The 288,358-nt window shown below is 47.8% G+C and overlaps 5 protein-coding genes and 1 non-coding gene across 15 annotated transcripts; 3 read left to right on the top strand and 3 right to left on the bottom strand.

Moving 5' to 3' along the window:
- Positions 1-51,710: 51,710 nt before the first annotated feature.
- On the bottom strand, positions 51,711-72,442 carry LOC135909457 (zinc finger protein 84-like). Of its 4 annotated transcripts, none has more exons than XM_065441445.2 (4): positions 72,187-72,442; positions 67,903-67,978; positions 63,203-63,431; positions 51,711-54,618 (listed from the first exon to the last, which is right to left on the bottom strand). In XM_065441445.2, exon 4 carries the CDS (start codon positions 54,348-54,350, stop codon positions 52,815-52,817), a length of 1,536 nt encoding a protein of 511 aa, XP_065297517.1. In that variant the 5' UTR covers positions 54,351-54,618; positions 63,203-63,431; positions 67,903-67,978; positions 72,187-72,442; the 3' UTR covers positions 51,711-52,814. The 4 variants fall into 4 exon arrangements, with proteins under 4 accessions (XP_065297517.1, XP_065297516.1, XP_065297515.1 ...); XM_065441444.2 differs by having other exon boundaries at positions 67,903-67,975; XM_065441443.2 differs by lacking the exon at positions 67,903-67,978 and having other exon boundaries at positions 72,187-72,440.
- An 80-nt stretch (positions 72,443-72,522) lies between these two features.
- On the top strand, positions 72,523-119,813 carry LOC135909459 (ATP-dependent RNA helicase DDX54). The gene is made up of 18 exons (XM_065441451.2): positions 72,523-72,762; positions 72,989-73,103; positions 79,213-79,283; positions 80,574-80,762; positions 83,738-83,925; positions 86,808-86,991; positions 89,176-89,307; positions 89,984-90,194; positions 92,090-92,224; positions 92,699-92,787; positions 94,801-94,933; positions 100,247-100,314; positions 102,555-102,746; positions 103,209-103,384; positions 106,830-106,934; positions 108,848-108,952; positions 113,065-113,183; positions 119,596-119,813. The coding sequence occupies exons 1-18, from the start codon at positions 72,688-72,690 to the stop codon at positions 119,769-119,771; spliced, it is 2,463 nt and encodes an 820-aa protein (XP_065297523.1). The 5' UTR covers positions 72,523-72,687; the 3' UTR covers positions 119,772-119,813.
- Positions 117,663-242,647, bottom strand: LOC135909456 (E3 ubiquitin-protein ligase RNF19A-like). Of its 4 annotated transcripts, XM_065441440.2 has the most exons (10): positions 242,490-242,642; positions 153,751-153,837; positions 152,636-152,888; positions 151,692-152,089; positions 148,536-148,738; positions 144,860-145,167; positions 140,494-140,608; positions 137,860-138,220; positions 134,505-134,672; positions 117,663-118,224 (listed from the first exon to the last, which is right to left on the bottom strand). In XM_065441440.2, the coding sequence occupies exons 3-10, from the start codon at positions 152,852-152,854 to the stop codon at positions 118,011-118,013; spliced, it is 1,986 nt and encodes a 661-aa protein (XP_065297512.1). In that variant the 5' UTR covers positions 152,855-152,888; positions 153,751-153,837; positions 242,490-242,642; the 3' UTR covers positions 117,663-118,010. The 4 variants fall into 4 exon arrangements, with proteins under 4 accessions (XP_065297512.1, XP_065297510.1, XP_065297511.1 ...); XM_065441438.1 differs by lacking the exon at positions 153,751-153,837 and having other exon boundaries at positions 242,490-242,647; XM_065441439.1 differs by lacking the exons at positions 153,751-153,837; positions 242,490-242,642 and adding an exon at positions 241,356-241,666.
- On the top strand, positions 241,802-265,329 carry LOC135909458 (uncharacterized). 4 transcript variants are annotated; one of them, XM_065441449.1, is made up of 4 exons: positions 241,802-242,086; positions 249,725-250,140; positions 255,196-255,332; positions 262,018-265,329. In XM_065441449.1, the coding sequence occupies exons 2-4, from the start codon at positions 249,752-249,754 to the stop codon at positions 262,071-262,073; spliced, it is 582 nt and encodes a 193-aa protein (XP_065297521.1). In that variant the 5' UTR covers positions 241,802-242,086; positions 249,725-249,751; the 3' UTR covers positions 262,074-265,329. The 4 variants fall into 4 exon arrangements, with proteins under 4 accessions (XP_065297521.1, XP_065297522.1, XP_065297519.1 ...); XM_065441450.2 differs by lacking the exons at positions 241,802-242,086; positions 262,018-265,329 and adding exons at positions 242,687-242,833; positions 251,909-251,995; XM_065441447.1 differs by lacking the exon at positions 241,802-242,086 and adding an exon at positions 242,698-242,833.
- Positions 265,330-271,284: 5,955 nt separating this feature from the next.
- LOC135909461 (receptor-binding cancer antigen expressed on SiSo cells) lies at positions 271,285-284,819 on the bottom strand. The gene is made up of 5 exons (XM_065441452.2): positions 284,070-284,819; positions 283,159-283,431; positions 279,083-279,178; positions 277,217-277,555; positions 271,285-275,180 (listed from the first exon to the last, which is right to left on the bottom strand). The coding sequence occupies exons 1-4, from the start codon at positions 284,220-284,222 to the stop codon at positions 277,301-277,303; spliced, it is 777 nt and encodes a 258-aa protein (XP_065297524.1). The 5' UTR covers positions 284,223-284,819; the 3' UTR covers positions 271,285-275,180; positions 277,217-277,300.
- A 26-nt stretch (positions 284,820-284,845) lies between these two features.
- On the top strand, positions 284,846-284,966 carry TRNAL-CAA (transfer RNA leucine (anticodon CAA)). Its single transcript has 2 exons — positions 284,846-284,883; positions 284,921-284,966. It is a non-coding gene; the product is annotated as a tRNA-Leu (tRNA).
- Positions 284,967-288,358: the final 3,392 nt, after the last annotated feature.

The raw sequence follows: 288,358 nt of genomic DNA, 5'->3' as shown, positions 1-288,358 counted from the left end.
GCCGCTACTGAAATTGAAGCGTTGAAGAACGGCCTAATTTTGAGAACCAGTTAAAAACGCAAGTGGAGCTGGCCGAATCTAAACTGCAATGGCAGTTAAGTCCTCGTGTTACTGCCGAGGGTTTCTGTGAAGAAATAGAAAAATCCGATATTATACCGTGAACTATTCGTCGTGAGCAAACATGTTTTAGCGGTTTAAAATCAAGATAAATGTTGTAGAAGTCATATATAGTCAGCGTTTAATTGTGACAGCATACTGCACCATGGTGGGTATGGAATCTTAACTAGATTCTTATGTGCTGTGCTTTTGCGTCTATGCTTTTATTATTCACATGAGATACCACTGGAAAGCGTAGCTCCGCGCATGAAAAACCCGTAATGGGCTGGTCTGAGTGCCCTCAGGTGGCACTATAGCGTTGCCTTCGAGAAATATATTGTCGTCTAGGAAATAAGCTCATTGATTACATTTTTGCGAACGAAGACATCGTAAAATATATATTTGAGAGGCCAGTCATAAGTACACAAGCATTGGGAACGAGAGCAAACAAACGGAAACACTGCAGGAGCCGTTCGGACACGGCCCGAACTGCAGCAAACGACAGGCGCGAGTCCGTGCCCTGACGTCACGTGAGCGGCGCTCGCAGCGCCCCTCTAGGTCGTCCTCGGGGCTAATACGACTCTGCCTAGGCACTAGGGAGTAGTTCATTAGCGCGCGTTGCATGCGCTTGTCCCTAGGCGTGCCGGTAGAAGTCGCGGGAGTGCAGAACTTAGCATCGCAAGTTGGCGGCTAGACGCAATTATATTTATCCAATCGTGTTTCTGACTAATTAAAAGAACGTGTCATTACTTCGCATTATTGGCGGCGCCTCCAGGACACAAAAGCGACAACGAGGAATCAAAGCTAGAACCCGGACTGTTCCGTGGGTTGCGGCTCGCAGGGGCCTGTGCGTGCCAGGAGTGTATAAGATCGGCTGTCCTCTATCGCGGACAGCCAATTTTTAAGGCGAACACCCCCTGGCACGCTTCGGCCTCCGCGGCCCCAATCCGCCGGCCGCCCTGCTTCCAGCTTTGATCCCACCGCTACCACTTGGGTGCCCCGGCGATCCTGCGCCGCCTGCTTTAATATAACATCAGATGCTCTCCTGAGGCCTCCGTTTGCCGGTTACATGTGCCCTCCTGGAGCAGTGCTTGTAAAAAATCCAATCTATCGTTGCGACGAAAAAAGCGATCCGGGACTTATGCAACACCAGCCAGAACCTTGCCGCTTCAGACTCAACGATCACCAAATGGGGCGTCCGTGCCCACTGCATCACCGCGCGGGCAGACAGCGGCGGAGCGTAAATAAACTGCACAGTACTCTGCCACGCCGGCATGCCTAGGGGACAAACGCATACAACGCGTTCAGAAACCTCCTCCGTTGTGCCTAGGCAGACTCACATATTCAAGGAGCAAAGGCCTCCAGATTTTCTCTCTCGCACCCGATCTTACTCGCGCCTGCGCAGAAACGTCGAGCGCCGTCAAAAGCGCCACGTCCCGCTGTACCTACTAGCAATTGTAAAAGCGCGTTCCGGAGGTGCTGCCAATAATGTAAAATAATGACACGTTGTTACAATGAGTAAAAAAACACAATTGAATATAAATACGTCCAGCCGCCAACTTGTGAGCAAAGTTCAGCACCAGCGCGCCCCGCGAATTCTGCAACACCAGTCAGAACTTTGCCTCTGAAGGTACGTCGGACAGACTTTACCACGCCTGCGGTGCTGGGTCAGACATCGTCACCGCCGGCCTTTCAGCCACTTGCGTTCAACCGCGGTTGCTAAGGTACTCTGCTCTGCCTTCTAGATTTTGAATATATGCGGCCCAGGCTCTACTACAGTCGCTACTGCTCCCACAAAAACACCTGTGATGTTATTTACAAGGTACAACGCCGTAAGACGCGAGAAAGCTACGATTCCCCACGACTGACTTAGCCCGCTGCTTCCGCGCCGGCAGCCAGCGTCCGAGCGTAAACAAACTCGACCCCACTCCTCAATGCTGGCACGCCAAGGGACAAAAGCCTACAACAAGCACTAAGCCTGCTCCGCAGCACCTAGGCAGTCATAAATTCAAGGAGCAAAAGCCCCCAGATTTTCTCTCTCGCGGCCGCTCTTACTCGCGCCTGCGCACACACGGCTGGCGATCCCTCAAATGAACGTCTCGTCGGGTGGCAGGGAAAAAAACGTGCGTCTAAATGTCGTACGAAAATCCCTCACGTGACCTGATCCTAGGTGCCTAGGGACAGGATCGTTTAGGGACTTTTGTGACGGCGCGATGATATGGCACCAAGTGATGCCGTGGCGCCAAAGTTGGTTTGTCGCGCGTTGAATCTTCGGCCCACGCCGACCAGCGCTGGTCGTATGATGTCTCCGCAGTGGGTTCAGTACTTGTTTGCGAAAAGTCGTGCAGTAGTAGTGCTGTGGCATGCCGGTTTTGGCTCTCGGTGAACTCTGGTGGTGTGAGACCCGTATTTCTGAAGAATTCAGTGGTGCTGACGATCGAAATATTGAAGTGGCGTAGCGCCTTGGCAATGAAATTTGCGAACCGGCGCTGTGCAGCAGCGTCATTACATCGCACATGCACCTTTACTTGACGGGCGTCGTAGGCGGAGGTATCGTACTTGTTCTTCGCCACGACTTACGTTACGTAATATAATGCTTAAGGTGGTGTTTGCTCACAACTGTTCATGCAGAGTAGATGTTTAACATGATTCGTACTAAGGGCGCGATAAACACGGTGAGGTGGAGCTTAATACGGTGCCGTTATGTTCAGCTGCATCTCTGCCCATTTTTTGCGCTTTTTCGCGCGTTGGGACGAATGAATATGTACATGTGCGTCTTCAATAACTTCACCGCAACACTTTTGTGTAATGCGATGAAGCAAACAGTGTATTGCGGTGATGGGATGTATGGCAGCCCTAGTTCCAGCTTTGATGTCCCCGTTACCCTGAAGCTACTGCCCCGCCCGCTTTACCATAATCTCAGGTGCTCTTGAACTCTCTCTTTGCCCGTATTTTTATTTTCACATGGTGAATGGTCCCACCGCAATACATGTATGAAGTGAGGTGAAGCTTATTAAAGTTGCGAAATGCTTTGACAGTGTCAGACCTAACACATTTAGAATGACATGGCCTATACAACAACCCAAACCTTCACTTTAACAATTTTATTAGGGCTGTCAAGCTAATCTTACAGCACAGAAAAACAATGTAAACTCCTCAAGAGTTGATTAGCAAGTAACACTGGAAAGCACAAGTCTAGTGGCAAAGGGTTTGGTAAAGTGCTTTAAACACTCAACCGACACACCATAAGTGCTTAAAAATTTCGAGCACATTGATGCAGGTTGATCAGATTTACTGCGATATTGGTTGCTTTACAATAAAAATAATAGTATTGGATAAAAGGGTGCAAGCGACCCATGTGCTGCTTGGCTATGAAACCACATGGTTCCCAGAAATACGCAAACAGGGTTCTTGTTTACGCATGCTGCTTGCGTCCACTATTCTAAAGCTCTTTAATGTCAGCAGTATAAAGAGAGGCTGTAAAAATAGGGCTTTGAACTTCACAACTCCAATTTTGTTTCTTCTATACTCATACAACCTGAACACTACGCTGTCGTGAGAGCATCTGCCTAGCTCGTTGCCACATTTTGCGACAAAAGCAGTGATCACTCAGTTAGAGTTGCCTGTCCTAATATTACTCCAAGAATTCTTTCAACAGTTCATTTTTTAAGTACGAAGCGTGTCATGCCCAACTAGAAAACTAACCATGCAATAAGCTACTAGAATTAACTAAAGAAATAAGCATTCTTCTGAAGTCAGCTTGATTTGCAGCTCCTAAAATTGGCTGTTATTGAATTAGGTGGAAGGAAAGAACAGCTTAAATAAGCATATGTCTGATCAGAAAGTTGTGGTGGTGTGCTGCAGGCTAAAGCTGTGAAAGGAACCCGTTTTGGCATTGGTCTACCTCTCTCCCAAAACCAGACACCGCAGCTGAGCCGACTTCACTTGGCTTTGACATCTTCAAATTTCTTTCCCAAGCACAGAATACTCAGTCAAAGTGAGCTCAATGCACATCACCCACATTGGGGATGCAAAGACGTACGGCCAAGAGGATGCCACCCTGACGAAGCAGACACCACAGACCTCAAGTTAGCAAATGATACCAACTATCCCAACTGCCACACCCTCCATTAAAACTAGCATGGGCAACTGAGGCCTTCATCCAGAGAGTCAGTGTGACTTTGTCCCAAGAGGCAGCAACCACTACCCAGTATAACGCTTGTTGTAGGGGTGAAAATGTGCCACATTCACAAAATCAGGATTTCAGGCTGGGACCATTTCCGTGATGCACTTGTCTGCAGAATGTGAAGGTGTCGAAGAATCGCTAGCAACACGCATCTTTTAAAAACTGCAAAAAGAGACATGCGAACTAGAGCTTACTGGGGCAACATCCAGCCCCGACAAGCACCTGCTGCAACTTTGTGGTGAGCAAGCCAAGCCGCATACTGCGTACTTAAATTGTGGCTGCACGCAACAAACCCTAATCATTGTTCTGCACAAGGCTGAGCAGGCAAGATGTCATAGTAAGAAACTTGCCAGAGACTATATAGTGTATGGACCACTGCGTGTCACTTGAATGTGTGGCGACGAGAGACCACGTAGACCGTCAAAGTATCGGGCTCTCGCAGGAGAGGAAAAACCAACACTCCGTCGCTTAGCGTAGCATTCTTTTTAATGATCTTCGGAACGCTAGCCCGCGCCGGAACGCGCCAGCCGCTCGAGCCTCGTGTAGACGCGAGCGTCTGCGTCAACTCTCGTGCGACGCCGATGCTGCTGCCGCTACAGAGGGCTCCCCCCCTAGAGAGGAGGATAGTTCGACGAACGATGGAAAGTCCACGTGACGCGGCGTGTCTTCGCGTTGGTCTTGGGTGTCACGTGCGCAGGCGGCGACGAAGGATGCAGCAGGGTCGCGTCGCATACAGGTGGAGCTGATGGCGCGGGTGCTTCGATGTAGGCGGGTTTGAGACGTTCCAGGGCAATTGTGTCTGATCGGCCGTTGACATTCACAACAAACGTCGTCGGACGACGCTCTAGAACACAATATGGCCCGGAGTAGTGTGGTTGTAGAGGCTTCCGCACGGCACAGTTGCGCACGAAAACGTGGGTAGCAGAGCTGAGTGCGGGAGAAACGTATGGGGACCTTGCTTCTTGTGAACGTGTAGGCACGGGGCGCATCTGGCTGAAGAAAGCTTGCAGTTCGGCTACGTAGTCGGCAGGTGATGGCATAGGCGTTTGGGGGGTGGCGACAAAGAAATCGCACGGAAGGCGTAGGTGGGTGCCGTAGACTAGCTCAGCGCAGGAGCAACCTAGGTCGCTCTTGAGTGCGGCTCTGATGCCAAGTAAGACGAGAGGCAAATGCAGGACCCACTTCTCCGGCGATTCATGTGCCATAAGGGAGGCCTTGAGATGCCGGTGAAAACGTTCAACTAGTCCGTTGGACTGCGGGTGGTAAGCAGTTGTGCGAAAACGTGTCGTTCCGAGTAGTTTGAGTAGCTCGTTGAAGAGCGCTGAGTCAAACTGTCGACCGCGATCTGTGATGATTGTGGATGGGCAGCCGAACCTTGCGATCCAGGTAGACACGAAAGCTGCTGCAACAGTGGGTGCGGAGATGTCTGATATAGGTGTAGCTTCCGGCCATCGGGTATAACGGTCGATACATGTCAATATGTAGCAGTAACCTTTCGAAGGTGGGAGAGGGCCGACGAGGTCCAGGTGTACGGTGTCGAAACGAGCATCTGGTGGAAGAAAAGATTTGGCAGGCGGAATGGGGTGACGCTGGATCTTCGAACGTTGACATGACAAACAGCAGCGAACCCAATCGCGAACTTGCGCGTTTAGCCGAGGCCAAACGAAACGACTGGAAAGAAGCTTCTGTGTCGCGCGTATGCCAGGGTGCGACAGGTTGTGCACGGTTTCGAATAGACGTCTGCGAAGGGATGCCGGAATGTATGGTCTGGGTGTGTCGTTAGAAGTGTCGCAGACGATGGACGTACCATCTGGGGTCACAACGACGTCTTCCAATTGCAGGGACGTTGGCGAATTCCGGAGTGTACGAAGTTCAGTGTCGTCACGCTGTTGACTGGCGAGTAAGTCGGCCTCGATGATGAAAGGTTCCGATGTCAACGTGGAAACGACATTGACACGACTCAGAACATCAGCTGGAATGTTGTCGGTGCCCTTGATGTAGTGGAACGTTGTTGTAAACTCGGAGATGTAGGAAAGCTGTCGAATCTCGCGGGGCGAGTAACAGGACGCCGAACGATTCGTTGCGTGCACAAGGGGCTTGTGGTCAGTCAAGACAGTGAATGCACGGCCTTCGAGGAAATGGCGAAAATGCTTGATAGCCAGGTAAACAGCGAGTAATTCACGGCCGAAAACGCTGTAGCGGGACTGCGGAGGCTTCAGTTTCATGGAGAAAAAAGCGAGCGGATGCCACTCATTGTCGATGAATTGCTGGAGAACGGCACCAACGGCGGTATTTGAAGCGTCGGTCATGATGGCAGTGGGTGCGTCTGGCTTTGGGTGTCTAAGCAGCGTGGCGTCGGCGAGGGCAGACTTGACTTTTGCGAAAGCGTCTGCGGCCTCTTCAGTCCACTGAAACTCTTGTTTGCGCTTGTTTACCAGGAGAGCGTCTAGCGGAGCCATAAGTCGTGCGCACTCGGGAATGAATCGGCGGTAGAAATTGACGAATCCGAGAAATTGGCGAAGCTTGGTGATTGTGGTCGGTCGGGGAAAGTTTTCGATGACGCGAATCTTGGACGGCAGAGGTCGAATGCCGTTAGCGTCGACGATATGACCGAGGAACTCGAGTTCTGTTTGACCGAATTCACTCTTGGCGGCGTTGATGACAATTCCTTTACTGGCAAGGCGTGAAAACAACAACCGCAAGTGGTGAAGATGTTCTTCGGCCGAAGAGCTTGCAACGAGAAGGTCGTCAATGTATGCAAAAACGAAAGGCAAACCTCGGGTGACGGAATCGATGAAACGCTGAAAGGATTGGCCCGCGTTCCGTAAACCGAAAGGCATGCGGAGAAATTCGAAAAGACCGAAGGGCGTGGTGATGGCGGTCTTGGGAATGTCTTCTTCAGCGACCGGTAGTTGATGGTAGGCGCGAACGAGATCGATCTTAGAAAAGATCGTCGCACCGTGCAACGCTACCGTGAAGTCCTGAATGTTCGGTAGAGGGTAGCGATCAGGAACTGTGACGTTGTTTAGTGCCCGGTAATCACCGCAGGGGCGCCAGTCGCCCGTCTTCTTAGGCACCATGTGAAGTGGTGATGCCCAGTTACTGGAAGAAGGGCGGATGATGCCAAGTTGCAGCATGTGTTCGAACTCCACGCGAGCGATCTTGAGTTTCTCCGGGGACAAACGCCGGGGTCGGAAGTAGACCGGTGGGCCGGAGGTGACGATGTGATGGCACACGTCATGTTGCACCGGTTGCGTCCAGTCCGGTAGGCGCGTCAAAGTGGGAAACTCGCGTAGGAGTGCGGCGAAAGGTTCGTCCAACATGGCAGAAATAGGCGCTATGGGTGATGTGCCTGATGATGGGACGCCGGGAACGGATAGCTGGGTCACGGAGTCGATGAGACGGCGTCGTTGGATGTCGACAAGGAGTCCGTAGTTATGCAAGAAGTCTGCTCCAATGACTGCATGACGGACGTCTGCAACCAGGAAAATCCAGCGGAACGCTCGTCGAAGGCCAAGGTTTAGCATGACGGAGCGTGACGAGAAAACTGGAATCCTGGTGCCGTTGACGGCTTGCAAAAACGACACAGGAGTCGCTTTTCGGTCGGAGCGCTGGGCGGGTAGAATGCTGACGTCAGCACCTGTGTCGACCAAGAATCGTTGTCCCGTAACTCTGTCCGTCACGTAGAAAAGGCGACTTGTGTGCTGGGCCGGACCACTCGTCGCCGTTAGAGGTCGGCCGGCCTGTTTCCCTGCCAAGCGCAGGGACGCCGACAGTGACGAGCGTCGTTTCCAAAACGGCGGTGGTAGTAGCAAACGCCAGGCGTTGTAGTTGAGGCTTCATTGCGAGTGCCCGTGCGTCTTGATCTGCTGGAACTACGGCTGCGTGGGCGACGAGACGTGCGGCGATGCTCCGCTCCACTGATGATGCGTTCCAGGCGCTCACACAAGGAGTCGAGCGGAGAGTGCACTGCAGAAGAGCAGGGAAGAGTTTGCAGAGCGGTTGTATTGTCATCCGGAGACGGTGACGTGGCTGCGATGGTTGGGGTGGCTACTTCCATGACTTTGTCGGCCAAAGCGGCAAGTCCGGTAAGGTCCATGGTAGAGGCTGTCGCCAGGACCATCTGCACGTTAGCCGGGAGTCGTTGCAAAAACAGTTCGCGCAACAGCGTGTCGTCGATAGATCTCGCGTTGTTTCCGAGCAGCTGGCTCATTCGGCGAAGAAGTTGACTAGGGCGTCGGTCGCCGAGTTCTTCAGCGGACAGAAGCTGCTGGATGCGAGAACGCTGTGAAGCTGCTGTGCGCTGTAGCAGTGCTGCCTTGAGATCGTCATAGGCGGCGGCAGACAATGGGGAGTTCAACAAATCTGCTACCTCGTCAATGGCGGCGGGCGAGAGCGCTGCGACGGCGTAATGGAACTTCGAGGCTTGAGAGCGGATACCAGCGACTTGAAATTGCGCTTCGGCCTGAAGAAACCACGCCGAAGGATGCTGGTCCCAGTACTGTGGGAGGCGGACAGCGATGGCGGAACAGGAGGGCTTACCGCGTTCCTCGGAATGGTTCTGGCCTTGAGCTCTCGTAGCGTCGGTCTGGTCCATGGTCGTCTCTACCACAGGAGCGTATGGCAATATCACGTCCGGGTCACCAAACTGTGGCGACGAGAGACCACGTAGACCGTCAAAGTATCGGGCTCTCGCAGGAGAGGAAAAACCAACACTCCGTCGCTTAGCGTAGCATTCTTTTTAATGATCTTCGGAACGCTAGCCCGCGCCGGAACGCGCCAGCCGCTCGAGCCTCGTGTAGACGCGAGCGTCTGCGTCAACTCTCGTGCGACGCCGATGCTGCTGCCGCTACAAATGTATAGGTCTCAGTAGATGCGACCCATTTTCGGCTATAACAGGATGAACCAAATAATGTAATGCTATTGAAAACACGCTGCTCAGTCTTCTGTGCACATCTGAGTAATTTGAGGAACAAGCTGCAGATGCTTTCCCCGACCACCTCTCAGTGACTGACCGTCACCAGAGTTGTACTACGCATCTTAATGACCACTTGCCAAGGAAGGAATGGAAAGCCTCTTTACGATGGCAGACCCTGTTGTTGCTCTCGAACATGTCAACACTTCAAATGCACAAGGCAAAGATGGAGTCATTTTGCAGATGTTGAGGAATCTTGCCGAAACGAGGAAGCAAGCACTATTCCTTGTAATCAATTAAATCTGGAATATTGGAATTCCCCACAGAGTGGAAACACTTGGCCATGATGCCACTACCGAAACCAGGCCAGAAACCCGACGCCATAGCCAACCTTTGATCAGTCTCGCTCACATTGACAGTGTGCAAATTGACTGAAGGAATACGCCTCGCGAGGCTGAATCACCATATGGAAAAGACAAGACTATTTCCACCTGTGCCAGATTGGTTTCTGGCCTAAAGTTGACACGTGCGACAATAACCTCTTTCTGCATCAAAGCACCGCCAAAACCAGCCGCTTTGGAGGAAAGATATATGGGTTCTTAGCCCCAGTCGAACCAAGAAGAATGTCGAGCACAGTCTGCAACGCGGAGGTACTGGTGGCATTTCGTGACGCCTGCCCAGGCATTAGGGTTGTCAGCGTCGCCAAAGCATATTATGCAACCAAACGTTTGAAATATGAAGTTACGGTAAACAGCCAAAGAACTTTTACCAACTGCACAAGTGGAAATGCAGGTAAAACCCGGACCAGCAGACTTGGGTGCAGGAGTGATTCGCTGATGAGCTCAGAAGGTGACTTAAACAGTTGGTGATAAGGTATACCGAAATGTGCAGTATGTATATGTACTGTAAGGCTGAAACAGATGAATTTTCTCCAAAGCAATATCAAAAGCTCATTTTTTTTTCAGCATGCCACTAATGGGCTTTAGGCAAGTGTGGACAGGGTTATATAAAGCTGCATAGGCAAAATGATACAGCTAGATGCAGCTGTTAAGCGTAATATTTTTTCTGGGCTAAATTCTTGCTCCTTGAACTCATTCGAGATCATTAACTGTAGCACCAAAATAGTGGACCATATCAGAACAAAGGCATGTAGTGTGCCCATCTCAATTCTTGTGCTTATGCCAGTCTTCTTTTTTACAGTAATAGCTGCTATGGGCTAACTCCCTTGGTTGTTCTGATGTCTACTGGTGTTGTCACTGGAATTCCCAAATTTCTTGCTAGAATATTGCAAATAAAGTTCTCATTGTGCTGCGAGGATTCAGACATATGATCGAAAGATTGGCAGTCCACAATTCTATATTTCAGCCACTCTGCTGAAGGTAGAGTAGTGGTGAATACTGATCCTGGAGAGCGCAATCAAGCCAACAGGTGCCATAATTGGCTAACACCTGCTCAATGTCTGCGTACTGTATATAGAGCTGGCGTCCATGCCTTTAAGTTATGATACTTCGCCTTCCCACTTGTGAAGGCAGTTCTATGTTAAATTTTCTTTTTACATGTAATGACAGTGCTTGGGTGCATCTGCTTCATTATTCTTCTTCTAGTGCTTGGCTTCTCAGATTTACTGGATGGGGCTGTTGGTGCCTTGTTTTCCTCAAGCAGAGCGCAAGCCCTAGCAGTGGGTAGCCCAAATATAGATTTGAGAAAACCAAAACTAATTCAGCAGTAAGAAGCTAAAGGGTTGTTTTGGTGGAGACCAGTGGCCATGTCCGGATATGAAAGAGGAGGAAGAAAAGCAGAGCCTTTCGACTCCAACAGTGGCACAACTCCCACAAATAAATACGACTCGTACTTATTTTACCTCTCTAACTGAGATTACTGGCTTGCATTGGTAAGTGTTTTTCTTCAACAAACACCACATGACGCAGCCTTCCTGCGCATATTTCACCAGCTACTGCATCATTTTGCATTATGAGTGAAACTGCAATTTTTTAATGCCACAACATGTCCAGTTTTGTGTTTTGAGATAGGATGTTAGCAGTGCTATTAATGCACTTAAATACTTGTGAATAGTAGTAGAAAAAAATTTGAAGTAAGAAAGCAGTGGGTTTTTGTGCGTAGACTTTGCATACACCTGGTGCTCCCACGGTCATTTCTTCCATATCTGCTAAAGAATTCTAAACAAGAAAAGCTTATACTGTGGGGGTCTGCTCCCGTGCTCTTGGGACAAAGGAGCAACAACACAGTAGTGGAAACAATCACAAGAGCATTTATTGCACCTTTCATAGATCAATGCCTGCTAGCCGAGTTGCTATCCACAAAACATGCCGATGGGCGCGCGACAAATCTAGAAGCCCGACCCACCGCGACCGGATAGCGAGCGAATAGGTTCGCCCCATGCTGGATCCCAACGCCTGGTCGTTCGCGCGTTCGGTCACGCGAACGGTGGCGCGTTCCAAGGCGGCCACGCGAGGCGGTCTCGCAGAAGCATGGGTCGGCGCGCGCGCGGGACGTCCACGCTGTTCGCCGATCCGCCGGGAAAGAGCAAGCGCCTTGTCTCTCGGCGCCCAAGTAACCTCGCCTGTCGGCGGCGTTAGCTGCGCAACACTCGCGCCCTTTCTCGTACTGCGCCTCAACCACTCCGACCGCCGCGGGCGCCAGGCCACGCGGCGAAGCCGGATTACAGGAGACGCGCCATGCGGGAAAAACATCAGGGGACGCGCGAGAGTAGCGCATCCCCACAATACGCAATTATTGTGCAAAGTCAGACCACAGCTAAACCGGAGGCATCCTTGGTAGGCAAAGTATATTTGGCGACATTTTCTGCGGCCCTGCTATTGGGCTTTCTTTCTTTCCTTCCTCTTCACCTGTGCAGGTTAATTAAGAAGTGACGAGACTTGCAGCTTCGACGGGGCGGCCGGACGGAAGGGTTACGGCATGAGGCCTAAACGGCCGGGGCGCGCAGCGCCGCAAGATAAGAGCCGGACTGCTCCAGTCGGGGACCAGACAAGGAATGAATCTATTTCTGAGGAGGCAACTTACAGGAGGCACTTACAGCGTTTGGCGCTGAATGGCGCCTTGATGTAAAGACCCAAAACAGAAACCAGAAGTTACGGATACCACATCACTTCTCCCTTGAAATGAAAAAATGATCTTCTCGCTCTCCTCGCAACAAAAGTAAGTCACGAGTCAAAGAACACATGTTAGTACTGTAACACACATGATTAGTGATACATCTTTATACAATAGAAAATGACCTCTGGCTTCCCCATTTAAAAAAACGCACATGAACACTGAAAATGCGTTATTGCAGTCCAGATCTGCAGTTCCAGTACCCGTCTTGGGAGGACGATGAGATGCAGCCTTGCACACACAGATAACACATAGAAAATTCACAAAGTACATAAGTATACATTAACAAGCATCTGTGTGCCCCCTGGGACAGCACTGATGGGTGGCTCATTCGCCCTGAGCCTGAGTCGAGACAGTCTCTGTGGCTGTCGTGGATTGGCATTGTGCGTAAAATCACTTAACACTCCATAGTGCCCCCCCTTAACAATGCTAACGAAAAACTTTTTTTTCTTTTTGGCATAAAAGACAAATTAGTATGGCGGCTACTACCGTAGTGAAAATGCTTACATGTATGCTGCAAGAAACGTAACATACAAGAAATGTATGGTATCCCTTCTGCGGGGATGCTAAGAAATGAAGAAAAGTGTTCCTACAACTAGGATCCACTGAAAAATCTGCAGTATAGCAGTAAGTACGGCGTGCGTATAGCACCGTTTATGCTGCCAGCAATCCCCCCATTTGAAGGATACTGCTTACGTCTTATTCAGCTAACAAACATGAAAGGAAATACTTTTGGCGTTAAGAGCCGAATTCGCATGGGAGGGTTGAAACCTCTGTAGACAGTAACCTAAGGCAACAAGCTACTTGGAAACATAATCCTTAAATCGTTCCCGAGGTTGTCTATGGCGTGTAGACCTACGGAGGACTGGTTCAAGTTGTAGAGGAGGAACAGCAGAAGTGTTACTCGTACTGGGGCTAGAAGGTGTGTCAGAGACCTGAGTGCCTTCAGGGGCAGTGTCTTGGGGAGAGGTGTCGCACGGACGTTCAGGAGACTGTTCTGCACGGGGTGAACCCGGAGGTGGTGGTGGTGAGACAGGTGGTTGCAAAGGGGTTGCAGCAGAAAAATGAGTACCAGTAGGAACTGGAAGAAAAGGTGGAAAACCATCGTCAAAGGATGTTCTATCATTGAAATGACTCCTTTCATTTGTTTCCCCCTGACGTACCGAGTACTTCACCAGTTTAGACGCGTTCCAACGCTTGCCATTTTTAAGCTGGAAAGTACTTCGACCTACTTTGCGGTAAATCTTTAACGGACCGGAGTATTTAGGACCAGATTTCCGTGAAGTACGTACCCTAACCAGATCGCCTGGCTGAAACTGAGGACATTTAGTTGCGCGACGACAATCCGCATACTTTTTAGTATTTTCCTGTTTTTCACGTACTCTACTCTGCACTTCCTGGCGCAACATTGGAGACGCCAATTCAGGATGAATTGGAGGCATGTTTGCAACGTCCAGCCGAGTTCGTGGTTGTCGACTATGGAGCAGCATAGCTGGAGACACACCGGTAGTCATACGTGGAGTAAACCTGTAAATTGCCAAGTATTCTAAGACCACAAGTCTGAGGTCTCGCTGTTCCAAAATCGCAATCTGTATGAATTTTTTAAGGACACGGTTAAATCTTTCTACCTGGCCATTGGCCTGTGGGTAGTAAAGAGAGCACAAGAAAGGCTTAATGCCGCTTTCCTTCAGGAAGTTTTCGAACTGTGCAGAAACAAACTGTGACCCATTATCGGACACTATAGCATCAGGAAATCCTTCCCTACTGAATATGGACATGAGACTGTGCATGATGGCTTCCGATGTGACGGAAGGCATAAAAGCAACTTCGGGCCATTTGGAATGATAGTCAACCATGACCAAAGCAAAACGAGCATACTGTGCAGCACGATCAAGAGGGCCTATTATATCTATGGCTAATTTTTCCCATGGTCTTAATGGCCATTCGACAGGTTGTAATGGCGCAAAAGATGGTTTGGCAGATTTATCTGCTTGTTGGCACACAAAGCAGTTTCCCACAAGTTCCTCAACTTGCCTATTCATGTGAGGCCACCAGTAGATGCCTCTCAATTTGAGCTTGGTTTTAGTAATGCCTAAGTGACCTTCATGAGCAATAGACAGGAGTGTCTGACGCAAGGAAGCAGGAGGAACGATGCGTTCACCTCGGAGAAGCAGATTATCCATGTAGGACAATTCGGACTGTACAGCAGCATACGCCTGTAACTCTGGCGGAAGGTCCGCCGCAGTTCTCCATCCTTTTACTATTTTGTTTTTTAATGCTTGGGACACTGGATCTGCCCGTGTGGCTGCTTGGAATTCCTTCTTTGTAATACAAGATGAAACTAAAGACACTATTTCCTCATCTAGTGCTGGTTCACATTCGGGAGGGGTAGGCGTGACAATGCGTCCGCAATGACATTTTGGTCACCTTTACAGTACTGAATGGCGAAATTGTAATACAGCAATCTTGCATTCCACCTTGAAATTCTTAACGGTCGCTGTCCAGGACCCTTTGAAGATAGCAATGCGACTAGAGCTTTGGTGATCAGTTCGCAAAGTGAACTGTCGACCCCACAAGTAAACATGCCAATGTTCACACGCAAACAGACATGCCAATGCTTCCCGTTCGCCTACGGAGTAACGTCGCTCTGCGGAAGATAACGTACGAGAAGCAAAAGCTACTGTAAAGAGCTCATTTCCGCATTTTTGCTGTAGGACAGCTCCTATGCCAACGTCAGAAGCATCAACCGTCACAACAATAGGCAGATGCGGTTGAAACATGCGTACCACCGGGCGTGATGCAAGTACGTCTTTAATAGCCTGAAAGCCGCATTCAGTGTCCCGATCCCAGACAAAGGCTTGTCCTTGCCTTAGAAGTTTCCTTAGCGGTTCCACTACGTTGGCATACTGCGGGATAAATTTAGCATAATATCCCGTGAGGCCCAGAAATGAATGTAGAGCCTTTTTGTCCTTAGGCTGTGGTGCCTCCACGATTGCCTGAATTTTACTATCCATCGGCGAAATGCCGTTTGCGGAAATTTTATGTCCTAGGAAAGTTAATTCTGGGACACTGAATACGCACTTGTGGTTAGGCTGCATGCCTGCATTACTTATCGTAGACAGGACTGTTTGCAAATTTCTGTCGTGGTCACGTTGAGTGCGACCCCATACAAGCACTGTAGGGGTTGAAGGACGGACTTCGGGATGAAAACCAAAACTTGGGAGGGTTTTATTCTACATTATATACAAGGAGGTGAGAGTCAAGTAACATTCGTACAGTCATTACGGGCCGGCAGCAACTCGGACGCTGCGGCCCGCGGCAAGAAGTTCGAGAGAGGTGAATCAGGGGATCAGGGAATGCTCTGGCCTCTCTGGAAGGCTTCTTATAAACCCTTCGAGCACTGGAAGTCGCGTCATGTTTGACCAATGGGAGAGTCCGCTCTGATGACGCCACTTTCAGCCAATGGTTGGCGCCCGTATCGCGTTGTCACACCCGGCCAGTGGCGTAGCCAGAAATTGTGTTCGGGGGGGGGGGGGGGGGGGGCTACGCCACTGGCCCAATATATATATATATATATATATATATATATATATATATATATATATATAGCTGCACGTTGCAGCTCAGCCTCCTCCTTAAGAGGAAGCTTTAGCTCGGGTGCTCCTATTTAAGTACATGTAGAAGGGGAATTCGTGTTTCCCTGCAACCACTTCACCAAATTTGAGGAGGTGGGTTGCATTTAAAAAAAAAGTTTAATTCTAATGACAACTGGTTTCGAATTTTTCATTTAGGTGGTCAATTATTTATTAAAAATTGGCCAAAATTGAAAATTTTCAGAAAACGAAACTATCAAGTTTAAAACTCCGTGACTCAACAATGAAAAATGATATCACAATTCTGTGAATTGCATCTAATAGTACATCTACAGCGGACAAAATAGATATGCTACACATGAATCTCAAAAAAATTTTGTATTGCGGAAATACGGCTTTTGCAGAACCCTTGTACACAACGTAACCAATTCACGTACGATACAAACTGACACAGCAAACTTGTCCGCTTTGACTGTTATAATAAATGCCGTTTACAGAACCACAATATCTGTTCTTCATGCATAGCTATTAGTTTGTAAACGGCGTGCCTCTAGTTTTTCAAACTTTCGAATTTTTCGAAATATTTTGAACAAAATTCAGGCCCTAAATCGAAGTTCTGTTTCCAACAGACACTAGGATTTAACTTTCTCTCTCAAATGCAACCAATTTCAATAAAAGCGATTAGCAGGATTATCTCAGAAAAGCGTTTCTGCGTTTTACAAGTATTTGAATAGGCCGCGTCGGATTGGGCCCGAGCTAAAGCTTCCTCTTAAACAATTTATCGAGGGATCAAATACATGAATAATAACTGCATTGTCATTGCCAAAGATGCTGCAAACGAATTCTTGAAAGCTACGCTCTGTAAATACAAGTAAAATGTGTATTTTTTTCATAAAATATTATACTCGCATGTGCCGAAAATTGCGCCCAACATAACTGATGTCAATACTTCCATGTTTTTTATCTATTTATTAAGTAAAGAAAATTTCACACGAACTTTAGAACTATATCAGTTCGAAAATAGGAAAGCAGTGCATGCCGCTGATATGAAAAATTAAAAGGCAATGAACTGAACAAGTTGAGGACAAATATGTTAATGAAACTTTGTCATTCAAGAACTGTGCTTACATTCTTGTATATATGCAATGGCCAGTGAAAAATCTCAATGACGCTGTCGTTTGTTCCAATGTATTACGCAGGAGTAGCTGTCCCTTGTCGTGTATCGTGAGTAATTGCACCGAAGTTATAGTCGCGACAGAGAGCACCTATAAAAAGCACGAGTTCTGCAAGATATATGAGGGCAAGTCAAATGAATGAGCCAACAACGGGGTACTTTATTTAAAAGTAGTGTTCATGAGAATTTAGACATTTGTCCTATTGACTAACGAGTCGCGTGATTCCCGTCTTATAAAACTCCTTGGGTTGCTGCTTCAAAAAGTCTGTATCTGGCTCCATTGAGCTGTTTTTTCGGTTGCCCCAAAATGTAGAAGTGGCAAGGTGACAGGCCTGAGCTGTATGGCGGATGTTGCAGCGTTTCCCACTTGAACTTTGCCAGTTTTGTACTAGCCACATAAGCGACGTGGGGACAGGCATTGTCGTGGAACAAGATGACCCCATTCGTCAATTTTCCACGTTGTTCGTTCTTGATGGCGACACGCTGCCGTTCTGGCGTTTCACAATATCGGAAACAATTGATAGCCTCTCAAGATTTAGCAAATTCTATCAGTAATGGACCCTGTCGATCGAAAAAAAAAGTCAACAACACTTTTCCAGCGGAAATGATGGCCTTTACGTTCTTTGGGCGTGGTAAATTCGAATGTTTCCACTGTAAGCTTTGCCGTCGTGTTTCAGGCTCGTAGTAGTGGCACCAAGGTTCGTCCCCGATCACAGTTGCAAACAAGAAGTCGTCATCCTCATTGTGATACCCGATCAGGTGAGTCAAGGCAGCGCGAAACTTCTCCGTCTTCTCGCGATGGATCAAAATCTTGGGGATCCATTGCCCACCAAAGAGCCGATAACCGAGAAGCTCATGAATTATGGCGTGAACCGAACCATGACTGATGTTCAGACGGTCTGCCAGTTCATCGATGCTTATTCTCCGTTCTTGTTTCAGCAGCCCATGAACGTTTGAAATTGGGGAGGGGGGTGATTGCACGATGGTTTTGGCCCGATCTTGGAATGTCTTTGCAACGTCCTTTGAACCGTTTCCTCCAACGCTTCACAGTGGTCAATGAAATTAAGTGTTCAACGTACACGGCAGTCATATGGTGATTAATTTCTGTTTTGGAAACACCTTCAGCTGTCAAAAACTTCGCGACACCGAGCTGTTCAACTTTTGAAGTGTCCATTATGTGACGCAACCATATTCAACCCAGTGTATGAGAGCACTAAAGAACATTTATCTTCACACCTGCGTGTCACTTTTGTAAATGAGACATGCCGTTCTCCTACGCGCATGCCTCGCAGATAATGAACCGAACCATTATTGCGCGGTTAGGGTAGACTCACTTTCATTTGACTCGCCCTCGTACATTAGACATGCAAAGATACAATGGGATATACAAATGTGAAAATACGGCTTGATAAAGGACAAAAAATGGTCACTGGAAACAAAGTTCACTGCATGTATACAAAAAACCTCGCAACAAGATATTTAAGTATACGTATAAGTCTCCAATGAGTCTATGTATGTAAGAAGGAGTAACTGTATATAATGCGTCAAACAAGGCAAATAAACATGTTGCACAATCACAGATTCACAGAATCCTAGATTCCGCCCCCATTCCATCCACTCCCCCCGATGTATTGCGCGCGACGGAAGGCGGCGCGCTTGCCCCCCGCTTTTCTCCTTTGCGCACACAAGACTGAGCCACCATCGTCGGCTCACCCATTCCACCTCCCCTCCTACGCTTTCACTCGCACATACAGCATGCAGCGCGTGGTCACGATGTTATCACCCTTGGACTTTATACGAAACATGAGGGCGACGGCGACGGCAGGAATGCGCCTGGAGTGTCCATATAATTGCTTTCGCAATAATATAATAAACGTATCCGGCAACTGAAGCGTCCCGTCGCGCATTACTTTCCGCAAAAGAAGTATCAAAGTCGAACTTTCACCATGCGACTATTCGCTGCGCCGCAACAATGTATTTTTTTTTCTGTGAGGCGGAGACACCGAAATGAAAAAAAAAACGCATAGAAAAGTATGTTGGCCAGAATCGAATGCCTACTTCGGGCACCTAATGGGGCTACGGAAGGAATACCAAAGAAAACATGAGACGCTTGGTCCATTGAGAACCATACGCATACTGCTCAGTATCCTACAGCAGCGAAACAAGACTTCCGGAAAGGTTCCAGTCAAGGAATGCGGTGCAATCCTTTGAGTCCCCACAGTGATGGCGGCGAGCGACCATGTTTTTTTCTCGTCTGCTAGCCAGAATGCGTCCAAAACTCTGTCAGGTGAAAATCGACTCGGCCAGAGCAAACCGAACGCGCACCGAAGTGCACCGCACGGTGGTCGGGGCCCTACGAGAAAAACGTATGCGCTCTGGCTAGCTCTGGCAGCCCGCGGGTAGGGTAGCGAGAACAAAAAAAAAAGATTGAAGAGGCTCAATGTGTCCTCGCGAATAAAAGTCAAAGTAGAAAAAATAAATAAGAACGTAGTTACTTAGGCTGGCTTTAGTGTCTTGACATGGATGTTCTGGCGTAGGTTAAAAAAAATGTTGATATTTTGTTATGTGACATGACTGCACAAATGAACCACCCCAACGCTTCGTCTCATTGGACCTCGCTGCCTGCTTTGTCAACTCGACTGCTAGTGTGTTGATTTGGCTTGTCTCGTTGTATGTTCCGATGTAAGACTTTAGAAAAGTCAATACACCTTTGGCGTCAAATGTTTATAACAACATTTAACCCACAAAGTTCCGCAATTGAAAATCAAAAGCACAACTTTGGGAATCTCAATGCACCTTTCACATCAAGAGCTTATGAGATTTATACCCATAAAGTTTCGCAATTGATATCCATGCGCTTCATAGATTCCGTGGCCTCACTGAGATGCCCCGGCGAGCCCGCTCACCATCAAAGCGCCCTTGAAACTTTGTGCTCGGATGGGACTGCTTGGCATTATGTGACTCCCGGTGTATGGGCGTTGCCACGAAATCCAGCCCGAGTTTGCAATCTTCGCGGTTAAATGTCTTTTCGAGCGTCAAAAAGACATCCTACACAATATCCAGTGTGATTTCCGGCGCCGGGGGTCGCTTTGGTCGGCGGTGCATGGACAGCACGAAAAAATTTCGGGGGGGGGCTGAAGCCCCATAAGCCTCCCCCCCTGGCTACGCCCCTGCACCCGGCGGCTCTCTGCGGTCTTGCCTCGCAGACTTGCAATCCACTTCTTCTAAGGTGGAGAAGGAGGGGGGGCGCTCATGCTCCATTGTACAAGGGCCCACCTGCTCCCGGTGGCTCGGCTCCGCAGTGGTGGCAAATGCCTTCTTCAAAGGCGAAGGGGGACGATTGGGCTCTATTGTCCGAGGACCCCTTCTAATCCCGGCGGCGTACGACCTTGTTGGAACGTGAACTTGTTGGCTCGTGCGCTCCTCTGGAATGTGCTTTCCCGCTTCTGCATTCCTCAATTAGCTGTGCTGCGATTCGATGTGGTCTGCGGAACTCGAAGTAGCCTCAGGAAACGGCGCCATATCTGACAGCTCGTCCTCGCCCCGGTTGTTCTGAATGGCCGGTGAACTCAATTCGCTGGCCATGAGGAACGCTGAAAGATCCTGCAGGGTATTGGTGTCGAGCCTCGTTTGACGAACTTCGGGATCCTGGGCCCTGGAGAACATACGTCAAACAAACAAAACAACACAGCGCTGCCCCACGTGTAAGCGCAGGCTCTTCACCCCTGAATCGCCAGGCTATTACTGAGTCAAAATGAACCCGGATCTTTGATTTCCCCAATTTTGACAAAACAGTTCCAACCACCCTTCCAAACAGTTATCCATTTCTCCTCGATTGCCGACAAGACCAGAGTACTATTGTTGTTGCAAAACAAAAGGGTCGTTGACGATGCAAACAACAAATGAAAACAGCCGAACATAACTTAAGTGGCCTAACTACACGAACAGCATGTTTCCAATCTATCGCAGTGGCGTATTTATCGCACGTATTGGTGCCACTGAACAATCTGGTCAACCTCACAAGTACGTAATCACAAGCGCACTAGCCTTGTGGTCACTAAACAAAACGCGTACTTGCGTAGTAGGCAAACTTTTCATTTACGCTTACTCACGTTTTTTCCCTGAAAGTCCTACAGGACACGTGACATAAACGAACAATTAAACTTGCGGGACTTACACACTCTGCAGAACCCTTAAAATAATGCGTCTTTTAATAACTCGTTCCACGCATACTTATCAGAGAAGTCAGAATACGGCTGCCCTCAACACACACGAGCAACCCAGTCGTAAATCTGCTTCCTTCCGTCCACACAGGACACGCGTTAATGGAACTAAAACCGCTTCTCCGTGCAAATCATGCACTCACTGAAAATCTACGCGCTTAACCTTAGAAAATTCAAAAACACTTAAAAAGAAAGAAGGTTAAACAACACACACGCGCGTTACGATAGGCCTCTCAACGATAACCTTGACCTTTAGGTTACTCACACACACAAAAAAAGGAAGCCTATCTACTTATTAATGAGCACCTCGCGAGACTACATGTTTACATAAACCTCATCTTTCCGATCTCGAGCTTCTCGAACGAAAACATACACAAAGCTCAAACCTTACGTATTGAAAGAAATCCTAGTCTCAAATCGCGAAAACTTTCCGATGCTCAAAACAAAACACTCCATTTCTACGGAAGCGCTCTTGGCCTCCCTTTCCAAACGCTTATGACTGACTCATACTTTCAGCCGTACTCGGGGGGGTCGCGCACCGAAAGCTACTCTGGCTACGGAGGAACAACAAAAGGGCTGACTCACTATCAGCTCCTTCAAGAGGTTACAGTCTCCTGCCAATTTGCGTCCTGACGCCCCGCTTTCAACACGAACTCGATTTACCGCGTCGCTACTCCCCACCTGGTCTCGTCCTGCCACCTTGCGTTTCTTCGAACTGCACGCTGAGCTGTGAAAAGAACTACGGAACGACGAGGAGTTTAACAGCCTCGTGTCCTTTGTCCGCGTCCGTGCAGAACATGCTTCGCGGTCCCCCTTGGATCGGTGGTTTGAACATTTTGGGTGCGTCAACATCGTCAATGACGACCGCACCTTTCTTTGCCTCGCGCCCTGCCCATTTGGGTTTCTCGCCATCTTTGGCGGCGCTACATTAGTTACCGTCTTTCGGTCTTTACCGCGCTTCTTTTTACTGCGCTTTCTCTTTGCACTCGCTTTCCTGTCGCCTTCTCGTGCCTCGTGCTGGCCGGTACACATTTCGTCGGCCCGGATCGGTCTCTTACCCGCACAGTCTGAGTGATTTACATTTAAATCTACTCTCACTTTCCCTCGACTGGCGGACAGCCCAACCGACTCTGGAACAATGCAGCAGGCTTTACTCGAGTTAGACAACTCGCACTCTTGCGAACTGCCCTCTACTACATTGCCCAGCTCACGCTGTGCATCGGCACACAGCCCGTCGGTATCGATCGCTGTCTCACGCGCACAGTCCGAAAGATTAACAACTGAATCATCCCTATCTGGGCCATCTAGACTGGCGGAGAGCCGCACCGATCCCTGAACAATGCAGTTGTTCTCTCGTGAGCTACGGAGCTCGCCACCCCGAGACCTATTCTCAACTGCATCGTCCAGCTCGCACTTCACTTCTGCACGCAGATCTGACCTGACATGGGTGCTCGCGTCTGTCGGGTCAGCAGTACCCTTTTCTTCGCTAGCAACCTCGCTAACATTACCAGCGACGCACACGCGCGGTAACAGTGCCAATTTGTTCACAGCTGGCCTAGCTGTCTCTACAGTCATCTGTTGGCACAGCACCTCGTCGCTCTCCTTGCGGCCTTTAACGGCCTCTGTTGCCACTAAGGCATCGTTAGCAGCTAGCCTTTTCCCTTCACTTATGAATCGGCAGCCAATCTCACAGGCACTACTCTTCTCGTCGGCTTTTGGCGAAAATCCGCTAGACACTTGCTCATTCTTTCGCTCTGTACTACCTACAGAATTCTCAGACAGCCGTTGTCTCTGTGCCAATAACTGATCACAATACTGTATCTCTTTGATCAGTGCTGCCTTCTCTCTCTCATACTTTTGCTCCCGCTCATGCTTACGTTCCTGATACTCACGTTCGCGACGCTAACACCTAAGAGTAAGTTCTTGAAGCTCATGCTTCCGTTCATTCTCGCGTTCTTCACGCTTACTCTCACTCTTAAGTTCACGACGCTCTCGCACACGTACACGACGCTCACGCTCTCGTGGTTCCTGTATCACCTCCCAAGCAAGCTCAATGCTTTTGCCATCATTGCCACTATCGTTAATCGCCTTTATGATAGCTGGCGTTTTCATCCGTTCGTCCGCCTCAACTCCCAAATCGTCGCACACCAACAACAAGTCTAACCTCGTCAACCTTCTAAGATCCATGGCAGCTGCCCCGACAGGTGGTTAAAACTGTTTTCCTTAATTAATTTGTGCAAACACACAATGCATCAAACTCCCGATTCCCAGAACTATCAAAATGAACACACAACATTTGAGTCTGGCGAATCAAAAGGAAAAAAACCACGCGCTCACTTACGGTTGCAGCACCCTGCCATCCGGTTCATTTGTCCGCTGTTCCCGGTTCCTCCGGACTCCCTGGGTCGAAGGCTCGCTCCTTCTTCGCTACTCCCAGTTTCTTCGGACCTCTTTCGACGAAGGCTCTCTTTTCTTCGCTCTTCCCGGTTCCTTAGGATCTCTCTCGATGAAGGTTCGTCCGTAGCGCTGCCACCAGCTGATGCGTTCGGAGGCGATCTCACCGCTGCCAACCAGATGTAGGGGTTGAGGGACGGACTCCGGGATGAAAACCAAATTTGGGAGTATTTTATTCTACATTATATACAAGGAGGTGAGAGTCAAGTAACATTCGTACAGTCATTACGGGCCGGCAGCAACTCGGACGCTGCGGCCCGCGGCAAGAAGTTCGAGAGAGGTGAATCAGGGGATCAGGGAATGCTCTGGCCTCTCTGGAAGGCTTCTTATAAACCCTTCGAGCACTGGAAGTCGCGTCATGTTTGACCAATGGGAGAGTCCGCTCTGACGACGCCACTTTCAGCCAATGGTTGGCGCCCGTATCGCGTTCTCACACCCGGCGGCTCTCTGCGGTCTTGCCTCGCAGACTTGCAATCCACTTCTTCTAAGGTGGAGAAGGAGGGGGGGCGCTCATGCTCCATTGTACAAGGGCCCACCTGCTCCCGGTGGCTCGGCTCCGCAGTGGTGGCAAATGCCTTCTTCAAAGGCGAAGGGGGACGATTGGGCTCTATTGTCCGAGGACCCCTTCTAATCCCGGCGGCGTACGACCTTGTTGGCACGTGAACTTGTTGGCTCGTGCGCTCCTCTGGAATGTGCTTTCCTGCTTCTGCATTCCTCAATTAGCTGTGCTGCGATTCGATGTGGTCTGGGGAACTCGAAGTAGCCTCAGGAAACGGCGCCATATCTGACAGCTCATCATCAAGGTAGCACAAGGTGCCTGGACAGTCTTTCAAAACAGATGACATGATCTGTTGGAAAGCGGATGGCGCAGATGCCAAATCGAAACACACACGCTTGAAGCGGAAAAGACCGCCATGTGTTATAAAAGTAGTAAGCTCACAGCTTTTCTCGGATAATAAAACCTGGTGATACGCGGACTGCAAGTCCAACTTACTAAAGACAGTAGCACCAGCGAGTCGATGCAACAGTTTGTCAGCCCTCGGTAGTGGAAAGGCGTCAATGATGATAGCCTAGATCGACGCAAAGTCGAATGGAATTGTCCTTCTTTCGAACGACGACGAGCGGAGAAATCCACTCGGACGCAGTGACTCGTTCGATGACATCAGCTGATTCCAGGCGTTGCAGCTCGGCGGAGACTTGCTCCCGGAGAACCAGAGGTAGAGGACGCAGTTTCGCTGAGACTGGCTGCACTGAAGGTCGGAGACGAACGTCGTGGACGAAGCCCTTGACAAGACCCAATTGTCCCGAGAACAGATGGGCGAACTCTGTTGGAGCGTTGTGCGGAAGAGACGGAGGCTGAACGCTTGGGTCAGCTGGAAGTCCTGATACTTGACATGTGAGCGAAGACCCTTGAATGTCAATGCCCAAAGCTTGAATGGCATCTAAGCCCAGAAGAGAAGTGCCTTGGTTCGTGACGTGAAATGTCACTACTGCGGCGTTGTTGCGATACTTGACGAGCACGGAGAAACGTCCTGAATGCAGAATTTCTTGCTGCGAATAATTCTTGAGTCGAAGACTCGAAGGAGATAAAGGAAAAACCTTGAAATGTTCTTCGTACAGGGAGCTGTTCATCAGCGACACTGTAGCTCCTGTGTCCACGAGCAACTTGAGTGTAGTATTCGCAATGAGAACTTCGGCGCGAATTGTTGCCGGACGGAAATTCGGTGCTTGAATGGTAAGCACAAACGGGACTGTAGAGGCTGATTCTGTATCAGTGGTAACGGAAACAAGCTGCGTTCGAGCAGGAGACTGTCGCTGCGTTCGGTTCCTCGAACGGCAAACCGAAGCGTAATGTCCCACTTTTCCGCACGCACGGCAGGTAACGTGTTTTGCCGGACAGGCTGGATCGGATGCGATGTGGCGAGGTGAACCACATCGGTAACAATGGGGTGCGAGTTCTCCAGTGGCTTCGCAGAGTTCGGGCCGGACGTCACGTTGGCCGGCCGCTCGATGCGACTGCCCGCCACGCCGTTGATCGCCATCTTGAAGACGCCGGGTCGAGGGAGAAGGGGGGCGTTGACCGCCATCTTGCGCGCCCGGGCGAGGAAGGAGATGACTGGCGACGCCATCTTGGCGTTGCGTCGAGACGCGCTGCATAGACGAGTTGCTGAAGACTTGAAGTTCCTTGTCAACTTGCTCCACGCTCCGTCCGATTTCCTCGGCTTTCTTGAGCGTGAGGGACGATCCTTCGTACAGTAGCCGTTCTCGAACGCTTTTTGATGCGACGCCTTGGAGAATTTGGTCGCGAAGAGACTCGTCGTGCCAAGCGCCGAACGCACAAGCAGGCGCTAGCCTTTGTAGCGCGGTGACGAAATCCTGGAAGGTTTCCCCAGGTAGTTGCTTCCTGTACCGGAAGATAATGCGGCGCACCAGGGGATTTGAGCTTTCTTCGTAGTGCTGGTCGAAGATGCGAAGAATGTCTTCGAACGTAGCGGCCGTCTGGTCCGTTTGCGACGCGAGGTCATAGCACCAGCCCCTCGAAGCCTAAGTTGCTGAGTAAAATGGCTTTCTTCCTCTCGTCTTGTAATGCTTCGCATCCGGTCGCCTGAAAAAACGTGCAAAAAGAACGCTTCCATGTGATCCACGGTACCCAAGGAGTACCGGGTAATGCAAGGAAAGGCGGCATGGGTGGTGCGAACGCCATGCTGGGCACGGAGAACAAAGGCGGGGGAGTTGCGGTGGACGACGCCGAAGTGGATGTAGCGTCTTGCATGCCGGAAGGAGGGGAGCAGCAGAAGTATAAAGGCAAGGGCCGTAAAAGTAAAGTGAGCGATTTACCTCGTCGCCAGTTTGTTGTAGCTTCGACGGGGCGGCCGGACGGAAGGGTTACGGCATGAGGCCTAAACGGCCGGGGCGCTCAGCGCCGCAAGAGAAGAGCCGGACTGCTCCAGTCGGGGACCAGACAAGGAATGAATCTATCTCATGCTATCTCTGAGGAGGCAACTTACAGGAGGCACTTACAGCGTTTGGCGCTGAGTGGCGCCCTGATGTAAAGACCCAAAACCGAAACCAGAAGTTACGGATACCACAGAGACCATTTGACAATTCAAATCATTGAAAGACTTAGAGAAACATTTTTGGGTTGTTTTTCTTTCTTGGTTTCAGACTGCATATTGCATTTTAAGGTGCTTTCCATGCTTTTGCTTCTGTTTTTTTATGTGTAAAGCATGTTAGCATTTTTTACACCATATCAAGTATGTGGTGCCATAGAGTTCTTGGATAGAGTCCAGCCCCTTCATTCTGTACAATATGATGTCGGTTTTTCTGCCCAAGGCCGATTTACATTTGAGTGTGATTGCATCATGTTGCCAAGTTTCACCCAAGCTTGAAGGATTGCTACCCACTGCTGGTGGCATGACATGTGACACTTTTTTTTTCATAAAAGGAAGTCTGTCATTTATCCTGTGCACTGGTTGTCTTTTTGAATTACAATTCGTTGCCTATATTTGCTCTGTTGTCGCATTTCAGATTAGTTATGGCTATCATAGCTGACATCATTTAAGCATATTGCACACAATGTGGATGATACGTGCTTGCAATATATGGCCACCACAAATATAATAAATAGAAGGTAATAATTCAAGAATAGTGCCTTCGCACGGTGGTGCAGCCATGAATTGTGGCTATAAGGTACCAGTGGTGCAGGTAGCACTGCTTGTGCAGAATATAGTTCAACTCTACTACTGTCAAACATCATTGTTTTTACCTGCATTTGTATAGCTCCAGTTCCTGTGAACAACACACATCCGTTGGAAGAGTAGTCTGCACCTGCAGTTGGGGCCAATTGCCAAATTTCTGCTCGTTTTCATGTTATTAGCATATTAGTAAAGGCAGTAGTTCTTACAGTAGCTTGTTTGCCCAGTGTAGAAGCCATTGCGGTGTGTCAGGATCTCGTACACATCTTCGGCTTTGCAGGGGACACAGCATCTGGCACATAGTTTGTCACAGGGCAAGTTGAGTTTAGTCACTTGCAAATGGAGAACCAAGCTTGTTGAAATTGAAGTAAACCGCCTGTACACTCAGTGGCCTTCATTTTGTGTCACATGTGGTTACAGCGACCTTTGCTTTATGCACTTGTCCGGCAGCAGTCTTTTGCTTTTGAAACACTCAGGAAAGCTTTCAGCAAGCTGGACAGGAATAACACTGGAAAACCAGCAGTTTTTAATTGTCGAACTTATCATGCGAAGCTTCATTGAGTATGTTACGGGCGTAAATAAACGAGGGTGTTCCTCAAGGCCTTGTAGCACATGTCACGACTTTAGAGCAACATGATGTATAGCACTTTTTGATCGCATGCTATAGGTTCAGCAGGTGTGGCTATGGTTGAAGTGAAGCACAAGGTCAAGAAAACAAATCTATGAGCAGCACCCTGGTAAAGGAGACGCTGGGAAAACTAGTGGGAAGCCTGTTGAACATCTGGTAGACCAAGTTGCTGGGTTCATTAGGCAAAGTGTGATAAAGAGAAGGAAGTCATCAACACATCGAAAGGTTTTTATATATAGACACTGTGCTAAGGTTCTCAGGCAGGTCAGTCATAACACGCCAACAAGTCTTAGTGCACAAGCTATGCGCGACCAACTACATATGCCTTCTGTTCGGACAAATGGCTGCTCATTGTAACTAACGAGGATGGAGTGGACAAAAAGAACAGCAGCTCCATTAATCTGGTCTCACTGGCATCAACAGTGTTTTGTAAGTGTGCATCGCCGTACTCCCCAATGCCTTCTTGGGTGACATCAGCAAGGACCAGTTTCAGGCAAGGGGTAATAGACGTCTTTACAAGCTAAAAATGCATGCATGCATGAAGAGCACATTGCGTCCAAAAAGTAGGCACTTCACAGGGGCACTGGAGAAGGAACAGATAATTGACAGTGGGCAAAGACAAGCTTCTCTGCTATTAGACACCCAGCAATGTTGCCATGTAACAACTTCTGAAAAATCCCTCTCAAAGAGGAAATCATTTTTGTGTATCCATAAAGAGCGCAGACAGACAAGGCCCCTTCAGCAATGCTGCCAGCTTCAAAAGGCCCACTTTGCGCATTCTGAATGCTTCCTTGTTACTTTTCTGGGTGCAAGCATTATACTGTCCAAAAGTTGTCATTGAGAGCACTGTTGGTTTGGTGGCAATACAGTCCGAAAGCGATTGCAACAAACCTACCTTCCTAGTTGGTCTGGAGGCTCACGGCGCTCATGAAGCGACACCATGAGCCAAGCAAAGTGACTGGATGCATCCAAGCCCTTGTTCGTTTATCACACTGTTCGGTTAGTAACAACCAAGAGACATGAAACCAATAAGCTCAAGTTCGGTACTCGTGTGGTTACTGTGGAGAATCCATAATGAAAAGCCCAAAAACAGAAAACTCAAGGGAAAGGATAAAGCATCATTTAACACTTAGCATTGCTGCAGCCCACCCCTTTTATTTTGTCTGGTCATGCTACATTTTTTTACTATAGATAGGCATGAACTTCTCCTGTGCACACCTTACTCCAGAAAGCATAGGTGATGTTTCCAATCAGTGTCCCATATTTATATACACTATGTGTCAAAGAGGCTCGAAACACTGCAATGGAAGCTTCTAGTAGAAAAGGTGCCTGGAAGAAAAAAAAGTTGTGCTGCAACCATTATGGCAACATCTTGTCCCCTCAATAAAAATAGTGCTTACATATCAACTTCAGCCCGCCAGTCTAAAGTACCAGCGCACTTATGAACAACGAATCAATTCTCAAAGAGCATGTGCAGACCAGCCAAAGGCATGGGCATGAATCCACATTGTGTTCCTGCATTGAAGGTGAATAACGCGTTCCATAATGGCAAATTAGCTTTAGTAGGCTTCCCTGCAATACAAATTTGTAATGTACAAAGAATTGTCAATGAAGCTTACTACAAGCACAGATGCACTTACAAATTATATCACAATTGAATATAATGAGCACAGTGTAAACCTATGTGCCCTTTCCACTTTTAGCATGCTTTACTGCACGATGCTTATTTCCACCCATGTAGGAGGGAAGAAGACGAAGTGTCTTTCAGGCAGAACGCCGGCTCTTCCAGCTCTACTAATTTTGTGAATTTCTTAGACTTTGCCAGTGGACTGTTATTTCCTCCTTAACTGCGATGGAGATGGAGCCTCACGCGCGTCCGCCGGACTCGGCAGTGCCCGCGGCGGCTGCCTCCAGGAAGCGCAACGGCACCGACAGCGACACTGACAGCGACGACACCATGCAGTACTATGTCAGCAGTGAAGATTCTTGTGACGACACCTTCGAGCTGGTGCGGAGTCGTAAAGCAAAGCGAAGATTTCTCAGCGCATCATCGAATTCGAGTGAGTCCACCGTGAGATCTTCGCGGGATACCGAGGAGCTCACCATCCTGTTCTCGCCAGTTCTCGCCACTGACAACCTGAGACGCCTCAACAGGCAAGCCGTGTCTTCTCATCTAGAGGCGCTGGTTCCAAACGAAATCAAAGACATCAGGGTGAACACCCGTAAGAACGTGCTAGCGATTGACGTAGAACAACACGCGGTTGCGTTGGATTCCTTGCGCAAGGTCTCGGAACTTGGCGGGATGAAAGTCCGCCCTTATATTCCGCTCGGCAAACAAGTCCGTACTGGCATAATTTACGATGTTGATGAGACCATTGTCGACTCCGATCTGTCAATCTTAATCAAACCAGCTACGGAAAACACCATCATCACAAACGCGTTTCGTCTCGGCACGTCACGGTGTGTGAAGATCATATTTAAGGGCGAATCCCTCCCATCGCACGTAAAAGTGGGCCACTTCCGACACGCAGTTCGCCCCTTTATACCGAAACCGCTGCAGTGCTGGAAGTGCATGAAGCTTGGCCATGTGAGTAGTGTGTGCAATAACACTATCGTCTGTTCTCGCTGAACTGGGCCCCACACCACAAACACGTGCGAGGCCAGTGTGCTGAAGTGCACAAACTGCAGCGGCCCTCACGATGCATCTTCGAAGGAATGCCCTTTGATTCGAAAGCAAATGCAAATATTGAAGAAAACGGTTAGAGACCACTCGTCTCACCGAGAAGCAGCAGCATCTATTAAGCGACGACGATCACGTCACCGACGTCGATCAAGCGCCTCCAAAGCCTCTGCAGAACGCCACACACGTATATTACCACCCACTCTTCCGACCAGGCCAAACGCAGTCAGCTCAAAGGACAAGGGTGCATCGAACAGCACGGCTGCTGACGCGTGGCCTGCACTCCCGAAGCTACGTGCCAATACTGAGCGAAATGATACTTCTACAGCAGGGGACACTTCGTCTGTTCCTGATAAATTGGCGGATCAAGATGAACAAATGGTTGTTATGATCAGCTCTCTGGTGAGTGCTATTCGTGCTCTTCTGAACAAGCTACCGAAACCAACAGCTCGAAGTGCATTGCAAGTGCTGGATGCCATCAGTCCGGTTCTGGCGAGCCTTCAGAAGTCCAGTGCTTGAGAACTTCTACAGCAGAACCATGGCTCATCGACAACAACGATCGTTCCGGGATGATGTGAGAAGTGCCTCCATATTCCAATGGAATGCGAGAGACCTGAGGTCTCGTATTTAGGATTTCCGACAGTTCGTGTTTGCAAACCATTTTCCTACTGGTAAACTGTGAACCGAACTTATCAGCCTCCATAAGACAATCGGGATATGAATCTTTTGTTTCAAACACGTGTGTCCGTAGTAGTAAGGCTCTGGTTTACATTCTCAAGGACCTTACGTATTCTTCCCAACACGTAGCGCCACACGACGGTAACCAATACGTCTTTGTTACTGTGAAAAAGAAGAAGCTGTCTTTTACTCTTATTGGCGTCTACCTTTCCCCAACAAGTCAGTTTGATAGAAAAAGACTGGAAGATATTACGGCTGCTACTCCCGGTCCTTGGATAATAACAGGGGACTTCAACGCTCACCACCATATATGGGGAAGCTCCAGGATAAATTCGAGGGGCAGGTCACTAGTATCCTTTGCATCAGGCCACAACCTGTGCCTTCTAAATGACGGAAGCCCGACATTTCTGCGAGGAACTACATACAGTAGCTGCCTTGACTTGACTTTGGTGTCACGTTGCCTGACTTTGAGCATGCAGTGGTTCACTGATATTGAAACCCATGGAAGTGATCATACTCCGACCTATGTGAGAATCGATGGACTAGACGCCACATTACCGGTTTTCTCTCGCCACATCGACTGGACAGTCTTTCAAGATCGCGTAGAAGACACATGTGTAATAAGATGATTTATTATGAGGAACTAGGCACAGTCTAGTAGCACTGGCAGTAGACAAACGCTTATCACGCGCACAGCCGACACAAGAGCGCCTTCTTCGTCTTCCTCTTCACCACAATGGCCTCCGGGAGAGAAGAGGAGCCATCCTGGCGACTTACGGCGTAGGTAGGATGAGGGGGTCATAGTACGGCTTAATGCGGGAGACACATGGTGCGATTTTGGGTGCGATCGGTCGTACGACCATTCGCACCGGCAGCCGCACTCAACAGGTTCTCAACCAAATCCCTCGCACGCGGCGCCGAATCGCACGCCGCGCATGCGACCAACTTGCTGAATATTCTCGTGCGACCGCCGCATCGGTCGGGCGACCGCAGCCAATGACAGCGCAGGTAGCGCGAACGTCACGGCCACGTCATAGACCCGACGGGGCGGAGCCGGCGAGCGAGCGCCTCGCCGCTCCGATCATGTCTGTTTTTTTTTCTCCCTGGTCGAAACGAGGGCCTCTTTCGCCGCTGACGGCGGCACATAAATAAGCAGCAATTTGTTTCTGACACGATATAACTTATAGAATAAAGTGGCCTCAAAAGAGTGCATGTTATGAAACGTCGTGCGATATAGTAAACGGACGCCGTCAGCGCAGATGCGCCAGCAATCGTCTATACGAAGCGGCTCGCCTGAGTGGCGTGTTTACTCATCGCTACTAACGGCACCGAGAAAACTAACCGTATTTTCACTAAAGAAAAACATAAATGTTCAAGCATTGATTGTGCTGATGAATTTAGGCGCTTAATTACGAGCTGCGGACGCATCGGCATGGGCCCTCGGCCTCGGATAGACGGCCGGCGAGCTAGGCCTACACGGTCTCCCAGCGATCGCAAGCTCGCCTGGCATGCTCGTTCGCTTCTGTCGGCGCCAATGAAATCAAATGTGCTGCAATATAAGCGTAGGATAACTGCGTACACGTTGTGCCGACTAACATAGATGCTTCGTTTTACGAGCTGCAAGCGATCGGCGATCGTGTCACAAGCGCCACCGGTGTCGGATTCGGTGGCCGAGCGAGCTGTGCCTGCCGGCACAGCCATCGGCGGCTGTCAAAGGAGCCGTTACTGCTAACGCGGCCTTGTGGAAACACGTCTACAGTGCTTCCATGGGCGTGTTTATATTGTCATCGTTTGTTCCAAACAAGAGAGCTGTGCAAATACGTTTGCTTTCACTTTCTGTTCGAAGTTATGCAGCATTCCAAACTTCCACGCAGGGGCGCCGGTTCTGGGCGGAGCTAGCCGCCGCTCGGTCATTCGTACCATGTGTCCCGAATCGCCGCATGCGGCAAGTCGCACACGACGCGCCGTACGACTGATCGCACGGAAAATCGCACCATGTGTCTCCCGCATAAGTCGGTTGACATGAACCGTGTCACGCCCGCGATGACTATGGTCGGGTGAAGGTGTCACAGTTTCTACAACATAGGTGACAGCGGAGGTACGGTCTATGACGCGGTATGGGCCATCATAGCGTGCGAGGAGTTTGGTCGAAAGGCCAGGGCTGTGAGGCGGGACCCACAACCAAACAAGGGAACCAGTCGGGAAAACTGGTGTAAGCGCGTCACTGTTACGCCGCAGCTTTTGACGACCTTGAGCAGCGGTCGTAAGGGTTCGCGCGAGCTGCCTACAGTCCTCGGCGTATTTGGCGGCTTCAGACACAGGCGTGCATTCGGAAGCGTCGGGTCGGTATGGGAGCATTGTGTCCATAGTACACGAGGGCTCTCGTCCATACAGCAGAAAAACGGGCGAAAAGCCAGTGGTAACTTGTGTGGCCGTATTATAGGCATACGTAACGAACGGCCAAACAGTGTCCCAGTTACTGTGATCCGAGGCGACGTACATAGTCAACATGTCACCGAGTGTGCGGTTGAACCTCTCTGTGAAGCCGTTCGTTTGCGGGTGGTAGGCTGTAGACTTGCGGTGAACGATGCTGCATGCAGCGAGAAGGGCTTGGATGACTTCGGACAAGAAGACACGTCCCCTGTCGCTGAGCAGTTCGCGTGGTGCGCCATGGCGAAGAACGAAGTTCCGCAAGATGAAGAACGCAACTTCGCGCGCAGAGGCTGCCGGGAGTGCGGCAGTCTCGGCGTAGCGCGTCAAGTGGTCGACACCTACAATTATCCATCGGTTACCCGAGGAACTGCAGGGAAGTGGTCCGTATAGGTCTATGCCGACGCGATCGAAGGGCCGAGCCGGGCAGGGCAGCGGCTGCAGCTCACCAGGAGGCCGCTGTGGAATTTTACGCCGTTGGCACGCCATGCAAGCGCGCACGTACTGGCGCAAGAAGTGATACATGCCGTGCCAGTAGAAACGCTGCCTTAGCCGAGTATACGTTTTCAGAACACCGGCGTGACCATTATGAGGAGCAGCATGAAAATAAGCGCATATGTCAGAACGCATGTGTCGTGGTATCACCAGGAGCCATTTGCGACCATCAGGCAAATAATTTCTGCGTTAAAGAACGTTGTCGCGGACAGTAAAGTGAGCGGCTTGGCGACGAAGTGTTCGAGAAGAGGGTGCGGCGGATGGGTCGTGGAGGAAATTCAGCATAGTTGAAAGCAGGGGATCCTTACGCTGCTCATCCGGCATATCAGCGACGTTGAAGGCTGACATGGATGCGAAGAGCGGAGACACTGAAGCCACATCACAAGGTAGCGGCGATCTGGAAAGCGCATCGGCGTCAGAGTGCTTTCTGCCCGATCGGTACACAACGCGGATATCATATTCTTGTAAGCGCAGTGCCCATCGCCCTAGGCGACCTGACGGATCCTTCAACGAGGACAGCCAGCAAAGTGAATGGTGGTCGGTGACAATGTCAAAAGGGCGACCATACAGGTATGGACGAAATTCGACGAGCGCCCAAATAATGGCCAAGCACTCCTTTTCTGTTACTGAGTAGTTGGCTTCTGCCTTCTTTAAAGTGCGGCTCGCATACGCGACGACGTACTCGTCACAGCCGTCTTTCCGTTGTGCGAGGACTGTACCAAGTCCGATACCGCTGGCGTCCGTATGTACCTCTGTAGGCGCCGTGGGATCGTAGTGTCGAAGAATCGGTGGCGAAGTAAGTAGGCGACGTAGCTGCTGGAAGGCTTCGTCACAGGAAGTTGACCACGCGGAGATGCCGTTGGTAGCGGTAAGCAAATTGGTCAATGGTGCGATGATAGTCGCGAAATTGCGCACAAAACGCCGAAAGTAAGAGCAGAGCCCTATAAAGCTGCGGAGTGCCTTAAGAGTAGTGGGCGTCGGAAACTCTGCGACCGCGCAAAGCTTGGCTGGGTCAGGAAGCAAAACGGCACTTTTTGATGTTAAGTTGGAGGCCAGCAGAGGTGAGGCAGGTCAGTATATCACGCAAGCGAACGAGGTGCGTCGGGAAATCTGGCGAAAACACCACGATATCATCAAGGTAGCACAGACATGTTTTCCACTTGTAGTTGCGAAGGATGGTGTCCATCACACGCTCGAAAGTAGCGGGCGCGTTGCAGAGCCCGAATGGCATTACGGTAAATTCGTACAAGCCATCGGGCGTGATGAAAGCTGCCTTCTCACAGTCATCATCTGCCATCGGCACTTGCCAATAGCCGGAGCGAAGATCCAAAGATGAGAAGTACTCCGCGCCTTGCAAGGAGTCGAGGGCGTCATCTATTCGAGGCAGCGGACAGACATCTTTACGAGTGATCTTATTGAGTCGACGGTAATCCACACAGAAGCGTATTGACCCGTCCTTCTCGCGTACTAATACTACAGGAGACGCCCAAGGACTGTGGGAAGGGCGAATGACGCCACGGTGCAGCATGTCGTCGACCTGCTCGTTAATGATTTTTCGCTCGGCTGCCGACACGCGGTACGCTGACGTAAAGGAGGATGGGAACCAGTGTGTACGCTGTGAGTGACGGTTGCCGTACGCCCCAGAGATATTTGGTCACAGTCAAACGACGAGCGAAAATTCTGAAGAAGCGCGAAGACTTGCTGGCGATATGGAGGCGGCAGATCGGCGTCTACGACAGATTCAAGAACGTCTGACGACGACGACGACAATGACGACACCCAACCTCCACCGTCCCAGTTGATGATACCCAGCACCTCCACCAAATGTAATAAGATGATTTATTACGCGGAACTAGGCACAGTCTAGTAGCACTGGCAGTAGACAAACGCTTATCACGCGCACAGCCGACACAAGAGCGCCTTCTTCTTCTTCCTCTTCACCACACATGCAAGACACATATTCCACGCAGATTAGAAGACAGAATTGCAGACGCTATGCATGATTGTACACGCTGCTTCACACATCCATCAAAGCGTACAGAGAATGACATTGAATTGTAAAGGCTTCGCGCACTACGTCGCCGAGCTGAAAGGAGGTACAGGCACCCGAAGTCAATTCTTGACCTCAGAGAAGCTCGGCGCATGCAAAAGAAGATCAAACGCCGAATGGATATAAGCTAGCGGATCAAAGAAGGAAATGTTTTTGCGACTCACTAGACCCCCCACAAGCCATTGTCCTGTGTATGGCGCACCCTACGGGGTCTTTGCTCAAGTCCCCAGCAACGACACCCATTCAACGCCCTTGCTCTCCATCAAAACCGCCGTGAGATAGACGTCACAGAGGGATTTTGTGCGAACGTCGCCGCTGGCACAGTTTTAGTCCCTGACATGGCTCTAGGCAACATCCCCGGTCCACCAGATGCAAGTATGGACGCTCCATTCTCTATGGAAGAGTTAGAAACTGCTATGGCGCTATGTAGGTGTTCGTCTTCACCAGGGCCCGATGGCATAACATACTGCTTTGCGCCACCTAGGCAGAGAAGCACGAAGAGAACTCCTCAGCCTCTTTAATAGTTCATGGCAAGATGGTGTCGTTCCACAGGAATGGAAACACAGCCGCCTGGGACCGCTTCTAAAAGCAGGAAAGTCACCGCTCGAACTGGTATCCTATCGGCCTATAGCTTTTGCCAGCAGCGTAGGGAAGCTCATGGAACGTATGATCCTCATACGTCTCGAATCGTACCTTGAACGCCAAAAAATTTACCCTGACTCTATGGCGGGATTTCGACGCGGTCGTTCATCGATTGACAGTGTCTCGGAAGCGATTATCAGTAGCGCTCTTTCTTGACGTGAAAGGCGCTTACAACAACGTTTCCCATCAAACCATTTTACACGCACTTTTGACAATTAAACTAGGAGGGCGAGTATATCGTTGGGTCAGTAATTACTTGACACAAAGGTCCTTGTTCGTACGAACGGAAGATGGTCCGACTACCGACCACTACACATGCCGAGGCGTTCCCCAAGGCGGTGTTCTAAGCACTATTCTTTTCAACCTCGCGCTTCTTGGGCTGGCCGAATCCCTACCGGAAACAGTGAATGTTTCAATCTACGCCGACGACATCTCCAGCTGGACATCAGCGGTCACTCGCCCGCAGGTTCGCGCACGGCTACAGAAAGCAGCAACACAGGCATCTGACTACCTTCACACACAAGGCCTTAGCATCTCAACAGAAAAATATGCGCTAGTCGCTTTTACGCGAAAAGCGATGACTCCTTATCCAGTATGCATCAATAGTCACCCTATCTCCTACAAGAGAAATCACCGGTTTTGGGGCGTCATTGTAGACCGGGAGCTCACTTGGAGCCCTCATGTTACCGACTTAAAGAAGAAGCTCACATCTATTGTTCACGTCTTCAAGTTCACCGACGGCAAAACATGGGGATCGTCAGTGGGCTCTATGCTACAGTTATATCGAGCCCTGTTCTTCGGATTCCTACGCTATAGCTCCCCGTGCTTGCTAAAACATGCAAGTCAAATCTTCGAGAACTTCAGAGTGTACAGGCGCAGGCACTACGTGTTTGCCTAGGCCTTTCGCGCAGCGCCTAAATAGCTGGAACCATTATAATGGCTCAAGGCCATCCGATCACGACTTACATTAGCACCGAAACGCTTAGAGCCCATGTTCGTTATGTTTCACGGATGCAGTCAAGCTTTCTTGCGTGCCTGCCTGAACGACGACCACAGGCATCCTTCTCCAGCAAGGTAAGCATCCATCGTGCCTCCTTACCATCGGGTTTCACACCTTCTGCACGTTCAACCTCAGCTTTGTGGTGTTTAAAACAACCAAGTGCGTCTTACGGTTCCAGGGATAAGAAAGAAGACCGACCTGCCTACCTTGGCCTTGAAGCAAGCAACTCTGGATTGTTTGCACACTTTCTACTTTGATCGAGTACACATATATACGGATGGCTCTTCCACTCAGAAGAGCTCCACCAGCGCAGTGGTTATACCATCCCGTTCACTAAGCATCCAATACAAGATTTCTCACTTGACAACATCGACTGCTTCGGAGCTTGTTGCCTTCCGAGGTGCCGTTGATTATATTAATAACCAACCGGCTAATCGGTGGGCAATATTCTGCGATTCTAAGGCGGCCTTACAATGTCTTCTGGCATCTCTTCGTCGCGGGTCATGTGAACAACTCGTCTCGGAGATACAAATGCACCATCCATCGCGAAAGGACACGACGTCGCGTTTCAGTGGCTGCCTGGTAATTGCGGTATCTCCGGCAACGACCTCGCTGACGAAGCTGCTAGAAAAGCACATGACGGAGCAACCCTTGTTTCAATAGCTTTATCGCCAACCGACGCAGCCCAGCACTTAGGCAAGCTAGCGCACTCTTTGACATCGGAGAAGTGGCACACACCTGAATTCACTCACCATATCGCTTGCATTCCCTCGATCCCTCTATGCAACTGCGGCTGTTACCAGGTCTTCCGCGAAATGAGGAAACAGTGATGTGCCGCTTACGTTTGGGCGTCGCATTCACAAATGCTTATGCATTTCTGATTGGAATGGCTGATAGCGCCGAGTGCAATGCCTGCGGTGTCGAGGAAACCATAGAACACCTACTGTGCTACTGCCCATCTTATGAAAATGAAAGGCAAGACATCTGCACAGCTCTCAATCAGCTAGATGGAAAGCCGTTCACCTTGAACAAGATCTTGGGATCATGGTCTCGCATATCACAGCTACAAAAGGCCACAAAAGCGCTGCTGCGATTTTTGAAAGCGACCGGATTGCTGTTATACACTTTCCTCTTGAGGGATAGTGGCAACCTGCTATTCATGATTTGAAAATGCCTGCCAAACGCACCCAAGCCCATTCTTATTCTTCTGGTTATTTCAGTGTCATCATCCGGATCCGTGGTCACTACCTGCCCATAGTAGATGTAGTCCCTTACCACTTCCAGTGCCTCGCTACCTATCGTAAACTGCTGTTCTCTTCCGAGACTGTCAAACATTACTTTGGTTTTCTGCAGATTAATTTTCAGACCCACCCTTCTGCTTTGCCTATTCAGGTCAGTGAGCATGCATTGCAATTGGTCTCCCGAGTTACTAAGCAAGGCAATATCATCAGCGAATCGCAAGTTGCTAAAGTATTCTCCATCAACTTTTCTCCCCAATTCTTCCTACTCCGGGTCTCTGAATAGCTCCTGTAAACACGCTGTGTATAGCATTGGAGAGATCGTATCTCCCAGTCTGACGCCTTTCTTTATTGGGATTTTGTTGCTTTCTTTATGGAGGACTACAGTAGCTGTGGAGCCGCTATAGATCTTTCAGTATTTTTACATATGGCTCATCTACACGCTGATTCCTTAATGCCTCCATGACTGCTGAGGTTTCGACTGAATCAAACGCTCTTTCGTAATCAATGAAAGCTACATATAAGGGTTGGCTATATTCCGCACATTTCTCTATCACCTGATTCATAGCGTGAATATGGTCTATAGTTGAGTAGCCTTTACGGAATACTGCCTGGCCCTTTGGTTGACAGAAGTCTAAGTTGTTCCTGATTCTATTTGCGATTACCTTATTAAATACTTTGTAGGCAACGGACAGTAAGCTGATCGGTCTATAATTTTTCATGTCTTTGGCGTCCCCTTTCTTATGGATTGGGATAATGTTAGTGTTCTTCCAAGATTCCGGTAGGTTCGAGGTCATGAGGCATTATGTATATAGGGCGGCCAGTCTCTCTAGAACAATGTTACCACCATCCTTAAACAAACCTGCTGTTACCCGATCCTCCCCAGTTGCCTTCCCCCTTTGCATAGCTCCCAAGGCGTTACTTCTTCCGACGTTACTTGTGGGATTTCAAATTCCTATAGACTATATTCTCTCTCGCATTGTCGTCGTGGGTGCTACTCGTACTGTATAAACCTCTATAGAACTCCTCAGCCACTTGAACTATCTCATCCATATCAGTAACGATATTGCCGGCTTTATCTCTTAATGCATACATCTGATTCTTCCCTATTCCTAGTTTCTTCACTGCTTTTAGGCTTCCTCCGTTTCTGAGAGCATGCTCAATTCTATCCATATTATAGTTCCTTATGTCAGCTGTCTTACGCTTGTTGGCTAACTTTGAAAGTTCTGCCAGTTCTATTCCAGCTGTAGGGTTAGAGGCTTTCATACATTGGCGTTTCTTGATCAGATCTTTCGTCTCCTGCGATAGCTTACTGGTATCCTGTCTAAAGGAGTTACCACCGACTTCTATTGCACACTCCTTAATGATGCCCGTAAGATTGTCGTTCATTGCTTCAACACTAACGTCCTCTTCCTGAGTTAAAGCCGAATACCTGTTCTGTAGCTTGATCTGGGATTCCTCTAGTTTCCCTCTTACTGCTAACTCATTGACTGGCTTCTTATGTACCAGTTTTTTCCATTCCCTCCTCAAGTCTGGGCTAATTCGAGTTCTTACCATCCTATGGTCACTGCAGCGCACCTTGCCGAGCACGTCCACATCTTGTATGATGCCAGGGTTAGCGCACAGTATAAGATCTATTTCATTTCTAGTCTCGCCATTTGGGCTCCTCCACGTCCACTTTCGGCTAACCTGCTTGCGGAAAAAGGTATTCATTATCCGCATATTATTCTGTTCTGTAAATTCTACTAACTCTCCCCTGCTATTCCTAGAGCCTATGCCATATTCCCCCACTGACTTGTCTCCACCCGCCGTGGTTGCTCAGTGGCTATGGTGTTGGGCTGCTGAGCACGAGGTCGCGGGGTCGAATCCCGGCCATGGCGGCCGCATTTAGATGGGGGCGAAATGCGAACACCCGTGTACTTAGATTTAGGTGCACGTTAAAGAACCCCAGGTGGTCGAAATTTCCAGAGCCCTCCACTATGGCGTGCCTCATAATCAGAATGTGGTTTTGGCACGTAAAACCCCATAATTTAATTTTAACTGACTTGTCTCCAGCCTGCTTCTTGCCTACCTTGGCATTGAAGTCGCCCATCAGTATAGTGTATTTTGTTTTGAGTTTACCCATCGCCGATTCCACGTCTTTATTAAAGCTTTGGACTTCCTGGTCATCATGACTCGATGTAGGGGCGTAAACCTGTACTGCCTTCAATTTGTACCTCTTAGATTCACAACAAGACCTGCCACCCTCTCGCTAATACTATAGAATTCCTGTATGTTACCAGCTCTATCCTTGTTAATCAGGAATCCGACTCCTAGTTCTCGTCTCTCTCCGCTAAGCCCCGGTAGTCCAGTACGTGCCCGCTTTTAGCACTGCACATGCTTCTTTCGTCCTCCTAACCTCACTGAGCCCTATTATATCCCATTTACTACCCTCTAATACCTCCAATAACACTGCTAGACTCGCCTCACTAGATGATGTGCTAACGTTAAACGTTGCCAGGTTCAGGTTCCAATGGCGGCCTGTCCGGAGCCAGAGATTCTTGGCACCCTCTGCTGCGTCACAGATCTGACCGCCGCCGTGGTCAGTAGTTGCTTCGCGGCTGCTGGGGACTGAGGGACAGGGTTTGATTGTTGCATTCATATAGGAGGTTGTGGCCAAGTACTGCACCAGAGTGGCAAATCCTACTCTGGTGAGAGTGCGTTACCGGTTCTGGTCACCGGGATCAGGCCGCACTCCAGGCCTGTTTATGCAATTTTCTCAACACACGGTTCCTTTTCCGGTGGAAAATTGCGCGGCACCGGGATTCGAACCACGGTTCTCTTGCACGCGAGGCGGATACTCTACCGCCACCGCAGGAGTTGTACGCCTCATTTAACCTACAGTGGTGCCTTCTTAGATCAGTCAAGGTGAATCAATCTGAGCTCTGTTAAACCGCACAGATGACTGTCAACTGGAGACACCTGGTATTTATGAACTGCACATGTGTGGCAATACATAACAGGGGAGATTTTTTAAGAGGGTCCCCGTACAGGTATGAACTAAAAGAAAAGAAATATTAAAAAGGGGGGAAGAAAAAAAGGAACACAAAAAAGAAAGAGAACAGGTGATTTGAACTCGTGACCCTTAGATGTTGCCCGAAGAGATAGCTCAGTCGGTTGGTCCGTCAGGCCCCAGGTTACATTGGAGCGCCATAACTCCTGATCAGAGCCTCGTACTTACGTGGAAAGAGACTGATGTTGTCCGCGATGGTCGATTCCGAGTGGTTGACAGGCACACTTTCTTGGAAACAATGGCCGCCTGTCGATGAGAAGGAACTCAAGCGGCTCTAGTCTAGGAAAAGGTTAAGCAGGTGCGAGCGCAGCACGCTTAGCGTGGGAACCTAGCCCGAGTAACTACCTCAAGGACTGCTGCTCACGAGAGCGAAATACTTTTGTGTAATTATAACCCTAATAAGACTACTTTCGAAAAGTGAACGGCAAAGACGGTTGTACTACGAGTGCTATGACTGATAATTTTCTATATAAATATATTTCTTCTCATCTCATCTATGGGATTGAATGCGAGCGCTGTTGCTTTGTTTCTGCGTGTAGTAGTAAGAGAACGAGTTTAAGGGAGGAGAAACAAAGAAGGAAAGGAAAATTACTGAACCGTAATTGCAGCGCCGTGGTTTTAAAGCGCACCCGCGGTAGAAAAACGGAAGGATATATAAACGTGCGTGACCATGGTACGCACGCGAAAAACTGCCTTAATAAATTTAGAGACTTGAGAAAAAGTTTTGTTAACAACCGATAACATGGCAATCAGCACTCGAATACGACGAGAGAAATTATTGAGACATGGAAAATTCCCTTGAAATAAGCACGGTTTGCGAGAGAAATGCTTGTAAGTATTGAGCATTTTAAAAGATGAGGGATAAGATAGGCTCCGCGCATACCCAGAGGGTGGCGTCTGCACGAGACTACACCAGGCACCTTACCGAGACATGGTACTGTGTGGCCGGAACAAAGCTCCCTTTTCTGCCGGCCAAGCGCAGATGACGTGCGTTCCGATCGCCCAAGGTTACGCAGACATAGTTTAGTTTGAATTGAGCGAACTCTAGCGGCTCTAGTCTCGGAAAAGTTTAAGCAGGTGCGAGCGTGGCACGTTAGCGTGGGAAGCTAGCCCGAGTAACTATCTCAAGGACTGCTGCTCACGAGAGCGAAATACCTTTGTGTAATTATAATAACCCTAATAAGACTACTTTCGAAAAGTGAACTACACAGAGGGTTGTGCTACGAGTGCTATGACTGATAAGTTCCTATATATACCAGAAAGAAAGCAGTTCTGGGTCCGGGTAAATATTCACAGTGAAGTAGACGCGCGTATGAAGCGGTTTATTGACGAAGGCCGGACCCCGGCCGAAACGTCAATAAACCGCTTCATATATACGCGCGTCTACTTCACTGTATATATATATATATATATATATATATATATATATATATATATATATATATATATATATATATATATATATTGTGAGACGAGGTTTAGGCAGCCAGTCTCTTCTTTATTCTCCCGAGACAGAGCCCCACCACCAGGCCCCAAAACGGTGATGATGAGTATGTACAGGTGAGAATATGAAGCGTATGAATAATGCTCACACTAATTTCCCCGCATGCGCAAGCGGCCAGCCAGGCCGCGACTTAGCCAGGAGGGGAACGCCGAACGAATCGTTTTAGGCGCGAAACGTGAACGATCTCCGAACCACGACAACGATGGTGGGAAGAAACGTCTACGGGAGTAACGCGATAGTTCACGGGGGATGTTTGTTCGTTAATAATATAGGGTCCAAGAAAGCGGGATTCAAACTTCTCGCACAAACCGGGTGCACGAATGGGCGTCCAAAGAAGCACTTCCTCTCCGGGACGAAAGGAGACGTCGCGACGAGAGATGTCGTAACGTTGCTTGCGATCTAGCTGACTGACTTCTGTGTTGAAACGAGCACGTTGACGGCATTCCTCAAGTCTCGAAACGAACTGTTCGGGTGTACTGTCTGAGGTGTTAGTTGGAGCATTGAAGAAAGCGGCGTCGATGGTGAATGTCGGTGAACGGCCGAAAACTAGGTAGAAAGGTGAGTATCCCGTAGTTCGTTGGATAGCGGTGTTGTGAGCAAAAGTCACGAAAGGTAAAAGTTTGTCCCAATTGTCGTGCTTTGGCCCGATATACATCGATATCATATCTATTAGTGTGCGATGAAATCGCTCGGTTAAGCCATTTGTTTGTGGGTGATATGCGGATGTCGTCTTATGAACTGTGCCACAAGCTCCGAGTACTTCTGCGAGCATTGTTGACATGAAAGTCTTGCCGCGGTCGCTTAACAGTACACGAGGGGCACCATGGCGCAGCACAATGGCATCTAGAAAGAAGGTGGCGACGTCGGAGGCTGAACTAGAGCGTAGAGGAGCGGTCTCTGCGTAACGTGTGAGCTGGTCAACAGCTGTCACGACCCATCGATGACCCGCTGGCGTTATGGGCAAAGGGCCGACTAGGTCTATCCCAACGATGGCAAACGGTGTCTCGGGACATGGGATGGGCTGTAAAAGCCCAGCAGGAGGCGAAGTCGGTCGTTTCCGCTGTTGACACTGAACGCAAGAAGCAACGTACTTGGCCACAAAGGTAGACATGCCTGGCCAAAAGAAACGGCTCCTAACGCGGTGGTATGTTTTGTGGAATCCCAAATGGCCAGCAGATGGGTCGTCGTGCAAGGCTTCAAGGACTTGTGTGCGCATCGAGCGTGGAAGAATAGGTACCCAGCTGTGTCCGTCGGAGTTGTATATGTAGCGGTACAGCACATCGTTGTCAAGCTTAAATAGTCGCAGTTGTCGACGTAATCTGGCATTTGGTGCAGATGTAGTTCCGCACAGGCGTTGGATGATGCTGTCGCAGTAGGGGTCAGAACGTTGACACGAGGCGAGGTGAGAGAGGCGATTGGAAGATAACGTGTCAGTAACCGTGAGAGGTAATAACGGTAATAACGGGAGTGACGACTTAGTCTCATCATCAAGTGGCGAGCAATGGAGAGGTGTACTCGAAGCTAATAATGGCAGCGGGCAGCGAGAGAGAGCGTCGGCATCTTGATGCTTTTTCCCAGACTTGTAGACAACGTCAAAGTCGTACTCTTGTAAGCGTACCACCCAACGACCAAGTCGTCCGGACAAATTTTTGATTGACGACAACCAGCATAAGGCGTGGTGGTCGGTTATGACCGTGAAATGGCGTCCGTAAAGATATGGTCGAAATTTTTGGATCGCCCAAACTACTGCGAGACATTCCTGTTCTGTGATCGAGTAATTCATTTCGGCAGGTGTTAGTGCGCGACTGGCATAGGCAACAACTCTCTCTCGTGAGGTGGTATCCCGCTGTAAAAGTACAGCACCGATCCCATGGCCACTAGCGTCAGTGTGCAAGCAAGTTGGTGCGTTGTCATCGAAGTGACAGAGGACAGGGTCGCTGGTTAATGCTTGCTTGAGGGCTTGGAAAGAAAGTTCGCATTCATCTGTCCAAGGGAAAGCAGTGCCCGACGTGAGCAACTTGTGTAGCGGCGACGCCATGGCTGCAAAATGACTGATGAAGCGGCGGAAGTAGGATGCCAGGCCTAAGAAACTTCTTAATTGCTTTTGATTTTCAGGGCGAGGGAAGCGATGCACGGCAGCAACCTTTTCGGGATCTGGTCGAATGCCATCTTTGCTGATAAGATGGCCCAATAATTTGATGTTCTTTCTGGCAAAATGGCATTTCTTTGTGTTGAGTTGGAGGCCAGCGTTGGAAATGCAAGTGAAAACTTCGTCCAAGCGCTCAAGGTGCTGACTAAAAGTTGTAGAAAAAATAACGATGTCATCTAAATAGCACAGACAGGTCTTCCACTTAAGGCCACGTAAAACTGTGTCGATCATGCGTTCAAATGTTGCAGGGGCATTACATAAACCGAACGGCATGACGTTGAACTCGTAAAGTCCGTCTGGTGTTGCAAAGGCTGTCTTGTCCTTGTCCGCTTCGTGCATGGGGATTTGCCAGTATCCGGATCGGAGGTCTAGACTAGAGAAATATTCCGCACCCTGGAGGGAGTCAATGGCATCGTCAATTCTTGGCATCGGCTATACGTCTTTGCGCGTGATCTTATTAAGGGCTCGATAATCGACGCAGAATCGTACGGAGCCGTCTTTCTTGCGAACCAGCACGACAGGAGACGACCAAGAACTGGAGGATGGCCGAATGATGTCTCTTTTGAGCATGTCATCAACGTTATCCGCAATGATTTTCCGTTCTGCGGAAGACACGCGATACGGGCGGCGGCGTACAACCGAACTGCCTTCGGTTTCGATGCGATGTACTGCGACGGAAGTGCGCCCCAGAAGCTTGGAGTGGACGTCAAATAAGGCTCTGTGTTTGTGCAGGAGTGCCAGAAGGTCTTCTTTCTGCGCAGTGGTCAAATCGGGATTTATCGCGGCCGTTAAAGCAGCGGCAGCAGTGTGATAATCAGTTGTGGTAGACAAAGGTGGTGATTCGGTGTGAAGCGGTACCAGCGAAAGAGGTTCGGTGTCAGTAAAGCATGTCACAGTAGAGCCCTGGGAGAGCACAACTGGAGAAGAAGTAGGGTTATGAACAGCGACTGAGGTTCTACCGTCCTGAAACCGTACTAGACTAGGAGCAAGGTTAAGCCCACCAGAAATGCAGTAACCACTCGGTGCAAGGAACACATCACCATTAATAATAGTGTCGGAAGTCAGCGTCAGAATATGCTCAGTGCCCGCGGGAATGAAACAGTCGGTAGACGTGACAAAACGCAGGCTGTGATCATTGACAGAGGACGAAGATTCAGTGTCTGTCATATGAATAGTTCGCTGACGGCAAGAGATTAAAGCTGAGGCGGAGGACAGGAAGTCCCATCCCAAAATCATCGCGTAAGTGCACGAAGACAGCACGACGAACTGAATGTGGAGGAGGATGCCATCAATGAAAACGCGCGCAGTGCAAACACTGGAGGGCTGAGCAAGAACTGCATTAGCACAACGAAGGGGAGGGCCATTATACGGTGTCTTCACTTTTCGCAATCGAGAACACAAGTCAGCACTAATAACGGAAAGCGATGCACCTGTGTCAACCAAGGCTTCGATTCGGACACCTTCAACAAACACCAAAAGTACATTTGACGGGCGCTCCGGAGGCGTTTCACGTTGTCCAAAAGATGCAGCTTTCCCTCCTGAAGCTGCACCATTTAGTTTTCCGGGCGGTGATCGGAGGACGAAGTAGCCGGTCGTAGAGGGGAAGAAGAGCGCCGCATCGGTGATGGAGAGCGACGACGCGGGAAACGCGATGAACTGGCAGTGTTGAAGTCCTGTGGAAATGGGGAACGTGGTGGATAATAAACATAGTCAGAACGCCGACGTCGTGGTACAGGGCCAGAAAACTGATCCCTTTCAAAGCCGTCATAGCCACGTCTTTCATCTTGCTGACGGCGTCGGCAAAACCTGGAAATGTGGCCACGGATGCCGCAGTAGTAACAAACTGGTCGAGGAGGGCTCCATGCGTTATAAGACGGAACAGGCGATGGTCTTGCAGTGATAGGATTCAGGGACATGTGCGGTGCAGGTGCCTGTTGTGGTGGCTGCTGGGAGAGTGGCGCTATAGAGGCAACCTGAGCGTACGTTGGCGTATGGATAGGGTGCGGGCTCGTGATTTGCGGGCAGGTCCCGGCAGCTAGCTCTTCCCTCACGATATGGCGTAGGCCGCCACCAGGAGGCGTCAGATGGACCTCAGGGGGGTTTGACGAAGCTTGGGCGTGCAGTTCCTCACGGATGATGGAGCGGATCAAAGCACGTAGCTCGCTGTCGTTGGACGCCTTGAAATCAAATGTTTCAGGGTGTAAGCGGAGCATATGAAGGTCATCGAGACGCTGACACGTACTGATGATGTCGGCGACGGTAGTGGGATTCAGCACTACAAGAGCATTGAATGCCGCAGTCCCAATACCCTTGAGCAGGTGGCGTACACGGTCACACTCTGCCATCGAGGTGTTCACGCGGCGGCAGAGGGCGAGGACGTCCTCTATGTACGAAGTGTAGGACTCGCCTGAGTGCTGTACACGCTCAGCAAGCTTCTTCTTAGCGATGTCGGAGCGGACAGACGAGTTTGCGAAAATCTGGCGTAGCTGGTTTTTAAAGATGCTCCAGTTGACCAAATCGAGCTCATGATTGTAAAACCATGTTTTCGCAACTCCGGTGAGGTAGAAGGCGACGTGAGCAAGTTTTGCTGATTCGTTCCAGTGGTTAAAGTCACTCACGCGCTCGTATAGCTCCAACCAGCCTTCAACGTCGTCACCTGGAAGCCCAGCAAATACCGGTGGATCCTTCTGAGGGGTGGTGACTGTCCAAGAAGGGGTTCCCGCAGGAGTCGGCAAGGTGGATGTCGTGGTACTGGTCTGCTGGTCTTGCGACATGGTCGAGTGCAGTTGGTAGAGGCGGCGACCCGAGCGGAGCTCCAGGGATGTAGCGTAGGTGAAGCTGGAGAGAGACCGGGAGCGAGAGGGCGAAGGGACCGGACAGCACACTCCACCACTTGTGAGACGAGGTTTAGGCAGCCAGTCTCTTCTTTATTCTCCCGAGACAGAGCCCCACCACCAGGCCCCAAAACGGTGATGATGAGTATGTACAGGTGAGAATATGAAGCGTATGAATAATGCTCACAATATATATATATATATTTCATCTCATCTATGGGATAGAATGCGAGCGCTGATGCTTTCTTTCTTCGTGTAGTAGTTTCTTCATGTAGGGCCACTGTCACTGGTCACAAGAATTTTTAATTATACACTCACGCACCCGTCGCTTCTCAGGTCGTCTAAGGGGACATACTATGCTGGGCGATAACTCCCCCTCTCACTTTTAGTATGCTTCACCGCGTAACTAAAATGTACTGCGGCAAAGGCGCAGTACATTTGATTTGGGTGACTAAACAAATTCTTCTTACAACAGTACAGAAATAAACGCGCACCATGGATCAGTCTACCACACGGAAGAGCGTCGCAACAAAAGGTAGCTGATTTACACAGGCCGTGTAGCCCACTTATCAGTCATGAAGGGTATTATGTGTAATTGAAAATTTCAGACACAGAAATATGTTTACGTTCGTACTCCTTGCATAATAGGACTGCAAGAACTTCTACAATAGAAAGTTATTTACAACACACAAACGCAAAGAACACAGACATATGCCTCGTTTTCAACTCGGCCGTCGTGCAAATGACATATAGCACGGAAAAACGTGAACATGCTGCGTGTTAGCCTCGTAAACTTCATACAAGGGTTGCCTTACAGGAGGTAACCCTTGTAGAAGGTAACCCTTTACACCGCAATTCCGCGATAGCCGCTAATGAGAACAAAACGGGAGCGCATGTCTGAACGCGCAAATGGAGCCCCTAGGCCACTCTGATTCACTACCACCTTCACTGCACGGCTGCACCACTGGTTACAAGCACACTACACCAACCACACATTCAGCACTGAACAGTGGGCGGTCGACGCAGTCGCATTTACATGACTTGCAGCTAGCAGCACATCCCTCGATGTCCGTTAAGCAAAGGCGGACACGGCGACGCCACATCGCGGTTCGCTGAACTGCGCTGCCGATGCGCTAGGCCACTTCGACATTTCGTTTGTCACCACCGCCGGGTTCTCAAGGAAGCACGGGTCACACAACACAGATTCCGTACTGCCAGAGCTCACTGAAGCCAAAGCCGCGCTACCACTACTCACGGCTTTCCGCCAAGTAACACAGAACCTACAACCAACACACAAGCAACGCAAGCACAATCAAGTCGAGAACAAACACGCCACGGCGTCGCTGGGCGCCACCATCGTGCCTTCTCAAAAATCCTTAAACGATCCTGTCCCTAGGCACCTAGGATCAAGTCACGTGAGGAATTCTTGTACGACATTCAGACGCACGCGAATAAAAAGCGCAACACCTAAATGGCGGCGCTCGGGTTAACGGTGGAGTAATGGCGTTCGCGCCAAGTAGGGATATTTTGAGCACTCGCTCGCCGCTCGAGGGCTGCCGCGGCTCTTTATAAACTTTATTTGAAATAGTTTCGCGATGAATTAGACGTTGATATTTACAGAAATGGTAGCTTATAAGACATACTGCCCGAATATGTGGTTTTCCAAAAAACGACTTTTTCGCGATTATCGGTTTTCTAAGAGCGCCCCCCCGTTATGTCTGGGTGGTACTCAAAGTAAGCTGCAGGATTGCGTGGGGCAGTTACACACACAACGACTTTTTGGCATGCTCAGCAGCATGCTGCGCTCTTGGCACTAAGGCTGATAGCCTAGCCGCTACCTCCATAAGGCCAAGCAGGCTGGAGGGGCTGGTAGATTGGTTCAGAAGAGGTTGATTCCATCAAGACAATTTTCAGCTTATGCTAGCTGATCTTGACCTCACCGGTCAGAAATGCCTTGGACTTCAGCTGGCACTGCTCCCCAGTGTCAAGAAAGCCTACCTCCATGGGCTCAAACGGAACACTGGAAGAGTCAGGAGGCGGAGGAGAAGGTGGTTGTCTTTCCAGCAGAGTTTTTGTGAAATATTCCTTGTACCAAGCCATACATCTGCAGCAGGGCTCTAGGAGGTTGAGGACAGGGTCAGGTCAGCAAGGCCATACATCTCCCATCAACCAGAGATAGCACATATCAGCGCCAGTGAATTGAATCGCCCTAGTTTACACCTGAAAACTATGCACGTCCTCTCTGCACTGCGAGACGAGACAACTTTTTTAGGTTCTATCTAGATTATCTTGTCCCTTTTTTTAATATTACACATGATCCAGAGCAGGTTGCATGCGGATTGCTGCAGTCATGGCACTTTGTGAATGCATTCACACAGTTTTCCAATTTATATTGATGTTATAAGCACTTTGCACATTGAGTTTTCCATGACAGGAATGTGAGCTATGCCCATATTGCTGGCTTTTGAAACATCTACTTGAGTTCAGAATGAACAGCCTGACTGGACAGCTGAGGAAAGCTAAGCTGACTCTCGTGCAAACATATTCGGTTAAGGTGAGGACTAGATCGTTGTGTTTGTCTCCATTGCTTGCCTTTATTGTTATGCACCCTACTGCAATGACCACTTGGCCAAGCAGTGCACCTGGAATGACTGTCTTTCTCATTTAACAAATCTCTGTTAAGTGGTTATAGGAAACGAAAACAATAGTGTGAGGACCATACTAAAATTGCATGTGCCAATAGCCATGTCATTTCTTGCCTTCCAAATAATCGAAAATAAGTCACTGTTTCTTCTATATTATCTGGGGGGAAGAAACGACACTGAAAGGGCTAAGGACGCATAAATATTAAAGGGCCTTCAATCCATGAGAACAATGCTTTATTACGAAGCAATTTTCAAGGTACTCAAAGGTCTGCAGCAAAAAATTTCATATTAGCGCATTTAGTATCACTGAAACCAGTTGAATCATAGCAGGAATCAAAAAAGCACATAATAATTGCATAATTTGAATTCCTGAGAAAAGGTTGTTTTAACTGCATTACACAGCAATAGTAAATAGCCACTCAAATTCTCTTGAAGGGTTCAGCACAATAAATGCGAACGAATTGAAACATTACATGCTATTAGTGCAAGTAATGAAATATCAATAATTAACAAAACCCAATTCTTAATTTAATTTTTTGCACTGAAACGAACTTGCACAACTGATCCAGTAAAGAGCAGCTAAATGCTTCAATGCAGAAAGAAGTGCTTGTTTACAACAAAGAGCTTAAACATCATAACAGAAAGTAAAGAATTAATGTTTCCTCCTAGTATAGAACTATAGGCCTGCTCATATGCTGAGCTTCCATGAAAAAACTAAGGAAAACATGAAAAGCACGAAGGAATGATGAGGAGTGCACACAAATCAGCGCTGCTGCACTGCACACGTCAGGTGCACTTGTGGTGTCAGGGTGCCTATTGAAGTGGCTTTTATGTCCCAAGGTTTGATGGTAGAAATGGCACTGAAACGGCCTCTCGCTGATGTGGGTTGTGCATGTGTCAGTTCAGTGCAAACTTCTGGAAGTAACTCTGAGGACATGAACAGCCCTGACATGGTGTCTTTCTGAGTGGATACACAGGTGATCCTTCACTACAGACTTTGTGAGGATGAGCGGGTGTCGGTACACTGCAGACTTTCACAAGTTCTCAGGACATGAAGGACCCTGAAACACCCTCTCACATTAATGGAAGTGAAGTTCAGTGCGAATTTCCACGAGTACATCCGAGTATATGAAGAGTACTCACATGGCCTCTCACTGAGTGGATGCACACGTGGTCCTTCAGTAAGGACTTTTGAGGATTACTGACGGCATTCAGGGCACTGAAATGGCAGCCCACCTGTATGGATGCGTGGCTGTTGGTTTAATGCAGACTTCCACAATAAGTTCTCATGACATGAATGGCTCTGAAACAGCCTCTCACATTAGTGGAAGTGCAGGTGAACCTTCCATGTCGACTTTTGTGAGAAGCTTTGAGGGCATAAAGGGCACTTAAATGGCTTCTCTCCTGTGTGGGTGCGCAGGTGTTGATTCAGAGTATTCTTCTGTGAGAAGCTCTGAGGGCATGAAGGGCATTGAAATGGCTTCTCGCGTGTGTGGGTGCGCAGGTGCAGATTCAGATGACTCTTTCGTGAGAAGCTCTGAGGGCACGTAGGGCATTGAAATGGCTTCTCGCGTGTGTGGGTGCACAGGTGCCGGTTCAAACTACTCTTTTGTGAGAAGCTCCGAGGGCACGAAGGGCATTGAAATGGCCTCTCACCTGTGTGGGTGCGCAGGTGCTGGTTCAGATTACCCTTTTGTGAGAAGCTCTGAGGGCACGATGGGCACTGAAATGGCTTCTCACCTGTGTGGGTGTGCAGGTGTTGATTGAGATTACTCTTTCGTGAGAAGCTCTGAGGGCACAAAGGGCACCGAAATGTCTTCTCACGTGTATGGGAGCACAGGTGCTCGTTCAGATAACGCTTTTGTGAGAAGCTCTGAGGGCACGAAGGGCATTGAAATGGCTTCTCGCGTGTGTGGGTGCACAAGTGCCGGTTCAAACTACTCTTTTGTGAGAAGCTCTGAGGGCACGAAGGGCATTGAAATGGCTTCTCGCCTGTATGGGAGCACAGGTGCTGGTTCAGATAACGCTTTTGTGAGAAGCTCTGAGGGCACGAAGGGCATTGAAATGGCTTCTCGCCTGTATGGGAGCACAGGTGCTCGTTCAGATAACGCTTTTGTGAGAAGCTCTGAGGGCACGAAGGGCATTGAAATGGCTTCTCGCGTGTGTGGGTGCACAAGTGCCGGTTCAAACTACTCTTTTGTGAGAAGCTCTGAGGGCACGAAGGGCATTGAAATGGCTTCGCGCCTGTATGGGAGCACAGGTGCTGGTTCAGATAACGCTTTTGTGAGAAACTCTGAGGGCACGAAGGGCATTGAAATGGCTTCTCGCCTGTATGGGAGCACAGGTGCCATTTCAAAGTACTGTTTCGTGAGAAGCTCTGGGGGCACAAAGGGCAATGAAATGGCTTCTCGCCTGTATGGGTGTGCAGGTGTTGGTTCAGAGTACTCTTTTGTGAGAAGCTCTGAGGGCACGAAGGGCATTGAAATGGCTTCTCGCCTGTATGGGAGCACAGGTGCTGGTTCAGATAACGCTTTTGTGAGAAGCTCTGAGGGCACGAAGGGCATTGAAATGGCTTCTCGCGTGTGTGGGTGCACAGGTGCCGCTTCAAAGTACTCTTTCGTGAGAAGCTCTGAGGGCACAAAGGGCAATGAAATGGCTTCTCGCCTGTATGGGTGTGCAGGTGTTGCTTCAGAGAACACTTTTGTGAGAAGCTTTGAGGGCATGCAAGGCACTGAAATGGCCTCTCGCCTGTGTGGGTGTGCAGGTGTTTCTTCAATGTTGACTTCACCGCAAAGCTCCTAGCACACAAATGGCAATGAAATGGCATCTCACCTCTGTGGATGCACAGGTGTTTCATTAGAATAACTTTTTGTGAGAAGCTCTGAGAGCATGAAGGGCACTCAAATGGCCGCTTGGCTGTGTGAGTGCAGGTGTTGCTTCGGCTTGAACGTTCGCGAGAAGATCCGAGTGCACAAATGGAATTCAAACATACGTTGGCCTACATGGATCCTGGTGAGCACTTCAGATCACAGTTTATCCATCCAGACACAGGAGTTACAGCGGTAGTGGAATCCTTCATGAAACTGCACCATCTGCATTTGTTGGACAGCTGGAATGCTTCAATGCTGCATCAAGAAAACAAGGCAGGTTACCCGAGTAATGCTTGTCACTTAAAAATAAAAATGTAATTATGAAATGCCAAAGAAATGAAATTTCATAGATAGTAGTGGTAAAGATCAGCCTTTTCTTCATTCAATGTCTTGGTAGTAATTTCAGATCAAATCAGAGCACAGCAGGTCAACCATTTTAATTTGGAAAATATAAATATATTTTTATTATTGCTCAATGGCCAAGTTTATGAAATTTGCACAAATATCTGCTTAAAAAATTTTAACTGTGAGATATAGTGAGAAGACTAGGATCACGGTATTAGTACAAGCTGCCATTGCAGTCAAGTGCGACAGCCCAAAAATTCAGTAATACCATCATGGGCCTGATGACCAAATTACGAACAGCAGCACTTCATCCCGACCTAGGTTTCACGGTATTGTCTGTTGTGATAGATAGTTACATTTCCGAAATTTATTTATAAATGCTGCCAACTCACTTGAATCCAAGGAGGAATGAATATACAGAAAAGGTAATCAAGGGACCGAAAACACAAACATTGGAAAACAATATTATGGCCAACCAATACAAATCACAAATATGACAACATATCTACTTTCAACAACACTCTTAGGCTATTCATTCCGTTCTTTGTCTTAGAAAAAACTACTATCTATAAGCATCATTCACAGCAGATAGGCCCTGTATCATTCTACTGTGGTACTCACGAATGCTGGCACAAGAAGCAGGACACAGGTAAAATTATTTCATAATGCTGGATTCTGTTGTACACTAAATGCACCAGTTGTAGCCTGTCTAGCGCGTCTTCCCTGTAGCTATTCAAGATGGAGAGTACTCAGCATCTGTGACACACTATCAGTTTTTCTGCAGAAATTGTAGATGAACCTAACTTCTATTTGCTGTAATAATTATAATTTAACAATATTTTATTGGCATATGGATCCCGCAAAGCTTATGCATATTCATAGCTAAGCCTGACAGCATAGCGAATGCCCCCATATATTTACCTGTATAGGGGCTTTGAAATAGCTACAAAGGTCCATAAATTCCTGAGTGCTCATGCAAATGTTTTCAATATGCTCACCCCACCTCATGTGTTCTGTTAGAATTACCTCGAGGTACTAATAGGTAGAAACATTGTTAGGTGTTGCCAATAAAATAGGGTAGTAAAGGTGTCTCCTTGCTGCTTATCTTCATAACACAGCACTAATTAATTTTCAAGCTTATTTCCTACCCTTCACACCGCTGTCAAATCTTATCAAGATGATTGCTGAGCTTAGTTTCATCAGCTTGTAATTTAAGTACTGTGTACAATGTATCCAACTATAGTTGCTGTCATTGACTATTAGGAACATAAAAGGTCCAGAGAAGTACCCCTATCTTATGCTACACCTGACATGAAATGAAATGCCTCAAATACGATTGCCGACTTTGACGTACTGAACACGGTTTTCAATGTAGGCTCTGATAGAATGCACAGATTTCATGTCTATTCGACTGCGTAAAGCTTACATGGAGCTTTGTGTTCAGGCACTTAATCAAAGGCGTTGGCAAAATCTAAAAAATACTGCCTCTATTTGTTCCCTGTTATTAACTGCTAAGTCGTTATATGAGGCAATGAGCTGAGTGACAGTAAAAGCCTTCCATAAAACCATGCTGGACTCCAAACAGCATGTTGTCTTCGTCTAGGTATTGTTTTGGGTGCCAACAGATCACATGCTCTAACCTACTGGAGCAAATTTGGGTCAGTGATAGAGGACGACGATTTTGCATGTTTAGGGGACGCACCCACAGGGTTGGAAGCAGGTGTATTTGATAATGAATGGGTGGACACACAATATGCTGCTTGGCCAATAGTATGTACTTTGCAAATACTATGTGACCGGTTGGTTGGTTAGTTGGGGCTTAATGACACAAAGGCAACTAAGGCCATGCTGCTCCAGTCACAAGACAAAAGGAAATGCAAGGTTAGAGCAGGCAAATCTGCATTGCATTATAGTTCGTGTAAATAACCAGTTGTCTCTAAAAAATGAAACAGGTTAGTAACTGGCACTAACGGGTCATCTGCCAGTAATAGGGCAGGGTGTAAAGGTGTATGTAAATTATATAGGTTGTGTAAAAGCTTCTGTCGCTGTGTTTCAAACTGTGGACATGTTATGAGGATATGTATTACTGTAAGAGGTTGATTGCATTTTTCGCAAGTCGGCGGGTTTTCTTTTCGGAGAAAGTTGTGTGTTAAATGTGAGTGCGTCCAATCCGAAGTCGACACAGCATCATCTCATAGAACCGTTGCTGGTGAGTGCATGACTTCCACTCACCATTGCTTAAATGATATTGCGCGACATAAAAAACGACACGGACGTGAAAGAAGACGACACACCTTTGCGCTTGGTGTGTCGTCTTCTTTCACGTCCGTGTCGTTTTTTATGTCGCGCAATATCATTTAAGCAATGGATTACCAACTTGCCCGGAATGCTGCTCCACTCACCAATTACGGACTTAGCAAGCTGTAGCTTGTTGCTTGTGCAATGGTTCCATTCCTGTTGCCATTTTGACGTCAAGGCCTTCCTAATCGCCGTGATACTATCCCGGTATGGAAGCGCCGTGTTTGTTATGTGTTTGCGCGCTGCCATTGATCCGCACCTATCCGCTGCTTTATTACCCGGTGTACCAACATGGCTTGGTACCCAGCAAAACATAATTGACCAGCTGTATTTGTCTAATGTTACCATGTTTAAAATATCCCCTATCAGGGGTTCACATTCGGATTTCGCGCGTAGAGCCTTCAGTGTGCTTAATGAATCAGGGTATATTACTGTGTTTTCGTGTTTGTCAGCGATGCTCTTTTTAACTACAGACCATATTGCGTGGACTTCGGCTGTGTAGACAAAGGCATGTTGTGGTAATCGAATACTTATTTCCGAATGTTCCGTTACAGCCCCCACACCCACGTGATTTTTTGTTTTAGAGCCATCGGTGTAAAATTCCATGTAATTTTTGTATTTGTCCTGAAGAGCGCGGAATTCTTGTATAATGTGTTCGTGTGGGGTGTCTTTCTTCTTTAAATGTGTCAATGTCCTGTCACATAACGGTTCAAAATCATACCACGGGGCCAAACGCTGCGGCTTTCTGGCAACCTGGAGGACTTCGCGAGGAATGTCATAATCCCGAATAAATACCTCATATCGCAGGACAAGCGGCTTAATCGTGTTTGGTTTGTTCCTATAGTGTAAGCGTGAGTTGCACTGTGTGACAATGTTGAAATGTGTTGTGGTGAGGACTGAATTCTGAGTACATAAGAAAAAGTTAGTAGCACTCTGCGCTGCTGTAAAGGAGGTTCATTACAGTCAACATATAAGCTCTGGACAGGCGATGTTCTGTAAGCACCACTTGCCAGTCATAGTCCAAGGTTATGAACTGGATCAAGTCAGACGTAAGATAGTATGGCTGAACCATATATGATGCTGCCGTAGTCTAACATGCTATGCACCAAAGTGTGATAGATGCGTAGCAGGCATTTACGGTCAAGCCCCAGCGCTTCTGGGACAGGACTTTGAAGATGTTAAGAGCATTGTTTGCTTTAATTTTAAGGCTATTTATGTGTGCCAGGAAGTTTAACTTTTTATCAAATAGAACACCAGAAACTTGTGTTCTTGTTTTACCGGTAGTGTGGCTTCTTGTACCTTCAGAATGGGATGTGGTTGTAGGCCACTTTTTTGTGAAAAGACACTAATCGTTTTTTAGTTAAAAAGGGAAAACCGTTTTCGGATGCCCACTGCGTGAGTTTGTTTAACGTAATTTGAATTTGCCGTTCGCAGGTTGCCATGTTCGATGCACGACACGCAATTTGTAGATCATCCACATATAATGAATGCATCACAGAGGATGGAATTACATTATTGACCGAGTTCATTTTCATCACAAACAATGTTGTGCTTAATACGCATCCCTGAGGCACAGCGTTTTACTGAGTAAATAGGCGGGACAGCACCATTCCTAAACGCACTTGGAATGTTTGGTCAGACATGAAATCGGCTAGACATTTAAGCATTCTACTGCGGATCCCTAAATCTGCTAAGTCCCCTAAAATACCAAACCTCCATGTTGTGTCGTACGCCTTTTCTAAATCAAAGAAAACAGTGAGACAATATTGTTTGTGTAGAAAGGCCGCACGTATATCGTGTTCTAGCCTAACTAGGTGATCTGTTGTAGAGCAACCTTTCTTGTACCCACATTGATGGTTATCTAGCAGGTTCTCTGTTTCAAGGACGTATGTCAATCTTATGTTGATGATGGCTTCATAGGACTTTGCAAGACAACTTGTGAGTGCTATGGGTCTATAACTAGTTGCTGTTGTGGGAGGTTTTCCAGCTTTCAAAATGGTATTATGATGGCTTTCTTCCACTGTATGGGCATTTTTCCCATTTCCCAGATTATGTTGAAGAAATGAAGCAGGGTCTCAACTGCTTTAGGGAATCGGTGAGCTAGCATTGCGTAATGTACCCTGTCCGGACCGGGTTCTGTTTTTTTTCCAGTAGTAAGTACTCTGTTGATTTCTGGAAGTGTTAAAGCGGCATTGTAGTCTTTCTGAACTTCCTGTGGTCGGAAGCTTTAGTTTATCTGCTAATTGCTTATGTTTTAGAAATGCAGCAGAGTAGTTTTTTCAGCTTCATATATCATGGAAATGTTGCCCTAATATGTCTGCTTGTATTTCTATATTTGTCTGCATGCCTGGAGGTGAGAGTATGAGGATAGTGTAAGAAGCATAGTCGCCTCTAAACTTACAAATCTGATCCCACATTCGTTTAGATGTTATTGAGCTATTTACAGACGAGACATAATTTTTCCAGGACTGTCTTTCGGCTTGTTTGCGTGTGTACCTGGCTTTCGCTTTTGATTTGTTGAAAAAGAGTAGATTTTCTTGTACTGGATATCGCCGAAAGATACCCCACGCTTTGTTTTGTAGTTTTTTGTTTGTGTACATTCCTTCGTCCACCAGGGTTTCAGGTCCTTTCTTAAGAAGCCAGAGGATTGTGGGATTGTATGTTCTGCTGCAGCAAGTATGCAGGCAGTAATCTTGTCATTCATTTTGTCTATGGATAACTATTCTGATATGTCATTCAGACTGGCCTTCTCGCTGAAGAGAGGCCAGTCTGCTAGATGGAGTTTCCAACGGGGCAATCTTAATGGTACTGTAGGCAAAGAAGATGTTTCTTTAATAATGCCGGGCATATGATCACTACCATAAGGATTGCTAATAACACTCCATTTAAAATCGATAAAGAGAGATGGAGTGCACAGTGCAAGATCTAGACAGCTCATAGCTCCTGTGCTTGGGGAGCAGTAGGTTGCCGCACGAGTGTTTAGGAGGCATATTTCGTTTGTCAGGATAAAATCTTCAAGTGTTTGTCCCCTGGTATCAGTTGTTGAGCTACCCCATAATATGCTATGAGCGTTAAAATCACCCGCTACTAAAAAGGGTTCAGGTAGCTGGTTTAAAATTAACTCCAGATCTCTTACAGTGAAATGTGAATGTGGTGGAACGTACATTGAACAAATGGTAATGGGTTTGTGTGCTAAAACCGTGACAGCAACGGCTTCTAAGTGAATATTAACGGCAACTTCTCCAGCTGCAATGCCGCTCTGTAGAATAGCTACACCACCCGAAAGCCGGTTCGCCTGAGTACGGTCGCACCGTACAACAGTGAAGCCTTTTAAAAAGTTTTTGTGCTTTTCGCCTAAGTTTGTTTCTTGTAAGCACAAGGCCACAGGAGAGAATTTACTTAACATGTCTTTGATGTCACCTAAGTTGTGTAAAAGCCCTCTACAATTCCAATGGATAATAAAAGCCATTTTGAAATTGAAAGATAAATGGCACTATAAAAAAAGTAAGAGGTGAGATGTTAAGTGACACGGATTTAAAAAGGCTAATGAAATGAGCGATAACCTTTAGGTTATTGCTTTCTTATTTTGAGTGGTTATTGGTATTTTGTCCCTCTTACCGCGCCCGAGAGAGCACCTGTCCTTCGGTGTCAATGACACCGTGGTTTTTGTGGCGACCTCCATGGCTCTCTCTGAGGCGCTGGAGGACCGAGTTTGGCGCCGAGACACGCATCTCGGGCCTTGGACAGTTCACTTGATCCTAGGGCCCTGCGAGAATGGTGTCTGCAGGGCCTTTGAAGAGGATGGAGGAGCGCCAGCTGCTTCCACTACGGGGGCGGGAGGAGTCACTGCAGGACCACTATGCGTGGTCTCGGAGGACTCCCGAGACCTCTGTAACGCTGCCCCCATCTGTGTCACATCGGTGTAACTTCTTTGCGGAAGGTACGATAGCCGCTTTCTAGCTTTATAGAATGAGATTTTTTCTTTGACAGTTAGAGCAATTCTTTTTTTTTTCCGCAAGGGCAGGACTGCGAATAAGCTGGATGATCTCCCTTGCAGTTAACACAAGGTGGGGAAGAGGTGCAATTGTCAGTTTGGTGATCGTTGGAGCTGCATTTAGCACAAGTTATTCGTCCTCGACATGCATGCGAAGCATGTCCAAACCTTTGGCATTTGAAACATCGTTTGGGGTTCGGGATATGTGGTCTAACATTTACCTTTACATAACTTGCATCCAGTGAGGTAGACATTACACTTGTTCCAAAGATGAGTATAACATGTTTTGTGGGGATTTCTTGGTCGTTCCTGCAGATGACGATTCTTTGGACTTGGGTAACATTTTGTTCCTGGAAACCTTCCAGCAGTTCTTCGTCGCTCAAGCCAATAAAGTCTTCCACTGATATCACACCCCTGCTTGTATTTAGTGTTCTGTGCGGTGAAATTGTCACTGTTGCGTGACCAATACTGGTAAGTTCTGTGAGCTTTTGCGCTTGATCTTTGTCATTTAGTTCTAGGAGGAGGTCCCCGCTAGATTTTTAGGCTTTGTATGTAGGTCCGATTTTTTCTTTTAGAAACTTGGCCACTAGGAATGGAAAGACCTTTCTTACTGGTTGCTTTCACTGTGCAGTACATAGAACTTGGGAAATGATAGAGCATTGCTCCGAAAAGAGAACTGGAACGTTGCTTCGGTGTGGCATCTTTTCAGACGCTGATCATAAAGAACAGAGGCTTGCGCTGCCATGAGAAAAATGTGTATGTTTGGCAACAGCGCCGACTGCCCACCACGGAGCCCAACACGGGGATGGGGCAGAGCTTGTGTAAAGTCTGCATGACGCGAGTCATACGCCGTCACTAAACCAAATATGGTGTACCCAAGGTAGGATAGCCACACAAGGTTAACCCATGCCGCCATGGGGAAAGGAAGTAAATGGAAGGGTAGAAGACAGGAAAAGGAGACTGCCGATTTTCCCCAGGTGGGTCATTCTGGAGGTGCCGTCTATGTGAAGCAGAGGCCAAAGGGGTGTGTTGCCTCTGCTGGGGGGCCTTAAAGGTCCAAACACCCAGCATCGGCTCAACCCCCAGGATCCCCTTTTCCCCAGACACGGCTAAGCCGCGCACAGCTACACTTTGCGGATACTTGACCAGCAGTTTCTCGGAGGATATGTTCTTGTTGAAGACCAAGAGCCAAGCCAATAAATGTTCCACAGTGGCCTACAGCAGCATTCATTCGATGAAACCACACACATCTCTCCCAATGGCCCCGACTGTTCATACAATGAGTAACTTATTGCTTGCGAAACCCATCTGTTCACTACAACTTTGAACTGAAACCATGAAGCAGTCCTTTAGGGCACCAGTTGAAGTACTAGAGTATAGGCACAGTTTATGCTGTGTTGACGAGAAAACATAAAGTACCTTGTGCAGTGATAGAACAGTCATTTGACCTTCTGGCGCAGATCTTAGCACCAGTAAGAAGCTGATTTTGCACAGCAACTAGCACTTCTGGCACAGTGTTGAACCTTGGTCAATCTTTCTTTCATTAGGTTATTCAAGGAAAATTCGGCACAAAACTACATAGGGTATCTTTAACTGAAATAGGCAAATATAGCTGCCACCTGTTTAGCGCATAAATAAGGCATTCGGGATAAAAAGAACCCAACTTTTAAAATAATGGTCAACCCTTTGCATGCATCACGGTATAAGGCTGTTTATTGATGGTATTGCTCAGCACTTAATAATTGGAAAGTTTCGTTGTCGGCAGGTACTGACAATATTAATTCTAAATTACTAAAGAATATTACCTCTGAGCAGGTTTTTATTCCATATTTTTTGTCAATCTTTAATGACTGGTCAGATTCCACAAGATTGGAAACCACCAGTCATACCAATCTTCATTGACGTCAACAAAACATGGCTGAAAACTACCAACTGATATTGTTGACGTGTATATGCTGTAAAATGATGGAACATTATGTCATGGTGCCACGGAAGGGACAAACACGATGATCACCAAGACGTAAGAGACGACGTAGTGGGGCTAACCTAACGTTCGGCCATACTGATTTTACCGGCCATATCTTCTGCAGAGTAATCACGGTCCCATTTAACTTTATATGTCTGCCTGTTTCATATTTGGTGGAAGTGCTGGGCATCGCAAAAGATGGAACTCTGCAGTGGGCTTGTCCTCAGCCATCCTACCATGCTGACAGACGACCAGGCCTTGCGAGCATCACTGTCGGGTCCCATCGGTTGTGTGCACTGACGCGGTCATATATGCCAAGCCATTCTTCGATGTTGACTTTGTCGGTGCCGTTACTAGAAAAGCTGCCAGGGTCACGCGGAGGGGTCAAGACAACTGACGGTTGCGGTGTCGCGGATGCTGATGGCCTGGGTGCGCCGGGTGCTGACGCCAAGCACGGAAAAAGTTCTGCGAATTTGAGAGCATGGGAATTTTGACAGAAGAGAACAGTTTAGAAAAACTCAATGCTTTTATCAGTCCTTGAACTGTTTCAAAGCAAAGTTGGATTTGATGGTGGTCACTATGAGGTAGCCTTCTCATGGAAAGAAGATTGTGAGTAGCTAGACAGCTATCTAAGAGAAGCTTTAAAGTGAGTTTAATAGGGATTTCACTGCGGAATATGGCTCAACAATTAAAATTTATATGAGAACACGCCTTGCTGAATGTAGGCCGGAAATAAGTGGTGCACCATGTCTTGTATTCATTACATTCCAAATCACACTGTCGTACGCAGTGAGTCAACAACTACAAGAGTATGGATGATCTTCGAAGAGTCAGCATATAGACCTCACTTGTGTCACCGAACAAATGCTTAGAAAAAGGACCTAATCTTCCGACTGACTTTGTTGCTCCTCTCATGCATTTTTGGATTAATCAAACTGCTTTGACTGCCAATGTTTAAAAAAGAGATCTTGGCAGATCAAACCGTAGCTTGATATCTTTGAAAGTGATAGCTTGTGCATTACAAGAGACAACTGCAAATTTCAGTGATGAAAGTACTCTTCAACTACCACAATAGACCTTACACAGAAAGTGGTACACTTATACAGCATAAAGGCTTCTTCAATCATGACAAAATGTGCTTAACCTTGACTTTGCAGAAACGCACCAAAGCATAACAGTATAATGAAACGTGCAGCAAATTTCTTATTGCCCCAAGAATGGCCTATACCTACTGTGGGATAGTGGCAAGCAAGTACGCAGGATTACAAGTGTTATTAGGACTGTTAAAAAAACTTACCACATTAGGGAATAATTTCAGGCACGACTGCATGCCGTAACTTCTTCCTTCATCGCCATCAGGAAGATATGTGCACTGATGTTTTATAAAGTGTTGTTATGTTAAACGCAAATGCTGACTTGCATGAGTTCATTTCCCCCATTTCAAGCATGTGTCCATGGTTTAATGGGTAGAGCAGCGAGCTTCTGTTGCTGGAGGCACAGTTTTAATCTAACCAACGGACGTTCTTGTTTATTTTATTTCTAGTGACTAGACATCCAGTGAGCCAAGTTGACTATAAATGGCCAGAAACTGACAAACTGCAAAGTGTTGGGGGGGGAAGAGACAAAGAAAGCTATCACTTTAAAAGCTTTGCTACAGATGAATATCAAGAAAAAAGAAAGAGATACTGTGCAATGAGTTGAGAATAATCAGACAGCTATTTGGGATGGCAAAAAGCCTATTCGTGCTAAATGTAGTTCTGCGGCAACATATGATATCAGTGTAAGGCCTACCATAAGTGACAGCCAAGCTATTAGTTCAATGTTTTCATGTACTTGGCCTCGCATTAGACCTGCAACAGAGGAAGAAGCACGGCAACTCTACAGAGAAGTTAACGCCCCGATTGGGTCTATGGGTATGAGGCTGAGGAAATGGCCATCGCAGTCTCACCATAAGCTAATTGCTGCAGCCAATGTAACCGCCATTCCTGCTCGAAATAATATGGGACCCTATGACACAAGTTTGTCAGTTACCTCAAGATCTGCACTTAGGTTTCTCCAGACAGAATACAAACCATGCAAGAGGTCTGTTCTGTAGACGGTATCAAGAATATTTGACCCCCTTGGTATGACTGCACATTTCAGTATTTAGGCGAAACTACTTTTTTAAAGAGCTGTGACAACGAAAGATTGGTTGAGACAGCGAGCCGCAAGAACTGTAGAAAGTGGGGAAACTGGTGCTCAGAGCTGCATCGTATTCGTGCCCAGCCTGTCCCTTGGGTGAATGCTGAGCTAGGAAATCAGACCGTTCAAGTGCACGTTTTGTAATACCAACTAAAAAGCTTATGGAGCCTGCAAATTTTTTCAGGTATTTTGAACATGAGTGCACGTCCGCGGCTTGTGTAATGGCCAAATCAATAGTACCAAATATAACGAAGATCCTGCCACCGAGACTGCAACTTTCTTGCTAGGAGCCAGGTTGCTGAAGTTCCTGATTAGCTCCCTCAAGGAATAAAATAAGTCTAACCTTTTTGAATCAATTCTACAGTCACGCTGCATTGCATCAGAAGATCATTTCAATGGCGGCATTTCGTTGGCCAGCAGAGTGTCGGAAATTCAATGCAACTCTCGCAGAACAAGCGCATTGCTCAACAGTATTGTTCTCAAAGGAGGTTTGAGTGGAAGCTTATTGCAGAAAAGGCAGCATGGTAGGGAGGCTTTTGGGAGAGGATGTTAAGAACTGCAGTTCCAGCCTCCAGCAGGTTCTCAGCAAGGTGAAGCTAATGCCTCAAGAATTTGGGATAATACTGTACAAGGTAAAGGCAGTAATGAAACACAGGCCTCTCACTTAAATGTCTTCATCACCAGAGAAAATGGAAGTAGTTACACCAGCCCATTTATCTGATGATAAGCGACTCAAAAGGCTTTCTCTATCACAAAGAAGAGACAGACATTTCAGTTCCAAAATCCACAGTGACAAGAGGATTCTGTCATGGCACAGTTCGTTGAGCAATCTTGGAAAACATAGCAAAGAGAGCACCTACTGAGCTGCCATTCTGCACACCATGCAAGTGTTCAAGCTCAAGCTTCGAGTAACCTAATGATGGAGCTTGTGCTTGTCTATCAAGATTAAGCATCATGACTACTATTGAAGACTGCGCATATCGCAGAGGTACATTGAGGACATGATCAGAACATAAAAATCTGTTGAATTAAGCTTTCAAACAACTCAGTAACACACAGACCTGTCCAGCGTTTTCTTTAATTGAGCTTTTATCGACTCAGCAGACTCAAACTACACGCCTTTCAGGGGCAGAAGATAGCGAATAGTTTTGCTGCTTCTTGCGCAAGCATAACCATCAGCTCTAAGAAAACTAAGAACAGGGACAGCGTCCGCCATGAACTCTCTCCCAGTACTATGGTTGATTTACTTTAAAATTTGTTCTCGCAACGGCCATGACGATATTTTGTACCCTCGCCCTTCAAGAATGACAGAATATCTTATTGAATTAAAGAATTACCATACTTAAGAACAGCAAGTCTGCAGAACTAATTGCACAAAAGGTGTCATGGATGCTACTCAAGCTACAAAAAACCTGCCTAAAAGTGTACCTGAAATCAGTGTAGAGAACATGCAGATGGAATGAGCCACTGCTTTTTACTAAAACAAGACTAGCTTATTCGTCCAGCTTTTCTAAAGCTTATATTATGGCTGCCCCATTGTAGGCCTAACGCTAACCTTGAATCAAAAGGATATCAGCACCATACAGTTAAAATAAAGAGAAGCAGAGCTCTACAATCATTGTCATTGCGTGCCGGTGAAAATAACTTGATTTAGGACCACTTCTGCAACTGGGAAAGATATACATGCTTGACTATGACGGTACAGACGCCAGCTCTATACAATACACAGATGTTTGGCAGTAGCAACGAAAGTACAGTGCACGACACTAAGCATCGTTCTGCTTATCCTGCAGGTGTGCTTCTGGACGGTTGAGCATCGAATCCGAAGAGCGCTGTGCTACAGTGCATGCGCACAGGGTACTGCAAAGGAAAAGTTTGGCCTCGTAGGGAACGGACATCGTCTGCGCCTGTGGCTTGGAACGACAGAGCCTACGTCACAGGTCTCTCCGTATAAAAGAAGCCACTCAAGCACCGGAGCCTTCACTTGGCAGTAGCGACGAAAGTACAGTGCACGACACTAAGCATCGTTCTGCTTATCCTGCAGGTTAGTGCAAAGCTGCTGTATTTACATATATTCGTGCTTTTTTCATTGCTGCTGCCAAGTATTGTGACATTTACTGGGGCTACTTCTTCAATTTCTATTTTTCTTGCCTGTCATTACTAAGTACGCCTGCCAAAGTATGTCGAAAGAACTGGCCAAGATGAAGGATGAACTAAAGTCTGATTTTGCTAAAGTAAGAGACGAGATGCGGCATGAACTGATGCGGCATGAATTGTTTCATGAAGGTTTAGAAAGAGATCTGCGAACAGAAAACCGTGAGCTCAAAAATGAGCAGAATAACATAGCAAAAAGTCTGGATTTTGCGTTTCACGCAATTGATGAACTGAAAACAAAACTGATGGAATGTACTGCAAAGAATGTTAAACTCGAGAGTGAAAACGCGGCTCTGCCCGCTAAGCGTTCCTTTTTAGAAAGCACTGTTCAAAGCTTAGAAAACAGACTCGTGCAAACTGAGCAATACTCTCGTAAGACCAACCTAGAAATTCAGGGTGTAGTGAAGACCGAGAATGAGTGCTTAAGTGACCTACTTTCCAAACTTGGCTCTACGATCAATGAACCAATCGCTGTATCGGACATTGAAACGTGCCATCATGTACCTACACGCAGTAGTGATCGGACAAATATAATCGTCCAGTTCAAGAGTCGCGCGAAGCGGGATAGCGTTATCAACAAAGCTAGAAAAATGCGTCTCACAAATACAGATCTTGGGTTAGAAGGCTCTTCTCCGGTGTATGTGAATGAACACCTTTGCCCTTCCCTGAAGAAGCTTCTTGCGATGACCATGAAAAGAAAACAAGCGCATCACTGGAAATCGGTGTGGTCGTTGAACGGCAAAATTTTTGCAAGACAAGGTGAAGACATGGCCGTTCTCCACATAAGAAATGAGAGTGACGTCGAGAAGATAACGTCGAGGCAGGCGCAGGTGTAAAGTGAGGGAGCAGTGCGAATTTGTGCACCCCGCAACTTTGGCTGCTCACGATCATCAAAATGGCTTATCGAGAACTGGCTCTCCCGCATCTCATTGCTAAGCAGGATGCATCAGCCACGGCTGTTTTGCATCTTAATGCACGCTCAGCATGCAACAAGAGCGACGATATCATCCATTTTTTGGTGCAATTTACTTTTAAGTTTAATGTGATCATGATATTGGAAACATGGTACTACAGTAACTGTGCTATGCTGATTTTACAAGGTTATCACCGCTTTTTTATTGATCGGCACAGCAAAAAAGGCCGGGGTGTTGCACTTTTTGTTGAAAGCTATGCAAAATATGCATTAGTACCAGACTATTAGACAGTAACAGATGACTACGAAATACTCACTGTAAAGAGTAAAAACAGGATCATATCTCTAGTGCATCGCCCACCGAGCGGCAATGTTGTCACTTTTCTAGATTTTTTTGAACCATTCCTAGATTATGTAAGCATGAACAATTTGAAGCTTGTGTGTGGCGACGATCTTAATATAGATGTACTTAAACAGAGTAACTCATCCTTTCAACTGAACACGTGCCTTCAGTCTGCAGGTTTTGGAAGTACAATCACCACACCAGCACGCATTACAAATCATACATCTTCCTTACTTGACTTTCTCATCGTTGATATTTCTACTACTGTATGCAACACAGGCACATAAGTGACCACTGCCCTAAAATTTTAATATACACCGATGACTCTAAGAAAACAGCTGATGCCTGTCAACAATTCACTTATCAGCGTATAACACAAGCAGGTTTAGAGCAGTTCAAGAATGACGTTATAAATCACGACTGGTTACATGTTTTGAACAAAACAGGTGCAAATGAGGCATATACCGAATTTATTGTAACTTTTACGCATATGTACGCCAGCAATTTTCCAATGAGGATAGCTAAATATTCCAAAAAAGTTAGAAAGCCTTGGGTTACTCATGAGCTTGCAAAAATGATCAAAACAAAAAATAATCTCTATCATTCCTTCTTGCGCACGCACTGTGAATTAGCATTACAAACATTCAAGAAATTTAGAAACAGGCTAAATGCTCAACTAAGAAGGGCAAAGGCGACGTACTATGAGGACTAATGTGCAAATGTTTCTAGGCAACGCCCAGAGATTGCGTGGCAAACGATTAATCTTGTTCTAGGTCGCCGCAAGGACGATACGCACCTGACATCTATGAAGCTGGGCTCACGTGAGATAACAGGCACAGCACTTTCCGATTACTTTAACCACCACTTCGTAACTGCACAAAACGATATTGCTGAAGGCAATGATAGCATAGGGGTGGCTTGTCATAGCGATGCTGTTCGCGAAAGCGCATTCTTTGTGCCTACTGATGAATATGAAGTGTACAGTGTGTACATGGGGCTGAAAAACAGTAAAGCTTTAGATGTAAATAATTTGCAGATTAAACCTATAAAATATGCTTTGCAATTTATTGTACTTCCACTTGTGCACATTTACAACTTAATTTTAGAGACTGCAGTTTTTCCAGATGCAATGAAACACGCGAAAGTTTCGGGTATTTATAAAGGTGGTGATCAAAATACTGCGTCTCACTATCGACCGATATCGGTGCTCCCAATTTTTTCAAAAGGAATGGAAAAGCTTATTTTTGCTCGAATGACGGAATTTTTCAATAAAAAGAGTGTGCTTACTGATTCACAATATGGATTTCGGAAAAACAGATCCACAGGAATGGCTCTTCTTATGCTGAAAGAATACGCTTTGCAGAGCTTTGAAAATAACTACTACGCAGTCGGCATTTTTGTAGACTTTAGTAAAGCTTTTGACAGCCTCAATCACAAGATCCTTATTCAAAAGCTTTGCTTGTAAGGAATTCGTGAGAAACCGCTAGAATTACTCAAATCATATCTGAAACATCGACGTCAGCACGTTTCCATTAATAAACATAACTCGTCCCTCTTAAGTATTGTATGTGGTGTGCCTCAAGGAAGTATTCTTGGGCCACTTTTGTTTAACGTTTTTATAAATGATATCGTAGCCATAAATAGTGAGGTTCAATTCATTATGTACGCGGATGATTGCAGATTGTGTCTCAGGTCGTGATGTGAATGAACTTGTGCAAAAAAGTAATAAAATTGTGGCAAGTTTGTCCGATTGGACACGGACAAATAAGCTTAAAGTAAATTCAAAAAGAACAAAAGTTATAATATTTCACTAAAAAAATAAACCCCTTAACATTAATCATGCTATTTATTTTCAGAGCCAACGCATTGAACTGGTTGAAGAATTTAAAATTCTTGGAGTATACTTTTCTTCTAATGTATGTTGGGATGCCCATATCAAACATTTCTGTGACAAACTCTCTGCAGTTATCGGTGCTATGGCACGTTGCCGCACATTTCTACCTACGAGAGCAAAACTTCAAATATACTATGGTCTCTTCTTATCGTATATAAATTACTCTTACCTTGTTTGGGCTACAACATCTAAATCTAACTTGCAAAAGCTGGTAATACTCCAAAAGAAAATTGTTCGGTATAGAGAGAATGTTAATCGGCTTTCACCAACAGATAATATATTTCTCAAATACAGACTAAACCGTGTAGATAAATTATACGAACACAGATTACTAGAAACAATTTACTTCTCATCCGAATATGTTAAGAATTATTTTACATCCCTTGCTCAGCTAGAACTCTGCACTCACACGAAACATACTACACGAAACCCTGAGGTGTGGAAAGTACCATGGTTTCAAAACAATTACAGCCTACTGTCCTTAACACATAATATACCGACTGTACTAAACAAATATAAGCTACGCAACTACACTAAATAAAAATGGTTTGTGTAACTACTTTCTTTCTTTATAGTGACACTTTAGTACATTGCATTCAAGTGTAAAATGTCATTTTTATACATACGTACGATGTGTAATGTTTGTTCTGTATAAAGACTTCAGTGTATATATAATGTGAGTGCTACTGCCATATAAGGGACCCTGGGCCTCCGTCAAGCTGCTGCGACAGCTTTTTGCCCAAGTGTCTCTCCAGTTCCTTTTGTTTCTGGTAAATAAAATTGATTGATTAGCGGGCGTTGGACAGTCATGGCAGCTGCTGGTACCATCCTGCTCTCCAAGATAAGTATTCTCCGCTGATGTATGAGCAAAGTGGCTCAGAGGCACAATCCTGGACTGCCAATCTGTGGACTGTGAATTAATGTCCTTCCAGCAGAATGAGAACATTTCTTTGTAGTTTCGTTGCTAAGGATTTTGGGATAACAGTGATGTGCGGGCGGAGGCACCACTAAAGATCAAAACACGCAGGGGAGTTTTATATCTCCTTGCATGTTAACATTTTGTACAAGGCAGCCAGCCTGCTTAAGATGAATTTTCACACGTCACCAGAGAAATAAATTCCACTGCAAGCTGCAGAACTGCTGGCACCGTAGTTGCAGCAATGAAGGCACGAAATCAGAAAATAACTGTTTGCACTTCCTTCAAAACTTAGATAGCTGATGAATAAGTGTCGTAACAGGTGCCATTGGATGACAATACCGTTAAACCTCGATAAAGAGAGGTCGGTAAGATCGGCACTTGGTTAGATGAAAATTTACCTAAATTAAAGTTCAACCTTTTGGCTAAGTACTTCGCCAGCCGACTCTTTTTTACTCGGAAGGGGCGTAACGATTCAACTTGACTCCGTTTCCCCATTCTTCCTTTTCCACATCAGCGTGCCATCAACTTACCTAACAGTTTTTTTTTTTCGTTACATTATATTTGAAGTAAAATCGTCTGATAGGTTTCTTATTATTCCTCTGGGAATTTGTAGTTTTCTTCAGCGTGTCGAGGGCAGCTTCTCTTAACTTCAATCATGGAGAGCGACCTTTGTGTGCTATCCCGAAACGATCGGCGAAGTCCTTTATGTCGCGCCGATAGAGATCGCTTGCACGATGCTAACTGGCCTTGCTCACAGGCGAGGGGGTGTTGCATGTAGTCAAAGCATTTAGTACTACCACCTCTACCGGTACTCACCATTGTCACTTTGCACACGAGGTAGGGAGCATTGGTCTTCAAAACAGCAGAAACAACCAGCAGCACACACCAAATCTGGTACCGAAACACGCGCGGAGTCGGCGCGATTGGTGCCGATGTTGATGAACTATTCCATTTGGGAGAGAGGCCCATTTTTTTGCTCCATACAATTCTCGGCCCAAACGTAAAGAGCTGTAGAATAATAAGTAATGTCGAAAACACGCGTGCTTCTAAATCACTGGGTCGCAGAAAAATCCCCCACGTGACTTGATCTTGTGATCGAGCGTGATCAAAGACGTGAAAATAAAAATGTTACTTGATTTCACAGCTACCGTCGGTATAATTGGCTTTACTATTCCGACGGCTCCTATCACAGTGCCTGAGACGAGTATTCTAACGACGCACACGTGTTTTACTTGTATGTGTCGTTCCAATGTGCCGGTCGCCGTGGGGTAGGCAAAGCGTTTATAGTTCGGTGTAGTTGCTCGGTTTTACTGAAGCATGACGGGGAAAAAGTCAAGAGGGCCCAGAAAGAAGCATGACGCGAAACCGCGTAAGAAACAGCAGCCCACAGAGGTGAGTTCTTATGTTTTGGTATTTGCAAGTGCGATGTTGAATCCGCCAGCGCAAGTTGCGTTAAACAAACGAAATTTCTGCGGGAAACTATTTGACAACGTTTTTAGTTGTGCTTCGAAATGGCTGATGTGATGTCTTGCCGCCGGGACTAAACTAGTTTGCTTTGAATGCGCACTGTCATAACAACACGGCTATCATCCGTGCCCTGACATGCATTTGAACGCAGGCTGCACAGTCGTTCCTGGATGACGAGTCGGAAGAGGAGGAGGACTTCGACAGTATGAAGTTGGACGCGGCGGCTGCTGCCAACAAGAAGAAATCGGGTGGCTTCCAAGCCATGGGTGAGCAAAGAACACGGCCGCAGAGTCTTGGCGTACATCTTGTGTGCCCGACTTGTTGACAAGCTAGATCACGCTTTTGGTTTACATGTCGTTGGCACTCTTAATACTGCCATGCTCAGTTCGCCGTGTAGCAAGCTACATGTAGCGTGCTGCTCGATCTACTGCTTATTCGTGGTGTAGAGCACCGAACATATGCGGGAGTGGGAGTCGTGGGCGGCCGTGGCTGTGTAACTTGCAAGCGAAATAACTGTAAGCAGAAGTCAGCGGGCCAAGTCGTTTATGAAATGTAGAGCTCAAGTTTCCCCTCATGACCAACCTGACATTTTACACAAAAGTGGCAGAGGCTGAACGTACTTTTGTTACTCTTTCTGCGCGCCATACTATTTCTCACAGCTAACGGCTGATAGGTCATATGTGAGTGGGCCTCTTCGATTTTCGGAGTTCTGGCCGCCCACTGGCAGCCAGATGGCAGCCAGCCAGTTCCGGTTCTGACAGGAAGTCACGTGGGCTGGGATCCCAAGACAACCCGAACCTGCCCGAAGTTTGCAAAATCGAACGCCGGTACAGCTGGCCAAATGTAAACATGCTACCAGCATGGCAGCGCCTGGCGAGGCCAGTGCGCGCTCGGCGTAGTCGGCCCATTTGTGCGTTGCCAGCTTGAAAATATATATTTGCATTCAGGGATACGATCACTTTCGCGCGACTCGGCGCAGGACGCGTACTCAGCCAACCTCGCCTTGCGCAGCGCAACAGATGGCCTCCGACGCGGCGGATGACAAGACACGAAATCGTGATTGTATACTCGAAAGCGATGGCTGGAGGATCCCTGCTCGCAGCGATCACGTCGACCGCCGGCGACATTGATGAGTTAGCGTTGTGTCATCACAAGACATGAAAAAGCAGGTTATTGGGTACGTCTCATACGCATAAAATTTCGCGCCGACCTGCTTGGGCTTCGATTTCAGAAAGTTTGTTGCGGCTGATGGTGCTTCTCTTTTAAGGAACTGGGGACGCGTCTGGTGCGTGAAAATGCACGTCGCCTGTGACCAGCGAAACGTTCCACACAAAAAACAACATTGGCCGCAATCACGAGAGCAATAAGCCATGCAATGTACGTGTGTCTAAATGTACTGAGTGCAATCAGTGTATTCTTAGATCAACGGCCTGCAGTTCAAACACATATCAGTTTCGAGCTGCCACCTAAGCATACGACGGAGAGATGGAGCGAACACTGGCTAGCTGCAAAGCCTTCGCTAACTGCAAAGAAAGGAGAGATATACATACGTGAGATATGTCAAAAGAAACGCCACCAGAGAAATACGAACCCAAAATGTACCGCAATGTGTGAATGAGCATCTACAACTTGCGTGGAACACGATGCAGATAACATGCACGCATGAGAGCGCGGGGCGCTGTTCACCGCCACGAAGAAGCAATCAGGGGACACACACAAAAGCTTCAAACGGCGCACCACGGCGCACCACGGCTCGTATCACACCGCTTCGCGATGCGGAGCGGGGCGTTAGCACCTAAAAAGATAATGCTAAGTAAGGAAATCCGAAGATGACCGTAGACAGTTGGCTGAGCGAGGTAAATTTAAGTCCTCAAGCGCCCGCGTTGCAATCCGTGAAGTCCCCGTAAAGATGGCGGCGAGCGCCCATCGCCTCTTTTAGTCGTCTGCTAGCCAGAGAACTTCCAGAGAGCAGCCAGACCAAAATCGTCCTGGCAGCTTCGGGCAGCCCACGGGTAGCCAGAACCGTCCAGCACGAGCAAAACAAACGCCCGGCGGAAGTGCGTAGCGCGGTGGGCGGACCAACCTGAGAAAAACGAAGACGCTCTGGCTGGCTCTGGCAGCCCGCGGGTAGCCAGAAGTGGAAAATCGAAGAAGCCCAGTATTGTACATCCTGCAAAAAAACAGCTGTTCTCAACTAATACATGTTTTAATTTTTCATTCTGTTTACGAACCTTAGTGCAATGACTTCACTAAACCTTCATGCCATCTGTATTTATGCGCCATTACTACATACTTCATTAGTGGCAGCTACTAATCCTCAGCTTGTGTATGTCATTGCAAAGGGACCTTCTAAAGTGTTTGCAGATCCTGCAGATATACTTGTAGCAGCAGCCCGACACTTGCCACATGAGTGACTGCTGTGCATCATTGGTTTGCTAGTTTGTCTGAATTGTTATTTCAGTTCAACCTTTCGGAAAATAGTTGGTGAATTGCACTTGGTATTAAAATCTAACGAAAAGATACAGAAATGAAAGGAATACTACTCCAAATGCCATATGTTTATTCAGGAAGATCGCAGCCATCTTTAAATGCAGGTGTTATCATGTGCACGGTTCACTTCAGCACTTTTGTTCACGTTGGTCAGATCAGCATTTGCACATGCACATATTGTTGTTTTCAAAAGTTCCTGCAAGAATATATTCATTAATAGGGATCGAACTCCAGTGTGTTCGCAGTATTCACAGTGTGTTCGCAGTAAACGTGGTTGTTATCTTTCCACATGAGCTTTTTTATACTCATCTTGATCATTTCTGTGTTCCTCATCTTGTGTTTGTTTCCTTCCATTTGCACGCCTCAGCCACGCTACCCATTACTTCTCAACACGTTTCATTTCACGCATCTTGCTACGCAGTCAACTGAGCATGCCAACGTTAAGATGGCCATCTATATGTAAGTCGAAAGAGTGATAATTTAAAGAGGCACTATAACTCTTTTTTTTTTTAACACTGTAAGAAAATGGTGAATTGTTGACAATGCTGCCACCAACATGCAAACCAAATGCACTCATCAAGGACTATGTTATGCAATAATCTTGCATAAAAAATTGCTTGTTCTCTTCAGCACTTATTACGCCTTGCCTATCGTATTGCCTCTATGTAGGGTGTCCGCCCGACAGTTTTAATATTTGGGACACCCTATCTTGCTACTTAGTCCAGTGGTCAAACAGCTGTGCCAAACTGCACTGAGAGCGAGCATTTGTGCCATCCTGTGCCAAAACAGCATTTTAGCGGTTAATTGCACCAAGCCTGTACCAAAGCATACATGCAAAAACCTCCATCGTCAATGCTTCGCAGCTAGCAAAACAGAAATCAAAACCAAATGCCCACTATCATCATCATAGAAGGAAGCAGGGGCCCGTCCATAGAGTTTCTCACTCTATAGTGAGAGAGAGAGAGGTAAACTTTATTGGAGGCGTAAATTAGTAGTTGAGACCCTGGCAGAGGAGCTAGTGGGGAGGCCATATGGCCGCAAGGCAGTTAGCCCACTCTGCCAGCATGACTTGGCATTCTGGGTCATCCATCTTGATCGCACACTCCCAGACCCCAAGCTTGGGGGCTTGCCGAAGAAGCGTCATTGGCGGGGGGTAGGATGGGCATCCCAAGGTATGTGATCTTGGTCTGTGGTTAGTACTTTGCAGTGCCTGCAGTTAGGCTTGAACTCTTGCTTGGAAATTTCCGCCAACCTTTTGGGGGCTTAGCACTGATCGCGTCTGCACCCGCTGTATAGTCGTGGCCTGCTTCTGGGAGAGAATCATGCTTAGGAATGTCTACGCTCTGCATGAATCCATGTAGAATTACGTGAGTTCGTGATTGGCGAGCATGGGTTCAAGCCAGTCATCCGTGTCGAGCAGTCGCACCTCCCGGTTATTTGCTGCTCTGACAGCTAGGTCAGCTGCTTCGTTACCCGGGTTGCCGGTATGAGCTGTCACCCATAGTGTTCTCAGGTTCGAGAAGTGCACCTGCAATGGGGCCAATTGCTCCAATAGAGTTCTCACTCTATAGTGAGAAACTCTGTGGACCTATCGGAGCCGTCTGGTTCATCATTTGTGCATTTTTCTCTGGCAGACGTACAATGTAGTGCCGCTGTACCGTCTTGCTGGCACTTTACTTTGGTGTTCATCTAACCCACCTGGTAATATGGAGTTTGCGAAGGAGGATGTCACATTCTTGGATTAAAGATAAACATTCTCGATGTTTATGGGTGATAACGAGGCTTCGCAAAAGAGCCACTGCAATCAGAATCGCATGTGGTGCATAGTTAATAATGTAGTACACGGCGAGAGCTGCCACTTCGATGGGTGCTGCCATGTTCGTTGACACAAAACTTTTGTGTCGAGTTTGTGTCGCCGCACTGTTTCGGTGAAATAGTGTTGCAGACGCAAACGCAAAACCATATTTGCATCTCGCGCATGCGATGTGGCACTGACACTATCATTTTTTTTTGTTTTTGTTTTTTGTTTTGTGGCCCCTATTCAAAAATTCCCTATTGTGCATCGCATGACATGAGTATATTGCATGGTGTCAAGTTCAGTGCAGGCGCGCATACTCGGCCAGTCTTGTGGTGAATGTTTGTCCACAAGCCATGACTGATGCACTGAGTTGCTTCCAGGGCTAACAAACACGCATTTGTTGACGATCTGTCTGTGGTGCCTTATCGACGAACCCTGCCGTAGCGCCCTTTGTGCTACACGGTATGGAAGAGCACTGCGTCCTTTCTTGACCATGCTTGCAGGGTAAGCCTTGCACAAATCCATCTGCACAACATATAGACTATATGAGTTAATATCTGCACAGTATATGGTAAGCGCACTTGTATTGGACGCTGCGCCAAAAGTGCTTGCTGCTGCGCGAAATCTGCTTCTCGTCTGTGCCAGGACCTGTGTCGAAAGGGGAAATGGCTGTTCCACCACTCTTATTCTGTACCTGTTAAAATGTACTCCATTACTGTAATAAATGTGAACCTGAAATTATGCCCCACTTATCAAATTAAACACCCCTGGAGCAGCCTATAGACACCATCCATAGGGCAATTTTTCACGATCATGAGTTTCTCCTGACCGCAAGCTCAAGCACACGAGCACATATCCCACCGATCTTCTATTAAACATTATCCACTGCAGTAGCTTAGTGACTATGGCTTTGCACTTCTGAACTCAAGGTCATTGGTTCAATACCGGCTGTGAAGTCCACATTCTGATGGATTCAAAATGCAAAAACGCTTGTGTACCTAGATTAAGATTCACATTAAAGGGACATTAAAGTGAAAAATGATTTCTTCTGCATCAGTAAATTACCGTTCTACAACACCAAAAACAGCACTTACAACGATAAGACATTTGGTAAGCCAGAAAAAGCGCAAGAACGAAATGTGGGTGGCGACGCCTACTTAAGTTCCCACACCTGGGGGCTGTGACGTCTTGGATTTTGATGGCATCTTTCAGGGCCTACTAATTGTATATAGCGGTACAGATTGACTACATTGTGTTTTAAAGGAACCAAATATTAAACATGGCAAGTTTCGGGAACCTTTATTCAGCCAACGCGGCCCAAATGCGAATACATACTTTGGAACCCTTGACGTTACGCTGACGTACCGGCGCTCGGGTTCCAGCGCGAAATTCAAATAGTGATACTTGGACCTTCATTTTCTCATCTAATAATCAAACTATGTTTTTGAAATGACTGCTTGCAGAGTTCTCAAACAATGCTTCATTATTCTAAACTGATTTAGTGTTTTGCTTTAGTGTCCCTTTAAAGCACGGTGGGTGGTCAGAATTAATTTCGAGTTCCCCACTATGCGTGCCTAATAATCATATCGCAGGTTTGGCCATGCAGAATCCCAGAATTCAGTTGCTAATCTATTTCTTTTAAATGGTGCAGCAGCACTTGTTAGTGCATCCCACCCAACCAGTCATCACTTCCTTGTTGCCCTTGGGAACCTTTGTCAGGTACCGACCTTGAAGAGATTCCAAATGTGTTCACCCCCAAAAGGGCAACAGTTGGGGCACTGCTGCTGGAAGCACCACAGGTGAAATCAAACATTGTGTTGAGGAGTAATAGAGAAAGTAGACAGTGTACGATTAATGTCCACATTATTATTCGGTCCTTTTCAAAAGTTCCTGTGTGAATATATTCTTTAAGAGGTATCGCATTCCAGTGTGGCTAAAGTTTTTAAGAAAAAATTGTAGCCAGGACCCAGGGAAAGCTAACAGCCACCTTTAAAAAGGTGGCTGTTAGCTTTCCAAATAAGCACTGTGTTACTCATCTTTGTCATTTCTGTGTTCCTCATCTTGTGTTTGTTTACTTCCATTTGCAGGCCTCAGCCATGCTATCCTAAAAGCCATCTTGAAACGTGGGTATAAACAGCCAACTCCTATCCAACGTAAGGTAAGCCTGCATTGAATTGTGGCAGTATACATCTTGCAGTTGTTAGCAGGACAGAAGTACACAGGAAAATGGAGAGCTGTGAGGGATCAACAGAGGTGGAACAAGGCACATTTCAAGGCAAGGTTTCATCAAGGGTCCTCACCTGCTCAACATCTTCTGTTCTTGACAGTGTTTATACATAGCTCACTCTCCCCTCCCCCTTCCCCCCTTGCACAAGGAAAGAAAATAATGGGATGCGCTGAGTAGAGGGAGAAAATGCAAAATGTTCAAAAAATCAACGGGAGAGTTGTAGTTAGGATAGTGCTGCCACAACTACTGTCATCTTGTTTCATGTCATGTACCTCTATGCGCACCCTCATACACCATTTTCTTAGTTTGCAAGTAAACTTCCCTGCACTGCACATTTGCCCAGGAAGTGCTGGTCATTGTATAAATGAAGACAAAGTGCAAGCTGTACATGCTGTGGCTTATCTCTCACACATGGTTTCATCATAAGAGCCACGTCTACACTTTCTGTGTCATAATACAAGCAAACTCTGTTTGTTGACACTGTTTTCAAAAATGACTATGCTGCCATTAGTTCTGCAAAGCACCTCGCAGGAAAACTAGCTTTACAATTATGAAAGTGTGTGTGTGGGGGGTGGGGTGGGGGGGTGAGCTGTGTAAGTACTGCCAGGAAAATCGTTTTCACCTGGTGAACACGAATCCCCTGGTTGAAACATTGGCTCCAGAGACATACATCTCTTGTTTGACCACTGTTGATCACTCGCAGTTCTCAACACTTACTAAAGGTGCAACCGCATGCACCCATGTTTCAAGTGAATGTGACGAGAGATAGGTTTTGCCGTCGTGGTTGCTTATCACGTTGCGCGGTAAAGAACCCCATGGGGTTGAAATTGAAGATGGAGCCCACACTAGGGTGTCTGCCGTAGCACACAAGTTGTTTTTGGGTGCTGAGTCCCACTATTTGATTTCATTTTTTGATGTTGGATGTTATTGCAAACAGTGCTTCCATGGTGAAAAAGGCATGAAAGGAGTATTATTTTATTTATATTGTGTACTGCTAGCCTGTGTTCCAGGCCTTAAGCAGGTGTGCATTTTACAGAATGTGATGCAGTGCATTGGAATATCAAAAGGAGCACAACTCACAAAAACACATAATGCACCTCTGGGCAGTACAAACTGTGGGATGTGATTTACATGTCAGGCACTCTGACCAACGGAGTACCCAAACTTTTGCATGTTACCCTGACCTGTGCCCTATGCGTCATGAGCTGCTGTGGTGCGCAGGCCATCCCTGTGGTGTTGGAAGGTCGGGACGTGGTGGCCATGGCGCGCACGGGCAGCGGAAAGACGGCCGCTTTCCTGGTGCCGATCCTGGAGCGATTGGGAGGCCGTTCGCCGCACACAGGACCCCGTGCCCTCATACTGTCGCCTACACGTGAGCTCGCTTTGCAGACGCACAAGTTTGCCAAGGAGGTGCGGATGTTTCCTGTTCCTGTCTCACCCTCCTCATCTAGGCCCATGTTCACGAGTTTTCTTATGTGTCGTTCACGGTTGACCATTGCCTCAGTGATCGTCTTGTTATTACACGGGAACCTATGGGCACCCGAACATCGGCCAATCGGGAAACACTTGCATAAGAGAAGTTTCATGAATGTAGGCCCCATTTTCAAACCAGTGCAAACCAGGCACCTTAACACAGAATAAGGATGCCGTCTACATTGCATGCTGGCCATCTCTGCCAAATTTTCCCTAAGGATTATGAATTTTAACTCGCTTTATAATTCTTCAATTGTTGCGTCAAGCTTTACAAAGTTGTTTTACAAATGAATAAATTCTGCTAGCAAAAATTATTTGCTCGTTGGTCTCGGAACCATTGGTCATCTTCTAATAATAAAATGAGGCAAGAGGGTTATTTGCTTCAAGTAAGTTTATAAGTACAAGTTCCTGAAGCAGATGAATGTATCCTTGAAAAAATGTGTGCTAAGGGCAAGCTTTAAAAGATATCTGTGCTGTTTAAAAAAGTTATTAAAAAAATGAATGCATGCAGAAAACATTGTTTTCTAGATATTTCTCGGAGGGAGAAAGTCAAGGGCGGAATAACAGGCCTCTGCAGCTGTGTCAATGGCACCAACGAGGTGACTTTGAAAAGAGCTTGTTAAATATTATAGGAAGAAGACAACGACGGGGACTAGCACATTCAGTGCAAGCGACATGCTTCTTGACTGATTTGATTGGCCAGTATAGGTGTGTTGCTGCTGTTCTTCGGGCATTCAGCTCCCCCCTTTTTCCTGCCTTCTACTCCGAAGGCACCTTTATTTCACAGAGCTGTTGATCTAAAAACTAAAACAATGGAATAAATGCCAACAGCAGATGCTGCTATGGCCAATTGTTATTGGCTTCGGCATCTTTTGTCTTGTCGGCATCAGTGTCATGTCAGCCTAGTGTGACTGGGCCCCGTCGCAAAGACACGCTTACGTGGTCTCTGAGTCACTTTTCAGGGCTATTTCACATTCTGGTCTTTACCTCAGCTGCGTGAAACAATGAAGTATGAGTGAAGCTTTGCGGTGCAATTGGAGTTTTCTGAGCACTCGAGGGACAAGCGGGTGCTTCTTGTGAGGACATGTGAAGTGTCGGTCATACACACAATTGAATAAATAAAAATTATTGTGTATGATTGCATGCTCCTCCAAGAAAAGTCAGACACAGAGAAATGTTGCCACGAATGACGTCTTCCAGGTGACAATGCTTCTAGCACACTTGAATGTTTGGAGAGCCATGGAGAAGCTCCCGGTCACCTTTCCGTCTGATCTTCCGTAGCCAGAATGACATTGAGGTGCAACAAGCCTTTGGCATTGTTCTTCAACCTCCTGAGGACCATTTGAGTGACTCCGCAAATGTTCAAGGAGAGAACAAGCACATAAAGCCATGACAAAAAGCAGACCATTGCACCACCCAGAACCAGTGACACCACCACGCAACCACGGTTGGCAGTGTACAAAGCTCTCCCATAGCGTGACGCAGATGTTTCGTGACCAGTAAAAATAGTATTAAAGCAAGCTGCTACTGTACTGAAAGCTTGCTTCGGCTAATTTTGTGCCAGAACATCTCATTGAAGCAGCGTTTTGGTACATTTTAAATAATGAAGTCTAAGTAGTCATTTTGTGGACAATGCAAGTGTCTGGCATGTGGCTGTTCCCCACTTCCTGTTTGCAATGTGGGAAATAAGGTAGTTAAGGAGTATGCAACAAATAAAGGAGCAAACATTTCTATGTATAACAGTAGAAAGGTGGCAGTATGAATTGCAGATCAATAATAAATGGAGTTGGCCAGTTCGTGTAATCCGTTGAACAAATAGCAAGTTATCTAACTCATAAGAGTATTGTAAGGGCATCATAAAAAGACAAACATGTTTGAGGGCAGCAGAGGGCTAACTAGCCGTGCGATTATAAAATTCAGAAGGATAAGATGAAGTTGGCTGAAGCATTCCAGAGCTATTGGAGGCCAATGAGAGAGTCCTTCGTCCTGCAGTAAACATAATATAGGCTGATGGTGATGAGGATTTGGAAAGGTTTCAGTGGGAATCTTGTATCATGTTTATACCAGTCTGCAATGCCAGTCTGCAACTCCAGTTAATTAAATTGTTCAGTTAATTCAATGCCAACTAAAGGTCCTGGCTGGCACCCTTACATTTCTGCATGCCGTGACTTTCGTTAGATCAGTTCTGAAACTGGTCTCTATTGGAGGATGGGAACTTGGCTGGTCAGTGTGCACATGCGGGACATCGATGGCGACCCCCTATTATGAGTTCAATGGCTGCAACGTCTGTCTTGGTGGCACCGGGGAACAGTGAATGCATAGAAGGGGCTCTCTCTCAAGGAAAATGTAAATTTTCAGCCTGCCTTAGGCAGAGTTCTAACTGAAAACGGCAGCTCAGGATAAATTATTAATGTATTTACCGAATTCTAACACGTACATTTTTTCTCAGAAAATGAGTTTTAGATAGCCTGCACTGGATATGAAACCAATATTGTATTCGCAGCAATGACAACAGTCAACTGTTAGAGCCAGTGTCATAACAAGACTGCAACTGCAGAAGGTTTCTTCATAGCTTCTTCGTGTAGGTTGGTGACGACACCACTTCGCTCTCATTACAAAAGCTCATTCACAAATGTTTTACGGGCTAAATACCAGCAACATAGTCATGTCACATGTTTTTGCTTCAGACCCACAAAAACTTTGTGCTCATTAGAGTCTGGTAAGTACTGTCAAATAAAGTAATGGTATGTTTGAAAAGTGTTTTCTTTTCTGCATCGTCTTTTAATTCAACCAGTTCTGTCAGTCGTGTCAAACCCCATTTAACAAGACGCAACCGTATTGGAAGACAGTGCTGTTTTTCTGTGACACTTCTCGGCAGTATGTATGGCAGCAATGTCCATCCGTCGTTACAGCTGGGCAAGTTCACCGACCTCCGGTCAACAGTGATCCTGGGTGGCGACAGCATGGAGGACCAGTTTGAGGCCATTCACGAGAACCCTGACCTGCTCATTGCTACGCCGGGGCGCTTCTTGCACATTGTCGTGGAGATGAACCTGCGTCTCAACTCAGTAAAATATGTCGTCTTCGACGAGGCTGACAGGTGTGCCTCCTTTTTCTCATTTTGACCAGTGATGAAAAACTCAGGAGGACAGTTATCTCGCAGAGCCAACCAACCTGGTATTGGCCCAACTTGTGGGCCAATACCAGTGGGCCTCTTTTCTGTCGGGCAGGGCAGAGAATTGGCCCAGCTGATTCAGACTGGCACAATGCATTGGCGGGCTAGTTGGTGCGAATCCATGAATAGTTTGTTTAGCGCAAAACAACAGATGTCCTGTCATCTTTCTTATGTCCGTTGTTTTGCACTAAACAAAGTATTAATTGATTCAGACTAACGACAGTAGGGTGCAGTTGATATGCAATGTATTTTGAAAATGAGTTGCAGCTTGGAATTTGTCCCGTGCCCATTTTGCTCTAGTGCTCTCTGTCCTTCTCTATACACTGAAAATTTTTTGTCATGCTGTCTTCCCCTTCTTAAATACAGTAGAACCTTGTTACCAAGTTTTAGAAAGAGACAGTAATGAAAATGTACAATCCAAAGTAACTAAAAAATATGGCACACTAAACTGTAGCTGAAATACAGTATACGCAACTCAAAGCGTTGCACGAATCGTTACAGCACAGGACATGCTGACACACGCCGAGCCGGTGGGGCCCAAGTGGCCCAAGACGCGTGTCGTTTTTGTGGCTTCCGCAAGCTTACGTTTGCACTCCGCGAATTCGGCCGGGATCAGCAGCTTCTTCATCCAGCGTATGTTGGTGGGAAGTTTTAACGTACCCACTCAGCAAGAATCATTGCAGCCCAAGACTCTGACACCATATGCTCTGTTTTGCTATTGCATAGCCATAGCCGTAGTGTTTTAACACAGCGATGGGAAACTGAAACAGCATAGAGTCGGTGGGGGACACTGAAATACGATGCTGCAGGATCAAAACATGACGCTCACATGGCAGCACCTGTAGCAGGGGAAGGCAGAATGGCAGTGCGCTTGGGTTATCACCTATTAAAAGCGTGCGGTATACATTCCAGCAGCACTACGCCAGTACACTGTGAAACAGATAAATCAAGATCCTTATCGCAATATGGTTGGTGGTGATAGCCGTGAATGTGACGTGCAGTGACCTGCTTGGAAATTTGTGAGTACCGGGAAAGGAAAGTGAGTGCGCTTCGGCATTTCCACGTGACACGAACGGGCAAGTACTGCGGGGAAGCTGCCATAGTGAGCGCTTAATGTTCTCGATCGCGTGTGCCTCGCACCTTTTCTTGTCCACACGAGACCTAATGGATAGAAAACATATCATGTGATCTCACTTTAGCAATGTATTGAGCGTTTGTGCCAAAGGATAACATTTTCCGGGTATGTATTAACCCTTTAATGACAGCACCTTTAAATACAGGGAAAAAGAAGTTTATATTCTATCTAAATGTGCAAAACACCTTGAGAATAAGTATAATCAATGAAAAGGAAAATTATTTTGCGGAAAATGTTATGAGCAATATGGGGGAAACACAAGGAAAGAAACTGGAACGTGGCTTCACCCCAAACCATCTATGGCTTCGTTTGGAATTTGTGCTAACAGTTCTCATCACAAGTGACATATAGGTGCACATTTAATTTGCTTTACATCGTGTGTGTGATGCCACTGCTGCCGCAAACTTTGCATCGGTCTGTCACCTCTGACAATACTTTCAAAAGAAAGTGAGTGTGGTTCGAAACCTCTTACTCATACTGTATTCCTGCTCTAAACCAACAAATGATGCTTGCTGCTTGTCATTTAGCGTTGGCCAAAGACATTTCGTCTTAAGCTTCATACTCAGTACCAAAACTCAGCAAGAAAAAAGAATATTTCAGGTATGTTGCCTGTAGGCTACACTCAATAAATAGTTAACTGATAAAAAAAAGAACCGTGACTGTATCAGGTCAACTTTTGTATTTGCCAGGAAATCGTATGAAATGGGATCGTATATATGAGGTTATATTGTACTGTATTGTTTCTCTTTTTTTTTCACGTCTATAACAAAGCAGCACTTCATTTGAATTTTTTCGTCACTCACTAACTGTAACTGGCTCTTATTGTACTTCACTCTGCCACGAGCGAGGATTCTTGTTAACACACTTTTTTTCAGTCTTGCGTTTCAGTGAGATAACTGAAATTTTGGTATGGTTACACATTTTGCATTTGTACTGTGCATAGTGTCACAATGCGATGATGGACAAAGATTGTGTGCGTCCTGACTGTGCTTTACCGGCAGTCCAGGCTGCTAGCTTTGGGGCAGTGCAGAATCCTCTTTCGACCCTTCCTTCAAAAGCATATTTGAACTTGTGGAGGAAGGGCAGATTACCATTGGCTGTCACCTGGCTAGCTGTGAGCTGCTCAAAAAAAGTACACATTTGACTCAATTGCAATTGTATGGTAAGCCTTGAATGCTCATACTAGAACATCATGGCAACTAGTGGAATATGGTACTATACTTCTGTCGCAGAGCTTCTGGGTCACGAGAGTCGAAGACAGTGGTCAAATTTTCAGAGACTTGCAGTGGCAGACACTGAGTCATTGGTCGGATGCAGTGATATTGTCTAGAATCAACCAAGATAACTGTTTTTGTTAGGCTTGGTGACCAAGGGGATCTTAAGTCGTGTATTCACTAAATGTCTCGTAACATAAGTGCTGTCCACAAGTGGTAGGCACTCAGCTGACCAGCCAGTGAGGAAGTGCTCATATGTAGAGGTGTGTGAATATTCTAAACTTTCAAATAACGAATAAGAGCACCGTGCATGTGAACAAACTCCTTACTTGTTTGCTCCTAATGCCCCATTTGCTCTTATATGAGAGGGTATTATACTTCGCAAAGAAACAAGTGAATGTGTGCATTTGTTGAAATGTTTATGCTGTGTGCCACATTTAAATGTCCCACATTTGCAGGCTGTTTGAGATGGGTTTCCAAGAGCAACTGACCGAGGTCCTGCACCGATTGCCTGAGGGTCGTCAAACGCTTCTCTTCTCAGCCACTTTGCCTCGATTGCTGGTAGACTTTGCCCGGGCGGGCCTGTCCGAACCTGTGCTCATCCGCCTCGATGTGGAGGACAAGCTCAGTGAACAGCTAAAGGTATTGCATCACAAATTAACACAGTCGTTAACAGGATGAATGTTCAATGCTGAGGCAAACGGTGCATCTCTTCTGGTGGCATCCAGGCATACCTTTCGGAGCTGACATAAAAAACTTGTTGCAGGAGCCAGCTTGGACTCACTCGCTGAAGTTGGCTGTAGTTTGTGTTCTTTTTTGTGAGCAAATATATATCGATAAGATTTGCCGGCACTTTATTGATTGCGTAAAAGTTGCATGTGTTGGTGTATTGCGATAGTGTATGTTGGCAGGGGCCACAACCAAGCTGGTTGCCACAAGTGCTACTGGATATTGTGTGTATCTGTTTGTATAATTGGTAGTGTTCAATAATTATTTGCAAGCTGCTCTGGTTCTGGTTGAACGTATTGGTTCAGAAATCTGCCTTATGTAATAAACCATAATTCTGTTCTGCACCGCAGTTTGTTATAAGAGTACTGACACAAAAATTTTTGAACTTGTTTTTTCTTCTGCAATAAGTAGCTAATGACCCAGTAATCACCGCATGAAACAGCATTGGCTTCAGAGCGCAACAGGTAATTATTTGGAGTTTTGTTTGTAGCGACCAGTCTAAGTTTCAGTTTGAAGAGCAACGAAATGTGCCAAAGAAGGAAAGTAAACACAGCTAGACACATGGTCACGCAAAACTGATGTGCGGAGGCCAGTGCGCTCGCCGGCATGAGAGCTTCGTCTTGCTCATTCGTCTGCTACGTCTGCACGTGCTTTGCGATTGGATTGGACAAACTTTATTAAAGGTCCTGCTTTGTGATGTCCTCTCCGTCATCGTCGTCCTTGTTTTCGTCATCCAGCGGCGAGTATTTCCTGCTTGCAGTAGTCGCTGCCGAATTCGACGTGGCCAACCAAATTTGATTGAATCCACTACAAAGCAGCGACTCGGAAAATGCGACTAGCGACAGCTATCAATATGCGTATGCACCAGTTGTAGTACGGGCCATTTGTTGAGGGCGTTTTGGGAACGAAGCATGTTTCGCAGCAGGACACCAGGCAAGGTAAAAGTCGACAGCATCAGGCTTGGGGGTACATAGTCTTGCTGGAAGATAATCGGACTGCTCTTAGTTCGGCCAGTTTTCGTACCAGGCACGCTTGAAATGAAACGAACAAATCTGGCTGCTCTTCAGCGGCGTCCATTCTATGCGTCAAGCGGCGCGCACGAGCTCGGACCACTTCTGCCGCTTATCGACGCTGAGCAAGCCAAGCGAGCTGGCGATTGCTGGAAAATAGCCTAGCTTGCTAGCCGTCAGATCCAAGGCCGACGGCCCTTGTGACCCGTCCGCAGCTGGTAATAAAGCATCTATATTCTTCAACACAATCAACGTCTGCACATCTACGTCTCTCATAAGTGACAATACAATTAGTCTTCCCGGTGCCGTTGGTAGCAATGAAAAAACACATTAGCCAGGCAAACCGCTTTGCAGTGACGATTGCAGTGGCAGCTGCGCTGACCGCTTGTGAGTCACAATCACGCCAACAATTTACTATATCGTGCAACCTTTTGTAACATGCACACTTTCGAGGTCACTGTATGAGTTATTTCGTGTCCGAAACAAATTTTAGGCAATTTTTGTGCCGCCTTCAGCGGCGAAGGAGATCAGCGTCATGACCAGGGAGAAAAGAAAGGACGATCTGAGCAGCAAGAAACTTGCTCACAGCGCCCGCCCCTACAGCAGCGCAGACTCATGACGTAGCGTTTTCTCAGTTGTTTACATTCCTTTATTGTTGTCGATGTCGTGAGGTGCTGCGTTTTACAGTTGGCTCCACGCACATGCTTTAATATTGATTTTAAATATGTTCTAAGCTGTATTTGCCGTTGATATTTTGCAGACAATGTGTATATGCCCATATAAATCGATCTCGCACGTTAACTCGACTTCGAAATTTTGTGTCAGTACTCCTTTAAAATTTCGTAAACTGAAAATTCTGGTAAAGAGGACTTTTAATAAGCATTGAATCAACTGTTGCTGAATTTGCTAGCCAAGCCTTCAGAACTGCTCTTTGTCAATGTGTTGTGCATAGACATTGCTCCATATTTGTCAGATTGCATCTGTAGCATCTACTGTACAGCATGCAAATTTGACAGTGTTTATTGCCATCACATCAGTTGCTATGGCTTTGAGAGCAGCACTAATTTTTTTTCTCATCTCTCCCCAGACAGTGTACGTCATGTGTCGCAACAATGACAAGACAGCCATCCTGCTGCACCTGCTGAAGCACGTCATCAAACCTGATGAACTCACCTTCATCTTTGTCGCCACCCGTCACCACGCTGAATACCTACGGGACGTGAGTTACATTTGAATGTCGGAGCACTGTAATGAGTGTCACATTTTTTCTATTGCTTGTCGTGTGCAGGAGGGAAGATGCCAAGCATTTGGTAAAAGCACGACAAGTCATTAGCATGGCCTGTGATGTCAATCAGCCCGTTTGCACTGTAACCAAACAGATTGCGCAGCAGCAGTTGTGCCCGTGTGCAAACAAATTCAGTTCATTCTCATTGCAGCCAAGAAACAGAAGCATGAAATGACATATACGAGGGGCAAGAATTGCAGATTATTGCTCTAAAGTATTATGGCAATCTGACATTATTGCTCTAAAGAACTACCATAGGATGCACAAAACACCCCTTTAGAGTAGCTCCATCAGCTGTGCCACTGAGGACGGTCTTCTTCAAGAAATTGTTTTGAGAAGTGTTGCATCTAAGAATCTTTATCAAATAAACAGTAGACTTTTGAAAGAGCCAGTGATATCTTTGGCGGCCATGGAGATCACGGGAAATTCGAGAGTTGGTTTCTGGTTTTCATTCTTCTGGCAATGCCGCATGCAGGTATCGGGATGCCGACGCTCAAGCTTTGCCGTTAAACCAGTGTTTCTCGCATTCACCATCTCTTGGCTAGAAAGCTGACTGTTCTCAAATTTACTTTGTCCCTCCTTCCCTCAACCTTTTCTCGACACACCACAGATTCTGGAGCAGGCAGGTGTGTCCTGCACATACGTGTACAGCACCCTAGACCAGGCGGCTCGGCGCATCAATGTGTCCAAGTTCCGGGCGAAGCAGGTACCCGTAATGCTGGTTACAGACGTGGCTGCCCGTGGCCTGGACATTCCACTTTTGGACAATGTGATCAACTACAGCTTTCCTCCACGGCCAAAACTGTTCGTGCACCGCGTCGGTAGGTGCAGCTACCGTGCCGTGCCGTTTGTTGTTCTAGCTTGCCTCAACGAATCGCTTTATAAAACAGCGAATTGGGGTTAGATTGGCAGATTACCTTTTTGTTGCTCTCTTGACATTTAATCGGCTGGAAGGGAGGCATCTGTGAATGCCTGCTGTGCACTTCGTAAATGTAAGCGCTGGTACAGTCGACTATTGTACAACAAACCATAATAATCCAGCGGAAAAAGCTCCGTTATGTCCGAAGTTCGTCCTATCCAAAATTAGGTCGGTGGTATGTTGTGAAACGGCAAAGTTTTGCATACATACCCACATATATTGAACTTGCAAAAAAAAAAGCTTAAATTATTTTTATAAATTGTGTGATTCGATATAGAACTTTTAAAGAATTTGACAACATAAAAGCACATGCATATAGTAGAACTTCGTAGATATGATCCCGTTATGTACGATTTACTGTGCCACCGTTCGCAATTGAGAACACAATAAATGTAGAGGTGTCTGAATACCAAATAGTAGATTTCAAATTGAATCAAGAAACTAAAGCCAAATATATAATCGAATATGATCAAAAATCTTCTCAAATATCTGGTCAAATCTTGTACAGATAGAGATTGCACGCAGTGGGAACGCTGCGTGTGTCAAGGCACTGACCATGGCCCAGTCATTCGCTGTATATTTGAAATGCTCGACAAACTGAATATTCAAGAAATTGAATACTAGATATTTGATTCGCAAGTCAAATTATTGGACCGTTCAATATACAATTCATATTCCAGTATTCACACATCCCTAGATAAGTGACCCAATACAGTTATGCTTCTTTTTTATCAGTTCATATGTTCCCGGAAAACAATCTTTCAGGAACACTATTCAGTACATCACCAGACTGCAATCGTACAATACGTTTTTTTCTTACCTATAGATCCTGTGTAAACAAGAAAAGGTACTAGGCACAGCCAATCGTGAACTGTAACTGCCCATCACAGCAGCTTCCCCGCAATACTCAGCCGCCCGCCTCACCTTGAACACCAGCTTGCACTCGGTTTCCTATTCTGCTAGCAGCAAATCTCCTCCCATTCGTCACATGCCACATTCACAGCTATTCCCACAAACCATCTTGCGATGAGGGTCTTCACCAATCTGTTTCACAGCATGTGGGGCCTGGTGCTGACAGAAGTGTACTGCACGCACTTAGTATTCGGCAACCCAAATGCAACGCCCGTCCCTGCTGTAGGCAGAGGGAAGTGGTTGTCATGCATTGCTCTGGTGGAATTGTATTCCGGCACCACCCACCAGTTCAGATTTCATTTCGGTTTCCCCTTGCAGTCCTAAAAGACTATGCAGTAGGATTATGACAACGTGCGTCTCAAGTCGCACAAGCCCTGCCAGCTCATTGCGTGTGTCGGCGTCTCTCATGTCGCAATAAATTGCACCGAGTGGGCACGTCAGAACTTCCCCCCAAAGTGCTACCCTTGAAGAAGCTGCTGACCCAGGCCGAATTTGAGGGGCACAAATGTGAGTTTGCCGAAGCTGTAAAAGCAACAACGCATGCCTCGAGCCGCTCAGGCTCCACCAGCTCGACGTGTGTTAGCGCCCCGTGCTGCAACGATTCTCACAACACTTTGCATTACATAATTATCAACTACAGTTGAGTCTGCCAGATTTTTTTGTTTCTTGGGATCATACGTTTTCCCGGTTAGTACGGGTATATTTTTTCTTGCATTTTTTTTTTCCTAACGTATGAACATGGTTCTACTGTACTTGCTTTAGACCAGTTATCAGTACATACTAAAATTTCAAAATATTTCATGCAAACGAGTATCAAAATCATGGCGTGCACTCTCATTGTTTTCAGTTTTGGTGAGGTTCATTCCTTCACGCGCTCTATTTCAGGACGTGTTGCACGAGCGGGGCGCACTGGCACGGCGTATTCCCTGGTCGCACCAGACGAAGCTCCATACCTGCTTGACCTGCATTTGTTCCTGGGACGAGAGTTGTGCTTTTCCAACAGTGGCTCCAGCCCAGAAGGCATGTGCCGTTTCTTTCTTCCCTCTCGACCCTTCATCCTTTTAAACGAGCAGCTCATCAGCAGCATGGGCCAGGCTGCGGTATCAGAACTAGCTCTCGGCCTAACTGGTGTTTGCTATGGGACATGTTTACTGCTACAAACACAAGGACGTACTGCCCGCGTATACATCTGCGTTTCTACGCCTTTATATTCACCTTTTTGGTGGTCAGTGCAGCCATTTTGGTCGTCAACACGCAAAGAATGAGACAAACATGAGTGCCAAGGTTACTCTGCTTTTTTCGAAATACCACTCGTAGTAAAGCTTCCTGCTGTCCAATCAAATTTGCTCCAAAGAGGGTCTGCTACATCCTTGCTTGTGGAGTTGCAAATCAACTACTAAAAAAACGATACCGTGTCTGAGGAATGAAGTGTCCTAACTTCGCTTGCAGCTATGGCTCTGCTATTCTGGCGGTGTCATCGCCTTTTTATTGCAGAAAGTGGCCTCTGTGGCCGAGTGCCTCAGGCAGTCATCGACGAGGAGTTGGAGCTGCTTCGGTGTATGCAGCAACAGTCGACTGATCTGGTATGTTGCTTTTTTCCGGTCAGGTGGTCATTTCCCAGACCTGCTTACAAAGCAATTACATGATGTCCTCCCTTATGCACGTAATAGTATTCACTGTTACCTGCTTCGTTGCACTGCTGAGCTAGAGATCGCAGGTTTGATCCCGGCCATGGTGACCACACTTTGACGGAGGTGAAGTGAAAAAAACGCTTGTATACTTGGATTTAAGTGCACGTTAAAGAACCTCAGGTAGTCAAAAATTTATCTAGAGTCTCCCACTACAACTTGCCTTATAATCAAATTGTAGTTTTGGCATGTAAAGCCCCCAAATTTAATTTCTTTTTTTCCTTTACAGTCGCCGACCGTTTATTCGGACCTCACGGGGACTGTGGAAATGTCCGAATAAACAGGTGTCCGAAAAAGCAGATTAAGAAAAGAAAAAATGAAATCCTTTATTTCCACGCACTTATTCGGGCTCGGCAGTAGGCTTGAAGAAATCGTGAATGCGCCGTTGCACACTGTTCCGTTTACGTGCCATCAGATAAGCCTGAATCTCGGAGAGGGTCGTACGGTCACTATAGGCGGCTGAAAGCACAGTCACTGTTTGTGCACGCTCCGCATGCGACGGCAGCGTAGCACATGGTGCGTCATCTTCCGACTCGGAGTCATCGTCCGGCGGTGCAGCAGAAACCTGACGAATGATCTCGCCGTCGTCGAGTTCTGCGCATGTCAGTACAGCAGTGTCAGCACCTGTGAAACTGTCAAATAAGACGGTGTCCGGAATCACAATGCCACCACTGCGCAGGTCTCGGCAGAACATTTTCCGCGTCAGTAGGGAGCACATCGGAAGGCGACAAATCTTAGGCCTCCCGACACCCGCTTGCCGGCATTCCCCAGCGAAGTCTGCGCAGGCACTGTCGGCGCCATTGGACACTTGACGTGATGTTTCCGTACACCGCGTTGGATCACCGAAACCTCGACACAGCACACAAAGCAAACACCACCGTACCGACACCAGTCACACAAACGAAAAACGTGGCCTGCTCGCAGCGTCGTGCACGAAGCAACAAATCAGCTGCTGGATTGTCTTGACATGGCTTACTAAGCTGAAACCGGAACTGCTGTAGAGCCACTCTATCGAACCAGGCAGAAAGGATGATGATGAGCGAGGATTTCCAGTAGTGCCACTTCGTGGGGCAGCAAGGAGGCTCTGTTCAAAACAAAAATGGCGTTCAGCAAGTCGGACTATACACCGGTCATAGTCGGTGCATGATGCTCGCGATCGAGTTGGCTCAAGGAGTGTCCGAAAAATCAGACAAAAGGTTGCAACGTGTCCGAATTTTTGGCAGTTGTTATACATTATGGTCTAAGGGGAGAATGGCGGTGCCGCGAAGCTGACCGAATAATCGGGCATGTCCGAATTTTTGGTGTCTGGAAAATCGGTCGGCGACTGTACCTGCTTTGGTAGTTCAGTGGCTACAGCCTTTTGCTACTGGACAAAAAGTTGTGGGTTCCGTTTCTAGTTGTGCTAGACAAGTTCTGATAAATTTGGAATGCCAGAAATGCTTGTATATTGAGCATCTGGTGCATGTGAAAAAAAGAATGAAAAATGTTAAGGTTAATTTTATTTTACGTGTCTGCCGCAGGTTACATCGTATAGGTCACCAGTTCACCATTCTGCCAAGGTTGAGAGCTCTAATTTACTTACAAAATGCATAAAGAAACATGACAGCTGGGCTTAAGGAGATTGAGGGGATGGTGGACCCACTGCCCTCTCAGCGGTCACAAACTGTTGCAGCATGAGACGTTCAGTTGTGTTCTGCACCTCTACATTCCACTCCTCATTCTACACATTATGTCAAAACAAAAAAGAAAGCCTGCTTTCTTGCACAACACAGTGAACGTTGACACTGCATCACTATCCAGTGTGATAACCTTGTAAACAGTGGTGGCTGTTTGCAAGTTGAAATGCTGTTTGCAAATCATTCTCTCCTGTATTGGGAACTGTTTTTCATAAAGAAACCTTGTCTGCAGCAAAACATGGAGCGCGTCTGTAGTAATGCCATGATTCAGTACCTCAAGTCTCGGCCAGCCCCCTCGAGCGAGTCGGTGAAACGCATGAAGCAATGCCTCCGGGAGGACCTGCCACCTCACCCACTCTTCCAAGGTGGGCTACTCATTTTACCTTGTAGAGATTGTCTGAAATGGTCTGGAAATTTTGTGTGGGTAAGCTGAGTATAGGGGGCTTGGTCACTAATGTGGGTCAATAATGTGGGCCTTGATGAAAATTGAGAGTCAGCCCTACTAACAGCAGCACTTCCTTTTTTTGGATGAGGTTCATTGAAATGAATCTGGACTAGGGTTTCCCATGCTAGGCTGTGGAGAACAGAGGGATTTCAACAGCAGCTTCTTCAAGATCAACGAGCACCCGGGAGATATGAGTGCCTTGACCCACTCTGTTCACCACTTGCTGGGCTGGTATTTTGTAGCGATGCCTTTTCCTATTCTATGCTTTTTCAGGCTTTTTGCGCTTGGCCAGTGGTCAGAGCGACGGTCTGCCCACATTATCAAGGGGATCAGGCGGCCGTGTGTGGCGGATGATAAGAATAGCATAGAATAAGGCATAAGGCATCGCTACAAAATAGCGGCACTGAACTATTTGCCTTATTTCTTTCTCTTAGTTCTTTTGTTTTTACTTTAGTTATTTTCTCTTTTGACTTATCATGTGGCTGTACATAGGCATCATCATCCCTGTTGAATGAACAGTTTCGTGTTGAATACATCCAAGTACTGAAAATATTTGGTAGTTACAGTTGGCATACGACTGCTAGTCCTATCTTTCACTTAACTCCAGATTGAATATCTGCAAACTCAAACCTGCTGTGTAATGAGTCTTCACAATTTAAATGGCTCCGTTTGGCTGTTCATTGAAGAATGTGCAAATAGCCTTATTTCATGCATAGGCTACATGCACAATTGGCTGTGTGGGAATACAGGAGCCTCAGGACACTGAAGTCCCCAGCTCACTATGAAAGATTGTGGAGCTCCTTTGAGGCTCGAGCACCTTTGTATTGAGTTGCCTAATATATGTCAATGCTTTGTGAGCAGCCCGCAGATTTAAACAGATGTCTAGCTGCTGTTGCTCTCGCATGGCAGCATGAACACTGGTGATCTGAGATTGCAGTTGGAGTGCATTGGTCATTAGTTGCAAGAATGGTATAGTACCATAATTTCTCGATTCTGATGCACCCTCAACTGCAACGCGCACCCGTTTGCCATAACCTAAAGAAAGAAAAGTCCTTTAAAGTACCCCACACCTCATTCTTTCATACAGAAGTACAACTTTCATTCAGAAAAACAGATTTACTCCCAGTGCACTAAAGTTGTGATGAATAAAAAGAAGTCGCAGTTTTGCACGAAAAGAAAAGCATCTGTTTCTATATCAAATCAGTAGACAGCTATACGAAGTAAGGATAGTAGTCATATCGGCCGCGAAAACTTTTAAACATTTGCTAACTACAGCTGAACCCCGATTATACGACTTTGAGGGGACCACGCAAAACCATCACAAGATCCGCAGGTCATATAATCAAAAAACTATAACTATAGGCAGTGGGGCTCTGTCTCACCCAAAAAACGGCTGCAGATTGCCTGAATAAGCCAGTAGCACAAACCTGCACCGCTCCAAGGAAGGTAGATTAAATTATATCTAAAAAAAAATGGCAACCAAGCATTTAATTAGAGAAGGTGTGAGCAAATCTTTATTCTCATCTGTTCTTTTTCTGGACGTTTGCCCAGCCGCAACGCATCAGCTTTTTCTTGAGAGCTGCAACATCTGGCAGCAAGTCGCAGACATCATTGCGTGCACAGACCACCAAATCTGGGCGATGCTGTGCAGCACATCCGCATAAGTCAGAATGGATACGTAAGCGGGAACGGACGATTCGGAAACAAGTCCTCATCACTTGTCGTTGTCCGAGGTGGAGACAGTTTTCACTGAGCGGTATTCTTGGACGATCCCTTTTGGAGATACTAGTTTCACTTCAGTGAAATTTCGCGTAACTCGGTACCCAAAGCATCCCTGACAAGTGTTTTTGGTGCTACACCAAGCTCGTTATCAGTGCCAAGAGCACTATCAGCCGTATACTTCTATGAGTTCTGTACAGAGACGAGCCATTTCATTTGGAGATTGTACAGTAAAACCTCGTTAAACCGTACCTACTTAAACAGTAGTTTGATTTTAAAAGTAGTAAAGTCAAATCCCCAACTCAGCGGCCATTGAACATAATGTGTTTTGTATCCGCATGAACCATACCAGCGTATTGCGTACATACTGGTTAACACGTAGTGTTTCCACTTTTCGTCGCGCAAACACGGCGGTACGTTGTCTCCATCGGGCAACCCAACAGAAAAAGCCTCAGAGATCAGAGCAATGGCCTCCAAGCGTCCTGTGCATTTGTGCGTGAAGCCACATCAACACCAATATCATTTCGGCGCCGTGCCAGAGAGCGATGTGGCATTGTGCAAGCAAGGACTCGTATTATTGCCGAAGCTTGGATAATAAAAAGACGCCGGGTGCTCAGCGTAGAACAAAAATTTGACAGCATTCATGCTATCGAACGTGACATGAAGGAGTTGGCGCTGGCACGCGACATGGGTCTACATTTGACTACAGTGTGTGGCATTTGGAATGCAAAGAAGTTGCTCGGCAGTGCTGCTGCGACCACAAAGAGCTGTCGGCTACGAGGTTCGACTTTTTGCCATCGTTGCCTCTGTTGTTGCCGAAGTGTCGCCTAGCGACAGTGATGAGGACGACACAGGAAGTGACAGCACGGACAATTCAGGCCCAACAGTGGCAGAAGCTGTGCGTTACGTCAGCCTCATGAATGCAATCGTTGCGACGAGAATAGCACCCCGCAATGAAAAAGACGCCCCGCGACTTCTGCAACTCTACTGCGCCCGTGCACGGAGAATATGCCACGCCAACAAGGAATCTGCCATGCGAGTGTTTTGCCGAGAAGAGGGAGCAGGCCCAAAAGCTGGCTCGCAGCTTCAGTAAGTTTGAGGCTGCTGTCTTCACTGCCAGGCCGCTGGGGCATCAAACGAAAATAACGCTTTTGTCGTGCGAAGTGAATAAATAGTGCATGTTTTTGACCTTTCATCACACTCTCTCAGAGTTCCGTTTTTGACATGTAAGTGGGCGATCTCATGCTGTTTCAGTTAAAAGTACTATTGTTCAGTACATACTTTTTTCAGGCTCCGGCCAACTACGATTGAATGAGGTTTCATTGTACCAAGTCACTGTGAGGTCCACAGAGCCTTTTCAACCAGCCTCACATTTAAAGAGGGCCTCCCACTGATCCTGCCATCCGCGAATCGTTGATGTTGAGCCACGGCAGAGTATGCCTCCTTATCGACCAACGAAAGTGCTCGTCTCACGAAGCGGGCATCATATCGAATGCGCTACGTCACCATGACATCACGAATAAGCGCAGTCAAAGCGCAGAAGACCACAGGGTACTGCAGTTCCGTAACCGTAACACAAGTACAGCAAAAATGTCACAGATTTCAACCAAAAGCAAGTTTTGACTTCGGTTGACTTGTGTATGGATTGAATGGAGACATTATAAAGGTACAGGTTGCCAATGTAATGCTAAAAACCGCGAAATATAGGATATTTGTTTTAAAATTTCTGATTTTGCTGGTATTCTATTGCAAATGTATATATATTTTTTTATCAGCCAGCTGCAGTGTGTTCACATGCCAGCTTGCGTCTGCTTTTCTTTTCTTTTCTTTTTTTTTTTAGATCAGGCGGTACCAAAAGGCATCATACGAAACGAGGTCGAGGTAAAATTGCGTCGTATAATTGAGGTTTTTAAACCATTATTTCTATGGGGGTTTTGCCAGGACCAAACCAATTTGTCTTACAATGTGGGTTGTCTCATAACTGGGCGATGTATAATCGAGGTTCCACTGTAAATTAACAAGCATGGTGTCACGCGCGCACCAGCAAACATGAACGCCTCACTCGATGACCACGGAAACACGCTATCAAAACGCTGGAATGAGGAAGTGTTGGAGCAGGAGCAAGTGAATGCTGCCTCTCACTTCAACGCAAACTAAGCGACGAAAACACAGTGCGGTGCGCCTAGACGCATAGACTATCTCCCCATCGCAGATTGGTTTCAAGATAGGGGGCATGCATGCGACTGCGCCATACACAGCAGCCGCTGGAATAGAACGCCTCTCTTTCTGTTTGCACCAATCCCGCATGCGAGTTTCGGAAACTCCAAATGCCCGTGATGCGGCCCAATTTTCATCCGTCTCCCCACACGTGATCACTGTCCCTTTAGTTGCAGTATCATGATGAACTCGCCATGTTTTTGCAGTCAACACTTCTATGCTGATAGAGCAAATGCATAAAATGGGAAGACAGACGGTGGACTAACCTAAGCACACATACTACAGCACATGGAGGAAGCTGTGGCAGCTACACTCGAAGCGAGTACTAGGTGGCTATTTTGAAATGCTGATGGCGATATGATAACGCAGATTTATGGTTGTACTTTATTCTAACGTGCATGCATTTTTTGGACCCGTTTTATCGGAAAAAGAAAGTGCACATTAGATTCGAGTAAATACACTTTCTGCTTGTGGCTACAAGCTCGTGCGACGTACACTACTTTCCATAGGCAGTGCCTGCTGCTGTGCTTGGCCCTGGGTGCATGAACGTCGAGATTTTACACACCTCATATAATATGTTTGTGCAGCAAACTTTCATTGCTCTGACGCCGTGCAACACACGTGCAGACACTACAGATTGTAAATTACATTTAGCGCAATACTCTGAGAGTGCACCTAAGGTTGGCTCCACCTATAGACAGCGTGCTTCTGCTGTTAACCAAATTCCAGCCGCTATAGTTCGGCACTTATGAGCCGGCAGTGATGAAACAAATAGCAAGTGATGCAAGCACGTCTGTGTATCAAAGCAGATATCCAATACATATGTATTTGCTTTTTATACTCACTTTTAGCCACTTACAAGAAATTCAGGCCCAAGTGTATGAAAGTACAGCAGTTACACAAGAGCATACTGTCTCTAGCCACGCTGGCACTGATGGTCAGGAATTTAGAAACATCAGCTGAATCGGTTTGGCCTCAGTCGTCACCTTTTCACTACTCTCTTTTTACAAGAAAAGTATGCAAAAGAGGGAGCAACTCGACTTTGTCACTTAACGTAGCTGCTGCTCTGTTGTAGTTCGTGTTCGTAGTTTCTGTTGTCAGTGTCACATGTAGCTTAGCTGCAACAGTGGCCAAAACATGCACGAATGCTGTCACAGCCAAAAAAAAAAATGTCGTTATTACTCCATTGTGCCCAATGTGCTGCAGCAAAAGCCGAATTTACCACAGACTCTCGAATTGCCAGTGTCTGACGTAACTGCACTTCTTTTTTCTCTTTCTTTTTGCCATTTCTCATCAGCCAAGTCAACGGAAGAAGATACAAGGGCCAAATTTCTACAAGGCATGAAGAAATTCAAGCCAGCCAGTGTGAGTTTACTGCATGTAGTGTAATTAATTTAACTGCATGTATTGTATTTATGTTAATTTGAGCATGAAGATTTTTCTGTAGCTCATATGCAGCATTGACGGGTTCAGTTACTGTTCCACAGTGGAACCCGCCATGGTTGCTTATTGGCTATGATGTTTGGCTGCTAAGCACGAGATCGCGGGATCGAATCCCGGCCATGGCAGCCGTATATTTATGGGAGCGAAATGCAAAAACACCCCTGTAGTTTGATCTACATGCATGTGAAAGAACCCCATGTGGTCCAAATTATTCCGGAGCCCCCCCAATATGGTGGGCCTTATAATCAGATAGTGGTTAGGGCACATAAAACACCATAATACGTGGTTTTTTTTTTTTTCTGATGAAAGCAGCACATCTTCACTTGTCTTGTTTTGACACGACGATGCAAATAATTTGCAACTAATTAGTAGATATTTCAGACAAGGCTGTATTTTCCACCACACCAATGCAAAGGGAATTCCTTTGATTGTCATTCGTCTACAGTGACGAGCTATCACAGATAACAGCACTGCCTCAACGGAAGGCTGACTACAGTTGTAGAAAGTGCCAGAAAGTAGCAAAAAAGGTGTCAATTTCAGTTTTGTGTATTGCATGCATTTTCTTTTTATGAAAATTTTTTTAGCACATCAACAAATCAAACCCATATGACTCTCACTCTAGCAGATTCAGAAATAGCTTTAGGCCTCACAAATATTAGCATTAGGCCTTGTCAGTGAGGCATGCTTAGGATTGTTTAAGCTCATCGAAAACGACCACAACTACTTTAATGCTTGTGTGTGTCCACTTGCTTGTCCCCATTGTCAATGCGCTTTAACATTCCTAAAATTTAGTCTCGTATCCCCCCTTTTTTTGTATTTGTTGTACTTGACCTGACATACACAGTCAGCACAAGCACTGTGGTTTCATCCGCAGTGCTTGTGGCTAGTAGTAGTTTCATTTTGGCTCGGGGTATGTCGGCTGCATGCCTTCAGAACCGCGTCATCACCATAGGTGATTGCATTGATAGCAACCATAGTTTACAGCATTTGCACAGTTTGCAGTGACCAATACTTTCATGTTGACTCAGTGCAATATGCACTCACTGTGTCACAAACACAGTGGAAGCTGTCAAGGATCAAGAGCGATTCCACCACCGCTTGCACGCTGGCATCAAACCCACCAGCTACATCACGATGAACGGACTATCTGTCGCCGACCAGCTCACTGTCGAAAAAATAATCGGGTTGAGCATGCGGTAATGAAAAGCAGTAAAGCACGTGTCAGATGAAGATGCAGGTCTTGCACCATTGCAGCACTGTGAAGGAAGTCACGAGGCCTTCTCCACTGCAAGCACTAATCAGTCACGAGATGGCAAGCATTTCAGCTTCCGCACTGCTTTGGTGAAAAATAGAAGCAGGGTTTGTGGATTCGTTCAGTAAAGAGTTTGTTAATGTAGTAAGCATTTGTTTATTGTTCTCTTGGTAACTTTGATTAGCTGGAATTTGGTTAATTCAGACATTTTTTACAGTCCCATGAAATTTGAATTCACCAAGCTTTGCTGTAGTATTACAAATCTTTGTCTGTCATTATCAGTAGGCAGTTTCAGGTGATGCCAACTCCAACCTCAATGTTCGCACCGGTGAGGGTGGCGATTAAGTGAGAAAAGCAATGGCTGTTGTGATGAAACCCGTGATCATTAATCTCAATGTAGTCTACCTTTGTTATGGTACTAGGGGATGAAGATAGAGTGCATGCTTTGACTATACTTTTGTCTATCTGTAGTGACAGTATGACATTGGTTAAAATACGGACTCACCAGGTCATAAGCACTTCCACATGCCAGTGGGTTGACAAGCTTTTTTGGCAACTTGTGTTGGCCAGTTGTGGAACCTGGTCCCTTATGTTCTGGTGAATTCGATCTTTCAAACTACCAATTATTCAGACTTTGTGGCAGTTCCCATCGATTCCAAATTATCCGTCAGTGACTATTGAATCAAACACTGGATTGTGTTGCATGCCATACTAAATGATAATCGGTTTGCTTTGGCCTCCACTGGGTACCCCTGAATTCTTCCTTTGTAATCACTCACAATGGAGCAAATGAAGCCTTCTGCAATAAGAATGTTGTTTCAATGCGCGCTAGAAGTTTCCTATTCTGTTGCTGTGAAACCATTGCGGGACATGCAACTGGTGCTTGCTCATGGCATTTTTTTCGTTGCAGACCATCTTTGAGATTGGGAGCACAGGCAAGAGTGCGGCATTTGCGGTGATGAAGAACAAGCGGCGTAAGCACGACAACCTCATTGAACGCCTCTCACTGAGGGCACCTGCAAAGACGGAAGAAGACATGCCGGCAGCCAAGCATAGCGACACCAGCAGTTCTGCTGTCATGGCGGGAGAGGAAGAAATAGAGGTAGGCGCTTTTATTTCCTTCATCCTTTTTTTTGTTTGTTTTTTATGTGCAGTCTTCACATGGTTGAGCCTTTAACAACATTAAGTATAGTTTTCCTTTTACAAAGTTGCATTCGAGCAGGTACAGTCGCCTACCGATAACTAGAACTCAGCAAGGACTGCCTAAAGTTTTGCACAATCTAGAGTCCGAAGTATGAGTTCACCACAAACCAAGTGCATTTATTTCAAGAGTGCGGAAAAGTGTTTCAGGGCCCGTTTAAGAATGTCTACTTTTGCTAGCTTTTCGTGAGGCATCTAGTTGTACCTCTAACGTTATATTTTGCACACAAGCTGTTCTGTGTCTACACTATCTGATTGAAACTAGCCTTATTGCATGGTCTAAAATAAAGGTGCGGATCACCTTGTGCAGATTCTTTTTCATGTAGCAAGTGGTAATGTGCTGCCACCCCCTTCTCCCCTGCAGAAAACCTTTGCAACTGTGATCAGCAATAAGACCAAGGTGCCAAGCAGGAAAGGTGCCAAGCGCGGTGCAGGCTCTGAGCCGGCAGCTGCCAAGAGCAAGAAGGCCAAGCCAGCCTCGTTCAAGGATGAGGAGTTCTACATACCCCACTTTGCTACAGACTTCCACTCGGAGAAAGGGTGAGTTTTAAGAACTACATATGTTGTTCTTTTGATTTTTTTTCTTTCTCTTTTCTTTTTTTTTCCAACTAATGTCAATGTGTAATGCATGCACTGTCCCCCTGCATGGGCTGAATTGGCCTGCATTATTTTTAAATAAGTAAAGAAATATCAGTTTTAGTCACACTTGGCACTGATTCTGTCTGTTTTCTCGCCATGCCTTGGCACCTTATGAGGCCCCTCTTTCCTTTACTGAAGGTACTGTCTCAATCACAGTTAGTCGGAACATGTTAATGCATGGCATTGTGTAGTGCCAGCACATTCTAATGCCTTTAATAGCACAGTGCAACATGTTTCTAGGAGCTGGCAGTGAACAGGATAGTAAAGGAGGGTATTAACAACATAATATCTTCAACCAGCTCTGCATTGGTTCCCTTTGCTGTGATATGCATTCTTCTAACACTGAAACTTATAATTGCTTGCAAGAGCTCAATTATGTCACAGCTTGAATGTGTGTCTGTATTCAAGAAATCCTCAATCGATGAATTTTACTAACCATTTGAAATCTCTACAAAGCAATGCAGGTTGTTTTATTTTATCCCTGTACAGCAGGCAAACCAGTATGCCTCTCATGAAAGTGGTTCTCTATCTTTAAGTTTGGTTAATCAACACTCTCTTCATAGTCTGGTATTCATTCGTAAGTTGTAGTATTGCACAACACATTATCATAAAGGTTTGCGCTGTTTACTACCCACCCATATACAGTTAAACCTCAATACAACGAACTTCAATATGTATATCAAAATTCTTGATGTAACAAAGTAGTCAGCTTTTTATAACTTCTTTTCCATGGAATGCCATGTAGTTGGAACCTCAATACTTCTTTGTGTTTATGCACAATTTAAATATTACAAAATTTCATTGCCGCCAGGAAGGAATGTCAAGGCAATAAACGGAAACTTCCGCGGATGTAGATGTTCGAATGATCGAACTACATGAGGCTCCTTGTGAATGCACTTTTCAAATCGCATGCTGCACAACAGAGAGTAGCGTGATGTTCCTTATGAAGTCCAAGTGCAGTAATATCCCATGGCATCCTGCGCGCCGCATGCTTTGGGTACGATGGAAATTTTGCGAGATTGGGCTGTGAAAGATGGCGTCTCGACGCACACTGCGCAGGAGAGGGAGAAGTGGGAGGGGAGCGAGCGCACACTAGGGGGTGGATGGGAGTGGGGGGCTCTTTAGTGGGAGGTAGGTTCGCATCTCCTTTGCTGGCCCAGGGCTGTGGCTGTGCAAGCAGGTGCAAAGACTGGCAAAGCCAAGATGGCCATGTGCCGTATTTTCCTGCGCGTTTAGTGCTGGAGGTTAGTAATCTCTAGGCAACACATTGAAGTGATAAGCAGTTGAAGCATTCACTCCCCGCTGCCAGCACTTTTCAGGATGTCATGCTGCTGCGGGCAACGCTGTTGGCCAGGGGGGCGGGGTGGACACAAAAGCGTCACTATCTTTGCTTTTTATTGCCAATGTGGATATATCGTCGACACGGCATGAAATCATATTTTTTGGTCCCTGACTCTTAAGCTCAGCAAAAGATTTTTTTTCTTATTCAAGTTTGTTTTTTCCAAAAATTGCCCAATAATACGGAAAATTTTGCAGCCCTTTCGTGTAAGAAAAATCAATTGGCAAATGTACGGATTTGCATAAAAGGTCAAGCTTGAATATAACAAAATTTCAAAATAACAATGTAATGTGCCAATTTTACCAACTTTGTTATACCGAGGTGTCTACAGTCCGCATCCATTACAAGAGATCTGCATACAAAATACTTTCATATATAACGGACCATTCTTCTAGCTTAGTTTAGTCTGCCTATATTATCAGTGAAACAAATTCTGCTTTTAGTGGACCTGTCTATAGTGGACTATTGGCTTCAACTAGCAAAATTTTGTGTGCATGTAGACGGTGCATATACAATGTACAATGCATACATGTGTTAGTACACTGCACGCAACTATTTCTGGCCACTTGTGAAGTGTGTGAAAATGAACTTTAAGGAATCAAAATACAACCGTCGAGCTTTCTGCAGCGGTGTACTGTGCGACACCCTGCCTATCATCGGAGAATTTTCAGGATGGCCTCGCAAAAGGCTCACCACCGCCCACAAATCTCGGCTCAGTGCCGAGGGCGCCGTTGGGCCTAACCCACTCGCTTCAACGCTATATAATAAAGTGCTTTAAAAATAACCACTGACAATCACAAAATGCATTGTTTGGAGAACACTTTATTTCTCATCAAATCAATTCGCAAGAAGAGAATGGGCTGCTGTTTGCAGTGTTCAGACTGTTGAAGCAGATGATGCGGCCAAGCCGTCGGATGCGGCTGTGGCCAGATGTGGGCTACTAGTCAAACTTGCTTCATTCATGCTACAAGTACCACTTCTTTGTATTTCGCAGGTTTTCTTTGAGGCTTGGGAAAAACATTTATGTAACACGTGTTGAGCAGCATAGAGCTGGATCGGAAATTTTTCAGGGTGGTCTGCAATTTTCTCATTGACATTTTGCTCTGAATGTAATATTTGAGAAGTTAACAAAATAATAACCTATTATGTAAAGAGATGAAATACAAAAAACTGTCTTACTTAAGTGACGGTGGGCAACATTACCTTGATTCTGTCCAGCCACATGGCACTTGCATATTTTAAATCTTGGCACAAGTTACATGGAACACCTAACACATCCACCTTTAGGCAATACCCTTCGGGCCTTCTAAGCATTTATTAAAGCAATGAGAATGAGAGGTGCAGTGCAGGCCGTGCTTTTCACCTCGCTGTGCCACAGTGTATGACGTGGTCCTAAACTAGCATTGTAGTGGAAGAAGTTTAATCTGTATCCACTTAAAATGCACTAACGGCTAAGAAAAGCTGTAGCTACTCCCTTACCTATCCTGCATACAGCTTTGTAACCACTGACCTCTTAAACCAAAGTGACTCACTTAGTGCACATACCATGATCACTTTTCAATGAGCAGAAGCTAACTGCACTGCTTCAACTTGTGGTGTGGCTGACCTCAAAAGTGCTGTTCCATAAAGTATGTCCTACTTTTGTGGAAAGTGCAGCGGTCAGTGTAGCAGATTCCAGCATCAGTGCATACACGGTGGTGTCTACAGTGTGGATAAGTATTGAAAATGCATGAAGGTGTGACATTGACCCCAGCAAAAGAAAGGTATAGCCACCAATGGACGTACCTCTGTGACGCTTTAATAGGCTATAATGTGGCCACCTGCCACCTATGCCACCTGCTTGAGTGGGGCTTGTCCGAGTGTACATTGCTCACAGAAACGAAAGCAGCTCTTGCAGTCAGTAGGTGCGGAAGTAGATCTGGAGTGTGCATGTTGTGTGGCAGTAGTTTGTGCGAGTGTCAAAATGACTGTTGCTGTCTCCTTTCACCACCCAACACTGTCATGCAGGCTGGAACTGGAGAAGAGCTTTGAGCAGCAGGCGTCCCAGGCGGTGCTTGACTTGACAGGGGACGACGACAAGTACCTCAAGCAGCAGAAGAAGGCCCTCAGATGGTCAGTGGAGCTTATCCCATAGTTGCCTTTCTTTATTGATACCTCGAATGCAGTGACACTTCAGTTAGTAAAGCTGTTAGTTAGTTAGTTAGTTAGTTAGTTAGTTAGTAAAGCACTTGTTATACGTGACTGGCAGCTCTTTCAGTAGCACTTTGATGTTTAGCGCCCATACTGTCTTCAAACGTAAGCACTGCAGCTTATGCAGTGCTTATCTTTGTACTCATGCGCAACAGTCCAGCAGGGATGTAGACAGAATGGTAGAAAGAAGATACGGGGAGGAGGCGGAGAATGGGCAAAGCCGACACAGTCACGAAACAAGAGAATAACAGCCTTGCCATTCTTTGCTCGTGACAGCTCGCATACATAGGAGGAGCACGAAAAAGGGGGAAAGGCCGAGACGGAAAGCGTGCCTCATTTGGAGCCTTTTCACTAAAAGAAACACTACCACAAGACATGGAAAAAGTTGCAGACAAATTGGATAAATGTATACGCAAGAACTAGGGGCCACGGTACTGCGCATACTACATTCAAGATATGGTACGGTGAGGTTCAGTAAGCTTCTGCTGCTTCTGAAAAATAAACACCATGCAAATTGGTTTAGAGAACAACTGACGCTCGGCGTGCAGTCTCAAAGGTGCAATAAAACATTGCCATGTCAAGGTGACATGACGCTAGCGGCCGCCCCGCAAATCAACGCTCTTGTACCCGTCACAGTAGCTTAAAAGGCAACTATGGTATTATTTAACCATGTTAGCATATTGCCATTTTCAAATAGCATTGACAGTCCTGTCACTGCTAGAGTGTTTCAGTTTGCTTAGAAATTCATCAATAATTTTATATAACCAACAAACAAAATATCGAAACCAAAACGGGTAGCTGCTTTGTGTGACGTCACGATGAGTCAATGACGTCAGATCGTACACTACCATAATGTAAATCCGCAGAACACATGCTAAACATGCAGTACTCATGGTGCGAACGCCAAAACAGCGAAGCTAACGATGTCTCCTGAGAACATGGAGAACTTTTCCAGCTCTTTCAAACTAAGCAGCAGCAATTTCAGCAACGATATGAGCACTGAAGGATCATCATTTGCTTTTGACCTGCTGCTACCGCACGAGGCAGCTGACGTGCTCAAGGTCAACGCATCGTGCTGCAGCAACAGGAAGAGAAGCACCAGTTATCACATCTGTCAAAACTATGATTGTCAGCCGTGGTGTCGTAGAAAATGGAGCTAGTTTTGTCGTTTCTGGGCAAAGCGACTCTGTAGTCACCAACGTCACAAACAAGGGTGGCCAGTAAAAAGTCATACATTCATGGGCATGTCGGGAACATGCAACCAATCTATGAAATTCATTTTCAGGAAAACTAAACTTCTGGTCATATTGTTTGGCACAGATGATCAGAGTGCAAAAGAGAGTGCATATTCAAAATTTTTATTAAGGTTAGTGGACAGCGAAAAAATTGCAGTCATTGCCCTTAATGGCTGAGGCATTGTTCGAGGTCATGGGTTCAATCCCAACAAGCGGTGATTGCGTTTTGAGAGGGATAAAATGCAAAAACACTCATGTACATAGGTGTAAGTGCACGTTAAAGAACCCCAGGTAGTCAAAAACAATCCGAAGTCCTCCACTACAGTGTATCTCATAACCCAATCGTAGTTCTGGCACGTACTGTCTATCTATACTGTCTAATAAAAAATCACGACCTAAATAAAATATCTGCTCCATACAGTGACTAGAGCTGAATGTTTCCTTTTAAATGCAACCAATTTCATTCAATGCAGCTGTTACTGTATAAGAGCGTGTCTATTCCTGAAGTAAGGTAAGTTGGGAGTGATCATATTCATTTTCTATTTCGTCTTTTGCATATTTCACACTCCTTTATGCTTTTTGTTTTGTTGCACATTACAGGGATCGCAAGAAAAAGCGTTTCGTGCGTGACGACAGTGACCCCAAGAATAAGAAAATTCGAACAGAGAGCGGTGCCTGGATTCCAGCGTCGTATAAATCGGACGTGTATCCTTACTTCTTTTGTGTGCAGCCTGCTATTTTGCCTGCCAGACTACAATAACAGGAGGAACACTTGCAGAGTAAGCACATAGTGTGCATTGGCAGGCATGTCTGATGTGAGAATTTGTTGCATGTAAGAATCTGAATTTCTGAGCGCATTCTTCCAGCATGCATTCATTTCAAGATTTGCTGAAATGGGCTTTAAGACTCATAGTCACGACATTTTTTTTCGTTCTCTGTTTGCTTGGACTGGAAGAACTAGCATAGTATTACCATTGTGTACATAAGGGTATTGTGATGCAATTTAACAAGAGTAGACAAACACTTGTCTGTCTTCCATTTTCATCTGCTCTAGTAACTGTGGTGCACAGTCATGAAAGCAGAGCTTTATTTGCCTCTTCCCTCTCTGTGTGGGTGACTGCTGTCGTGCATGATTGGCTGGTCCCGTACATAGTGCAAACGGGACAGGTGATGTTCATAAGTGCAGGCATGAGCTCTAACACCCACACTATCATCATTCTCTTACCTTCACCGTGACCATTCCTCCATTGTCTTGCCATTGTTATTGTTCCATCATCTTAACTCTGTGGTCGTCAAGTAGTCGTCATTCCATCTTCATCATGTTGCCATAGTCACGAAGTCATTGTTTTTCTGTAGTCACTCTTTCGTGACCATGCCACGATGTAAAGATTGCCATTCCAGCGTCATCATCCCATTGTCATTAGGCCGTCATTGTTGTCATGCATGGGTTCGGCATGTTCGAGTGCCAGTAGTTTTTTCAACTAGGTGTTTCCTTGGGAAAATGTGTCCAACTTGCTCGTGTGCTTACCCGCAAATGGTTGATAAACAAGAACAGCATTCCTTAAGAGCACCTATGACAGCTTTGCTTAAACCAGTTGCCAAATTGCACGGAATTCTCATAATTTTTTGCATACAGCGGCCAGCTAGCACAAGCAACTGCACAATAAGCAATAATCACCTTGTATATCTAGACGTGGACTGAGGCGTCATTATGTAATGTGATATCATTCCCATACAGCAAAAGCAGGGAGCAGCTCATGATGATGGTTGAACATGTGTATGAGAAGCTGTATCTTGTCAGAGCTTGTTCTGATTTTTCATATTCCCTAGGGACTGCAAAAACCTTCGGAAAAATCAGGCAGTCTGGACAAATGAGTGCATGCACAAAACGTACCATTTTATCAGTATTTATGAGGAGGAGAGTCAAGGACGAAGTAGCAGACCATCGCTGAGGTGGCTCTAAAAAGAGCCATTGATAAAGAGAATGAAATGCCGACAGTGGTTGCTGTCAAAGCAGCCAGCGTTACCTTTGTCTAGGGTCTCTAATGCCAGTCTGAATGCAGCCTTTTACTGCCCTAACGGCATGAAAAACTTGGCGAATCGCATTTGCACGGCATGCCACTTGCACGCAATAATGTCTGCTTGAATTTTGGCTAAAGCGATGTCGTCACTGTACGCTAGTGACAGCGTCATCAGCACTCATGTCAATTCAGAGCTAGTCTTCAGCATACTCGTCAGTAGTTGGAATCATCGGGCCCGCTGGCACAGGCGCTGGCTCTTCATTTTCAGTTTCGGAGTCCTCCAAATCACTCGACGGACGAGTTAATTCCACATGGAGGTCGAGCTCGTTGTCAGCATCGACGAATTGTTAAATAGTTGTCTATGTGGGAATTGCAACACCAGCAGCAAACAGGTCGTCAATCACAAATTCCATGGAAGGGGACTGATCGGGCACACTGCCATTAGCTTCAGACGAGATCACCATGTCAGTACTGAGTGTGAAGCCCGCGTAGTGAAAACGGTTGCAAAGCATGTCTGGCTGCGTGTCTGAAGGCATGCCAACAGCAGGCCTGAGATTAACGTTGTAGCACGGCTTGCAAGTCACCCTATTTTGAGGAAATCTGAGATTATCTGCTTGGAAATGCAAGACTCCTCGCTCACGTTGACTCGTGGCCAGCCACTCTCAACTTGCTTTATGGTGGCGGCTTTCTTTTCCGTCGTCGATGTGCAGCAGTGCTTTCCATGCTTCAAAACCATCAGCAAGAATAATGAAGGCAAAGTTGCTGCCAAATCCTTTCAATGAAAAAAACGCACCATTAAACAGGAGGAAGTTTGGCAGCAAATGTCAAAGGGGCTAGAGCTAGTGCTGCAGAGTGCATGACAGTATAAAACAGCCACACAACCACGCATCAAACACTATGTGGCCAAACACAAATCGCTGCGGTGGCATTAGTTGGCTACGGGTGACAGCAGATCAGCGTGTGAGAAGTCTGGTTCAAGGCTGTGAGATGACATTCGATTAATGACATTCGATTAAGATAATTCGATTAATGCAGTTTCAGACGTGTAATCAAAATAAATAGTAAAAAAAATGGGCGGTGAAGGGTTTCATCAGTGTCCAAAATTTCAGACGTCCTTATAACATTGGCTCTATGGGGTACATGGAGGTGCCAAGGAGGCATCAGAATTATTAGACATATCTGAAAAATCTGTCGTTGACTGCAATAGGTTTTTAATTCAACCAATAACCTTAGCATTAACACAATGAACACAAGTAAGTAAATTCTGTAACCCTTCTTTCGATTGTGTTAACATTACAGTTATTGTTCAAAGCTGTTTGTATATTATGTTTGTGGTCCCAGGCACCTATGGCAGTGCTAGCAATGCTCCTTCACTCATATACAGTCCAGCTTCCTTATGATGATCCCAGTTGTAGTGACTGCTCAGTCATTATGAACAAAGAAAGTTTGACTGTTAAAATTTTTGTTTGGTCTGTGCAGTGCATCCCGAATAGAACAAACATGTCATGGCTCCGAGCTTTTTTTAGAGCGAATATGGTAGTAGAGCCGTGGAAATGTGGCATTGGACAGAGGTTACCGCGCATTCCATAAAAAACTTTTTCACAAGGCTGAATTTCACAAACTGACATTGCGGAATCATGCTTTGTCAGCAGTGGATTGGATGAAGAAAGTGAGGAGAATGTGGAACTGATACCTTAATTTGTAACGGCATCAACGGTGGTCAAGTACGCTGAGTCACTGAATTAGCTCATTTGTAGCAAAGCTCTTGGTGATGAGCACTTGTCCACATTGAACAGTTTGGAAGCCGTGATTATTGGGTGGGTATCGAAGAAGCAAAGCAAGCTCATAGATTACTTTGGAAAACAATAAATGTTTTTGTTACGCATGCAGACATTGTTGTTAGACAAAGAATGTGGCATTATCTGGCATTGAGACTCTGTGAGTAAATCATAGATAAACGTAATCCTGTACAGACTCTAGAGGCTGTTGGTGATCATGAATTGTTTCCTTGCCAGGCTCTTGAACGTTACCTTTGTCTTCTGCACATTAATCTTCAACCCCTTCTCGCACTCTCTCAGTTCCTCCATCATTTGTTGCCATACATTTCCAGTGTTGCTGAGCAGGACAATGTCATCTTCAGACCAAAGGTTGCCAAGATATTTACCATTGATCCTCGCTCCTGCACTGAATAGCATTGGAGAGAGTGTCTCCTTGCCCGACCCCTTTCTTAATAGGTAATTTTCTACTTTTCTTTTGGAGAACCAGGCCTGGCTGTGGAATCTTTGTAGATATTTCCCAAGATATTCATGTATGCCCTTTTACTCCTTGATTACACAATGCCCCATAACTGCTGGTATCTCTACTGTATGCAGTACCTTGGGCACAATTTTCATAGTGACCACAACCATTTTTCTTTTGCACAGGCAGGTCACTCATAGCTTTTATTCACATTTAATGTGAAGGAAAAAAAAAAGAAGGCGCACATTCGTGGCCCACCACTTCTTTATGGTTTGGCAAAATTTCGTCATGAGGATGCAACAGCATTGCATTTAGATGCGAGGCACACCTTAGGGTACATACACCCAGTGCAAACTTCTCCCTGTGCCGGAGGAAGGCAAAGCTGCCCGTATGTGTAATCTGCATGTCTGCTTTGTTCTGTTGCTTATCAGGAAACAGAGCTGCTACGTTCTTGGAATTCAACTGCAGGAAGTGGCTGCGTTGCTTTCTCTAGCTTATCGCGTCTTAGCACATGAAAAGAATATCTAGGATGTGGACCCTTGACCTATGCTTCCTCAGCTACAAACAGTGGAGAAAGAAGGCGCAGATGGACGCTCGGGACGAAGGAAGCGGTGACGACGATGATGGTGAGGGAGGAGTTGGCAGTGGCCTTGGGAAGCAGAAAATTTCAGCCTGCGGTGAGTTATTTTGTTTTGCCATGGTGGTGATGGGCATTCACGAGTATTACAGCAGCAGCTGTTATAGGGACATTTCAGCCACATTTGCATTGTCACCCTTTGTTGTCACTGTTGCCAGAGTAGCTCCCCCGTAATTGTCAACATGATGTCTTAATGCTGATGGTTAAATAGAGTGCAGTGGACTTCCGTTTAATTCGAATCCGGTTAATCCAATTTTTCAGGTAATTCCATCTCGACCGAAGGACCAAGCCGGCGCCCATACATTTCTATGGGCCCAAACTTCCGTGATTTCTACCTCAAAATTGGCCTTCGCCAGATAATTTGAACTTGATTTGTCAACTTTGCAGCAATACTGCCTTGTTATACGGCGAAGCATACTTAGAATGAATGTGGCCCGCTGTATGCGTTTCTTAATTAGGGAGGCACGCATGCACCGTGTCTTCGGTCACAGTGCGAGCACCTGGACGTCTAACAAACATACTGGCAGCCATTCAGGGCTGTTTCTGACGTTACTGTGTCCACCATGCGTGTCTCGTATACGAGACTGTTAACAGGGCCCAGTAAGCATCCCTAATTATGCGCGCGTGCACCGAGAAGCGAAGAAAAGCCATCTGTGTCTTGGGAAAACTAGCAAAAAAGAAGGCAGTAAGACGATAAAGCTCAGAAAATCGAGGGGACGTTTAAAGTCGGCAAAAGAGCAGGGGTCAATCTAAAACTCTGAAGCCCAGCCAGCATACTTATTAGGCGTCTCAGTGCTCTTACTGTGACCAGAGACGGTGCATGTGCGCGTGTAAATTAAGGGACAGTAATGTAATGTGTAATGTCCCGTAACAATGGCATCTTTCCCTTCGCTTGGTATGCTTCACCGTACAACGCAGCTGTATTACGGCGAAGCTCGCCTTAAAGGCGACTACTGCAAAGTTAATTAGCGACGTGTTTCGGTGTTTCTCTGCCTTTTGTTTAATTCGACCAGTTTTGTCGGTCCCGTCAGGATGGAATTAATGGACGTCGACTGTATACACACATGCAATTTTTTAGAAAATCCTTTATAAAAGCTTTATAAGCCTTTGTAAAACATGGCACGTTCCACGTGAAAAGTTGCACTCCAACCAAGTGCACCATCACAACATTGTCAAAGTGCAAAGCACTGCAGTGGCTCACAAAGGCACGCCGTAGCGTGCGCTACAAGAATGTTCACAAGCACAAAGTGCTTGTGAACCAGTATCAGGGAGAAAGAAGTTAAGCAAGCCAAGTTTTCGTACCAGTGCCTTTTGATGCTTTTTGCACTTCTTCAATGGTCACAGCAATGCTCAACTTGTGTTACCAATGGGATTAGCCGGCCGTGAACGGTGGATCATAAGAGTGGCATAGAATCGAGCACAAGGCATCGCTACAAAATTGTGGCCCACCAGGATGAAGCAGCACACATGTACCATGAATGAGGGTAAACAAGTGCAGTGCGAGGCTCAGAAGTGGAAAAGCCGAAAAGTTGGTGGAGGCATTCGCAAAGCCCGACTTCAGGTGGGCATGGATGCTCACATTATTTATGCGTGAGCGACAGACAGGCAAGTTCCTGGGTACATAAGAAGGGAGGCGGTAGATTTCTTTCGACCGTTTAGATTTCGCAATTTTACCTAGACTTCAAGTGCATCTTCAAAGAGAGGCGAGGACAGGCTTGACTGCACTGAATCTACAGTGAGCGAGCGCATGCTTCACAGCTCAAAAGTATGGACTGCACATATTACTTGTAGAAATTTCTATTTCTATTACTTGAAAGGGGCCGTGACCAGGGATTATCAAGGAAATAGTTCTTGGTGAAGCTAAAGTTTCAGAAAACACTAGTAACGCCTTGGAGGATGGAAAGCTTAGGGGACGTGCCCCAACTATCTCAGCTGCATTGGAGAAAGTGTGAAGGAATGGACACCTTTTTTTGTATAGGAGGACTGGGATGGGTGCTTCAGACAGCAGTGTTGTCATAGCAATCGCATCTTTAGTCAGGCAAGCAAACGCAGGCTTCCTTGCAGACTGTTGTGAGAGCATTGACACATCTGTGCTTGCACGTGTAATGCTGGGGATGTGCATTGCACGTTCATACAACTTTTGCTTTGATGCTGTGTCCTGCATTCTTGGCAACACTACATTGATTGCATGGTCTGGCTGCAAGGCAAACCGGTCGGCCTTTTATGGAAGGGCCTGACAGGAAAGCTAGGAAGAGAAGTGTGGCCTTCACATCCAGTTTCAAGAAATGAACATCAGGGGCTCACTTATTTTGTTTCCTTCCACCATGATCAAAATAATATAAAAAGAAGGATTAAACTACAGCTTCGAGCTAGTACTGTATTGCTCAATTCTAAAGCACACTCTCTTTTTCTCAGACAAGTGGGGCAGGTTGGGTGGGTTGGTAAAGTTGCATGGCGATTGTAAATCAGTGCTCAAAAAAAGGATGAGGACAAAGAAAACGTAGATGTAACATGCGCTAACTTCAAACCGACGTTTATTCAGATGCATACAGGTCATATATGCCATTCTTATCCCAGCTACCTCACGCATCAAACACAAAAAACAAACAAAAGCTGTGCAAAATGATCACTCTCTATCATAGGTTGAATAGCACAGGCAAGTTAACACTTACTAAAAAGGATGACTACCACGACATCAAACCAGGCAGCTGCCACGACACTTTTATCTAGTATTAAGGTGCGTCATTTAATTATCTAAAAGTTGCACCGAAGGTTGGCTCTGGATGTAGAAAGCTTTAGTCAGCTCCCCAATTAATTGACTTCTCTGGAGAAAAAGAAGTGTCATGCCTGCCAAGATAGCCTTGCATCCACATTGCTTTTGAATAAACGTTGGTAGTCGGTGCATGTCACGTCTACCTTTTCATTGTACTCATCCTTTCTTGTGCACTGTTTTACAATTGCCATGTGCTTTTTCTCAGCCACGAGGGGGAAATGCAATACCCTTGATTGTTTCTTTACCAGAGTTTCACAGTAAGGGAGAGAAATACGTAGCAATTTGTTCTCACTTGTCAAAAGAAAGTTGAAAACTCTGGGGTCTACCCATAGTGGAGGCAAATATCATCTGCAGCCATAACTCTAATCTTTTTGTGTGTGATTACAGGCTGTAGTCATTGCAGTCTGCAAGCACATTTTATTTCGCGTGACCCAAAGTCCCTGTTGTCACGTTCCGTTCTGCTCAAGCCCCAGTGCTAGTTTAGCATGCTCTTTGTTTTTGATGTGGCATTGATCGATTGAGTACTGTTTATTAAAAGAAAACTGGCATTGAGTTACAACCATATAGCTTAATGAGCCCGTCTCATAATAATAATGTTGTTAGAATACAATATCAGACTACAAAAGCAAGCCTGCTGAAGCTGAATGAGGGAAAGTACGTTATGCTAGGAGCGAGTTCAATATTTCGTTAGTACAGCTTAGGTGAGCCAGCAGTGTTTAACCGGTGCAGTCTGTCGGGTGTGGGTTCAATGACCACGTATGACTTACCCAGGCAGGGGAGCAAGAAACACACTCCCACAAGAAGTGAGCCAAGCTGGGCTGCACAGGATGGCAGCAGCCTGGGCACTTGTGCATTAGATCGGTGGCAAGCAGTCGGTCTGGATTCCATAATCGAGGTTGTCGTCATTGACGGCCTCAGAACTCGGTGGCCGCTTGGGGTGTTAGATGTGCCAACATGCCAGGAATCGGGTGTTAGGGCAAACACAGATCTCGGCCGACGCGGGAGTACTACTTGACCGGCTCGTGAAATGCCCTCTCGATCCTTTGGGCAGCTTAATGGCCAACTTCAACAAAATTTCCTATTGCGTAAAAAGCCTAGTTCCAGGTAGTGTAGATATGAAGAATGTCAAATTTCTTATTCTTGTCTAGTCTTTAACTGCACAGTTGTCAAGAATACATGGAAAAAAATGTAAAGACATTCAGTACAACACATACTGCACGAAGAAACACAGATTTGTTATAGCAAAGCAATATTTAGCAAAAAGAAACGTTATACAAGCTACACACTTCTTACATACTAATTAACGTGCATTATTTCTTTATGCATAAAAAAGCAAAAAGTAACGAAACAGTTTGACACATGGCATATCACATACGTTCCATCACGCTGTGTTTGTGAAACATCAACTGGTGTACAGTTAGTGAACGTCTTTCCCATTCAGGGAAGATGTGGTCTGGTATGTTTCTGACAATCCACTGGTCTGTATGTGTGCTGTGCATAGCTTGGTGAGCACACGCTAGTTCGCAAATTCAGCTGCGTACGCGTGAACTCGTATTGAGAAATTAAGCAGGGAGACATGCTGCAAGACCATCACGGTGTCACCCAAGAAGGCTTGCAATAACCTCACTTGCAGCTCGTGACAAGAATTATGCAGCACATTGCAGACATGGACGTGTGGTTAGATACACAGTGACCAAAAGGGTGTCTGCTTGAGCAGCAGCAGTGATTGTTCAGTGCAGTGGTGTGTTTCGGTCGGAGCGTGTGAGCAATTTAATGTCACAGCATTCTTTGGTGACGGTTAAACGAGTCCTTCCACATGCAGTTAATTTGAAAACAAATATTAGACACAGACGCACACAAAAAGGACGAAGAGTCGCTAGCAGAGTCCACCTCTCCAATTCTGTCACAGGCAACTTTCAGAGCGCAGCGAGCAACGGAAATGGGCATGGAGAAATGAGGGATCTGGTGCAAGGATTAAATGGCACTGATAAACAGCGTAATGAGCATGGGCATGAACTCAAGAGCTTGGTTGGGAAGGAGCAGGGGGAAAAAAGCACAAGAGGGGGGGGGGGGAGGTTCGTATAGCCATGGCCTCTACATGGCGGCCTTGGATTTCTCAATGGCGGGTGCAAGACGTGCATAGCCAGGCCATGGGACAGCACTGCGGACCATGATCGAGCCACGTCGCGGTCCTTCCCTGGCACAGAGGGTCAAGGGTGAAGACAATGGGGGCAGAGCAGGCTGGCGGAAGCCGGAGCCACGCAGCAGCTGGTTCTTGGGCATCAGCGTGTTCCATTTGAGCGTCAGCCTGCGCGGATTCAGGATGGAATTGGTCGTTGGGCTGATATTATTTCTGGTTTGATTTTGGCCGCCTGAAGTCATTTGAAGCGACTCTGAAAAAAATATTTTTGTTATGTTGTACCTCCACCCGCGCCACTAGAGACGTTTAGCTTGTACGCTAATCCGGTAAACGGGAGCGGTTTGGGCGGGTTACCGGATGGTCGGGGCGTAAACGTGAGCGGTGAAGCCGCCTGGCGTTGTAGAGCTCAACCAGACAAACGCATAGCTAAAACTGCAGTAACTCACCATATCCTGCTTCGCCACTCGTGCAAATTTTTGGCCCGCGCTTTCCCGGATACCGGACGCGCTAAAAGTCCTTACTATTCGTAGGCAGTCCCTACCGCCGCACGCTACCCTGGAGCGCGTAGCGGTATACTTAGAGGGAGGCTTGTTGACTATGTATATCTCGGCCACGCTGTCGCACTACCCGCTTGTGCGGCTGCATTCGTGCAGTATGCAAGTACGTCGTTTTCCCGTTTTCCATAGGCAGCGCCTACGCCACCCTGAACGCGTGCGACTCACGCACGGTGTGCACACCCCCTACACACTGCACACGTTTATGCAATGTCTATCGGTGAGCAACTTTCGTTGCACCTGCGTCACGCTCCCCTAGGCTGCTGTGCGCATGTAATTCAACCATTTTGCTGGCGCCTGCAGTGCAGTTTTTTACTCGTATTTCCCTTATGGCACTGGTGAAGTTTAGTTACATGGAAATCTGGGATTAACATACTTTGCTATATTGTGGCATAGGTAACATTCTCTGGGTGTGCACATCAAGGTATGAAAAGTAAAACACAATTTACATTGACATTTCATTTCGCAACATGTGTCTTTTGCGTTGTATCAAGGCTGTCGGCAAGATGCACGATCAAGGTTTTACTGCTAAGGAACAATTTAAAAATTGCATTGGTGTATCGCACATCAGCAAAGCCTCACATGCTCACGTTCAATAAACCCACCCTTAGGTTGGGTTGATGCAATAGCATCCAAAGCAAACCTGACAATGATGTGTTGTATGTAACCGTGCGTAAACCCGTATGATAGATATAAGCACAGTTCACATCCGCGTGAACCTGAAAGGAAACAGCCCATTTGCAGGCTTATTAGAAATAAAGCGTTATAGTTGAAGCAACCTTATCTTGGTTTGGGAATCAAACCTGGCACCACTACTTTTATATAGAGAAGGCGCGCTTTGCCACCTGAGCTAACCAGGAGGCTAGCTTCTTCGTAGCTAAACCAGTGCTACTTGCGGCTAATGCCAATATTTTACTGCCTTGCGCGCGTCATCCAGCGCTCGTTCACAGTCCACAGAGTGCTTACTGGTGTGTTCTTTGTGCAGACCGGCTGGGCAAGCGGCACAGCGGCCCCCCGCGCCAGAAGGGCTCGAAGAAGCACTTCCAGCGAGAGCTCAAGACCAAGGAGGAAATCCTCAAGGAACGGAAACGCAAGGCCCGGCTCAACTACCATGCCAAGAAGAAGCACAAGGAGCGGGCCGCCAAAAAGCGCAGGGCGTGAGGGATGGTCGAGTGTACAGAGAAATAAATTGTTCACACAGTTCGTGTGTGTGTCTTGTGTGCATGTTTGTGTATGGCTCATGCTGGAGGGGTGCTCTAGCTGTTGTACATTCATTAGCTTTAGCTTACCGGAGACGTGGACAATAGCAACGCTGGTCACTAGCGACGTCTTGCAATATCCTTTGCGACAGCGATTATGTTAAACACTCCACGTGAATCGTTGCTGTGGTCGTTCTGTTGCGTTGACAATAACGCACGCCATATGCTGCGGGTGCAAGGGTGGGCTGAGAAGGCTGGTGGCTTGATGTGCAGTAAGGTCCCTAGATAAAATGTTATCTAGGGACCTACACACCTTGAGCACCTTGATGCTCGCTGTTTTTCACCCCAAATGTTGGTCACGTGGTCTGGCGCATGCAAGAGGGGTTGGGGCAAGCGGGCGCCTCCTCCTCAGTGCTGTCGAGGCTGTGCATGGCTGTCCACGTGGTTGAGCGCGTACACTGCCTGTGCCCTATAATGGAGGTTATCTACGGAGAGTGCAGATTCGGCGAGCCAAGGTTGCTGCATTTTCCCAGCCCTTGTGCGTGCCTAGTGCTGGTCATCATGTAATTTAAAGTTTCAGAGACGCTTTCAAACAAGAGGCTGCAGAAACATTAGTTTCCTTCTCTGCGCTATTCACCACGCCAGTATCGCAACAGCGATTGTCTGCAGTCATCAAGTGATCTGTTCACGTTTGCCTGAGCGCGCTCGACACCATGCTTGTTAATTTTGTAAGCGAATGTTTACTTCAGTTTATACGGCCGATAAAACTAAAAACCTTACTTTGTGTAGTTGTCCAATACTTCATGCTTATGCTAAATGCTTCGCCTTTTTGAGCGAAAACCAACCTTTTTCACATTATCTTGCGGTAGCTCCGTGATCTCTACACAATCGATCTTTGCCACTGGCTCTGCTCTGCTCTCCGTGCGTTCAACGACTAGGAATTTCTGTTTACCTATATCACATGACAAGGGCCTATTTCCCGTGAGCTTTTCCTTTATATTTGTATGACCAGGCTTCACAGTTGTCACGTGACGGTTCGTCCTATAGACTTTTCTTGAAGTGGGGAGGTAAGCGAATTGGGAGAAAATGGGTAGATTCAGAGTAGCATCAAGGAAAGCGGGGTGCGAGGGGGCCTCACCCACACAAGTAGAGAACGAGGAGGAGCCAGAGCCATCCGTTTTGATTCGCCAGTGTGGACAACTCGCCTGACCTAGAACCCGGACTCCGCACTCGATCACACTGCATCTGTTTACAATGTCATGTATTGCATGGTACCGCTTTTATACCTAGCTACACCCTTCATTGACAAAACAGTGCCGCTCCCCGCATGCACTGATGTAGCACATACTACTGGCATGCAACTGGCTTGATTGATAGTGTGTCTCGATGTCTTCGTCACCTGCTGTTCCGTGCGAAGAGGGGGAGGAGGTGCGCATTGAGGCACCTCTCACCAGGCCACATAGCAAATCTTGGTTATATGCAGGAAGTTGTTACATGCCCTCTAAGGAGGGTTCTACCACAATCATTTTTCAAAGTGGTTCAAGATAGAAATATTTCAGTGCTGCGAACTCGATTTCAGGAAGCGTCACTGTAATACAGCCACTCTCTCCCCTTTCCCATAGAATCCGCAAGCGAAACTTCTTCCCCGTGTTCTCCCATACCGGTACTTGAGGATCGCGTGACGCAAACGTCACAGGTGCCTTTTCTACAGCGAAGCTGTATATGGCTAGCTGATTCATCCCTCCGTGTGTTGGTCACCTCTACGACGAAAAATCCTCTGGCGCAACCTCATGTGCGAGAAAAAAAAAAAGAAAGGCGCACAATAAGCTTGGATTAGCTGCACCAGTAGTGACGACATTGCTCTCAGTCACAGCCAAACGCACGCGCAGCAGTTTCTCTTTGGCTCCAAAATGGGTAGGCCATGCGTCATACGTACTCCTTAGGAGCAGGCAGCTTTTGATCAGCAATGCCTCCAGCAGAACCTGGAACAAGCTCGTCTACGCTGTGCCGGTGCTGCAGCCCGGGCACAAGAACAGGCTCATGCAGCTGAGTGCAAGCACCAACTGTCTACCGGGGATCCGGTAGCTTACCATGGCATCGCTTAATGAACTGTCGGGATTAACCCAGCAATACACACCGCCGCACGTTTCAGCTTCGCTGGTTAACCGTCTGTACAAAGTGCTTGGACGGCAAATTTATTTTCTCGCTTCTTGCTGTGCAGCGCACTTCCGGTGACGGTCTTGCGCAAGTTTGTTTCGTTTCGCGCAGCGCAAGACTGTGCGCTCTGCACGGGAACACTTGAATAGCGATATGTCAGTGCTACACGAACACAGGCATATGCAAGCGTAGCACAGAGCATGATCGCGTGCTGAAACACGATAGAAAATGACAGTTTTGCTTTGTGTGCGTGACTGCACGACGTGGGAGCAGGCAGACGATACGGAAGCACATCTCTTTCTACAGCACGAAGTAAAACAAAAACTCGCAGACATTCGGCTTGTATGTTTATTCTTTCTCTAAACTGAATTCGTCTATTGAAGCAACATGTTAAAACGAACCACTGATGTTGCCTTCTATAATTATCTAAGTCACGTGTCACTACGAGTGATGTCGCAGCACTGCCATGGACATAGGCACACGCGCAAGTGGGCATGGAATGACTCGCATTAAAATGGACTTAAATGTGCTCGGATAATATTTGATATCTGGCTCAAGTACGTACGCCTGTCAAGCCTGCTTGGCGTGTGTCTTGCGTCTCAGTCCTCCCTTGGCAGCATTCCCCTACATCAGAACACACTGGCCCACTATGAATCAAACACGTGGCCTCGCACCTAGCAAGAGATGAATGCCGGCAGGGAAGTGAGAGCAGTCTTTGTCCGTGGAAATAGCAATTTTATTCGTTTAATTTCAATTATAAATACACACACACGCACAGTGTACACGCACGCGCACCACAGAGCCTGCGGGTAACCAGCTTTGTACATCAATGTGACCTTCCCACCCCAGCCCTCTCCTGCCACAGTAGACGGGCGAAAGGGGGGCGCCACAGTAGATTGGCAGTTGTCTTCCCTTTGCATGTTCCATACAAGCCACGGCTGTACAAGAATACAAACATTAGGTTATACAACAGATATTCGTACACCCTTCATATGGAGGAGGGCACAACGGCAGCCTCCTCGGGGCACAGCTTCCCAGCCAGGGCAGTTCACTGTCTCTCCACGTAAGAGTATGACACACAGGCGCTTTCGGGCAAAGTCCACAGCCACGAGCACGCACCAGTCACCACCCCAACTCGGAAGGTCTCGCCCAGGGCCATATGGTACGAATGAAAGACAAACAAACATGGACAATACTTATGCCCGAAACAACATTCATCATTTAGTTCCTTCAGTTCTTTTTTATTTTTTATTTTCTGCTGGAAATTTCTTGGTTCCAATTTGTTCACAAGAAGAGAGCAAACATATTGTTTAGACCAAGAGTTCCGAGGCAAATGCAAGCCTAACCACAGCTGCTGCTAACCAGTGCAACTCCTGCACATCTCTATTCACTTCAAAGTCGTGAAAGAGTTCTTGCACCAAAATGTTTCTGGGGCATTGAAGATACTAAGTGAATCACACTGCAGGACCCAGCGTCATTACTGGTAATGCCTGCAATGGCCCAAGAACTCTTCGACAAAATGTATCCTAGGTGCCAAAGTTTACAAGGTGTACAGTCTGTGTGAAGGCAGAGTTTTCTGCAGTCGAGGCGTGCAGCTTTTTGAATTTAGAATTGAAGCCTAGCGCAGGTGCAACCAAAACCATGCTGCACCATTCTACTAGCTGCAGGTATGAACTTTTATCATGGAACCCACGTCACCTAATACTGTATTTCATTCTGATAGTACAACAAGCAGGGCCTTGTGCTCAGACTTCCAGGAAACTACCAATAAGCCACAGAGCCATCTGCCTACCTTGGGCTAATGCCGTCCAAGCCGTACAGTCTTAACCAATGACACTAATTTTTCGTGATACTGCAAGCCCCACAGCCACCGCACGCACTATGGCGTAACTGCGACCGTGGAGCTGTAAAGCAAGGGCACTGAACAGGCTTTTGCGAAAGTGTTCGGCCTGCACACAGCTTCCCATGTGCGAACGGCCCAAATGTATACCTTTCATCTGGCTGCAACGTGAAACACTCGCAGAGAACAACATGCATGACAAGATATTTGGTGACATTAACACGATAGTACAGCGACGCCACCAGAGTGTGCAAAAGTGACCGAGCTTGGCCAAAAATGAAAGCATTTAAACAATGATTCAATGCCCAGGAAAAAAAAGAAGCAAATTGGAACAGATCACCAGTTGTAGATGCAGGAAAAGTTTTGTGAAAAGTGCAGGCTTGCAGCAAGTACAGAGGTGAGCAGCCTTGTCTAGAACGTGCCGCCGGGGCTCTGTGCAGCAAGGCAGCGCCGCCAGCGTTAGCCACTGGGTTCGAGATAGGTGCCCAATGTGTATGCACATCAAAAAGAGCCTGCTCATCGCTTCCTTGTGCCAGCTCCCACCTTGTGCATTTGCTTCCCGCTGCCACGGCCGCGCTGCATGTCTTTGTGACATTGATATGACATTGCCATGGCGGTCGGGCAAGCATGCGCAAGTGGTGGTGGGTGACCCCGCGTTTTTGCAGAGCTGGCAAGCTCGCCGTCCTGTACAGATACAAAATGTGCCATCCATCCTTGCTAACAAGCAGTGCAAAGACGGGCGAACAGACAACACGGCCGGTGAGCGTGGTGCGCATGCAAAAAGCCTGGTTACATGTGTAAAACATGGTGGTACGGCGCTGCACTGGCCGCCGTGGCAATGTCATATTAATGCCACATAAACCTGCAGCATGGCCACTGCAGTGGGAAGCGAACACACAAGGTGAGAACTGGAACAAGGAAGCGATGAGCAGGCACCCGGCTCTTTTTGCCGAGCATGCACAGTGGGCACCTATCTCGAACCCAGTGGCTAACGTCAGACGGCGCCGCCTTGTTGCACAGAGCCTGAGTGGCACATTCTAGACAAAGTTGCTCACCTCTGTACCTAATGCGCTTGTATGGGACAAAAAATTTCCACACAGTTACCCTTTTATGGAACAATTATCAGTCAATGCTGATGGGGAACAAAAGTAACCAGGAGGCTTCCAATTGACACTTGCACTGCCAGCGTACCAAGATACAACACAGCAGAGGAGTAATCTCGTACAGTTTGCCAAGCTCCCTGAATGTTATCTGACAAGTTGCGAGGTTAAAAACTCAAAACTTATGGCACTTTACGGCAGAGAGGGCTGCGCAACAAATTACTGAATGACCCAAGTAAGATGATGTACATCTAAAGCAAATATCCGAGCCGTCAAACTGGCAGAAAGAACTGGTGAATCCACAACAGCCAAACGTGAAATTGGCATTTGCAACACACAATGCAACTTGGATAGCGAGCCTAGTTTTGCCGTTGGGACTATAGTAACATGACAGTTGGCAAATGTTGGTGTAGGCTGTGGGCTCACCTCACAGCCGCACCCTTGAGAATGCAGTGGTGGCAAAACGTGACGCGTTGAGCACTTGAGCACACAACTAGACACCACTCAAGACTGGTTACCTACAGATAGGCCACAGCCCAAGCTCTCTTTCACTGGAAGAGGAATTTTAAATTATGTAAGGAACTGGGAACCAATGGAAGAGAGGAGACAAGATATGACATCAAGCAAGTTGGTCGCTAAAGGTGGCCAGAGAAAGACAGCAAGAGACACTTATCACTCAAGAGAGTGAAAGAAAGAAATGTACTAGAGGAGATAAAGTACTACGCAGTGCAAGAATCGATAAAGACAAGCATCGGCAGAGTATCAACGCGCGCTTATTGCAAAAACAAACAAAATCGGCTGCAGCACAGTCAGTTTGGCTGCCATAATTGAACACTGGAAGCACCAAACAACCAACAAATTTTTTATACACTGTACAAAACAACCGGCATGTTTCCTCACTGGAACAGTTTTCTTTTTCTCAGCCTAGGAAAAAAAGTAATGCAAACTTTGCAAGAAGAGGCAACGCACAAGAACCACTCTTACTATGGCAAAAGACACACGGCACACACATACAGCGGCCAGCAACAGTAGCAGCCACTGTAACGCACACACCATGCCTCATGTCAATACACTTGAATATACATCTGTAGAGTTTCCAACAAATTTCTATGTCGGGTGATGACACTACGTCCGGAACACATTCATGACTATAACCTCGAACGGCAAAAACTTTTTTTTTTTTTCTCCAGTCTTGCTCGTACTATGGGAGATGTGATGACCAAGCGAGTTGACAGGCAGCGACCTCACTTGTTTGGAAGGACTGCCTACGCACTGTCGCAAAAGACACGGCTGAAACGTGCCTGCAACTGTCGGACAAAGTCGTCTGCCGTAGTCGGCGCGCTAGAAGCCTCCCGGTTCATTCCGACACTGTGAACAGCACCAGATGTTAACTGAACTAAACTCTGAATTGCCGGAGCCACCGCCGACTGTCTGGTGCATTGGACAGTCTTGTCAGCTGGCCCACTTGGCACATTTCTCTTTGACAAACCACCAATGGATGCAAAGTCATCCAGGAGTGCATTTAAAACTGGCACAACAGATGGCGCAGCTTCAAGTATGCAAGCAAGCAGTCGCCAGTTGTTATACAACACTGGCAGCATCAGCGCTTTACACACAACTCCTTTCCTCCCGTGTACTTCCTCTCTTTGCTCAAGCTTGCAGGGTTGAATGCTCCATTAGCACCAATTCAACATGTTGCCTGCTGTGCACTTAAAGTCGGTCAGTTGGCGTGCACCACGACGTTTGAGCCCTTGCCATGTGAGCCATAATCCTAGCATTGTCTGCTTGTCCTTGTAATCCTTGTCTGCTTAGCAGTGACAGCCTTCGCTTATCTGGCAATACATGCTTTTTTTTTTTTTCAGGCTTCCACACTGCACAACTAGAGCAGAACCACTGCGACAGAACTGCCAGCCTCGTGCCCTCCAGGCAATGACATGCCTGATTAAAGTCAGAAAGGCTGTGAACCTATGGCAGACCATGTCAACTTCCCACACATAAGCACAATGACAACAAAAGAAAATGCTCTGTGTACTAGCTTTGCCACTTTCGTTGCCGCAGAATTCCAAACAGCCACTCTTCATCTGGTAAACTCTAAACGTACGGAATTCCACTTTTGTTCTCAAGCGGTACAGGGTGTTCTTCAGACAGACAGCCAGAGTAAATGTGGCTGCAGAGGTTGAGTGACACACAGTATCCTGCAAGCTGTGCTCGAGCTGGACTCTGGGCCTACGATGATGACTTGCTCTTCTTGACATCAAGAGGAATGCGGCAGCTTCCACAATCCATAGCGCTATGCACCATGGCAAACGAGCTTTGGCCAGTAACTAATGGGTCAGGTAGGCATGTCCAGACTGCGTTCCATGACACACCGTGCACAGACCGACCAGCGTGGAAAGTGTTCCACACATCAACCACAGTCGCGTGCTGCTGTATGGCTAATGTTACACAAGTGACACACGGAAATGCGCATTCCAACAGCCCCGCTCACCATGCTGCAGCGGGGCAGTGATCATGCACAAGAAGCCGGAGCCATCTGACAGTTTCGTTGTTTTTGGCCTGTCCCGAAATTCGTGCTTCAAAGACGGCACTCCGGGATGCCGCAGCTTGGTGGCCGAGAGCTGCCAACACGCTGCCCATCACCAGGTGCACCGACGATGACAGAGCATGACGCGCCGATGGGGGGGCAAACTGGCAATGCTGCTGCCGTCTCCTCCTCTCTCTCTCTCTCTCTCACTCAATCTGCACTTTGGTGACGCTGACAGTGTCAAGGCACTCGCAGTGCGGCGACTGTTGCAGCGGATTGGAGGGCAGGGCATTGGGGCAGCAGGGCCGGTGAGTGATGCGGCACTGGCGACAGTAGTCTGACTCTTCCGAGGGGTCAACGTGCACTTCCACGGGTGCCGCCAGAGTGCCTTCCCTACAGAGTTGGAAGTGGAGGAGAGGGCAGGGGGAACACCACACAGAAGCATGCAAATGGGGATTACAGGTCACGAGGGGTCATGCAAGGGGGGAACAGAGGTTATGAACATGGAGGGTGGGGAGGGAGGAGCCAATGGCAAAGGAGGGGAGTATGGAAGCATCAAAGGGGAGAAGCACCAAGTCCAGTGGGCCAAACAAAAGAGGTGGATGAAAAAAGGAGGTGTGGGATTGGACAGCACAAAACACCACAAACAAAAAAAATGAGATAGGGAGGGAAAGCAAGCAAAAATAGACAGGATAAGGACAATGTCACAAGGTGTTTGAGGTCAACATCACCAGGTATGGGACGTAGCAGCCAGGGATGTGGGATTCAAGACAGAAAGCAGTAGTGTTCAAAAGGCAGGGGAAAAGGGAAAAAGGGAAGTAAAAAGACGTGGAAAAGAACACATTAATGTACGTTACACACTTTTCCCTTGACAAAGGTGGGAAAATCAGACATCACAATTTTTTTATGTAACGCTTTCGAGCAGCTTTTTCAGAGACCTAATGCAGCAACTGTATTAGGAAGATATTTCAGTGCCAAGCATTTTGTTGTGACATGTAGCGTGTTATAGGGAAGTGAGGATGACGGCAATCGCAAGACAAAATAGACTCAAACTTCATTATTTCAAAGTAATCATAATTTCCCACTAAATTCCCGTATAGAAACATACAGCTACCATCTTAACAAGTTGAAAACTTACAATAAAGATATAACAACATTTATTTTAATTCATAAGGAAGATTTACTAATAATTTTGCATGCAACAGCAATGAACAAGATTACAAAGTAAGAAAAAAAAATTTTGTGCAAATCAGCCTCATAAATGCCCTTTCTTGGTGGGCAACAACAGCAGTGATGTAGAGGGTTAAAGGTAGCCTACAAAACATCATCAAAGCTTTTGGCATACATAGCAATGTTGCCTAATGAACAGTTGACGCATTACAGCACCATCAAAGCAATAGTCCGCAAGCAGGACTGATCAAGACTGCAAAACTTTCTGTACACAAGATACAGGCAAGCAAGACAAATAAGACAAGCAAGGAGCTTTTTGTGCTGAAGGAGCGGTGAACGGCAGTGAAACTTCTAGTTCCCCCAAACTCCTTTTTTTAAAACCCCTTATTATTCACAGATATTGTCATAGTATGAGTAACTGAAAACAAGAAAGAGTCAATCAGAAATTATGCAGGACCTTCTCGCTTGTGAACAAATAAGACTAAATTAATCTGTACTACCTCAACATTTACTTTTTAGTTGTTTATGTTCAGTCAGCATGGGAATGATGATTAGAACAGGTGGATTTGCCTAAACTTTGCCTTTCTGGCTTTAAATGGGTTCGTGACTTTGCAAACTGATCCTCTTCAACAAAGTACTGCATTATAAACATTTAAATAAGTAACCAGAATTGTCCGACGAGGGGATTGTAACGGAGGACCTCTAACACAGAAGCCCAATATTGAAACCATTACGGCACGGGCGCATGCGTTGACAAGTAGGTGTTTTGCAAGCCAGCGCTTTCAGATACTTGGCGCATTTCGATTTCGCCACCTCAACAGGCCTTCAACGCTCAACAACGCTTTCAATTTGGCCACCCACTGCAACTAGCAACGATTATGCATGTTCTCAGAGTCTTATGGCCTTCCGCATGTAGAAAAAGTTTAGATTGCTTTGAAGTTGAAACCACAGATACAGTTAAAGCATAATAAATGAAGCCGCAAGAATGGCTGAAGCCACAAACACAAAAATCAGACAAATCCATGTAGTATTAACAATCATTTCCATGGTGGCTGAACAATCGCAGCACCTGTGCTCCCTCTAGTAACTATTGTAGGAAACTGTATGCCATTACCTCTGCAGACAAGAATTCGAGCGCTCCACGCCTGTCGCAGTGAAAACGCCCCGGCTGAGGATTCAAACAACAGAGACATAAGCCTTGCGCCAAACATGATGCCACTACTGCACCAGGCCTCGGAGCATCACTACTTGTCTAAAGTGCACAGAACAGTCTCTGTAGCTCGAGTTGTTAGCCCATGCAGAAAATTCAGCATGGCTAACTGGGACACGATGACACATCCTTGCCTGTTGTACTCGTGTCACAAAGGCATCCACGAACTCATTTAGGATAAGGAAGTGCGAGACTTCCTAAGGGAGTTCGACCTCAAGTAAGTTGCGATCATGTGACGGGGCCATTAATGAGTTTTTAACAGTAGCAGCGAGAGGCACATTCAGCGATGTTTGGTTTTTGCACAAGTACAAGAATGTAACTTCTAATTACGCTCGTAGCTATTCTAATTGATGCTCCGTCTAAAAGAATATTATTCAATACATTTGATGCGAGAGACATACACCTCATTAAGGGTCAAACCGCACTCGCAAAACATGGCAGTGCTGACAGCGACGCTAGCCACCCTGTGCTTATGTGCGTTTTTCTTTGCGGCATGACTAGCCACATGTCCTTCCTCCATGGCTAGTCAACATAGCATGGTGTGCAGGCTGGTGCAGCAGCAAGCCGAAACGTTGCTGAATTGCAACTGTTGTTGAATTGCACTTGAAATTTTATTTAATTCAATAGAAACGTTCTAAGCACATGAAACATTAATTTTAATGCAAAGAATAATTAAATTCTCAGCCTTACAACAGCTATGGGCACAAGAGTACTCCCTTCAGCAGGTGTTGACTAGGTGGGGTAACCGTGTGACAGCGAGTGCATCTCCCTCGAGATAAAGACGATGGAGTTAGAAGGAGTCTGCGGGTGCCTATGTGACAGGAGCGTACATCATCATCATCATCATCATCATCATCATCCTATTTTATGTCCACTGCAGAACGATGGCCTCTCACTGCGATCTCCAATTACCCTGTCCTGAGCCAAGGGATTCGAGCTAGCGCCTGGAAATTTCTTAATTTCATCCCCCCACTTAGTCTTCTGCCATCGTCGACTGAGCTTCTCTTCTCTTGGCACCCATTCTGTAACCCTAATGGTCCACCGGTTATCTAACCTATGCATATCCTTCTTGGCTATCAAATATCGGCTATCCCTGTTTGCTCTTTGAGCCACACCGCTCTGTTCCTGTCTCTTAACGTTACGCCTAACATTCTTCGTTCCATCGCTATTTGCGCAGACCTTAACTTGTTTTCAAGCTTCTTTGTCCGTCGCCAAGTTCTTGCCCCATATGTCAGCACCAGTAGAATGCATTGATTGTACACCTTTCTTTTTAATGATAATGGTAAGCTTCCAGTCAGAAGCTGACAATGTCTGCCGTATGCACTCCAAACCATTTTTATTCTGTAAATTTCCTTCTCATGATCAGGGTCTCCCCTGTAACTAACTGACCTAGGCAAACATACTCCTTCACAGACTCTAGAGGCTGACTGGCGATCCTGAACTCTTGTTCCCTTACCCGGCGATTCATCATTATCTTTGTCGTCTGCACATTAATCTTCAACTCCACTCTTGCACTCTCTCTCTTAAGGTCCTCAATCACTTGTTGCAACTCGTCCCCAGCCTTGCTGATCAAGACAAAGTCAACTGCAAATCAAAGGTTGCCGAGATATTTGTAATAGCTTGAATATTTCTTCCAAGCACACAGTGAATAGCATTGCAGGGATTGTGCCTCCTCGTCTGACCCGTTTCTTTATAGGTATCTTCCTACTTGTGCAGAATTAATGTAGCTGTGGAATCTGTGTACATACTTTCGAAGATATTTATGTAAACGTCATGTACTCCTTGATTACGTAATGCCTCTATGACTGCTGGTATCTTTACAGAATCAAATGCCATTTCGTAATCTATGAAAGCCATATAGAGAGGCTGATTGTACTCTGCAAATTTCTCTTTTACCTGATTGATGACAGCAATGTGATCCATATTAGAGTATCCCTTCCTGAAATCTGCCTGTTCCCTTAGTTGATTGAAGTCCAGTGTTGACCTTAATATATTGGAGATTATCTTGGTCAATATTTCATATATTACTGGAAGTAAGCTACTGGGCCTATAATTCTTCAATTCTTTAACGTCTCCCTTATTGTGTATTAGTTTAATGTTGGCATTCTTCCAGTTCTTTGGGACCCTTGAAGTCAACAGACAGTTCTTATGAAGGGCCGCTAGTTTTCCAAGCATTATGTCTCCTCCATCTTTGATTAAATCGACAGGGGCATTAGCCACACTGAATTTTCAGCATGAACGCATGCGCTCAAACCTCCTTATAACTTGACACATCCTCATAGCTGTTACACCAATATCTGTCATAAGTGTATTAGTTACATGCTGCACTAACAAGAAAGATTTTACATTTATGTAGTCATAGCGGATAATTTGTTATATATTTGTTCCTCTTAGCACTGAGGTTCAAATGTACCAACTAGCTCAGTATAGACATTTTCCAACGAGAATGCCCTGGGTGTCAGCATAATGCCCTCTGGTCTCTAGTAGTTGCATGTAAACCCTCACGCAAAAGCATTACAGACGTGCCTTTGCACTCCCGTGCCATAATCTAGAGAGGAGGTGCTCCTCTCCCCTATGAAAACATCTATACACACCCTACTCCTACTACAGGAAAAGCTTGCTCATTCGAATCTGACAGGACGAAAAAAAAATGTCTGAATTATCCGAATGCCAAATTAAAGAATAAGCAACAAATACAGCATTAAGATCAAGCTGGAGCAGCATATCTTTATTTGCTGAAGTACTGCGTTATAGACGTCTTTCCAGGTAGTCCTTCCAGGTGGTAAATGCAAGCCGTCGGAAGTGCCTAAACAAAAAACTTTGAAAATTATAGGTGCCTCTGTGGCCTCTCTTGAGGTTGCAGCTGCTCCTCTATGCATGGCCTTTTCTCATCAGAACCATGGTCGTCCTCGGAGCGCATAACATCATTTAGGATTCCTCTGCTGGTTAGCCGGCCAGTTGTGACGACACCATCATCAATCACAATCTAATCGGCAGGTGCCACATTAGTTGGCAAAACAGCATCAAAGCTCAGGCAGTCATCGTTGCTGGACTCCGCTGGAACCTGTTCGGCTACTGCCACATGCTCGGGCTCAGGTCCAACAAAAACGCTGTGCTGAAAACAGTCGACGATGACATGTGGAGGTGTGTTCCACACGTGAACTATGATGTGCACCGAACTAAGAAGGTTCACTTCGTAATGCTTCCCAACTTCTGTGCACAAAAGCATCCGCTGTGGCAGTCGTCCTCAGTATTCAGATTTTACATACTGATACCCTAGTGAATGGGTTGAAGAGCAGAAGCAGTATCAGGCAGCAGAAAAAAAAAGAAAAAAAAAAAACTTTGATGCTTTTCAGTTCGATGATACAGTTATGTGCACTGCAGTTGTGGAGTTGTCAACGACCATTATTATCTTGCGCCCCTTGGAGGTGGACTGCCGGTCCAACTGCTGCAGCCAGCCTTGAAAAATATCCAAGGTACTCCAAGCCTTCCTGTTTGCCCAGTATTCAACAGGAAAGCTAATGATATTTTTGAAATAATGTCAGTTTTGAGCCTTCCTCGTGACTACAAGGGGAAACTGGTCCATTTCAGTCATATTGATGGCAAGAAGTAGTTATTCTTTGCTTGCACTTCTTGCCACCAATGCACGAGCCTCCTTCAAATGTCATCGCCTTGTCCGGGAGAGCCTTGAAAAAAAGCGCAATCCCATAGGCATTGAACACATAACTTGAATTATATGCAGCGATGTGCTGAAGCAGCTGTACGTTTCTCTACTCGGTGGTCATGTTTTCATCAACACTGCCCTTTTTCCCACAGACTTCTGCAAACGTGTTCATGCCTCTCTCGCAACCTCACAAATTAGCCTTCGGAAGCCCTGAATGAATCAATGTCCACCATTGTTGAGTACCTCTCCACCTGCACCATTATCAGAGGTCTGCTCAAAGGCAGATGCGTACTGCGACAGTCGGTCACTCACCGAAACAAAGCTTCTTGCAGCTGAGGATGAGCTGCAGTTCACAGCCACTTTCTTGAAGCATGAAACTTTTTGCCTTTAAAGGCTTGCAGAATCTGCAGTTCATTTTTCACATATGCTTGCCAAGTGCTTTTCACGTCCCACCTTTTCATGACGTCTTATTGCGATTCGACGTTTGCAAGATTTCAACTTTAGTTGCCAAGTCCCTGGCCACATACTTCTATTGCTTAGCCGACGTTACCATCAGTGTAGTACAAGGTGGCATGGCATGCACCGCACGGCAACAATGAAAAAAAGAAAACTTGACAAAAACAGACGATGTGAATGCTATGCTATAACGACAACAGGGAAAATGGCGCAGGTGAATGAAGGGAAGAAAAGAAACAAAACAAAAAAAAGCAGACGCTCTGTGGCACTGCAGTCACCGCAGATGACAATCGCCATGCCATGGCGATGCCTCCCACATTTCGATTTCACTCAAGTGGTGCTACTGCTGCTTTTACTTCACTTTTGTGCAGCGATAGTAGTCATCCTTCTGCCAAATTAACTAACTATGGTCGCACAGACTAACATGCACTTATTGCGGGACCAAAATACCTGTCCAAATGAACAGGTGTCGAATTAGCAAGCTTTTACTGTATTAGCTGGGAACTATTCGACAATCCCTCTGGTTCTGGCCAAAAGAGAGAGAGAGAGAAAGCTTTGTGGCGAAACAGCGCACCTGTATCCAACGATGGAACCTGCAAGGGCTCGGGTGCTGGCTGCGTCGTCCGCAACGCCGGACATGTTGGCCGAGCGCTCGCTGAGACTGACTGTGGCAGAGGCCGTCTCGCTGTGGCTGCTCAGGCTGAAGCGCTTGTTCGATGACACCTCCGCCTGGACTTCCAGCCTGAGAGCAGTCGCCACAGAGAGAAGGAAAACGGTGAAAGAGAAAACAAAAATGAGAAGTGGGGTAGGCAGCTTGAGGGATGCCAGTGTAGTGCAGACAATGCTCAGACATGAGACAACATAAACACACGCTACGTTTGTGTTGACATTGTCGTCACACGTCATTACCTTGTTTGCACATTCATCTTGGAATACACTGGTATTCAAAGATGGCATGACATCGAACCCACACGGAAACCCTAGCCAACTTCAGAAAACAGATCATCATCATCACCATCATTAGCGCTCTTTTAACTGTGGCCATCAAGTCGCCCCTTCAAGCTTCGCAATTCCTTTTCTGGAGCTGCCTTTAAACGGTATGTATGTTTGTTACAGTATGTGTGCCCCTCAATTTCGAGGCATTACAGCCACACCGTTTACAAGATGGACAGACGCATTCGCTTAGAGGAAGCTTTAGCTCGGGGGCTCCTATCTAAATACATGTAAAAAGAGAATTCATTTTTCTCGGCAACCACTTCACCAAATTCGACGAGGTTTGTTGCATTTAAAAAAAAAACTTGAATTCTAGTGACTGTTGGTTTCGAATTTTTCATTTGGGTAGTCAATTTTTTATTAAAAATTGGCAAAAATAGAAGATTTTCAGAAAACAAAACTATCAAGCCTACAACTCTAACTCAGCAATGAAAAATGATATCACAATTCTGTGAATTGCATCTAATAGCACATCTAAAGCGGACAAAACTGATATGTTACACACAAGTCTAAAAAAATTTAGTAATATGGAAATACAGCTTTTGCATAACCCTTGTGTACAACGTAACGAATTCACTTAAAGGGCCCCTGAAACGGTTCGGACAAATTTTGTAGGCGCGTAGGGTACAGCCTAAGTAGAACATTCGCACTACAATTTAAGTGAAGCATTACGTATTAATGGAGCTGCAAGCGATTAGAAGTTACCCTCCTCCCTAGCTATGCGTTTCCTCCTCAACTCGCTCGCCGAGCGAGCGGCGCTAAGCTCCGCCTTCACTGGTTCAGCGTCACGATGCGACGTCACATCACTCACTTCCGGTTGTTTAGGAGCACGCCCCCTCCGGCGCGAGACCTCTCCGCTAGCCGCTTGGCCGTCGACCGAGAGCTATCGAAGCAGCGTGCGTTGCGAGCATTCTGTCGTAGTGCCGAACGTGTCCGGTACTCCGCTAAAAACAGGCAAGCTGGTCATTTCGGCAAATGACTGGAGGCATGAACTCAAGCTCATGAAGGAACTTTAGCGTAGACGTACGTGAGCAGCCTGATCGGTCTGCACGGTCCAGACACTTGCTGGCGCAGCGCTTAACCAGTCAAACAAAGCGCTAATATTGCTCTAACCAAGTGTAAAGCATTTTAAACATTTATAAATCAACATGTTGATGATTACACTCCTGCGAAAAATACACACCAGCAGCAAAGAATACACTTCGTTGCTGCTACTGTGTATGGTTGAGCTCTGTGCCACCAGATGGCTGCACCGTGCAGATCGTTCACATTTGCCCTTCTGCTCATCTCGTGGCTCATCCCGGCACAGTCAAGCGGCCAGACCCTGTCCCCTTGCGCTTGCGTTTGCCCTAATACTGGACTCGCGGTTTGCAGGTCGCTAGGTTTGCAGTCCACAAGGCAACAAAGTCGAATCATAGTGCTCGCGAAAAGACTGAGACCGACTCTGACCGCGGAGCTCTCGTCAAAATGGAGTACGTTGTAACACAAGCAGACGACACTTGCTGTGTGCCGGAAGTGCTGAAGTGTACTAAAAAACTATTCTTGTGTATTCTCGTTAAGTTATTTTCTTTTTACAAAAACAAAGTAACTAACATTCCAACTATTACGAGCATCATTTGTTCACCATAAAGTTGGAAAAATTATCGACCACGCGCCCTGGTCAGCCAATCAGATAGCTCGCCCATGTGACGTAATATGGGTTATTTGCATCATATGGGTAGGGGCGGCTTAAAATTCCGCCGAGCAGTGCGCTGCGATCGGCAGCGATGTGTATTTTTAAAACCTTATAATAAATTACACGCTTTACGCAGAGCACTTGGATGCATCAATTAATGATCAGAAGAACCTACTCTAACGACTCAGTACGTTTGTAGAAAATCGCCAAAATCGTTTCAGGGTCCCTTTAAGATATAAATTAAATATCGAAATTGTCCGCTTTGAATGTTCTAACAGATGCCGTTTATAGAGCCGTGATATCCGTTTGTGATGCAGAGTTATTAATTTGTTAACTTCATGCTTCTATTTATTTTTCGAACGTTTGAATTTTTGAAAATAAACGTAATTCAGGCCCAGAATCGAAATTCTGCTTTCAACAGTCAGTAGAATTTAACTTTCTCTCTCAAATGCAACAAATTTCACTAAAATCAGTCCAGGGGTTATCTCAGAAAAGCGTTCCTGCATTTTACATGTATTTGAATAGGCCGCGTCGGAGTTGGGCCCAAGCTAAAGCTTACTCTTAACATCGTTTTTAGATACAATTACCTCGAAAACAAACAACTGTTGTTGCCCCTTAGAGAAGATTTTCACCACAACACACTAGTAATTCTATCAAATACAGAACCCAGCTTTGCGGTAATGACAACATTACGATCAAATAAATGTGCTTGCACTAAAATTATATGTTCCGACTGTTATTACATAACAACTTTTACCGTTTAACATAATAGGTTTCTGGAACACTCGCAAGGTGGAGAGCAGTAATTAATAAAGGGATAACGAGACGTCCACCCAATCAGTGCCATTGCTACAAAGCCCATATTGGTTTCCTTTGTAGCAACTGCTCCGACTGGGTGGATGTCTCATTTTCCCTTTATTAACTTTTACACTGTTTGAGACATTTGGACAGCCTCCGAGCTGATACTAGGGGCACCTATGGAGGTTTTTGTGTGGTAGCTACTCTAGTGGCATAATCTACAGATCAACTTATGAAGCCTGCTGCAACTGTGGCTTGCGAGAGCTTGAAGCCTAGTTGTAATTGTGCAGTCATCACTAGCGAAAGTTCACATAAAAGTTATGAAGGCAACTGAATACTCTAGAAAGCTAGTGAAACGCCATCGCTGTCTGTTTTCAGGGCTGGCATTGCTGCATAAAGTACTATAGGGCCACCGACTTCTGGAATTTTGCTAATTCTCTTTTACGGAGAACAAGAATCTCACCGGTGGGAGTGGGCACTGGCCGAGGCTATGCTTCCGGTGAGAGAGTGGCCAGCAATCGCCGTGTTGGATGCGCCTGCCACCGTGTCCAGGTGCGAGCCGAGGCTGGGGCTGCCCCCCGACATCCCCAGGGAGGCCGCCTCGCCGATGCTGGCCGGGGCAATGCCCCCAGCAGTGTCCACGCTTGCACCATCAGCCGCGACCCCAACGGACCCGCTGCCGATCCCGCCCGCGCCCTCGCCTTCCTCGTCGAACTCGATGCGGACCCCCGACGCCGAAGTGGTGACACCGCAGCCACCAGAACGGCACAGAGACACTGGAACGACCCCGTAGATGTAGGCCAGCAGGATGGGGACGCCGATGCCTGTGGGGGCAGAGGCAGGCAACACAGGTTGAAGATAAAATCGCACATCGCTGGCAGGAACAACTCCAGGACACACACAGCCCTTTGTGGTACAGCCACGGCCACTCATAACGATCCCATTTAGAGCAAACCTTTCGGCTACCACGATCAAATGAGAGCCCTACAGAAACTAAGCGTGACCAGTCTTTCACAGCGAATAAAAGCTGGGAAAATGTAATAAAGAAGAAAGTATCAACGTCACGGAACTGTATTCCGCCGGTTAGCTGCTCCACGCATTACATGGGCTGCCACACTACGTTCCTTAGTCTTCAACCTCAACCAAAGAATATGGTAACCCTGTTCCACGCTGCTGTCTTCCCATCCTTATGTCTACCATCATGTTAAGGTAACAAACATGCCAATAATGCTGCTTGGTAGGCTTTTAAAGGCGACAAGGAGGAATGCCTATTGATGCGAAAGTGTCAAATGGCTCATTAAGTGAAAAAGCCAGCATCTGTACCATGGAAACAGCACCCAAACTCCCATACGCTGCGACGCCACTTCAAGTGCAGGTCATTGGCCGTGACGCCATGGCATGGGCGCGGCTCGACGGAGTAGAGCAGGCGAAAGGGAACACCTGCTGCCACAGTGGTGTGCCAGGTGTTGCGCGAGGGGAGGGGGCATCGCCACTACGTCCCATCCCCCTCACTCTCACAAGCCTGTGTTATCCGCGTCTTCCTTGTCTGCACGAGCTCTCGCATGCATTCTAACTGTGCTTCGTTAAGGCCAAATCAAAACGCGCCAAGCGTCTCAACGCGCTCTCTTGCCTGCGAGGAGTACATAACTTGAAGGATCACTCAGCGGCGTTCAACTGGACATTAATGCTCTGGCATTCACAACTCGTGTAAGGAGTGCTTAGGTGTCCTCAGATTTTTTTTAACTTTCTTTCTATCCATGGTTTGTAGAGAACATTCGACTCAAAGTTCAAGGAGGGGGAAGAAACACCCACATACACATACAGTGAAAAATAGTGAATATGGCTTTGCTGCCGAGCTCAGGGTTGAACCCCAGCTGTGCTGGCTGCCTTTCGATAGGGGCAAAATGCAAAAAAACGTTTGTGTACTTTGATTTGCATAAATGTAAAGAACCCCAGGTGGTCAAAATAAAAGCAGAGCCTCTCAGCACAGCAAGCCTCATAATCAGATCGTGGGCCCGTAAAACTGCAGGATTTCATTTTTCTAAATAGTGAAATCTCTTTCTTTGCTGCGAACTTCTGGCAGATAAGCCGCTGCTTAGTTCTAACCATGCCTCAAGCTTTTCAGGTGACTTTTCAAAGTTGACTTTCCCATTGTATTGATGTTAGCTGCCCATGAGCACGACATTTCATAGTGCTGGGCTTCAGCTAAAGATACTCGTCAAGTCAAAGCCAAATAATTGAAACCTTGAGTCTTGCATTTCCATAGCTCAGGGCTCAAAAATGGAGCCACGATGGCTGCGGTATGAATCAGCTAGTAAAACAAGAAAAATAGTGGTACATACAACGTGGTCGTGTGATGTGGATTTGTCTAGCTCCACAATGACAATTTAAAGAAGCCTGTCATTAGGGGTCGTGGGCATGCGACGTTACATTGCTTAGCGACACTCCCACTGGACAGTGTCTATGGCATAGCCCTGATGCCGAGTTCATTACTTTCAACGTTCAAAAGTCACCACCAACCCCAATTCTCTAAGAATTCAAGTAGCACATTTATTTTCAAAGAATTGGAAGGACCCTTGAACTCCTTTTTCCCAAATACAAGGATTTGCAAGGATTTCAAGGTGGTGTACAAACTGTACTTCTATCGCCGATCGTGTGGTCCTCAGCTTTTGACCACATGGGGCTTTAATATAAAAAAATAAATTCTGGACTTTTACATGTCAGAACTGCAATTCGATTACAAGGCCCACCCTAGTGGGGCCGGCAGCACAGATTTATTTTTACCACCTGGGTTGCTTTAATCTACATCTAAAGCTAAGTAAGCACATGAGCATTTCTGCATTTCACCCCTATCGAAATGCAGATGCTGCTGCCAGGATCGAACCTTTGAGTTCAGCAGCATGCGGTCATATCCAGTGACCTACTGCAGAGGGCGGTCTTAACCTGCACCTAAACATAGATGCACAAACAGTTTGTGCATTCTGCCACCACCCAGCTAGCAGCAGCTGCAGCCGATATTCACACAGCGCGAGCACCTTGCACAGAAGCAGAAGGCCACACACCCGCCGATGCCCGCTGCACACATCCCACGACTCACCGACAGCGATGCCGGCGATGATCGGAGACACGAGGAACGAGGCCACCACGCCGCTTGTCACCACAAAATTCCGCTTGAGGCGGCTTGTGGTGCGCAGGTCGTACTTGGAGTGCAGCTGCGCCATGGGGGCAGTACAAACGAGAAAAAGACAAGACGGGAGGAAACACAGAGAGACCCCAGCTTTCATTTGAGGCCCTCGCAGAGAAACAAGCGGGAAAAACAGAGACAGCTGCCTGCTGTCCATGCGACAGTCATCCTTCTAAAACTGTAGAACCAACACAGCGTTAAAGAAAAATGGTAAGAGAAGCAGCAGTTTCCTAGCTCTCTTGAACAGTGTGTAATGGTTCCTGCGCAGCACTTCATGGACTGAATTAGGAGAATTCCTGCAACACAAATACCGCATCTTTGCATCTACAACTTGCACAAGAATTTTTTTTTTTAATTTGACAGTAAAATCGGGCTGTGGGTAACACGCAAATTTCATCTTTAGGTGTGGCTTCCTGGCAGCATGCATTGTGTTGCCGTGAGGTCACATCTCAAGGGAACGTTTGCCAAAGTTTCGTTATCACCAAGGGAACCCACCCGCTCCCCACCCCAGAACATTGAAGATCCCTTCTCCCCTCTTTCGTGGTCACCAGATCTTCTCTTTTCGGGTAGCTATTATGCGTTTTGCCTGTGTTGGTAGTTAGCGAATAGTGCACGTGGCCCAAGGAAACCAGAACTGGGATCACAATGCGGTGCAATTCACAATAAGCTACAGTCCTTTATAGTGCACAGCAGAAGCTGAAGATTATCAGTGCTGTCGAAGAGGTGGGGAACATAGCCGCTGGCCAAAGATACAACGTGGAAGAGTCATGCATCTGTGAATGAGGCTATTCTTAGAGAAATTTAAGCACTGCACGCCATTATTTCCACAGGTTACATTGATGTTTTGTTTTCGTTTTTCCTTTTAGGAGTGTCGTAATATGAGCAGGTGGGTTATACACGGAAAGATATGGTAAATACTCTTACACCCCACCACCACAGCCCACTCCTATGCTGCCTGAATATATGAGGGTGCTATTTAGAAACTATCTTTTCACGTAGTGCTGCGAGGACCCTGGAAGCCTTTCCGTTTTGTTTTTTTTCTCCTGTTCTTTTTCATCTTGCAACCTGATGTGCAGTTGTGAAATTTTGTTACATTGAAATAGTGATTGACTGCACTTTGTTGTATTATGTGTTATATGGATAAACAAACAAACAAACAAATAAATAGAATCTAAAAATACATGGCACATATGGAAATCAAATTACAATACATACAGTCAACGTCTGAGTTTTCGGACATGCCCAATAATTCAGACTCCTTCATGGCATCGTCACATACCCCATAGAACTAATGTATAAAAACAACTAAAATTTCGGGCGTTCGAACCCTTTGCCGTCCGATTTTTCCAGAGTTTTTGCCTCTAACTATCGGTCTAGAGCAGTATCTATCGCCGCCATTTTGATTACCTCACAGCCTCAAGCCCCCGCTCTTGCATGCCAATCCACTAGCCGTAGCCACCTGTAGCACTGCGGCCACTGTATCCCATTGAAACCTCAAACCAACGCTCTCACATGCCAATCCGTTCGCATCTGTAGCCAGCCGTAGCTACAGCCATAGCGGTATTTTGCGTTTATCCACTAAGAAGCTTTCTGGGTCAGTGCTGTGCTCTTCATTGAGCGAATTTGCCACTGACAGTGATGGCGCTGACTACGCCTTCATCATCTTCGCCCATGACTTTGAAGCGCTCAAAGCCCTATCGTAGGCTAACGATGGAAAAGAAAGCCGTCATCACCAAGCAAGTTGACAGCTGCCAGTGACAAGCCGACGTGGGCAAGGAGTTTGGAATTTATAAGCAAAAGGCTTTGGATGTCATGAAAAAGTCCACCGGGCTCAAGAAAAGAATGCGAGTCAGTGCATTTACCCATAGCTTGAGGAAGCACTCCTCGTGTAGCTAAATACCATGATCGCAAACCGAATCCCAGTCTCGGGTTACATTTTGAAGCAAAAGGCGAAGGCTTTTTCAAGAATAGCAATGACCGCAAGTTCAAGATGTGTGGTGATAGCGGCGCTGTTGACGATTCAGCCGTCGCGCAGCATTAGAATGGAAAGCTGCAGTCCTTGATGCAGCAGTTCAAGCTTCAGAAAATTTGAAACTGCGATGAAACGGGTTTGTTCCACAGAGTGCTCCCAGAGGAAATGCTTGCATTCCCTGGTGACCCCTGTCATGGCGGCAGCAACATGTCTGGCAGACAGAAGTTCCCGATGCTCGTCATAGGAAAACCGAAGAATCCAAGACGTTTTGTGGGGACAACCCTACCTGTTCAGTACAAGGTCAGCAAAAAGCCCTGGATAACACAGCAGTTATTTGAAGTGCGCATTCGCAAGTTGGACAGAAGGTTCGAACAGCACAATAGAGAAATTCTGCTATTTGTGGACAACTGGGCTGCGCATGGCCACATCAGAGACCTAAATGTTATATAGCTGGAATTTCTGCTGCCGAACACCACGGCAATCCTGCGGCGAATAGACCAAGGCGTAATCCGCAAGCTGAAGCTTCAGTACAGGTCGCATGTGCTCGGTCACATGGTGCTGTGCTCACACAGCAGGAAAAGTTACACTGCTGACCTTAGATCTGCTGTCGGCATGCTTGTGGACCCATGGAATGCGGTTACACAAGAGACACTTTGCAGCTGCTTTCGCCACCCGGGCTTCACACTCGGCAACGAGATTGCCAACTTGCTCAGGGAGAACAGCATATACGATTAATCTCCTTTTATGCACTTTGCGTTCAATGACCTGCGTGCCATTGGCGTTTCAATTCCAACCAGGATAACTTTTAAAGGATTTGCCACCGCCGACAAAGATCTCAAACTCTGTGCAAAATTAGCTGAGGATGAAATCGTCCACTAAGTGACGGTGGGTTCGGATGACTCCAATACTGAGAATGAATAGCCAGCGCCTACACAGTCAACGAGCTTAGAGTTGACGCAAACATTGATGACGCTGTCACAAGTGTACAGTGATGATATGACCCTGGCTGAAATAGGAGCAAACATCGTCGTGTGCAAGCGGAACACCATGCAAAAGAGGATGAATAATTTTTTCCACGCTGCTGAAGCAGTAACAGACAGCATTGACCCAACTAAAGATAGCGTCTGCTACATTCATGGCATCCACTGTCGTTTCCCCCCCCCCATCCCCCAGATTTATATATGGCTCTTTTCAGAGCCACCTCAATGATGCATTGGCAGAGTTGTGCAAGTCTGATACCCCGTCCATGACACCCTGCATCTGAGAAATACCTATAAAATGGCGCGTTTTCTGCATGCATTCATTTTTTCAGACTGCCCGATTTCTCAAACATTTTCATGGTCCCTCGGGAGTCAGAAAAATCAGACGTTGGCCGTAGAACAATTCGTTAATTCAAGGTGTAACTGTACTGCACTATCTCGCATGTGAATGTGGCCCCTTCCTTTGTGCGTGCCATCTCTCTCACCAGTTCCATGCTCTGGAGCAGACACATACACGGCAAGCCGAAAACAAGATGATGACCCATCAGCTTCTGCATAGTAAAAGCCGCAGGAGAAACACTGGCCATTGGGGGAGGGGGGCATCCATTTCTGTGCTCAATGCGCTGTCCAGTAAAGTGTGCGCCACTGTTCTAGTAATCAACTTGTCCCATCCTTCAGTGCTCATGACAACAGGCACAACTTGCAACACAACACTGAATTTCTAGCTCTTTCAAAATGAGGGCAGGTCTATATGCAGTACACATACCAAATTTAAATTTGACACCTAAGGAGGCAAATGTCAAGGACAGCTGGCTTGCACATATCCCTTACGTTACCCACAACCGCACAGAGAGCAGATCCTAAAAGCTCGCAAAGTACACTATCTATACCTAATAAAAGTGTTTCCCTGAATGCACTCGTCAAGCCTCCCAAGCATGTTCAGTGCTTAAATACTAAAGAACTGGCGGTGAAAACTAAAGAATTTCAAAGCAAGATATGGCAATGTGATGTACACATGCATGCATGCATGCATGCGTGCACAAGCACCCGCCAAGATTGGAAATGAAAGAACCTCAGAGCTAAATTATTAGGCTGCTTGTTCATCGACTGGCAGAACTGGTAGTACTCTCTCTTTGCACAAGCAACCACAGCGGGTATCTATGGCAAAATTTATCGAGCAATACTGGAACAAACAAGCAAGCATGCCACAAGCATCAACCCTCAACGACAAGCACTCCCGAGGGAGTGCAACCTGGTGACAGAACTACAAGCACGGCTAGTCAATTCCCAAAACCTCTGCAGTTTTGAAAGACTGCCCCTGCGTCACCTTTCGTCCAACCCAGACGGGAATGCCAATGACGATGGCGGGCACGGCAATGCCCGCGATGAGGGCAATGCCGACGGGTGCGCCCACAAGCATGCCCAGCTGCCAGAGGATCTTCTTCTTGCGGCTCCAGGGCTTCTTGCCCCAGAAGGTGCAGCCCGAGGGGCTCAGGTAGTGCAGGTCCGACACCTCCTTCATGCACAGCCAGCAGAACTCGGTGCCGCACAGACGGCACGTCATGTGGTTGCACGACCCGTCGTCCATCTTGATGATGAACACCTTGCAGCAGGGACAGTGCTTGATGTCGTCCCCTGCACGGCCAACCAACCAGAGAGTCTGGCTGTAAGGCGCTATCCCCACGGAACGAAATGAGCCAATTTAGGGGATTCAACCATTTAGAAGTCGCATGCAGTTTCGTTTCCACTGTCTGGCCAGGAGTCGTGCGATCCGAGTCATGTGGCTTCCAGCAATGGCAGCATTTTATTTACAAATTTCTGTATTTTTATTTATTTATGTATTTTTCAGTTTCGGTATCAATAACACCCGCTTATCGAGCCTTGCGTGACGCATCTGCTCATTGTTCAAAAGTAACATTTCGCACAGAGGCCAATCACTATCTACTTACTCTATCTGAAGCTAAGCTTTTTGCATGGCTCAAAATTTCGTTGCCCACCTGGCAGAGTTGGAAATGTCAGTTATAGGTTGAAAGTTGTGCAGCACCACCCAAAGAGTGTTCTACCACAAGAATTTTTGAAAAGGGCCTTGTAGCAATCAAGATATAATAGCAAACAAAATTTAGCGAGGCCATGATGCGAGGAGGTGAGCTACCCTCCTAGCAGCAGAGGCTCTTCTCTCCCGTCACTTGGTCATCAACTGCAAGTGGCATTCCTCCCCTGCTCTCCCCAACATCAGAGCTGGGACCCCACGTGACAAATTTTTGTCACGATCCCAGCCGTCTTATTTTTTCTCCCTCTGTTTTTGTTTTCTCTCTGCAGCGCCAGATTTGCACAATCTGCATTTCACGGGCAGAGCTCAGATCTTCTTCAAAAGCCCTTCCCAACAATTCCTTCAATGAAAAGTTGGCTTGAGAAATGCACTTTTGCTCCAAGGGCACCTGCTTACAATATTATATTTTTGCTTGAGAATCCCCTCTATGTGTCATTGACGCACAGTGATTACTTGAGTTGAAGAATTGCACTACCATGCACTTTCTGAAGCCAAAAATGTGGAGTGACAAGTTTAGCATACAAGGGTTAGCTTTCCCTGAAACATCTGGAATATTGAGCAAATGCCGAGAGGTTCCGCACAAGTGCCACACCAGCCTAACCAGCGACGGCCCTTACAGCTTTCGACCTTCGACCTCGGGACTACCACAAATGCAGAGAGGCCGCTGTCCACCCAACTCCTTCTGCGCATTCTTTCAAATTACCACTCTAGAAAACTCTTGTTAGGGCTAAACTTAGTTAAGCGGCCTTCTATGCGACCTTCTATAAGCTTACTTCAAGTAACCCCGCAACATTTACTATTAACTAGGGTTTTGCGAATACCAAATGGCAGATTTCGAGTTGAATATTGAATCGAATCAAGAAAAAAATGTCGGATATTGAATGAACTATCAAATATCAGAAACTCTTTCGAAACATCTAATGCTTACAAATTTTGGCCAAGAAAATCTCGTGCTGCACATACTTTGGAGTATTCTAGCGTTGCATAGGAACATAGAAACCATGATATACAGAACAGTGTATTCTTAATAATGGGAACTCCAAGTTAGTAAGCCAGCACTGACTACAACTCAGTTCTAATTAATGACGGTATGGAAAATGCATTTTCTTTTTGTCAGTAGAATATCTGTTGAATAGAATCGAGTGCCTTTTTCCTTCTTCTGAAGCCAATGAATAAGTGGCATTATGTTGTACTAAATACCAAAGAGGTTCCCGATTTGGTAATGGACCTGCATTTTATGGCAATATTTCATTGCGTAAGAAAGTACAGCTTTCCAGTTTTTCTCTAAATCACAGAAGAGATTTCCCATCTTTACGGCAGGTAGGTCATCGTAAGGCCAATCTGCTCGACAGACTAAATCGCGGACTATGCATCACGTGACTCAACAAACAAACACTCCACTCGTAGACATCGATGGCGCTGTGTAGATTGGCCACAATGACTTAATTGGCGCCAATGGTAAACAGCAGGCGTTGTTTCAGTATAAGGTTTGGTGTGGTCTGCCACCTGTCTAAGATTCTGAAATTGGTAGGGACGCGGCAAGTTCGCGAGACACGACGCCACAAACTCGCCGCCATTTTGTCACAACGCCTGGCGAAGCCACGCCGATTAGGCCTAATGGCTAGCAGTGCGGCCGTGACAAATAAGCACCGATGGCCGATGTAGCAACAATGCTAATGTGCCGCAAGCCGTCTCGGAATACTTCCCGCAAAAATACTCGAGATCACGCAAAGATTGACGGCTGTTGAAGCGGCGTTAATTCTTTGTCACCACGTATCCGACACTATCAGTGCATGCCTTCTGTGGCGGTTAATCAGCCTGATCTTGGCACATGCTTTCGAAATTTCTGAAATATGCGCCACTTTTGTTGCCGTTCCTTCTGTCGGCGTCGCATTATTTCGATTGGTACCTGTCAACCTGGACGAACCTCACACCAGCAGAGGCGGCAGATGCGGCTCGGCTGCAGTGGAACACTGCACGTGTGCGATCCCCGCATTGGGCGGACATCTGGATGCGCATGCAGTATAGGGCGGAAGCACTCGCAGAAACAAAAGCCACTTAGAACGGCAGAAAGTTCAGCTATGTAGTTGGTAAGGATTCATCGTGAAAGAAAGTAAGGCGTGCAGACACAAGAGAACCCGACGACACAAAGGCCGTGTTATGTCATCTGGTTCTCTGGTGTCTGCACGCCTTACCTTTTTTCATGACGGACAAAGTCCGCAGCTGTTTCAGCCGGGGTGGTCAGTCAGCAGCGCGCTCAGCACACCTTTTGGGCCAAGAATAACGACGCGAAGAGATCATATTGCGCTCCATCGAGCACGAAGCTACGCGCGGGTCTCCACGTCAAATATAGTGGATATTCGGATAACAGAAATACCGATTCACAAATTGAATTATTTGCACGATCACTACACGGTTCGATTCGGTAGTGGTGATGGTGGTGAAACTTTATTTTTTTCCGAAAAGGGTCCTGAAGGACACCCTATTGTTCGTCAAGGTGTAGAGGGCACCTCCCACGTCGGGACGGGGAACCCTAGGTTCTCCGCCACTTCGCTGGCCTTCTGGACAGCCCAGAGCTGGTCTTGACTCTCGCTGTTATATTCAAGTATGTGCACACCCCTGTTAACAACTGCCCTGCTAGTGTCACACACACGAAAATCACCCTCGAAATGACCTCACTTTCATCAAACCGCAGACATTACAGGCTTTCCTTATTTCGCAAAATCTATTATCATATCCCAGAGCTCTGCCTTGATCAAATTTCCCCACCATATTTATATTCCATCACGTATCGATAATAGTACAAAGGCTTGCCTGTACTCATTCCTCCCACAGACATTGGAAGACTGGAATCGCGTACCAGGATCATATCTGTATCATACGGCTGCCCTCTACAATAACTGCATGTCTTGAGAGTACTAATAAATAAAATGAAATCAAACACGGCACTCACGCTGCAGGCCCTCATCGTGGGGGAACCCGAGGGTCGAGCCAGCCTGGGCAGCAGGCCTGGAGGCGCGCTGCGCCCTGGCAGCATCGCAGGTCTGATTGGGGTGCCACTCTTGTTTGCAGTGGTAGCAGAAGGCCGTGCTGCAACCGGGACGCTCACAGCGCAGCTTGGGGCAACTGGCGCAGCCGCTCGCTATCACCACGTAGCTGCACGTGCCACGAGGCGGACATTTGTACACTCTTCGCCAAAAGCATTGTCTACACATTTCGGAACTTATCTTCTTCTGCAACCATATTAGTCATCAATCTTGCACACACTTCTTTTATTTGACACTCCATGCTCACTACTTTTGTGTCAGGAATGACCATGCTGTTCATGACATGAAAGTACTAGAAGATCAACACTAAATAAAGGAAGCACACCCAAGATAGATGACCATTGTTAAGGGACAAGATAGTAAAAGCCCTAAAGGATGCAAACTTTCTTAAGTGTGTGTTGAGTACTGAAAGGGTGTATCACTGTACACTACTCCAAATGTTGTGTGTGCTTTCAGACATTGTGTGCTCCGACTAATGTTGTCACACAACTGAACAATCTCATACACACTTCCATACTCTCCATACCTAATACTGTTTTTTTCTTCTTGGAGATCAACAAACACTTACTACAGGTCACAAGAAGAACAATATTTATGATGTTTCGAGACCTGTACAGGTCCCTTGTTCAGAAATGAAAAAAAAAAGGAACCTGCCAGATAAATACATCAATTCATTAAGCCATCTATTACATATACATATAAGGCACCACCCAGCCCTTTTCGCATTTGTGAACAAGGTACCCGTAAAGGTCTCGAAATGTTATAAGCTATGTTCTTTTTGTTGCCTCTGACAGGTGTTTGCTTATCCCCAAAGAAAAATGCACGCCCCTTGCCAGACAATGTTTCGTCAAACCCTGGATTACTCGACGCTCTCCTATGAGGACCGCCACGGTACATCTTGATGCACTTGGCAATTCATAGAACATATAAGCACCCCATAGTATTTGTACAATGTTGATGAAGGAAAGAAAAAATTGCAACCGAAGGACGTATAACCAAGTGCAGGCATGATGCGATGCTCTGAAGGCATTTGCAAGGCCAGTGGTAACAGTGCAACAACCTCATTCACATTAGACAAACACCAGCTTAATACCGATGCCTTCCACTACTGAAAAGTTACCTACAGATGCTAGCAAAAGGATGATCATTCCATGTGCATGGTGCCCATCCACTGCACATCACCAAGCATCACTCCTCTATTTCACACATAGCAGGCAATGCTATGAAGGCTAGAGGGAATTTTCTCACTACTTGCATTCACCGCAAGAAACAGTGCGCCACCCGTGAAAGAATGACTCACAGTAATCACCATCTAATTCAATGCAGCATTAACTATTATACTTTTATGCCGCAAAACATGAAATAATTATTACATAGAAGGTGTCACAGATCTGAAACTATTTATCAACAAACAAGCAAAGTGACACACTTCGGTGTCCAGCGGCCACGGCACAGCGCTTGCTTTTGCAACTGAAACATAGCATATCGCATGCTGAAAGCACTAACACGTACAAATACTAACACGCAACTCGATGCAACCTTACGTCCACAAATTGTAGTTGTAAGTTACGTAGTAGTTATTCTGTAGGAAGTGCCACAGATCCAGAACAACCACACCATAAAATGCACAGCCGTAAACGTCTATCACCACACATCCTTGCACAGCTCCCGCAGTGTCGTCTATTAAGTATCTAACGGAGTATAGGGAACAAGAAGGGAGCAAGTAGGGAACAAGTAGGGAGTATGGGGAACACTGTTACAAAGCCAGACATCAGGCTCAGCCTTTCCTGTCAAAACAGCACAGCTCAAGCAATGCCAGAGGGCTTTTTGCAAATGTAATGGGAGGTTGTTCAGGCCTTAGCGGAATCTGATTCAATGGTAGCGCACTTGATGAGACAAAGACGAACGCTGCAACACACACACTCACTAGTGTGGATTTGTTTCAATGTTCATCTGTGTTTCATCAAGTGCGCTGTCACTGAATTCATAATATCCAACTAGGCCACCATTCTCTCCTTTAGCAGAATGTTTCCTGTGCTTCGCTCAGCCTCACCGACATGACTTATGTGGTTTGCTAATTTTCAATTTGTTTTTCGTAATTTGATCATGTTGAACTGCTCTGATCACTTTGGCTTTTTCGTGCATCACTGAATGTCTGTGCGCAAGTGTTTTTCGCAAACAAACATATGCAGCTCCAAGCTCAACATTCCTGTGTGCAGCGGTTATTTGTGCTGGTTTCAGCTGTGCCAACCTTACTCCGGTTTCTTCAAGATTACACTCTCGTGCACTAAAGCCTGGGACACCGCTTTGCGTGTCTGGAGGACATAGTGCCCAATCTCTGCCAGAGATACACCTGTTTGCTGCCAGTATCGCAGATTAACCACAAACATACTTGAACCAGGGCAAATAAGTGCTTTCATATTTGGGCATGACCGATGACTTCGAAAAGGCGAGTGCTTCAAGTGCAGGCAAAGCAGTGGAAAAGCTGCACGTTTTGTTGGTTCTGACATTATTGAGTAGTCAATTCACACCACCGCGACAACTCTGCAAAAACAATGAAATATGGCAACTACGATCTATTGGAAGTGTGAGCATGCTGCAATGCATCTACGAAGCAATATTGTTGCCCTTAGACCTGGTAATTCACGTGAGACTATCTGAATGCCATCTTATGCAACCTCTGCAGCACTGCCATAGCATTCCGAAACAACCCCTCGATGACACCATTCTAATGTCACTTGCCCTCATCAGACCGTTTTAGCCAAGCGTATACTGTTCATTCCACTCAGACATGCGTATTTTAACAAGTTGCACACAACCATTACGCAAGAATGCTATTGCATGTGCGCATGTTGTTTGTGCTGGAAGTGGAATGTAACAATACATCCACTGGGTTTCTGCTATTTGGCAGACTGCCACGCCCTCATGTCTCTGGGACACATGCCTGTCAGGCTCATGAAATGGTCAGCTAAAACTGTCTCATCGTTTCTGCTGGAGTCAGCAGCTGCCATTGGGAGACAGAGTCTGCATGCCAGTTCCATGAATGAAGAACCAGGGCTCACCCGCAATCTGGTGCAGGGCACCAACGGGCATCTGGCTCAGTGACGAGGACGCGGCGCAGCATGAAGCTCTCGTACTTGGCCACCATGAGCTCGTCCTGCAGCAAGCGCCGGATATCGCTTGGGTGCATGGGCTCCGAGCAGGCGGGGCAGGCGATGTTCACCCGGCTCTCGGATATCTCCACACGCAGGTACTGGCGCAGGCAGTCGGCGCAGGCACGGTGCGTGCATGACGCAAGCCGTGGGAACGCCTCGGCCGGTGCCTCGAGCAGGCAGAGCGGGCACTCGAGCAGGCCGCCACCGCAGCTCCACAGGGACTCGGTGTCCGAGCTGCCCTGGCGCTCGGCGGCACCCATCCGAGACGCTGCACCACCGCTGCCACCACTATTCCTCCGCGTGTCCTGCAACGTGAGCAGGGTTGTAAACAATGCAGTATGAGCCTCGAATGAGGTTATACTAAAGGACATATGTTTACCACCAAAGAGGCTAACAACTAAAAGGAACACAAATGACAACAATGTTGGCCAGTAGAGAATCCCCCCTATCAGCACCTTTGTTCCTGTCTGCGGCATACCTCTTTTAGCAGTAAATACATTTTTAGTAAACACCAACTAGGCCAAGATCAAGTTTTTCAAGAATGTACTATCGCTCACAAAATGTCTCTAAGCCAACGTTCTCGCGGTGGCGTCCAACAAAATATCGTACCACTATGGAGTGGACGTAAAAGCCACGCAGTAGTGGCGTGGTCTTCAGCACCGGACTGTTTTCAGACATACAGGTGATTAATGGAGCGAGCCGATCAAGGCCAGCAGCAATCGCCACACGGCACTATGTCAGTCTCCTCAGAAGCACGCTTTGGCCTGGGAACTTTTGCAACAGACAGAATGTCAACACAAACTTGGCACACATGAGGGCCGACTCGGTCACCCGCCCAACACAAGACGTACCCTATGCTGCTGTGGTGGCATCCGTTGCGGGGGCCGGACAGCCTGTTCGGCATCGTGGGGGGAGTTGCAGGAGCGGCCAAAGTTGCGCCGGTTGAGAAAGGATGATGAGGAACCGAGCAGGCGTCGCAGAGAGAAGCGGCCCCCAGCCAGCGGGTGGCGCCGGGTGGGCAGCACACCGCCACCTTCGGGAGAGCCCGGCGCCCCCGCGGACGAGGCCATTGTTGGTTGCTAGTGGGCCCTTCCGCTGGTCAGCCTGTGTTGGAAGGAGAGAAAAAGGTTGTAGCCCACACTCAAAGGCTGAACTCAAGCAGCTGAATGCAGAGGCTTCATAGAATGAATTCGGTAAGCAGTGCAAACAGGATAGCAGCGTTTCCTCATCATCCTCTTCGCTACCTTGTCCCATCCTCACTGCTTCAAATTATGCTATACAGTATGAACCAAAATGACAATAGCAAGGGCTGGGACACAGAGCACTTGATGAGCACTGTGACTCAATAGCGTTCTATTTGTGGATATTAAAATCAATTGGAAGTGTGCTAGGCATCCCTGACAACAGACATGCAATGCACCTGCTGTTTGGTCTGCTGAAGCTCAAATTTTCACTTACTATTTGGTGGCAAAGCATTAAAATATGAAGGGAAATGCTTTCTTTCTTGAACTACATACCCATATTGCAGTAGCGCTGGTACTTTAGTATTAAGTCACTGTTTTTATAAAAACGTCTTATTTTCCAGCCTACCAGATTAACTTGAGTCTAACGCACACTTCTTTTTTGATGAAATGGGTCCAAAAACAAAAATTGAGTGCGCGTTAGAATTGCGTATGACCCTAAATCTGTGCTACCATATCGCCATCGGCATTTCAAAAGGGCCACCTCATACGCGCTTCGAGCCTAGCTGCCGTAGCTTTCTCCATGTCCCGTAGTACGGGTGCTTAGGTTACTTCACCGTCAATCCTCCCGTTTTCTGCATCTGCTCTATCAGCATGGAAGTGCCGAATACAAAGACAAGCCGAGTGTTCATCACGATACCGCAATTAAAAGGAAAGTGATCACTTGTGCGGAGACAGGCGGAAATCGGGCCGCATCATGGGCATACGGAGTTCCCAAAACTTGCCTGCGGGACTGGCACAAACAGGAGAGGTATTCTACTCTGGCAGCTGCTACGTAGGCATGGCCACGCGGCCCCTATCTGGAAAGCGACCTGCGATGGAGACAGTTTACATACCTAGGCATACCGCACTGTGTTTTTGTCGCTTAGTTCATGTTAAAGCTAGAAGCCACACAAAAGTCAATTCACTTGTGCCTGCTACCACACTTCTTCACTCCAGCATTCTGATAAAAAGTTTCCGTGGTCATTGAGTGAGACATGCTCATGTTTGGTTGTGTACGCATGACACCATGCTTGTTAATTTAGTTACTAAGCGAATGTTTAAAAGTTTATACGGCTGATAAAAACACTATCCTTGCTTTTTGTATAGCTGTCTACTAATTTGCCAGCGCAATCGATGCTTTGCCTTTCGGGCAAAACTGCTTTTTATTTACTGCAGCGTTAGTGCACTGGGAGTAAATATTTTGTTTTTCCAAATGAGAGAAAGTTGTATTTCTGTATGAAATAATAAGGTGCGTGGTGCTGTAATGGACTTTTCTTTTTTTGGTAATGGAAAATGGGTGCACGTTACGATTGAGGGTGCGTTGCAATAGAGTACATACAGTATATCAAAACTCCTCAGTGAGTCTTTCCTTTAGAATGCAACGTAATGAATGTATACTAATTAACTATTGACAAGAGACAGGCACTGTCCAAATTCCGTGATGCCCTGAAAAGATAGTGACTATAGAGTGCCTCAATGTCCAGGCGAGGAGAACATTGAGTCGCTAACAGTGATTTCAAGGCTGTCTTTCGTTGTTACGTGTTCTCTGGCTTACCAAGCCTCTACCTCACAATAAAACTGAAGTGTCTGGTATAAAATAAATGTGAGTTATGAATGCAGCTGAACAGTGCCCCTTTAAAAAATAAAACAAAAGTGCTGATATTTAATGCTGCACCAATAATGGCCGTACACATCTTCACAGGTCCACACACACATAGCAGTTCTTGCACTTTCATCTCACACGATCACTATTGTAATCGTTCCCCTAGGACCAGGACTATACTCTCGCAATTTAAGCCACTGATGTTCAGGAAACAAGATAAACATTTCTGTTCTTACACCACATAATTATTATATGAAGCGTAGAGGCATTCCAGCTGTGCTCTCACACTTTTGTTGCCATGGCTACAGTGCAGTGATGCCAGAGGCTTTCAAAAGCTTGCTCCATGTCTTCCCACGGCAACATTTTTATAGAACATTTCCAATTCATGCTCTACTGTACCCTTCGGTTTAAATAAAAATGCCCCTTGTCTCTTTTCGCCTGACCAAGAGTCTGGTCAATGGACAGTAACAGTAACCACAAGGAGCCCAAATCTACTTTTGTTTCGTTTTTTTTTACTAGAGCGCAACACTTAGGCGCCGGTTCCTGCGTTGAGAGTCTGCGTACCTCGGCGTAACCAAGCGAACGAGCGCAGCGAAGGACGAAAAAGCGAACGCAGGGAGCAGCAGGGGATGAAAGACGGCAATAGCGAAGGGCGTGGAGGAAAGCGGAGGAGGAGGAGGATGATGCGGCGGAACCATTAGGTGGAAAGCGGCGGAGGAGGGTATGCCGAAAGCGTGAGAAGTGCGTAGTGCTGCGCAAGACGCGTTCTGCGGCGACGATCGCTACGAGATGGCGCCAGGGTAGCGCGCGTTTTCGCAGATGACGCCATTGATAAGGCATGCGGCGAGCGCGCCCACCGATACCACATACGGAAAGAAAGCGCTGCAGGAGTGGACGTCCGTCTGCGGCGGCGGCTGCTGTGAATCGCGCCCGCGCGTCACTAACACGCTGCCTCTCGCGATCTCCGAAGCGCCAAACTTCGCTCCGTCTGCAGCGTGCCGCACGAGACAGATTGTCCGCGCCAGCCAACATGCCGCGCAATGAAAACACACATGGAGCTGCGCTCTCAAATTTCGCATTAGAGAGTATCGTAGTCATCGGTGAATTGTTTCTTCCTCCCCTGTCTCCATCTTAGACATGAGCATCAACACCATCCGGTCTGCCTATTCGTGTGTGCTTATTTCAGCGTTCCTCCTTTAATTTTTGTGCATTCGGGAGGGGAGGATGCACACAGGGGGTCGGTCATTCGTGAGCTAGACGCGCTGCGTTCCTCTAATCCTGCCCTAAATGTTGCGTGTTCACGTGTGTATAAAAGTTTTCGTGAGGGTTGGAACGTCACAGAATTCCACCAAGCAGCACAGGTGACACACAAAGGTCTGTGTAATCAAGCAAACCACAAGGCGCAGGAAAGTGGCCCTTAACGACAGACGTGAGCGGACACGCGTCGCCATTTCACGAAAACGTGATGCGAATCGGACATCGCACATACGCATGGCGCACTCCGGTGAAAAGCGATGCAGTTCAAAGCCGCACCATGGCCATTCTTTTTTCAGATTTGCAAGGTGCACTTCCCAGAACGGAGGGGAAGTGCCAAGTCGACCCCGACGGCAGTGCAAGGCCAGGGCGACTTGAGGCGCCCGAGGAGCAATCTCCGTCGTAGCACCGGCCGCAAAAATTGGAGCAGCTCGGAGAAGCTAGTTTGGCCACATTATATTACTATAGATAAATTATGCATATATATATTACTATAGATAAAATATGCACATAAAATATATCGTAAGTGCATAACAGCAATAAAATATGCAACGAGTAACAAATATATATATATATATATGTATGTATATGTCTGTGCGCCAAAAGTGGTGATTGAGCAGCAGCGATCACGCACACCCCTTCCTAAACGATGGTCCTTGTGGTGCCGGTAAGAAGCTGTGTAAAATCTAAGGCTTTGCAGAGGATACTTCGTAATGGCTAGTGCAAAGTTCGCCACGGAGATGAAACAATCTCTTCAAAAACACCTGTTGGTCTAAATTGTAATTTCAATGTCTAATATGCCTTAAAACCGACTATATATAACGCTCAAATAACCGGCACTGTCGCGGGCACGTGAGGAAAGTTTAGTGTCACAGCCGCGAGATGTCGCCACCACCGAAACGACTGCAGCGCGCCACGCGGTTTCCTCGACGAGGACGAAAACAAATTGCGCCTACACAGCGGCGCGCCATCCAACCTCGCTGGCCATGGCCTACACGACATGGCCTCGTTTTATTTTGTATTTATTTGTTTAATGTTCAAAACGAAGTGCGCATAAAAAGTGTCTTCAAGGTAGTTTGCTAACAGATGCAAGCGAATCTACGTCACAGCGCTGTGCGGCGCTAATTTTCTTTTTCGGGGACAGCTGCCTTATATGGCATGAAAAGAAAGAAAAACTAGAAAGAAGCCTATAAATACGAATACGATCCCGCACCATGCCGGAAAGCCAGCAAGGCTCTGTAATTAGGGCCTTCTTGACCACACGCTGAAGTCAGACTCTCTCCTGAAGTTAGGAGAGGGCACACATCTCGCATCTGTTTTTTCTTTTTCTTTTTTTTTAAGCTAGAAAAGTTGTAAATAAGTATAGCAAAAGAGGTATTGGTGGGTGGTCGTTCTTTTCGCGTGCTCCATTCCAGCGTGGCTCACTGGTGGTCAGCAAGGATAATTAATAGCGACGGTAAGCAAGCGCTCACAGAAACTAGGCCTACAGACAACGTAAGACATTCCTCGTTTTCTTTGTTGCCGTGCCCAAAACTAAACGGGCGTAAAATTTAGCTTCCGAGGTAACTTGCCCGCAGGCGCAAACAAAACCCACGAAATCATCTCGGGGGCCTCGGCGGCGCACTTAGTCCCTGCGTGACTTACTCGCGGAGAATGAGGTCGAGCGAGCAGACGACGCGGTCCAGAAATGAACGAACCTACCGGGCTCATTCCGTCAGCGCAACAACTTCGTGTACGAGAGACACCACAGCGCGCTGCTTCGAATTCGTCCACCCGGTGTTTCTGTTATAATGTGTACACGAACGTGGGTGCACAAACGATCTTGCCCTCCGACCCCAAACGCGGACGGGCGCCGCTGAGGCCCGGAAACGGAAGCTTTCGACGGAATAGGCGGAGGACGATGCCGCTCACGTGCTCTCGGCGAAATCGTGCAAGTGTTACAAGCTTACCAACAAGAGTCCGGACTGTTCCGTTCCGGGGTCCTTGCGCGTACAACGGTGGTTACAGCCGACTGGTTCGACGACGACTTCTTGCGCGTTAAGTGCAACCGTATCGACACGAAAGCTGGCCGAATGCATGGGGTATGCGATCGGAGTTCCCGTTACTCGGCAGCGTACAACTCGCGCCTTGTAGACAAGTGTGGCTCGCGATTACATATATCTGTACGTAATTGCCACAACGCAGACGTGCTCAAGCGCGCACACAGACACAAGTTACGCACTAGTTCAGAATAAATGTGGTGCGGAGGCTCCCGCTTCTGCAAGGTGACCATCGAAATGACACACGGAAGCAGAGTCAAAAAGCTTTCTTTTTTTTTTTCCTCTCTTATTTCATTATGGACCGAAAACAAAGAGAAAACACTGGAAAGGTCCGGTTCACCCTCACTTCTCACTAATCTTTTTTTTTTTCTTTCCCGGTTTTTGAAAGCCATGTTAAGCCGCGCAAGCGTTTTATTAGTGGCTGCCACGGACACATTAGCAGACGAGCACAAGCCAGTGCACAGCTGTGGTCGCCCTTACATCGACTATCGGTCAAAAAAAAAAAAGAAAGACAGAAAACCGCCATCCACGTGAACCTCCACGCATGCGACAACAGCGTGGTGAAGCGAGCAAAATAATAAAAGAGAATGCTCTGCTATGCACATGCATGCATCGCCACATGGCCGCCGGCGCTCAGCCTTGAGATGCCACTTGTATAGTGCGAGTGGCACGCGGAAAAGTGCGCCTGCGCAAACTCTCTCTCTCTCTCTCTCTCTCTCTCTCTCTATATATATATATATATATATATATATATATATATATATATATCATAAGTGAGGGCTTATACGCAGTTGCATGGCTCGAGCCGTTGCACACATTAGTCAAGATTAAAATTAAATTATGGGGTTTAACGTGCCAAAACCACTTTCCGATTATGAGGCACGCCGTAGTGGAAGACTCCGGAAATTTCGACCACCTGGTGTTCTTTAACGTGCACCTAAATCTAAGTACCCACGGGTGTTTTCGCATTTCGCCCCCATCGAAATGCGGCCGCCGTGGCCGGGATTCGATCCCGCGACCTTGTGCTCAGCAGCCCAACACCGTAGCCATTGAGCAACCACGGCGGGTAGTCGAAATCGGCACTACACCATGTTTTCTCGACAAAAAAGCCGAACCTGGATTTATTTTGCATGCCCAAGGCGCCTGGACCTTGCAGAGGGGAGTGATGCGCATGCGCACAGCAACAACACGATTGCTTGTACGCTTTCATATCAATTTCAACATAAAGGTGGGCGTCTGCACTAAACTGGCACGTTAAAACAACATCTTTTCCGGATTTTCCCCGACTCGTACTATGAAAATTCCTTGGCAGCCTGTGATATTGGAGGTTCGGGTGTAAGGAATAACACGGTGGTTTATAAAGCTTAAAGTATACCACATATACCAGCCCATAATCTTCAGACAACCACGATTAAACTGTAAATCGGGTTGGATGCATTACTATTCACGACCGAATCATATATGTTCCACGACGTTTTAACCAGCAGCGGCGACAGACTCTCACGCTCACAAAACCAGCAAAAGACACCACTATTCGTGGATTGTGTAGGTTCAGTAGAGCACTTCCAATTCTTTCTGGCGTAACACTATGGCTTCGCATCGCCATGACCGCTGAATTTCTCCGATTCAAAGATACCGTGATGAAACTGCCGCATTGCTTCTAATTCAGGCACATATATGGTGTGTCCTAAAAAACAAGATACGGAGACGAATATACACCTTTAAAAACATACTGCATACGAGAGAATCGAACCATTCGCCCCCAGCTTCGTCTGCACAGCGAAGTCTACCAACAAGGCGGGACGCACTAGCGAGTGAAAATGTGTCCGTTGTTACACTGATGCAAACCACTTCAAATGAAAACAAGAAAATCAGAACAACGAGTTACGTGTGCCTCGAGTCAGTCACTGACCAGACGAAAGTCTCAGCGCGCGATGCATTCCGTTCGAATAAAGTACAATAGCAGCGTGCTCTCTGTTGCGCTGCTTCCCGTTAAACTCGAGTTGACGGACATCGACCACCTGCTGCAGATAATTGGACGCTGTGGCAGACGTTATCACACAGCGCCATCCTATACTCGGAACCGGAAAAAATAAGGACAAATAAGCCGTCATTCGTCTATAGCTTAAAGCTAATCCAAGCTACAGCGCAACAACACCCGGACGGCATGTTAAAGAGTGTCAGCAGGTGCAGCGCACAAAAACACCGAATGTTCAAAGCCTGCACCGAACATGGCTTTAAAAGTGGCACGATCGCGCGCCGCCAGCTTCCCTGTGCGCCGGGTCACGACACACACACACACACACACACACACACACACACACACACACACACACACACACACACACACACACACACACACACACACACACACACACACACACACACACACACACACACACACACACACACACACACACACACACACACACACACACACACACACACACACACACACACACACACACACACACACACACACACACACACACTGGGAGAGGGACCTATTCCACGACGCCCGAGGCCTTTTTTACGCAGAACGACCTCCACCCCCACCCTTAGACAAAAGAAAGGTGTCAAGGGGAGCAAGATGATCCCTGACATCCGTCCGGCTACAGAATGGCACAGTGTCGCGGCAAACCCAATGCATCTGTTTGGATACGACGCGTTCGTACTCCCTATTCATACTCCGCAGAGTTTGGTTGGTTGGTCAGTTGGTCGATGGAGTCCAGCCCTGCGATGGCCGACGTATCGTGTATGCTACACCGAGTCTGACAGCTAAAAAAAAAATATTTACGCTCGCGAAACTCAAGGTATCCTTGTACAGCGTTTATTATACGTTCGAACAAGTTTTTTCCCGTCAACTCGAGAAAGGGGGAGAAAAAGAAATACAGATGGGAGAGAGAGAGAGAACTAAACTTTTATTTTCCGAAACGGTAAACCGAGTCAGAACCCGGTTCACCCTAGGTGGGAGGATTCCTTATTCCAAGAACCCTCTGGCTTGGGCTGCCTCTTTGGCCCGGGCGACGAGACTGCGTTGGTCGTCCAGGTCATCGGAGGAAAGCTTGGCCTCCCACGTTTCGGTTATGGTATGGATCTGCGGTGATTTGGGGCGCTCTTCTTGTGCTTCTATGGGGCGGCTTTCTTTGGAGTCGTCTTGTGGAGCTTGTGAGGTAGGGTCTGTGGGTGTGCCACGCAGTGGGCAATCCTGGACCATGTGTTGCAGGGTGTCTGGAACGTCGCAATGGGGGCATATGTACGAGTACTGCGTAGGATACAGTCTGTGCATGATTATTCCGTGCACGTAGGTGTTGGTCTGTAGGCGGCGCAGAATGACTTCTTCCTCCTTGCTTAGATTCTTGTGTGGCAAAGCGTACGTTCTTCTGCTGAGTCGGTGGTGTTGCAGAAGCTCCGAGTACTTTAGGGCGATGTCATCAACGTTGGTGGCCGGCCTAGTGTGGGATTGCAGGAAAGCCCGGCTGGTATGCTCGCGGGCAGCGGCGTGTGCCGCCTCATTTCCTGTCATGCCCTGATGGCCTGGAACCCAGTCGATGTAGGTGTGAAAAAAAATAATAACGAGGCGGTTGAGTACATGTGAACACACACACACACTCGCTAACCGTCACAAGCGTTCCTGACAGTGCATGTCGCCTTCGAGAAGCGGTAACGGGGCTTTTGCGGTCCAGTGGGCGCAAGACGTGCTTATTGGGCCAAGGGTCTCCTCCTACGAGAGTAGTTTGTCATCCGAGCGGCTGACATACGCTAGCTCACAGAGCACGGTTCTAACAGCAGGGCGCAGTTGCCCGGGTACGAGTGACCGTGCTGAACGTGCTTGGGAAACGGCGCTGCCGCCTTTTTTTTTTTTTTTTCTTTCGACGATCTCCCCACATACAGTCAGAGTGACTCCGTGCGCTTATACATTACGAGGCTGGAAGGTCAGAACCGCATTCAGAAAGAGACTAGAGGGAGAGCGAGAAAAAAAAAAAGAGAGCCAGACCACTGCACTGGAAAGTACAGCACGCCCGAGCATCAAAGCGCATCCAGCGAGGAAGGCCTCACGTCGGCGCCTTGTTTGTATGTCAATTTCGTGAGCGAGGTCAGTATATCTGTTTTTTTTTTTTTTCTGTCACCGGAGCCGAGTTCATGAATCCAAGATCAGGAAACGGGAAGCCACGCGAAACAGAGAGAAAGAGTGTGTGGTTGCGGTGTGTGTGAGAGAGAGAAAGAGAGACCAAACACCCAACAGACAGCGACCCCACTCCTTTCCTTTTTTCCTCTGCGAGAAACCAAATACCGGCCACACCCACGCAGAGCCGTTTACTTTCTTCTGCCCCCAACCCCTCTTTCCTCCTCCTCCCCCACCCCGCACTGTTACAGCCCCGGCCGGCAAGGCACGACGCGCAGTCCGCCCGCTACTATATCGAGCCTGCCCGCGCAGCCAGCCGCGGTCGTGTACAACCTTGTACCAGTAGTAAAGGTCTCCCCCACCCCTGGCGCCGCGTCGGTGCAACGCACCGAACCGTGAAACGCATCCGCCACGGAACCGAAAGAGAAGCCCCGGACGAAAACGCGCGAAATAACATGCACACGCGCAATCCACTCGCGCATGCCGCATGCGAGTAAAGAAAAAGACACGAAGGCCAAACAAGACAAGCAAACAAACGGCACACGCACATGATACGGTAGTAGTAGCAGGGGGCGACCTTGCGGCGCTCGGCAGATGCGCGCGCCACGCCTGCGCGAACAGCGCGGCCACCGGATGCACGCAACGTGCGGCGCGGATCCGCGTTTGTTTTTTTTTTTTTTTTGCATCACGCGCTGCGACGCCTTCCGCCACGAGACGCCGAGCGACGTCGGCATCGCGCAACGTGCGCGAACCCGCGCGCACACGACAACCACCGCCTACAAGACACACCCGGCCGGGAGAAGACGGAAAGTGATGACCGGCAGGGACCGCGACCCGCCAGGAAGATTGCAGCAGGAGCGACGGAAAGAAGGCCGGGCGGAGGGGGGAGGGCATATGGAATAGTGGCTTGCACAACAGCGTGTACGCCCCGAAGGCTCACCTACACGCATCGTCGTGATGCGTATAGCTGCGTAGGAGGCGCCCGTAGATTGACTGATTGATTGACTGACTGGAGAAAGGCAGCACTGGAATTCAGAGGCGCCGGACAAGGGACAACCGGCATCCGCGTTGCGGGGGGTCAGCTCGGGGAACCAACGCGCCTTTCAAGATTCAATAACGGGCAGGCGGCGGGTCGACTGCGTTGACGTTTGACGCTGCGAATCGGCAGTGATAGCTTTGCGTACGTGTTTGTGTAAACCCCCTCCCCCCTTCCCTGAAAAAAAAAATTAAATTATGGGGTTTTACGTGCCAAAACCACTTTCTGATTATGAGGCACGCCGTAGTGGAGGGCTCCGGAAATTTCGACCACCTGGGGTTCTTTAACGTGCACCTAAATCTAAGCACACGGGTGTTTTCGCATTTCGCCGCCATCGAAATGCGGCCGCCGTGGCCGGGATTCGATCCCGCGACCCCTCCCCGCGACCCTCAAAAGGGGGCCGGCTGCGATGACGTCGAAAGTTTTTGCCTCACTTAGGGAACACGAAGTGCTTATAAGCGGCTGTTGTCGGCTGCTAGCTGTGCTCGTCGTCGTGCTCTGTGCTCGTGAGCTGAGTGCCCGTCAATGTACTCGTGTGCTGTATGCTCGTCTTGCGTGCTCCATTTGGGAGCCACGCTTAGACTGTCGAATGTACCTCTTGTTTAAACTGTAAATATTGTAAATATGCCCTGTACGCCTAGATCCTCCCATGTTCCTCTGTATGACTTTCAATCCTAACAAATGGTGGCAGCGGCGAGATCGTCCGACAACTCCTACAACTGGTAAGAGCGGTGGGATCATCTTCCAAATCCTACAGGGCAGTCAAAGTCGGAATTTACTGACGGAAACGCGTACACTAGTCAACGAAGTCACCAAACGCACAAGTGCGTGTTAGCGCTGTACCGCCGATGAACTGCGGTTCCCGCTGCAGTTTTTGCAATTTTAGAGTCCCCAAGGGGGCTGCTTGGAAGCGCACAAAGCTAAGTCTGACTAACTTTTCAGTACTTGTTTTTATTGCCGCTAGAGAGAGGTGCCACATGATCATTTAGAGCAGCGCCATGAAAGTAGATGAGCGCTGCCGGCAAGGCGTTGTTTAGTTCTCTGTAGCGTAAGCATAATAAGAATTCAGTTGAGTACAAAACTCGCATGCAAGAAGGGCCTACCGTTGTGAAACAAACAAATCACTCGGCGTGTTAAGTTTGCTCAGGCAGCATCGAGGTGTGATGACTTCCCAAACGGGACGCGAACTTTTCAGCGAGAAATGGAACAAAAATAGCATATGCAGCAGCTATTAGCAATTATCGCCCTGAACTACCTATTTTCTAAACACATTTCCAAAAACCCAAACAATATCTAAGATGCCCTCGGGCGAAAAGAATAAAGCTGTCAGAGAAGCATTCGCTTGGTATCATTCCCATAAGACACAGCGTGATTTATACCCTTTAAAAACGAAGCAGGGTGAAAACCTCGCAGCTCAAAAGAATCGGCAAGAGTTATGCATGAAGCCACTAGCAACAGTTAAAACATGTGCGAAGCCACGCATAAAATAGATGTAAGAGCATGAAGTGCGCGACAGCTGGTGCGAGGATTTACCGGGCCACATAAAACCAACAATTTCAGTTCTTGCAAACTTCAGTAGCGTCAACATACAACACAATACACTCGTGAAGCCGTGCTGCCTAGCTATAGCGCCACGCGGTAAAGAAGCGGGAAATAGTATAAGCGGCAAACGGCATTCCGAACTTTAGCGAAATGCCTTTAGATTACATACTGCACTGCAGACGAACTTCGTCGATTACACGTCTATGATAGAGCGGGAAAAAACACCGACGCGACAAAGGAAAGAACGAGCACAAAAAATTTCCCGCCGAAGCGGTGATCCATGGCTATCGTTGCTGCCGCTGATGAGGCTTTTCGGGGAATGATTAACACCGTATCCCCGGCACGTTCTCGCCGGTATTTGAGCCCCCCACCCTGCAACAATTCTTCTTCGACATTCCTTGAAGCTTTGGCCACCCCACACGTGCGAAGGGTGTTCCCTATTTTGCTCTGAAAACGTGAATAAGACAGAGAAGCGGTATCAACGACGCAACTATGGTGGGCGGCTGGCTCCTCTCCCGTGTGTTCTGCGCAAGGCCGCCACCAGTGGCGCGCGCGTCGGCGCGCACTACGCATATACGGCGGACGCTGTATCCGAGGTCTCCGGATTGATTTCGACCACCCGAACTAATTACGCGCACTCAAAGCAAGGCAGTCTATTAGACGAGCGTTCTTGCAAGTTGTTCCCATCGATATGCGGCCGAGGATCGAATGCGCAACCTCTCTCGATTGCTCATCGTCGAGATTTGCCTTACAGCGATCACGGCGGTTCAATAAAAGATCGCGGTATAAAGGCGTAGAAAAAACCTCAGCAAGTAAGCGTATCGTATTCCTACAGCCACAGACTCGGGGGAAAGAAAATAAAGGCGATGCAGGAAACAAAAAGAAGCCTCGACACTATACCACTCCGGTATCGCCAAGCACGCGAGGTGATTTACAGCGGTGATCAATCGGATTCTCTTTCTTTCTTTCCCCACACATAATCGAGGATAAATCAACATGAGTGCCGCAAAAGTCGTAACACATGGTCGCAAGCACGCCGTGCGGCCGCAAATTACAGCCGGGCGCGTAATTAATCGGCGCAACGGTGCAATCTGCCGGAGTCGAAACCCATCGAGCCGGTGTCGTACTAATCTATAAGCTTGACGGCCGATGGCGAGAACGCGCACATATCGATAAGCACGAAGGGAGGGAACGCAGGAAGTCTAACAGCACTTGACGTTGTATATAGCGTGCAAATCCCGCCCGTTGCGTGCACCACAAACAAAAAGAAGAAAAGCCCAGCCGGGCTGCGGACTCCCCGCGCACGCTCGGGCTATTTTTCGCCGCCTCGCCAAACACGCACGCGGCCTCGGTATGCATATAACGACCGGCGCAGGTTGTCGGGAGCTCTCGTCACGCTATAAACTCCGCGCATATATGCACCGAGCGGCTCAAACTTCGGCGCGGCCGCTGCAACATCATCGGCAGAGGGTTGACTTCCATTTTCGGCAACGGGACCACAGGAACGCGCCGGCGAAAAGGTCGCCACCTCGCGGAGTCTCGCACCCCCGCGGGCGCTCACTTACGTGCTATTCTGGACACCACCTCGCTCCCGTTTTTTTTTTTTTTTTTTCAGCCATCGATCAGATATGCGAAGACGGGGAAGTTCGACAAATACGGTGCAATTCGAGAACGCGCTAGAAGCACCCGGGCCGTCCAAATCAAACGCCGATCAGAAACAACGTCAGCATCTCGATATCGGCGCAGCGCCTACACAGTATGCCACGATAAACATCCCTATTATAGCATACCCATCGTTGCCGTTAGCGCGAGATAGAGTACTGCAATAACTGTGCCCCGTGGCACCACGGAGGAAGGGATAAGGCCTAACGATTAAGGCGTAACGTATCGGCCCAACACGTGATCGGCACGTCATAGGGCGCGGTGGGTTTTCGTGCCCCTGGCTCCGCAGGCAGAGCTTCGGCAGGACAGCTCATCGATTAAAGAATACCGGAAACCAATAAACATCCGGCAAATACGCCGAGCGCTCGTGTGGGGCCGACACAGCGACGGGAATGGCTTGCCAAGGCCGGCAGCGTGACGCAATTAAGAGGAAGCCTCAGCTCGGGTCCTCCTACCTAAGCACACGGGAAAGGAGAAATCGTTTTTCTAGCTAAACCAGTGCGCCAAATTTGATGAGCCTTGTTACATTTAAAAGAAAAATGCTAAAATATTACAATTGGGTAAATGGCACCTAATACTACATCTGAAGTGGACAAATTTGATATATTATACACGGCTTTCGAGTAGACGACTAATTTGTGAGTAGAACTATTGCAATACCCTCGTAGTAAATGTAACAAATTCGCGTAAGATATAAACGGACATGTCAAATTTGTCTGCTTTGGATGCTCTAATGGAGAAAGTTAACAGAACTGCGATATCTGTTCTAGGTGCAGAACTACACATTTGTAAACTTCGTGCTTCTATTTGTTTCAAGCTTACCAATTTTTGAAAGGTCAATAGAAAAAGATCACGGAATTTTCGCTTCCAACAGTCACTAGAATTTAACCTTCCCTCTCAAATGCAACAAGCTACCTTAAGATCACCTAGAGGTTATCTATAAAAAAAAAAAATCGTTTCTGCGTTTTACATGTATACGAATAGGCGGCAACGGAGTTGGGCCCGAGCTAATAAAGCTTCCTCTTAACGCTCCCTCCTAGTCCTTCATCCCATGACCGCACTAGCTAGCACCACCTCTACACACAACAGCGCTGAAGTCGGTAAAATGCACCAATCACAGCACGCTACAACTCAGGCAACGGCATCGTGTGAAGAAGGCAGACATCACGAAAAGGGGGCTCTACTTAACCATACAAGTTCGAAGCAATGTATTTCGCAACCCCACAAGCTTCCGCAAGACTAATCCTAACACTTCAGCTATTCACTTGCCATTGAAGTCTCTTCACAGGGAAGTGTCGGACCAGCTGTTGGTTTCTTCAAGCCATCAGCCATCCACATCCTCGCGCACGTAAACAATAATCCCTCGGCTTCAGCGCCGTAAGGGGGGGGGGGGGGGGGGGGGTGCTTGAAGCGGCCATGGTGGCAAACGGACCAGAGGCAATCGGAAATGCATACTCACAGCAGTATACATATAATTGAGAGCGCTTAGACTGCCAAAGAACTAGCGCCTTCAAGTATACATATTATATGTAAACTTAAGCCGACAGAAACACTAAAGATGCGAGACTACGTATGTACACTGGTATCATCCGCATAAAAACCTCGACAACAGAATTGACGGCAATTGATTTTACTTTTTCTGTCCTGAATGCACGAAGCTTCGTGAATAACCACGGTTTCTTACACTCTACACGCAGCCGCACTGAGAAACAAAACTACGGGCTCACAATGCCCGTACAATCGCGGGAATGCGAACACCGTACGGCAGGGCCCATTGCCAAGTGCGCAATCGCGACTCCGCGATGTCACGTGAGCACGCGGCTCCGTTTACACAGGACAACTCCTGCATGTGTTGTAGCTGCTGACGTGTAGCTTAGCAGCAGCAGCAGCGTGAATACTGCGCAGATTCGCGGTCTCCATGTTAGTGGAATCTTTCATCACCTGTACAGTGCAGCCGCAGAGTGGATGAAAGATGAAAACCGCGGTCAGGCGACGACACGCTTCCGAGCAACAGAAACCGATCTCGAAGGCCGCACTTTCGCGGGCCGCATGCACCGGAAGTGATGGTAGAACCGGAAACACGTCATAGCCGCCACGTTTTAGACACCGCCTATTCGTGATTCGACTCTAAACTACAGGTCGCGCGTTTTGGGCGCCAAATTTTGCCAAGAAAAAAAATATACGTACTTCGTCCAGCAGTCAGTTACAGGTACGCGCTACTGTGCTCAATTTATAAATAAATAAATAAATAAATAAATAAATAAATAAATAAATAAATAAATGGTGCGACACATATGCGTCCGTGTAGCTTTCTTGTGTATTTCGGGTTGACATTCATTTATCGAACAGCGTGTTTTACTGGTAGCTAATTGCTGCCAGCTGGAAGGTCCTAAATAGTGACAGGTTATTGCAATTTATGTTCACCTAGTTATCTGCTAGCAGGCCCTTGCAGACGATTTCAGGACCCGCGTGCGAAAACATTACGTGGCAATGAAGGGAGCTCGACGTATACGTGGGCGCAGCTTGTGCACATGTATCAGGGCGCCAGGAAATCGGCAGAGCTTGATAGCACTTTCAGTTTTCCAGCAACAGACAACCGGATCAGCGTGCCCTCCGCATTCGCCCAAACACGGATGCGCGGAAAAAAAAGAAAAAAAAAAGTACGATTTAAAACCGGTCCCATGGTGGCGTACTTCAAGGGACACTAAAGCGAAACAATAAATCAGTTTAGACTAATGAAGTATTGTTTGAGAACCCTGCAGGCAGTCATTTCAAAAAAATAGTTTGATTATTAGATGAGAAAATGAAGGTCCACGAATCAGTATTTGAATTCCGCGCCGAAACGCCAGCGCCGGTACGTCAGCGTGACGTCAGGGATTCCAAAGTATGTTTTCGCATTTGGGCCGCGTTGGCTGAATAAAGGTTCCCGATACTTGCCATGTTTAATATTTGGTTCCTTTAGAACACAATGTAGTCAATCTGTACCGCTATATATAGTTAGTAGGCCCTAGAAAATGCCATCAAAATCCAAGACGTCACAGCCCCCAGGTGCGCGAACTTCAGTAGGCGTCGCCACCCGTATTTCGTTCTTGCGCTGTTTCTGGCTTACCAAACGTCTTATCGTTGTAAGAGCGGTGTTTTTGGTGTTGTAGAACGGTAATTTACTGATGCAGAAGAAATAATTTTTCACTGTAGTGTCCCTTTAAGCCTTATCCCAATACAAGCGCTGTACCAAAAGAAATTTGAACGAATTCTGGGGTTTTACGTACGTTCCAAAACCACGATTTGATTACGAGTCACGACGTATACGTGGGGGACTCGAAATTAATAATAATGACGCCGCCCCCCACCCCAACCAAATGCACGGGACACGACGGGGGGGGGGGGGGGGGGGTGCGTTTCGCCCATATCGAAAAGCGGCCGCTGCGGTCGGCAGTCGATCTCGCGACCTCGTGCTGAGCAGGGCAACATCATAGCCGCTATAAGGCACAGCAACGGGTGTATACCAGAGAAATACACCGTTTTCTGTTCGACAGGTTACACAAGCTAACGTGAATGAGAATGCGGGACTGCTTTCAGAAGCATTGCCATGCGTGCGCGCTTTACATCCATGAACACAGCTTCCCTTACATTGCCAGATAAAGTTGTCCGCGAGATACCACGGAAAAAAAAGTGTCTCCAAGTTGGCCCAACGCACGAAGCGCCCCTTTCTACGTTCTCAAATAAAAGAAACGCGTAACATGCACCCAGTCCAGAAATGTATAGCCTTCCGTAATAACGCACTGTCGCGCTCAATATGACAGCAAGATAACTTGAAGGGAAAGTTGGTGTCAACTCTAAGAAAGGATTTTTTTCTCTCTTTCTCACAATAAACAGTTGTGAGTGCAGCGCCTCTCTTTATGTCCCCTCTTTCCTTTCGTAGAATTTTCTTTTTCCTTTCCTGAATTTTCTTTTATGAAGATTTGGAAATCTACACACAGCCTCCACTTCTTGTTTCACGTACGTAAGGAAACTTACCGGTGCCGCCTTTCTTGTAAACGGCGGTGCTATACGTGTGTACCAGTAATTGGAGTGGCGTAGTTCACCAAACCTTTCATGTGTCGGCACTGCGTGCATATATCCATGGACAGTCGCGGAGCTCGCCCGAGCTACCGCGTTGCATTTAAGCGCGACGGCACGACGAAATTATAGTGGGCAAATTTGCGATTGCAGTAGGAAAAACTGTCGAAAATAGGCGGGCCCGTTATGCCGCATTATGCCGCGGCTCGCCGTTTGTCCCTCTCGACCCGAACAAGCGCAAGGGTCGATCGCCATGCCTGCAAATAGCGGAGCGAGTCTTTTATAGGCCTTACGAGCTCTAAACGCCGCTTTCTCGCCCGCGATATATACTTAGGTTACGTTAGGTATGTAGATTCATGCGCACAACCCAATTCCCTTTGCATGGAGATCGCGAGGTTAACTATTCCGAATAAGAACGCGCGCACGGACCTCGGAGTATGTAGATAAGCGAAATGGTCAACGCGCCTGTTCAGAACCTACGTTTCCCGGTATATAATTATGAGATGCGGGCTGTGCGTGTCCCCGCGGGGGAATATCTATATGCGTTGCATGCGGGCTGGTCAGGGAAAAAAAGGTACGAAGCCAGGATCAAAGAACGTGCGGGAACGGCGAGCGGGGGCATACCTGCAGGCCTCGACCAGGCACGCATATAGGTTACCCAGGAAATGTAATTAAGTTACTGAGAACGAGACAAAAAAGAATAATTCGGTATATATAAGGTGCCCCTGCCTCCTACCCCCTTCATTCCAAAACCGTAAAACATGTCCGAGTATACGAATAGAAAAAAAAGACAATTGACTCGCTATTTGGAAGTTATACTCGCAGGTGACGTACTTATACATAGATAACGAATTCACAAAGCCTAACATCACAAAAAAAAAGACATTTCAAATCTTTCTGAAAGGGTTGTGCTTTTGCGACGGTTATGCGCATATCCTATAGCACTCGTCGATCCGCTTTATATATATATATATATATATATAGACAACGTTCACAAACACACGCCCCTCAATCACGCGCGTCACGACACCCGCTTTCAACGACCTGCGAAATCAACGAACGTCGAGATCCGCCAGTATGTGCACACACCACCACTGGCCCCGTCGAGACACCAGGCCGTGTAATGCACATCCTCTCTCGACGTGCCGGACGCGCAGTTCGCGGATTGGGACATCCGTCGCGGATTCAACAGTCGTCGGGAGCGCCCGTGAGACGCGGCGTGCACTGCTGACCTCATTCCGGGCTTCCATCATCCTTCTTGCGTCACGACAGCGGCGAAGGACGTCGCCCTCGTCTCCACTTCTTCAACTCATCCGCCTGAACATCCGGGGATCTCTCCAGGGGCGCATACTGTGCGGATACGCGAAGCCTTTGGAACGACAAATCGGATGTTGCGCAATTCGCTTATACGCTGTTCTTCGAATGGAACCTCCGCTGTGTACAAATATTTCTCGAAAACTTTCTTTTTTTCTTCAAGTATTCCAAAACGTCAACCGTGCGCGACCCCAACGCAAGTTTGAAGCAAATGGGCGTTAAAATTTCATTCCGGCGGCCATGGTATAGACGTCGAACACGAGAAAAGACGTATAGCGGAACACGCTGAGTACACACGTCGCTCAGTAAAGCCGGGCGTTTTCGAGCTAAACGGCTACACCATTCCCACTCACCGACGAGTCCCAATCGACCGAGCACCCGAACAAAGTGCTCAAGTTGTTTCTGACGCACCATTAACCACTTGTGATACACGGCACCTCATAATGGGAAATGTACAACTACGGATGCTTGCAAAACGTCGTGAATAGACTGTACGACGACAACGTCGTTTTACATTGATGGCTAGTTAAAACGGCTGGCCACATATCGCCCGAAAAAATATATATTTTTTTTCTACTTGCTCGTTCGATTTCGTCTCCAAAGTTACCACGTGCTATTCGCACTCCCGCAGATCTCTCTGAGCCCGAGGCTATATAACGCGCCAGGATAACATCGCACACGCGGGGGGAATGCCAGCGCGATCTCCTCGAGGTATATACCGGCCTTGGGCGTCCATCACCCGGACGCTGTAGACGCGCATCGTATAAACACAAGCGCCGGGGTTGATGTAGCGGCGCGTCCATGGGAGCGCCAAAGAGCCTACACCTCGCATTCCGACGCGCACCCGCCCCACGGCAACATGGCGCCGCGGGTTATCGCCTATCTGTTGCTGAGCGGCAGGCATAAACAAGCTTGCTGCAGAAATTGATGCACCACACGTTCCACACACGTCATGGCAAGGCTACAAAGGCTTAGAGAGACTTCTCTGGCTATACTCGCCTTCGTGGCCAAAAAGAAGAAGAAAATTTGGCAGTGGCTTAGCTAGGCTATGCCAGTATTTGAAGTAGAAGCTTAGCGCAAATAAAACCACGAACACAAGGAAGACAGACATACGTAGCGAAAGCTAAGGCATATCATGGTCAGCCTTGGCTAATCTTGATTGCAAGTCCCGGTTAGTTTGGTTGTCTAGCTATGTTGCGGCGTTTAGCCAGTCGTTCGGCGCGCTGTTCGTCGGTTTCCTGGGCGATTCGTTTCCTCTTCATCTCGTTCCCATGTCGATTCCAGGCCTGCTTATCAGAATTGTCGCGGTCCATACTGGCGCCTCGACTGTGGTTGCTGCGCACGCAAGCTCTCCTTTTCAATCCTCCGACATGTTATCAGGCATGCGACGCAGCTGGCGAAGCGAGCGGAGGCGAACGCAACGACGAGGAACGCGGTGTGACGTCATGTGCCTCCTCGGAGCACCGCCACGGCGAAATCGCAAGTTCGCGGCCAGTAAAGCTTTCGCTTTAAAACACAGTGCATCACGTATGAGTGATAGAGGCACAGGTTTGCCTCACGTACTTCTATGTGGCAAAACATTTCGTAATTATTACGTCAAAGGCGTCGCGGATCTGTGCCCGTTTACCACAAGACGAGCGGAGTCGAGCAGCCTCTCCGAGCATGCATATATATATATATATATATATATATATATATATATATATATATATATATATCACCCAGAAGCGATTTGATGTGACCTCGCGCCCGAAAAGGTTCCTGCCAGTCACTGCATACCTTGTCAAGCCCAACGCGGCTTTGGCCGGTCTGATTTTGGTATCACCTATTTGGATGCATGCAATAGATTACTGTTATCATTACTGTTATTTGGAACTCCTTGCGACGATATCGCACGCGCGCGGAAACTTACGTCTTCATCCCCTTAGAAAAATACGGTTGCTGGGAAATTCGGAGAGAGACGAACAGTACGACAAGGCCACAAAAACAAGCCACAAGCGCGAAGATTACACTAAATCCGAGCACTAAACCGAGCCGCCATTCCCATGACAGCCGAACAGGTAACGTTCGCCGCGCCACAGTTCCTTTCAGAATGTTTTTATGCGAAGCATACTAGCCGCACAACCACGCTCTTCCTTGCTGCGCCGCGCGCGGCCGCGTAGCTACCATATGACGTCATAACAGCTGCAAAAGCGGAGGCTCAACTCGTGCGCTCGCTTGCGGCAGCGTAGCCGGGTCTCAGCTCGTGCGCTCGCCTGCATGAGTTGTTTCTTCGTCTAGCCGAACCAAATATAGCCAAGCGACAGCAGTTCACCAGGCTAAACAGTGGTTCAACAACTAAAATAAAGGCTAGTATGCTTCGCATCCTGGGCTTAACCTTAGCTAGGCCACAGCCATTTTTCCCGCACGGACGCTCTGCGCACAGCGCGATCTGCCCGAAGTGCCGTGGCGGCCTTGGCCATCACTCACCGCGGGCGACGCGCATTGTAAACACAAACAGCGGGTTAGCGGCGAAGCAGGCATACCTCAGCGCGCGCGCCGCATGACCAACGCAGCGCAGGCACGTACACACAATGCCGGCGATATCGCCTCCCTCCTCCTCGCAAATACCTCGAGTGTCTCCTCCTTACCCAACCCTCTCCCACCCAAGGTCCCTTCAGCGCTGCAGCCGACTGGAACCCCCGGGGGCTCCCGTTTCGCTTGCTGGCAGATGCTTCGCGGAGACGACGTCGTCACCTTGATCTCCCTTTCCGTGCAGGCCCGCGCCCCTGCGTGCTCGCGCTTATATTTAGAGAAGGTTCCCGGGACAGAAGCGGGAGGAACCGGCCGCGCACAGCGATGACCGTGGGGAGGGGGCCCCGAGCGCGGCGGGACCCAGGGTGCACGTAGAAAGACCGGGGGTCTCGAAACGGACGGCCTATGGGCGCGAAGCAGGCTGCCCGCCGCGCGGTATGTCTCGCTCGTGTGAAGCGTGCGGTGCCGCCCCCTCTCGAGTGTTTTACTTTGTACGCCTGTAATTTGCTTGGGGCTCGGAAAGACCTCTATACTTGTCTCATCCTCTCCGTACCTCTGTACCTCCGCCCCTCTTGTTGAAACGCTTCACGGTGCGCGTAACCCCTGTGTACGCGGTCTGACATGGCTCACACGAGCTCGAGACCCTTGCCGTAAAGCAGTGCGCACGGATAACGACAACGCTAAACACTGTGCAGACTCGCCTGCCCGTGCGTTGACATTCGCCGGCGCGCACGAAAGAAAAGAAACGAAGCTCCGCGGTGTTATGCCCCAAGAAGATATGAAGTTGGGCGGGACTGGTAATGCGCGGAGGGCAGGTAAACCAGAGGACTTATCGGAGTTGCAAGAGAGTGGCTGCGAACAGAAGGGAAAGCCTGTTGGGGGACGGCAGCTGGTCTGATGAAATTGGGGAATTTGCAGGCACAACACGCGGTTCGGCACAGGCGAAACACAGCACAGGCTCAAAACACAGGCGCAAGACAGAATTGGAGACCCCCAGGAAAGCTTTCGTGCTGCAGTGGATCCACTTGGTGCATACTTTTTTTGTCTCAGTTTAGCGACACGCGCCAGAAAGGTACGGCAACAGTGGTGGCAGGCCTCGGACGTGCAAAGACAAAAGCCTGCCTTAATTTTCTACGACTCTCGGGATTTCTTCCCGAACTCGCTGAACCGTTCCAGCAGTCTTATCATTATTTCAGTACAGTGGAATCTGTAGAGCAGAGCCAACTCATGTGGCGGCTGCGGTCTCGTAAGAACTGGAGAGCGCAGTCATGTAGTGGTGCGACATACTAAAATAAACGCACGCTGAAGGCCACTGCATGGAAACTACACAGAAAGAAAGCATAGAACTTAAAAATGACGTATTTTTAAGTTTCTTGACACTTGATGAAGCCCCGAGTAAGACAAAACACAAAAGAAAACAAGACCAGGACTGAGGACAGAAGGTTACCGGGCTTATGTTCTTTGTATCATCTATTTCATAATTCATAGAAAAAAAAAGTAGGATTCGTAAAGAGGATCGCGCCACACGATATAAGTATATCGCTTAATGGACGATTCTTTTTTTTTTTTTATTGCGATGAAGGCTTGCCCTTAAGGCATAATTGTTGGAGCGTATATGTGTATTATATGTGTGCTGTGAGGCCTGTGTTGTGTATGAATTGAAGCAGTGTTTTGTGAAATCTGTTATCATGTATCCAGCGGTCATAGCTGGTTGTCACACTGTAGCGGAGGCCGGCTTGCAGTAGGTGACGCGAGCGTTCCGATTGCAAACCCGTACATGTCCATATTAGGTGGTATGCATCTGATTCCACCACAGGAACGGAGCAGTATGGACACGTAGCACCCTGTGGTAAATGCGACCAGTTCCACCTTGAGACAACAGCCGGTGTAAGGGCCACCCCGGCCCGAAGCCTCCTAAGCACCACTTCCTCCGCCCTAGTAAGGTGAAGGGGGAGGGAGCAGACACACGGTGGGATAAGAGCGCGTGTGTCCTGCCGGAGAACATTTTTACGGGCTCGCAGCGAGTTACGGGGTTGGGGTGGGAGGGGAATAGGTGGAGGATCAGGATTAGGAGGGCAGTGTGCCTGCTGGTCAGCAGCAATGTTGTGAGGGTTCGCTGAATGGCCTTGAATCCAGTGTACCTTGACGCAAGTAGCTGTCTTACTATTCATTGTGTGTATTCTCTCGCAGATTTCCATCGCCTTATCGACCTTCTTGAGTTCCTGAATAGCCGCTAAATAATCCGTGAAGATGTCTAGTTGCTTGATGGTAGGCAGCTTAGATGTCGCATCTTGCATAGCGTCGTGGATGGCTTGAAGTTCTATTACTAGAGCGCTGGCTTCCGCAGATAAATAGCGCTGGTGGCCACTGATGAAATTATGCGTTGTACTCAGGAATGATGTCCTTCCGCCGTCTGGGAGAATGGCAGCATCCGTATAGACTTTGCAGGTGTTAACGCATGATGCAGCGACGATGTTGTGTTCGTCAATAGTACCTGTTGTATCGCTGCGTCGTAACTTCGTTGGCTTATTAGTTGTGATGCTGGTGAATTCCCAGGGAGGCATTGGACAGGGCTGATTGTCAATCCGAGAGCCGCGGTGAAAATGAGCATGCAGCGCAGCGACAGCCGGAATAAGTTGCTTTTTTATTTCACGTGCTTTTTCACGTTGCAAAATTAGCTCTGCAATTGTGTTGAGCTGGGCATGTTCCTGTAGGGCTGGTATCGGAGTGATGCGGGGCAGTGCTGTGATTGTGCGCATAGCATCGCGATTAATCGTCTCCAACTGTGCTAGCTGTGCCAACGTCAGCCGTTGAAATTGTGCTTGATATAAAATTCGTGGCTGCAAGACTGCACGCACCAACCGTCGAGCTACGTCAGTACGAGCTCCAGCTGCTTTTGCTGCAATGCGACGAATAAGGTGAAGTGTTTTTGTCGAACTCTGTCTGGTTTTACGGAGCCAGTGTGCACCACTGCCGGATTGGTGAATATCGAGACCCAGTATGCGGACCTCAGAAGCCTCAGGGATTGTCACTGCGCCGAGTCTAAATGTAAAGGGGTGCTGCGTGATTCTTGTGCGTCCTTTCTTGTTGGCCACCACAACATAGCTTGATTTTTGGGCGGAAATGTCCAATCCTGCTTTCCGAGCGTAGTTGTTCAGCACATCAAGGGCTTCTTGAAGCTGTTGAGTTTGTCTAGATATATCTTTATGCACGGACCACAAAGTGACATCATCTGCATAGATTAAGAACCTCACATCTGGAATCCGATGTAGTTGCCAGGCTAGAGGTATTAGAGCAACGTTGAAGAGAAGAGGAGCCAGAACCGAACCTTGTGGGACTCCTCTGTTCGATGTGAAGTATCCTTCTTGCCTTCCATCTACTCTAATCGCAAATGGACGATTCGACGCATAATTCATGAGTTGCGAGCATTCATGGATTTGCGGCGTGCTTCGAAGACGATCCCTACTGTGGTTTCGAGTTCTCCTTTACTCAATGCCCAGATAGCGAAGATCCTGCCTCTCCTCGTTAGTCAAGACCTCAGACAGAAGAAGGCTTTACAAGAGAGAAATAAAGAGAGAGAGTACAAAGGAAGAAAACTGATTTAAGTGCCCCCAGTTCTCACGCAGCCGTATATGCCAAGAAAGCAATGGGACCGACTGATGATGTTTGAAAAATGCAATATAACGCAAGTCAAACTGCGAAGTAACACACGGGCTACGAAATACGCGTCCTTTTTAAAGCGCACGGTTAATTCCGACCGCATGGGGGGGGGGGGGTATACGCAAGGAAATGCTATATCGCACTTCAAGATGCCCGAGAACGTGCGAAAAACCACCGTGCACGCGTCTATTCGCTGGAGAGGTAACGCCGGCGGTTCCCTTTTCCGCCCCAAAATTGTCCAAGCGTCCACCTCGAGCGAGCCAGTTATATATCCGGCGGCAGCAGAGGCCACCCTTCTCACCCCCGCCATGACTGAAACCCCGCGTTAAAGCGCGTCGTACTATGGGGCCGTTTGGCCGTCGGTCAACACCGCACGCGTCACTGCCGTCCCACCGGACCGCCGCAAATATATAGATGCCCAGTGAGCGTTTCTTTCGCGGCGGCACGACACCCACGCGCAGCCTGGAGTGTCGCTATGTCGCGTTGAACAAGAAGGCCTAACTATGCGCGTACACGTCACACGCCCTCTCCTCCTCGTAGCCACCGCAGCCGGATGGTGAGAAAACCTGCGCCCTCCCGCGCGTCAGAAGAGGGGCACGGAGCCAGAAGACCGCAAGACTGTCGACGACGACGACGCAAAAGGGGTGGGGGGAGCAAGCAAGACACGCAAACACACGTGTACGGGGTTGGCGGAGACGGCAGACACCTGCGATCCGAGAAGCCGCGATTTTACTGCCGCGCGAGGTCACGTCGCGCGTGAACGACACGCAGCGCGGAGTGCGCGTGCGCGCCGAGTGGTGCCGCCCCGCGGCGCGTGCAGTCGGCCACAAAAGTTCGCGAGACTTGAGAGACCGAGAGAGACCGAGAGAGAGAGAGAGAGAGAGAACGAAAAGCTGAATAATTACAGCGAAGCTTGGCCACGTAACCTCGAATTTAAACTTTCAATCCGTAGCATACATACATTTCTTTTTTCCCATTAATTTAAAAGCGTCGTGCCTTAATAAAGACCAAATTCACATTTGTACCGGAACACGCATGCACCGCGTAATCTTTTGTACAGTAAACTAACTTCTGACCCGTGAAACGGCACCGATGGTCGCACGTATATACAGGCCCTCAACCGAGCAAGAACAGGAATATTTTGCGTGCACTGCCGTTTACCGTTACATCTATAAGTTTTCCGGAATTCTTAAGAATCGCCTGTTCCATATAACACAATTCCGTGAGGAAATAAATGCAATCCGCAAAATTCGGCAGAAGGACGCAGTATGAGACGCGGACCAGCGCTAACCAGCGCCATTCTCTTACTACGTCCTTGTGTTGAACTTTGAGCACTTACTTCCTCACAGTATATGAACCAACCATGCAGCCCAACAACCCCGTTTTATTGAACAGAATTATAGTCATTGCACTGAATTATACAGACAGCGGCATCGCACACGCGAGAAATCGAAACAAATATTCAATTAATTAAAAGCCACAGATTAACCTCACAATTACGTCTCCGAACATATTGGAATGTGCGAATTGGAGCCGGTGGGTCTGCAAAGCGCATCGACTTGGAATGAATTTGCAGAATGACACCAGTTTGGAGACATGCGCCACCAAACTTGCGCTAAAAACTCACTGCTGTTCCACCTTTCTTTTCTTTTTTTTTTAACGAAACGCTGTTTTTAATTAAGGGAAAATAAGACATCCACCAAACCGTAGCAATTGCTACAAAGGAAACCCATACGGTTTTCTCAAAAGAAAAGCCTCGCAGTTGAAGAAAAATTCGTCCTGGTCCGGGACTCGAACCAGGGACCACCGCCTTTCCGGGGCATAAAACGCTGTTTTATGCATTGAAGCACAAAAGTAACTAGAACGCCCACGTATGTCGCCCACACTTGGGGAAATAATATCTCCAAAGTGGTGTCATTCTGAAAATTCATTCCAAGTGGATACGCCTTGCAAACTCACCGGCTACTATTTCTAATTTGCAATATGCGCCGTAAAGTAATTAATGAAGTTAGTGCTCCGTTTTTATTTGCTGAATACGTGTTACGATTTCTCGCGCCAGTAATATCTGCCTCCTCGAATAATCCGGCGTAGGAGTAGAATTATGATGAAGAAATCGCGGTCGCTGACCAAGTCAAGGTGAAAAAACACACACATGAGACGTTTCGGGACCAGCACGGGTTACTTGAGTGCGATAAAGCAATCCGCACGGGTGCCGAAACGTCTCTGCGTGTTTTTTCACCTTGACTTGGTCAGTGACCGCGATTTCTTCATCATCAAGTTACCTGAGCAGGCAAACTTTCGTTGAACTCTCGACTACATATCCGACTAGAATTATGCCATCTGTCACAGGCGTGTTTTCCTTCCTTTAATTACGCACGCATAAAAACGATCACCCCGTACTTAGCATATCGACAGCATTACCATGCAAGCATTTCGCTCGAGCTATAAGCTCTCAGCACTGCAGATTTGAGCTCACACGAGCGAAGACTGGTACCTGTCCAAGTGCCAATAGTAATTGGAAATGCTATATATGTGGCAAAGTTATCAATCTGAGTTCGCTGACGCTTGCCACGATGCCCTTTTACAACCCACGTCACGTAGCTCTGAAGCCATTAACGCTACACTGGCGTGCGACGCTCGGCTGTGTCGTCTGCTTGACACCTCGCTCTACCTACGGACAACAGACGACGAAAACACGCTTAACGTCAGGGAATGGGAGCCCTGTAGTCCTACGTGCCTGTGGGATCAATTTGCCGCCGTCGCGAAGGACGCCTACCCACTGCTGCTCTGGGGTTCGGAAGACAACAAGGATACGCGTAAGTGAGGTGGATGTGGCCTTCTAGTTTACTCCGACAGATTGCTAATTGACGCTTTTCAACAAAATATGACGTTATACGTACAAAGACTCGCAATGAGTACGCATGTGCGCAGACAATAATTGCCTCGCTGTGTTTAGAATTAGTTACGAGTACTTGGAAATTTGGAAAGATGAAGCATTACGAATAAAGGCCACGAGAACTTCTGCGGCCAAACCACGAAGATTAGACAAATACATATCTTAACACGGTAGCATTGTTGTAGCTCAGCGATTGCAGTTCCATGGTTGCCCATGGTAATTTCTTGTAGGAAATTATATACTCTGTGGTATAGATGGCTGATCTCGGAGGCCATGCTGACTGACTGTTCTAGTGATACTTTCGCGCCGCATGTCGTTACAAATTGTGACAGAACATTTTTCTTTGCCAAGCGAATGAGTAGTAGCCGGTGACACCTCAGGGCGCCAACTTCTCCTATTGCGTCATGCCAATGGAAAAAAAAACGGGGGGGGGGGGGGGGAATTGGCAGAGCGCTGCTATCGTTTCAATGGTGGCGACACCTCGCGGTTAGGACACGAAACGCTCCGCACGTGCCCGCGACTGTGCCGGTTATGTTATTTGAGCGGTATATAGGACGTGCTTAAGGCGTAACAGAAGCTTAGATCACGATTTAGACCAAGAGGTGATTTTGAAGTGACCGTTTCGTGTTATGAACAAGATTCCACTAGGCTTTAACTTAAGTGACATTCGTGAAATCTTAAATTTTATGTCCGTTCTTGCCGGCACTACATGATGCACCATTTGGGAAGGGGTGCGTGCGACTGCTGCTTTTCGGTAATAACAGATTAGACACTGTTGTATATTTTATAAGGTCATTTTATATTTCCTGTGCACTCGCTTTACAGATATACTTAACTCGCAGTGCTGTGTTTCACTATTCATATTTTTTCTAGCCGTCAATGAACTTTGGAACGCATTGCCAAGCTTTATTGCTCGAACGATCCTTCGACATGCATATAAAGGATTATGCTGCCTCTTTACGTACTTGTTTACCTCGTGTGTGCATATCTTTTACCCTCCCTGTAAGAAACCTCAACAGAGGGTTGACAGTATGAAAACTAAATTAATAAAAGTAGATAGTTAACATGTATACGCGTACTTTATTGCTATAGCAATCATATGGACACTTCACGCTAATTCCCGCCGACGCCGTGATGTTCCGTATAATACGCAAGTGCCTAAGAACACGGCCACGCGTCGTATGATGCAGGTGCGCGGGTGAACCGAGAAGGACGGTGGCTTGACCTCGTGCGCGCAAGGGAGTAAGCGCGACGTCTTGCATCGCGCGCAAGGCGTTCTACTCTAGCCGTGCCCAGTGAGCGCGGGCCCTGCCCTTGAATGTAAGTAATACGCGGTGGGTGCAAAGTTAAGGCGTTGCGAAGGCTGGTGGCGTCATGCGCACTGTGTCCCAGTGTTCTCGCCGCTTAGTTCGCGTTGAAGCGAAAAAAAAATTTAAATTGTGGGGTTGTACGTGCCAAAACCATTTTCTGATTATGAGGCACGCCGTAGTGGAGGACTCCGGAAATTTCGACCACCTGGGGTTCTTTAACGTGCACCTAAATCTAAGCACACGGGTGTTTTCGCATTTCGCCCCCATCGAAATGCGGCCGCCGGGGCCGGGATTCCAACCCGCGACCTCGTGCTCAGCAGCCCAACACCATAGCCACTGAGCAACCACGGCGGGTCGCGTTGAAGCGAGTGACAGGACGAAAGGCAATTCGTTCTTCCTCACGCCAGCGTACGGACAGCGAGTGTCCTCGGTCATCGAGGGAGATGTACAGTCGCGATCAATTTGAAGGTGATCGCTCGAGCGGCGACCGAAACTAGGAGCAGCGCCACATTACGTCATCGCCGTCAGTCGAGAGGGAAGCATCAGACGGCTCCCCTTTCTCTCTTTTGCTGTTCCCTGAGCAGCTGTCACTCCCGTCACCCTTCACGAGACAACCTGCAAATGCATTTCGATTACCTTATCAGCTTTTGCACAGAGGCGTCATTGTTAGCCAAGATATGCGTGAGACATCGATGCACACACATCATTGCCATGAAATGGAAACAAACAAAAATGTGGCGAGTTTAGTCTTGGGGACGGCAGTCGCAGCCTGGAAGCGCATAAAAGGGGAAGAAGGCGGCGAATTTTTATCTTCGCAGTTCCGAAATCGGCCGCCATGCTGCTTGGAAGGCCCGCCAGTCAATGCTCGCGCGATCACCTTCAAATTGATCGCGACTGTACGTGTTGATGTTTCCCAGTGCGCATGTGACACGATGCTTGTTAATTTAGCTATTGAGCGAATCTTCACTGCAAGTTTATACGGCCGATAAAAGCTACTACCGTTACTTCGTGTGTAGCTCTCTAACAATTTGCTATCGAAGTCGATGCTTCGCCTTTTCGGGCGGAATTGCGATATTTCTCATATTTTTCTGCACTTAAAATGTACGTTACATAAATATATTTACATCTGCGATATGCGTTCTACATACGCGTTTGTTCACGTATCTGTTCGAATTTCTACGGTAATCTAATCTAGCCAAGCGGGCTTCTGCGAGTGGCACCATTTTTTTGTGGCCGGCGCTGCATGCGACTGCGATCGCTCCACGGGCGTCTCGGGTCGCGCTGGCGTTGCCCTGCCGCCTGGATTGGCTCCGCACTTCCCGTACGCAGCGGGAAGCGCACGTTGTAAATCGAAACAAAACAAAAAGTGACGATAGTTGCGCTTGCAGTGCGTGCTCGTGTGCCGTACGCGGCTGATTTGCATCGCACGTTGCGAGCACAGCTGGCGCAGCTCCTTGCTCTTTTTTTTTCTTGTCCATGCCGTCTCAGTCATATCCGTCCCTCCATTCTCTTTTCCCCACATTGCTGACCAATGTGCAGGTGTCAGCCCTACGCTATAGACAGTTGCGGTGCGGTCAGCATGGCATTTCCCTTTCTCGGTAAACCAATCTTTCTCGACTTCGTAAAACGGCAACCACGGTGTCCGCTTGGGAAGAGGGCCTGCGCCTTCCTGCCCTTAGCGATTTTTAGCGATTGCGCCACATTTCGCTAAACAGCCAGCACTGCGCGCGTGTCACCGCTTGCGAACCACCTCAGCGCGAGTCGCTAACACTCTCGGGTATACAGCGGCTGGGCTTTTCGACAATGCATGGCAATATACCACGCACGGTGGTCTGTGGTTATCAGTCTCGCCTAGCTGTCATCTCGGCGCGATACAAGCTTCGACGAAGCACTTTGACCCACTGGTCGCAATAGCTCTTGTCCTGGAATGCGATTTTGGATTGTACACTGCGATGTGTGCGTGAGCGCTTGCGCGTATTTCTGTGTGAGAAAGCGACGAGCGCTTGTTATATATATATATATATAGCGTTGCGCTTCTGGTTGCGGGTACGACTCCCGGCCAGATTCCGACGGAGGTAAAAAAAAAGAAAAAAAAAAGACGCTTGTTATCGTGGTTTGGGTGCACGGTTAAAGACCCCCAGGCAGATAAAACTAAACTGGACCCCTTCGCTGTACCTCAGAACCAAATGTGCATATATTTTCGGCACGTTAACACACACACACACACGGTTATATAATGCGCTCCACCGTTCCTGTCGCGTTCAGGGCACTTGCGCATACACCCGGGCTGTGCAGATGCCTGCGTCACCGCATTCCACGCTGTAATACGATACAGCATCCAGGCGCGCTCGCTCCGCGCGAACAAGTCACGGCGCATCTGGTGATGTGCTGCAGCTCCCTCCGAGAGAGGACTCCACGAAGCAGAGACACCGCGTGAGTCAGAGCCGCTTACGTAAGGCGCAAGAGAGCCACCAGCCGAAACTGAAGCACGAAAGACAATCGGAAGACACGACAGTGATGCCAACCCTAGGGATTTATCCCTAGATCTAGAGATTTTTCTCTTGCTTTAGGGATCTAGCGTCTTTTTGTGAAATCTAGGGATTTTAAGAGGCCGTATAATAGTTACTTTAAGCGGCCTCAAGGCAGGCGTATCTGATTATATTGCCTTCCAAACAGAAAATACTATGAAAAATGCTAGTGACTGCTCATCTATTTTTGGTGTTCTGCCAAGCTGATAGATGGCGACAGCAGTTCTGCAACGCGAAATAATCGGCGAAAACGAAACCATATGACTTTCAAACTGTTTAATCGTGCGTGTGATCTCCGGCGCTACGAGTGACTGCTGCTCTACGAAAGAAAAAGTTGAATTTTGACTTGTGTCAGCATCAACGCGCTACGTTTACGCTCACCGCGTACCTTCACCGTTCAAACGTGCTGCATATCAGATGGCAACTTCTGGACCAGGAGACTTTGATGATGGTGAGCCAAGCAAAAAGAAAGCGAAAGCGTACGACCAAAAATATTTGACCAAATGGGAAGCGGATCCGAAGTACAGAGGGTGGTTGTCAGCCAGTAAAAAAGGGCCGTTGTACTTTTCTTGCAAAGCATGCAGATCCGATTGCAAAGGTGGGAAATCAGAAATCGACCGCCACCTTGCAAGCTCCAAGCACAAGAAAAGCGCTGCAAGCTTGCAATCGACCCGCCCGCTGACATCCATGCCTTCAATAAGTGGGCAAACTCAAGTAGACAAATCGGTCAAAGAGGCTGAAATCAGGCTTGCCGCGTTTGTCACGGAACACAATCTACCTTTTAATGCCATGGGGCATTTAGTTGATGTTGTCAAGGCGTCGTGTGACGACTCGCAGATTGCAAAGAAGTTAAGTTGCCGCCGGACAAAGTGCGCTGCAATCATAAAGAATGTGCTTGGAGAGGAGAGTCGCGAAGAGCTCTGTGAGCTTTTGCGCACACAGAAGTTCTCCCTTCTGGTGGACGAATCCACTGACAAGGCTACGGTGAAGCATCTGTCACTTGTCGCCCGAGTAATGAACGCCGACGGCGGCATAATGGATGCGTTTTTGGACTTAGTACCAGTCAGTGATGCGACTGCCAGCTCTCTCTACACTAGCTTAAAGGCGGTGTTCAGTGCTGCGGAAATTCCGTACGACAGAAATTTGATTGGTTTTGCGGCCGACGGAGCGAACGTAATGATGGGTGCACATCATTCCGTTGCGTCGCTGCTACAAGCAGAAATTCCAGGCCTCTTCATTATGAAGTGCGTTTGCCATTCGTTCCATCTGTGCGCCTCGTATGCGTGTAAAACACTTCCAAGAGGAGTTGAAGATCTGGCACGCGATGTTTTCAATTACTTTTTGTCGCCGAAGCAGACATCTGCCTTCCAAGAATTCCAGAAGCTGGCAGAGGTGAAACCGCACAAGCTCTTGCACCCAAGCCAAACACGGTGGCTGTCTCTCCAAGTTGTTGTGACACGCTTACTTGAGCAGATGACTGCCCTGATTTTGTTTTTCAAAAAAGCAGCCACTGACGACCGCCTGCTTGCTGCAGAAGCCATTCTGGAAAAACTGACTGACCCGTCAACGAAACTCTACCTCGAGTTTCTTGAGTACGTCCTGCCTTTTTTCACTAACCTAAATAAGGAAATGCAGTCGGAAGAAACCAGAATTCACTTGCTCCATGAAAAGGTTTCGGCCATGCTGAAATGCATACTGGAATGCTACATCAAGCGAGACTACCTGGAGGCCACGCCGTTGTCCGATGTGCGGTACAAAGACCCAGCCAAGTTCCTGCCATTGGAAGAAATTTACCTTGGAGCAAAGCCAACTGCCGCACTAGCTGGTAACACGCACGGCTTAAACGATAATCAGGTTCACAACTTTCGGCTGCGGTGTTTAGAGTTTTTTATTGAAGCAGCTCACCAGATCTACCTGCGGTTCCCCCTAAAAAGTGAACAGATGAAAAACCTTCGAGTCATAGACCCGAAAGTTGTCCTGGGAAAGACAGTACCATCAATCGCGTCGCTTGCGGTCTCCTTTCCCCTGATCGTGAAAGAAAATGAAGTGAACGAACTAGACAGGGAATGGCGACTTCTTCGCAACATGGAGCTGAGCGACCACGTTGACTTGACTGCGAGCCAGTTTTGGCACAAAGTGGCTCAAATGAAAAAAGGAGACGGATCACAAGAGTACCCACTGCTGTCAAGTTTTATGAAGAACCTTTTGTGCCTACCACACTCCAGCGCTGCTGTCGAACGCGTATTTTCGCAAGTCAACCTGCTGAAAACAAAGCAAAGAAACAGATTGTCGACAGACGCGTTGTGCGGTTTGCTGCACGCAAAAAGAACCTTGACGGACAGCTGCTGTTACAGCTTCAAGATCACTCCTTCTCATTTGAAGAGGATGAACAAAGATATGTACGATGATTAAGAGTTTAAGATTGTGTGCGCGTCTTAATTCCTTGTTAGTGTGCCATATAATAATTCTAGAGTGTTAAGAAACCTATCTTAACGCGTCAACATCGACACTGCACGTGCGTTTACGTTATCTTTGCATACAGTATCATTCGCGTACGTGTTTTTATGTTATTAGAGAAAGTGCTACTGTGCAGCGTTTTTTGGGGGGGAAAAGCATTTTACACGTATGCTAGACCACTTCGTTGCAACGTGCTGCGCAACCAAAACAACATATATATTCTCAGTTTTAAGGAACCATTTTCTAATTTTGTAATTACCAACTCTACATCTTAATCACTGCTCTATAACTAGCAAGATTACATTTTTGGGGATGTCAGTTTCTCGTGATGTCATTTCTTAGTCTCTCCAACTGCTGTTTGACAATCTTTGATTGAGACTTTGATAAATACAGAACTGTGCGGTGAGGTACGCCATTTCATCGCTTCTGAGTGTTCTATTTGAGGGGAGAAGGGGACTTTAACGAACTCCAACATGTTCGTTTTTCTGTGCGCACCATAAAAAGGCTGTTAATGTTGTCTGAATAAAATACATTGATGTGATGACGGGGCTCCAGCTCTTTCAACTTGGGACCATTCCTTTTTAAAGGGCTGCATGGGTTCTTTGCGCGTGAAGATGAGCCTGCTGAAGGAGCAGCTCGGAAGGCGGTGCGGTGAAACGGGAGTCGTCTGCTCGAAGTCTCGGAAGGCGGTGCGGTGAAACGGGAGTCGTCTGCTCGAAGTTCACTCGTTCACTTCAGATACAGAGGGAGTCAGCAGAGTGTCGTTGCTGACTCCCCCTCTATATGGTGGTGCCATCTGTCGACCCTCTATGCATAATAACTCTACAAAAAATTAGGAAAAATGCTACAGATGCGGCTAATACACATTTATTTATCTCTGATAAAATGTATAACAAATGGAACAAAGAGTGAACTGCGCTGAGACTTTGTTAAAGCTGAAATTGCCACATTAACAAGTAAACAAAGAAAATCTAGGGATTTTTTTTTAATCTAGGGATTTCTCGGGGTTCATTTTAGGGATAAAACGTTAACCTGAGTTGGCATCACTGAGACACGACGACACTCGGCGCGACGCGGTGCCCCGTCTGCCCGGCCTCGCGTTGCTTCTCGCGATTCGCGTCGGCCGGCAGTACACATGTGAAACGACAACAACCGAACGGACTTCACCCTCATAGATCGCAACGTTGGACACACACGCCGTTTCACCGCCACTCCTACACAGACTTCAACCGTGAGACAAGTTTTCTCGTGAACGTGTGAAGCCCTTTCTGCATTTTTATACTAATTTACGCCTGAGAGCAACCTTTCGAGTAAAAAACAAAAGTGTGCCTTGGCTACGGTCACGAGGAACGCCAATCTACGCTCGAGGGCCCAGACCTTTGGAAGGCGGCGTCAACAATGGCGAAAGCTGCGCATCGCTCCAGCTCCAAGATGTGTCAAGGCATACGTATATATCTCGAGTTTATCATCCAGCTACACGGCCTACGTGCCATTCGACGTAACCCCCTCCTCCCCCCCTCCCCCCAATAAAGAAAACAACCTTCGAGTCTTTGATGACCGCGCATCTGCGGGTTGTCCGACATGCACCGAACTGCCAACACAAGTCGTTTTGCCAGAAGCAGAGATAAAACGAAGAAGAGCAGCAAAAGAAGGCAAAGCTTGTGCACAGAGGCGTCAAGGCGATACGCGGAATAAGATATTACTCCCATATCTACAACTGTTTTGCCGCAGCGACCGTTGGTTCACTCGAGCTGCGTAGAGACCGGCGCTTTCGCGTGGAAACTCCCCGAGCTGTATACGACGGCACATATGAGCGATCCACGAAATGCCACGTTTGCTGCGGTGCCCAAAAGGGGGGGGGGGGGGGGCGACATAAAGTATGCCATTATACACGACGCCAGCCTCTATATAGCGGGCTGCGCGACGCCAGACAAGCAACAGAGGGGGAGGGGGGGGAGGGGTCATACGCGCGTTATCGAGTGAGCGTGCAGGCGCGCGACTATAGCGTGTATAGTATATGTGTGTGAAGGCCAGCCGTTCGAATGCACACCACTGTCTAGAGATGCGACGACAAAGGGAGATCGCTCCGAACTGTACGGCAACGTCTGAATTCAACTGTCACAGTCGCTGCCACCGCACATACAATGGCAACGGCGGCATCACGAAAGAAGCGAAAAGTCCCTTTTCAGCTCTCGACTTTTCAGCCGCGTTATTACGCCCTCTCCTCCCTCCGTATTTCGCGAAAACCGCCCCCTCGGTTATGAACGTGGTACGCGCGCCGCAGCAGCTGTACAAATGTATCTTCCAAGCGAGTCGTTCGCTTCCAATTTCCCGGCAGCAACAGCGCGCGCGCGCACCACTCAAGCGTGCAGCGAAAAAAGGAAAAGGCCGCGGGGCGCACCACGCCGATATGTCACCCTTAGCAGGGTGAAAATGTGCAAGCGTGTACGCCCTGAAGTATACCACCGGAACTGCACACTGCGCGTTAATACAGAGGTTTAGATTATGCGACGCAAGAGACTTGCGTACGCAAGAACTAGGGGCCACAGTAGTGCGCATGCGCGGAACCGTCTGCGCATGCGCAGTGCCGTCGCCCTGCGCAAGCCGCTTGCGTCCCCTAAACTAAACCTCTCTATTGGGGCGGGACGCCGCAGCGCACGCGAGCATTCCTCTCCGACAAACGCCAGCGCTCCGGGTTAAACTCGCGCGTTAACCCGAAAGGCAACCTCGTCAGCCATTCCGATGCAGCACAAGCAAGCTCGGGCGCGTTGTTTACAACGAAATCTCACGCATCATTCTGCGAGGGAACGACGTGCATGTCAGTGGGGCTCGTAAAGACAAAAAAAAAAGAAGACAAAAAAATTGCAGCCGCAGTAAAGCTCCGATATTTACGGCGCTCACGTGACCTCTCAAACTCGCGCAGCTGTTCCTTTCGAAAGCGAACGTCAATGGAATAAACCGCACCGCGAGCTTCGCTCTTTTCTATGCTCGAGTATCCCGGGCTGTTCGACAGTCCAAAACAGAGGCGTAGAAATTAGATGCAGTTATTTTCACTATATATGTATATGGCTTCACTTATCGATCATGCTGCCAGAATTACGCAACCATGCGCGCAGAGCGAATTACTGCTAAACAAACGAAGAAAGCAAAATAACGGGGGTCGACGTTTCCTATTTATACGAGTTTCGCCTACCGCAGGACTCACTTGCGTCAGCGCCACATTTACTGCGCCAAGCTCGAAATAAGGGGCCCGCGAAGGAATTGCCTGGGAAGCAACGCGGCCGCTACATCCTATCTAAACGGGTGCTCGCTGGTGCCATATAATGCACGCGCTGGCGTTCTCTCTTCAAACGGTATACGCGCGAGCGTCAGGGAACCGAGCGGGGCTCAAGAAAAGGCGGGTTTATTGTCGTGCGCCCGCACGTATTGATTCGCATTCACATAGCCTCACGAAAAGCGAAACGCTTTGAAAACGACGGTGCTGCGGCATCCGACTCGGCCATTAGCGAGGTTCCGAACCTTTCGCGAAACTTGGCAGGCGGTCGACAATGGGCGCTGCGGGCGTCAATGCGCGCACAAAGAATTTAGAGAGAAACGAGTCGCTGCTACATGCACCGTCAAAGGCGTTCGCATGCGAGCTTTTATGCGCGCTTACGCCACGCACTGTATACGTGGCCGCTTACGGCGTATAGTGCGTAGACGAAATTAATTCGTCCCCGCCGTAAACTGCAGTCAAAATGTGTTGACGACTGTGTGTGTGTGTATGCGCGTGTGCGTGCGTGCGTGCGTGCGTGCGTGCGTGCGTGTGTGTGTGCGTGCGTGACAAGCTTCGAGGTGTTGTTCATGCGATATTAAGTTCCTTGCTTTTTTTCACATAGCCGGTACCGTCTTCCCGCTCGTATGTCCGGTTTCCTTGCGCTGTTTAGACAGAACGAATTCACACCGACTAGCTATGCTTTCAATGCTTCTAAAGCGGATGATGTTACACTCTATCATTAACCTAAAAAAAAAAATTAGGAGTATAGCCGCGGAAGTAACACGCGGAGGTGCGGAGAAGGGTTTGCCTTATGTGCTTTCTTTTGTTGTATATTGAATTCGTAGATGCGTACTTTGCCGGCACGCAATCCACCGCATGGCTGAAGATGTAATCAAGTTGCTCGAATGCGGATGATTAAAAGTAAGGATCAACTGGGAGCATTTCACCAACGTGCGATTTGCAGATGGCATTGCGTGCCTTGTTCAGCAATGGTGGATGCGACTTGCGACGAATTATTGCACTAGGGCTTAGACGACAAATTGCAGAAGTACGTATGTGAAACTTGATATGCAGAAGACACAAGGTAATTTTCAATAGCGAGGCAAGAGAACGATATTGGGCGTTCAGTCTACCTAAAATCTACGCAAGAAGCGTTACATCTCGAAGACGTGTCTGGTCAAGCTGCAGAAGCGCGACGCGTCAGGGAGATACGCGCATACAAGCTGCATAACTGTGACGTCACAAGTACGTGCGTTATACAAGCTGCAGAAGCGTGACTTCACGAAGGTATGCGCAGACAAGCTGCAGAAACGCGACAGTGAAGATCAGGTTCTTCTTCCCTCATCTCGAGGGCAGAGTTATTACTTCTCCACTTGAAGACGCACCGCCAGAGTCGGTGTACGCAAGCGAAGTGTACTGCCGCTAAGGTGCGCGGCGACAGGTTCGCTGGGGGCTTCGGACATGCAGATAAAAGCAGACGCAGACGAAGCTCGAAAACACTTTGCATTTACGACGCCTTTCGACAAGAAATTGCACAGACATGCAAGGTGTAACTGGAACAGCTATAGGGCGACTCTATACGGTGCATGCCACCTCAAGTTTAGTCCAGAACGCTTGGTCGGGGCAGCGGGGTCGCGTTTTCTATCCCTCGGTGCCCCGCCGGCACGCCAATCACCAAACCTGTACACGAGCATCGTAGTGTAAGTGGGCCGTCGGCTATTCAAGCATCGAGCCTCGCCTACGCCCACTTTTATTATAGAGTTCACGGTGTTTGCTTACCTGCGTAAAAACGACACAAACAAAAAAAATTATGCGGATCCCACGCACTGTGAGAGTCGATGTAAGCAAAGCTTTCTGTGCCGTTTGCTTTGCTAAATTGACTATAATTAGCGGTGACTTTGACGGGCAACGCTTAATTTCTTCCAACGTTCAGTCCAATACCAGAGTGGCGATTTGACGTTGAACGTTACCTGGCGCGCAACCCTACTGTTTGTCTGCGTGTAGTCCACAGAACACACAGGGAGACGTGTTTGCTTGAGGCGTTGTTGTGTGCCACTGTTCATAACCTATGAGAGGGCTGAGCATTGTCATCGCCTCGCATGGCACCTAGTCGCATCGCTCCGGAAGTGCTGGCAGAATTACGGGGCCGTACGTGCCAAAACCACAATCGGATTATGAGGCACGCCGTAGTTGCGGACTCCAGATTGGTTTTGATCTTTGCGGGGAAAAAAAAATTACACGTAGGCTAGAACGACTTTTCAGTGAACCGAACAAAAAGTTTGCTCAGTTTGCCGTGCTTCTTAGATGTAAATGGGTTCAGTATTGGCTGTGCGGGCGACTCTGTCTTAAATTTCCAAATCTCCAACCGGCCTGCATGTTCGACATCCACATCCGAGGCGGTGAATTCGGTCGCGGAATCAGGTTGATCCATTAAAAAATTAAATCATGGGGTTTTACGTGCCAAAACCACTTTCTGATTATGAGGCACGCCGTAGTGGGGGACTCCGGAAATTTCTACCACCTGGGGTTCTTTAACGTGCACCTAAATCTAAGCACACGGGTGCTTTCGCATTTCGCCCCCATCGAAATGCGGCCGCCGTGGCCGGGATTCGATCCCGCGACCTCGTGCTCAGCAGCCCAACACCATAGCCACTGAGCAACCACGGCGGGTAACCGAACAGCCGAACGTTCCCGTGTCGTCGCATATACGAACGGCGCAATCTCGGTTGCTGTGAGGTTTAGTGAAGCTCGACTTTGCTATTCCGTTTTCGGTATATTGTTGTATAGGTCAATGCGCGTGAACGCGACTCCTTATCGTAACTAAACTATTCGCAGGCGCTTCAGAAGGCTGATGCGACAGTCGCGTATAACGTAAGCGTAAGCGGCTGCTGTAAACAGCGTAACACACTTACAACATTACAGAGCTTTAGATCAGGGGGACGCAAGGCATTGGGGCCCCCTGATCTAAAACTCTCTATCCTTAAATTCACGCACATTGCACAATGTATGTATATTACGTATACAGCCGGGCTTTGATTAGGTCATTCAGTATGGCATTCTTCCGAAAGTCCATTCATCATTTGGCCGTAAAACGATTATTATTACTGGGGAGAACGGAGGCCACAATTTCCACTTACTGAATTCGGGCAGCTTTTGAAGTCGAAAAACCTGGCACGGAACTATACCATGGTTGAGGAGTCACATAGTTGGCTTTAAGAATGGCGCGCAGTTGTTCACCGACGAACACAACGGGACCGGCATACACAGACGCTCTCAAAAATCCTTGATCGCCAGCTGGCGCGGGACGACCTTCGGCAACCCAAGCGCGGAGTCGCCGGATGCGGCGGCCATCGAAAACGCGGCTTTTGCCAGCCACGTGCACCAGCCGGCGACACCGCGCAAGGCCGGCCCAAAAATTATGTAACTGCTCGCATCTATAAGCCCAACTATGTGTACCTGTAGATGGATATCCAGGTCAGACACACATTGCGGAGTCGAGGACGCACCCTGGCGCCATCTGCTAGAATCTATCCATGACGTAGAGTGATATCCCGTGATAACGGCCCGAAGTATTCGGCACCTCAGTCACGCCTGAATCTCGAGTTACGTTTGCACATTTTAAGCGTTGTAAGCGTGGCACCTCGTCTGCAAACAAACTAGCGCGTACATCCCAGTGATAATATGTAGCGTTTTTTTGTTTGTTTCTGTGTTTTTTTCTTACGCGAGCGAGAGAGCGACCAGATGGTGCTTTCACAATTGGTTATTCAGTTTGCATGATCGTTCATAAAAGTAGCTACACAGACTTCCGAGTCAGGAAACAACACTGTTCACAGTATACGCGTCGCTGGGAGTGCGGCTGTGCCACTACTGCCAGAATTATCGCGGCACAACGATTTATCACCGGTCTGATATGGTACGTGGAACTTCAACCGCTCATATTTTTTTTGCCTCCTCAATCGACGCTTGCCGCCGAGTGCGCGCATGCAAGTCGCACATATCTCGGCGCAGGGCATTCTGACTGATGTCACATCGAGCACAACACCCTGTCTGTGTGTGTGCATCGCTTACTCGACTTTTATACGATCCCCACATTATTTTCTTTTCGGCGACTTTATTGGCCAGGCACCTCGCTGCCACTAAGGTTTGGGTTACGCGCCAAAACTCACACCAGGCTCGGTCGAATACTTCCGGCACTGCGCCACCGAGCACTAAACCATGCTTTAAGAGCGATGGGCAATTAAAGTGCTTTGGTAATGAGACAGGTCATCCACAACCCTGCGGTGACCGCTTCAATTGCATATAGCCAGCGAGCTTGGCTGCGGCAAAGGCGCGCAATAAGCGAGAACGCTATACAGTCACGTGATATCACTTTTCTATGCACGTCACAGTGATAGCGGCGCCGGTCTCTCTCCAGTGGTCGCCCTCGCGAGGCCAATAACCTTTCTCGGCGAGATTAGACAGTTTTAGCCGGGCGCCCGCAAACACCCGCGTACGCAGCGCGCGAGGTCGTGCGTATACGCGTATAGGGGATCGCGCGCGCATGAAACGGCAACAGTTAGCCGGACCCAGCCGGTACGCAGTGCTACTTAGCGCCGGCCATATGCCAGCTTCTGAAAACAGTGTATAGCCAATATCAGCCGTCACGGAGTCAAATCACAAGCCGGAGTCCTATCTTCGGCCGGCGCAACATAGAAAAAATGCGCTCACGTGGACACGCGAGAACGTCCCGCAATGTCCACAGCGGAGGCTATACGCAGCTTTTGAAAATCTGCGGGCGCGCGCAAGAGACCGTGCGTGTACACTCCTGCGCGCCGCGCATGCGCAGTGTCGCCTTTGCGGGGTTTCCTGCCTAAGCAAGAGCTGCTGTTGCCGGACGCCCAGCTACAGAAACCGCAAAGCGCAACACCTCGCCGCCCGTGCGGCGCTGCGGATCACTCTATATACTACACATCACGACGCGCATGCAGACGCCGTCCAAGTCTCCAAGAGCGTTCAACTGACCAGCCACGCGTGGTCACTGACCACACGTGCAGCTGCGCGCGTGCAAGCGACGCCGTGGCAACCGGCTCCGCACAGGAGGCGAAACCTTCGCAACTGCGGAGCGCTCGCGATATATATCGTGTAGTCTGAAATACTGTTTCTCAACAGACTACCATTTGTCTTTTCTAGTGTAGCCATAGCGCAGCATATGGCCAACAGTTCGCGTCCCTTGCGTAGTTATGTATAACGGCTAAGCGCCGCGCATATGCCCGTAACTCCCGTGCGGCCGCTGACCGAGCAACGGACTCGTGCTCTTCCTTTTAAACCGAAAGTATACGTCACTGTTCGATCTACGACCATGGTCCTGCACACGACACTCCCCTCCTCCTCCAACGAAACATGTACGGAAGCGCTGTAAGACACTCGAATAGTCCCCCTTACTTCGAAGTGTCCTGACAATGATCACGAGGCGTAAAGTTTCCGCCTTAGCCTGGTTTCATCCTCAAATGACGTCGCTGTTCTTTTCATTTACCGCTTAGTAGTCGATGCTTGCATCATGCAAGTTTGACCAGAGGTGCCCCGAGCGCGTCGACACGATACAACACACCTTTATTCATCTGCGGATGCGAGCCATTTAACCGCTTAATCGACTGTATCGCTGCAACAGCTTGCAAAGTATATACCCGCGTAAAACAAAGGACGCGTCGCCAGTAATTGCGAAACAATGCCGTGCACCCGACAACCAGCTTAGTTTCTTTATCCAAAAGAAAACAAAAAGAAAAACGAAAGACGCTAACAGCGAAGAGAATCGCTCAAGGTCAACTCCCAGTACATCCGAGTACAGGCAGCAAGCCAAAAGCAGTGCTCTATCGCTACCGTGAAAAAATGTTGCTGCGTGCGCGCGGAGGTGTAAGCACATTCTACACAGGCGTCGCGCGAGTTTGTCACGCGCGCGAGCACGCTGCCGCGGTGGACAGATTCAAACGAAACAAGTGGCCGTCGAAAGGGTCCGAAAGCCGAGTGAGGGTCCCCACCGATGACGCTAGCGTGTGTCAACTTCGGCGTAAACAATGGAAAAAGCGCACGCACCTGCTGGGCTCAAAGACAAAAAGCCCTGACGTTTCCCACAGCGGGAGATATGTTGCAGCGCAAACGACGCCAGCGTCGCGGTCGCCGCGTCATCGAAAGTTTCCGATCTCAGAGTCCACGTGCACTCGCCTCCAGCTGGTACGCAAATCAATACCATACTGGCGCCCGCGACCGGTGCGCGGAGCGACGGACGCCGTTCCAGCCGTTCCCTTTCCCCGTGTCATCTTTACTGACGCTCGTCGCAAACTTCTGCAGGGCAGGCTTGTTGCACGACGAGACTGTCACGCGCGCCGATTGAAATTGTGCGCATTTCTGGTCGTGTGCGGCGAGTGCGGCCGCCCAACCAGCTCGCGCTTTCTCTCCCGCTTCTTCAATCCTATCCCTCCCCCCACTGTTATATAGTGGTGTTCCTTAAATGCCTCTATCGGTAGCGTGGCTGACGCAAGCCATCTTGCCGGCGCGGGAGCGCCCGGGGGCAGTTCGTCAACGCTGCGTCCAACAGCTGCAGCAAAGAGGCCCGTGGAACGAGAGTCTCCGGCGACTCCATCGTTGCGCGTCTTTCCACGTGTCCCTGCTCCAACGTGAGCGACGGCTTCACCGCAAACTTCACGTTTGTTTTCACTGGCACGTCGGAGTTAAAGCCCTTCCATCTACGCGCCACCGCCCTGGTCGGTCAAAACGTGCACAAAGAGCCATTTTTTGAGTCGGAAATGTTTGGCTGGTGTTGTGCCATCACCACAAGCCCGGATTCCGAATCTGCAAGATGCAGAATCTATCCTGCGAGCGCCCTAATTCTCCCTTCACAAGTCAAGATGCTGAGCCGTCAGGCAGCGGGTCCTGCGGGAGAAGCGGAGAAGCCTCGGCAAGCCGCAAGTTTGGACGTGTCAGCGTGTGCCAGACAACCCGGCGCCGCGCCTCCCTTTGCCTGGAGGTCACCGCGCGCGCGAACTTTGAACCGGGTGGCCAGCGCGGTCGCTGGTTGGACCCCTCGGACGCCCGTCGTGTGCTGACTTTGTATTGGGCCGTTTGAGTAACAATGGGCCTCGGGGATTATAAAAGCAGCGACACGCCGCTCGAAAACAGGATCTGCCGACCCCACCGGGAGAGAGTGTCGCTCCCGACTGGGGTGAGATGTGTAACGCGTTTTCGCCGGACGTCGTCGTGCGAGAACAGTCGCGTTTGTTGTGAGCACTCGGCCCCAGTGCCGACCCGTTCATGTCCTGTATGATAACCTGTATATAATGTATAAAGTCCCTTTTGTTATTCTCATCGACGCCAGGCTCGGAGTCATCGCTACCAACGCTCTGTCACGAAACGGGTGACGAGCGCTACGGGACCACAAAGCCGTAATCGTGGTGCAGCGGTACAAGTTCGTAACACTGGATGGCAGCTACGGGATTGACCGGCATCAGCTACCTCGGCGCGGTGAGTGCCTGAAGTTTACCTCAAACACCAGACTTTCTCTGACACAGGTTATAGTAGCTTAGGGAAGGATTTGGTGTTGCATTGTGATAACCTTGTGTGTTTCAAGCCTAGTAAGAGTGTTTTGAAAACCAGGGGATGCTGAGGGGGTAAACAGGGCAGTGTGTGAAATACTTGCATATGTCTTACTAGTAGCATTATAGTAGCGTACGGCAGGTATATTCAAAAAGGGTAAACAGCAGGAGGACAGTGTGCACGATGGAGAAGTACAAGGTGAAGGAACTTCTCGAAATTTGTGAGGAGTTGGGCATTGAGTTGGGCTCAACCAAAAGAAAGAATGCGATCCTTGAGGTCATGAGGACTGGGGACGTAACGGCTGAGGAAGCCGCTGAGGCCTGGGCGGATATCAAGGAACGTCGGGAAAGGGAGGAAAGGGAGAAGGAACGTTGCGAGCAGGAAAGGAGAGAACAGCAACGTCGCGAAGAGGAAAAGGAGGAAAGGAGAGAACAGCAACGTCGCGAGGAGGAAAAGGAGGAAAGGAGAGAGATTCGTGAGCACGAGCGTAAAATGAAAGAGTTGGAGACCCGAAATAGCTCGCCAGCGCCTAGTCTCACTTCTAATGTTCCAAGAATACGCGATCAACTTCCACCCTTTGTCGTCGGAGAGGATATGGCCAAATACCTCGTGAAATTTGAGCACGTGTGCGAACGGAATAGCATTGAGCGATCCCTTTGGGCACAGAATCTGTTAGCGTTGCTTCCTGGGGAGGCATCAGACGTAATAACTTGCTTATCGAAAGAGGCGTTTGAGAGCTACAGTGATGTGAAGGAAGCGCTACTGCGGAAGTACAAATTGTCGCCCGAAGCTTTCCGACAGAGGTTCCGGTATGCAAAAAAGGGTAAGGAGTCGAATGTTGACTTCGCGTTTCGTCTAAAAGCCGACCTGGTGGAATGGCTGAAGGGCGAAGAGGTTTACGACGACCGCGACAAAATTGTCGAATGCATCGCGTTGGAGCAGTTCTACCGTTGCATTGATGAGGATGTCCGGCTCTGGCTGCAAGATAGGCTAAAGGAGGTTAAGCTAAACAAGGCAGCAGAGTTAGCGGAAGAGTATTACACCCGCCGCAGCTTGCACAGCAAGGCAGTGCGCGTAGAAAAAGCAGATAGGAGAGATGGGTTTTCCGGGAAGTCCGACGAACGGAAGCAAATCACGCGTCGCGAGTTTCGGAAAGACGAGTCCCTTACCAAAGAAACTGTAAGGGAAGGACAGAATGCATCTCAGAATGCTAACGATGGTCCCAAGCAGCGAAGCGATACGACGCGTTCTTTTGAAAAACGGAAGCCGTTAACTTGCTACAATTGCAAAAAGCAAGGGCACATCGCAGCGAGCTGCCCAGAGAAAATTGCTTTTGCAACAATACGGGAAACTAACAAAAACATACGACTATTGGAGCCATATATGCGGGAAATTAAGGTAAACGGCAAGAAGTGCCGAGCACTTCGAGACTCTGCAGCAACTATGGACGTTGTCCACCCGTCTTTCGTCTCCTCGAGTAATTTTACGGGAGAGTGCGCTTGGATACGGCAGGTGGCCGAGGAGGAGAGTGTCTGTTTACCGATCGCAACGGTTACCATTGAAGGAGAGTTTGGGAAACTTAACGCCGAAACCGCTGTGTCAGCCGCCCTCCCGGAGCAATTTTCCTACCTCTTCTCAAATAGCTCGGAGCAGCTGCTGAGGGATCAGGGCAAATCATTCTTTGCCGACGTGGCGTACATGGCCCCCACGCGATCCAAAGCGCGCCCGCTGTCGAGGGAACTTGACTTAGCGTCGGTGAGCGAAAGGCGGTGCGGCACACGGACCGATCACGGTAACTTGAGTGGCGAGCAGTCACGGGAGAGGCAGAGCTCGGAGGCTGGCCTAGACGAGCGGGTCCTGGAAGTGAGTGGGAGTGACGCGTGCAGTGCTAGCCGCGATATAGACTCGACGCCGCAATTAGGCGACGCGGGCTCCACACTCGCTCCGGTTTCCGCCAGCTGGCAGGAGCAGGCTGCAGTTGAAAGGGAAACTCGGATTCGCGAGCAACAGGAAGATTGTTCACTAGCCGATCTGAGGAAGAGCGTCAAACGGGGAGTGAAAAAAAAGGGGGTTTCATTTGGCAAGGAATCTGGCTTATCGTACCGCCGCTACACGGATAAGCAGGGTCGCAAATATAAGCAGCTTCGGATTCCGCGAAAATATCGCCGGGAAAAATGAATGACCTCATTTGCTTCCTCAGAAGTATGTTTTCGGTCCAAGTGATTTCAAGGGGACCATTCTATTTGTCATTATTATTGCTGATTAATAATTGTTTCTTGTCTATTTTGTTGTGTTGTTAATTTGAAAACTGGTTGTTTGAGCCTTGTGTACTAGATCGTACACCTGCCTCTTGTTGCAGCGGGAGCAAAAAGAGGGATAGCAATTTAGTTAGGTTGATTTGAATTATGGCCTTGTCTGGTGTTTGACGGGAGACAGAGGGCACTTGTTCGTGTTGGGTGTTGCCTTTTGCCGGTCGGTTTTGCAAGCTGCAGAACGACCAAGCGGGACCAGTGGCGAGAAGCAAGGTCTTAGGAACGACCCGAGCGGAGCTGGTCAAGGTGCCTTGGCGACGACGCGGTGAGCAGAGCTCCTGTCCTGGCGAGTCGGACCAGGGCACGTGAAGTTACCTGGCGTCCCGACACTGGACGTGAACTTGGACGAGCCTGACGAACGTGCGCGCCTGGCATCCGAGCCACGTGGAGGCAGCTCGTCTTCCCGGCGCCTTATCTGAGGGCGGGGATGCTGTTGTGCCATCACCACAAGCCCGGATTCCGAATCTGCAAGATGCAGAATCTATCCTGCGAGCGCCCTAATTCTCCCTTCACAAGTCAAGATGCTGAGCCGTCAGGCAGCGGGTCCTGCGGGAGAAGCGGAGAAGCCTCGGCAAGCCGCAAGTTTGGACGTGTCAGCGTGTGCCAGACAACCCGGCGCCGCGCCTCCCTTTGCCTGGAGGTCACCGCGCGCGCGAACTTTGAACCGGGTGGCCAGCGCGGTCGCTGGTTGGACCCCTCGGACGCCCGTCGTGTGCTGACTTTGTATTGGGCCGTTTGAGTAACAATGGGCCTCGGGGATTATAAAAGCAGCGACACGCCGCTCGAAAACAGGATCTGCCGACCCCACCGGGAGAGAGTGTCGCTCCCGACTGGGGTGAGATGTGTAACGCGTTTTCGCCGGACGTCGTCGTGCGAGAACAGTCGCGTTTGTTGTGAGCACTCGGCCCCAGTGCCGACCCGTTCATGTCCTGTATGATAACCTGTATATAATGTATAAAGTCCCTTTTGTTATTCTCATCGACGCCAGGCTCGGAGTCATCGCTACCAACGCTCTGTCACGAAACGGGTGACGAGCGCTACGGGACCACAAAGCCGTAATCGTGGTGCAGCGGTACAAGTTCGTAACACTGGACAGCTACACAGATGGCGCCTCCAATCGCTCTACTGCCAGCAGCGAGAGTGCCGCCTGCCCCAGCCGCCGGGCGAACAATGGGAAATCATTGCACGCGCCGCAGCCTGTATACACAGAGAAATCAGAAGACACTCTCTCTCTCTCTCTCTCTCTCTCTCTCTTACTATTTTTGTGCGTGGTAGAAGAGATCGCGCAACAACGTCACGCGCGTATCTGTCTAAAGCCCATACAGTCATACCCTTGCCCGCATATGTGCAGTCTCGGAATGTTTATCGGGACCTGCGACCGGAAAGCAAAACAAACACTCGGGCTGCCGAACAAAAGCGGCGAGCGCGATAGGCAATGCAATGCCGCATCACGCCACGGGTGCTGACGGCTCGTTTCCCAGGGACCGCTTCTTTGCGCATGGCTTCACGTAACTTCAGTGCTGCACGGGCGGATCCAGCAGAGAGGGCCCCCCCTCCTGCGGATTATTCTGGTCGCTATACCCGTATTGCGATCTTTTAAGTTAGCAGCATGGCTGATAGTATTGAATGCAGAAAAAGAAGAGCACCTTAATAGAAACGTTACGAGACAAGGGCGGTTCCGGCCAGAGAATGCGTACAGCGTAAAAGCCAGAGACAACTAGCGTCATACAGCTAATGCGGCTCCCTCTTTCTCCTAGTGCTCACAACTGTATCGTTCTTTCTTTCTTTTTCATTATTATTAATATAATTTTCTTATGGATCACTGCACTGTAACAAAACATGCAACGATGTGGGCTGCGTCATTCCGTTCCCTAGGCACACATACTGTGCCCTTTCACCATTTCGTTTATTCTTCTATGTTGCGTAAGTACACTCGCGAACGCAGAAAATACAAAGGCTTTCTTTTAGAGCGCAGTTCTAAGGCACCCGTTCCTGCGGCGTAGCCGAGCGAAAGATAAAAGAGCGAACGCGGAGCGGGACATGCACATGGAGGAAGGAAAAAAAGATAGGAGGGAGCATACAGCAACGCGATGGAAGCCTAACTTCGTGGCCCAACATGTGATCGCACGTCAAAGTGCGCGGTTAGTTTTAGTGTTCCCGCCCTGCAGGCAGAGCCACGGCAGGGCAGCTGAACAAACGCGCACCGAATAAAAACTGCTGGCATAGCTACTGGGAACCAAACGTCTCGGCAAATCTCGATTCTTGCTCCGTGATCTCGACGCAAGAGGTCACGTGTTGGGCCACCACTGTGGCTTCACGGAGCGTTCGCTTGCCAAGGCTTAGATTTAGGTGCACGTTAAAGAACCCCAGGTGGTCGAAATTTCCGGAGTCCTCCACTATACGGCGTGCAAGTGGTTTACCATCTGCCTCGACAGTACGTCCGCGAAAACAGCGTATAGCAGTTGGGCGCTCCCCTGCGAACAAACATTTCGCGCGAGAAGAAAAACAAAGATGGACTGAGCTCGGAAACAGTGATAAGAAGTCGCACAGAAGGGATAAAGCGCTACAGCTCTTGCTGCTGACGTCATTCCCGCTTCCCTTGCATATATGACGTCCGTACACCCACACCCGACACGTTCGTATACCATCTTCCTCCACTTTACGCTAACCTCATCCCGGTCTGCAGCGCCACTCTCCAGCACCCGTCACATATCGACTACAGGGGGGACATAGGCCTTGCTGTCGCCAATTTCGCGTTGAATTACAATGACGGACGGAAACGGCGATTCCGCTTTTGTGCAGCCGCCGTTTGACGTGGGCGTTTCTGCACACTGAAAAGTATTCCTGGCGCTAGCTTCGACAACAAATCCTCTTCCGCTCAATTTCGAAATGCTGTACTATTTTACTGTGCATGCCGAACTCATGAAAGGCCTGGGCTGTGTACAGGAGAGACACGCGCTATAACGAGTTACAGCTTCTCTGTAACAAACATTTTTATTGTTTACGGTTTTATAGGTCTATCGGAGCCATGGACGGCAGACGATAATGACGGATGATTTTTATTGCCATCCCATTCCAAACGGGGCGGCGACAAATAGGTCATCAAGCCTGCAATTGATCGCAATTGACCTTATCAGGTTTTAAGCCTGCAATTGATCTAATCAGGTTTTGCTACATATATACCGAAGTCTAGCATTCTGCCTCGTGGTATTTTCACCTTCATTAATTCATCTCTATATTGTATACAGTCATCTATGCTATGCCTATGCCTGCAACGATACCGGTAGATGATAATGATAGGCGCACTACACGCAGCTAACGCCCCGCAAAACGTGGTCTATATAATAATAATAATAATAATAATAATAATAATAATAATAATAATAATAATTTTTAACGTTCAGAGAAACCGCGAAGCCTCCATGATCTGCGAGCAGGACGACGAGAAAAACTTCATTGAAGACGAGGAGAGGGAGAGGTCCGAGTGGATAGATGGATGGATGGATGCATGTTATGAGCGTACCCTTTGGAACGGGGCCGTGGGTTGCGCCACCAATCTCTTGCTGTCATACTTCCTGACGTCCTACTTAGTTTTAAAAAAAGGGGGGAAAAGTGTCATCAAATCTGGTAGTGACATCTCGTGACGCTTTGTCCAACTACAGCTTGAGACATTTTTCGTGTCGCCCGAGTGTTCTCGTCGAAGGGAATCGGAAAAGCACTGCACGCTAACGATTTTATCGCTACGAACGCGCTGCACCAGCAGTTAAGTAAAATACGATAGGTGCCTGCAATAGTAGCTTTGTTCGATCTGTGGTTAAAATATATGCGTCCCAAGATGTCGCTACCAGTGTTGCTGCCTCGGTGCTGTTACACATCTATCCTGTTAACTTGGTACTCCACAAACGGTAATAAATTTACGGGCTGGTTAAAGCTCTCATAACGTTCTTGCGGTTCTTCAGAGTGCACAAGAGACCCAGTAAAAAAGATACGAGAGTTTTCACGCGTTTCGCCTCCATCGCAAAGTAGCGCAGTCAAGGGCGGAAGACGTACCCGCGACCTTGCGTAACCGTTCATTGACTCCGCTTAGCGGGTTCGTCATCCGTGCGCTATCGCGTAATTTTGAGCGCTATCTAAAACGGAAAAAAGAACGCCTCACAAACGGCAATAAATAACCCCACCGCTTCGTTTTCGGGGATGGAAACGAGAACCAGCGAGTCTGCGTACTGGTTCGTTTTTACCTTGTTTTAATAGGTTCGTCACCCCCACATTCTGATCGTACATTTATTTGTGTGTAATCTCGAGAAAAAGAAACAACAAATGAAAGCCACGCGCAAGGCAATAAAAGCCCCGTACAGCTTGACTTTCACATGTTGACACAGCTGTGTACATACGAAGCGTTTCGTCGTCAGTGCTGAAAAAACAAGTCCGGAGTGAAAGAACGCGGCTTGTCAGAACCGCTTTTACAGCGGAAAAAGGCAGACCGCGACAAACCGTCGACCGAAGGACGACATCTGGTCGACGTATATACACCGGGTGTTTCTCATTACGCGGAATACTCAAACCATAACTCACATCCAGGCCACTGCCGTTCCTGATGATGGGGTACGAGGCTAGGCGGGCACTACAGCAGCAAGAAGAAATTACGCTAATTTACTAAAACATTCTAATTAACTTTGTAATTAGTAACATTAGGGCACATGTTGCGAAATCGAAGCCGATGAGCACAGTCAAGTCACGTCTGCTCAGCAGAAATCGTAAGACCATGGCCGCTATCTTGTACACGTTCGAAAAGCCGTCGTCCGATTTCGCCTCACGCGATTGGACTAGATTGGCCTAGGCCGCGATATCGGCGCAGCCTGGACAATCGCGCGAGGCGAAATCGAATGTCGGCTTTTCGAACGTGTACAAGATAGCGGCCCATAGCACCACTTTTCCCGAGATATATGCGACCTAATAAAATGTACTACCCTAAGATTGCCGTTCTATATATAGTTCAGTTTCCCAAAAAGCGCGCCCTCAAGAGTTCGGGACGATCACCATTAATGTAAAACAATGTTCGGGACACCTTCGTATTACAGAACGTTAGCAAGTTTATGACGTAACACTGGACTTTACGAGGCGCTGTTTATTCAAAGTGCGAATTGAGAATTCAGAATCAACAACAGGCCGTTTGTTCGCACACCAGGAGATCTTCGGAGATGCGCGAATGATCGCGGTTCAGGAGGAGAAAAGCCACGGCTCCCTCAGTCATTGTATAATTAACAGCGTATACTCTACAAAGTAACTTCTCGCGTTTCATACTTTCTATGGCCATCGGGACGCAATTTATCACACTTAAAAAAAAAACAAATCCGAGAGCTTCACGTGCAACAACCTCGACACGATCGAGGCACACCGTAGTGGTAGATTACTTTTTGATTAATTTCGACAACCGGGAGATCTTTAACGTGCCCCCAATGCACGCGTGACACGAGCAAGTTTTTTTTTTTTTTGCATTCCGCCCCCCATCGGAATGCGGCCGCCGCGGCCCGGCCAGATCGAACCCGCCCACGGCAGTCCTGCCCAAACTTTACGTTCGATTGCGCTCGCCATAGAGGATCTAAACTATTCGAAAACTATTCGGAAAAAAAAATCGTACATGGCGTATTCAATCGACCGATCAATCTTTATTTTGCATTCATTCACTTACAACAAAATGAACGCTGGGACAAGAATTAAAAGCTGCTTTTTTGCAGCTTGACAAGGTTCTGGTGTTCGATTCGAACACCAAAATCGCATACATAGGGCATTGTTCATATAGCTATTCGAAATATTCACGTACTGCACACGCCTCTTAGCTATTTGTGTAAATGGAAATCAAACAAAGACACATACAAGAAAGCACTCACATTTCCTATACATACAAAAAAATTCAGGCGCATATGTCGGTACGTTGTAAGCGCTGAACGCAAGCGCAGAGAGATTACATCACTCTGGAATTCCGGCATCTGACTTAGCGTGCACCGCGCTCGTAGCCCTCAGGCATACTGTCACGTGGTGGTGACGTTGAAGAACACAGTAGCAATACTGTGAAACACAAAACTAAGTTTTATTGGGAGAGCCTGGTGCCCACAAGAATAGGCTACACTTATAGCACAACGATAGCGGCGGACACGGTCGGCGATCGTCGAAAATCTGATCAGCGGGTCAAGCGCGTCGGCTTTCATACAGCAGTCGTCGAATGATCCAGACTAATTGTTGGGACCCGCGTGCCTTCCACAAAGTCCTACACCATTCGCGTCACGCGATGAAATCAGACAACACAAGGTTCGGCGAGAAACAGACAGCACGGATAGAAGCATCGATAACTTTCCAGAAACTTCGGATACGTTGTAGGGGTTGAGGACGGACTTCGCGATGAAAACAAACTTGGGAGGGTTTATTTTACATTATATACAGAGAGGTGAGAGACAAGTAACAGTCGTACAGTCATTACGGGCCGGCAGCAACTCGGACGCTGCGGCCCGCGGCAAGAAGGTCGAGAGAGGTCAATCAGGGAATGCTCTGGTCTCTCTGGAATGCTTCTTTTAAACCCTTCGAGGACTGGAAGTCGCGTCATGTTCGGCCAATGGGATAGTCCGCCCAGATAACGCCATTTTCGGCCAATGGTTGGCGCCCGTGTTGCGGTGTCACACCCGGCGGCTCTCTGCGGTCTTGCCTTGCTGACTTGCAATGCGCTTCTTCAAAGGCGGAGAAGGGGGACGATTGGGCTCCATTGTCCGAGGACCCCTTCTACTCCCGGCGGCACGGCTACACCGGCGGCGTACGAACTTGCTGGCACGTGAACTTGTTGGCTCGAGCGCTCCTTTGGAATGTGCTGCGATTCGATGTGGTCCGGGGGAACTCGAAGTAGGCGCAGGAAACAGCTCCATATCTAACAACGTGCAGGCTCGTCCCGTGCTGTGCGATAACATCTGTTAGGCGGCGAAACGTGGTCGCCCGATAAAGATAAGTACACGTGTCAATACAGTGCATGCATAAACCGCGCAGAGCGTCCCGTCAAGGCAGTTTCTCTGGAAAGCAAAAGCGTGTCAGCCAAGAAGAAAGGAAGGAAGAAAGCATCGTTGACGACGTGTCTCAAGCCGGCCAAGTGGTGACCCAGATCCCTCTGTTCATCCATATCTCGTGCCAAGGTTACGCGAACCATACACGCTTATCGAAACGTATACGGCCGATACAACGCACGGTGTTTACATGTACACGCATGCGCGTATATCTGTGTGGGTCAGGAACGCTCTGGTATGTTCGCAATGGTTTTGCACAATCAATTGAACGGTTCGTCAGCACTATACAAAAGTCTACGAGTGCCGGTGGACTATCATATTCACTACTTTTACTTTTCTATCGCGTTTTCTTTGTTTTCTTGCGTTTTTCTTTTTTTTTTTCTGTTGTGCCGATACACAAGAAATGAACCACTGATACCGACTAGCCCAAGCTTTCAGCTCTTGTATATTATAGGGAACGACTCGCTCGGTATTCTATGGACCATGCACACACAATAGGCCGAAGAAAACGCGAGAATGGAGAACCGCTCGAGTTGACGATCACGATGTATATATAGCAGCGCAAAGAACGGACACGGACAGCGGTTGCGTCGCCCAGTCTTCTAGCTTCCCGCGTTGCTACAAATCGAAGTATAACTACTCGTTATCGACTTTCGTTTACACCAAACAGCACATAGAACATCATGCGCTTAAAGAGAGAAAAATATATCAGGGCTTCAAGATAACCTACTCGAAGTGCGCAGGCAATCTATGCAGAACGTCGAAATCGATTTTCCTCAAGGAGGGAGGCGCGTCGCAAAAGCGAGAGAGAGAATTCCGACGCGAACACCCCGGCAGCAGGTGAGAACCGTTTCTCCTCATCTCGGCGCGAGCGCGCGCACACCTATATACCTACATTACAGTCAAGGACCCGCGAATTGCCAACGCCACGCTCGCTTTGACCCACTTTCCCCGGGAAGCCGCGCGGGAGACGGGGGGAGGGGGGACATACACCGCGCACTCGAGAAAGCGCGCGAAGTATATAGACGAGGCTGCTGTATACAGAGAGAGACAGGAGGTGAGAGGCTTCCAGGTCACGCTTACGCGATGAAAAGCTCTCCGGCGGCGGAATCAAAAATACGGCTCCCAGAAGCGGGTCAAGACGCCGAGCCGAGAGCTCCGCACATCACAAAGGAGGTCAAAGGTTCAAGGCTGCCGCGGTGCCCGGAGCCCACATATATACGCGCACGCGCGCGGACGAGGGCCGGTGCTCGAACACACCACGTGCGTCGCCGCCCGCGGCCCGAGCTCCGCGGAGCACGCAACGGCAAGCGGGAACGCTTCCAGAGAAGTCCCAAACCCCGAGATCGATCGATGACGGCGGCGGTGGCGGCGGCGGCGGCGGGAACGCGTGACGTAGCAGCTGCTCTGCGGGGCGGCACCCAGAGCGCCCGGGTGCGGCGCCGCGGAGTTCTCACCCCTCCCCTTCCCCCACCTTCCCCGTCCCCCGCGAGGCAAGGGACAATGTGTACGCGGCAACGATCCAGGGGGAGAGAATGGAGTTTATATATAGAATGGTGCGGACCGAGCGGAGGACGACGCGCGCGGGTAATTTTTTTCCAGAGAACCATCAATCGGCGCTATATAGAACCCCCTCCATCCACCCACCCAACCCGTTTCTGCCCACTGGCCCATATAGTGTCGCACGAGGCGTTCCCCTGCCGTTGTTCCCCGACCAAATAACTGTGCCCCGAGAGCAGAGGAATAGTGTTGTTGTTGGCTAAACTCGGGCTCCTCGGAGACATTCAAGTTCAGCTGGGAGGGATATAAAAGCGGAAAGCAGCAGGGACCGTGGAGAATTTATTATATATATAGTCATATCATACGAAGCCAACAACAACTGACACCAAGGACAACATAGGGGAAGTTCCTTGCACCTACTAAACGAAATAAACAAACGATAAATTACTGGAAATGAAAGTGGATGAAAAAACATCTTGCCACAGGTGCGGAACGATCCCACAACCTTCGCATTGCGAAGGTTGTGGAATCGTTCCCCACCTGCGGCAAGTTGTTTTTTTCATCCACTTTCATTTCCATTAATTTATCGTTTCTTTATTTCGTTTATTAAGCGCAAGTAACATCCCCTATGTTGTCCTTGGTGTCAGTGTTTATTGGCTCCATACTACTTGACGGATAAAAATCGGGCCCCTCGGTGAACCCCTTTCTAGTATACCCTTTCTAAACCCCTTTCTAGAACCCCTTTCTATATATATATATATATATATATATATATATATATATATATATATATATATATATATATATATTTAATCAAACGACTAGAAAGGGGTTCACCGAGGGGCCCGATTTTTATCCGTCAAGTAGTATGGAGCCAATATTGAACCACATGGCGGTGATACAGTGACTTCGACGGAGTGTTTGCAGCCCGAAGCTTGCCACCGACTCAAAGACAGCCTACAGAAGCTTCCGCAGGGGGGTAATCTCCTCCGCGACCCGAGCCATTCTAGCCAAGCACAGGCCTCCGGGAAGAGCCATAGAGCTCGTGTGGGTCCCGGCTCACTCGCAGGTAGCAGGCAACACCATCGCCGACTACCATGCCCGAGAAATGTCAATCCGGGCCGAGCACGAGCCGGAAGAGCTACCGCACCCGGTTACCAGCTTTCGCGACATTACCCGGATGTACCGAGAAGAAAGGTGCAGACTGCCAGAACCGCACCACAAACTCACCAGGCAACAACAGACGATCCTGCGTCGAGCGCAGGCGGGATCGCTTGCGCATCCCGTACTGATGAACCGCATGTACCCTGCGGAATACGATATGCTCTGTCCTTTTTGCAGAAGAGAAAAGGGCACCCTGCCGCACGTCTTGGCAGAGTGCACAGAACTCAAGACCCCCCCTCCTCCCCTTCCCACCAACACCCCCAATCCCCAACCCCTTGAGCGATGGGAGACCTTGTTATCCAGCCCCGCCCTACCGATTCAGCTCGCACTGACGGACAGGGGCCAGGAGCTGCTGGAAACATATGGGTCCCGTAACTAGGCAACCACCCCGTCTGGTGCCTGCGTGCACCACCGATTTATTTCGGGCTCAGTGAATGTTGCTTCATCATCATCATTGCACACAGGAGGCATAGCGCTAATAACTGCATGACAAAGGGTGGTGCAGGTCTGAATACCCGGTGGCAGAACGAGCCGCTCGAAAAGGCGTCAGTATACTGGCACGAGTATTTGTTAATCTTTTTTTCGGGTGACCGCTTTTCACCGTCTAACAGACGTTATCGCTCAGCGCGGGACCCAACCGCTCGTATATCGGACGTTCCTCGAACGTTACCGACGCTTTTTCTGCTGTCTGTTGTCCCCCTAGCTTGCGTAATCTGATTGCATGTGTCACTCGAATTGTGTAGAACTCTCTGGAAGACATGCGGGCACCAGCGATTACTGCGGAATCTTCGATGGCCCGTGTATAAGGCGACGCGCTTGAACGGTAGAGCGGATTTCGACGATCGCCGACCGTGTTCGCCGCTACCGACGGCGTAACTTGCTTTTATGGGCTCAAGTCAGCCCAATGAAACGTTCCGTTTCGTAATTCAAAGATTTTCCGCTGATTTTCCACCGTCACTACCACGTGACAACACGTATAGTTACAAAGCGCACACAGATACAGACAGTCGGCGGTAGTTTGTGCACCTCCTATACTGCCTAGCAGGAGGTGCACTATCAGCAAGTGGGCGAAGTGTATATACGCCTGCACCGCGATCAAATTTATACACGCACGTCATCGTATACAGCCGTATAGTGTCGTATACGCAAACCCGGTGAATAAAGACGGGCGTTTTCTTGACCCGCTGGTCTCCAGCGGCGTACGATATGGCAAACGTGACGTCACTCGTCCATCCCGTAGCGGATGTTCCGCGGCTCCGACATTCCTTTCGCCGAAATGCGAGGTCACCGAAATTAATGACCACGAGGAAGAAAAAAAAACGCGGCGGCGACGGAAGAATGGACGCGGGTAATGAAGTCGCGAGGCACGTGCACGTGGGCAGATAGCGTCGCAATAAAGGAATCACTTAGGCGTGTCCCTAACTTATGACGCAAAAGCAGAAGGTCAACCCCTTTTTTTTTTCGTTTATACTTGGACGCGTACGCACGCCCGATTTCCGTAACAGCGCACACGTCGGCTGTCGTGCGAAAGGCGAAGCACAGACTGCGATAGAAAATTGGCGGACAGCTAGCTATACGAATTAAGGACAGTATAGTGTTATCGGCCGTATAAACCGGTAAACATAGGCATGCTAACTAAATTAACAAACGTGGTGTCACACGCGCACAAGCAGAAACGAACGCATCTCGCTCGACGACCGCGGAAACTCGCCGTCGAAACGCTGCAGCGAGGAAACGCGGCAGCAGCTGCGAGCGAACTGACCTTCGTGCAACCGTTCGCATCGACGCGAACCAAGTCGCGAAAACGCAGCGCGGACTGTATCCGTCGCAGATGGCTTTCAAGATACAGCGGCCCGGCCTGACGCGAGCGGCCGTCGTTCCCCCCCCCCCCCCTTCCCCACTCTCCCCCGAAGCCATTACGCGCGACGGAAGGCGGCGCGCTTCCTCCCCGCTTCCGTCCGTTGCGTGCACGAGATTGCAACCGCGACCGCAGGCTCACCCTGGCACATACAGACTTAGAACGACAGGAAGCTGAGCTAGCTGGTAAGGATTCATCATGCAAAAAAGAGGTGAGGCGTGCGGACAGGACACAAGAGTAGAGAAGTGGACAACACGAACGCGTGTTGTGTTGTCCACTTCTTTACTCTTGTGTCCTGTCTGCACGCCTGACCTCTCTTTTGCATAACACATACAGACAGCGCGCAATTTTACAGCCCTTGAACTTTATATGGAACTTCACGACGAGACGCCAACGGCAGGAATACTCCTGGAGTGTCCATATAATTGCTCTCGCAATAAAACAATGCAACAACCCACGGGGGTCGACATTAAGGCGAAATGTAGGACTACGGCGACCGAGTATACGTGCAGTGGCTTCAGCGTCGGTGCAAGACGAAGAAACGACTAAAGAAGGCGGCAGCACGCAACGCCTCACGGAGGTGACTCCGAGATTTGCGCCGGGCTATGCGTCGGGGTATCCCCGCAGAAAAGGCACGCGTGCGTCGCTGCCCCGAGATTGCCAGACAGAAGCGTACGAGGCGAAAACAAATCCAGGCATCAAGACGACATGGCCTAGGACGGGCGCTATCGGTTGAGCTGTCTAGCTCCGGGTCCCTTCGCTTTCCCTCAGACGTTGCGTAATCGGTATGCAAAGAGCGCCGTGCACAGAGGCCCCCGTTTGTTTTTCCTCTACATTGGTTTCTGATTGATTGATTGATTGATTGATTGATTGATTGATTGATTGATTGATTGATTGATTGATTGATTGATTGATTGATTGATAACAACACGTGGTTGGAGACGAAGGAAAATGCCAGTCAAGGATGGCTTGAGGGAGTCATTCGCCTCCATAATGGCAAAAGACAGCAGCAGAAGCAGATGTAACTAGCATGCGTATTTCGGCATTCTTTCACGCGAAAAAGCCAGCGCAAGCGGCTTACGGACGATATTTCGCATTGTTTGACACGGATCAGAGGATAAAGTTAAGCGTTTAGTAGTAGAGCTCCCACGTTTTCGATGAGACCTCGGTGCACCGTACTTACAAATTATGACAGAAGCCCATGTGGATTGTGGACTGTATACACGCTGATATATCCTCTTAATAAAGAACCTAGCTTGTCTTTTTTTTTTTCTCAGTACTGTATGGGCTACTTTCACAGGTCAGCTGCTGTAGCACCCGTAACCATGTACGGAAGCCCCAACCGATCCCTTTTTATAAAGAAAGCGCTGGCGCACTATGCAAGTTGAAAGAATGTTAAGCCTTGCCCGATTTAGATCGAACAGACGGAGTTCTGACAGTTCTCCTCGGTGACTTAGTACCGAACTAACTCGAGCACTTAGTTCAATACAATCGACCGGCAGAAAAATCAAGCTGGCTTCTCAAAATGGCCGATTTTCTAGATGCAAGAAAATTATATCGTTCAATAAATAAGTGGCGTTTCGCAAGAGGCTGCCGGCCAATCAGAAAGCGAGCATTTCAAAAACGGGAGCTGTGCGTTCGCAGGTAGAAATGCCTTTATTTTACTTTTATTATTATTATTTTTGTTCTTGAAATATTTTTTTCGTGGGAGTATTTAAATAATTTCGACTTAACGAAATCGTTCTCTGGTCTCGTCGGCTTCCTTAAACCGACGTTCGACAGTACCGCTAGGTTTTCAACCGCTATACGCTATACACCAAACCGCGCATCGACGTATGAAGCATTAATTCGTGTTCCCTCTCCTGCTCACAGCCCGAAAAGGCCAGCCGAAAAGCGTACAAACGATTGTCTCAAATTCTCCCGAGTCAACACAGAGCGCCGCGGACTCCTTTCCCGTTGCGCAACTCGGCGTTCTTTCCCCTCCCCTCGCGACGTTGCGTAATCGGCAGCGTCAGCTGACGACCGAACGCCACCGTCTCGGTTCTTTTCTTTGTTTCCTCACGCTTTCCACCCTCACCCAGGGAGGAGCGGAGAGGAAGGCCGGAGACCGCAGGGCAAACACAGAGCCCCGTATCGACGGCGTCGGTCGCCCTCCGGTTCGCGTCCTGTCGTTCGCGCGAGTACGCGAGGACGACGCCCCGGCGACCGCCGCTGCAAACGACGCCGACGACGCCACAAGGGGTGGCGGGGGTGAACGGCCTGGCACTTCCACCGGCAGGGCGAGAAAAGCAGACGACACGAACGACGACGACGCAGCCTGGTGACAGAGCTGGCTCGGTAGTGCAGGGCGCCGTGCTCTGGCAACCCCTGAGACACACCAGGGGGCAGCAGCGGCGTTTGTTTGACCGCCCCCCCCCCCCCCCCTTGTTTCGTTTCGGAGCTGGGCCTATTGCTCCATCGAAAATGTACACCAGTATGCATGTGTATTTATATGTGCTCCTACGCGTAAACAACACATGGATGGAATCTGCCGCCTACACAAACAACACACGGGTAGAGAGACCGCCCCCGTCACCCGCCCCCACAACTCTCTCTCGCTGATATCTATTATATATTACATATCGGGGTCGCTGAACCGGAACGAAACGGTGCACGTCAGGAAAGAAACAAACAATGACGATGGAAGAGCTGACGGCGAAGAAGCGGTTAGCCGAACCGAGGCCCTGCCGATAAGGAGCAAGAAATGCGTGCGCGTTCCCAAGCGAAGGCCGGCCGTAAAGAGATTCGCTTTCATCCGAAGACTCCCGCGCGGCTTCTAAGGAAACACCGCCGCCTACGTGCGTAACATACCACCCATTTCATCAGAGCGCGCGCGCGCACGCACACACGCACAAATAAACCGCGAATGTTTCCCTTTCCTTCCTTCCTTCCTTCCTTCTTTCTTCACTATTCGGAGAAGCAAGTGTTTCCACAGCGCGGCCACTGCGCGAAATATGTCGAAGTGCACGGATTACGTTTCTTTAATTTACGCGATCGCTCGCCCCCCCCCCCCCCCCCCTTGGGGGGCTTGGGCAGGAAGAAAAATGGGGTGGCGGTAGGAGCGTAAATGTACAGAGTGCGCCAATTATAACGGGAACACAGGACTTCCGTTCGACGCAGAAAATTTTCCTTGTACCTGAGCTGAAATTAAATATAGTGCCATCTGGGAAGGTAGGAGGGGGGGGGGGGATCCTTCGACGCGATAACAGAGGTTCGCCGACCGATTCCACCGGGGCGCTGCGGTCGCTTCGATGGCGGCGACACCCTACGGGTGGGAAACGAAACATGCTTCACATCTATAAGCGCACAGGTAGTGGCTATTCCGCGCTATATGACGAGTTCTAAAGGTGGCAGTGGTAATTTAAAATCGCGAGTCATACTAACCGTGCCCTCGCAGTGGTGATTTCGTACTGCGTCATTTCGTACTTCAGCGACATCTACAAGAACCTTTCATTTTTATACAACGGTTCGCACTGCCACAGGTTACACACAGGTTCGTTATACAGGTTTTACAATGAAACATGCTTATGCATACATTCTGGCGTTTTACGCGTGGGAACTACGATCGGATTACGAGGCACGCCGTAAAGGATTTTGACCACCCGGGGTTCTCTAACGTGCGCCCAATGGCACGGTACATGGACGTTATCGCGTATCGCAATTTGATTCTTGGCTGTTCGAGATATTACCGTCGCTGGCTTCGTCTCCACCGCGCCTATCCGGTGTGCAGTTTTCTGCCTCCTTATATAACTTCACGTTTAACTTTTAATTTCCTCGTCTCAATCCCCGCCTTTGACGTAATATTTAGTGGACAGCTTTCTTTTTGGTTATTTCTCTCCACTCTGAGTCGACGCTATTTCAATATCTACAGGTATACCTAAAAACGTTGGCCGCCCATCAATTTTCCTTGATATTCCTCAATGGTCTTTATTTTTCCGGAGCAGATTTTGCTCTTGGCCCTCCCGTCCGCAGGGTTAGCTCGGCACCTCGCCTTCGCGGAATGTGCAGCTTGCAAATATATATAAAAAAAGACACAGCGGCATACCGCCGATAGCCCGCCTTGCACTCCCCACCCCGCAGCATCCCCTACAGGCGCGCTGTGTGTGCAACATGCCGCATGCCGAGATAACGCGTAAAAAAGCAAAATCACCGATGACAACGTTCAAAACGTGTCGCACACATCTCAAAGCACCTCTGTTATGGGCCTGCGGTGAAATTTTCCGCAACACGTGGAAAGTGTTTCGGCAAAACGGGTTTGGAAAGTAAAACGGCTGATTGTTTGCTCTCGGTGTCGGCGTGTTGTCGTCATGTGGCGGGTTCCCTCCTTCCATTGTTTTTCAAGGTTTTTATATCGGGCATGTATTTCGAGTGGCTGGATGAAGGGCTTTCAGCGTACGCTACACACGAAACAATTGCTGTTCCGATATTCGACGTTCCTAACAGAGAGTTGTTGCATGACATTCACATTGAGTGAACTATGGACAACGAAAGAAGCTCACTGAAATGTTAAAACTTTTTTTAATCCAGTCTGCGGATGCAAGTAGGCTTGCTATAACTGTGAAGACCCCTCCCCCCCTAGCCCCCCCAAAAAAGTGGCGAAATTAAACTTTCGATTGACAGAATTAATTGACGCCCGAAGTGGATACGTTATACCTATGGTTTCGTCAGTGAGGACACTGCGTAGCCTCTACACACTACACGGCAGAGGAGGAGGAGGGGGTGGGGGTATATATTTAAAGAAGCAGAAGAAGCCGTACAACGGGAAGCACGCAAGCGACGAACAACAGGTGCGAACATGAGTGTGCAATCAGCGCAGTTCGCAGAAGTGCTCAGCGGAACGATGAATAATGCACAGCGCATTGTTTTCCCACGATACCGGGGAGGGAGGAGGAGGAGGTTAGTACGAGGAAAGATATATAGGCTCCGTTCGATGGCAGGCCACGCGTGACGATCGGGTGACGTTATCGAAGTCCACGACGAGGGGGGGGGGGGGGGGGGTCTCACTCGAGCGAGGAACGCAGCCCCCCCTCCTGCGTGAGAAGAGACACGCACCGGGTGGCTGCAGAAAGGCAGGGGACCAAGAAGATAAAACCAGGACGACTACACTGTGGGCGAGCTTTTCAGCGGATAGTGAAATACAGCCAGTCGAAACCAAACAAATAATTTGCTTCTAACGATTGTCGCAAGACGGCCACGAAAAAGCGGGGTTACGGAACTATGAATTGTTGCCTATTCGTAGTCGGTACGCGGCTTCACATTCTGGTTGGTCTCCGTGCTAGCCTGGCATCCGAGATTGGGGCCTTCCGAGGTGCGCCGTTGCGATCTCGGAGGCCGCGGTGACAAATGAGTTCTGCATAAATGGGCAATCTAGAGCCAGTTTACTAAGACGGAGGGGGGGGGGGGAGAGAAAGGGGCAACGAAGTAAACAATCCGAGAGTATAGCACGAAACTACAAAGGAAAGCTGTACGGCTCAACTCAGAGCGTCATGCTTTGTAGCATGACGCTTCGACGTGATCGCAACTCCGTGCTACATAGCGTGAACCACGCGTGAAAGCGATGTTGCGCGCGACGGCGACAAGCACATCGTCTGCCACATCGTCAAGGTCACCATCTCGTCCGTTCCGATTGGCTCACGGGGCTGCTACGGCCTCTCCGATTGGCTCGTAGCGCCCAACGTGGCGGAATTGGTCGCTTGCAGGCGTCGCGTTCGCTCGTCGCCTACAAGTGGAACCCCATGCGAGCGACGACCTTGGTCGACGACTCCGAGACGTTGCCGGTATGGGGGGAGTAAACGCGGCTCAACTGGCGTGACGCCTGCTCTAATTAAGTTGATTTGTTTTGCTGCACAGAGCAACAGAAAGTATTTCTGAAGGTCTTGCAGTAGTTTTTTTTTCTCTCTCTTTTTTATCCTTGCCTGTATCAAAATTCGGTCGTTTGCACGTTTCCTATACGACAACCGGTACGTTTAACTGATGTACTACATCCTGTTTGGCTAGTCGCTCACAGCACTTCCGGGCGACGAGCGACAAATTCTTGATTTCAAAATCCGAGCAATCTGCTCGCGCGACGGCCCGTGCTTCGTCGTTCGAAGCCGGCGCCCACAACGGCTCTCACGGGGCTTGCACTTATCGCAAAGTGTCATTATTGCCTGTGCATTGTTAACGCCCGCGGGAAGCTATGGGCATTCCATCGCATTTAGCGATTGATCGAGTGACCATCGGACTAATCGTTTAAGAAATGATTTAATCGCGATTAATGTATTTGACGGCGACATCTCGGTTGAGCTCTCGTTATAAAAAAAAGCGGGAACGAGTCTGGGTCCACTCCAGATATATGGCTCAAAAGCAAAAGTGTTCGGAACTGCGTCAGCTGTGCATGCTGCACTTCGGTCGAACCGGAGTCGGGAAAATCCGGCGCAACGCGGGTGCCTCCTCATTGCGGCCACAGCTAGGACACCTAATGTCCAGCTGCCATAAGCAAAGAAACTCGAACATAGCGAGCTTCTTCGCTTCCGAAGCTGGGGGCCTCCTCGACTGTCTCCGGGTTGGCTCGGTATGCTTGATAGCTTCACTCATGGAATGTGTCGCCGACAGGCAATTGTCGATTGATATGGTACAATACCTTTTTTGTAGTATATTGTAATATTATAGTACACTATTTTTATAGTATTTTCTTTCTTTATATATAGCACAGTGTGTGTGTGTTTTCTTTTTCCCTACAAAAACATTACGCACAAATAATAACCAGTCTGGCTGCTTTCTTCAACTCTCACAAGCAAATCCCGAAAACATATTATAATCAACTATGCGTTTTCCAATAATCGGGCTAAAATTCTAGTCGATGCCCAGCCTTAGCATTAGCAGCGTGTACAAACGATGACCGGATCGTTCTTCCGGACGCGAGTCAAATTCCGCCACATCGTCAAGGACGCCATCTTGTCCGTTCCGATTGGCTCACGGGGCTGCTACGGCCGCTCCGATTGGCTCGTAGCGCCCAACGTGGCGGAATCGGTCGCTCCACGCCGCCCGGTCTTCGTCACGTGGTGTGCGCGTGTTCGTGCGATAAGAAAAGCGGGGGAGTGGCCCGGGCGATCTCACGCTTGACATCGCGCCGGCGCCCGCTGCATACCTGGGGGCCAACCGAGCGCACAGAACCGCGACGACAGATGTTCCGCCTCTCCAGCGCTTAACTTGGAAACGAGGGAAACCAGCTTGTGCAGCGAGAGTAACGAATTGGACAGCTGGAATGTTTCTTGCGTGCAAAGCCCTACAGCAGCCAAGGGAAAAAAAACAAAAGACTACTCCGGACAACGGTCCTGGGGTTCGCCGGAAAAGGAAGCCTTGACAGCGAGTGCAAAAAATTAGGTTATGAAACAAAGACTACTCCGGGCAAAGGTCCTGGGGTTCGCCCGAAAACGAAGCATTCACACCGACAGCAAAATAATTAGGTTATTACGCGAACTTCTGTTGCTCGTACTCTTATGGGCAGCACAAATTGAAGCAAGCATTCCTTTACTAAAAATAAACAAGCATGGTATCCCGTGCCTAAAGACGCGCACAAACGAAGTTCACTCGGTTACCTTCCTAGAGCGTGGATAACTCGTTGAAAGCTGCCGCCGCCGCCCTGTGCCGCTCCCCTGCTTTCCCGGCTAACTAGTTGACGTGACCGCACAAGTACACCTCGCAAGGTACGATCAACTACTGGGAAGGTAGCGCCCTCTCAGTGGCCCCGAACGTTTCTAAATAACTACGCCCAATTAAGCATAAGATTGGAGCAAACTTAGCATAAATTCTCACCCCGGCGAGCATAGCATAGACATAAAACACGAGCAGTGGAGCAGGCCACGTCGCTTAGGTAGCCATATACTTCACAGGCTACACAGCGATCGCACACCACCATCACAAAGGAATCTCCTGCACGAGCACACAGACAGACACGCCACACCCCTCGCGCCGTCGACTTAGCGTTTCGAACAGTTAGGATTTTATTAAATCCTTTTCTTATCATCTGTCCGTCGGCCCACGCACCGAGCGGCGCCTTCTGAAGATGTTGACCGGGCGCCGGTGTGCATGCAAGCTAGTCGCGAAGGTATGAATGAACGAATGAGATCCGTTACAAACTCTCGGTTCAGGTGTGCCCGCGGATCGACTGAAAGCGAAGGTCACGTGACGGGCTCCCGATACCGCAACGACGACGACACCGCGGGTACCGAGTCCCAAGCGCACAACGCGAGCGCAGGCGATGCGCCACGGGCCTAGCAACAGGCGTAAGGCAGCGTGTGCTACAACGCCGCTGCGCCGGGAGACGGGAAAATCACGTGGCCGATATGCTGGCGCGGATGATTCAGTGCCGGCAGGTATGCAATCGCGTGGAAACGCTTTTCCGCGCGATGAGAAATCCCTCTGCCTGTATCTTTCCTTTCTCCTCGGATTTCGCTTCCCGGTTTCGCACACGCACACACACACACACACGGGACGACGAAGGCCGCGAAACGCGAGGGACAACCCGACACGCGGAATACGTGCTACATACTCGCGGTGTATTATTGTATACAGCCGGAAAGACCATCGGCGAACGACCTCCAACTGTCGCAACGCGAGGATAATTCGCCGCAAATCGGAATTCTCGACGTCCTCGCAACCGGCCCAGGCGCAGACGGAGGTCTGCAGGACGCCGGCTCCTCGTGACGTGACGTCATGCCGTGCTCTTTGAACTCCGAGCCGCGGCCGCACTCGATAGAAAAGCCCGCATGCTTCGGCCCAGAGTTCGAAGCAATGACATCGATATAGTTTGCGCAGCTCCAAAAGACCGCGGTATACGCTCGTCAATCTTGTTCATTCATTTACCGCGGCTTCCGTTTCTGCGCCTCCCGCCGCCACATCACTTTCAGGTTCGGCAGTACCTGGCAAGCGCCTCTAATCGCCGAAGCGATGGAGACCGTGCTCTGCGACGTCGGATCTTGGACTGAGGGACTTCCGTTCCAGAAACAGCCATACTCGCACCTTTCAATTAATAAAACGCGCCCTTGCCTCTCGATCTCTCTGAGTGGAGTGCAGTCGTCGTCGTCGTCTTTTAGATTTTTCCCTCCGTGGAATTTCTCAGATATCGCCTAGCTGTGCTGTATACCTCTATCTCACGAACATCTGCGCAGCGAGACAAAAGGCTACGGGTCTCCTCACCTGCCAACCAGGAACGAGAAAGGGAAGCGCAAGCTTCCCTTTCTCGCGCAAGCGCACTACATGTCTAGCGCGGTACTACCGCACTTACCGTGTGGTTGCAAGGGCAACATCGCTAAAGCTATATTTTGTTGAACTCCAATGGCAGGTCGCGAGCGCTCGGCCGGATCACGAACGGCGCGCGTTGATACGACTGAGATCGCTCTCGCCAAATCTGCGAATGGAATGCGCGCGCTCCCGCGTGGGCACTTAGTACAGGGAAATTAAGTGAGAGGGCGCTAGACTAGAGGTGGATATCAAGAGCATGGTGGGGCAACGCACCACCCCGTTCCTAAGGCGACGCTCATAGCCTCCATCCATCGGGTAGGCCTGATCGCCACCACCATCTGGATCATCCCAGCATTCCGTGCGTTAAGTTTTTCTTCCGTGTCGAAAGAATTATCCCTGGAGTTGGATCTTATAGTCCCTAGCTGAGTCGGTGCTATCACTATTCAGGAGCAGGGACAGAAACGCACGGCGCGACGTAGCCGACGTAGCGTCCTTGTTTCCGGTCGCTGCCCGCGACCGGAAACAGGCGCCCGTTACAGGAAGCAGAGGCGAGTGAAGGAAATGCGTCACTAGTGAAATAGTGAAGGAAATCGGACTTCCGGTCGAATCTGCTGAGAGCGATCCGGAATCGATGGCTGGTCTCAATATGTCGTTGGAACGTACAACTCACGCTCTCATTCTGCCATTGGAATAGGCTTGCTCCATACAGAGCAGAAAAACTTCATTTGGATCTACCACCTGAATTCAATATTTTCGTCACTTTGAAAAGATAAACCGCATGAACAAAAAAAAAACGTATACGGTTTAAACAGCACATGGCTGAACAAACTTCGCATTTGCAAATGCTATACAAGAAAGAAAGAAAAATAGGCAACCAGTAAGCCTGCGCCGCAAGCTTAGATCCGTTAAAAAAAGAAAGAAGACCCACTTCATTTCATGAATGGTTCAAAAAAAGAAAAAGAATTCGAACTACAGCACAGGTGCTACCATGTCGCGCAGACAAAAAAAACAATAATAAGCTGTGCATTTAATATTCAAGGCGACAGCTGGCCGCCGCATTGTTCCCGTACATGAATCAACTCGGCGCGCCGCGGAGACGCCGCCGAAAATTAACTGCGCTATCGACGCGCGGGACGACACGGGCAGGAAGGACAGGCGCCGCACATTGGAATGACGTCACGACGCCCCACAAATCGCACTGGAGTGACGCTTCTGCCCGTCGCGCGCTGTCAAGCTCCGAGCGCCCATTGTCTCGTCCGTCCGCCCGAGGCATTGTATGTGCTGCGCACGCGCGGAAGGACACGCGCGTATGCACAAACGATCGACAACAGAAGTTCACGGACCACGCTCGTACCAGACGGCCGGCCCGCGACACATCCGCTGCGTCAGCACGCAGCGTCGACAGCAGCGCCATCTAGAGATATACGGGCCCTCCTGTTCTGCGCCGCGGCGAGCCATTTTTCGTGCTCGGCCCGAGGCTTCCCTAGCTTTTTTGTTTTGTTTCTTTTTTCTCTTTCCCACGCGACGCGCTCTTTGACGGCCACGTCGACCGCAAGGCCGGCACGCAATGCTTTGTGACGTCACGCCACTAGGGAGGAACTGCCGTACCGAATCTAATTGTAATGTTGCAGAGTTAAGCCGCGGCGATAACGACGTTGCCGCTCTCCTCACGCCGGCCTTGGCAATGGACATATTCGGCCGTAATAGCGTGACGCGATAAAGCAGAGTGCACGGGCCTCGTGATATCTTGGCGGCGTTGCGTCGACGCGGTCCCGCTTCGACAGCGGCGTCGTTGAAACTGCTATCAGCCACGTGACGCTGCAGACTGATTACAGAGCGTGTAGTTGGGCTGTGGCTGCTTTGCGCGTGAGCATGTAGAAAAACAGCCTCGCTGTATACAATAACATCGACGCACTGCCAGACAAACAAGACAAACAAGAGGGCACGTTCCCAGCCTGACGCTGCTTTTGATGGCAGGGGTTTCGTTTCTGTTTCCGAGGCTTCGCAGGTTGTTGGCAAGATTTCGGTTAGCGCGTGACCTCCGAATTGGCTGTGGTTTAGCGCAGCTAACCCAGGATATGCTAAGCGAAAGCTCGGTTCCGCCTGGTTAAGTCTTGGTTTCACTTGGTTATTTTTTGATTTCGTGGTAGTTATTATACTTGGGTATACAACCATCGTTAAACCAGGTATGACGGCTGTGCCTAGGTTGCTGTCTAGACATGATGATGAGGCTTGGGTAAACGCGCATCGTTCGACGGTGCGATGCCTGTTGTGCCACAGGGAAAGCGCAATTGCTACACATGCAAAGAGACGCCGCAAACGTGCGCAGCGTCGAAGCACAATCGGACAGTCCCCGAACGAGGTCGTTACATTGATCTCGACTGTGTAGCGCCTGTTGCATTCCGGACCATCTTCCAGTGAAGCAGCTCGCCGGGCGATATCCGCGGGGTGGTCAGACGCCGCTTGGCGACGACGACTCAAAAGCCTCCCGCTCCCGCGGAACGCTCAAAGACGGCCCGGCCTCGCACTGACGAGACGAGCGCGGCGCTCCCCAGGCGCGCGGCGTGTCACGTGGTCAGGCGGCGACCCAGCTGCGGAGAGCGCATGCGCCAAGCCGGCGACCCAGCGGCGGTGGAGCTCGGCGCGGCGAGTCACGCGATGCGTTGGCAAGGCTATGGCGCAGCTGCGGTCAAATGAAGGTCGAATTGCTGGCGACGGCGAAACTCGCGCGGTTAGTCAAGCTATCGCGTTAAAAAAATTGGAGGACACTTAAGCTTCCCTTTTAAGGGTGGAACGCGATAGCATCCAAACATCCCTGTCTGCTTCTACTCTTCCCCGCAACTGCAGCTTACAGGTATGTGACCGTAATGTTTACCGGGAAACGCTAGCACCGAAAGCTATGCACGAAGGCGAGCTTTCTGGTAGAAACGCGGCCTCTTGCGTGGGCGGCGATGCGGTAGAGTTACTGTACAGGCTCCCTAAAGGGAGCCCAGTAACTCTACAATGTGATACAATGCGGCGGAGGCGAGCGCCATCTGGACGTGTCGCAAGGAACCGGGCGCGCCGCTTCACAGCCTTTGAGATTCATGGCCGTTCCATGAAAGGTAAAAACGCTCAAACTTGGGTTTTTGTGTTTCGAGTTTCCGCGTAACACAATTCTGTTTTCTCGTACGTTCAAATTACAATCCGACGCTACCACGTCTGTAGTTTATAAGTCGTACTTTACGACTTTACCTGGCGTATTTTACCTTGAGAAATTCAATTGGTTCAGTAATAACTTCCTCGCGCTACATGGAGGGGCCTGGCGTCGCGGTTGGGTATGCGCGGTTCGAAATTATTTTTGCCGAAACGACGGACGACGCCGGATGTTCTGCGACACGGCCCGGGGGGGGGGGGGGGGGGGGCTCAATGGCATCGCGTTAGGAAACCCCGCCGCTTGCCGATCGCTTTAGAAATCCTGCCGCCGCCCGTAACGTTAACACCAGCATTTCACTCATTACGATAAACGCGAGATGGCTAGCGATAGAGCCTTCACACTGGCAAGTAGCGCACCTCAGCCACCGCGAGAAGCAGACGAGGGCGTTTTTGCATCGCCATCCGAAAGCAGCCTCCGGGATGGATGGATGTATGTTATGAGAGTCCCCTTTGGAACGGGGCGGTGGGTTGCGCCACCAATCTCTGGGGTCGGCAATCGAACACGCCACCCCGATGCTCAAGCAGCAGAACGCCGCTAAGGTATGCATACACGGCGACGAACATTTTTTTTTTTTTTTCGAGAAGACACTATTACCCAACGGTTACACAATATACGACTTCGGATATACACAGGGTGTCCCAGCTAATTTTAGTCAGAGCTTAAAAATATGCCGATGCACTCTGAGACGACGCGACCAAATGCACGTTGCTGACTATTGCATATGGAGTAAGTCACACTATATTTTTGCACTGTGCCTAATTGCATAATTAGTCAAGATTATTTACCAACTTCGAAAGTAACGAAGTTAGGCAGACAATTCCAATTAAAAAGCTGTAGAGCGCTTCGCAGAACGTCCGATTAGACGCGTTTCCCGCTTTCTATCTATTACGCGTTAACTGTTTTTCCGCTTACAGCAGACGCCCGCGAAATAATAAAAATACCAGGCGACATGCCCGCTTGCGCGTCCTGATTGCAGAGCTCACAAACATTCCTCGTACAGGCGTACACAGCATCTAGCAGGACGCGCTGCCGCTTAAAAGGCGACAGGGCAGTGACGCAGGCGTTGGCTGCGCGATTTACGATAGCGATAAGCAGCGGCAGCACACCCGGCCAAATGCTATGTTCGTTTGCGCGCGGAACGCTTGGGAGCAATGCAATCACGGCGCGCAAGCGGACGTGTCACGTGGTACCATTTTTTTGTATTTAGCGGGAGTCTGCAGTAAGCGGGAATACACTAATGCGTAATAGATAGGAAGTGGGAAACGTGTCTAATTGGACGTTTTGCAAAGCGCACTACAACTTTTCAATGTGATTTGTTTTGCCTAACTTCTTTTCCTTCGAAGTTGGTTAATCAATCTTGACTAATTACGCAATTAAGCAGAACAAAAAAAAATAGTGCGGCTTACTCCGTATACAATAGACAGCAACTTGAATTTGGTCGCATCGTCTCAGTGTGCCTCGGCACGTTTTTAAACTATGGCTAAAGTTAGCTAGGACATCCAGTATATATGTATGGCTCAAGCGCATATGTTCAGAAACATGCAAGTCTCACTTTATTCGCCGCGGTTCTTGCGCCAGACTGCCACGTTTAAGGCACGCTTACGGACAATCGATGTAATTGAGATGTGGCGGCACGAGTTCAGGAAAAAAAGAAAAAGCACGCACGCAGGGGCACACACGGGGGGGGGGGGGACGCAAGCGTTCATTGTGTCCCATGTAACAGGGAGACGAGGCTGGAAAGAACTGTAGTCGAAGCTTCGATGCAACGCCGTTCGGTTCGGCCTTTTTCGCAACAGCCCACATATTTGTATACAGGCAGCAGAGTCATTAGAGTGGCAGCCACCCCCAGCTGGTAGCATTTCTCTTTTTTCCTTGCATTTTTTTTTTCACTGCGCGAGCTAGGAGACATCACCCACAGGCACATCCGCCGTGATGGCGCGCATAGTGGCTTTGGTGTTGCGCTGCTATAAGCCCTAGGTCGCGCGTTCAAATCCGGGCCGCATTTCGATGAGGGCGAAATGGTTAAAAAAAAAAAGAACACCCGTGCAGCATGCATTAGGTACACGTTAAAGAACTGCCCACCCACTGCGGCATGCCTCATAATCATATCGTGGTTTTGGCACGTATAAAACCCAAGAATTTAACTCAATCCCCAGGCGCATTTGCGAAAGAAAGAAAGCCAAAGAAAGACGTTGCGTGATCGCCTGGCTACGGCACGATCAGGTCCGGTAGCATCCGCGGCAAGCAGCAGGCGACACGGGCCTTCGGAACGGCGACCCTAAAGAGGTCGGGGGCTCGATCCCCAACCACACACCGATGAGGGTGACATACGAAAACGCAGACCCCAAGCGCGTGGTTCACGTTCGAAACGATATATCAATCACCCCACGGCGTTCTCCCACAATCCAGATTGTATGGCCATAGGGAACGTTAAAGGTAAACAAACACTAAATCAATTTACGCCGCGAAAATATTCTTTCAAAGCTCCATTCCCATTCATTCGATCGAAAGGGGGCCGATTACTGGCGGACGAAAGTGAAGGGACCGAGGCGAACTTACGTTTTTCTTTCGAAGTGAGCGTCCGTACAGCTCGTCAGCGGCGGTGCGTTGGGACGACGTCACAGATTTCGGAAGTATTTTCCTCGTACGAAGCACTTTGTGTTGTGACAGCTCCGCAGCGAGGGAACTCACCTAAACTCTCTAGACTGAGTCACGACTTTATTATTTATTGTCCTTGCAATGCAATGCGTGATCCGTCTTAACAATACAAACAAACAGGACATATATATATATATATAGTGCAGAAATCTACGACGTCGTGCGCGGCAAGCTGGAGCGGGAAATTGGAAGCGGCGTCGCCACCCGTCCTTCGTACACGCGTATATATTGCGCGGCTTCCGCGGCGAGGGATGCACGGTTTCGGTGTACTGCTGGAGCGAAATTCGCTAACGCCGTTAATCGTATCTTTTTTTTTTTTTCTCGGGCGTCGCTTTTAACTAAGATTGCTATACTGATCGATTACCAGTACAGGACAACGATAATTTGGGCACGTCCTCGTCAATCTGCACCGCTTATGCGAAAGACAAAGTAGGCAACTGACTGACTGAATAAACAGCTAAAAGAATTTGCAAAAGCAACTGCTGTGTCACGTGCCGCAGGTAGATATTCTAGAGGGAAAAAAAAGGAAAGAACGCACGCAATGAACGGGAATTCTCAAAAGAAAGCGTGATCGTTCAACGAAGGTTGAAAAAAGTAGCCTGTCACGCGGCGTTTAAGGCTTTTTTTTTTTTCAGACAATGTATAACTCGGGATTTGTAGGTGCTGGAAGTATAGTGTTTTCTCACATGGAAACCACTTAGTTACTACGCTAATTTATTACTGCTCAAAAAAATTTTGTTGTTGTTTCTAGTAGAAATGTACTATACTTGCGGCCAGAACAAGTTGCTCACATTTTTCTTCATATGCGGAACGGAGTTCGCGCTTCCTCCGTGAGCCTATAACGCGAAACAGACGGTACATCAATCTACAGTGAAGCCCTCGGCCATTATCTCTCGGGAATCCGCCATGGGAATCGGGCAAAACGCGCGATCGGGATTTGGGCAACACACGCGCCAAGTTTGCATACCGCGAGACCACCGGGCAATTAGGCTGATCGAACTCAGCGAGTCGCAATCACAGCGAGCGAGGCTTAACGACGCGCCGGCCGCTGCGCCGTCCGAGCAACGTTGATGAACGCGTAATAGAGAGCTTTAGTTTAGGGGACGCAAGCGGCTAGCGTACGCAAGAACTAGGGGCGACGGCAATGCGCATGCGCAGACCCCTGCGTCTGTGTCAGCGCATGCGCAGTACCGTCGCCCCTAGCTCTCGCGTACGCAAGCCGCTTGCGTCCCCTAAACTAAAGCTCTCTAATGGCACGCCCGAGGCCACCGAACGTGGGACCAAAGCGGGGAGAGGCCACGGTATAGCTGCGGGCGCACACGCGGTCACGTCACGAGACGAGGAAGCGAGAACGGTCGAGTGTCGGCCTTCGCGTCTATACGCGCGGGTGCATGCCGTCGTAAACGTTATTGCACCCTTGCGTCACATTTTACTCGGACGTGCCAGCGCGGCCCAAAACAAACGACGCTCATCTGATCGTTGCCAAAAAAAAAGGGAAAAAATAAACGTCTTTCTCTTCTTTCCTCACGACTGACGGCCCAAGCTGCAGAACCTATAGCTCCTCGTTTGGCAATTGCTCGACCGCGTGTCCGTAGGGTAGTTTTGAACAACAGTGGGCCGAAAGTAAAAAAAAAAAAAATCCGGGGCTCTGTACGTGCGGAAACCAGAATACGGTCAACGAGGCACGCCGCACATAGTGGAGGGGGGGGGGGGGCGGGGGGGATTCCAGATTAATTTTGACCTGGTGTGGGTTTTTTAAAGTGAGCGAGTCGAAACGCAGTCGGGGTCGAATAAGCGACCCCAAGCTTAGCGGCGCAACGCCACATAGCTGCTAAGCTACACCGCAGCGGGTCGGACCGAAAGTTGTCGTATATATGCCATCAGCCCCGCATGCGTAAGAATCGGACCACACCTTGAATTTAGGCACGCGCAATATTGTCGAGGCTATTTCTCGCGCATACGCTATACAAGATTCCTGCTTCCGCAACTATATACAGAACTCTAGCGGCCTATATACTGTCCCCAAATTGTTTTCACGGTAGCGGAGGTAAGCGGCTTAGCGCACCCAGCGGCATCGACGGCAATGCGCATGCGCAGAGCCTATATACCGAACGTGGCTCATACGCTCTTTATACGCGTGGCTTATACGCCCCCCCCCCCCTCTCCCCCCAACCCCACCCCGGACAGAGGGCGCACCCGCTGACATTTTAAACGTCGCACGGTTTACCGTCCCGAAGCTCCACTGCAGTGCGATACATATGAGCGACGCGGTAGTGGAACGGACTGTGGATTAATTCTGCCCGAACGTTTTGAAAGCTACGGACGAGCACTTTTCAAAGCGAAGCTTTCCAGGGGAAGCATTATACCGTATAGCTCATACACCGGGACTCCACTAGTGTAACGAATAGCGTGCAGCCCTATCTGTACTATACACACCCTCACGGATGTGCCGGTTTGCCGGCTCTGTTCCGTGCGGAATTACGCGGTCAAATGGCGAGCGATACCTAAATATCCCCGGCGCAACCAATGCACAACCTTCAAGCGCGTTGTTCCTTTATTAAAACGGGACTTTCTATATGCGTCTTGTTTGCGGGCAGGGGGGCTTGCAACGTCTGCTCGGAGAACGAGGTGGCCCGGCCCCCTGCATGGAGACGATCCATAGCGCGACGGAAAGAACTGGGCCAGCGCCCGCTCCGCGAGCCACCGCGAGACTGGGCTGATCCCCCGGAGAACGTGTGTAATCTCCGCGGTAGCGCGTATCACGTGGTGGAGGGTTTCCGCGTCCTGCCGATGTGAGGGGACGGGTAGCTAAATCGCTCTACGCTGCCTTGCTTCACACATAGATTCCAAAATGTGCGTTGGATGTCCCTATATGTGTGTGTGCGCGTGTGTGTGCGTGTGTGTGTGTGTGCGTGTGTGTGTGTGTGTGCGTGCGTGTGTGTGTGTGCGTGCGTGTGTGTGCGTGCGTGTGTGTGTGTGCGTGCGCGCGTGTGTGCGTGTGTGTGTGTGTGCGTGCGCGCGTGTGTGCGTGTGCGCGTGCGTGCGCGCGTGTGTGCGCGCGTGCGCGCGTGTGTGCGCGCGTGTGTGTGTGTGTGTGTGTGTGTGCGTGCGTGTGTGTGTGTGTGTGTGTGTGTGTGTGTGTGTGTGTGTGTGTGTGTGTGTGTGTGTGTGTGTGTGTGTGTGTGTGTGTGTGTGTGTGTGTGTGTGTGTGTGTGTGTGTGTGTGTGTGTGTGTGTGTGTGTGTGGTATTTCAGCTAACACTTTCCATTTGTTTTTAAATTGCCTGTAGCAGACAGCGCAATTCTAGTCGATGAGCTGGTCTACTCGAACAAGCGGACATCACACAAAAATTTGAAATGCACAATCGCAGAATCAATAATTCACTAATTAGGCTTTCAACTAATTACGTTGACACATATTGATTTAAATTAAATTATGGGGCTTTACGTGCCAAAACCAATTTCTGATTATGAGGCACGCCGTAGTGGGGGACTCCGGAAATGTGGACCACCTGGGGTTCTTTGACGTTATGACACATATTGCAATTTACACATTCTAGCCAGGGAGTTCAGAAGGTGCATCCACTTGGAACGAATTCTCAGGATGAAACCAGTTTCGGGATGTTAATTCCAAAACGTTGAGGAGAAATACATTGGCTTTCCGGTTCCTTTTGTGCTTCAATGCATAAAACGACGTTTAAGTGGCACGACAATGCATTTTTACCGCAAAGGATGACGGCGCATATCTCGTAAATGGTGTCGTCCACACAATTTTATTCAAGTCGATAAGGATTGCGGTGTGACCCGCCAGAATTTATAAATTGCAATATGTGCCATAAACTGATCAGTTAACTTATTTGGTAAATTTACGTTAATTAGTCAAATATGCATTTCAATTTTTTGTGCAAGTAATGCCCGCCTCTTCGAGTAGACCAACTCATGGACTAGAATTGCGCTATCTGCCACAGCCATTTCATTTAAAAGTGTTCACTTAAAGACCGTATAATATATATAACGATGATGTTAGCAGGGCTTTGCAAGACGTGAAACGAGGAAAAGCGGCAGGAGAAGATGGAATCAATTTAATCAAAGATGGAGGAGACATCGTGCCTGAAAAGCTTGCGGCCCTTTATACTAAATGTCTCATGCCAAGCTACAACAAGGGAGACGTTAAAGCATTGAAAAAAGTATAGGCCCGTTAGCTTGCTTCCAGCATTGCATAATATATTCACCAGAATAATTTCCAATAGAATAAGGGCAACACTTGACTTTAGTCAACCAATGGAACAGGCTGGCTTCAGGAAGGGACGCTCTACAATGGATCACATCCACGTCATCAATAAGGTAATCGAGAAATCCGCAGAATACAATCAGCCTCTCTATATGGCTTTCATAGATTACGAAAAGGTATTTCATTCAGTAGGGATACCAGCAGTCGTGGAGACATTACGTGATCAAGGAGTGTAGAAAGGATACCTGAATATCTTGGAAAATATCCACAAAGATTCCACAGCTACTTTGATTCTCCACAAGTAGAAATATACCTATAAAGAAAAGGACTCAGACGGTCCAATGCTATTCACTGCATGCTTAGAAAAAGTATAAAAGCTATTAAAATGGGAAGGCTTAACCGTGAGAATCAACGGCGAATATCACAGCAATCTTCGGTTTGTAGATGACATTGTCCTGTTCAGGAACGCTGGGGACAAATTGCAACAAATGATTGAGGACCTTAACAGAGAAGGTGTGAGAGTGGGGGGTGAAGATTAATATGCAGAATACGAAGACCCCGGTGTTAGGAAACTCATTTGTTTCTTGAAGGAAGAAACAAATGAAAGACGGCATAAGGCAAGTTGCGTGTTACAAGATTTGTCTGGCAATGGTATGCGTGAAGACTGCGCGATCCGTCTCGTGCAGGCGTACGCGATAAGCCGCATAAGGTATGTTGCCCCTACCTGAAGTGGTTAGGGTCCGAAAAAAAAAGAAAGGTCGAATACGTGATACGAAAGGCTTTCAAGAGGGTGGTCGGCGTTCCACTCAACGCGAGCACCGACAAGTTGCTAGAGCTCGGACTTCACCACTCACTTGAAGAGTTAATCGAGGCGCACGACGTTGCGCAATACGAACGATTACCGAAGTCAAAGACAGGTCGACGCATACTCGAGTCGCTCGGCATCACGTACCACACTCAGCATGGAGAAAAGACCGCGGTTCCGGCCTCGGTCCCGAACCGCCTGATCATCTCGCCGCTTCCCAAGAACATGCACCCGACGCAACAAACAAGCAAGCGACCTTCAGGAGAAGTTTGGCGACAGCAACGAGGCGGTGTGCGTAGACGCCGCGAGGTATGGAGAAGGAAGAAGCGCACACGCGATCGCGGTTGTAGACCGCACGGGTAAGTGCCTCGCGAGCGCCACGGTGACCACGGGACACACCGAGGCGGCCGAAGAAGCCGCGACAGCACTAGCACTCGCCGCGGTGCCGAACGCTGCGATCGTGATCGGCGACTCGCAGGCTGCAATCCGATGCATCGGGCGCGGTCGCGTCTCGCGGGAAGCGGCCCGCATACTCCAAATTCGTGACGACGGCGACTCGTCATCGCCCTCGCAACACCAAAATTCCACGGTCTTCCTCCTCTGGACTCCGGCACACACCGATGTCCCGCTCGCGGGCAACGAGGCGGCCCACGCCACGGCTCGAGGTCTCGCACGCCGAGCCGCCGCTGATTATGTGGCCGCCGCCTCCGCCCCCGAGAGCGGGGCATCGGATCTGCCGGATCGGGACACTGCGACAGAAATGCGGCAACAAGAATCACAGTGGGCGTGGGGCGCGATCGCCTAACCACGTTCAGAGACCTCGCCCAACACGACAGACTCGAAAGACGCACATTCCCGCCACCGCACGATAAACAGGAACGAGGCCGTAACTTTACGCGTGTTCCAGACACACACCTACCCTAGCCCCGCCGTCTTACATCACTTCTACCCGTGTTTATATCCAACAGATGCGTCTAATGCTTGCGGACAGAGAGCAACGCTGCGACACATGCTCTGGGAATCTGCCGGCAGCGACGGTAATGAAACCACCTCCGTTCGCGACGCGTCCGTAATCGCGCTCGTTGCCAGAGAACGGGAAGCCTCGAGCTCGCTTCTTCCCGACGCCGCCCCGGCTGTGGGAGTCGCCGCCGCTGGGAGGCGGCTCTCAAAAGTCTCAGAGTTGGCAGACAAACTCTGGGCCGTCCGGCAAACCGAAGATGCCGCCCAAGTCCAAGGACTTCGAGCCACCACCTGAGGCCACCACAACAAAAAAACTGGCCGACCATTCTCCAATAAAGTTTCTTCTTCTGAAATTCAGTGTGACCAGACAAAACGAGAATAGTCGTGAAAGCCGTGGCGAACAATTTACAATCTCAAGATATTGAGGTTTGTCATGTTGCGCCTTCCTTTTCTTTTTTTTTTTTTCGCTGAATATTAGTTTGTATACATAGCAGGAAGGGAACGCTCAACAGCCACCGAAGTTAGCGGCACTTGGGAATGTTGGACGAACCAATGCCCACTGGAATCGCTGAATATTCGCCAGTAAGAACTTCTGGCACGGACCGAGAAACCTTATCTCACTTTTCAGAGGCTGAGAGCACCAGCGAGAGCTTCAGGAGCGCGGCTGCTATGGCAATGTTGACGTTTGGAGTACCAGTCCATGTAGTGCTCCATTGCGAAAAAGAAAAAAAACAGCACGTGATTTGTGCCACACTTTCTCCAACAACTTCGTGCTCTCCTGCGCTTTGTTTCCTCCATGCTTACCATAGAGTTTCTCACTATATTACCTAGAGGAAAATCTGGCGCTGCTGCGCTGTGGTATACGTGGAAATGACGGTATGTTGCGACTTCGGACTGGCACCGTTCTCGGAGAGCCAGGACACCTTGAAGACAAGCACCACGCCGTCTGTCACAATGATCCATCTTCTACTATAAAACGGCATGCGAAACGCTGCTTTAGCTTTATTATTACACAAAAACAACTCTTGTTTAATTATGAGAACTTGTTATTGCAAGTACGATTAGATGAAATGTAACAAGCATCAGCGGACCGCTGAAGTTGGATGACAGACAAGATTCGCGCATGCTTTGGAACAGTTTGGAATCTGTTCTTGTCGTCTGTTGGCACGGTTATGCATTGTAGGTGAGTGAACATCATTTGGAGACGTATTACGAGTGCATAAAAACCTTCTATGAAGATTTTATTTTAAGAACGCGTTACTTGTGTAGCCATATACACGTTTTAGACGTAACATCTTGCAACACCAGCCAACACAAGCCTCGCAGACACATATACCGTCATTCGCATGACAGCGCACGGTGCCGGCCCCTTGAAAAACTCCCATAGACGGTGGCGCCAGATTTCCCCCTATGTGTTAGAATGAGAAACTCTGTGATGCCCACCAAGTGTATCGTCGCACGCAGTGCAATTTGAGCCCAATTCTCAAAGCGATGCGTTCGTCTGCTGCAGAGCTCTTAACTGCAGCCCGCTACACCGGCAAAGTGTCCGTGGTTATAATCGACTCCCTTCAGCCACGCTACCCAGCGAGTGATAACACTAGAAACATGATAAGACGAGGACAAAGACGCGGGAAAAGGCATTTTTCAAGCTTTGAAAGTCGAATATAAGAGCACTAACACGGTAACAGACGTTTGCAGAATAAAAAATGCCACTGAAATGTTTCCAGACCCACGGTTCGTGCTTGCGTACCAAGCAGGCCCGGCAAGAACGTATAAGCAACAAGTAGGCATTTTGCCTAACGTTCCGGTTCATCTACACACAGCCCAACCCGGACGACGCCTGTTCCAGAGTCGAGCGCGCGAGGGGCCGTTCCCATGGCTCTCCTCCAACGATGCGTTCTCAAACGACACACACGCGGCGCGTTCAATGCGAAGAGAGAGAGAGAGAGAAAAAAAAAGGAAAACAACTTCACATCGGATACCCCCGGCAAAGCCATCGGCAGATCGTCGCGAATTATTTCACTGGCGCGAGATCTAGCGCCGTTTTCGAAACGCATGGTGTACACACACACACACACACACACACACGCACACACACACACACACACACACACAAAACACAACGCGCGCACGCGCGTGTATGAATGCATACATACAGATGGATGCATGCGTGTAAGCAACTTGAATTGCATCACCTGTGGTCGCGGTTGCGCTGCCCCCGCTGCCGCTGCGTCCGAAGCGAGCGCGCACACCTGTGTTGCGTCAGCTCAGCGCCCCCCCCCCCCCCCCCGCGCTCCGCCCCCCGCACCCCTCGGCCGGCCTGGATTTAGCGCGTCTGCAGACGGGGCGATGCACCTGCCGTTCGATGCCTCGCCGGGCGGTGGAAACCCCCCTCCCTTTTAGCGATCCTTTCTCGGAAGCTATACAGCTGCGCTTCTCGAGAGAAAAAAAAAAAAAAACACCTCGACTAAGCGTACACTTACTGAAAACGCTCAATCTCGCACGACAGCGAACGCTTCGTATGAGCAGGCGCAGACGACAAAGTGAAAGACAGCAGGCGACGCGCATCGCATGCGTGTCTGTGGCGTCACTGATTTTTGACGACGTCTGTGTTCCAGACACCGGCTGTCTGTCAATAAAGAAAAAAAAACAAAATAAAATAAACAATGTGACATAAATAAAATAAAAAAGGTAAGAGAGAGAGTAAGAGAAACTAACTGCATTCTGAAGGACACAGAGCAAACAAACAAAAATATTTTTCAATATTTTCCCCCATCTGCCGTGTGTTTCGTTCCGGTGTAAACTAGGGTGACTTTAGTAAAAAAAGGAAAAAAAAAACTTCGGTTGACAATCCACTCTGCATTCGCCTGCCTTTCCGACGTATGAAGCCTTTCGCGCCGCTTACCTCACGAACGCAGTATACCAACATCGTTGATCAACAAACCATCCTTCTGGAATAGAAGAAAGCCCCGATGGCCACAGCTTCGCATATATATGCGCGACTCCTGCGAACGGTTAACCGCCGTGCAGACTCCGTAGTCGACCAGCTTTATCGTATGTATATTCACCGCACAGATAGGACCAAAGACGTCTTTCCCGAGCAGCGATATCCAATTATCCCCCTCCCCCCGTCTTGCGTCAGCTAACGGGGAGGGTACACGCTCGATGTACGCTCAATTAAACGAGCCCAAGACCGTGCGTACAATCTCAGCACGAGCGCATACACACACGGCGCAACTTATACAGAGTACAGTGCAGTCGGACGCGAAAGATTACGGGACACGGGATTTGCGTGAAAAACAGGAAAATCATCAGCCCTTCCACTCTGTGAAGAAGGATGAGCAGCGAAGCTGTGGTGTCCACCTCAATCGACGCATCTATGTATATATAGGTACTACTATTATTATTATTATTATTATTATTATTCAAGGGCACAGACAACAAATACAACTTTTGACTGTGAAGTGATTTATTCTTATTCTTTTACGCGTGCAAGTACCCCCGCGTGGCAGACGGGAATTCCACAATATTTACAACTTCGCTGGTCAACTACGTAATTACGAGAAGTAGACGAAACTCGGCGTAACGTTACAGTCGTCTCAGCGGTTAATTGTCATATAATTTGTTTCGAGGGACAGTTTCGATAAAGCAAGAGCTACAGCCGTTTTCTGTAACCACACTCCCTCCGCAGACGGCCTTGTATCGACAGCAGACGGGAATTCCGTAACGCTCACAACACCTTCACCGTGGAGTAACTATGACAAGTAAATGAAACTCGGTGTAGAGTCGTCTTAGCGACCGACTCCGCTATGACTACTTTTCCATGATACCAGAGTCCTTCCATGCGGAAGGACTCTGGACAACATGGAAGGATTCTGATGATACCTACACTAGATTGAGAGCTACAGAGCATTCGCGAATAACAGGAGACGAAAACGCAGGTGGCGTCTGACGCGGACGCCGGAGGACAATTTGCTCGAGTGTTGTGTGGACACACGGACACGATCCTGGGGGAACTAGCTCTCCATAGACTTCGGCCTCCCATGGCCTCTGCCTCGCGCGCCGGCCATCGACCCTGGATGATGCTGACGTATGCTGACTGAAACCTACTCACCCTTTCCCCCTCTATCCTCTCATCTTTCATTCCCCGCCCCCATCCCCAGTACGCTGCGCCGTGCTCCCATAAGGGCTGCAGAGTTGAGCGTATTTTCCCTCTCCCAATTCGCGAAGAACAGCTTCGCTGCTATGAGCTAGTTAAGAGCGCTGTTACGAGCTAGTCGCCACGGTGCCTCGGCACATCGGCCCCGAATCCAAAGTCTCAATCTGCAGCGATTCCCGCGACCTGCATGCACAGCGCTTCGTCAAATCAGAAGCGCCGCGAACTTACGGCGAAACAGCGAAAATGCGCATTCGTCGCGGAGCCCGTCGTGTCCCGTAAACTTTCGCGGCCGAGTGCTTATTACTGGACGCCGCCGCGCCGCACCACGAACGAGCTCGCAGCGTGAAGCGTCGAAACGGAGTCGCGTATACACACGCATACAGCCAGCAACACATAACGCGTTCCATGAAAGCCATGCGCGCACGCTAGCGCGAAATCTCTCTCGCGCTGGTTTTTCTTTTTTTTTTTTGCTTGTTTGTTTGCTTTTTCCCCCGCCGAGACGTAACAGTCACGGCGAATACAAATCAACCGCTCCTCCGTCCCCAGCTGCGTCCGCTACAGACGCGAAACCAACCGCGTCCGGTGTAGCGGAACTCTACGCAATTACGAGGGCGAACGCAAAGTGTTGGCGAACGTTGCGTAAAAGATTGCGCGTTCCCAAGCTCGGAATGCAAAACTGAACGCGCGAGACGCGCTATTAAAGCGAAGTTCAATTGATTACTCTTTTCGTAACGCTTTCACGTTCGCGTGACTTGATCAACGTCAAACCCGCCGTGGTTGCTCAGTGGCTATGGTGTTTGGGCTGCTGAGCACGAGGTCGCCGGATCGAATCCCGCGGCCACGGCGGCCGCATTTCGATGGGGGCGAAATGGAAAAACTTTACCCGTGTGCTTAGATTTAGGTGCACGTTAAAGAACCCCAGGTGGTCGAAATTTCCGGAGTCCTCCACTACGGCGTGCCTCATAATCGGAAAGTGGTTTTGGCACGTAAAACCCCATAATTTATTTATTTACTTTGATCAACGTCAAGCGCGCAGCGACTCAGTGGAGCGACGGACCACCTTGCGCTCCGTATAGCCTCGGCCAATCAATCATCCGACACGCACATCGAAGGCGATCGATCGAAAATAAGGCGCCATGGGTGCAGAGCGTCTCGTGTCCTTCTCTCGACGACGCGCCTCCTCATCGACCCTGGGTGGGCAACGCGCCTTCGGCCCATTTAGATACGCTATCGGTGGCTGCAGTTCAAAGGAGCGCCGACAATAGTTGAAAAAAGAAATTGACGCCGAAGCTGGAACCCCGATTAAGAGGAAGCTTTAGCTCGGGCCCAACTCCGACGCGGCCTATTCGAGTACATGTACAACGCAAAAACGTTTTTTTTTCTGAGATAACCCCTGGGCCAATTTTAATGAAATTTGTTGAATTTGAGAGAGAACGTTACATTCTAGTGACTGTTGGAAGCGGAATTTTGATTCAAGTCCTGAATTTTGTTTAACAAATGTTGAAAAATTCGGAAATTTGAAAAATAAGTAGAAGCACGAAGTTTACAAATTCATACTCGGCATCAAGAACACATATCGCGGTTCTATAAACGGCATCCACTAGATCATTGATAGCGGACAAATTCGATATGTCCCTTTACATCTTACGTGAATTTGTTACGTTGTGTACAAGGGTTCTGCGCAATCTGTATTTCCGTATTACTGAATTTTTTTTTTTTCAGATTCATGTGTAACATATCAACTTTGTCCGCTTTAGATGTACCATTAGATGCAATTCGCAGAATTGTGATATCCTTCTTCATTGCTGAGTTAGAGTTGTAAACTTCTTAGTTTCGTTTTCTGAAAATTTTCGAGTTTTGCCAATCTTTAATAAAATATTGACGGCCTAATTTAAAAATTCGAAACCAAAAGTCGCCAGATTTTAGGTTTTTCTTTTAAGTGCGACAAACCTCGTCAAATTTGGTGCAGCGGTTGCCGCAAAAAATGAATTCTCCTTTTACATGTATGAACACCCGAGCTAAAGCTTCCTCTTAATAATCCCCGACGGGGTGCCCCGGAGATCCCGCGCCACCTGCTTTATTATAATCTCAGGTTCTCTCTCGACGGCGTTATTTTCGTGTTCCCAAGCTAAACGATCTCACTGGATCAACACACACAGTGAACCTGAATTCCTTCCCCTAGAAAGAGTCAGTCATCCCGTCACTCCGTGCTGCTGCCGTCGGCTGGAATGAACAATTAAAACCTGTATCTCGTTGTTAGGCGCACATGCTGACTCACCCGAGAGTATATATATATATATATTACAACCCGAATAAAGCCAATTATTCGCTATATCGAACACGCGAAACCTACCGACCGGCCATCGTGTAAAGTATAGCCCCTCAATATAACGAACAGGAGATTGTACGCATCCAATTCGGGGCGTCCGCTGCCCGACGCTTGAAGGAGGCATCTTTCGGCGGTGGATGTGCCGCACAGGTACTGAGCTCGCACCGAGAGATGCGGACCGATTAATGCAGGCACCACGTTACAACCTAACGCATCGGGAACGCCACCGAGAAGCCGCCCAATGCATGCCCATACTGCGCGTAGTTTCGTCTTCAATAAATGGATTCCTCCGTCGCTTCATTTCGCCACTAAAGGTCAAATCCATATATATATATATATAGACCCAACACAAAAGTTCGTCAAAGGCTAGCTTCGGTAGATCGAATTACCCGATATATCGAACTATATTTACGGACACAGGCTTGTCCTTCATAATCGGGTATCTGCAGACACGAGGTAGAAACCTACACATTTTGACAGCGCTGGACAACTAACGGAACGCGACTGACACAGACGACATTGCGCTTCGTCTACATGTCTCAGTAACGACCCGCTGTAGAGCGCTGTTCGTTACTCGTTGTCTTCAGACATGCACCAAATAGCCCAAGTAAGCGCGTTAATGCAATCTACACGCGTTATAGCGAGCTCCCCCCCCCCCCCCTCCACAAAAAGACAGAAGAAAATTTGCACTACTTTACTTTCACGCCGCAAAAGTAAGGCGCCCACGCACGGCTTCGGGATGTATATACACAAGCCAGACGCTGATTCGGCAAGCGGCTGCGACGCAGGCAGTAATCACGACTTGTTTTTCCGCCGCAGTTCGGCGACACGTGACACGGACGCTGTATGCGTGCGTGGGAAAACAAAAGAGCGTCTGCCGTTCACCGCGACAACAGAGTCCGGAGGGCAGGGTGGGTGGACGGCGCTTATCAAGGCGCGCGGCCAGCCGAAAGCGTCTCCGGAGGCGACCAGACTCCGCCAACCGCCGTTACACCGAGCGTGTCCAAAAAGAACACACACGCACAAGCAGCAACGGGGGCGCTACGATAACACGGATAAAGTCGGGAAAAAAAAAGGAAACGACCGCTTTTGATTATTTTTATCACCGACGGAAACAACGGCCTTCCACGTGGCATATGCATGGTAGTACATCGACGGGGACGCGGCATTTACAGGTTTCGGGAACATATCGCCATCACTTCTTTGCACAGTACTTGGAAGGGTATCGTTGACCAGACGAAACTGAAATTCCGGACGTGAGAGAGAGAAAGAGAGAGAGAGAGGGGACACACGCGGCCGGTGAGGCTGTTTCCTTTTTCCCTGCTGCTGCGACAACGGTCCTTCACGGATGAGGCAAAAAGCGAGATATTTAACGATTGCATGCATTCGGCGTTTACAAGAAAGCCGGCGCGGTAGAAGCAGACGACAAATCGCGTCGATCGGTTCAATACTTTTTTTTTTTCTAATCTCTTGTCGCACGAGTGCCGAAGCCATTCCTGTTGGCAGGCCTTGAAAATAAAGGAAAGCTACCCCAGGAGCGAGCTGGAGAAGTCGGCGGGACCGTCTCCACGAGGCGCTCCAACGCCAAACAAGACGCACGCCGGGGCGAGGTCGCGCACTGGCGGGTCAACGGAGCGCGCGCGGCTGGCGATCGCGTCAGCGACGCGACAAGACGCGCGCACCTGCCTGGTTGCGAACGCGCAGGGCACCGCGATCGTGCACCCGCACGAAAGAATAAATCAAAAGGTGCGCAGCGCGTCGCGAGACGAACGCCCGCAGTGCCCAAACAGTCAGCGCTTGACAGCTCGTTTTCTCAACGGGTGCACAGAACAGCGAAAATGCTACGATCAGTCTCGCAAAATGATGTACTGTACTGAAAGCTGCACCTACGGTGCGGAAAGTTCGTGCGCTCGGCGGAAAGCGTCAAACTTTTCGAAGCAGTAAACATGCATGAACAACTTCGCTCACAACACACCAGGGCAACAGAAATGCGCGCAAGAAAAAAACAAACGAAAGGAATAACGACACTTAAGTGGGGCAGCGCTCACGTTTCGGGAGAGACAGACGAGTCCGCAGGGTCGCCCGATGCCACACGGCGAGCGAGCGCAGTCTGCGGGAGCTAACGTTGGCCCGAGCAACGCACAGACGGCGAAGACGAAGCTTGGCGTGTCAAGGCGCCCTGGCGTCGGCGTTCCGCGCCGCCACCGGCGACAAATTATGATTACAGGCGGCACGAATACACCTGATCCATCTCCGAGAGTCTCGATTGCTATCGCGGCACGATCGCCGGTGTGATGACGATCACACGGGTCGCGCAATGATGAGAAAACAAACGCGACGTCGTCGAGCCGTGAATCACCGCGCGATCGGGGCGCGCATGTGTGCGAGGAGCAGACGCTGCGAGCGGGCGAGCGCGCAGGTTGCGGCGCACGCGCGTCAGAAGGCGTAAATAAAACAGAAAACGGGGGAGGGGCCCTGGCCTCTATTTTGCGTTTCGCGCCGTCGTCGTTTCCCTTGCGCAACGTAAAGTCGGGCACGGTTGTGTGTGTCCCAACGGCGAGCACAGTTTTTTCGACGCACTTGAAGGATCTGGGGATTTGGAGCAGCGCGGGTTGCGAAGGACGCGGCGGCGGCGACGACTCGACCAGCACGCACGCACCGAACAAACTTTCAGCTCCACAAGTGACGCCTTGACTCGGGAACCGAAGGGAGGATGCAGCGGTCTCGGGACGCTGGGATGTTCCCGAAGGACGATACGACGGCATCGGCGGGGCGCACGGTGCGATATTTGAAACGAACGCCGCGTTTGAAACCGAAACGGTTTCCCATACGAAACGCGGGGCCCTAAACCTAAACTTAGGGCTACAATTTCGTGTAAACTGCTTCGGAAGCTTTGCGTAACCGCGGCGAGGCACCGATGCGAGCAAGGGCAGCGGCCTGGTGCGAACCGAGATTTATTTTCTGCGTAGTCTCACAAATGTTTTTGGGCACAGGACGCGCAACGGAGGCGAAGGTCGACGCGGCGATGTTGCTCAGTCGAACAAGGAGAACGAGCAGCCGCTTTGGAGTCAGCACAAACACGAAGGCGCGACACATCGCTGCAACCGAAGCTCCCGAGGTTCATAAAAGCGAGAGAGAGAGAAAACTGCGCCATCCGCGGTGCAGAGAAGCATCCCACTCACCGAATCTAGACAGAGGTTTCAAGTCCGACATGGATGCGATGCGAATGGCAATTTGGAGCGTCCGCACTGGTCATCCTGAGAGCCAAACCCACTGGAAATTTTGCACTAGCCGTCGCACACAACGTTCGCTCACGCACGCCCGGACACCATCTTGAAAAACCAGGCCGCGGCGGCGACGGCGCAGCAGGAAGTTACGCAATGCCGGAAGTTCGTCGCCGACGGAAGTCGTGACGACAGCCGGCGGAGCGGAAGCTCGTCATGCGCGGGCGGCGCTCGCGTCGGTTCCGCGGTGGCGCGCAAGGCGAGGCGCGGACCAAAATGGGACGCTCCTCGTCTTCAAGCCGGTGAGACTTGCTTTCTGGCCCCGTCGATTGTAGCCCCACTTCCTCGTGGAACCGCCTCAGCGAGCATAATTTCCGCGTGCCCAGCAAGAAGAAAAAAAAAACGCGGGCAGTGCGAGAGCCTGTCAGCCCCCGAAATAGCTCCTTTGCGGGAGTCGGACAGCCGATCGAGCGCGTTGTTCTCACAAGCGGCGTGCGCCGCCGCTTTCTCCATCGTCAGCCTGTGCGGTAACAAGCACTATTTCGGGGCCCGCTTTTGCCCGAGTCGCTGAGGAAAATACGTTGCGCGCGTAATTTCCAACGCCACTTGTTCTATCTGGAAGCAGGGAGAGGGCGTACTTGTTGCGTGGACCGGCGGTTTGATCTTGTGTTACGCGAGGTCTTTCCTCGAGCGGCAGCGAAGTGTTTGACACTGCCCCCGTTCAGACGCGTTTCTTTTTTTGCGTCGTGTGCTTCGCGTGTCCCGGAAACTACTGCGCACGACTTTGTGTAGTTGTTCTGTCCACTGCCGATAATCGTTCTTCGACGCGCTGAATGTCGCGGAGACCGGAAGGCGCAAACGCGGATAAATTTACCAACGCGAGATAGCGTTTGTGAACCGCTGCGAACATGACCGAGCCCCTCCCTAATCGGGGAGCATGATCGACCGCGCAGTTCGCATCTAGCACTTTACCGCCAGCGGCCTTGTAGTGCGATCTTGGCCGAAGGCAGCAGTGTGACATTTACGGGTGAAATGTCGTGGTTCACGGAAGGCTGGCGGAAGCGCTGACCGAGTACAACTTTACGCGTCCGCACATATCGAAAGACGCTGTTTTCGCTTGATGTAATTTATCCGCCAAACCGAGTGCACGCCGCAAACTTGCGATTTCACTGTTGTTCATTGAAAATGTGTGGCTTTCGTGACCGAATCGCGGAATCTTACCTTTGGCATTTGTAAGACAACATATTATCGGCGACATTTTGGCAGATCTAACTCGCCTCTAGGACGTTGCAGCAATGATTTACTCGCGCTTTGAGCGGGTAGAATGCGAGAAGTGGCGTCGGAGTGCCGCTCTGGTTAACCAGTTGAACAGCTAAAGTGAAAATAATCTTGACTAATATGTAACGGGGGAGTGCGCGGCGCTGCTTACTGCCACGTGTGCTGTAGCGATCAAAGAAAGTGTGGTCAACAAAATATAAAATGAATCGGAGGAGGAGGCATGAGGTTTTCATCACTAGCTCAAAGGCAAGTGCTTGTGAAAAGCCAATTTTTCTCAAAGCAGTGTTGTATGCTGATGTAAAAAATAACAAACAAAAGTACAAATGTGTCGTTTGTATCCGAAATAAAAATGAAGTTTGGCTGCTGGCAGCGATTTTGGATGAACGTGACAGGTAGGAGCGGCAATACGCAAAAGGTACCACCCAGGTCGCCAATGTGGCGATCGACCAGTGCATTCTTTCCACAATTACAGAAAAAAAAGAAAGTGTTCCAGTGAGTATGTATTCAAGAATTGAGACATATTTAACTAGAGCTAAAAACACGGATGAGAACGAGAGGCACACAGGACACAACACTAGGCGTTTTTCATGCGCAGCTGCACCTGCATCACAGCAATTCTCATAGACGAATTCTTGCCTTTGTCATTGCCTGAAAATAATTGAAATGTGAATAATATTCTATGCTCTTTTATGGCATTCTATCATGTTACTGTAACTTTGAAGTCATTGCCTGAAAATAATTGAAATGCAAATAATATTCTATGCTCTTTTATGGCCTTCTATCATGTTACTGTAACTGTTGCTGTAACTTTGAAGCAGTCATGCACACATTTGTGCTCATGAATGTGGTGCCTCTATGGTTCACTTGCATTAATTCTTTGACTCATGTCGACGCTGCCTTATACTAATTTAAAATCATGGGAACATGCAGCCGAAGAACGTATGAATGCAGTCCAGTCCAGCGCTCGCCCAGCCTCTACCGTCCGATTTTTACTGATGTACCAGTGCCGAGCACCTGGTCTTTAATGTCGTAGTTGTGGCAAATCAGTTCTATGTAAGCCCACAAGGTGGAGTGAGGTTCAAGAAAGGAAAAAATTGTGATCCATCTGACTGTACCAGGACACAGCAAAGCTTTGTAGTGGAGCTTGTAGCTTTGTGCTGCAGTCAAGTAAATGGCAGTTTTTTTTTTTCCTTTTTTTACTTTCTTGAACCTCACTCAAGACTCAACTTGAGGGTTTCTGCAGAACTGCTGTGCCATATTCAGTGTACCTGTGTTCGAGTTGTCGATTAATGCAGCCTCGCGCTCTGCTTGCCTCCTAGTAGGCTCCCATGGTAAATCGACCGCCCCAAAAAGGCGTTGGTCCTGACTTTAATCACTGGACCAAGACGAATTTTTCATCAGCTGTGAAGCTTTCTTTTTGAGAAGCCCCTATCTCTTGTAGCTTCCTGATACAGTGAGGCAGGTGAAAATTTTTCCCTTTCTTCAAGTTTAGCTGTCCAGTAAAGTTGCGTTAGCATGTCACTCATTCGCTTGAAAAACAGCGCTCTGCGTGCGGACTTTCCAGCAAAGTAGAACAATTATAAAATATAATGCCGCCAAATAAACGGACACATACAAGAGAAGAGAACGGGACAGGGCGCCCTCGCAACTGTTTTATTCACAGAACGCAGGCACATCTAAACCGCCGGTCAACACATGCACACAGAGCAAACTTTCATCCAAGCACCTAATCAAACATTCATGACACACATTGCTCAAGAAACCTCTTCTCGGCCTTATATAACGATAACGAAGTTTCACTAGGGCGCCCTGTCCCGTTCTCTCCTCTTGTGTGTGTCCGTTCATTTAGCGCCGTGATATTTTATAATGAGCAGCTACCAGCTGGCCCGACAGGAAGTGCTTTAAAAAAAAAAAGAAAAGTGGAACAAGCCAAAGGAATTCATGCAGCTGTGTTGGTTCAGGTGTGCAACACCGTTTCACAGGCAGGCATGAGACGTGGAACAGTTGACGTACCAAGTGGGATGTGCAGTGAGAAAACCTGTGAATATAAATGCAACCTTTTCTACTAGGTGCCCATTTTGGTTTTTGAAGTAAGTCCACAAATTTCACACGGGGTAGCAAATGTTGCGAAACTAAATTTTGGATCTTCAGGCTTAGGATACAAATATACAGATGAGCCGAGCCGCAGTATACCTTTGTTATATTTGATGTTTGTTGTAAGAACAAATTTGTTACAAGCCAATATGACTGATTAGTTTTCCTTTCCTATATCTAAGAATTTGTTATATCTGTTTACTGTACTGCAGAATACTACTCAAATACATTTCCTTGAACAAAAAATATTCAGAAAGTAGGATAACTTAAATAAAGAATAAAAAAAAAGATGAGGTAACTCGATATTCAAAATAACAGAAACATGGCATGCAGTTCTGTTTTGCCTGATGAAAATAAAATGTTTATTGGGCACCATCACTGTTGGCCATCTGGCACTCAGCTGACAGCCATTTACTGAACAAAGAAAAATGGCTCACGATTCCCCATGGTCTTTCCTTGCACAGCTGTGGGACTAACCCAAGGTGATATGTGAATCTTTTGTCACCAATGCTACAAAGGTCAACTGCAGATTCCACACCTAGTGCAATACAGATGAAGGAAGATATAGAAGTGACGGGATGTAACCCTGTGTCCACGCATGTACCCCTACGCCACCACTCCTCACACACTTTCTTAAAGCGCCACCAAATCAATCTTGAGACTTGAAAGCTATTTGGTGGTTAACAATTTGCTGCCTTTTGCACTTCTTTTGGACGCCGGTAGTTATCGGCATCTCCTAGGGTGTGAAGTCAGTTTTCTCATCAATTCGGTGCCCGTGCGATTCACTCGAGATGTGTTCAGTTATCGCCATCTATTGCAACGGTCATGCGCATCGCTGTTGCTTCGTTAGTTCAACCTTTTTTGATCTTTGACTTAGCCAGGGACCAGGAAAGGGATTCAGTTAGCAGTGAGCCGGTCTGTATGCAGCTGGAAAAAATGCCACTTGCGTTTAACTTTTCCTTTTGCTTCATTATTTCCCCAAGTGATGGTTCGTCGCGATGCTGGCAGATCCTCGAAATCATATGCCCATGATGTGGGTTAGATAAAGTGGAAAATAAGATAATGAGAAACTGCGTCCATCATCAAACCCTACAATAACCATTAAACCCAAAATCCATATGAATATCACCCGTTACTTCATCTAGTTTTTCCCTAATTGTACGGCACTTTTCATGCAAAATTGGCAACTGCAAACAAGAGTACCAAGGAGTTGAGAAATAAAGCAGTCTACTAAAGGAGAGAGCAGAGGCAACAGCCAGACAGGAAGGAAAAGCAAAAGTTAACAAATTTAACCGTTGTTTGCGAAAGTATTTATGGATCAACATCTTTTTATTTAAAAAGGAAGTATAGAAAACACTGCCAGAAATGCAGAAATATTATGTGTGTTTTGAATGGCACTTCTACAGTTATCGGTCGAGCCGCCTGACGAAGCCACTTCTGTGATGTGCTTATGAGGGTGTTTTTCTAACCCTCTGCAGTGGGCGCAGTACGTCTAGAACCGCAGTGTCCTGCGCTCTACGCTGTTGCCCGGGACTGGCAGCCTGCATCGTTGCGCAACTCGCCAAATAACAATACGTGTCAGTTTTGGCACTTAACTTGGCAGAACAGTAAACGAGGGATCCAAATGAACTGTGATTGTTCCACAAATATATATTCTTCTAATTTCTCCAGAGGTAATTCGAAAAACACTACTAGAAATCTTTATTTTACCCTTTCGCTTGTTTACTTGTTCTTGGCAGCGTTCTTCCTGCGCGAGTCCATTTGATGTGGTTCCTTGTTTGTCATGTAAAGGATTGGTGTATCTCACAGGTGTACCTGTCTTTTTGCGGGTTTATATGATTTTATGGCGAATGTTTGACATTATTCACATTTGTACTAGTACTAGTACCCCTCCCCCCTCATTTGCACAGGTAGGTTACTTTAGGTTGCCGCCCCCCCTCCCCCCCCCCCTCCCCGAAAGAAACTACTTTGCCTGCATTGCATTGCTCACTGCAGTATAAAACTGGTGAACAGAAGTAAGGTGCCTCAGACGTGCTGGCCGACATTCTTGATAAATGGATCTATCTTTCTAAAGGCTTTTGACAAAGATAGCATGTCTGAGGCACTTTACCCCTGTTCACCCAACTTTATAACCACAGTGTCGTTCCATTAGCTCGTGCTCGTCTTGACTTTGGACTTCTGTGAGAGAGAGAAGACATTTATTATGGTAGAAAAGCTGAGGACTACTAACTGTAGATGCTTATGAACTTGCCATATTTGCTATTGTATAACCAAGGAGACACGGGAAGTGTACTTGCTGTTGAACAAGTGTTTAGTGAGGACAGTTACAAAATATATGTGCAAATCCACCATGATAGTCAATCAGCAGCTGCATGTCGAACAGGAATGCCTCGATTTCTTGCCGTGCAACAATACAGTTGCACGGCACGACTTACGTTAATTTGATGCTTGCCAAGCTGCAAGATCGAGTTAAGTTATCCGAAAGGTTGAAATAACCAATGGAAGTAAAATTATTGAATTTAAATAATTTTTTTTAGTATTCGAAGTGGTCTGTAATGTCTTTTTGTTTCTTGCTCACAAAGTGCGTCTCAACCATCATGAGGAAAAGAGCGCCTTCATGTTTAAATGCTCCTCAGCCTGACATGACACGAAACAAGCAGGAATGGGTGGCTTCACTGGTGGAAGGAGCATCGGCCAATAAAAGAAAAAAATAAGTTCAAGTAAAAGCTAACTGCCTAAGGCAGTAGTAGCACCTCCTGCCGAGTTTTATGTTTTCGAGCTTTTAGTAACTGCTGCCTGCACGAGGGTGCACTGGTGGGTGTTGAAATAACTGAAGCAGCATGCCTTCAACTAGTTTTCCTTGCATAGTAACGTACAGTTTCTTGTCGAGACGTTCCAGTGTCTTTGACTCAAGCAAGAAGTCTAATTAACCCAGGTCGAAACAAAGGGAGTTGACTGTACTGCAAAAGATACCTGGATGAACCTGTCATGGATATGGTGTTCTCAATGGTGTTCTGCTGATAAATGAATGGTTGTGGGTTAAATTCCCCGTCGTGAGAGGTGCATATTAATTGAAGAAAGGTGCAAAAAAAGACGTCTATTGTACTTATATACAGGTGCTGTGTAAAGAAATATATATACTAAAAGTTAATCGAGAGCTTTCTTCTATGACATCCTTGTGCCACAACACACCAAATTCTCAGAAGGGTTTGGGTGCGAGCTAGTTGGTACGGATCATTCATATTTAGAACAGCACCAAAAAAACACGGACAAGGGAGGACACGGGACGAGCTCAAATTCATCATCATCATCAACTACACCATCCCCCCATGTCCCACTTCTCAGGTTTGGGGTGTATAATTAACGCAACTAATAGGGCTCTAATTCAGCTGCTATAGTTGAATCACATGATAGTTCTGGGTCATTTTCTCCATGCCATCAGTTCCATAAAACATCAGTAAATTTGTTTGGTAAGCAGTGACCTTACTCCCTGTATTCTCTTGCCTCGCTTTTATGTCGTACTGACCAAACGTTGCATATATTACATTGTTCGACCTCAGGCACTCGCAGTGGTCGCTCAGTGGCTGTGGTGGTGTGCTGCTAAACACAAGGTCACGGGTTTCGACCTGACCATGGTGGCCGCATTCTGACGAAGGCGAAATGCAAGAACGCTTTTGCACTCAAGTTTAGGTGCACGTTAAAGAGCCCTGGTCGGTCGAAAATGAATCTAGAGTCCCCCACTACAGTTTGCTTCATAATCAGATTGTGATTTTGGTGTGTGCAGAATTTAACTAATTCTGCGAAAAAATTGTTGACTGCAGGAGCGCAGGACCAGGACATGAATCGTCATGGCGTGGACTCTCAGACGTGTCCTCAAGCGCCGAAATGTTGTCGCCGCGCTCTTCCTGTTTGGTCTGTTCTACATGTTGCGGCAACTGCTGTCGCTGCGCGAAGTTGACGTCAGCATTGCCTCGCTGAGAAGTCGCAGCTCCTCTGTTGCTCCCGCTGTCAGTTCCAGTACGTCAAGGTCGGCAGTGGCACCACTCGCGCAGGTGGAGTTTCCTGCTCACGGAGTTCGTGGTGTATCGCTACACGACGCCGCAAGCTATGTGCCAGGAAAGACCTTTAAGTGCCTGCGCAGTTCGGGTGTGATAAGCTACAACCAGGTGAACGATGACTACTGCGACTGCAAGGATGGCTCAGACGAACCAGGCACCAGTGCCTGTCCCAATGGAAGGTGAGAGAGCAGTAGGCAGGAACCAAGGCCCAGAAATGGCGGTTGCACCACTGCGGCAGTTTAAGTAACCATATGCTCCGCATAAGGTCAGCTACAGACCAGGAGATGCATGGCTCAATCCCCACTGCCGGACACACACCGGTCTATAAGATGGGTACAAGCAACGCCCCCAGCCAAGTCTCTGGCTTACCAGAGGTGCATTGGTTGGAAGAGATTTGTACTCACCACTGTACTTGCTGTGCAAGAACCAACACTAACAAAACACCAAGAAACTCAAAAGCGTTCCCATAGTGGCCATTTCTCATGTGGCATCCCAATTATGTGGGGGTGCCCTCTGGTTGGGGACAGACACTCCTTGCTAAGCATTGAGGTCCCATAGTGGCCAAGCACCTGGCCTGGAGCCTGCTTGTACCTATTTTACCAGTAAGTACCCGGCAGCAGCTGTAGTCTACCTCTAACAGCCATGGCAGACGCTTTTCATCAAGGTCATTTGTGGTTGAATAACCACATACTAGTGCTAAATCAGCCTGGTTGACACATACTATCACGTTCAATGCAGATTGCAACACGGGAGTCCTTTACTGAAAGGCCCTCAAGACTGTATGGCAGCGCTGACACACAATGAATTAGTGAACTAAACACCATTGCAATTACTGGTTTTTGCAAGTAAAGTTGTACCTCTCTTTTTTTTAGAGGGAAAAAAAAAGTGGCAGGTGTATATCTTGTTGCAATTCATATTGAGCTTGATAGTACATGCTTGCGCAAAGACTGGACAAGCAGAAGGCGAGGATGAAATGCCTTGTCAGTGCCTTCCATTCGTCCCATTCCTGGGCTGTTACTGCATTTAGCTATAGTTCAGCCAACAAGCCTGATTGCTTCCTTGCTGGTCAAGGAGCCTGGAGTCTCAGAAATGCGAGGAGCTGTCATGTTGGTTTATTTTTCTAAGCAAGAGCACTGAGGTGGCATTGCTGACGTGAGCCCATCCCTGTCAGGAAAGTAATGTTTATTCCGATTGGAACACACACATATGTTTGATTAAACAAGGGGCCAAAGAAACCAGGTATGCACTGATGTGTTAGTATGTGGTGTGTGCTTTCCTTGACACTAAACGATTAAAGTCTGCTGTGGCACTCACTACCAAATTCATTTGGCTTGGGCCATAGAGCAAGCAGCAAGGAGCCCTGTTCTTTTCAGCAAACTGGTCGTTGTAACCAGCGGTCTTTGCCTTGCTTTCACTTCAGGTCAGAGTACTGCTAGGCATGGCATCTCTTAGTGAAAAGCTTTTTTTGTTTGTTTTTTTGATGTCACATTTTCATGTATTGATGGACAAACTTAACCTATCGGTCCTTCTTGAATCCCAGTATGTTAAACGCAGTACTGCTCAACTAAAATAATACTCACTACGCTTCAGTAACACTCGGGAGTTGCTGCGATGAGAATTACCTTGAACAAGACTCCTCTGATGCAGCATGTTCATGCAGACACAGAGGGTGCTTGATTGCAAAGATAAAGCTCATAAATCACCATGGAGCATTGCTGAGATACAGCAGCCATATTACTTGCGGGATGGTGCCACCTTCTGCTCGACAGTGACGAGAAGCATAGAGGTTAACGTTTTTTTTTGTGTGTGTGTGTATGTGTGTGTGTGTGTGTGTGTGTGTGTGTGTGTGTGTGTGTGTGTGTGTGTGTGTGTGTGTGTGTGTGTGTGTTTCTTTTTTTTTTGCAAATAGGATTGGTTGTCACTTCTGGCTGTCTTTCTTGTGCACAGGGAACAGAGATGTTTGGAGAACAGTGCTACAGTCGACTTCATTTCATTTGACCACGATGGGACCAGTGAAATTGATTGAATAATCCGGTGGGTCGAATCAAACAAGAGGCAGAAGAAACGAAATAAGCAGGAGCCAAATTCCACGAGTAGAGTGAATATGGAAGAGAAACCATCTTTCCGGCAAGAAACGCGTGTGTTGTGGTGTGCTTTGCGACATGGTGCATTGTTGTCATGCAGCATCCAGCTCCTTATGCATCCCAGATGAGGCCGTTTTCACCAAAGGTAGTACTCTCTCGGAGGCCCTAAAACTTTGCAGTAAAACTAGGCGTGGGTGGTCAGGCCTTTCATGATAAATTCCTGATGCACAATACCATGAATGTTGAAAAAACACAAGCATGTACCTTGTCGAGCTGCACACATGTCTAGCTTTTTTTTTTTGGTTGTAGAGTTGTTGGGATTTCCACTGTGACAACTACCACTTTATCTCAGGCTTCATCTCAAGTTTCACCCCTAGTGATGAACCTCAATGTAAAAAACAGGTCATTTGTCTAGTTTTGCTTGAAATAACGCTGCCTTGCCAAACTTAAAAACCCAGCTTAAAGGTCTCTATTATGACACACTTACTTGAATCAAGCTTGAATCTCACAGAAGGGTGCTGAACTCATGCCAGAAGGACTTTCAGGAAAAGTCACAGGAACACTGGGAGCGCTGTGTTGCTGTGCAAGAGGACTGTTTCAAAGGTTGCGTTGTTTGAATGCACGTAAATTTCCTCAAAACAGAGCCAATCTGGAAACTTTTTGATACCACCTCGTATTTCCCGTAAGGCGCACATTTTCCACCACCCTTTCAACATGCTCTGTTGACAACCATCCCAGCAGGCCAGTCATCTCTGACCATCAACTGCTCTAGGGTCTGGCAGCGCAATCTCGCATTTCACGCACCAGTGGTGATTCTAGCTGCTTGTTCTTTTGCCGTGTCATTCCACTGGCTCAACTGAGCACCCCGCTCACACGTCCAGGCTAAATCCCCTGGATTGTCAGAGTGCTACTGGGCTTCTCCTATTTGTTGTTGTGATAGCTATCATGACGGGTTGATTGTTATTGTGTTATGATGTGCTAGCGACCCTTCCTATTATCCCCTGCTTTGTGCATCATCTCAATGTAAATAGCCCTGTAAATTGTTCCATACAATGCTCGGTGGTTCACATACCATAATTGGAGAGCGTGGAGCGTGGTGACTAGCGCCTTTTTGTGCCACTCGTGAGTGCTGAGTCACCACTGAAGGATCAATCGCAGTCGCAGTGCGTCACGAAGGCTCTTGACCACACTGAATAAGCTCGGCATCCCCAGCTCCCACCGGCGGCACAGTAAGCGCCAGCAGCCATGTACTCCAATTATCGCGTGTGAATCACTAGGCACAGTGCGTTACATTAGCAAATAGATAGTGTGAACCTCTCATGTGAAACGTTCACTTGCCTTTCACCGCATCTTCAGGACTACCTTTAGCTGCTTCCCACTCGAGGGAGAACCACATGTGGTGGCTCCATTCTCGACGGAATGTGTGCACAGAGCATGCAGTTAGGTTAATGTGCCACGTTGTTCCTTGAGTGAAGTACCTGGCAGTTAGACCAACTGGTATTCTTTGTTAATAGTTTTTATGACAAGAGAACATCGTCTATTATATTACCACAAAATATTAGGCAAGAATAATTTACTTGCCCTTGCATTATCTCTGAAACTGGTGCCTCTGCACAGCAACCATGCCTCCTAAAGCATAGTGGTTCAGAAAGAAGAAGAAAGCATTTAATCATGGTGATGCTCCATCAGCATCGCCATCATTCAGAGAGATCAGTGATTGGCAGGAATGGCTTAGTTTTTCTGGTTCGTGTAGGTTTACGATGGGCAGCTGCCTTGCAAAGTTTCTTTTTTTCCCCTGGAGAAGCTAGTAATCATTGTTATGCCACATATTCGGACAGAAAGGAAGATTAACCAATTTTGAATATAAATTAATTGAATTGAGCAGGTATAATTACAAGGACTATTCTATTCATATGTGAAATAAATGGGTGGGAGCCACATCAGTCGAGACTGATAAAAAAAAATTAGCTCATTGAAGCAAGGCCTCCCAGCCTTGAGTTTGTCTCAGCCATTATAGCACTATAGCATGTGACTATATGAATGCAGACTCCAGACGTTAGAAGCAGTTAGGTTCCTTAACAGTCCGCGAATGGGCTGAATCAAATGGTAGTAGCTGTTTTTGTGGGCGTGCGGGCACTACATCCAGCGTAGGCATCAATCCAGAAACTTCAATCTGCACGCTGGAGCACTCAGTGTTAGGGAGCTCATAGGTGAAGGCTACCCTTGACAAGAAAAGTGCACAATCATTGCACAATCATTGCATTCCACCGGTGCTAAGCTATAAGTCAGAAACTCTGAGGATAGAGAAGAAGCGAAGAACTGCACTGGGAGCGACAGAACAAAAATTGATGGGTGTAACAGTAAGACAGCGGTGTGCATTAGATAGCTAACAGAGGTAACTAATATTGTATGTGACATTAAGGGGAAACAAATGGAGTTGGTACAGGAAATCTAATGTGTAGGGTAGATAACCGATGGTCTGTTAAAGCTACAGACCATCGATATGGGTGCCAAGGGAAGGGAAACAAAGACGAGGATGGCAGAGAACTAGTTAGTGTGAATAAATTAGTAAATTTGCAGGTGCACAATAGGGTCAGCTTGTGTAAGACAGATAATTGGAGATCACTGCAGTGGACATAAAATAGGCTGCTGGTGATCATAATCGTGGAATCTCTGCTACGACTTTTCAGAGTGGTCTCGGGTCCCGCCTGCATAACAGTATGTGTTTAAGAAACAATAAAGATTGATTGATTGATTGATTGATGAGGTGAAGCCTATGCCTTCGTCATATTGTCTAAAAGCATCTGAAACATGTTCTGTGATATTTGTTGCAGAGAAAAATGTGACATTTTAATGTACACCTGAGCAGTAGCACATTACAATTTGTGGAAATTAATCTGAAGTTTTTTGCTTGAGAAGTGGCATAGGCATGTGACTTTTCAAAAGTAAATTCCAAATCTAGGCATAAGCCAACCTTCCAATGTGCCGGTAGGTAAATGTTGGCCAGTTGTCTATTGCTGGAAGGTTTCTTTAGCCAGTTTTTGTTGTCTTCAAGCATCATTTTCTCTATTTCTTCTTTTTTTCTGTGTGATATTGTATTTGCCCTCAAGGAAAGATGGACTGTCACTTAAAGATGTTGTCTGTTTGCAGGTTCTATTGCCGGCGGCACAATACACGCAGTCCCAAGTATGTTCTTTCCATGCGTGTCAACGATGGCATCTGTGATTGCTGTGATGGCAGTGACGAGTGGAATGACGCCCTCCTCCTGTCCAGCCTGCAGCTCTCTGGTATGACTGCAGATTGTTGAGATGATGGCGAAATTATTTCCTCCAGAAGGACCATATGGAAACTTCTGTAGAAGTCGTACTCATGTAGTAATAGCTGTGCCACAAATGTTGCACCAAAATTTACACCATACAGTCGAACCTCAATATTACGAGCATGAATATAACAATATATTAGATATAATGAAGTAAATAAAAAAATTGTCTCACTGCTATTACAATGTACCATATATATTGCTGCCAGCATTGCGAGAACAAAAAGATGACCGCCACATGCCAGCTGTGTTTCAAAGAGCCACCACACCGCGAGTGTTAAGCAAAGCACCGTAAGGCAATGCTGGGCTGGTGCTGACAGACCGGCAGCTCGTGCGTGAGAATCGGACGACTGGCACGCAACAGGAGGCGACAAAGAGGAGAATGACGTTTGAAGATGCGAAGCTCGAGGGACGTTTTTGTTGAGGGTACAGTCGGTTTTGTTGACGGGCACAGGTTCGCCCAGAGTGAACTAGTTTTCATAGAAACGGCTGTCGTAACTGTTGGTTACATATCTGGTGGAGGTGTGGGGTACGATTCCAAGCCCCACACATGGCCACAATACCGCAGGTACTTCCTCACAATGTGCCGCCCATGGCAGAAGGAACACCACATAAAAGCGATGTATGGCACACTGCAGACCAGCGTCCCCTCTGCTACCACTGTGGAAAGGCTGGTCACCTATACCGGGAATGCCAGTATCGCCGAGTACGACTGCGTGACTTCTCTGTGAATGCGCCTTGCCCACGAAATGGTGAGCGCCCTTATGAAATTGAAGCATTTTTATGTACGCGCCAAACTATTCGGAACCCCCAGAACATGAACCTGGATCGGCAGCGCCTATGCGTTATAGGTCGCCCCGTTCGCGTCCCTCTTCCATTTCACCGAGGCGTCGCTCACAAAGTCCGCAACAGGAAAACTAGAACCAGCGACCTGTGGAGGCAAGGCCACTGACCCCCGGAACACTGAAAGCCCTCCATCGCCAATCCGACAAGACAACGGCAGTGACGAAACGACGAACAAGTGCAGTGATGACGCCGTTACTTCTGTGTTGCACATCATCATCGACGACTTCGAAATGATTGCGTTGATAGACACTGGTGCGGACTATTCAGTTAATAGCAGTGTACTCGCCAGAAAATTGAAAAAGTTATTGACCCATTGGACCGGATCTCCAATACGTACAGTGGGGGGACACTTAGTCGACTCCGTAAGAATGTGCACAGCAAGAATCGGAATTAGAGGCTTTACATACGTCAGCAGCATTATTGTTCTCCCTGAGTGTTCCCATGATCTAATACTGAGCGTGGACTTTTTGCAAACGAATGGCGCAACTATAGACTTGCAAGAATCACGCATGTTGTTTTCTACAGAAAATGCTATTACCATTTCTTATACAGAACAGCCACATATTTCCTCTCTCCGTATTGTGGATGAACACGTGACGGTGCCGGCACAGTACAGTGTGACTGTCGTGTAAGGAGCGACCTATTTCGTGACTATGAGGGACTTGCAGATGGAAATATCGGGCTGCTACTGGAAAAGCAAATATGTGTGGCATGAGGCCTAGTTCACCTGCGTAACGGATGTGCGGATGTCCTCTTGACTAACTTTGGCAATGAGGCACAACACGTGGCAAAGGGAACAGCCATAGCGTCTCTTCATGACTATGCACAACTTGCGGATGTGTCAACCTTCGATGCAGCATCACCAGTATCTGTCACTTTAGACTATGTCCTTACATCTATCGACATTGACCGAGAGCTGTCATCACCACAAAGAGATAAGATTGTGAGCTTGGTCACAGAGTTTGCTGAATGCTTTTTGACTTCATTGAAAGTCCGTCATACTCCCTTTGCAAAACACTGCATTGTGGTCGAAGAACCTGCAACACCAGTGCACCAACACCCGTATCGAGTGGCTCCAAAAGAAAGAAGCGATAAGAAGTCAAGTACACGAAATGCTCAAGGACGATGTAATACAGCCATCCAATAGCCCGTGGGCATCTGGTAGTCCTGGTCAAAAAAAAAAAGGATAACACCCTACGATTTTGTGTTGATTACAGGAAACTCAACCTCGTTACGAAGCCGGATGTTTATCCACTCCCGCACATCGACGACACCTTGGACAAACTACGCAATGCTTACTTCTCTTCTTTGGATCTCAAGAGCGGATACTGGCAGATAGAAGTGGACGAGTGAGATCGCGAAAAAAATTGCATTTGTGACATCGGATGGTCTGTGCGAGTTTAAGGTGCTTCCATTTGGTCTGTGTTCTGCGTGCACCACCTTCCAGCGGATGATGGACACTGTTCTCTCCGGACTGAAATGGCAGTCGTGCCTCGTTTACCTTGATGATGTGGTGGTCTTCTCCACTACATTCGAGCAGCACGTGCAACGACGGAGAGCAGTTCTGGATGCTATTCGCATGGTGGGATTGACCATAAAACCCAAAATATGCCACTTCGGCTTTCACAAGCTCTGCTTTCTCGGGCACATTGTCAGTGCTGAAGGCGTCCACCCCGATCGTGAAAAGATCACTACAGTAGAAATGTTTCCGAAGCCAAGAGACAAAAAAGCTATTAGACGTTTCCTGGGACTGTGTGCCTACTACAGGCGTTTCGTGGAAAATTTTTCTAAAATTGCCGAACCACTCACGCGACTGACAAAAGCAGATGTCCCTTTTGTGTGGGAGAAAGAACAAGACGCCTTCTCTGAGCTACGATGGCGTTTGCAGAGTCCTCCTATACTTGTCCATTTTGATGAAAATGCCGTAACGGACATCCACACCAACGCAAGTAACGTTGGTCTCGGTGCCACACTTATTCAGTGGCAGAATGGAGAAGAAAAAGCCATTGCGTACTTAAGCTGTACCTTATCGAAAGCTGAGACAAATTATCAGCTACAGAAAAGGAATGCCTGGCGGTTATATGGGCCATCAGTAAGTTGCGGCCATACTTATATGGCAGACCGTTTCAAGCCATCAGCGACCATCATTCATTGTGCTGGCTGATGAACCTCAAGGACCCTTCTGGAAAACTCGCTACAGGAGTATGACACCACGGTCGTTTACAAGTCCGGTCTCAAGCACAATGATGCTGATTGCTTATCACACGCACCAATCGAAGCTACATCGCCTGAATATGAGCAAGATTTCCCATTTCATGGGGCTGTGAATACGATGGAAATGGCTCATCATCAGCGTCCTGACCCGGAATTACTCCTGCTCATCGAGTAACTGGAGGGTCGACAAGTGAAAGTGCCTCGAGTTTTTGTCCGTGGATCGTGTTCGTATGTCCTCCGGAACAACGTCTCTACAAACGAAACTTCGAGCACAGTGGTGAGGCGTTTCTACTTCTCGTACCATCATCACTGCGAGCTGAGATCTTAGAAGCTCGCTATGATGATCCTGCAGCTGGTCGGTAGGCGTTAGTAGGACTCTGGCGAGAATCCGCCAGAAGTATTACTGGCCGAAGTTGATGAATTCAGTGCAGCACTATGTCAAATTGTGCCGAGATTGTCAATGACGCAAAATACCGCCACTCAAACTAGCAGGTTTTCTGCAACTGATACAGCCACCGGCAGTTCCATTTGAACAAATAGGAGTGGATTTACTTGGACCATTTCCTGTTTCAACCTCGGGAAAGTGGTGGATTGTGGTAGCAACCGATTATCTGACCTGGTATGCTGAGACATCTTCTCTTACAAAAGGAACTGCCATTGAAGTGGCTCAGTTTTTTGTCACACACTTATTGTTACAACATGGCGCATCTAAGGTACTCAGAACAGACAAAGGAACAGCTTTTATGGCCCGTTTGATGCAGTCTGTTATGAAACTAACACATACTGCTCATAGAAAAACCGCAGCGTACCATCCACAAACAAACAGCCTGACTGAACGGCTCAATAGAATGCTTGCTGACATAATCTCAATGTACGTGGACATCGAGCATCGGACATGGGACAGTATTCTACCATATGCTACCTTTGCATATAATACTGCAGTACAAGAGATGACACATTTCATGCTGTTCGGACTTGTTTACGGTCGGACAGTAACAACAACACTAGATGCGATGTTACCTGTAAACAACAGCAGCGAAGACCCTAACGTTAGTGAGTACATAGAAAGGGCAGAAGAAGCACGGCAGTTGGCAAGGCACCGTATCGTACAACAGCAATACTTACGTCGACGCAAACCGATACAACCTAGGGCGAAGAGAGATACAGTACAACCTCAGAGACAAAGTGTGGGTATGGACACCTATACGTACGCCCGGTCTTTCGGAGAAGTTACTGCGCCGTTACTTTGGCCCCTGCAGAGTACTTCGCCGGCTAAGTCCCTTAAATTAGGAGGTAACTCCTGAAGGCCAAGTCTGCTCCACACGACGCAGGACTCGTCCAGAGGTCGTACACGTAGTACGAATGAAGCCTTACCATGAAAGGCATTGAATAACAGAATTTGCACATACGATCAAGCCTAGCACTGGCCATCCTCTGACCACTGTCGTTTTAAAGCGGTTGCCCTCTCCAGGCCGTTTCTACGCATCGGGATGATGCTTCTTCGGAGGGGGCTAATGCCGCCAGCACTGCGAGAACAAAAAGACAACTGCCACATCCCAGCTGCGTTTCAAAGAGCCGCCACACTGCAAGCGTCAAGCAAAGCACTGCAAGGCAACGCTGCGCCGGTGCTGACAGACCGGCGGCTCGTGCGCGAGAATCGGATGACTGGCACGCGACAGGCGGCGACAAAGAGGAGAACGACGTTTGAAAAAGCGAAACTCGAGGGACGTTTTTGTTGAGTGTACAGTCGGTTTTTGTTGACGGGTACAGGTTTGCCCAGAATAAACTCGTTTTCATAGAAACGGCTGTCATAACTGTTGGTTACAATATGTTTATAATGACTATTAGATATAACGAAGCTATTTTTGTGTCAGATGTGACTTCGTTGCAATGAATTTCATGTGTATTTTTAACTCTGTGTAAGCTGCATTCTCCATCTAAGAGTTGAAGTGCGGCCTTTCTCTGGAACAAACAGGCGAGCCAGCTCAGCTGTGTGAAGGCGTAGTTGTAGTCACGCGTCACTGCATTTTGTACTTGCTGTAATCACTTGATGATCTCAGCCTATAGGCCCGCAGTGCAGTAATTTCTTTTAACACCCTGTGGTTCAACCTGGTGGCGAGCAACGAGGTTGACTGGATGTTACAAGTCGCAGCTTGGCGCATTGAGTTATGCTGTTACCTGGAAGAGTAACCCATCTTGCTCATTTTGTTTGCACATTCTGATTCCATTTCTGCCTTGATTTATGTGCTCAGCGACTGTAAACAGTATCTGCATTCACTGAGTTGCCTATGCCCCAGATTAAAGAAGGGATACCAAGTTCTTGGCTTACTAATGTGTAAATTGAGAGCAAGCAACACCGTAAGATCTCTGAAACTGTCATGGTTACTCTTATTAATTCAAACTGCTCATGCATAGGAATTTGCAGATATTGAAGTGAGTTTCTGATGACTGTTGGGAGCTATAGGAGGATTAAGAGAAAGCTCATAGAATGAAACACGACAACTGCAAAGCAGATTGAGGAGATGAAAAGCAAAATACATGAAAAAAGAAGCATGTTGGTTCAAAAAAGGCCAGATTTGATACATCCGTGAGCACATAAATGTAAAAAGCACTAAGCCGCCTCTAACTAAGGTGCCAAGATGTATTGGTGCTGGCACTGTCATTTACAAAGGCCTCCAGGAATGTGTGATATTAGTCATAGCCTCCGGGTCACCATCAATGCAGCTTGGGCACCGCCCAGTGTCACGTATCTTGGAGACCATATGTTAAGCCACCAGACTGCAGCATTGTATTTGACAAGGACTGCAACCAATTTAATGGCGGCTGCGTGGCCGCTGCCATCCATGGCCAGCCTTTAAAAGTGACACCCGAAGCTACCTCTCTATTGCCGCCATGTAGTACTACCAAAATATAAATTATTCAGATAAGGAAAAAAAATTGCTTTTGCCTTTCTACACGCGTATTTGTTGAAGAGGTTCAGCTGCTTAAACCAGAAAGTAGTACTCTTGTGCCACTGCACTTGAGTTTGCAGGTTCCATGAGGAACATGAACTTGTGAGACACCATGCACACCAGGACTGAGAAATAGGTCAGAAAATGCAGCTAAATCAAAGAGACCATAAAATTACAGTTAACAAAATTCTAGTTCAATGTATTAGCATTTTCTTTTTAGCCGTGCAGCTAGAGTGATGCTGCTACAATAGCATTGTGGCCGACTCCACGGTAATGATGTTGATTCACTTCAGCTCCACCGACTAGATTCATGAGAATGTGGCCAGAACTGTGGTGGTCCATGTGCATGAGAATTGGAATGTTCGATTTCAAGATACATTTTTCTCAGCCGTACAAACGTACAAAATGGTCAGAATCGGTATATTGCACAGTTAATCCGGGAGACCTGGCAGGTGTATAGGCAACTTTGACACAGCTACCTGAAGTAGCTACAGAGGTTGTGCAATGTAGTTTACTTTCCAGCATTGCTTACGCTTGCATCAACAGCCCAAAGAATCCATAACAGCTACTGGTGCAAGTTCAACCTTCTCGTTATGGTACTTTGTGCAGGAAATTGTGGTAAGTTTTGTTTCTCCGTTCCAGACGAGCAGCAAGCTCGGGCGGGTGTGTTCCAAGCACCATGCAAGGACCGCTGCTGATTGTGACCAGCAGGCCTGCCACAAATTCAAGCCTGCCGCTGTCTTCTACCTTGATGGTCTTTGTACGCCACAGTCGCTGCACCACAGATAGTGTGCCACAGCATAGTAGGGCTTGCGAGCTAGTCGATTGTGTGTGTTTCACATTTGAAAGTAAGCACGATACTTGACGCATGTGCATGAAGTAGAAAACAAGATGCATTGGTGACACTTTTTCCATGATTGCCAGTGAAAAGAAAGTGCAGACAGTCAATTTGCCTGGTTGCAGCAAGGAGCTTTTCTCAGGGTCGCTCATGGCCATTGCAAAATTGGCAGCTTGTTTCTGCTCAGAAAAGCGCTTGGCAGGGTGTCCGTGATTGAGCTAACTAGCACAAGTGGAGTACCTGGCTACTTGGAGTAATTAAGGCTGTGTTAAATGTAACGTGCAAAGCAATTGACATTCTCTGTAGCATGCCATGTGAAATCTGAAAACAGCTCAAAGCTCTGTGCCTACACAGCCTGCTGGTGGCATACATTTGCAGCAATGCCAGCAACACTCCCTTACTGTTCCTGCCCTTTCGAAAAAGTTGTCTCAGATAACCTATGCAACATTCTTACCTATGCATCGTCCTTGCACTTTCTTTGTACTTTATTTGCATTTTCTTTGTACTCTTTGCTGGTTGGCTCTTGGTCGGCAGTACATCTTGTCTCCTAGCTTCTTTATGCACGTGCTGAAGCCTCAGAGTGGATGAAAATGTCTTGGTTGCTGAACTGGACTGGAGTGTGAAATTGTGTGAAAGTGGCTGGACATTGTCGGGATTATCCATTTTGTGGGCGACTTCACTTTTGACCTCTTATTCCTTCCTTCCTTTCTTTTTATTTTACTTGGTAACTGCTTCCTTGTCTAGCAGGGTAATTTCAAACGAGGCTTCCAGCTGGATAGTTTCACACAGAGCTTCCATCTGCTGGGTGTAACCCAGCTGCGAGGAGAATTCATCCCGGCAGCACCTGATTGTGCAGACTGTGGTGCACTGCAGAATCTTTCCATTGGTCGCAGGCTGCTGACTTTTTGGTCAAGTGTCTCTTTTTAACACAAATCGCTAACAGCTGTTAAAGCTGTCTTGGGTTCACCTCGAGATCTGTACAAATTTCTTGACAGTACTACCTTTGTAAAAGGCGGCGAACAAGGAATTTATACCAACTCTGAAGTGTAAATCTTGCTGCTTTGGCATTGCTTAGTTATGACGTACTGCAGTAGTACTGGCAGCTTAGTCCTAATGTGGTGTCTTGGGTGGGAATGCGGTGATGTGCTGAGAGCGAGTACTTATAGGGGTTGCAGTTTGTGCGAGACACTCAGAAACACAAGCTGGTCCCAGTTAGGATGAGAGCGACACATATAGGACCTGTGTTAGAGTAGAAAGGCTAGTGTTGTGAAGCAGCATGATGCAGCAGCGTGCTGCAAAAGTGCCCGCTTTCTTTCATTACAAGAAAGCTAGAAAGGTTTCCAGTGGAAAGCACCGATGTGGTCAGAAGGGGGAGACGACACACGACAGTGGTGCATTGTGTGTTGTCTTCTCTTCTTTTCATGTCAGTGCTTTCTGCTGGAAACCTTTCATGCAATGTGCAACCAAATGATGCTCAGGCAAACCTTAGTGTTCTCGTGTTCCTTTCATTGACGAGGAAAAAGAATGCTTGCAGAAGCGGTGGGCAGCTTCAATTTCTCACTTCCGGCACTTCCATTGGCACTCAATTTTGTTCTCAATTTACATGACATTCTTCTCTGTAAACTGATATGTTGTGCTATAGTGGCATAATGACGGTACGGGGATCCGTCCAGACTTGGCATTTCCCTGTCTTTTGACAGGGGATGCACGCTCTGCCGCTCGATGGAAGAGCAGCCCATGGACGTGTGAGAAGGTGGAGGTAATGCTGACAAGTTTTGCTCCCTCAAGCAATAGCTGCGGCGCATGCTCCATTGGCAAATGGTGAAATGGTACGCATGACATGTCTCGAATGGTTGCACATTACGTCCTCACACTTAAGTTCCCTTGCTCACAAAGGACAACTTAAAAAAAGAAGAAGCATACTCATCATAGAACATCGAAAAAGTTTTCTTTATGTGTATATAAATCACTATGTTTTGTTTAAATTTTTGACAAGTCCAGCATCTGAAAATATGAAGTTTTTAAAAGATCATTGCAACTGATGGCAGTGAAAAAAAAAAATAGCACAACAGCCTCGTGCATATCTGGCGTGCAAGTTGGGCTGAGTGCAAGCTCTCCTTGAATGACGAGACTAGCAGTTCTATTTGTAAACTTGCTTTGTCTTCTTATATTGACTGTATGTGTATCAATGAGCCTGGTGCTGTGTGGTGGGCTCATAACTTTGTTTTAATGTCACCGCGAGTATTTTAAGGCTCCATTTCGCACATTATCTAGAGTTTCCATAGCTGCTGTTGGCGTAGCCACAGTTGCCGAGGTCACCGTCGCTGTGGCTACAGTTGCATACTTGCGTTCACTCACGCAGGGCTCCCTTGTACCTTTTAAATTTCTTTTATCGTAGGAGATGCAACACTGTATGGGGAAATGGTACACCAACCTCAGATGTCAGCATTGCCTTGTGATAGCACTGTGTACACGACACACAAAGTGGACCAAATAGACTGCGCATCAGAAGCAGAGGGCTGCCATACCTGTAGGGCAATCTAACTTCAGTCTCCAAGGTTGTGGAGTTTCTCTCAGTACATGGAAGCAGCTGTGCGTCAAAGCAGACACATAGCTCAACAAAGCAAGCACGTTGCAATGGCACTGCATTTCGTTTTGTATGGATTCTATCAATGTCTGGTGACGTCCCTGAATGCATAGTCGTGCCAGTCATTTCACTACATTTAGTCGTGCTACTTTGTTCCGGTTATTTACTACGGGTCTTTGCCCTCATCGTCTTTCCACTGGTCCGGGGATGGTGCACTCTGAAGCTATTGGTACCGGTTCCAATTTTAGTTTTCCAGTCATCGAAATGCTTTTTCTTTTTGTTACTTGTTAGAGCTCAGTATTATTGTCTGGTTGCATGGTTGGGCCCGTTCTTTTTTGAAATCCCCATTTTATATACTTACCAGGCTCGTGAGATTTCAGTACCTGTGATTGTATATAATGATGCCTCATATTGTTTCACAAGCAGTGTGTGGACAACTTCCAGTAGAGTCACCAAATTTAGCACTGGTATTGAATGACTGTGTGTGCACTGTGAAATAAATGCCTCACAATAAAGTTACCTGCCCGTCTCGGAAAGTGTTTGGTGCATTTATATCTTTTTCTACTGGGGATGGCATAGATTTCATTGGTCTTAGAGTTGCATCAACCAAGAGTCCTTGGGATATCGCTATCAGTGGTATGTTTCTCGCAAAAAGATGCAAAATACATTTTTGCACCATTTCGTTGTCACCTTCTCATGTTCAACTACTTTGTTGCTCGGTCATCAGAATTGGCTGCAAGAAGTCATAACCCTGTGATACCCAGCATATAATATATGCTACATTGTTTTGATACCTCAAAATTCTCAAGCAGGGGAAAATAATGCTGGACAAAGTAGCATGTTTGATATGCTGGAGCAATTTTTTTAGTTGTGGATAGCTTATGGAACCGATTGCTAAATTAATTACTGCACTAATTCGTATAACTCAAGTAACATTTCGTTGTTTTTTGTGTGCAAATAAATGTACTCTCCATGGTAAGAAATATAAATGAACAGGTTGTCCTAACTTTCCTTGATGTGTAGCTGTGTTTGGGCATTACAGGGTTAAACAAAAAGTAACGTTGCAGAAGTTGACCCAGATAAGGTTTCTCTTTAAATTAGTACAACACGAGAGAAAAAAAAGAGCCAACAGGATAAGTATTGTATCTTGATGCTTGTACTATTCACCTTCTTATTTGTCGCCTGCATGTGTGCTTGTTGCGCTGGTTTTACAGAACTTGAGTAGAAAGCATGCAGTCATTTGGTGAATGAATATAGCTCGCTTACATTGCTTAATGCAGTATAAGAAGGGAAATGTTAGCTCTAGATTTAAGAGGGGACCCCATGTAAGTGAGAAAGCACGCAATGCAAGTAGGCCACTCGACAAGGCTCACAATTTTCCCAGTTACTGCATTTAAGAGTGGAACAACACGCAGCCGACAGCTGCAGGCGATGTAACATGCAGTCGGTGCTATGCGCTTTTTCTTATGCAGTGGTTCTGCTTAGAACACGACTGTATGGATGGTGAACTAGCAGCTTGCACTTTGATTTGCTCATAAGTGAGCCAACTACATTTTTCTAATGCCTAATATAACGCCTTTCGGAAACAGCAATATAGGAAGTGTGCCTGCAAAAGCCGTAATGGAAAAGCAAATAAATTTCAAACTCGTGCCGAGAGGGAGATAGAAATCTGTTTCATGAAACGTGGATACTTCTGGTGGCGTGCGTGCAGTTATTTACATGCTACCCTGTGTGGGATGGGAATGGGAGATTGATAAGGCATAGGACGGAGGGTGGGTAAAAAAAAGAAAAAAAGTACTGCTTTCTCCTGAAAAGCAAAGCATTGATAGCGATGGCAAAGTATTTGACAACTACACCAAGTAACATTCTTTGTTTTTATCGGCTATATAAATTGCAATCAACATTCGTGTACTAAATAAACAAACAAGTGTGGTTTCAAGCATAGGCAGGCAAACATGAATCTATCACGATGACCATGAGTGCTCACTGTCAAAACGCTAGCATGACCAGGAGCACTACAGCAGTAGCAAGTGAGCGCTTCGTGCTGCCTTTCGCTTCCACGCATCTCCGAAGCTTGAGATTCGACGTCACTAGGCACACAAGAAGGCAGCACATGCGAAGAAGCCACCTGCCATCTCGGCTTGCTGACCTTTGCACCTGCTGCAGATTGCCTCCAAAATAGGGCACGCGGACCGCACATGGGCAGCCACGACTCGGCTAAGGAGCAGACTCGCTCACCTGCACCCCCACCTCCCCTGGCATGCTACCAGTTACCGGGTAGCGTGCTGGGGCGGGGCTGCACCAGGTATTTGTTATGCTTGCTCACCGCGTGCTCACCTCCCCCTCACCCCCTCGCACGTGCTTGACCACGTGACCTTCACATTGGACGCGTGAAAAGACAGTGCCCATCAAGCCACCATCCTTCTCAGCTTCTCAGCAAATGCTGATATGATCTTATCCACTAGTCTTTATACGGAAGATCACAACAACAGTGAAAACTCACCTGAAGTGTCCACATGATTGCTATCACAATTTTAAGAAGAAGAAACACGAAGAAGGTGGACTTGGTATTTACATGTAAAGTGAAGTTCAATGATTCTAGTGTACATATAAAGCATTTCCGAAAGCTTGACAAGCAAGCCAATGCCCCGAAGGCAAGCAAGCAACAAGTTTAAAGCCTGGTCCTGCTTAGAAGGACATGGCATCAGACATAATGTGCTTCTCAGCATCAGTGGCATCTGACCAATTTTGTCCATTTGCCTTTCATAGCATATTCTTTCATCTCTATCAGCTGGACATTCTAACAAGGTGCGTTCAACCGCTTTTAGTATAGCACCACAGTTGTCACAATAGCAACAGGTAGACTGTCTAAATTGGCATAAATAACTGTTTGTAAAAGCACCGTTCAGGTGAACACAATACAGGGTTTCTATGGCCCTCGGGGACCAGGTCTGCCTTGTGAAGGAAAGTATGCTGGTGGAGTGGTTGGGTCAGAATGAGTTCCCTTTCCGCACGAGCAAAACCTTTCACCATTGCTGATGCATCTTATTTTGGCATATGCAAGATGTAGAGGAGCTGAATAAGATAAAGAACTGAGATCACAGGTTGGCGAGGTCTAGAATTGCCCTTAATTTGAAAACAAATCGGAATCAGCCCAGAATAAGCATGCCAACTTATTAGCAGTCGAGGTGGGAGTAACTTATATTTAGGTGCACGTTAAAGATAGCCACAGGAGGTGAAAATTAATCTGGAGTCCTCCACTACAGCGCACCTAATAATGAGAGTGGTGTTGGCATGTAAAATGCCAGAATTTTTTTGAAATTTATCTAGGGCAATTGGACAATGGGGACCCTGATTGCAAGATGGAAATTTGCATACAAAAAATAATATTCTTGAAAAGAATACAGCGAGTGCACTCTACCAGTAATAATTTATCAGCTTGAAATTTGGGATAATGAAGTGGGAGAAGCTAACGACTGTACAATGAGCAACTGAACTATTATATGATAGTGATAGGCATGATGTTAATAAACGGTTAGACAGCAGCAATATAGCAAACACCAGGTTCCAGTTACCAGCCGTCCTTTAGAAATAACAGAATTGGTACCAAAGGAATGAAAAGCAAAGCCCAGCAGAGTATTATATGTAGTGTGACAAGATTAGAAAACCGATTTCAACTGTTTTATCAAATATTATTTGCCACAAAAAATGGAAACAGCAGCAGTTCTTTCACTTAACGGCCTGCATTGTTATGTAAAGCATGTACAGCAATTGCAGCAGTGGCAAATACGCCGTAGCTTATGTGTAATATGTCAGTGGCTACAGTGCTTTATTTCTACAGCGAACAAGTTCACGGGCTTCAGCAGCTACAGTCCGATGGTGATGGAATATGCAAGCTTGATAGTTCTGCAGGGTGCTTTCGATGTTTAGTAAAGAACCACAGATAGAATGAATTGAGCACTCCACTACAGTGCCTATCGTAGCCAGTGCTGGGTTGGGATGCTAAACCTTATTGGTCAATCTGTCTGCCAATCACAACTCACAAAACCACTGAGCAATCGTGATGGCATTTTGTGACTGCATTTTCTCTCTCTCTCTCTCTTTTTGCCAAGCATCATTAGTTTTCTGTACCTGCAAAGAGACAGCACTGACATGCACCAATTTATTAAAGTTAGACAAGCACCTAAACACACCCATTAATTTGCTGGAAATAAACATATCAATATTGAAAGCTATACTTATGTAATCAGTAATGCTCTCTGAGCAATCTCCTCATAATGAGCTCATTCGGGCACATACATCTATCATCTATCCCGGAGGCTTCACATTGCGTTTGTAATTGGCAATGTAATTGTATGCTAGGCTTGTCTAAAGCGAAATTCTGGCAAACCAACTATTGGCTCTAAAGTTACTTCACAAACAATTGGTCTCTTCAAAGCTCAACATTCAGCATATCTACTTGGATGTCCAGGAGGAATTTCCTCCTTTCGAACTCAAAGGCAGCGCGCAACCATGGGACCAGGTTCTTTCTAGCTACCACCGCAACACTAGCACGATGACAGTGAAGTCGAACCCATTAAGCATTCTTTTACATCACGGACAAGTATGCCAACGACGTATGTTTTATACCCTAGTCACACGGAACACTTTCGTTCGAAATCAAGCCCGATCAGCATCGAATTTTTGAATTGTCATTGGCTTATCTGCACAAGCTGTGGACGGAAGTCTGTCGCAATCGAGAAATTCGGTCCCAATCCCCACTGAAAATGGCCCGTGAGACCAGGGTATGAAAAGGTGTGTGCTAGCACAACTATTATCTAAAATAACTGCTACTACAAATATGATTTTAAAGATAGTAATGACCAGCTAGCTAATGCTGACAATGGATGGCTAGACTCTACCTTTATTTACTAAATGGCATCCATTTCCACAAGCATTTGACTGCAGCCACTAAAAGTATGTGTTCCATCTGCTAATACAAAATGCTTTCAAAATTATTTCGCACTGTGTGCCGCTGGCATGTTTAAACAGTTTACTTTAGCTAATTATTGGCACTGGCAATATAAATTACTTTAGGTGTTGCTCTATTCACCCAAACATGAGCATAGTTTCGAACACGCAGTATTTTTACTCCGTTATATCCCTGAATTTATAACTTGGTTGCTTTCTTCATTGCATTTGTATTGTCATGCAGTTGTCCACTGTCTACTGCCTTCTGTGCCTCAACGGCAAAACAGATGGCATGAGCTTTGTCCAGTGGCCCATGGTGAGAGACTCAGACACACATCACCTTTTAATAATTTGGAAATGTTTTATTATACATAACAATAACCCCATCTCCTTAGGCAACACATTGCCCTACATCCTCCATACCTTTTCTATGCATCGAGATCAATGGCTGGCTCAGTGCCAAAGATTTTTTCTTTGGCAACTGTGAACTTCTGGAGCTCTTCTCAACAGACAGCTGCGCCAGGGCAGCAAGTGTGACAAAATGAGGCATCCACTTAACTGCTCAAGCTGCGTTCACATCAAAGGGCCCCTTACCAGGTCTGGCCATTTTGAGCTGACAAGTGCCGTGCATACAATGTGCACTAACGATTGTTTCTGCTAAGTACTACGTTGCCACGCACCACGAAAATAGCTGAAATTTCAAACCGAATGCCGCTTGCCCTTCTCCTCACAGGTGCCGCGCTCCAAGCCGGAGGGATGATGTATACGTGCTAGTGCGCCTACGTACATGTGTCTTTGCTGTGACGTAGCTCTTCGTGATTCGCGACTTTGAGAATTATTCAAGGCAACATCTGTTGTTTGTGTTAATCTGTTGCGTCGATAGACAAATTAAGGTTTAGAGAAATGATAAAACATGCAAACTCAATGCCCGCGTGTATTTGTTTTACTTCGCACGGCAGCAAGAGAGACGTACTTCTGTTTCATGTGCTTGTTCCCACATCGTACTGTCGCACGCGCCGACACCGAAACTATGTCATTTTCTACCGTGTTCCAGCATGCGATCATGCTCTGTGATGTGCTTGTGCCTGCCTCAGCATTCGCGGAGCACTGACTTATACTGCTGGTCAAGTGTTCTCGTGCACGGCAAACACAATTGTGCGCTGTGCGAGACAAGACGATCACAGAAGCTCGCACACGACACCATCAACGAAAGTGCACCGCGCAGCAAAAAACCAGGGGGAAAATATATGAAGGTGGGGCCCTTGACCTATGCATCACGCGATACTCGAGGTCCGGTATGGCAGAATGCAGGGAAGTAATTTCACTTGCGGAGGCTAGACAGGGCTAGTGGAGAGAGTGCCTCTCTTGGAAATGGCGCTCGCCTCCTGAAATCACGAGTTCGCATCACTGAAATATTTCTATCTCGGCTATTAACGAACCAATTTGAAAAATTCTTGCAGCTGAACAGTTTTTAGAGGGCACGTAACAACTTTCAGAGTATAACCAAAATTCGCTACGGAGCCTGGTGAGGGGCCCTTTAAAAGAGCACACCACTCAAAGGCATGGGCCAGCCATATGCTTGATGACGAATTGAGCTGAATGAATGCAATAGTCACAAACACATTAGAACCACTGTGGCATACTTGTGATGTCACACTGGAAATTCTCAGACACAGGAGCCCGTTCCTTGGGCAAGCTGAATTACAAATGCGCGCATCAGCCATGCCGCGAACCAGAGATTCTGGAGCTAGACTTGGGCTCTTGTCTACCAAGTGATTGGCAAGTTTGGGCTTTTAAAACATTGCCTGGTGACACCACACCCATGCTTCGTACATCGACCAGAACATGGTGCACAAACATCTCAACACTTGCTGGGAGAGTAGGCGCTCCTGCTTTCCCACAAGAATATGCATTTCGCCTGGTAGCATGAAGAAAGGTATTGAAAGCGTGTAAAATCAAGGCCCTACACACAACTGCATTCGTTGTGTAATACGAGCGGCATTAATGTCTGATTAATCAAGCCAGCAGATACGCAGACACGCGGGCAGATTTAATTGTGTTCGCAATGAAATGTTGTGCGCACTCTTGTCCAACATGGCACGCAATACCAGAGCCAGAAAAAGACACAATTCTAAAGTGCCAGACACAATTTCCTGCACGATCGAGTACACAATGACTTGTACCAACAAACACGTGCAAATTTCTGATAGGTGCCAACAGTCCGAGCAGCCATCTCCTTGTCAGAATTTGTCGAATCCTGTCATAAACTTGTTGGATGTGGCTGTTGGTATGACTAGTCATACGTTAAATCACACTCAGAATCATATTGTGCACCTCCTGCTTAATTCCTGCTCCATTCCAACGCTACTGTTTTCGTACCCTTCTCAGTGGCTCTGCTAAGCACGGTGCCTCTACGTCATCAACAGGTTTAGCCAGCTGGCCTGGCAGATGACAAAACTGAATCAAATTAAAAGAATTGTTGCACCACACCAGTCCTGCGGCAGCAAGTTCTTAGAACTTTTCTTCTAATGCCACTCATTTTTTGTCCTTTGCTCTACGCGACCAAAATTGGCAAAAATGGCGTGCCACTACGTGCGTGCACCAATGCTGGTCGCATGTGAGTGGCCAACACTGGGCAAAGCTGCACGTGTCACTGGGTGCAAGCTGGAGCATTAGAACAGAAATAACAAACTGGGAGAAGGATAGTTAGTCATACCAACAAACACATCCAAAAAGTTTCCAGCATGTTCCAACAGAACAGTCATCTTCATGTTGGAATATCTTGAAGCTTGTTAGACGTAGTAGTCGGTATTGTTAATACAAGCCACACGCCATGTTTGCGCCGAAAGCCAGGCTTCTGAGGATTGTTCCCAGAGCAAGGCAGAGCTTTGTGTAAAGATGTTGTTGCAGCTACTTTACATAGAGACGTCAAGAGATTCTATTTTAACAAAAAAGTAACTTGACTGAGATGAAAGCAGGTTTTGAAATCAACAACTACACTTGGATGAAGCAAAGCTTTTCTGTGCGGGTTAATTTCACCTTTGTTTTTTTACATCTGGTACATAAAAAAATGTGGAAATACCCAACAAGAATTGTGCATGCAAAACAGAAGTTCTGGCACAGCAAACATTTACACAGAATTGAGAAAATTCAGCAATGTGGGTTGTGCCTTTCTTTCACTCGACATCTCGCTTTTAAGATAGCATAACATCGACAGCAAAGCCAGCCACCAAAGTTTTGCCACACTTTCAGAATAGTTGGACAAAAATAACAGAACAAAATACAGACTCTGAAAGACATGCACATATTCCCGCTAAATGCACCATTAGAAACAAGTTAGTTAAAGAAAGAGGAAAGCATAAGCATTCTTAGATGACAAAGAAAGCTTGCTAATCTGGTCACTCACTATCATCTATCACTGATGCAAAAAACCAAGCTCTACATGATGCTGCTGAAATCATGCACAAGACTCACTTATGGGGTAATATAGTAACAGGAGGTGCTTCTGTAATGACTCAAAAACATGACTAGCATATTTCCTATCTACACAATGGCTTTATGTGGTGCTTCGGCAGAAGACTCCATAAGGAAATAGCTGAAAAAATTTACGTGCAATGCTCAGATTAGAGTCAATAGCGGTCATGATCTGGGCCTCAACAGTGAACCATATTGAGCAAACCAAGTGTTGCGGCCAAACGACTGTGTCAAAATAAACTGTGGCACTGCAAACATGCAAAAGCTTTTGCAACACAATGCACAAGAAACACTTGACCACTTTTCCATTGGACAGGCACGAGTCACTGTATGCGGCATCACAAAGCTAAAACCCATGCAACAAGTTTGCAATACATCGAAGACGGCCAAAATTTAACAAAGGTGGACATGAAATATTTCTTGTTGGGTAGCCCTCGCATCTCGCCAGAGCAGGGCTTTCTTGTAACCGCTATTTCGGAGAGGTATCGCATTTAATGCTATTGTTTCCTTCCTTCTATGGGCCGTAGCTTGCATTCCTTTGAGCCATCGTGAGCAAATCCAGTGCACATTATGACCACTGTACAATAGCACACCAAATGACTGCAAAATCAGAATACCCACACACTGGTGCAGTCTGTTTAACTATATCTTACTCATGCAAAACTCGCTAATCCTTATACGCAGTTGCGGCTCTCAGAACAGAAAGCACTGCATACTCTGTGACTGGCAGTGGTGTGACTGAGTACTTTCGTGATACTAGCTAAGAAACTCCTGTGACTTTTGCACAAGAGCTGGCTGGAGCACATGCAATGATGCAGGCTAATTATGGACACATATATGGTGCTCAGAAATAATTCATTTGCTAGCATATCTTGTTTTGATTGTAGGAAGTGCAACAACCCATTACACATTTCCAAATGTGGGACCAATCACCGTGCCACGGGGCATGTAAAGCTATGCGCAGCAATGTGACCCTGTCATAGCACTTAACACATTACAACCATCTAGCCACATGCACTGCAGCCGCAAGCAACATACATTATAAAAGACACACGCACTATTATAGTAGAACACAGAAAATCTGCGGACTCTTTTTACTCTTGCAGTAATCATTTGAAGTCGCTCTCAACAATTCGCTCTTGCTTTCGACTCAAACAGGCCAACCTTCTGGCCTGTTTGACACACACGGACGTGACTGAAAGCCGACCGAGCGTGCGCACTTCTATCACAGGCAAGGGAGCCCACAAACTGGTTGTTCCGGCTTGTGGATGTTGTAACATTGAAGGGACAAAGTGTACCAATGCGTTGCGCAGGTCTGCTGGCTTTTATACCCGAATACAAGAGACTCAGCTGCTCAAAGAAACGGCATTTAGAATGGGAAGAAAAGCAGACGACAAACACACTTGCTGCTGTCTGCACCTATTGTTTGTCGTCCGCTCTACCTCCTGCTTTAAGCGCCAATTACCTCATTAACCGGGCATGCGCCAACAGTCCAAATTAGCGCTTTATGTACTATAAAAAACACACCCAAACTATAAACCTGTAACAACACATCTGCTAACTATAAAGAAGGAAAAGTATAATTATACATTGTCTGGTGCTGGAAACAACGTCACTGCTTGCACCCTTGTACAATATGGTTACGAGCGCCACACCCCACACGCTGCAGTCAATGTGCCGTGGACAACTGTTGTGTGCCATCCTCAAAGTCAACAAACTGACAGACAGTCCACGATGTCCTATCCTTGCACTTGAAAGCCAAATGACAATGGCAAAAGATCATCCCATTAAGGTCCTTGTGTCTCGAACAATATGTCGCCAGTCACTTGGTCCTGGGTGCACACCTCACTGGACAGTTAGTGTTGGGTTTGCACGGGTGCCAGTTTGCGAAGACATGGAGCTGCAATGCAAATTCTTGAAGAAGCAACCACTGCCTTTACTATAGCTTGGGACCACCTGCACACAAGATAAAGTGTTGCGTAGAAAACCATTGTTACTTCACGAACTTATCACAGCAACAAAACACAGCACACAAATGCAGCAAAATAAAGCGTGCTAGCTGTCCTCTGCAACAGTAACAATGTTGTACTTCCGCTAAATGTGAAAAATGGGCGAGTTGGTATGGAAGCATGGCTAAATTCCTAAATTCAGAGCGTGAACTACTGGGACAGTAGCGCCATGTCCTGTCTTTTCTTGTGCCTTAGCTTGTGTCTCCGTAATTTGCGCTCTGAATTTAGCCTTGTACTTCTAAGTCTTGGCCACGGCTAATTATTCATCAAAATCCAGACACATTATACAATGACAAAATGTCAGGTGCATACTGTAATATGTGCCAGCAACAAATTTTTAAGATACCCAAATGAACTCGCCCAATTACAAACTAGAGCATCAAATTATATCACAAGACACTTCGAAGACTGGACAATACCGACACCATGGTCAAACTACGGGAAACAGTGCCGAGGTATACATTACCCACACTCTTAAATTATTACAATTCGTTTCGTTTCAATCTTTTCTCTTCGTCTCTCAATGTGCTCCGGCTGATGTATGTGATTGCTTTGTAACACTTGTATGACCATTCTATGTGTATTGTTCCATTGATGCTCTTCGTGACTTTTGAGTAAAGTATATGATGTGCAATACTATGTATGTACGGTATACGTGTATATTTTGAATGAATGAAAGAATGTGATGCTGCCTCTGCCCAAATGAGAGATGGTGAACTTGTTAAGCTGTCCAATGGACATCTTTTTTTCCGCCACGCCCCATCTGTACCTCACAAGATGGAAATAAACTTTCATTTCATTTCAACTAGATGGTGCTGGTTGAGCACAAGTGATGTCTGCCTTGTCCATGTTTCTTTTCTTTTCTGTATCCTATCCCTCAAAAGCATTCTGTCAAATTCCTTTGCGATGTCACAGATTACTTTTATTGCACCTATATATGGTCAGTCCTCTGTCAGCTCTGCCCTTTCTCTGAACTTAACAGGTGTTCATGGTAGCTGCCAGCCGATCACTCATGAACCCACTCTGCTTCACGCATGCTGCTGTCAGTTCAGCTCATGCCACACAATTTCATGCCCGATCTTCATGTGATTGTGTACATCTACAAACATATCAAGGGCAGCTTCGATCCTATGATGGCATTCGTCCAGACAGCCGCGTCAGTTAGGCTAGGCCTAACCAGCGTCGCCTCGTCGGGAGCTGGCTACCAATGTTGCAGTTTGACACCACGTCAACGCAACTCTTCGCAGCGGTCATTTGGCACTTGGAACGTGTAGGAACAACCTCAGCAATGAAAGTGAAGGCATGAGCAATAGCTTGAATGACGGCAACGTGGCACGTGGTCGGTGTGCTTTTGACATCGCGCACGCAGATCAGTCCGAAAAATCAAGCAAGACACCGTATGCCGTCCGAAACTTGCATCGCTCTTCTACAATGGTTCTATGGAGTAGGTGCTGGTGCTGCGCAGAAGTCCAAATAAATTGGCAGGTCTGCCAAACTGGTTGGTGACTGTTTCTTTTATGACATTTCTTTTCTGTGTTTTATATGGTTCATGTGATGATTTCGGGTCTTCGGATGTTACCTTTTCAATGTTCATAAATTTAAGTGAATGCAAACATGCCGGTAGCGTGCTTTGATTGCTGGATTAGCAACGCTGCTTTGTCCACACGTTTTGCACGTGTGCAGCTATTGAAAAATTGTTTTGGTTACAGTGCAGTACCACTTGAAGTGCAGATATTCGAGACTCCGACAGTTTATGTTCTAAGCGGTCTACACTGTTGCATTTCAATGCAAAAATTTGGGACTCTGAGGCAAGTTGCGCTGCCATCTGTTCTGTGACTTACATTTGAAACCAAGCATGCCATCACACGAAAACAGTTGAGGAAGTCCCCCTCACGACTTGTTTGTAAAAACTGGGTACAAATGTGGTTCAAGGGAGTGCTTGAATCAGGTAAATTTGCTAGCAAGGAAAAAGTACCCACTGACCACAAGGCCAACAAAGGCAGGAGTCCATTTCTAGTCTCCCAAGGTGTGCATGGTGTGTGACGAAGGGTGGCTGTCGACAGCCCCTTAGAAGACCTTCCGTCGGGTGCTGGGCGGCGAGGAATGCGGAGCACTGCTGCTGCCGGCTGCGGGAGCAATGCTGCCACTGGTGGTGCGCTGCTGCTCTTTCTCGCGCTTCCTCCGCTGGTGCTCCGCGATGCGGCGCTCCCGCTCAGCTTGGCGCTTCTCGCGGATCACAGAGTCCACCTCCAGCTCTGCCTCGTCCTCCCAGCTGGCCTGCGCAGTGTCGCCGTCGTCCTCGAGCACGCCTAATTCAGCACCCTGGGCAGGTGGGAGGGCACATACGCAGCTCAGTGGGCAGGCCATGCTGCTGGCTGACGGATTTGTTTGAGCAACCCTTTCAGAACAACTTTTGTATTGGAAAGCCGCTGAAAGTCCCCAAACTATTTTACGGGTGATTCACTGTCAACCACACTTGTTACTGCAATATCAGCAGTTTGTTTTTTAACTAGTGTTAACAGTTGCCATCAATTCCTTTCACATTTTTGAGCTGCAGCAAGGCGTGGCCACCGAGCAAGTCACTATGAGGGTTGACATTTTTTGTTGTCCTCCATGCCTTTGTTTTTGCCACAGATGTGCCAGGTGGCAACCCTCTTTTTTTTTTTGCAATAGAATTGGAAATTTTTTAGGGGTGTCATCGCAGACGATGCTCAGTTCGTATTTATTGTGGGTAAAACTAGAAAGTAATGCCTGCAAATGTGGCATTCAACTAAGATGACTGCAAAACGCTACCCCTGAGCAAAATCTGACCATGAATTAGCTAGCGGTCTAGCAGGAACAGTTTCGTAAACCTGGCACTCCCATTTACGCAACACTCAGCATATGACAGGGTTTGTGAACTCTTTTTTGCGCCAGATATTGCTGCAACTGTTTGCATATTTTGGCTGATTTTGAATAAAGTACAACACAGTTATAGTTGCTAGTAGATGTGGTGGTTAACACACCACATTTCCAATAGTTATTGGCATGTCACTCCACAGGAACACAGCTCAGTGAAGTGTGCATAAAGCTTTCAACTATGACAATGTGAGAAAACACCTTGGCCAATGTGGAGATGGTGTCACATTACATCTACAGCATTTGCAGGCACACAAAAAAGAGAGAGAGAGAGAGAGAAAATTCTGGAGCATGCAAAAGCATGACAGGACAAACAAAAAGCAAAACTTCGTAATGACAGCAGAGTGCATTATGGAGGAGGCAGTACAACATAAGGAGTCACCAGAAATGAAAATGCAAAACTGAAGTCTTTTACTGAACTTTCTGAAGCTGATAGTTGTAACTTGTTGAGCATAGATGAAGCTTCCCTTAGAAAAACGAGTGTCCCACATTGAGGGGCAGGGCAGAGGTGTCTAGCATCTGTGGAGCCAGTGCAAACATTCATTTATCCATGGTACCCATAGCAGCACTTGTGCGTAGCTGGCTTTGTGTTCGGCTGCAATTATAACTTCAGAAAGGCTCAAAGGTGACACTGAAGTCAGCTTCTAGCCAATTTTCTAGACAAAAGTAATAAGGGCAGCATCTTTCGCATGCAACCACTTGTAGGCGTATTGAAAGGTTGCCTGCTTGCAAGGTCTCCGGTGTTGTGGAAATGAATTGGCATTCAAACATTCTTCAACCAGCTAGCTTTCCAGAAGACAACACCAACAGCAATAACAACATTTTTTCGTGCAGTTCCCTATTGTACTAGCAATTGTGTGCTAACAAACTAACTTTTTTATCTTTCGGCAGCAAAGTTATATTGAAAAGTGGGGCTAAACAGCTGCAAGCAAATTACAAAATACTACTCACTTGGTGCGGCAGCACAGCCCTTGCATCAAACTTGAGACGACTAGAGAGACCACCACTGGGCATGGACCCGAGACCATCTTCACCGCGAAGTATGTACTGCAACCATCAAGCCAGAGAGATGAGTGACACTCTAGACGGCTGAAAGAGCAATACAGTTACAACTAAAGAACGGCATATTGTTTCTTAGAAGACTGGTGTTTGCCATGATGCAATGGCAACGTGACAAAGCCTGTCACATTTTTCAAGTGTGTGATGACGAGTACTCGATCTGCTATGGTGACTCAGTGGGCATCATTCTGCTGATGAGGAGAATGTGATGAGCAGAATGTAAGGCGTTAAACGAGCCCAGCTGCTCAAAGTAATTCCAGTGCACTTTACTGCATTTCTCATAATACCTGTGTTGCTTTGGGATGTTAAGCTCAATCAATCAGGGTATCAAACTGGAACTGAATTGAAAACCAGAAAAAAAAAATTATTTTCGATCCAACCGGTACTGAATCGGAGCGCTATGTTTTTTTTTCTAAACTTTGGAGCGAAATCGAAAGGACAAAAATAAAGGTTTTTAGTTCAGGTTGGCCACCTTTTCTGGAACTTTTCATCCATGTATTCATTGCACACGTGGCTCAACTATGCTACTTCATGTGTAAATACACATCACCTTCTCGCGGTTTTAAATGTCGCGTCACAGTTAGAACGGGTTTCAGAGTATTGCGTGAGGGGGCAGACTGCGTTGTGTGAAAGAGACACTAAAGGAAAATATTACATTGTGTTAGTTCGGTAGCTTACTTTTTCTAGAAGTCTATCAGTGTTTTGTGGGTGCCAATATACAACTTAGCTACATAGAATACTGCCACTGAATGTCCTGCTGCCGCTCCTCAATTTCAATTGCCTGCACCAAAACTGAAGTCATGAAACAATCTCCACGTCACCACCTCTGCCGTTATCTGTGGATCAGCCTCGGGAGAGGCACCATACTCCACGGCCAAGTGGCGCTACTTGGACTTTTCATTTTCGTAATTTTCTCGTTTACAAAAGCTCTGTTCTCACTACAAGCACCGAATGCATCATTACAGAAGCCTAAAGGGGCCCTGAAACACTGTTCTAAATAATCACTATTAAATTGCGTTGCCTCACGAACCTCCTGCTGCAAAAATTTCAATCTTTCAACCACAAGTGAAGCTATTGGACAGATAAGCAGCTTGCCCTCTTGTTTCACTTTCACCAGCGCACTGGAAGCTACACAAGGAGATGGCAAGGTGGTGCAAAATGGGAGCAATGCCCTGCTGGCCCAGCCCAAAGATTGGAAGTCTGTTGGCACGTGCCGGCCGTGGTATTTACGCTAAGCTTTCTATCTTGGATGCCATGCTGTAACGATGGCCAGCAGGGCAAGCGGCCTTCCAGTCTCTCCTGCCCTACTGCAAGGAATTGCTCCGTAAAGCTCACAATACGTCGCCTCGAACAGACCAGTGGCAACACCGAGGCGAGACACGTTTGTCGGCTTTGGGGTTGATGGATGACACTTGGTCGCCAACCACAACACTGAGACCAAGGAAATCCTGGGAGTACCATACTATGTCGTTTCGTTGCAGCTGCTGCTAGCTGCCTAAGCCGATCAAAAGACAACCAGCTAATTGCTGGCCCATTCCAGGAGCCAAGACGCACCAATAAAGTCAAGCGTGACATCCCTGTCTATGAGCGTCCCCTTCTTTCTCTAGCGCAGTGCGCCCGGGGGTATTTCTTTGATGGCGTTCAGTGAACAAAGGTGTCGGAGCGATTGTGTACACTCTTGCCCTCAAGGCGACTACGAGCGCTCCGATTGGAAGATGGTGTGACCGCAGATTTCCCTGGCCTGAGGATCAAGAGGACAGTGGTGTTAAAAGCAGACACCTTTGATGTAGCTTTGGTGTGCTGGAGTGTCCTTTGATATGCGCTCGCCAAAAAGATACAAACTGGTCTGACCAGTAGCTAATGCTACGAGAACATTGTAAATACGCTCTCTGCACCGGCCAGTATGAGTATACCTTGTTGTTCTGTAAATAAGTTTGCATCTCCTATGTAAATGGACCCCTGTTTCGTTTCTCCAACCTGTAGACCTCGCACTCTTCACGAAAGACGCAATCCTCACCAAGTAAGCTCACACGATGGTGCGGGCCCACTTAGCCCTTGTGTGATGTCCTGGTAGCATACGTAATTAATAATATTTGGGGTTTTACGTGCCAAAACCACTTTCTGATTATGAGGCACGCCGTAGTGGAGGACTCCGGAAATTTTGACCACCTGGGGTTCTTTAACGTGCACCTAAATCTAAGCACACGGGTGTTTTTGCATTTCGCCCCCATCGAAATGCGGCCGCCGTGGCCGGGATTCGATCCCGCGACCTCGTGCTCAGCAGCCCAACACCACAGCCACTAAGCAACCACGGCGGGTACCTCACGTAATTGGCCTAGATTGACCTAGGCCGTGATATTGGCGCGGCCTGGACAGCGCATGAGGCGAAACGGAAGGTCGGCTTTTCAAATGCATACAAGACAGTGACCCAGGTCCAGCATTTCAGGACCATTTTTAGTATCAACTTATTAAGATATCTTATAAGTATTTTCACTTCTTTATACACCCTGCTTTTGGTGAGACGGTCATGGTGCCTTGGGACCACTGCACAGGTTTGACCTGCGCACTGGTCGGCAAGCACAAAGGACTGTGGGCTGTTATGATCAACCTGTCAGGTGTGAGAAGCATTCAAATGGGCTTCTCCACGTCAACATAATTGCCCTCTTTTCCGAATCAACGGCACCCCATTTTCCATGAGCTGACACAAAAGGATAGATGAGGAAACCGAAGGTCAAGACGACCTCACCCTTTTCCCCGAGCTGACACTGAGGGGCAAAGGGAAAGACAGGCCACAAGGTCAAGACGACGCCACCTCGTTCTCCACGAGCTTACACAAAAGGATGGAAGAAGAAACCGAAGGTCAAGACAACGCCACCTGTTCTCCACAAGCTTACACATAAGGATAGAAGAAGAAACCAAAGGTCAAGACGACGTCACCATTTTCCCCAAGCTGACACCAAGGACGGGCAAAGGGGAAACAGGCTCCGGAAGAAGACGGCGACGAGCACAGGAATGCCAGAGGTTATTTAATGCCGTGCTGGCCCCTGTGTTAATAAGAACCGCTCGAGATTCAGAGAAGAGTCACATCCATGTACCAATAAAGTGAATACAATAATTTCTACTTTTTTCATCATCATGATGCACGGCTTCGTCGTCGTTTCCTGATTCCTACGGTGAAGATCCACCTCATCTGGTCGAGATTATATCAGGACATTCAATGTTGTGCTTACTGTGATGTGATTGCAGCCCAAAATGATATGTGCAGAAGAGGAGGTGGCAGAACTCGGCAATGAATTATTCAAGGGACTTTAGCAAACAGCGCCAACATGATCAGTGTGAAGCGTCAGCAATGTTTTTTTTTTTTGGGGGGGGGGGGGTGGGGGGGGGGGTAACAAAGTCTAATAAAATTGGACCAATTGCATTTCCTCTCGTGCCAAGATGTAACAAAATTGAGATTTTAGAGTGTTCAATGGCCAACTACGACTTATCAATTATAAAAAGGTTATGCAATGTGGATTTGATTTTGTGCACGCAGGGCCAGCGTAGGTCACGTGACAAACTCATGAAGCCCTTCTTACAGCTGTTACTGTTATATTGCTCTAGAGAGACAAGAAAGGTTTCATTATTATTGAAGAGAATCCGTCAGCACCTAAAAAAATCGTTATCATCAATCATCCTTTTAATGTCAGACCCGCCCTTGAAAAGAAACCTGAATCTGCCCGTGCCTGTCCCATGTCATGGATGTTGGCACCACATTTTTGCAGTAGAAGTATACCAGCCCAGTCCTACTTTTACGTCATTCTTCTGCATACAAAAGCTCTGTTCTTGGCGTAAGTGGTGATCTGGACGCGATGAAATTCGTCACTTTTGCCTAGACTTAAGATGGGCCACTTAGTATCCCCTAAAAGTGAAGTTATGCCACAAAAAAGTACTCGGCCCTGGACACAATGACAACGTGCATTGCCCACCTTCTTCTGCCGGATGTTGGTGGGTGCCATGTCCTTGAAGAAGTCCACATCGTCATCACTCTGCGAGTCTCGCCTCAGGTCCCCAGCACCACGACTGCCGGGGGCAGACGGTCGCCCACTTGAAGGGCCATTGCCTACTGCAGCATGTCTTTGGGAACCCCCTGCTGTGCCCTGATTCCCTGAACAGTCCACTTGGACTGAGACAGGCCCGTTTTCTTCGTTCCAAGAGTCCCAGCTTTGAAGATCATCTTTAAGCTGCTGAACACTGCAAGGCTGCACAGAAGGATGAAAGGCACCTCAGTAGAATTCTCGCAAGCAATGGTAGGCGACGTCTAAAATCCGTTAGCTCTGAAGTGTCGGCTAGAGCTCAATTTTCTAAAGAAGGTAATTTATAGTGCTGTTTACCGTGTCCGTGCGTGTTGATGGTTTACGAAATTGTTGCATAAATGTGAAAATAAAGCAGCAACGATTTCTTTCATAGAAGGTTACTCCTTGCAGCAAGACGACCACCAACAAAACCATGTGCGACATGAGGCAGCGCAATATGGATAAGCTGAACAAGACACGATTTCTATAAATACAGACCAGGCACCATATCACACTGCACACGGTAGTGCACATAACCAACAGCTGCATTTACAACTCTTTAACTCAATTTCTCGCCAGCTGCGACGTCTTCCACATTGGGCAACCAAGTTTTACCGTTGCTAGACACACAGTTTAAACAATTCAGTCGCTACTGTAACAATCGCCTAGGTCGAACTGACCACTGCTTATGAAACGAAAGTAAGAGATGCCCGCACACGCTTATAGGGGAGCTGCTAACGATTCACACTTGTCGATGCTAACAGACGCAAGCAGAATGCACAGTAAGCACGCACGCCAGGTCTAAGCAGTCGCGTCGTAAATACCTCCGTCCCGTGAGCGGTAAGGTAGACGGGCAGGCCGACGTCGGACGCCCTGCGGCGCTTGCGGAAGCAGCACATCGCTCGGCGTAGAACGCCGAAAAATCCCAGCACAAACTTCCACACCTTGGTGACGAGCGCCTTGGCAAAGTTCACCATCGTTGGACGCACGCGTTCGCGGGCTCGTTTGGCACCGCTGCTACAGCAGGTGACGACGTTGTAGTAATGAAGCAGTACAGGTGGCAGCGGGAAGGCGACTGGATGCGGTTATGCACAATGTAAACACGGTCGTGTTCGTGGTTCCACGGCTCACGTTGGGGACGCTCATCGCGTGGTACCAGCGCGAACACCACTGGCGCACTGCAAACGAGGCACGGCATGCACGGACATTCTTAAGGCGCCGGTGGAACTTCTTTGATCCTAGAGCACCGATTAACGCAAACGGGCACCTTCTTTTTTTATTCCTTTTCGGTAGCCAGCGGCTACAAGGCCTGCCCGCCCTGTCCACAGGAACCGAACAGCCGCCGACTTCACGATTTCCGATCAGGAAATGCAACGAACTGTTCGAACTGCCATCTACAAAAAGAACATGCCCCTGTGGCGGTTACCGCCTTGACTGCTGGGTGTTGGAGTATTCCGAAAGAAATAATTGTTGGAATTATTGACGTACCGTCGTCTGTAGGCATGTGCATTAGTTGCAATTAATTGCACAAAAGCAAAGCAAACATGGTGTAAGGCTCTCATGCTGAATATATAGAATATTATGTTCCCTGGGAAAACGTGTCAGGATGGCCGAGCGGTCTAAGGCGCCAGACTCAAGGTTACATGCCTTGCCTGCGTTGCGGGTTGTGCGAGATTTCTGGTCCACGAATGTGGGCGTGGGTTCGAATCCCACTTCTGACACAAATTTTTTCTAAATTTCACATTTTTTTTTAAGCATCTGTTCACAACACTTTGACACACTAAGAGTTTTTCTTTTTTTTTTTACAGTACACACACCAACCCTGCGCATGTGATCTCAAGTCCTCGATCTCGTATCTTCTGTTATGCATCTAAAACATCTGAATCACAGAATAGTTTTTTCTTCTTCTTTTTTTATTCTTCTCTGAATGGCTGTTCTGCAACACTGCTGAAGCGTGAAACCATGTGGCTGCGCATGCACTCGTGCGATCATGTTAATACGCGCCGATGGAACTTGTACTTCCGGTTGCTAAAGCTCCCCAAAGGGAGCACATACACTCTATAGACTCTAGGCGAGTCTATAGAGCTCAAGCCCCACTAAGGGGATTTAGGCGAGTCTAGAGTGTATATGCTACCAAAGGTAGCTACCAATGGCTAGTCGACGCTATTGTGTTTGTGTATGTGTCATATTTGTGTCATATTTGTGTCGTATATGTGTCATATTTGTATATGTATATATGTAGTCGATTGTATACATGTGTTTGTGAGGTGTTCTAGTAGCTATATTCACAGGAAAAATTGCTTCTTTGAAATACACCGAAGTTCCGTTGAGTCACGTATGGCTTCAGTATGCAACTTGCCTTCCTCTACAAACACCCCCTCGCCACGTCCCATATCAGTTCGTTTCATAGGATCGGCTCAGATTTCGTTACTCCACCTCAGGGGTACGACGGTCCGGTATTCTGCTACTGCTCTTAACTGGATCGGTCCACTTTAGCAGATACGCCAAACTGGGGACGAAGGGAAAGATTATACAGCTTCGCTTTAATAAAGGAATTATGCGCTTGAAGCTAGCAGTAGCTGAATGGGCGTCTAGGCTACCGTAATCTCTGGGGGAAGGGCGCGGGGAGGAAGCAAGAAATCGTATCTGGAGGCACGGGATTCACCCTCGCCGCACCACGTTTGGAACCATTTGGTTCAATGGTAATTGATAGAAGGATTGAATCGCCGCAGAGTACCACAACAATGTTTTTTTTTCTTCTTTGCGGTTCCGACTACCTGAGAGGCTAGCCTACTTTAGCCAGCGCCGATCCATTATACATGGCAAAGCCTCGGCAAAGCCAGCAAAGCTTTCAAAAGTACCAGCTAGCGCAAACGGTTGAAATGAATCAAACGGTACACCCGCGCAAGCTTTAGCTCGGGGCCAACAACGATTTCCCTGCTTAAATTTATGTGAAACTCAGACACAGTTTTATAAGACCCGCGTGCTCTGCTAAGTACGAGGTCGCCGAATAAAATTCCGGCCACGGCGACCGCATTTCGATGGGGGCGAAATGCAAAAACACCCGTGTGCTTCGATTTAATTGAACGTCAAAGAACCCTAGGTGGTCACAATTAATCCGGAGTCCCCCACTACGGCGTGCCTCATAATCAGATCGTGGTTTCGGCATGTAAAACCCCATAATCTAATTTAATTTTTAATGCTTTTATAATGACAACCGCTAGACCAATTTAAATGAAATGTGTTGTTTTGGGAACATTAAACTAAAAACTGTAACTAGCGAAACTGTGATTGAGGGCAGTAATTTTCTAAGAAATTTCCAGAAAATTGGTGAGTAAATTAGAAGTACGAAGTTTAAAAATCTACCTCTGCACAACGGTATAAGATATCCTACACAGTAGTACTCTGCACACAAGAAGTGCTCATGGACGGTTATGAGTGTGTAACAGTCGCTCGCTCGTTCATTCGGCCTGTTCCATTACATTGGCAAACATCGTCGATAGTTTCTGCACAGTTAATTTATTTGCCAATACATGCTTGTCATTTTCTCAGATTTTTTTTTTGTCGATGAAATGAGCCATTTGAAGAAATTGATCCGCGTTCTGAACAATTAGTGAACAGCGTTTCAATCAGGGGAAACGCAAGCTTATTAAGGCGAAGCGCTCTTCTCCAATTTCACGCACTCTAGCTCTATCTATCTATCTATCTATCTATCTATCTATCTATCTATCTATCTATCTATCTATCTATCTATCTATCTATCTATCTATCTGTCTGTCTGTCTGTCTGTCTGTCTGTCTGTCTGTCTGTCTGTCTGTCTGTCTGTCTTAGTCGCTGGGCTGGCGGTGCCTACCAACTTGAGCCGCTGCATGGTTACGAGGCGCGTCGCAGCTTGCATTTAGGAAGCAACACGCAGGCTTCACGGCGTTGCCGCTAGATGGCGCCGAATGTTCTTAGGGAAGCGCGAAAAAGGAGTCCCGCTGAAGTATGCGCGGCATACATTACTTGTTTCGACGGTGGCAATACGTTGCGTCGCTGTATATTGATTCAATGCTGGCCAGGATAACGTAAAACCATTCCAATCAGTTTTCATTCCAAATGCGCTGTTAGCTTTCCGTGAAGGTCAAAATGGCTCGGGCTCCGCCCAAATAGGTGAGGCGTAAACTCGTAAAGGCTCCTGGGACGCGTCGTCTGCTCGGCGCTTCAGGTTCAACAGATGACAGTTCCAGAGGACGATTCTCCGTCCGTGGGGGCGGCCGCGCTTGCACTCTCTGCACCTTCATCACAAGGCATCGCCCACGCTGCTAGCTTCTAGAGCCTGTGATGGTGGCATCGATGACTGACCACGATATCTGAGCACAGGCAGCCATTTAAAATAACTCTTTTAGCAGTATCGCTCGAACACGTCACCGATATCACTCGGGGCCAGCCGTTGTCCGAAATTCAGTCTACTGACTCTTCATCAGCTACGATCCTACGACGCTCAACTCGAGCGGACGCGAGCATTGCGAGGAGCGGCCGGGTGAGCGGACCGCCCTCTCCTTCAAATCTGCTCGGGGGCGAGGGGAGTCGCCACCGTGGACACACCATACTACCACGACGAAACACCACGCAAACTTCGAAACTGCCCTGACGATGAGAGTTCCACTCTCGAAATTGTTGACATAAACTTCTAAGTTTTCGTTTACCAGACCGCCTCCATTATGCCATCATTAAAATAACAATTGCCCATTCATGTCCTATCTCCTGATACATATTGTTACGTGGAAGCACAGTAGGTAAACTTTTTACACGGCGTATTTACAGGGGGCAGCAAGCACTGGCCAACGTGGAAGCCAGCCAACATCAAGCAAGGTACGTCGTCGTCCTCAGGCCGGCCAGAGGCTGGTTATGGGTACGTCCCCCTATATACATGTGTCCACATCATCATCTTCCAATGGCACGTAGCATGACTCCCGGGGGCAGAAGCGGCGGCCCGGTGCCATTGGACCCACAGCAGACGAAGGGGGGTAATGCTTGAGTCTCGAAACGTGGGCGACATCGCTGGGCAATGGAACAGAAGATGCAGTGGGACTGGCGGACACAATCTCGTATACGCAGCATCAGTCACTTG

The sequence above is a fragment of the Dermacentor albipictus genome, chromosome 3, assembly GCF_038994185.2.
Source record: "Dermacentor albipictus isolate Rhodes 1998 colony chromosome 3, USDA_Dalb.pri_finalv2, whole genome shotgun sequence".
In the NCBI taxonomy this organism is placed as follows: Eukaryota; Metazoa; Arthropoda; class Arachnida; order Ixodida; family Ixodidae; genus Dermacentor; species Dermacentor albipictus.
The sequence above is the reverse complement of the archived record's forward strand: the minus strand, read 5'-3'. Positions and strand labels throughout refer to the sequence as shown.

What these genes read in the sequence shown, in the direction of transcription:
- LOC135909457 (XM_065441445.2), bottom strand. Translation starts at nt 54,350, where the DNA reads ATGAAACACCTGTGCATCCACAGAGGTGAGATGCCATTTCATTGCCAT.
- LOC135909456 (XM_065441438.1), bottom strand. Translation starts at nt 152,854, where the DNA reads ATGGCCTCGTCCGCGGGGGCGCCGGGCTCTCCCGAAGGTGGCGGTGTG. An exon ending in CCGTCTGGGTTGGACGAAAG is followed by an intron (nt 140,609 to 144,859) that starts GTGACGCAGGGG and finishes CCCATGGCGCAG; the next exon opens with CTGCACTCCAAGTACGACCT. An exon ending in CATCGCCGGCATCGCTGTCG is followed by an intron (nt 138,221 to 140,493) that starts GTGAGTCGTGGG and finishes CTGCCCCCACAG; the next exon opens with GCATCGGCGTCCCCATCCTG.
- LOC135909458 (XM_065441449.1), top strand. Translation starts at nt 249,752, where the DNA reads ATGGCGTGGACTCTCAGACGTGTCCTCAAGCGCCGAAATGTTGTCGCC. An exon ending in AGTGCCTGTCCCAATGGAAG is followed by an intron (nt 250,141 to 255,195) that starts GTGAGAGAGCAG and finishes GTCTGTTTGCAG; the next exon opens with GTTCTATTGCCGGCGGCACA. An exon ending in GTCCAGCCTGCAGCTCTCTG is followed by an intron (nt 255,333 to 262,017) that starts GTATGACTGCAG and finishes TCTCCGTTCCAG; the next exon opens with ACGAGCAGCAAGCTCGGGCG.
- LOC135909459 (XM_065441451.2), top strand. Translation starts at nt 72,688, where the DNA reads ATGACGGGGAAAAAGTCAAGAGGGCCCAGAAAGAAGCATGACGCGAAA. An exon ending in CAACTCCTATCCAACGTAAG is followed by an intron (nt 79,284 to 80,573) that starts GTAAGCCTGCAT and finishes TGTGGTGCGCAG; the next exon opens with GCCATCCCTGTGGTGTTGGA. An exon ending in CAGAAGAAGGCCCTCAGATG is followed by an intron (nt 106,935 to 108,847) that starts GTCAGTGGAGCT and finishes TGCACATTACAG; the next exon opens with GGATCGCAAGAAAAAGCGTT.
- LOC135909461 (XM_065441452.2), bottom strand. Translation starts at nt 284,222, where the DNA reads ATGGTGAACTTTGCCAAGGCGCTCGTCACCAAGGTGTGGAAGTTTGTG. An exon ending in TTACCGCTCACGGGACGGAG is followed by an intron (nt 283,432 to 284,069) that starts GTATTTACGACG and finishes CCTTCTGTGCAG; the next exon opens with CCTTGCAGTGTTCAGCAGCT. An exon ending in GGGCTGTGCTGCCGCACCAA is followed by an intron (nt 277,556 to 279,082) that starts GTGAGTAGTATT and finishes CCACCTGCCCAG; the next exon opens with GGTGCTGAATTAGGCGTGCT.